General features: G+C 42.5%; 2 protein-coding genes across 9 annotated transcripts; one reads left to right on the forward strand and one right to left on the reverse strand.

Moving 5' to 3' along the window:
• Positions 1-24,115: 24,115 nt before the first annotated feature.
• On the forward strand, positions 24,116-223,667 carry celf5a (cugbp, Elav-like family member 5a). 8 transcript variants are annotated; one of them, XM_034216214.1, is made up of 12 exons: positions 24,116-24,551; positions 49,147-49,229; positions 135,183-135,231; positions 186,283-186,411; positions 189,193-189,272; positions 196,478-196,651; positions 203,173-203,338; positions 212,737-212,946; positions 213,215-213,307; positions 215,065-215,208; positions 217,580-217,743; positions 218,224-223,667. In XM_034216214.1, the coding sequence occupies exons 1-11, from the start codon at positions 24,149-24,151 to the stop codon at positions 217,705-217,707; spliced, it is 1,659 nt and encodes a 552-aa protein (XP_034072105.1). In that variant the 5' UTR covers positions 24,116-24,148; the 3' UTR covers positions 217,708-217,743; positions 218,224-223,667. The 8 variants fall into 8 exon arrangements, with proteins under 8 accessions (XP_034072105.1, XP_034072107.1, XP_034072108.1 ...); XM_034216216.1 differs by having other exon boundaries at positions 213,215-213,301; XM_034216217.1 differs by having other exon boundaries at positions 203,182-203,338.
• A 16,783-nt stretch (positions 223,668-240,450) lies between these two features.
• On the reverse strand, positions 240,451-248,079 carry rgmd (RGM domain family, member D). Its single transcript, XM_034216314.1, has 4 exons — positions 248,039-248,079; positions 246,178-246,326; positions 242,848-243,359; positions 240,451-241,182 (listed from the first exon to the last, which is right to left on the reverse strand). Exons 1-4 carry the CDS (start codon positions 248,074-248,076, stop codon positions 240,490-240,492), a joined length of 1,392 nt encoding a protein of 463 aa, XP_034072205.1. The 5' UTR covers positions 248,077-248,079; the 3' UTR covers positions 240,451-240,489.
• Between the last annotated feature and the right edge of the window lie 29,340 nt (positions 248,080-277,419).

The following is a 277,419-nucleotide window of genomic DNA, read 5'->3' on the forward strand; positions in this document are numbered from 1 at the left end:
CATTTTTATTTTAGACATGAACAACACATTTATATAGGCCTATAGTGTAATTCATATATTTCACTACTTTTGTGAACCAAAAACGTTGGTAAACCAAATCTGAAACACCAAAAAAAATGGATGACATGAGTACATCTGTGTTTTCACAAGAGTTTTTCCAAAAATCTGATTTCTAAGCTAAGTATCTCATAAGGCAGTGACCACCAACTGGCGGCCCGCGGGCCACATCCGGCCCGCCAGACATTCTCATCCGGCCCGCACGACGGGGGTGACTGCGGTGTTCGCAGTAACCACTGTGTGCAGTACCGGAATCCAACAGAGAGGCAGCAGCTGCGGGACAGTAGACTGCGTACTGCAAAACCTTCCCTGCCTTGAAGAAGAAGTGATCCTTCGTTGTGAAGAGTCTGGTTTGTGCGCTCCGCACCACAGCAGCAGCCCTGCTGCGACAGAGTCCAACAGAGAGGCAGGAGCTGTGGGACAGTAGCCTAGAAGCAGGGTTGGGTTGTAACGGAATACATGTAACGGCGTTACGTAATCAGAATACAAAAATCAAGTAGGCTAACTGTATTCAGCTGGCGTTAAATTTGAAAAACGAGTAATCTGATTACAGTTACTTTCGTAAACCTGAAGTGAATACATTTTGGAATACTTATTGGAATTATTGGTGGAAAAATTTCCTCACAAAACGTAATATTCATTACCGGCAGAGCTGTGTGCACACTGCACGGCGCTGCAGCATGTCTGTGAGCGAGAGAGAGATGCAGCGCGTCTGTGAGGCCCCGCCCCCGCACCCAGATGAGAGAGAGATCTCTTTTAAAATATATTGAAAGTTAGAAACGGAGATGGTTAGATAAAATGTGCAAGATAACGTTTATGTAGCATTTATTTATTGTCGAAATGATGACATTTCGTAACGGGATCAAAGTGAATGGCCTGCTGCTGCTGAATGCCTGGGGCAAGTGACTGGAAAAAGTTTTAAAAGTTATAACATCGTTTCAGATAATAAATAATAATGATAATTCATTCTATTTAGGGGCGCCTTTCAAAGCACCCAAGGACACCTTACAATTCATAACATATTCTAAGGAAAGGTTTTAAGACAGTACAAAGAATGCAGTCCGGGTGATGTTTTTTATATGTGGTGCAGATGAGAGGGAGCTGTCCAGAATGACACCAAGATGTTGTGTTTGAGTTCTTGATAAGCCATTAAAACAGTAAAATACGTGTCTCCTGTTCACCAAAACATACCCATCTGTTATGGAAAAAGAAAGTATTCCAAAAGTATTCTAAAAGTAATCTGAATACGTTGAAGTAGACCCGATTCCAACGTTTAAGACACATAACTGTAACTGTATTCTGATTACTTTCAGAGCCATGTATTCAGTAATTAGTAACTGATTACAGAACACTCAATACCCCCCCCCCCCCGGTCTACAACTTCAAAATTCTGAACTATATAAAAATCGCTGGCCCGCGATAGTGTCTATTGGATACATTTTGGCCCTTGGACAAATGTAGTTGGTGATCCCTGCGTCTAAGGTGAGTGACATTGCATTTCTAGTAAGACCAGAGACTGAACATTTTGATATGTTACACCATGCCATGTTATAAGAAGTACATTTAAAAGATGATTTAAGGAGACATAAATACCCTTCAGTAAGGTAAGGCGATTTTATTTTAAAAGACAATGAAGGCAGGTTATATTGATTGATATATTTATTATATTGAAAGCCAAATTAATACAAAGTCCCCTGAATCTGGAATAACGTACAATTTACAGCCTCACAATGTCAGGAACTTTTCATCTACAGATTGCTTTGGTCTGGTTTTGCTCTTCACTGATTGGTTACTGAGACTTTGAACTTAAACGGACCTCCCCGTTTATAAAACGGGCCTCCCCGTTTATAAAACGGACCTCCCCGTTTATTCGCGCGTAGTTTTGCGCGAATAAACGGACCTCCCCGTTAATCCGCGCGAAACTACAAGCGAATTGTGGCGCAAAGGGCGTTCCATAGTATGGCGTTCCATAGTATGGCGTTCCATACGTTGTTTCGCGCGAATAAACGGACCTCCGCGCGAAACTACGCGCGAATAAACGCGCGAATTGTGGCGCAAAGGGCGTTCCATAGACTGTGGCTGTGACTGTGCGGCTTTCACACCAGCGCTTTTCCCTTTCTAGCTCCGAGCGGGAGCTTTTCTGGTTCAGCTCCGGTTTCCCTTTTCTGCTCCCGCTCTGTTCACACCGCCCAGAGCTGCCGCTGCTGCGTCATGACGTCACCGTTTACGTGCCTGCTTCATAAAATCCAAACCGCGCGGAAATCCCTCACATCGACAACAACAACAACAATGGCCGATTGTATTGAAGCGCTGTTCGCTTTAGTTATCCTCTTACGAAACGAAATGGAAGGCATCGGACGACTTTACAAGGGACGACTTTACTTGGAACTTTACAAACATCACATGTGAAATGCAATAATTCTTTGAGGTCTTCAGCATCTACTTCAACAACGAATCTGCCCCTGCCCCCGCCTCGACGTAAGAGAGACGTAAGCGACGCCGCCTCTTAGCTCCGAAGCTCTTGCCTCTAGTCTAGACCGACAATTATTTGGAGCTGGAAGTGAACTGGATTCCGGAGCTAAGAGACGGCGCCTCTGCGGTGTGAACAGGAAAAACCGATACTTTTCAGGCTCCAGCTCCGAGACGGAGCTGAAAACGCGTTGGTGTGAAAGGGGTCTGACCCGACCCTCGTCGTTCTGATAGCTCTTTTTTGGCATAAATGTTAAGGTCATATTTTGTTAGCCATGACAAAACAAGGAGCTGTTGAAGAGCGATTATTTATCTGACAAATAGCCATTTTTTCACGGACATTTTGTCAAACTTTGACCCAGAGCAGGTGTCACAAATAACATACATTTGTCTTTTTCTTGTGCCTTTTACAAACTAAGAGGGCAATAGCTATAGAATGGAGAAATGTGAACAAACCAAGTATGAATATACACTGAACAAAAATATAAATGCAACACTTTTGTTTTTGCTCCCATTTTTCATGAGATAAACTCAACTGCTTCTATGCTTCTTTGACATGCTGTGAATCACAGGTCTGTTGCACATTGTGAGCACACTGCTCATTGTGTCTTGTTTTGTGGAATTGATTTCTGGGCCAACCACCTCTCATGTGCATTCATGCTCTGTTGCATCCAAATAAAGACACTAACTGTTCAGTGACTTTTCATGTAGTCAAGGTGGTTAAAACTACCAGCCTCTGTAAATACAGTATGTGCAAATGTTTTTGCACTACGTCTTTTGTATTTTTATCAATGGCATATAAAGTGAATTTAAACCCGTTTGTATACACCTCCTTTAAGAAATCACATACTGTACATATTTCAGTCAGACAACTCACATGCTTCTTTAACATATTTATTAGAAGCAGCATATAGTTGAGTTTGGCGACTAGGCTCGGGCCTCATCACTCCACAGATATACATACCACGATGAGTGATGATTAAATAACTAACCCCCCGAGCCTACAGGTGGAAGCTGGGGTGGTGGTGGGGCAGGCAAGCAGCAGCGACGTAGAAGTAGCTGCAGCAATAGCAGCAGCAAGCAATGCATGGAGAGATCTGGCAGGTTAAATAGAGCGGCATATTAAGGAGACTCTGTTTGGTTGGTTGTAGAGTGGCAAGGGTCGTTATGTATGAATGCAGCATAAGTGCTCAAGTTGACTGCCTGAACTAGCTCACAGGCTTCGCTCCATATTTGACTTATCTTCAGATGCTTTAAACAGCACCTGTTTCAGAAAAGACTTTGACAGAATATCATGTCCCCTATGGCCACGATATGTCATTGTGCAGGACCTAGTCTCTGCATACAGAGAGGTCCTTGCTTAGAGCTGGCCCACAAACAGGTTCCAAAGACTTCTCGTCCCACCTGAATAGAAATGTCTGAGAATCAGCCATAGCTCAAGGGGCTCTGCTCAAAATGACAGCTGGGTTATTTTTTGCTTTCTCGTCACAATGAGTGGCTCGTGTGCCAAAAGAAAACGGATTTTTTTTTGTGCCTTTGCTCATTAAGTTTGATGTTACATTTGTTTCCTTGATGCAATTTGTTGACTTCAGAATATTTGTATATTTATTTTCAGTAGAAATTGAAGACACTGAATATGGTAATATCATGCATGCTGCTCCATGTTGTTAGGAGTTGTTAGCTACAGTGATGTCCATGAATTACTTGCAGAAGGAAAACAGTGAGTCAATGATGCACAAACTTTGCATTAAACTTGACGATTGTACGTGCCATTCCTGCTGCTGATGACAAATGTCAATTATTATTGGATTGAACTATTACTGGCTTAAGAAAAAAACTATACAATATTGGCTCAAAAATGTTTTGTCTTGCGTTTCTTTAGTACGAGCTGAATCCATGGTGTCCTGATATATTAAAAACTAAAAATAATTAACATGGAGGCAACACATCAATTCATGATAGGGTAAATATTTGTAAGTAAATTCTAACAACCTAACCTGTTTGGCAGCTATTTCTGGAAATGTTAACAAAGTTACATACAAAAAACTACACATTATTTTTTTCCCTTTATTTTGAAAAGCTGGATGCACTTGAATTTTGATGTTTTCCTCAGTCCATTTGACTCTAAAAAATCACACAGATCAGACATTGCAAGTACATTGTGAACAATTTTCTTTATGTCTGTTTATTTTAAATGTGTTAATATGGACCAGTTTTAGTTAATTAAAGAACATGTGGATTCAAAATGGGGACAATTGAGGGGAAATCATCAAGCAATTTATTGATATTCACTCTTTCAGGGATTCATAATCTCCAGTTTATTAAAGTGAAATTGATTACTCTGGTTAGTGTTGTGTTTTTCTGTAGTTACTTCCATTTTTATTATTTATACTGTAGATCCTGACTTTACTTTTTTTAATCTATTTATTTTGCTTTTGCAAAATGTAGCTTTTTGTCAGAAAAAAAAAACTTCAAAAATAATATTCATCTCAAGGCAAGGCCAGGGTAATCATATGAGTCATTAATGCTGGAATTGGTAGTCATAAACACCATTTTCTAAATGACCCATAGATTGTAAAGAAATAATAAAATATTTAGTCATGTACAGTATTTGTGGTCAAATTGTTAAAGGAACCTTTCTTTGATTTCTCCTTGAGGCCAAAACACAACAGCTGTTCATCTCCCAAACTCAACAAAAACACTTTACAACTGCATAAGATCAAATACCAATATCTTTTCACCAGTACTATTAGGATAGACACCTTCCTGTACCTGCATTTTGGTATTTTAAGTTTCCCACAACAGTTGATTTGATTAGTGTTTGTTTTATTACTGTGCCAAAACAGAGAGATTAGCAGCCTCCTAAGAAGCCTTGTTTGCCTGGCAGCTTCTGTATGAGAATGATTTCTGTTGATATGGATTATTAACTGCAGATGTGATATTTAAGACACAGCTTTAGGGGAACTGGCAATGATTTATCAAAGTCAAGTCATTATTTAGACATGGGTGTCCTTACATGGTATGACTGTAGAGGAAAACACAATGACAAAGCTTCCATCTGCTGGTTAGAAAATGTAAGTACAAATGTAACCTTTGAGCAAGAGTCACTGATATTTATTTTATGTTGATGTGCTTTAGTGGTCAAATAAATAAATAATGCAGGTCCCAGGGGATCGACATAATCGAACAATCATCAAGATAATTGCTTTTAACCTCTGTTTTCTTTGTTTGTTTGTTTTGTATATATATATATATATATATATATATATATATATATATATATTAGGGTGGTCCTTAAAATTGAAAGTCGGAAAGTTTAAGCTCCAACCCCCAGAATTCATTCTATTAGTCAAGAAAACTCTCCTGGTGAATTTTTTCCTCAATCTGACAACATTTACCCCTCCCTCATCCACCTTGAAGTTTAGCCTCAGTTGCAGCACCGTGGCTGCTGCTGTGGCAGCCCAGGTCGATGAGGGAGGGGTAAATGTTGTTGGAATTTGAATAAAATTCACCAGGAGAGTTTTCTTGACTATCATAACAAATTCCGGTGGTTGGAGCTTCAAATAAAAGGAATTCAAAAATGTACATTGCACTAAGGACCACCCTAATATATATTATGACTACAGCATTATGCTAAATTCCAATAAAATAAACACTAGTTTATTAAATATATGTTTGTACAAGTGGATATTATAGTACAGTGACTGTGGTTTTCTGTGCATTGCATTATTTTGATACTGTTTTTTATTGATTTATATTTTAATACAAACAACAGAAATAAATGTTGCAGTAGGAAACTGGATGATTTTATTTGATGGTTTTAAATCACCCAAACACATCCTCCCTCACCATTCTCTATCTTCTGTTCAGCCAAATAAATGTGCTTGATTTAAAAAGACAAATACTCTTTACGAAATGCACGTCTGATCCAGGGGAGTAGGAAGGGACAACGGAGTTTGCACAGCATAGTCTGCGGATATGACGATGTTTTCTGCAGATAATTGTAATAATCCCAGAACAGCAGCAGTCCAGACAATCTTAAAATTGATAGTTGTAATGGCAATTGATCACAGCGGTGACCTAGATTTGAAGAAAGAAAAGACTGCTCTGCAGCCTGACCATTTCTCTCTCAACAGAAACAGAGGATGATAAACTTAATCTTTAAAATGTCCAAATTGGCTAATTATGTCCAATCACTCCTGCCGTTGTCTAATCCTGCAATTTAGTGCTTCACAGCAAGAAGAATCTGTGGACAGAGAACAACCTGCTCAATATGAGGATGCCATATCATGGATTTTGGACTACATTTGAGCCAAATAACTATTGGTGGAAGCAGTGTTTCAGATACTTTACTTGAATAAAATAAGCAATACAGATTATAAATATTTACAAGTACAAGTAAAAGTCCCGCATTTAAAATGACAACTCACATGTGTAAAAGCTCACAAATATTTACTTAAAATGTAATAAAGTATCAAAGTACTCATCAGGCAAAATAATGTGTGTTATATTTCATTATACTGATCGATTCACTGGCTGACATGCTTTACTTTAATTGATGTAGCTGATAAAGTTGGGGCACATTTTAATTATGTTAAATACTGCAGTATTTGAATGTCCCCCTAAGTTTAAAAAAAGTTGTGTGTTACCTTAACGGAAATAATTATAATGAATTTCTGTTTTGTATTATTTAACTGACTCTGCTAGTAACTCCATTTATCATATAGTGGAGGAACAAGTGCAACATGTAGTGGAGTAGAAGTAGCTGTAAAATGTAAGTAAACGTACCTCCAAATTGTACTTAGGTACATCATTTGACAACATTTACTTAAAAAAGTAACCAGACAGCGGCGATAAACAAACTGTCATTCAAAAAATGTGTTGATTTATTAGTTGCATCGTTTTTTAAGCTATAGTTTCCACTAATGGAAGTGTTTTGGGCTGTTGTAATGTACTTGCCCGTGTCAGCCACTGTAACAAGTTGATACAAATGAAAAGTGTGTGACAGGTGTGAGGCCTTACAATTATCTTCACACCTGTCACACATTTGAATAACTCACATTTTGTGGACTAACAAACTGTAAATTAAGTGATTGAACTGACCTTACCATGAGCAGATACAGTAAACAGTCAAATGCAGCTTGCACATTGTTGCATCAGTACTCACAATCTAAAAATGTAATATATAATGGATATAATAGACACAGGGGAAATGTTACAACTGATTCAGTAGCCTACTTTACATGTTGCTGATACTAATTATGTGCTTTTCTACTCATGTAGGGATTTGAGTGCAAGTACTTTATCCCGCTACACACATTGACAAAAACAACAGACATGTTGACTAGCCAAAGCAAGAAAAAGCACAGGTGGAATTAAGAAGTTTCAGGGTTCTATTATGGTGCAAGGCTTACTGACATGGCTTGGTATTTCACTTATTAGAATGGAGCCATTGTTAATGTGATTATTTACATTTTTGTCAAGTCAGTAAAGCATCAACATTATTTTTGAATCCCTATTTTAAAGGGGACCTATCATGCAAAATGCACTTTTTTATGTCTTTTATACATAAATATGTGTCCCCGGTGTGTCAGGGAACTCACGCAGCGTCAGAAAATAAAACCCTTTCTCTTTTCCTCCTACCCAAATCTCTAAAAACGGGGGTACAACGGAGCTGATCCAGATTTGCGTCCGTTATGACGTAATATCGGAAATGTAGGCTGGCTTTACACCCACGGCCCTATCAGAAACAATGCCCGACTGTTTTGGACGTAATATGGTCGGTGCATGTTTACATTAGCATCGCTAACACGCAGAGCTAACCTGTACTGCACAGAGCATGTGTGTGAAGAAGCAGGAAATAAAAAGGAACTCACCTTGTGGTATAACCGGCAAGAGAGAAAGCCTTTGAGCTCCATACTGTTTCAGAAATAATCCTTGATAATCCATGATATGGCGTTTCATCACTCCAGTATTTAGTTTAGAGAGCTCTGCCGGGTCCCGCATGAGCTCAGCCCCCTCCTTTTTATTTTATTAATTTTATTTTTTAAAGCTTTATACCCCAAATCAGCACTTTTGAAACAGGAAGTAAAATAAAGGGATATGAGGCATAGCTAGAATGGGTGATATGTTTGGTATTTTGAGCTAAACACTTCATAGACATGTTTTATATATTTGTATATATCTGAGACCTATGCTATTGCCTAAAAATAGCATGATAGGTGCACTTCAACGGTTATATTGAAACGACTAGTTATTTTAAAAACACATGAGATGCTGATATGGTATAATGCAGTACTGTACTACTAATCTACACAGTATGTCAAGTACATTTGGTCCAAATTAACCAACTACAACACTAAAATGCTCTTACATATAAAAAACAAGATAACATAATATGCTCCATGGTGCTACAGGCATTGCCCTTACAACTACAATAAGCATGTAAATGTTAATCTACAGCTCCGGCGATCCACTAGCACCGTAGTCTCCACCTGCAGACAACTACTGTAGCGTCACCTTGGATACAAGTCCAAACAACTCACAGACACACAGGCCAGGGCGCTGACACGGCGCCCTTTGAGCATCAGATCTGACGACGCTGTTGGCTGAAATTATGTTACGGCGGCATAGTATACAGATAGCAACAGTCAGCTTGTTGGCTGCTGCTGCTCTGGCTGAGGGCTCCTTTCTACCGCCCGGACGAGAGAGGGTAATGATACACGCTGTGGCCAGGCAGGAAACATGTGACTTATCAGTAACTTTAGACATCGTAAAACAATTTTAAACGAGATTTTATTGTAGATTATACATTTTACTGATACCAATTATATAATATTTACCTTGTTCATTAAAAATAAAAAAATAAATTGCTCTTAACATCCCGATAGCAATTTAACCTGTTAAACCCCAAGGTCCCCGCCGGCGGGGACCCTGTTTTTTTTTTTCACGACACTGTGTCTCAGGGGATCTTAATATTTAAGAACCTATTAATGTGTTATACCAGATTAACGGAAATAATCTCAGCTATCTGAAGATACAAACTATTTTTACCAAAACAAAACACAAGTCTCATAAGAAGCATCTAAATGACCCCTTGGCGAAAAATGCTAATGGACATTGGCACAGAACTCAAGATAAAAGTACCCTTATTACTTATCGGAGCTGCACATACAAGATATCCGATTAAAGATCAAATGCAAAGCTTTTTGTATAATTGCCAGTACAATCGAAATCATATAGCTACAACACTATCTAAGATATTGCAGTATTAAAATCGGAGATAATATGAGTCTGGCAATGCGCAATATTCATTTTGTTCAACCCCCAACACCAAGTCCGACGATTTATTTTCTCCGCCGCTCCTCCGCAAGATGGCGGCGCGTGACGTCAGATGTGCCAAACATATTTCCACCTGGCTTATCAATCACAGCGGCTTCCGCCGATAGTACAACTAGTTTCGTCTATCATGTCTGATTCTGAGTAGACTATAGACTAAAAGCTTTAGGAATCCAAACTATAACATATAATAAGTACCCTGTATCAAGATTGATGCAAAACAAGTGACATTTGACCTTTTTAGAGAGGTTTAGAAAAATAAAGTCCAGGCGGACTCACCTCACAAGGACGAGGTGGATGGGAATTTGTTCAATGCCTAACATATTTCCACCCGGCTTATCATGTCTGATTCTGAGTCGGAGGCCACCCAATATCTGGAGTATGTTGTCGACATCCAACCATATCTATACGAGCCTCTGATGTCGAAGAGGAAATACAAGGAAACGTCACCTGATATCACCGATGAAAGTGCTGATGGCGATGATTCAAGTTCGCCATCTGAGGAAGAGGCCGAGGGTGCTGAGAATTGGTGTAGATGTGGAAACTGCCAGACCATGCCTACAAGCCGAGAAAACAAGTGCTGCCACAACTATGGGAAAGTGAAGGAAGAGATGGGAGAAGAAGTCTGCATCACCGACTGTAGGACGTTCGACATTTTCCGTTATGAGTGGAGGAGCGATGAATGAGCTGCAGATAAACTACAATGCTAACAGTGAATTAGCCCCGAGCGAAAAATGCTAACCTATCACTCCTAGCGCCCTTATTACTTATCCTAGCTCCACATCCAACACATTGTTTATGATCGTAAAGACACAGAATCTAACGGTGCCCACCTCTATAAGCAATAAAACTGCAATTCCGTTATCTGCGTTATCTGCTGTGCTCCGTGCGCTTTGAAATCTAATCAAAAGTTGTTTACCTCAATTCTTTGGCGTTTCTGCATCACCCGGCTCTTTCATTCTTTCAGTGGTTTCTTGTGCTGAAATATGGAGGGGATGGCTCCGGGTTTCAGCCTCCGACGTGCTATTAATGCTTCTCCACCAACAGACTTCATGATAGCAGGATCAACGTCGTATGCATCACACGCGAAGTGGTCAGAACACAACTTGCTCCATTTTGTCGGTTGCCATCCAACACGATTCACTAAAAAAAATCAATTTTTTGCGGATGATTTGGTCTTTGGGAAATGCATGTAAAACTCTCCCAGATCCCGCACCGTTCGTACAACAAAAAGCTCAACAATAACCCATGTTAATTCAGTTTTCTTTTCGAAAAACATGTGACCGAGACTGCCGAGTCGGGATATTTGGTCCAGAGAGTGACTGTTTGGCCACTATTACGTCACGCGCGCGGAGGCTGCTGGGAATTACATGTCAGAAATTCAGACGGCTTTGGCTCGAGTTTTGGATCAATAAAAAGCTTTTTTTTGGGTGTATTATCTCGATTTAAATAAAATAAAAAATACAGACAGTCTTAAAAACAACATTTCTATAAAAATGTAGCATATTTAGAAGCTTTGCATTTGACCTTTAAAGCTGAGGTTCCACAGATTATTTAGGTATATAGTATCATCACTGAGTGATCCGGACTCGCAACAGGGGAAGCAAACACAGACATCACAACACGTACCTTTACGGAGCTTCTAGGGAGATCGTCTCACCGTAGCTGTCAATCTGATCAAAAGACGTGTTCAATCAGCAGGCCCGGATGAAATGACTGAGGGGGCTGTTAAAAAATCAGAGGGGGCGATAACGAAAAATACTGGCAATGTAATGAATTGACACATAAAGCTTTTTTCCTTCTCACTGCTCTACAATCTCTTTGCTTCTTTATTATTATTCCGGATTTACCATTCTGTTATTTTCCTCTGATCTTTAATAATAGATAGTACATTATCAAATGGCTGCACTTTGGTTAACAGACTAACATTGACTTGAATTTATACATTGATTTGTATAAATGTATAAATTGACAGGCTCTGTATTTATACCATAATCTTTTCTCCTCTATCCCTTAACTCGTCTTCCTATCATATTTACTTACTTACTATCTACTCTATATCAGGATTAAAGAACAATTCATCTGGTTGATTTTTTATTTTCAGGATTGAATGTTCAAACCAAGGCCTAAAACCTGGCATTTCATAAGAAAGTAAATAATATAAAGACAAACTGTAATATAAGATAAAATACTACACCAAATGGACAGACACAGATTAAAAATAAAGTCCCCTGGTTTGTCTTTAGAGTCTAACTGCCATGAGAAAAATCAGATCAATGTTCCACAATCCGCCACTAGATGTCGCTCATTGTACCGATACGGTTTATACATACCTATTATTATTATTATTATTATTATTATTATAGTAAAAGGGCTCGCTTTGGCAAAAGCCTGATCCATACAGGCAGCCCTAAATAATAACAGGTAACCATCATGTGTGGTGCTATCTGTAGTTGTCTGTCTTATTTGTTGTTGATTTCATATTGTTTTCACAGTGCTGTAAAACAAATTTCCCCCTGGGGACAATACATCTAATCTAAACTAATTTAATATTCAATCCCACACTTGGCCATAAAGCACTTTTGTTGTAATACTTTGGATTTAGTTGTCACTACTAGCCGAGTTTCTTTTGTCCAATATTTTGCGGGCAGTTACATTGAATTAGAAGTAGAAGAAGAAGAAGAAGTAGTAGAGGTAGACGAAGTAGTAGTAGAAGAAATACGCTAACGCTACAAAAGGCACAACACTGTTACTCTGTTTTTACTGACATGTAACATTTTACATCACCTTGCTCTATGCTTTTTAACGCACATTCAAAAACGGGAGCATTTTCGGGAGTTTCAACCGGGTACCGGCCACCGAAAACGGGGACTTTGCCCGGAAAACGGGGACGTTTTGGTCACCCATCCGACTGTGTTTACAAGCACACGCTAACATTAAGACTACAAGTTTACTTGGGGTTGAGGCTTTTTTACACGTTGTTTGACTCCCTGCCCACATATCTGATCTAAACATAGTAACTTGTATTGGGGGAAATAATTATTTTAAGTTATTTTATAATTGTGACATTTATTGTACTTTTTGATGGATGAATGATGCTCAAGGTGAGGGGGCAAAGAATACAACTGAGGGGGCAATGCCCCCTTTTGCCACCTCGTGGCGCCGGGCCCGGTTCAATGGCATTAAAACGAGAAAAAACGCGGTTGAATCGGTTAATCCATAGGTTTTTAACGTCTCTGTATAAAAAAATTATTTCATTTATAATCCATAATTCCATTTTTATGTAAAAATCGGAGAGCAAAAGTTAGTTGCTAATGGTAGCTACCAGAGTGGCTGCTGCTTCCGGTCTAGGCTATGCGCCAGTCTAACACACACACATTACCAAATAAGGACTATGTGGGAGTTCCCCTCGATTCCATTGGCTCTGACGGTCAGAAAGAGATGTCACATGTCAAAATCCAACAAGGGGGGCCAGAGATATGAAAAATCCACCCAAATGGCCCCCCCTTTTTACTAAATCTGTCTAAAAAGGTCAAATATCACATGTTTTGCATCAATCTTGATACAGGGTAATTATTATATGTTGTACTTTGGATTCCTAAAGCTTTTAGTCTACTAACCCATCATACAAGGTTAGTTTTCACTATAAGAACAAAATATGTTTTGGACGGACACTATAATTTACAGTTTTTTACCATGTTCAATCTGAATTTTCTTTAAAATAAAAAACATCTATATTGAATCTGACTTTTCTACATCCAACTCACAGGTTTATCATTACTTTGAGAAAAACGATTATTAATTTAACCCTTTTAGCAGGGAAGTATGGTCATTTGTTCTGGGAATGTCATTTTCGAGCCTGAAACCTGAAAAACAGGCTTGGGGTTTAACAGGTTGTGCTTTGACAAAAAATCCATAAAAAAATGTCATCTGTGGAAGCCGTAGTACTGTAAAAAGCATGACCAATCATTTTAGCCGGCCCGGCTAAAATAACTGGATGGCCTACCTGCCTGTCAGCCTTCCATCTGTGCACAAATTTATCTCGTGTCCTCATTGGTCATGTGCGCGTTCGTGTGTGTTGGAGGAGGGGCTCTGTAAGGAAGTGGCAGATTTTTTCCAGCTATCTATTTTCAAATTCTAGCGCACTCAAGCTGGTTTCTCCAAAATTACCTACCCCACCTTTAAGAGATGGGTGATGTCATTTGTGTACTTAATTATAACTAAGAACCTTTACTGTACTTACAGTAAACAGAGTTCTAGGGTATCATGAGTACTTTTAGCTGTTTTATACTATATTTTAGTTGGTTTGCCTGAACACCTTGTTTCTCTTGTGCATTAAGAACACTTGTGTTAGGGCAGGGGTGCCCAACCTTTTTTGAACCGAGAGCTACTTTTAAAGTTGCCAGTCTGCCGAGATCTACCAGTCCAAATAGAGAGGCGTAGCCATTACTGACAGCCTACTACAAGATACATACACACTTCTACTTGTATAAAACTGACCTTTGTACGATTAATACCTCATAAAATACTGCAGATCCTTTATCTTACCTCGGCTCTTTCTAATATACACACATACAAGTATTTAACTGAAGTTACACAACAGTGTTGTTGATACAGAGTTGGAGTTTATTCACACGTCACATACTACAGTGGGTAATGTTTTCAAGAAACATTGAACAGTGCTGCCACATATGACTCAGGGAGAAAAGAAAAGACGCTGAACCCTTTCTTTGCCATTATATAGAAATAGTGTTGCTTCAAAAGTATAAATTAGGCTTACTAATAAGACAACTCAGATCTGAAGCTACACAGGAATCTGCTGCCAACGTGCAATAAATAAGAATTTTTTGTTGCATTTTAGTAGAGTATAAAAATAAATGCCTTTAATAGGATGCAAGCAACAGTTTCTTAACCTGAATTGATAATAGACTATAATCAATTTAAGTTTGCATTCTTATACCATTTTGTACAATAATTATAATGACTAAGTTCAAACAAACTAAAACTCACAGCTGATTAATAACGGTATCCAACTTGAGTTTTTATTATATCAAAAACCTGTTGAAATGCTACTGTTATTGTTGTTGTTTACTGTCCCCAAAAGCGCGTCTGCAGCCTCCAGGAATGCTTGTTTCACAACTTCGCCATCTTTGAAAGACTTCATGTGTTTCGCAAGAACGTGACTGACACGATAAGATGCTATGGTAGCAGCCTTGCTCTTGTTGTTGGGCCTGGTGGAAATGGACTGCTGTGCATTTAGCTGTCCTTTCAGGCCCCTCCCCTTTTGGAGCGTAGGGCAGAATTAGGAGGGAGTTCCGTCTCGTAGCGTTTGTGCACTGTTTTGAAAATGCCGCTCCTAAATTACCCTTCTTCGATAAAGCCACGCTCGCATTGCAGATGACAGATGGAGTTTGAATTGGAATAGATAAAAATAATCATCCTCCCACTCGGAGTGAAAATGATATATTTTGGGCTCTTTTGCTTCTGCCATAATTGCGGTCTTGTGTGTGTGCGGACTGTCACTCCTGTTGACACGGACAATGTCACCGAAACTGCCCACCAGCCACGCCCCGACACATGGGGTCACGCCGGCCAATCACAAAGCTTTGATGCGTTCAAGTGCATTATTCTGGCACAGGAAGATTATGTTATAGGACATTAACGATAAAACAGAATATTGTTGTTCTATTTTTAGACACATCTCGCGATCGACTGGGAATCTCCCCGCGATCGACCGGTCGATCGCGATCGACTGGTTGGGCACCCCTGTGTTAGGGCATGATTTAACAATAAATAGGTTATACAGTATAAAATACTACGTACTGTCCGCCATCCCATGCCACCCTGGCATGACCTCTTTCCCCCCCTTTGCCACCCCATGTAAAATGTTCTAGAACTGCCACTGGGTTACACAAGCCAAAAAATCGTTATGACATCATAAAGTGGACACAATCTGATCAGCTCATTTTCAGACAGGTTTTTATATAAATGGATCAGGACAAAAAGTGAGTGAATCTTTTTTCCTGAAACTTTCAGAATCTCTTTAGTACTCTTTAGTGAGTACTTCTCCATGCACTGTATTATAGTATATTCCTTCCATGGTTGCAAAAGGAAAACATCAGAAAATAATACCTGGAGTGTTCTTTACTGGAAAAGTTCTGATCGATAACGAAGAGCTTCACATGACTTTTAGACCCAGGGCTGAAGGCCTGTAGAGAGAGGTGCGGCACAATTAATCAGACGGCTCTTATCACATCTCATCAGCCTGTTAAGTCGCTGGTCCATACAACTGTCTCCAGTGTGATATGCCATCATCACATCACACCCTAATATTCTTGAACAACACCTTGCAGTTGAACGAGCATCCTTTGCAATGCATAACGAGAATGCAGTGGTAAATTAGGCACCAGGGGACACCTCTTATCGCTTATTAAACCTCAACTACACTTTCACAACTCCAGCCTGCCAGCCCAAGCAGAGAAGAAGCTTAACACCAAAGTGTTGCACAAATGGTTTTGAAAGTTCCTCATTCACTCATTGACTTCAACTTCATGGCATATGGCATTTTAAATTGTGTTTGCTCATATTCAATGTGTGCAATTTCTGATATGTGTATTGCTGTGTTTGCACAATATGCAAGGGAATTACTGGATGTGGAGAATAATGTTGAATTTAGGTAATTAGGAAGTGTGTATGTGAGTGTGTCTGCCTTCCTGTCTTGACTGTAAGTCTACAAGTGCACACAGAATGCAAAATGACTCCCTCAGCGGCCTATGGCTCCCTGTGGGCCCTCCAGACTTCCCAAGCTGAACAGATCAAGGCTGCCTCCCTCTAAGGGTTCACACTGGTTAACAAGCAGCAGAATGAACACCAGCCAGTTCAATTGTATGTAACTTTTTAGTTTGCACTAATAGTGTGACCTTTATTGATTTCTTGTCTCTGCCTTCAGCTTGGCGAAACACTAATGGCATTGGTCAATAAAAAACCATGAGGTGGAAGTTCTCAATGCCCTCCCCCTGTGTTGACCACATCCCTAAAAATAGCTGCTCAACCTCTGTCAGTGTCCATGGAGCCAATGCCATGACAGCTCAGTGTTCTTATTCAATAAGAGCTGTACTGCATCCCTATTTTATTCAGAGATAAGAGGGCTAACACGCTGAGCCATCCGCCGAATACATTTACTTTGACCCATTCAGATGGCGGGCCACATCAGTGAGTTCCCTGCCTCTTTAAATCAATACATTTATAACACAACAAGCAAAGCATAAAATAACACTGCAACTTGGGCGCGAAAATCGAAAGAAAACGTCAGTTTTAGCAACTGTGTGTCGAGCAGCACTCTGGGACCTACTGCTTCAAAGAAGTACATTCGAGAACAAGTTTACAATAAAATAAAACAAATGCCCTGTGTCTGTATAGCTACCACCCACTGTTTTATTGATTGATAATGTCAATGTGTACCCCTGCCTGTCTTTTCCTCTATACTCTTGGCACTTATTGAGCTTTGCAGAAAGAAATATTAAGAGCATGAGTTCAATAGAGCTGAAATTATCCCCCCTTCCCTTGCAGTGAAAACAACAATTTTCTGTGGTCTTTCTCCAAACTTCTCGACACTGAACTTTGTGGACAGTCTGTTTCTACTGCATACAGAGGCCCTTTGGATGTGAGCCTCTCTATACAGGTATAGTGCTGAATGCAACAGATGGAGCTAAAGGTAATTCTCTCACACGGTAATGCAGCCACTCGTAAGTTACATTATGTGAGGGGACCCCTGTGGTGCCGCTTCACCACAGAAGAGAAGCAGCAGCAGCCAGCAGCTAATATTGATTCACCTCACAGCCTTGAGCCTGCTGTCACAGACAGTAAATATCAATGTATTTAATCCACTGTTAACTAGACTTTAATTAGAAATCTTTCCAGTGGATGTGTTTTAGTTAAAGTGTGTTCTTTGGCTAAGTTGCAAGTCAAACTATCCTGCTTGTTGTGTAACCGTTTGTCAGTGTTGTTCCCTTTACTTTTTAATGATGGATTTGTATCTGAGTCTTATTGACAGAGTCTGCAAAGAGAGGGCAAATGATGCAAATAAACCCTCTCATGGGGGATTAGTCTGCTTGCTATTTGAAAAGGACTTACAGTAAGTCTGCTAATTGTTCTTAATATTTGTTAAGTCCCCTGACTCAATCTAATGACAGATAGCAATAACACTCGCTTATAAATATTGCATTGGTTACTTAGCAGTACAACATGTATGACCACATATACAGAAGGATCATTCAACGTATACTATGTTTGTTCCGTAAAACCTCATGAAAGGACAGAGTTTATCATTGTTGCCTGGCTCTCTAAAACTTTGGAAAACATGTCTATATGTAAGACTTAGGATTGGCAACAGAATTAACAAACAAAAAAAAAAATGGTTGAATTCTATAAAAAGGAGCAAAATGACGAAACTGATCATTCTCCTTTTCTGTATCAATTTTTAGTGATTTCCAACAACACGAATGAGTATCCAACCTCAATCTTAGTTGCTAAATAATGGCTGTTAAGCTTCTTAAAAGACCCATAGTTGAGCAGTTGCCTCATTTATGTGTCACTTATCCTTATGTTATGCAATTATAGTTGAACTTGGACATTTGTATGCCAGTTTTCTATCGTGAAGAAGACTTCCTGATTATGACTTCAAAACCTGCAAAGTCGAGGTACTTTTAACTTTGATATACATTTTCCCCATCCAATTTTCGATATAAATATTGCACTGTTTAAAGGTGGGGTAGGTAACTTTGAAGAAACCAGCTCGAGTGCGCTAGAATTTGAAAATACACAGCTGGAAAAAATCTGCCACTTCCTTACAGAGCCCCTCCTCCAACACACACGAACGTGCACATGACCAATGAGGGCACGAGATAAATTTGTGCACAGATGGAAGGCTGACAGGCAGGTAGGCCATCCAGCCGGCTCAGCTAAAATGATTGGTCGTGCTTTTTACAGTACAGCTTCCACAGATAACATTTTTTTATGGATTTTTTTGTCAAAGCACTTAAGATATTCATTGCTATCAGGATGTTAAAAGAATTCCATGGAATATAACAAAAAGTGTATCTCGAGCCCAGGGCCGTATCCAGGATTTCCTAACTACCGAGGTCCAAACATGCTAGGGGGGTTTGGGGGATACCCCCCGAGATTTTTGGGATTTTCATGATCTACTTAGGTGCTTTTGAAGTCCTGTGGGGGGTCACACATTGGATAATATATTGATTTCAAACCATGTCAGTGGGCTGACAATGTCAGCATAAATTATTTTTGAAAGTGTAATACATAATAAGAATCAGTTGATTGTTACTATTAATGATCTGGACATGCAGAAGAGGCTAAAATGATCACAACACATTGTCAACATTCATTTTCCATGTCTCTCTGCTTTCCATAACCTGCAGCCTCTCTTCCATCGTCTTTAGTCTCCCTGTCTTCTTCCTGTTCATTACTCTCTCTGTCCTCTACTCTTTGTCTTTGTTCAATCTCTCCCTCGTTGTTCACTTGTTGCTCCTCCTCACTTGTCGCTCCTGCCAGTGAGCAATTTAGCCATTTAGCCATTTAGTTCATTTCACTTGTTTGTTTGCATTATTTTTTTTATTTAAATCAGTTTGTTTGATTCTCAAAAGAGAACAAAAATGTAAGCAAATTGTGTTTTATACAATTGTATGTTATTATGACATCATAACTGCAATAGATGTATGTTGTTTAAAAAGTATGCCTATTGTAAATGAAGACTATTGTTATAGAATATAGATAGATAGATAGATGGGGATATTACGCCTACATTCTTCTGTCCGACTGTACCTGCAGTTCCTCCCTGACTTCCATCACTTTCTCTCTCTCTCTCTGCCTGTCCTGTCTCTTCCTTACCAAAGCTGAGCTTCGACTGACGTAGTCTTTTCATTATGAGTCAGTGTAAAAAGAAAACAATGCAATGTTATACCTTCAATGTTTTACTCAAATTGAAATGAAAGAAAAGCATTACAACGTTTGTTAAAAGGTAATCCTTCTGACATTGGATGAATGTAATTAACTTTAGCTCTCTAGCTAGTTTATTCATGCAATTTAAACCAAAGTATAGCCTATAGCTGCAATATAAGTTAGTGTGCATGTTGTCGGACGTCCACTGACTAATGTAGAGCGTTCACACAGGATCTGCTGGTCATATGATGTCCTGATGAACAGGAACACAAGCAGCCCACTGGACTCAGATCTCTAGATACTTCATCACTCCTTCGCTGCTCCGATACAAGTCCGGTCTGCGGTGGTGTGTTGATACTGTCACTACCCGATCTGCAGTGTGCATGTGCGAGATGGTCCGCCATATTGGACAACTCCGGATGGCATCCCAAGTAGGACAACATTGACACAGTGGCTTTTGGCAAAGCTCAAAAGGAAAACTCGAGAGAGATGAGTTATTGTTATTACAACGTGACTTCACTATTATTTAACAACTATTTTTATTGGGTTCTTTTATTTGGGGTTAAGTACATTGTCAGAAAAAGTGAGAAATGAATTTAACTTCTGTTAGACAGCTACATGCCATACATTTTTGCACACATTCACAGTAAATATGTATTCAGTATGATATCATGTCGTCTTCTTCTGTTTACTTTAATCGAGGCTACGTAGTTATGCAGCGCCCCTATCGTCAGTAAATGGAAGTACTACAAAGAACCCCGTTTAGTGCAATTATTTCACAGGTTTTGTTATACACAGCTCTAAAAAAATTACCGAGGTCCGGACCTCGGTGACCTCAATGGTAGATACCAGTGACGTGCGGTGAGGTTCATGGCTGGTGAGGCACTGACTCTTTCAGAGTCAGATTTACAAATATCATATTTTGACCATAATTGACATATTCGGTTATTTTCAAAAGCTTTTTTAGTCTGATGCTTCGATTCATTTTAAACAGACCGTTCAACAAAAGGATACCCACAATCTAAATATTGGATTGTTCTTTCTTAGTATGATCCCATTTTCATTACAATTGGGGTCTTACCTTGACTTGAAGATGAAGTCCATGCTATCCTTCTGGACAACAATCTCTATTACTTTTTTGTAAAAGCCCTCCTTATCTTCCTCTAGTTTCAAAAGTCTAGTTTGTTGTTTGCGTCGCGTCTACCGCCATGGTCTACCCCATGGGTCGGCAACAGGCGGCCCGCGGGCCATTGTTGGCCCGCCAGCAATAATATTTGGCCCGTAATTTTGAGAATCAAAAATAAAATATTATTTTGAGATTTTTTTTTTTTTTTTTACAACATAGGACCGACAGTCGCACATCAGGGTTTCCGTTAGCGGCCGATCGATCGGCCGCCGGTCATTATCGGCCGATATTCACTCTTAATAGTTTGATCAGTGCTCTCTAAAAAGGCCGATCAGGAGAGCTGGATCTGATCGATATGGACATAAACGCGAGTGAAGTATAATATAACCGGACGCGAGAGAGAGAGATCAGATCAGCTGCTGAGTCTGACGGAGACAAGCAGCCCTGTATAATCACCTGAAGCCCCGCCCACTGTTTAGCGAGCTGCATGAGAAACTAACGTGCTGTCAGGAGAGAGAGGGAGGGAGAGAGGATCCGTTTCTCCCGTGTTATTATTCAAAGTTAATGTAAACTTTTGAATAATGTACTTCATCTACTACAAGTAGTTTGTTTGAATGTAATAATTATGTTGTTTGTTGTTTGTGGAATCATTTATTGAAAAATGAATCTGAATTTTTTGATCTGTAACGATTATAAACTGAAGCAATATAAAAATGACTCCCATTAACTGAGTTTTAAACATCAGCATATCCGGTCCTAGTCCGGTGATTACCTGCTAACGGAAACTCTGCTACACAACTCTTATTATTATTATTGAAACATGACCGGTAAGTTTCAAATTTGTCCGGTAAAATAAATTCTGTCCCGAAATATCAGCTTACATTCATAATGTCAGCGGAGGGAGGGGAAGCGGCGCTGTGGAAGAGCAGAGTGGCGAGGGAGAGCTGTCATCTTCCCTTTACAAGCTTCAAACATGTATTTATCGTGTGATTTTGGAAATAAAAGTTCCATATTCTGAAAGCCAAGACTTTGTTTATTTAAAATCAAACAAAACACCCGATCCCCGAAAAACTATTTTTTTACGCAAATCCACGTTTATTTTGAAATGAGCCGTTGCGACTTCCGACTGATTTCGATAGAGCGGGTCATATATGGCAAATGTGTGGTTGGGGGGAACCAGGTCAATTAAAGTACTTATTTAACTATTAAATACATTGAGTTTGAGTAAAATACTTGGTTATTGATTAATTTAGGTTATAATATATTAAATTGCAAAGCAAAACTGCTGTAATTGATTTATTTTGTCCTTTGATATTTTTTAAAGGTTTTCAACCTGAAAGAATCCTAATGTGTCCTTGAAAAGTTGAAATAAAGAAAAGGAAAAAGGATTCCAGTTGTCCATGCGTCCCCTTTGCCCCTCAAGCCTCTCAAATGGGCAAACACTCAAATAAATGCCAAAAACCCAGAGAACTTGACAATACTTATCAGAATAAAAGTATGTTAAATAACACTGCTACCTAGTTAATAACTCTACTCAGTGGAGGCTCATTCATTGAGGAAAGGGAGGACCATCCTCCCTACAATTTCAGAGAAAAATAAACTTTGAAGAGAACAATAAATACACCTCAATTTAAAAGATAAGTCTGTTAAAATACAGATAATAGCCCTGGCTTTGGGACTGAAATGGGGCTAAAGAGGACGAGCCTCCCTTTGGGCGGGTCTAGCCAAAGGCTCTGGATTGGGCGAACAGGGGCGCTGCGCCCTCTTACCAAAATCAATTCCTTGAATTAGGCTTTGATTATGTTCTGGCCCGCCATCTTGCGGCTCAGCAAAAAATTGGCCCACGGCCAAACTTACTTGCCTACCCCTGGTCTACCCCGTCTCTACGTAGAATAACAGTAGCAACAAGAACCTGTGGGCTCCCTTGGGCCCCCTTCAGTGCGGCAGAGGTTATGGCTGCCTCCCCTGGTGCTTTTTTCATTGCCGTTGTATGATGAGACCAGCGAGCCTAAATATCATATATACGTGAAATAAGTTATTTAGAGACTATGGATGGCGAGGATAAATGTAATAAAGGGATCTACAAACATTACATTGGTGACATACAGTGAGATGGTGCAGGCATGCGCTTAGGGCCCGCTTTCCAGACAGTTTCTGTGGGGTGACGCATTCTGAGGTGAGGCAGATCTCATCTGTGCCTCACCTCACCACACAGTAACTGGCTTGAGCGCGCTCACAAAATAAGTGCCCGCGTTAAATTAGTGCCCGCGCTCCAGCCAGTTACTGTGGGCTTACGTGAGGCAGAGCTCGTCCCTGCCTCACTTCTCATCGCTACCCGTAGTTGTAGCGGAGGAGCTCTGCAAATTTGCTGATTTTGACTATAAAAAGCGATTGGAATCATACATAAATCACATTTACAACACAGATCAGTGGAGACATTTTATTATTATTACTATTTAGTTTTTCTTTAGTTGTTTTTCCGTTACATTGGAGTATGACAGGTGAGGCTCTGCCTCCCCTGCCTCCCCTGACTGCACGTCGCTGGTAGATACGGCCATGCTCGAGCCGGTTTCTCAAACGTACCTACCCCACCTTTAATGTATCTTACAAGGTACCTAACCAGCGCAGTAACTTTTACGTTTTTAACTTTACTACACATCAGCATTTAACTTTGCCAACACTTGTTTACTTCAAGTAAAGATTTTAAATAAGGGCTTTTACTTTTACTAGACCTTTTCATGGAAGATATTTGACAACTAACATGTGTAATCAACATACTGAATGATGGCTGTCATATAGGCCTACTGGGTAACAGAAAGGAGCCATTGTAAATTGTATTAGTAACGTCTGTGCTTTTCCTGCAAGTAAAAATGTCTGCCAAATGAATATTTTCACTTGTTTTTCTACCTTTACTAAAGAAAATGATTTGCAGTATACATGTAGCTTCTTGCCCCACTGTAAGGAAAGTGTTTTACAAACATGCTCAGTCATGTCTAGAAAATCGGTCAACAGAATTTGCCTCTCCTCAGCTGCAGTAGCTGACAGGTGACGCTGGGTGTCGCTGCAGAGCGTCTCATATCGCTCCTGTGTGCTCATTCCGCCACCGCCCCCTCCGCCTGCCTTTACAGTGTGTGCGTGTGTGTTTTGTCTCGGATAGAAAGTCAGCCTGGTTTCCAGCTGAGTGCTTGCTCTCTCACAGTGTGTATGTGTGTGTGTTGTCATTATTATCCACTCTGCTCCCAGCTCAGAATGGCCAGATTCACTCAGACTGAAACAAGAAGGCAGCACCATCCACAGCAGCCCCAGCCCGCTCACTCCAGCCTGGTTTTCACCGGACCGGGGGTACCACCGATCCAGCAACCACTGCTCCTTATCCCACATCAGCACCAGTACCCTCAGATCACATTTCCGAAACCCATGAACGGGACAGAACCCATTTCCATTCATCCGGAGAACGGCAACATGAAAGACCAAGATGCCATTAAGCTGTTTATCGGGCAGATACCGCGGAACTTGGAGGAAAAAGACCTGAAACCCCTGTTTGAACAGTTTGGGAAAATCCACGAACTGACAGTCCTCAAGGACCGATACACCGGCATGCACAAAGGTAACGTGTCGCCCCCTTTAAATCGCTGCGAGGCCCATATAACACTGTATAACTGCTTATTATTTCTTTCACCTCTTGAACTCATTTGTGTTGAAACAGTAACGAGAACAACGTGTGTATTTGTCACTTTCTTTCATTTGATCCAGATATGATATCAGTCTACTATTCTTAACAATTCATCATTTCATCTAACATTCACGAGGTGTGTTATTTTGTCCCAGATATGATTCCTTTATAAAGTTAGTTTAATCTAATATTTTAGATCATTTTTATTTCTGCATTTAAAAAATATCCACATTTTTGATTAGGCTACACAGAAAATAAATGGGAGATTTACAAATAGGCCTATTATCAGGGCTTGCAGTGTCAAAAATGATAGGGTGACTAACTCTGTTGGCCATGTTCTGAATTTCATTGCTATTTTCCTAACACGCTCTTAAGTGGGGCAGAGGCGCTTGGAAAGGATGCATTTTTAAAGAGCCTTGCCTTGCCAGTCTTTTCGCGGAGGGGCGGCATCATTTATTCATCCCATGCTTTCTTTAACATCTCTCCCCATGTGAGAATGGGGCTGGGACCTGGTGCATACCCGACCCAGCGAAATCAGTTCAAAACCACAATGTCTCTAAAGGGCGCAAGAACTGTCACAAGATGACGGACGCAGGGTGTGCAGAGATGCTGCTTCTGCTGGCTTGAGGCTGTAAATCCGCTCAGCTCACACACTGACAACTTCCACCTTCCATAATGAAGTTGCTGAGGGTGTGTGGCGTATAGATCTCAGCCTGGGTGGGGTTAAAAACATTTCACAATATCTTAGCCCCCACCCCCCCCTTACTGTGGATCCCACAGACGTCATCATCATCATCATCATCATCATCATCATCATCATCATCATCATCATCATCATCATCATCATCATCATCATCATCATCATCATCATCATCATCATCATCATCATCATCATCGTCATCCATCACCAGTTTCAACCAACTTTTAGTTTTTTGTTTGCATGACATTTATGCTTCCCTGGTGGCAGAATCATAACTATTTTGAATGCAATCAACCAAGGGCAATACATTTCCGAGACACAAACTGACAATCATTTTGTCAAAAATCACAAGCAAACAAAGAAACAAAACCAATCATTCAAAGAGAAAAAAACACTGTCCAAAACAGCGTTTGTCACACTTTTTTATGATTTAAAATGTGCATTAATATTTGTGTTTTTAATACTGTCCAATGCATGTCACAGACCAAAAACATGATCATCCTTTGGTTGCAGTATTAGTACAAATATATATAAAATAAGCCTGTTTCTAAATTATTTCCCCATCTTGCGTTCCTACAGAGCAGATGTTGATATGTGAGGGATGTACAGGAGATAAGCCTTTTATTGCAGTGACATTTAGAAAAGACAAATGACAATCTGTGGCGGTAATGTAAATGCCATTTGCAAATAATGTCTTCTATGATATATACAATCACCATGAAAATACATATTACATCTGTTACCATTACAAAGGTTGACCACAACTGTCACAAAGCCCATGTTTTGAGGCGGCAGCAAAAAAAGACTTAAATATTAGTTTTTTCTGTTAATTCATATGATTGACATCCTAGGAAAGACACAATTATACACATTTAAAAAAAAAAAAAAGTACAGTTAGGGTAAGTGATAATAAAGACACAGAAACAAAGGAAAGGCAACATTTAGCTAATTATGCAAAGATTTATATATTTGATGTTGCAGTTGATCTAAAATATTTGCTATCTTGCAAAATGTCAGTGACATTTGGATGTATTGAATGTTTATAAAGTTTTCATGCTCGATGCACCATTAGATTGTGTTGTCGTAGCTTCTATTAGCAACATATTTTATAAAGCAACTTGCAGTATTGCTAACACTTCATACAGTTGAAATTCATAGAAGGGAAGACATCTCTTCAGTGTAGCACTCATTTGGCATTCTTCGGTATCTATTTGTGTGTGCATGCATGTACTAAAATGTCAGTGTTGCATAAAGATTGCACTATATAGCTCTTGATGATTGTCGCCCAATAGGTGTTAAGGAAAAGGCAATTTTCTTTTAACTGTTTATTCCCTTAAATTAACAAACAAAACATCTTATATGTTAGCTTGTTTTTACAGGTCAAGGTGCTCATCTCTCTTACCTGAGTTGATAATTATAATTGTATAGTTATTTTTAGAACACCAAATGAATTACAATTTTAAGGGTTCAAGGTTCAATCGAATGAAATGGCTTACAATGTAATGAATCCATGCAAAACACACACACACACCATTCTGAGTGTTGTGCATTCGTAGTCATTGCACTTATTCTGTCATTTTGATTTGACATTCATCCACGTTGCCCTTTTTTTGTTTGTTATTTCTTTCTTTTCTTATGCAACTATTTTTCCCCTTGGTAATCCATGAGGGAAAACATGGAATTAGTTTGTAAAGCGTGATAATAATGCATGGCCATAATAACTCGACTCAAGAGGATTAGCAAATGTGCATTGTCTGAAGCAGCAGTCTCCTGGGTGATCAGCTGGTTGCCTCCCTAAACAGTGGCTGCCTCTGCCAATTAAAAATTCAGTCTAGTCTGCCTGTTGAAATGATTAATTCTGCCCGCGCTGTCGATGGCCTGCCAATTATTGTCGCCCAATTGGTATTAATAGGTAGAGGATTTCCTGATGTTGAATTTATCACAGGCTGTGAAAACTTCTCCCTTTGGCACTAATTAGCTTCCACTTATAGTGCCTGCAAAATACACAATTGGACACTTAGGCACATGCATATATGCAATAACAAGGCTTTAATCTATATTATTATCATAACCTCCAACAAGGAGGTTATGTTTTTGGTTTGGTTTATTTGTCAGCGGGATTATGGGAAAACTACTGGTCAAATTTCCATGTCAGTTTGTGGAAGGATTTTCTTTTCTTGTTCATTTTTGTGATCAAATAAATAGTCTTGCTTTGGCAAAGTGGATGTATATGCAAATCACTCAGAATAATGCTGGATCTGTTCCAGTGTAGATTTGTGTGTAATGCTGGACAGATTTTATCATGTGAGTTCGGTTGAGACTGACTAACCTTTCATCGTGCAGTGAAGAAACATGAGCTCAAACGAGACGGAAGGAGAAGGAATAAAATACTTTTTTCTACAGGTGTGATTCAGCACAGCAGACAGATGAACAGACAACACAGTCCCTACACTACTTCAATCCGCCGCCAACTCAGCCCCGGTATCAATATTAAACTAGTCTCGGGTGTCAGTGTGTTAATGCATTTATAAATGGACCAAATATATTGCCGTAGACCCCAGCCAAGCAGAAGCACATTAAATCACAGAATAATCTAATTAAATATTTATTCAAGTTTGTATTTTTTTCTCTCTCTGAGCAAGTCTGATGGATAGCATTCCTCGGTGGGTTGCCCTCCCAATAAAAAAAGAAAATGAAGGAAACAGGAATAGCTGGAATTCATAAAAACAAAATGTTATGGTATGAATAGGAGACTGACGTTTTTATATTTGAAACAATACCTGCAAGGCAGCAGCATTGATGCAACTCAGCTCTGGTTTGTAGAAGCCTCTCTCTCATCTTTGACATGATGGAAGTCGAAGCACATCTACACGTCTCCATATTGTGTGTGCCTTATGGTCACCACACTGCTGTAGGACGGCATCTCCCATGGGGAAACAGATGGGATAAATTCACTTACAGACTATAAACAGAGCTGTAGAAGTGACATGGACGCTACATACACAACACTCTGTGATGATATTACTGATTTACTGTAACAGACAGCAGTGGAGCCTATAGGCTTTTAGTTAATAAGCCAGTTGTGTGGTTGATTATTGTATAAAACAGTTTTATTATTGTTTCAAGAAGGACTTTATTCCATATGTGAACACCGACAAAGGAAAAAACAAGTCTCCTTGCTGTGTGCAGTGATTCGATTGAACAAATCTAGAATAAAATCTTCTGTCAGGGCTAGTGAGCGAAGGCCACCGAGCCAATCTAATGCAGTAACAGCACTGGCTTCGCAATCTTTAAACGTCTGTAAATATTGTAATAAGCAACAGGGCTTTCCTCATAAAAGATGCAGCAGTTCAACTGGTACTGACAGGCGCTATGGGCCTTGACTTCAGGATGAGGAGCACTGCCTCTCTCTCTTTGTTCCTCTTTTCTGTTGGTTTTCCAAGGAGATTGCCAATCTCAGATACCGACAAGGCCGCGCTCTGCCAGAGGTTAGCGTCCGCACACCAAACTCACCTGGCTTTTATTCTGTCTCCGCTTCTTTGTCCTTAATCCCTGCCCAAGAGAGCCTTTCAAATGGATTGATTTCCTGCGCCAATGAAACATTCATAATGGCTTGCAGTATATCATGCTTTCTGTACGTTAGAAGTGCAGTTATTCCATGACCTTTCTGGAATATGGTTGTTCTTAATAGGTGCCTGGAGCTGGGACATATATGGGGAGATGTGGTATGAGGTCTAAGGGGAAAACATGAAGCATTTTCATCACTTTTTTTCATTAAACTATACACAACATCTGTATCCAATTAAACAGACTATGAAGTTCTGTGGTGGTTGGTTTATAGTTGTGGACAGTGTCAGGGCATGATTAATTTGACAGATTGTAAAGGTTAAACTTTAAATAGTTTTCATCTCTTTCCTGGAAGTTAATCCATTGGTATTTGCTTTTGCTTATGCTTGCTGTGATATAATGATGTTTTTATGTATTAGTGCATTTAAAAAAGCACCAATGATGTTTGAGAAAAGGCTTTCTAGTATAGACTTTGAAGAATATTACTGATATTTTTATTTGAATGTATTACCATTGTTAGGAAACGTCATACCGTCTTTGATGGATATACAGACAGACTTTTCAAATTCTAAATTAAGGGATGTAGGGTTGGATTTAAGAGTCCATAGAGGTATACCACCTTCTTGTTCATACACAAAGGTCACAGCAGCCTTTTCTTTAGACTTAATAGAGGGATAGAAGCCTATCTATTTTGTATGGGTCGCTTAGCAGATAGTGCCATTGCCTACAGAGCAGAGTGTACTCTTATGAGGGGAGGGGGGTTATAAAGGCACAGAGGGGGAAAGAAGGAGGGAGCGAGGGAGGTGGGGGTTGGCGGTTTCTGTTAGAATAGCACAAGCTCTTTAATGTTGTGTTTGAGCCTGGCTGGGCACAGATTCATTTTAGATGGAAAATGAAATAACAAGGGAGAGGAGAGAGAGGAGATTTTAATGCAATGTTTTGCGATAATCCCTCTCCATTTTGGAATGGTTCAGGAGAACTCATGCCTTGTAAGCCTGTACAAGCCTGGAAAATAATAAGTTATTTGTCTTGCCTTATAGTACTGTGCCCTTGGAGGGCTCGCTAACCCCCATGTTTTGGCCAACAAACAATCACAGATTAGTCAAGCTGTCACATCTCTCTGAATGCCAAATGGTTGAGCCCTTGATGCTGGTGTGAATGAACAATGCATTCATGTCGTACATGTATCAGCCTGAAAGTGCACCTGCATATAACAAATCTGTGTGGATATAACTTAGCACTGCCACTAGACCGACAGGGAGGATGGCACATCTATGCAGCGGAGCCCACAAGGCAAATGACAGACAGACACATGAGTGCAGAACAATGGATGAATAGACAGATGGATAAGTGGAAGGGGGAAGATGAAGTGTTTGTCAGAGAAACAAATAGTCGCTTTCATCTCAAGGCAGAAGTATAGAGTAGAGTGATGGCTGAGCGCTGGACATGGAGGATCCCTCTGACAGGTTGAAAGCGGCTTGGACACTGGAGGGTGGGATGGATGGAGGATGGAGGATGGAGGGTGGAGGGTGTAGGAGGAGGAGCAGCAGAGGTCAAGTTTGACAAATGTACGGTTTAAAATAATTTTTGAAAGCTGTTAACATGAGAAAATGCCTCTTGTAACACTAGTTACACTCCGTTATTACTGGTGCTGCTAGTGCAGATACAACAACTTCTACCACTGGTCTGCAAGAACATTTACTTAACAGCTTTTATTACATCAAAAACCTTAAATGTAATGTAACAACAGACTAAAACACGTTGAAATTGACAACATACATAATAACTTTCGAAATTGTTATAATGGCACGGTCAACAGCACTATCAGCATGGAGACCTTTTTCCTTCTAATATTAAGCAATCCCCAATTTGTGATGGAGACACATTTCAGATTGGGAACACGTCTATGACTGCTCAGGTCTGGAAGGGATGTGTGAAGATACATGCTGCTCAGCACAGTTATAAATAGAAATTCTGTGGTATTTCCAAAAATAGGTTAAGCTGCCATCGCTGCACTGTTGGCATGACATCACTGATTGCCTGCCAGCCTCCCCCAAAAGACGGCTCCCATACTGTGCTCAAAAGGAGGGGGAGAGCGAGGCAGAGACACAGGCAGCATCTGTGGGCGACTGTAGGGCCATGTCCCCATCATTTCCACCGTTGGCCCCCCTACTCTCCTCACACACCATCCCTTACATCACGCAACCATCTCTCCCCTCACTTCTTCCATCTATCTTTCCTGCTGAAGCGGCATCGCTGTAGCTAACAGCCCCTGTGCTTTATCGTCGGAGACACTAACTGGTCAGGGGCTTTGTACTGGAGATGTATCGTATCCACATTTTTGTTTAGTGCGATGCAAGCAAATGATGTGCCAAATAGTGCAGAAGAGACATATGAGGGATTTCATTTGTGTTTGTTTTTTGATGATCAAATGTAGATGTGGTTGAATGAGCAGTGTATGCAGACTTTACATGGGTTCCAACATGGCATCCGCTCTGTGGTTCACTCATCAACGGTAGATCTGGCTTAATTAAAAAAGACAACTCAAATTAATTAATGGTGATGGGCTCCCATATCTGCTTCGTCTGCTCTTGGGGTTCATTTGAGAGTTCTTTCTTTACCATTCTTCTGACCTATATATAATATAATATAGATAGATAGATAGCTAGATAGAAAGATAGATATATATTTAGATAGATAATAGCAATTATTTCCTTTTTTCATTAGCAGGACAGTATTTCTTGAATTCACTGGGTTGAATGTGGTATAGGAAATATATGTGAATGCAATTAACACCCTGGTGCCGGCTTGTTAGTCAGACCGTTGGTGTCAATTTCTCCTTCTCGTGCTCTGTGGTGTAAGTATCAAAAGAAAGAATTAATTACATGTACTGGATTGAAACAATAAATATAAGCAGCAGAGCACTCATTACTTATTTTAAAAAGACCTGCAAATAGGTGGCCTAGCAGCATGACAAAGAACAATGTTTGTGTGTGTGTCTGGTTTTTCTCCCCCTCACATGTCTTTCTTCCTCACGCGTCTTTCAGCCACTCAATCTGGGCAAACTCTCTGTCTTTGAAGCGCTGTCTTTAAAGGGATCTTTCAATTTGTAAAATCAAAGTGAGAAGCTCATCCGCCTCTTAGCCAACAGTCAGTTTGCAGCTGCCAGTCATCTGCGATTGTGGCTTAATGCTTTGATCAATTGATCCGTCTCAAAGGTTTAAATGCCTTTCACCTTTCAAAAGAGGACAAGCATTGTTAGAAATATTGCATCAAATGTTAATTAGGTACATTATATGAAGACTTTCCATCAGTGGAAATGTATGGTGCACTGTAGCAGGAGGCAATGGGCATGAGCCAAGTGAAAGTGATTTGATTATTTCCTCTTGCCTGGTCCTGTTTGTCTTTCCAGGAGTTTGTTATAGTACATGAACAGAAGGAAATGCAGTTTTCTGACTTTGACTGGGGGAGGGGCTCACAGAAAGTTCTATTGATTTCTGTGTAAATCGCCTGGTCTGAGCAGTCTTGGTTGGGGGGGGGAGGCCGGGACGACGGGCCGGAGCGACAGGACTTGGCAGGTAAACTCTTGTTGCCCTCCCAGAAGTAACACGGCAGTAAGTGTGAACCTAGACATTATTTACAGCTCTGTGAAACTCCATCCATTAACAGTGTCAATTAGCTAGCTCATCAGGGATGCAGACCATTAGATGTATTTATAGATTGGGCCCTGGCTTTTATAGCAGAAGAAGGATGAAGTACACAAATAGTCTACAAAAGCAAAGGCTTACTTTAAGGACCACAGTGCGGTGGAGGATGCCAAAGTGCTGTTTCCTAAGTGTTGTCCATAACCGCATATTGAAATAGTTCTGGCCAACTTAATGGGGGGCCAGTTGCAATCTATCATGTCACCCCTTGGAAATGCACATACTGCCAAAGGGCATTATCTCAGGAACTTTGTCAGGAACTCGTTGAAACTGTATACTGTTTTCCACCCTCCTAATGCTGATATGCCTACACTATATAGCCCTGTGTCAGCCTTTGAGAGAAATACTCTAGAGTTGGATATGAAGAACCACTTGTGCCCTGAGAGAACTTAACCTGAAAACCACACAATAGTGATTGTAAAGGTGTCTATATCTCTTCATTGTTCTTCATATCTTCTTTGTCCCAGTAATGATTCGTAAAAATACAAAGAGCCTTTCAGAAAGCAATCATTGTCATACTCATTAGGCAACGCACGCCATACAATGAGATGTGCATTGTTATGTTTTTTAAATGCGTAGCTTCACACACGCCCACAGGCACTCCTCTGCAGTCTATGGATCTATTTGACTGCTGCATGCAGGCTTTAGTGTAGTGTGAGCAAGTAGCAACAAATCAATCGCTGAGGTACCCTACTCAGGGGTCAGAGAGGATATGAGGGGGGACTATTTCTTGCCCTTATGATGGACACCGATGCTCCTCCGCGCTCTGCGACGTTCATCCTCCCCCAGCCATTGCTCAAGGTGAAGGGATGATGGGAGGGGTAGTGAAAGGAGAAATGAAGGAGGATTTTGGAGCTGGATGTAGCAGAGAAGAAGGTGTGGGGTGATTGATGATGGAGTGATGGAAGAGTGTAGTCAGCTTGAGGATCATGAGATGGTGACTGAGCACAGGCACCAGCTTCCTTTAAGGTGGCTATCTGACTTAAAGGAGACCTATCATGCTATATTTAAATGATATAGTGTATGACCATACCTATATAAGGTATATTTATACATTTTATTTTTCAAAATACCAAACAGATCATTTTTTAGCCATGCCTCGTTTCGCTCATTTTCGCTCTATTCCAAGCCTGTCTTTGAAAATTCTGAGCAGCAGCTGACCACGCCCCCCTGCAGAAGAGGGGGGCATGAGCCGGCAAGAGTCACGTTACCATGCTTGCTGTGATTACGAGTGTGGAATAAACATGTCATCTCAGAGCAATGCATGTGTTCAAGCATATTATCAATTTGATCCAGAGACTGACCCTGAAGCAGCGGAGGTTTTGGTGGAGGTGCAAACATCTCGGTTGCAGCAGGACGTTTCTGAATGGTTAGTTGACAAGCTGTTGTCCCTATTTATTTTACTCTGTTACGATGCTTGCTACTTATTCCGTTCATATTTTGGCTAATTAGCAAGAATGCAATGTGTACAGTTTATAACTTAGAGTTTGTAACGCAAAAACAGCAATATATATATATATTTATAAAGGGAGACATTCATATTTTCAGCATATATACAATGGCCTCATTGCGTTTATTAATAGTTTACAGCCCTTTTCTTCCAACATCGTGCAACAACCGTTGGAAAGTTCAATAACTTAGGGTGATAAAAAGTATAACTCCAACAACACCTCAGTTGTCAGCAATGTGTTTCATGTGTTTTTAAAAGCTCAGTTATTGACTTCTTTCTACAGGTGTACATGTGCAAATTGCGCCACGATGCCTTCTGAACGGAGAATGTGTGCTGCATGGAGATACCACAGGTAACATTTTTGATAGCTTCACTAAGTTGTCTGTTTAGAGAATACATTTTTCACATGTCATTCAATATATGTTTATCACACTAGGTGTCAAGACGGATGCAGGAAATTGAAGACTCTGTTAACTGTATGGTGGACCATCCTGGATTGGAGCCTGTGTGCCTGAATGTGTTCTCCCTGCAGAGTGCATTGAATATTTACAGAGCTGAACATGGTGGACTACAGTTGCGGCAAATAGAGCAGTGAGTGGTTTGTTTGTTTTGACTGAAATTGTAAAACGAATGCCAATATTGTTCATGGAAATAAATACTGGTGTAGATGGCTTTATGCAATCTTTCATTCTGTCATTGTACTATTATATACTACACAGCAATGGCATAACACACCCATGTGTACGACAACAAAAGTCCACACACAACCTTATGCTTTTGAAATCAGAATATTCTTTACCCATCCAAACATGAATAATCACGATACATTTGATATCAACTCGGAACTTTATTTCGTTTAGTTCTTTGAACCCATAAAAAAAAACTAAATGTACTTGTATTTTGTATAAATGACTCTAAATATTTTTTTTTAATGATTTCAGGCGTCACAGGTATCTAGCCTACAGAAGCTTTGTGAGCTGGTGCTGGGGCTTCCTTGGATGCAGGATCAGAGTGGTGATTCCGGCCTGCGTTGTCCTCAGGGAGGCAGGAGTTTCCTGATCTGCGAAATGTCTATGTTGGGTTCAGACAGCAGCCAAATTGAACCGTGTAGCATAACCGGCGATGACCTCCTCCCTGTCAGGTCGCTCATAATGGTGCAGGGTCCACAAAGACTTGGTCGAAGATGAGGTCCATCAAGTTGACCACGTAGCCTGTGCAATGTTAAAAAAAGCACAACAAAAAGTGTGGTTTAGATTAGTATATGCATGTAAAAAACTGAAAGTTCTTTCTAATTTTTTTATTTTATATTTGTAAATAGTTGTATAATAAATATTTTAAACACTTACGGAATGTGGGGTCAGTCTTTACTGGTTTTGCTCTGCATTCTCCCTTCCTGGCCTTTGGGAACTGCAGTTTATACAGAGGGTTTCCAGTGGATGTAGTGGCTTGTGCACGCTCAGCGTTTTCATTGTAGTGCAGGGCTGCCAGGTACAGTCTTTCATTTCCGCCATGAGAAAAAAAAATGTAAATAATAGCAAAGGATGTACAAATTGTCACTAATTAGTAAGTATGTGAGGTGCTGGCCTGTAAAGAAGAAAACATACAGTAGTTAGAACAAAATCATCTCAATTTAGTATTCAGGATGATAAAATACTATTTGGATAAATATAGTCTGAAATCCCAAAAGATGGGGCTTAAAACTCTCTATTTAGCAAAGCTCTTTGCTTAGCCTTTTCCAATCTGAGTTAGTTTTGAACCGCAACGTGCATGCTGTGTTTCTGACTCAATACAGATGATGTGTTGGAGAGGGGCTGAGCTCAGTAGACTGACTGTCATGAGTGCTAGCCACTAATTAGCCTGTTGCTAGAGGTAAGGCCTCGTCAACAACAACAGACCAACGGGGCTTTAGCTCCGTTTTACTCGTGGTGTGTGTCCCCCCCAAGCCCCCAGGAAGTGCGCCGGACTCAGATGAACATATTCGTGCTGGCCAAACGGCGGTACGACACTTCCGTTTGGTTGCCAGGCCCGGAAACACTTTTTCCCATTGACTTACATGGGGAAAGAGTGGTCTGTAACTCGTTGGATAATTTTTTTTAAACTAAATAAACTACCCAGTATGAACACTTGTATAGCCCTTATTAAAAACATTCGTTCCTCAAGTTGTAAAAATTTGCTAATAACGTTATTCTGAGAGTTATTTCCCTCTGCATTATGAACGCGCATCTAACCCACGGGACCGCGCCGCCCGGCACGTTCATGTTACGTGTCCCGACCAATCAGAGCACACTGTACTCACAGGGAGGGTGGGGCTGGAGCTATTGGAGCTACAACGAGCCGTTAAAGGCAGAGAGTGAAATTCAGTGAATAAACGTAGTTTACAGAGATGCTGTATGAGAAACCAATGTGAGTTGCGTTTATCTTTACCCATGGATGCACAATAAGAACGGATCCATATCGTCTTACTGCCATCCCACCAGGGTCGGCGTCATGGGGGGTCATTCGAGGGCCATGCCCCCCCAAATGAGTCACTGTGCCCCCCCAACGCAGGGTGGGCAAGCCTTGCCACTTTGCCGTTTTTTTGAATCATAGAAGTGAAAACGTTTCCACTAAAGGTTTTTTGTGTGAAATACATCAGAAATAAAGAATACAAATATAAAACACAGCCTGAGGTGTGCTCACTGCTGCTCTCTGATTGGTGTGTTGCTTGACCAATGACCCCCGACTTTTGTTTTGTTATCATTACGTGGCTGTGTGTTTTAGATGAAAGCCGGTGGCAATCTGTTCATCTGTTACACTGATTATACAGTAAAGCCATCGAAAATAATATGATATACAGTACAGTACAAGTAGCCTACTTCTGGGTCTCTGTGTTTCATTCAAGCTCGGCTCTCTGTGTGTGTGGCACGATCGCATTTTGTGAGTGCGCGAGCGGTAACGTGGAATGTTGTTGTTAGCATCCGGTTAGCTAGCTATGCTAACAGATATAAAGAGCTGTTTCTACACCAAGGTGGAGGAGAGAGTCCTCTCCTGTCAGACTGAGAGGATCGTATAACCTCAGCTCAGTGAGGTAAGGACTCTCTCAGTGTTTAGATAGTTCACTTTAGTGTAAGTTATCTCAGTGGGTCTCAAACGGTTTGGTCACCATTTATGTAAACAAGTATTTGCGAGGAACGGTATATGGTCATTAGCTTATAGCCTAGTTATTAAAAAAATAAGAGAATAAATGAAAAACGGGTATGAAATACTATAGGACAGTAACACAAGAATACAGTTTAAAAGGGGAGTGATTAGTAAAATATCCATAAAGAAAAAGTAAATCTGTTTACAGTTCTGTTTCATATGAATGCTGAGAGATGTAGGCTATCCATAGATCTCTTCATTTTGCTCTCAAAGTGCACCAGATTGATGCATTTAACTTCAATATTTTCAAAATAATCTTCCCAGGGGAGCATGCCCGCAGACCCTCCTAGAGGAGGTTAGGTCCACCCCCACCTAAAACATGTTCACATGGATAGGATACAAAATACATTTGCACACTTTTTATATGGTGGCCTATGTCCATATGTTTCTGTTTTGGTGGTTGTGCCACAACCGTGCATGTATGCACAAGTCATAGGTGCGCTAGGAAATAGCACATACACCCCTCAATGTGTGTGAAAGACAATAGACTTTACAGCATGTTTTTTTTAATTGAAGTTGCGTTGGTGTTTGTGTGTTGGTTGTTGACGGCAGTGTGTGCCCCCCCTTGGTAAATGATTGCCCCCCCCCATTCGATTTGTTCTAGAGCCGACCCTGCATCCCACGGAGCTGTAATAATGGATATATTGCACATGTTTGCTGTAATTCATACTACATGGGCTGTATGATTAAATCTTGTACCGTAAATGTTGTATTAAATAAAGTTAATATTACCGACATTATTAACGTCCCTGTAGCTTCGTATTGCACTAAGAAGCTTATTGCACTGTATATAAATACATATATATATATATATATATATAGGCTACAGTGCAATAATTATTTCATGCTAAATGAAGCTCTGTTGGATATCACTAGATCCTGTTACAGCGTAATATAAGTACATAACGATTGATGTGTACATTAGCATCATTACTAGCTAGCCGCTAGCTAATATCTGCCGCCTCGTTAATATCAAATCCATGATAACAACAATCCATTACCATGCTGTCATGAACGCGCGGTGCTGTTACGTGTACGCAAATTGACGTGCTTGATGTGAACGAGCATTTTGGTTAAAGTTGCGCATGCTCTATGGCCCAATCCCAAACCACTCCCTCGACCCTACCCTTCCGTGACGGAGTGAACTCCGTCTGTAGCCACACTCGCAGCTCAACGAGGGTCCCTCCTGTCAGATGGAGGGAGTAAATACAGCAGCAAGCTTTGGGACGGCCTCCCCTCTCTCCGGCAGAAACAGGAAATGCCGTAACTGTATGTAACAACGGTTTCAAATCAGCATCTCTTAGACAAACAATGTAAATTAATAACTCAAATAAAACTCCAAACATCTTTCATTGTGTTACTTTTTTGTAAAGCTCTTTTAGTTTTAAACCTGATGTTTATAAGCTTCTTAGTTTTTGCAACAGTCTGTAAATATACACAACTTTATAATAAAATGCACACATTTACCTTTTTCTAGAATAAACACAGGTACGATCCTAAGTTAAAACATATGAGGTTATCATGAGGTTGTTAACATCGCAGTTTATCAGTGGATGTTTGCTGGAACTACTTGTAAACAGCTTGTTTCCTGACGGACACACACAGCGTTGAGACCGGTTAGGTAGAGACCGGTCTCAAGTCAGCACCGCTGCAGACTCGTTGTTTGAGGGCTTGATAGCCCACTCCCCCTCCACACCGCTCCACACTCGTTGGTTTGGAACAGCCCTCAATATGGCGGACCCTCCGCGTGAACGCGCAAACGGAGGGGTAGGGGGTAGGGTGTAGGTGTAGGGGGCGGTTTGGGAATGGGCCTATGAGTGCACATACGGGTACTTCTCAGGCATGCTGGGTAATCTGTGACGTTTCACTCTCAAAAGTTGAGCCATTTTATCATCATGCGCTAATGAGCAGCTCTCATAGGAATGAATGAGGCCCCGCCTCCCACGCTGTATCCAGTTCTTATTATACATCCATGGTCCCCCCTCGCATACATACACACAGTGTTGTATCCTAACACACCCCCATTTATATTAATGGACAAGTAAACACACAAAAGCTTTTACATATAACGCTGCAAAAAACGGCACTTACCTACAGAAGATTACATTTGTTATTATAACTTACTCAATATGATTTTAGAGGATACAAAATACTAATAAATAGGAGAATAAATACTTGTGTTATCGGCTAGGGCGTGGCTTTACAGCCTTCACACAGATCGCCATTACGGCTGTCTGAACATGTTAGCAAATGCCTGATAATTAAAATAAAAGACAAAGCAAAGACTGCGGAGCGTACAAAATAAAATGTTACAAAAACATATAAACACCTAACCGATTACTATTTGGGTTTGAGGCGACATTGATACGGCGAAGCTACATGCTAGCCTACATACTACAAGCTAGAGATAGCTTTATCAGGAAAAACACCGCTAAATAAAAACTTACAGCTTCAAAATTGGATGTGTCCTCACTGGCCTGGTCCCGGATGGTTGGTATTGATCCCGGGTTTAGCATTAGTTTGGAGGCATATCCGTGTTGGACTTGAGAGAAGTTCATAAACATGTCCGTCGTAAAATGTTTGGAACAGTCACACCAACAGAAATCTGCCGTGGTCTTCTGGCACATGTCCCTTGAAAATGAAGTCTAGCCACAGATTATTTTCTTTTTCCACTGATGGCATTGCATGCATTCCCATTTCTCGAGTCTTGCAGCCAACGTTTAACTGGCTTAGACATCCTGGCAAGAGCAGGCAAAAACACAGATGTGACTGGGGTTGATTTAGCCTGCCGATAGCCTATATGCGAATGAGAGGTTTGGCAATGCACGTGGCCGTGGCTCATTCCCCTGATAGGTGGAGAGTTGACCAATAAGCGGAGCACGTCTTTGTGACGTAGAAAATAATTGAAATCTGGATCCGTTTTTTTCAGATCCGTTGCAGCCCCTTTTTTTTAGAGATTTGGCTAAGGAGGAAAATAGAGAGGGTTGTGTTTTATGACACTTGGTGAGTTCCATGGAACACCGGGGACACATATTCATGTATAAAAGACGTACAAAGGTGCATTTTGCATGATAGGTTACGCTAGGCTACTGCTTATATTACAGTGCTCATTACAAGCCCATTAGGCCTGGGCAGAGGAAAATATTGTTGTCAGAACAATGAATGAGAGCTTTTCGGAAAGTCCCTGCCAACTCCATGCTCCAGCTCTTCTTTATTAGCTCTCTCTGTCCGTCCTCTCTCAATCTGTCCTTCTCCTCCCAGAACATTGGCAGGATGGTTGGAGTGTGAGAACAGATCGAGGATATTTTTTCCAAAGGTGAGGGAGTGATTATATGAGTTAAAAGCTTCTCTGAGACCAGACTGATTACCCCCCTCACGGTCAATCTGCGCCACTGAGCCTCCTGCCTCCCTGGCTGGCAATGATTCAGGTCATAATCACATTGTATCAGTGCTGCTGATGATGTGTGTTTCAGTTTCCGACCCCTCTGAAAGGCTATCAGTTCCCCCGGAGCCCCACATGGCAGTAAATGAAGTAACCAAGTAATCTACCCACAGTGATAGCATTTTCCAAAGAGTGCAAACGATGTGTGAGGGAGCAGGCGAGTGTGGTGCCAGGACTGGCTTGGTGAGCGCTACCTTCACACTTTCTGGCCAAGAAAATGCCACATTGAGAGCAAGTTCACACTCTTTCATAGCACCGAGGCAGTTTGGCTCCTCTGGGGTAACGAGATGGAGAAAAGGGAGCAAAGAGGCAGAGTGAAAAGAGAGATGTTGTAGTTTAAACCAACCCAGTCCCTATGGAGCTGCATTGATATTTGACGGTTCTGCAGCACACGATTTATACCCATTGCCGATGTAGAAGTATTTGCCCCTGCACTTGACGTCAAAGCCTGTACTGTAGCTGTCAGTTGCTACAGTATAGTGGCAGGGACAAATTAATCTCTTAATGGTCCCTCAAGCATAAATATTAAAATCATTAGAGGACTAGTGTGTAGACTTTATTGGCTTCTAGCTGTAAGATCAATTTAACAAGTCCCTCAGATTGTCCTTTTCTAAGTGTGCAGAGGAACCAATGGTCTTCAAGTCCATTTGTGCCACTAAAATCAAGCTGCTACTTAAAAATTCACAGTTTACAATTTGTCGTTTTTGGCTACTGCATAAACAAGGCAGTGTTACATTGAAGACTCATTTGAAGAAGACCATATATATATACAGTGGGGCAAAAAAGTATTTAGTTAGCCACCAATTGTGCAAGTTCTCCCACTTAAAAAGACGAGAGAGGCCTGTAATTTTCATCCTAGGTATACTTCAACTATGAGAGACAAAATGAGAAAAAAAAAATCCAGGAAATCACATTGTAGGATTTTTAATGAATTAATTGGTAAATTCCTCGGTAAAATAAGTATTTGGTCACCTACAAACAAACAAGATTTCTGGCTCTCACAGACCTGTAACTTCTTCTTTAAGAGCCTCCTCTGTCCTCCACTTGTTAACTGTATTAATGGCACCCGTTTGAACTCGTTATCAGTATAAAAGACACCTGTCCACAACCTCAAACAGTCACACTCCAAACTCCACTATGGCCAAGACCAAAGAGCTGTCAAAGGACACCAGAAACTAAATTGTAGACCTGCACCAGGCTGGGAAGACTGAATCTGCAATAGGTAAGCAGCTTGGTGTGAAGAAGTCAACTGTGGGAGCAATTATTAGAAAATGGAAGACATACAAGACCACTGATACTCTCCCTCGATCTGGGGCTCCATGCAAGATCTCACCCTGTGGGGTCAAAATTATCACAAGAACGGTGAGCAAAAATCCCAGAACCACACGGGGGGGCCTAGTCAATGACCTGCAGAGAGCTGGGACCAAAGTAACAAAGGCTACCATCAGTAACACACTACGCCGCCAGGGACTCAAATCCTGCAGTGCCAGACGTGTCCCCCTGCTTAAGCCAGTACATGTCCAGGCCCGTCTGAAGTTTGCTAGAGAGCATTTAGATGATCCAGAAGAGGATTGGGAGAATGTTATATGGTCAGATGAAACCAAAATAGAACTTTTTGGTAAAAACTCAACTAGACGTGTTTGGAGGAGAAAGAATGCTGAGTTGCATCCAAAGAACACCATACCTACTGTGAAACATGGGGGTGGAAACATCGTGCTTTGGGGCTGTTTTTCTGCAAAGGGACCAGGACGACTGATCCGTGTAAAGGAAAGAATGAATGGGGCCATGTATCGTGAGATTTTGAGTGACAACCTCCTTCCATCAGCAAGGGCATTGAAGATGAAACGTGGCTGGGTCTTTCAGCATGACAATGATCCCAAACACACCGCCCGGGCAACGAAGGAGTGGCTTCGTAAGAAGCATTTCAAGGTCCTGGAGTGGCCTAGCCAGTCTCCAGATCTCAACCCCATATAAAATCTTTGGAGGGAGTTGAAAGTCTGTGTTGCCCAGCGACAGCCCCAAAACATCACTGCTCTAGAGGAGATCTGCATGGAGGAATGGGCCAAAATACCAGCAACAGTGTGTGTAAATCTTGTGAAGACTTACAGAAAACGTTTGACCTCTGTCATTGCCAACAAAGGGTATATAACAAAGTATTGAGAGGAACTTTTGTTATTGACTAAATACTTATTTTCCACCATAATTCGCAAATAAATTCTTTAAAAATCAGACAATGTGATTTTCTGGATTTTTTTCTTTCTCATTTTGTCTCTCATAGTTGAGGTGTACCTAGGATGACAATTACAGGCCTCTCTCATCTTTTTAAGTGGGAGAACTTGCACAATTGGTGGCTGACTAAATACTTTTTTGCCCCACTGTATATTATACTCCATTTCTGCCAGTACCTCCCTAAATCCTAAACACTGGCCCTCTTTCTGAGAAAATGAAAAAAGCACAAATACAAAAAGCAACACACCCAGAGTTCCATTAAATGGATCTGATTAAAGATGAGTACAGAAAAACAAACTAAGATTATTTTAATAATTGGATTTAGAATTCAAGGGTTAACTGTCTTTGAGAGCGTAGCCCATACATCAAACATTTTATTGTTATTTTGTAAGTTTTCTATTTGTTTCTATCTTTTGTTCTTTCTTTTATTGAAAACATTAAACATACAGACATTAAGCAAGTACTGGACATTTCAAAAAACAATCAAGGATATCCAATGTGATAAAAAAAGGTATACATTAAATTAATAATTACATTTGAAATATATAATAAACAAATTAAACAAAGTATCTATAAAATAATAAATACAAAATAACATCATCAAATCTATATATACTTGTAGGCCATGGGAAATTTACCAATTGCAAGTTCTACATTTTGGATCTAACAAAGACTGAATATATAGTAACCTATATAAGAATGTAAGTGTTTAGTTTTACACCCGCAATTATTGATGTAATCATTTACAAATATCCAGTATTTATATGAAGTCTTTACTTTTATCTATGTGTTGTTGTTATCTAGTATAGCTATTGTTTTCCAGTGCACAACTATTTTTTAACAAAATGTAATTTTTCTGTGTTGTCAATAAAGCTATTTTGAATAAGTCAATCAGATGGCTCCTGCTCGGCAGTGTCTCAAGTGCGTGTTTGCTGGCAAGTTGCAATAACTAATGCAGGTGTTCATATTATACATCCATGGTGTGTCGATTGACGAGCTGTTAGCAAACTATAAACAAGTGACGTTAGTGTTCAGGAAACACTAAGTTTCCATTATAAGTAATGTTAAGAAGGACTTTTAAGTTGCTAAATAGCTTTGTGCTAAGGTGGACCTTTTAATGAAAGCATGTCGTGTCTCGTTGAAGTTGGTAAGTGATGACAAACAATTTGTGACATTAATTAATAGTACGCCATTAGGGGTCAATGCTAAAGGCTAGGTTAGGATACAGTACAGTTAGCTTACTCCCACTCTCCCAGGTAGTTAATACAACGCTTGAGCATATTATGCAACTTCAATGTTTGTACAATTGCTTCGGCAAGGTTAGCTGGTAAACATGGAAGTGTTGTCAAAGATATCTTTGTGCTAGCCTGGTGATTATAAATTGATACAAGTTTAATTGGCCTAGCCTGATATTAAATGTCCTATTGCTAGGTTTGAACTGGTGACAAGACAACATGTGTGAAATGTGTATGTACTGTAGATATTGTAGTTTATTGTGAGCGTTAATAATTAGTTTTGAAATGTTTCAAGATAATTGACTTTTACTTTATATCCTATAGACCAGGGGTGCCCACACTTTTTGGGCTGGTGAGCTACTTTTGAAATGACCAGCTCACCGAGGTCTACCAACCAAAAATAAAATCCCAAATGGCAAGGGTTGCTGAATAACACGTTTTATTTATACATGGGATAATAGGGCTGCAACAAACGACTCATTTGATAATCGATTAATGAAACGACTAATCGACTATTCAGACTATTACTGTATGCCTTGCACAATTTCTCAAACCCTCTTGTTTAGCCATCAACTTTTAGATTTAGCTTGAGGTTGTTTTAGGCATGTGGAAACTAACAATGAAGACAATAAAGATGAATACTTGATTCAAAAATACATATATTATTAAATTAACAAATTGTGAACAAAACTAACATTGCTTTTTATTTAAATAAAATAAATAATATTTCACATCAAAAGAAACAACAATGTTTTAACAAATCGTATTAAATAATCTGATGACAGAACTGTGAACAGAATAGCTGAAACTTTAACAAAATAAAGAGTAACTCAGTTTCCTCTAATCATTAACCCATGTTTGTATAATGTAGTTAACTCCGTGTGTTGCTGCTAGCATACATAACACCTGACGTGGAAACGTTACTCGTGGATGGGGCTACAGAGCTGCTAGAAAGACAGTCGAACCCGGTGCATTCCTCCGTCTGGATGTGGTGCACTTTTGCTAAATGTTTAGACACATTGCTCGTGTTACCGCCCTTACATGCTAAACACTCTTGGCAAGGAGCATTGTCCACCTCAAGACGGGTAACATTTAACCACACCTTGGAGCGCTTCTCTCCGCCATCTCCTCCGTGTGTTGCTGCTTGTAGCAGCCGCGTGTGTGTAAACTGCCCCGCCCCCTCGCGCAAAGACGGGGGAGAGAGATCCCGTCTCGATTAGAAAGATCGAAAATACACCGACATTTGTTTGTCTTTTTGCATGTTAGAAACGAGTTGGCGACACTAAGATTGCGAGATAATATTTGTGTAGCAATAATACATGACCTTTCTCTTTCTCAACTCGCTACTCGGAGGGAAGTCGCTGTCATATGCCTTGTGAACACTCCGATAATGCCTCTCCACGTTACCTTTCTTTGGCAGAGCGACGCTTGCTTTACAAATAAGGCAAATAACCTTTGAATGTGACATCACAAAACAAATATTCTTCCTCCCATTCTGGGTGGAAGTGGTTTGTCTTTAGCTTCTTGCTCGGTCCCGCACTCATTTGTTGTTTGTCTCTTGTTTGTCTCTTTAACTTAATTTGAGTTTTCCCGGCACTTGACTGATTTTGTATCGCTTTGCATTCTTGGGTTAACAGACTGGAAAGCGATAGGTCGCTTTTTCTGTCAATCAAGTAAACTCCTGAATTAAGTGGCAGGGAGGCCAAGGGAGGAGGGATCAAAACCTGTTTTGTCTATTTTAACGGAACAGGATTTTTTTTTTATGAATGACTCGCGATCTACCAGCATTGCCCCCGCGGTCGACCGGTCGCCCGCGGTCGACGTACTGGGCACCTCTGCGTATAGACAATAGTTAACTGGGTTGATTTATGCGGATAATGGGAGCTTTCTTATGTTTTGACTAAGTGAATGGTAAGAATGTGCTAAATGTAGTAATGTTGTTATCGTAGTGCGTCCAAAAAGCACTTTCCCCTTCGTCATTACCAGTTTAGAAGTGTAGTGCTCCATGGAGAAAAGTAAGAGTCTGAATGGTAGTGTTGGATATGTATCTATTCCAGGATAATGATTTTTCTCTAGGAGCTGAGTTTCATTTTCATACCCGTCGTGACCATGTCTTAACAATATTTGCTGGACATGTTTGTAAGATTATTGCACAGTTCTCCACTATTGACATTCTGTTTGGGGAATAAACAGAGGTGATTGAGGCATGTGTTTAATCAGTGGTTTGGTTCTTTGTGTGTAAGAAAGAGGGCTAGCACAGTGAAATGTAATATCTTGATTTGAATGTAATGTTGTCCCATCTGCTCATAGCTGTAGAAAAAAGTATTCTGCATGATAGAAACACCTCAGAAAATTAATTACTGAATCTCTGTGCAAACATTTTACTTTTACATTGTATCATTTAAACCTGCAGTGCTGAAGTCCTAAAACACAACTGTATTGATATATGATTTTTAAGGACCCTTAAACTTAAAACAAAGAAGAAAAAAATAACACAGACCCACAGTTTGGAGATTGAGAGCCTGGACCACAGTGAATGTAAATGGCTGCTGTCACCGCAGCTATACAGTATCCTTGGCCACTCTCTTTCTCGTTGTCTCTCTTTCTCACCCACTCACTCTCTCTCTTCCATGTAGCACTCTTTAATTACTTGCCAATTGAACACCGTGGAGATGGATAGACTCAGTCCTATTACCCAGTACACATGGCGGGCGCACACTCAAAAATATATCATTAGAAAATAGGATACGAGAGGAGTAGAGTTGGCATTGACTAAGCGGGGGGGAAAGGGAGCAAAGAGGATGCATTTCTTCTCTTTGGAGCTGAAATCAATGTGTGAGATAAGGCTGTTTTAGGATTCTATCAGATGATGCAGAGGATCATCGTCTCACAATGGGAAGGCTTCCCCCATTGCTGTGTCAGCAGGCTCCGATTACAGTGGCTTTTTGTTGTGTTTCAAACTGTTTCATCATGCTCCCCCCTCAGACTTTTGCACTTGGTATGCAATGCAGCACTGGCAATTTGTACGTGTTTGGATTCCAATTATGGAGTTGTTAAAGCTTTTTCGCCTGTGGCCTGCAAATTCTTATTAAGCCATACATTAAAGAGCACAGAATCACATTTAAATGGAGTTCATGTTTCCCTTTTGTTTGCCAGTGTTGTCGTTGTTTTTAATTTATTCACAATGCCCTGCATTACACATTAACAAATAAATCGTGTTTGCGATTGTAATGCAAAATACGTGTTTCTTATTCAGAGATAGGGCGAGCCTTTGTCAAGTAAACCAACAAACAACAAGCCCAGAGAGAGCGAAAAAAGAGGGGAAAACAACTACCAAAATGGAGCCATTCCCTCCTATTACCCTCAACCATTTGAGAAACAAACAAACAAACCCACAACAACAATGACATTTCCAGTCTTGGTATTTCCTTACTAGCTGACGCAGAAGAGAAAAGGAGAATTGGACAGCAGTCTGAGTGATTGAATGATTTTCTTGGTGGCCATTGGAAATCATTAGGTTAGGGTTGCAGGGACAAGGGAGGCTATGGGGAAGGCTGTACCGTGACAGCAGTGCTACAGTCACACCTCAAAGGTCACGACCCTGGACAGATTCCATCACTATCTGTCTTTCTCATACTGAAAAGCTTGGCAGGGCGCAGACTGACTGTCCTAAACAAAAGGAGAAGCTTTATAAACAAAAACAATTGAATGGGATTAAGATAAGAGTGGGCAAATGATTTCTGTGTATGGGCAGGTGTTTGCAGGACTTTACACACACGTGCTGACACCTGGCTTAAAGCAGCAAGGCAAAACAGGTTACAGGTCGATCAATAGATCAATCACTGACATGGAATTTTAACCCTCCTTTTTGATGCAGTCCGGCATAGGTTACAGTGGAGTCATCCCCTAAGTACTAGAGTGTCCGGAACATCGGAAAAATATACAAATACATGCATGAGCATGCGACAGACATGCATAGTAAACGTTTAGATGTGTACAAATGTTCTGATATTATGCAACCAGATTGGAATATTGTCCGTGAAAAGATACTTAATACATCACCACCCACTGAATACATTTAGCTGTTGAAATGAGATCCAAAATGCAGTGGCTGCTAATAAACCATCGTCGGAGTGGCAGAAATATGATGCATGGTAACCCATATGAACCTCATTAATAGAACACAAGCAAATCTATTTATTCAGACAGTCAGGGGGAAAATGATAGCCTCAATACTCCATCTGGTTTCTCTCCATCTTTTTTCTCTTCTCCTCTTCTCTTCTTTATGTATTCAGTGATTTTGACAGATGTGGTGTGTGTGTGTGTGTGCACGCATGGAAGCATTCACCCTGGAGAGTTTTAACACCACGTCCTGTCCTCCCATCTTCTCTGTCAGTATCTCCCTCCTTCCTGTATCTCTACATATCCCTTCTTCTCTCTTTTTCTACCCCCCAATACTCAGTCCTGCAGTCCTGGTTCTTTTGTCTCCGCTGCTGTCACAACCATTCAGGGTGGGAGCGCTGGCCAGGCTGCTAGGAGCTTTTGACAGGACATAGCACGAGGGATGGGGAGGCTGGACAGGCCGGGCATTTCATCCAAATAATTCACAGCTCATCTCCTACTTTATTATTGTGGTGTTGTTTTTTGCTCCTCTCCTCTTTGCCACCTGGAGAAAATGTCCACATATATCCTGGGGTATTGCACGGTTGCCTGTTTTCATTAACTTGCTCTGTTTATTCCAAGAAATGTTAGTTTTTGTGTTTTCACTAACTCAATAGAGCCTCTCCGCAGAACTAGTTTCTTAATTGTGTTAATTGCTCAGTATCTGGATCTCATTATATTGAAACAGGCCAAACACCATTTTCTTATTTTCCAATAGCTTTGGAATTGTATTACAGTCCATATATTCTTGTTGGGATTTCTTTAAAACTGTTCCCTGTTGTCCACAGTTTTTGTTTGTTTAACTATGTTGTTGAGTTCTGTGTGACTTATACATGTATATGTGGTGTACCTCTGTTGCAGGTTGTGCATTCCTCACCTATTGCGCCCGAGAGTCGGCCATCAAAGCCCAGAACGCCCTCCACGAACAGAAAACACTTCCAGGGGTAAGTGTCTGTCTCTCCATCCTTCTCTCCTCCCTTTCTTTTCTCACTCTCTCTTTCCTCTCTATGGTGGTCAACCATGCCATCTGCACCCTGCTGCACACCAGCCGGCATTCTCCTTGTATAGTCCCAGAGATGAAAAACACTTTGGAGAGCAATTCAATCAATAGCTCAGCCTTTTAAAGGCCTGGCTTCAACTTTTCCATGTGTCTGTTCTCTAGGGGATACCGCCAGCATTGATCAGACCCACTCTGACTCACACTTTTGAAGCGATAGCATTGAATGACCGTTTTTGGGGGGCAAAGCTCTGCATTTCTGTTAGGTGTTATCAACAGAAAGTTGTCCAGTGTTCTAGGGCCAATGACTGCGGGCTCTGGATGGGAATGAACAGTGTGTGTGTGAGATGTGTCACAAGAAGCCTGTCAGACAGAGGAATGGCGCAGCTCGCGGCACCCAGTACGTTACAGTGGGAACATTCGCTGTGCGGTAGAGCAGCATGTTGTCCCGCCATAGATCCATCCCGGCAGCTGATGGCAGCAATGCCCAAAGCTAATTGGTGCTCCCACTTGTTACTTGATCGTGGATGCTGCAGTATTTTCAGACAGGTAAAATAACTAAATACATTTAAAGCTAGATGGGTTGCCAAATATACTTGGACATGTCAATATATTAATATTTTATTGATAATGTGTTATGAGAAAAAATATCGTCTTAGATTTGGTTATTGTGATATGTGTTGTCTTTTTCTTCGTTTTAAATGCTTTCTTACAGTAAAGTGATGTTATTTTGAATATCATTGTATATATACCAGGGTTTCCCACACATAGACTTTACTTGGGCGGGCCGCCCTGGTATATTAACGGCCGCCAAAGTATATTTCGCGACCCATTTAGTTTGTTTTATCCGTCCGCGAGCACGACGCCATCTGCGATCGATTAACTAGTGGACAATGATCCCTCGCTGTACGCCTCCTGTACCTGTTCGCTCTGCTATCGCGTGAAGGATCTGCTATCAAGCGACCAACAGAAAAGGAGACCTTACGAGAAACAGAGAAGACGACGTAAACATAGTTTTTTTTCAGAGCAGTGTGTGTGCATCAGAACACCCCCCGGCTACCACCACAAGTATATTTCAGATTTGTGGGATACACTTCATTAAACCACCACTATTTAACTTTACACCTAGATATTGAGGTTTTTGATCAAAAACAGATGCTCAATATCGCCAAGCTCTAGATATTCTTAGGTGGTAAATTCTAAGTGTTAAAAATACTGCAGTCATAAGATATGAGATTTGATAAAGAGAAAATCACGTGTTACATGTTCAATCGTGCTATGGTATTAAAATGATCTTGCAATTATCTCTCCCTCATTGTTTGGTGATTATGCATTTGTGTGTGATTATGTACACTTGTGCAGAGCTGTATCTGTTAGGGTGGAAAGAATATCAGGATCAAACCGAAGGATGGAGGAGTGGGTCAAAGTGGCTCCCCGCAGAGGCAGTGGGGTCTCGTATGGTTAGATTTAGCCTGCACCAAGGCAAGGCAAGGCAAGTTTATTTATATAGCACTTTTCAACACAAGGCAATTCAAAGTGCTTTACAAAAAATGAAAGAGATTAAGAAAATGGCATTTAAAATCAGTCATTAAGAAGAAAAGCTAATAAAATAAACATTAAAAGAAAAAATACATGGATAAAAGTTACAGTGCAGTCTAAGATATGAATAGTTCAATTAAAAGCAGCGACAAAAAGAAAAGTCTTCAGCCTGGATTTAAAAGTAGTCAGAGTTGCAGCGGACCTGCAGGTTTCTGGGAGTTTGTTCCAGATATTTGGAGCATAATAACTGAACGCTGCTTCTCCATGTTTAGTTCTGACTCTGGGGACAGAAAGCTGACCAGTCCCTGAAGACCTGAGAGATCTGGATGGTTCATAATTTAGCAGGAGGTCAGAAATGTATTTTGGGCCTAAACCATTCAGTGCTTTATAAACCAGCAGCAGTATTTTGAAATCTATTCTTTGACACACAGGAAGCCAGTGTAAAGACTTCAGAACTGGAGTGATGTGATCCACTTTCTTAGTGTTAGTGAGGACTCGAGCAGCGGCGTTCTGAATTAGCTGCAGCTTCCTAATAGATTTTTTAGTGAGACCTGTGAAGACACCATTGCAGTAGTCGAGTCTACTGAAGATAAAAGCATGGACAAGTTTTTCCAAATCCTGCTGTGACATTAGTCTTTTAGAGAAGTAAACCTCAGTAAACCTCAGTAGATCCCCTCCCCTCACCCCAAACACCCGCTCTGATAGAAGACAAAGAGCCTGAGAAGCCCAGCCAAAAGGCACATGTTTCAGTTAAACATGCAACGACAACAAACTTTGAACATTTCTTTTCTTGTGGCTTTTTTGAAAACACGTTGTTTCATTTATCCTGCAAATTAGCCAAGCGCCAGGCTGGAGGGCGTTAATCTCTTTTTTCCTCTGAATTTAAATAATAAGACGGAAAGAGGAAAAAGTTATTTCACATAATGCCAGAGGATGTGATCATCAGAGATTATTACTGTAATCAGCAATGTGTATTAAATAGTTTTGGTGCATTATCAGGCTTTCCTGTGAGTTTCTTTCCTCACGTCTCAGTCATTAATAACTACCATAAGGGTTGACCTACTTTACCACTGGGAATATATGGTGCATGTGGCTGAATGTATAAAAGAGAGGCAAGAGGGCACAGACATATTTGCTAACAAGTCTACTCTTGCCTGCAACCCCTTCTCGCTCTGGATCAGTGCAGGAAAATACACAAAAAATGTAATTCAATAATTGTACAGCCATGATACATAGACAATGTGCAAATTCAGCAAACACAGCCTTGCATGTTACTATTCTACTCAAAAGTTCTGAACGGTGACATTTTTGAGCGTGCACAATCGCAGACACTTTCACCAACTTTGCCTTGAATCACTCAGGGAAAAAAAGGCTTTTCTTGTACCCTTCAGTCGTGCTTTAGCCCTCCTGTTGACTTCCACCCCACCGATACCTGTCCACCCCACATCCTCCCGTCTCCCCTCTCTCCCGTTGCTGATCTGGGGCTGCTCTTCCTGAGACAGAGCATGTCATAGAAATGTAACAGGGAGACGTTGATGGGTGTCAGGCGTCACAGGCGAGGCTGCTCTGCTGTTCCCTTCAGCTTCACTCACACACAAACACCAGCGGTCCAAGGAAACAGTGCATGCTATAATACTGCATCCACATATTCTGTTCACCTACTGATGGACCTACAGCTGAGGAGAAATTGACCTGCAAAGAACATTTACTTTGAAAACAAATCTACAATATAGAGCTGTACTAAATAGTTGCATTTCTATTCATTAAGTTTAAACCCTGTATTTCTGTTCGGTTGCAGATTAAGCTGAAATTATTCCTATAATACACTGACTTCAGTAATGTTCGCATAGGATGTTTACACCCCTTAAGCCATACATTTCTTATAACTCCAGAGTGTTATAGTCCCAAAGTCATAATGTATTGAAAAATATAGACTTTTACAATTTCACAAACATAGTTTTATCAAACAAAATGACTCTGCTTCTGTCCATACAGTATGTGTTTCGTTAGCCTTTACAATACAATTACTCATGCTCTCATGCTTGCCTCAAGAAAAGGGAGGACCGCACATGTGTGTTAAGGGGCCGTCTAGCAGCAATCTAACAGCACAATAAATACATTAACATAACCACCGTTTTTTTTAAGGGTTAAGTCTTCATTAACTACGACAACAGGCATTTTAGGCTTCATTCCAAAACCTCAATAGAAGCTACAAATTAGGGCTGTGCGATTATTGCAAAAATCATAATCACGATTATTTGGGTCAATAATTGATATCACGATTATTTTGACGATTATTCATTGACCATTTATTGAACTTTAAAACAAATAATATTTGACCAATAAACAAGATCAACAAATATGTTGGAGCGCACTTCCAAAACCATACTAAACATACATTATTAATATGATAAATAAAAATAAATTAGACCAAAATAAATGAAATCAAACATGTTGCAGTGCACTGTCACAACCTACTGAACACTCCTTAACATATAGCCAATATTTTGGTAAAACATATTCAACATATTCCACTCAGTTAAACGTTGAAGGCTGGCCAACCGTCATGGTCCAAAAGTAACAGGAAATAAATGTTGAACTATAATTTAAGACCAAATAAAAATGTCTAGGCCACCATGGCAAATGCTGGTAGGGCTGCTCATGTCATCTCTTAAAGATTTGTTTGCAAGAAACACCAGCCTGTTTACATGGTCTGACTCTGGTTTCAGAGATGAGCGCAGGCAGGTGACGATATTGCCACCTGTACTGAATACCCTCAGCCACGCCCCGACACAGGGGTGACGCCGGCCAATCACAAAGCTTTGATGCGTTCAAGTGCATTATTCTGTCACAGGAAGATTATGTTACAGGACATTAACGATAAAACAGAATATTGTTGTTCTATTTTTAGACACATCTCGCGATCGACTGGTACCCCCCTGGGCTAGACCATAGGTCCGTTGTGGTGGCAAAGTAGTCAGCTGAAGCCACATCTCTCTCAACTTCCCCACGGCATTTGTCACATAATACCTGCTGAAATAATACCGAGACGGCATCGCGTAACGCTTGTCCAACGTGTTGACAAGTTGCTTAAAGCCCTCGTTGCTAACAGTGCTAACTGGGCACATATCTTTAGCGATGTGAAATGTAATGGCACCTGTAATATCTCTGTCTCTGCGAGCTCGTCGCGTAGGCCGTTGCTCTGTACAATGCGTCCAGAATCGATGACTGTGATGATGTGGTGGATGAAGTCGAGCGGCATCTGCTTTTTGGTCTGCTTTTTGTTGTATTATTGCCTGGTCGTATTGCACTTTGTGGTTGTATTTCAGATGATTAAAGAGATTGGTTGTGTTAGCGTGTGGTGCCAACACAACCTGGTAACAAATCCTGCACTGTAGGCCTACTTTCTTTTGCTTCACGTCGGAAAGCCAAAGTACTTCCAAATAGTGGAAATAGTTGTACCCTTCTTTTTAACGAGTTGCTGCTCTTGTTCTGACATCTTCGCTTGCGCTGAACACTCACAACACATGTCACTCCCACGTGGCCGAGTGGGCTTTTAGGGTGGGGCGAAGCGCACCCAGCTAAATAATCGTATTTTGTCAATTATGCTGTTTTCATAATCGTCGCAAACCATAATCGTAATCGCGATTAAAATACGATTAATTGCACAGCCCTACTACAAATGTCACATTACTTTTACAGCCGAACTACATTATATCAACATAAAATATCATACAGCACACTTTGCATTGAATGCCCTGCTGCATTGTGTTTCTGTATGTGTGTACAAATATGTTTGTGCATTTGACTACCTCCCGTCGCCTCACTTGTCCTTCCCTCTTGAGCCTCCCTGTTCCTAAATGTTTTGCGATATGACCCCTGTTGCTTCACTGCTTGATGGTAAGTAGATATGCCAGTTGTTTGTTTGCAAAATGCTGCTTGATATGCAGTTTGCCAGGGGCTACGCTGTAATTAATGTAAACTAGGAGTCCTCCAGAGATGAGTTATGAGTTATTAACGTCTGAGTTTCTCATTAACCCCTGTATTGCTGCTCTCTCGCAGAGGGCGTGGACCGATGTGGTTACCTAGTATTTTAAAAATATTCTGAATTAATGTCAGACCACCATCCTGCTGGACTTGTTGCTAATGAGCAGAACCTGGGAGGAAAATTGTGAAATATAACAAGCTATTGTGAATCTCATGCAGGAACCTTTGCTTGAATACAGAGCACAAATATACCCGTCCGCATACACACATACAAGCATTCACATGGACACCAACATGAACACACTTGAGTTTCATGAGATGATTTCTGTGCAGGTCTTTAGCTGGAAGGCCTGGGATCACACCCGGTCTGCTGTAATGTTAATGAGCAAAACATGAAATCCCTGTCTGCTGCAAAAGAAAATTATTCAAATACTAAGTTAGAGATCATTTTAGTCATAGTATAGTGATAGTTATAACCCTAATATTTAAGTCATGGTTGATTTGTTATCACCTCTGGACACTGTTGGTAATGGGAAGTCCATGCAAATAAACTGTTGGCTCAAATGTTAGTTTAATACACTGAAGAACACAATCAACCGAGTATACGGCATGTGAAGTGAAAGGTTGTTCTTTTGTATTCTGCATCAACTGTGGTACATGCTTGGCTTCTTTTCTTTGTTGTGTGTTAGCACTTCACTCTGCAGGAAATGTGTACGGCTATATAGAGATGCAATTAAAGAAACACCAACTCAATGGATTTATTGTTGAAAAATAATCTTACTTTTAAGAATTTAATTTTGAGTTAAAAGTATCAAATGATTGTTTTACGATATCAGATGCTATCATGCAGGTACTATTTGCCATACACACAAGCACGCACGCACACACACACACACACACACAACCCAGTGTCCTCTTATTAACTGTAAGAAGGGCTTGTGTTCTTGGACGTTATTATCCATGTTCCCCTGTTACACATTAGCTGCTGAAGGGAACAGTATGGCCTAATGGAAGTGTACTGGACTGGAATATAGATTCCTGTGATGAAGTGTGATGGGAACCTTGGGGACACGAGTGCCTGACATAAGTTTGGCCACCGAATGGGAGAAGCTCTCACAGTTTACCAGGTGTGTGTTGCTTGGCTCTATTAGCTGTGTATGTTTGCTCGTGTGTGTGTGTAAGCTGGCTTTGCATTGCGGTCAGCCCTATGTAGATACAGATAGCAGTGAGTACAGGTGGGAAGAAAAACATGTGCACATGGCAGCTTGTCGTGATCGCACACCGCCCACGACAGTGAGGCTTGAATATATTATTTGTTTGCTGTTTTTGTACTTGTTCCCTGCTGGTAGAGATGCCCTACTTTATATATTATATAACCATTTGAATATGTGGGGGAATAGACTTGCACGTGTAACTGTTAAAAACATAGAAAGAACTGCCACTTAAAGCCCAGTGGCCTTTTCTACAGCAGTGTGTGCCTGTGAATGTCACATGAGATTTACTCCACCCAGTTCAGCATCATGACAAAATCCTGCATCCTTCACACTATCCACAAACCTATCCCCCCTCCAAATCCCCCCCACCCCTCTCTCTCCTCAAACTCTGCCACTCCTCAAATCCAGCCGATCCAAGAAAAAATCTCAGGCTCCGCAGCAACTCCATTTGCTGTAGCACGGAACAACATGCCACCCTCCCCTTTTGGTCATGCTAGCATTGTGTACAACAGTGATTGTCTTGGAGAGGCAATGGTGGAAATGTGTTTGCTGCATGCATTTACTCCGAGTATTAGTACAGCTCGGCCTGGGGAGAGTGTAAGAGGCTGGCATTGATTCAGGAGGCAGGTTTATGGAAATAGCACTCGCATTAAAAACCCAATGAGAGCAGGGAGAAGATTATGCTCCGGCACACACATGTGGGCTCCTGCAATGTCAACACTCTAAGTAGATCCCCTCCCTCTCAATTGCCTCCGTCTCCCTCTGTCTCTTACTCTTGCGCTGTGCCCTGTGCTGCACACATACCTGTTAGTCAGCTGTGTGAGTGCACATCATAGATTTCTACATGTTTGTATACATGTGTTTGCATTAATTTACATGTGTTATTGTGTAAATGTGCCAGTGCTCAGTTTAGCCATAATGGAATGGATGTGACTCGAGGAGCAGAGCAAGGCTACGATGCAGAGAGCAGCCGACCTTGTGCTGAGGAAATGAGGCTGTCGTGTGATGGAGCCATTCCTCGACATAGCTTAGCTTTCCCTTGCGCTTTGCACACATCACACAGACACAACATATACACTCAAACTTTTGCGTGCATGCAATCGACCTGTGAACTACAGCCAAGCTCACTTGTGTGAGGCCTAGCTGCTGCAAAGGCTGAATAATTCAATTCTACACTCTGTGAAGGTTGCAGAGTACGAGTGTAGTGTATTGTATGATTGTGTGTGAACTGTATTTGTCTGTGTGGAGTGGGAAGGGGTGGGGGTGTAGCTGACTGGTCAGCATGAAGCCAATTGGTGCTGGCAGGATTTGAGGCCTTGTATTCAGAGAGAGGGGACTCATTAGAATTAAGCCTAGGGTAAAAGGAGCGGGCGTGTGTGCTTGCATGATCTGTGTGTGTGTGTGTGTATGTATGTGTGTGTACTAAAATACATTTGTTATGCTTTATAAATCAAGCGATTTGTGTTTTTTGAATTCAACATTTGAGTTTTAAAGTAAAATACTATTGCATTATTACTACCTAGACTTTGTTTTTTCTTTTGCTTGTTAGCTAAGGGCATGCCTGATGGTGAACCTAAATGTTTTATTTGGGTTTCAGTCTTACGTAAGATCCCTCTGCCTCTGTAATTAACAAAGACATGAGCAGGGATCCAGATGTTTGTTAAAATATTTGAACACCATCCGCGAGAAACCTTCCACCAGCTGATCTCAGCACTACAATAAACTGGAAGACTGCAGCTGGTCTCAGAAGACTACAGGAGTCCACTTTTAGAACCTTTGTTGATGCATTGAGATGAGAATAAAGAGGGCTTTGTACATAGTGCTGCTCTAATGGTTTTATTTCTTTGATCCTACCCTTCTCTGAACGTACTACCCAAGTCAAATTACACTGATGAATAGACGGAGCAGGTGGCGTCTTGACGTCCGGGGCGTTTGTGCAGGATTGACTCTTTTTTTTTCACTGTAATGCATAGTTATTATAGGTTGCATTGTGGTACACTTACATTCAACCATATTATTACAATGCCAGTAGCAATATGTTATCGCTACAATGCTTGCTTTCTGTGAGTGTTGGTATTTTAGTGAGCGTCTGAGGTAACAGCATATTGGTGTAATGTACGCACAGTAAAGAGCTGCTGTACCAGAGTGCTCCTAGGGGAACTGGAACACACACACACACACACACACACACACACACACACACACACACACACACACACACACACACACACACACACACACACACACACACACACACACACACAAGGTTACTGTTGGAGCCATCACAATTGTGCATGTTTCCACCTTCTGTGTCGCAGTCCCTCCACTGGTACCCCTTTAACATGCACACACATACCGTAAGCATTTTACGCACGCACGCACGCAGTCCTTTCATTGGCCCGTTTTTCTGTGTGGTAGATAAGCCACATATTTAGAGAAGACTTCTTCTCCCCAGGGGATTGGCTTCCAAGAGTATTTGTGAAAAAGAGCAGGTTCTGCGCTGTGCACCTGCCTTTTGAGAATAAACAACACCCAGTGAAAATGTGTTTCATCAGGACATTTCCTTTCATACAATACAGCATGTATATATGCAAAAGTCTCCTTTTTAGTAGCTACACGAACTAACAATTCAATATTTTCTGAATTATTTGTGTGGCCATGTTACAAAAAATAAATAAAAGATATTGGTAGATGGACAGAACAAAACATTTCTATCCCATTTAAAAACAATTAATTTATGAATGTTTTTATGATCATATGCGAGAAAAACCAGCCACTAAAAGTTCAAGAACCTTCTTGGGAATTTTAAGATGACCGTATTTTCACCCCATCTTTGACATTATCGCTGATGACATTACAATGCTGCTTCCCCTCCCACTGCTCAGGGCACATCTCGCTAACCGGCTTTTGGGCGGGTAGACTTGCTTGAAATACTAAAATAATCCACTGCACCCCCTGCCTAATAAACCACTTCATGGTGAGAAGTGGGCTATTTTCTTCTGAAGCACAGGTTAGCAAAAAAGCTGAATTATTAATGTTTTAGATATTTTTAGTCTGTTTAACCTATTTCTGGTTGTGGCTGGAGACTTCTCGGCCGCCAGACTGTGAGACTCAATCATGTGATACGGTTGTGATCTGGGTTATACAGCTTGGTTTTGTGTTAATGGGGAAATGTGTGTAGGTAGGTTTGTTTTTGACTGAATGTCACCGCCTGTCACCAGACTAACATGTGCTGGTCTGTCTCATGTTGATGCTGTGCATTTTAAATGATGTAATGTGTCACTTTGACACTGTGAAGCATCACCTGTACCAGTGGGGAAGAAACCAGATGAGTCTGGTTTTATTTCAAGCCGGCGGGCATGGCAGTGTGTGCAAGAGGCCCAGATACAGACTGACAATCCATCTGTGGGTCCCTGTACAGTTTTGTACAGGTGTGCCACTGCCCGCAGACACAAAGAGAAAAAGGGGGAGTAAGCGGAGGGATGCACACTAGGATGATAAACTATGGCCATGAATAGAGGTGTGTGTGTGTGTGTGTGTGACTGTGTGTCCTTGTGCGTATGTTAATAGAGAGAGGAGAAAAGACTAGCTTACAAAACTTGGATATCCAAGATAGACAAGATGACAGTTTAGGAAGTACAGGCAAGGGTAGCTGAGAACATTTCACTTAATAATGAAGGACACACTTAAAACACATCACCAGATGTGGCTAATCGGAGCTGACATCTCCTCGGCTGAACCTTTTTGGCTTTTAGAGGCATGGGGTGAGTAAGGAGTCTTTGAGGGATTAGAGTTGAAATATTGAGAAAAGTGGAGATGATCACATAGGGTCATGATGATGAATTGATGTCAAAACAAAAGCATTCTCTTGTTTGTGCCAGTGTGTAAGCATGTGTCCATACACACTCGGCATGTGCTGTGTGTCTGCGGTCAATTGAAATGGCACACTTGTGTCGTGGAACCAGAGGGAGCTCATTTGTAAGGCAGATCTAGCCGGGCTTTGGTGGTGTCCGTAGAGGGGGTAATGGGGCTGCACAGCACGACAGCCAGCATTTGTCAGCAAAAATCAGGACTAATGAAATACAGTACACATGGCTGGAGGGCAAAGGGAGGAATGTGACTGACAGGAGGCATGAGTAGAAACAGCCCATGGCAGCTCTCCTTCATGGCAACCAACACATCCTTCAGCCCCCTTCCCATCCCAGATTAGGGTAGCCGCATGAGGCATAGTGCAGAGCAGAGAAACTGTGCGTGTGTGTGTGTGTGTCAGGGTCCCTGGGGGTAATGACATGGAATACAAGTGTACGGGGAGTTCTAGTGATGGGCCTGCTCATGTGGAAGTGGGTATTTGCATTGCAGAGGAGGGCTGTCAGCAGAGCTCGCTGAGGGAGCCAGTGTCAGGCTGATCGCTGGCAGTGAAGGCTTCTGTCGTCTGAACATCAGGACGCTGCATATAGCTGAGCTAGCACCAGCAGCTCAAACACGCCGACAGAATCAACATTTCTTTGTGTAAGGATTCTGCATGTGGTTTTGTTTTCCATTTTTCATCAAACTCAGATTTTACCTAGTTCTTCATTTAAATCCTTATGTCTTGTCCATCGTAGGGTTGCTCAATTAATCATATTTTAATCGCATTTACGATTATGGCTTGCAACGATTACGAAAACAACGTAATTGAAACAAAACGACTATTTTCTTAATTGGTTTTTCAGTTGAATTATACTTACAGTTCAGGGTAATCAACTGTTAAAAACATACTGTTCAAATGTTTTTTCTCCAATAAATGTATGTTTTTAAAGTAAATGGATAATCGTTTTTAATATCCGTGATATCAATTATTGACCCAAATAATCGAGATTAGGATATTTGTCCATAATCGAGCAGCCCTAGTCCATCGTAATAACGTTTTTGTAGAAACTAACAGGCTGGATGGCTGCAGAAAAGCTAGGAATATAAATTATAAAGTTGTATGCCAACAGCTATAGTCTGTGGCCTCTAAACTATTTCAGTCCCAGCTGCAATAAGAGGCAGCTTTTAATAATTCAGAGTAAAACAGTATACTTGATGTCTTCCAGGCAGCAAGCTCACATTAAGGTGAAACACTAAATTCCCCTCTACCCCTCACGCCCACCACAACCCCAAACCATAGCGGGGCCGTATCCAAAGGGCTCATAGGGACACACACATCACTGAGTTGTGTTGTTGTTTGCAGAGTTTTGTTGGCACTGTGCAGAGCTTTGCGTTTATGAGTGACTGTGCGTGAGAGAAAGTGAGTCTGCAGAGCACAGATACTGCATGGTCTTTCTCTCCTGTCATCCCTTGTGGCTCCCTGCACAGATGTGCCACAGCCCACATACATAGGTGTGCTTTTTTTTAGAGGATGCAATTTAAAGTTGAGCTGGTCTGCAGGGTTTAGCCGGTCTGCACCCTTTAATGTGCTTTCTGCAAGTTCCCAGGCAGGAGGTGGCTCTGTGAAGTCAGCTCGCAGGTAGAAGAGAGAAAATGGAAGAGGCAGGAAAAGATGAAGATATGTAGATTGGAAAGTGAGAGGGGAGCTGGGTCAAAAAGTGAGAGGAAAGATATTTGAATCACTGAGTTGTGAAGATTAAGAAATGGCATGGAGGGAGTGAGAGAGAGTGAAATGGAGAGTGGGAGATGTGAGTGGGACGTATTGATGGAGGGCCTCACTGCTCGAAAGGGACCGGCAGTTTGAACCTGTACTGCATAAATCGGGAGTAAAAGCAGCTCAGCTACGGCCCCCCATTTTATGTGGAATCCCCTGATGTACAAAGGTGTCCCAATGGCAATCATTAGGTTGTCATTGTGGTGCTCACTAGCTGAGTACTCTCTGCCTTTCAGGTTTTAACATCAGAATATATGGACAGTTTGAAAGAAAAAAAGCAGACAGAAGCGTCAAATGAACAAAAGACTTAAGAACCAAAGCAATTATGTTGCCATGATCCCTGCACATCCCCTGATAATCCATGTTTTCATATCAAACCTGCGGCCATTGTTTGCTCTGTTTTGTCAATATATTAATAAATGATATTGACCGGGCCCTTGAAACCTCTTTCAGCAATTTTCTCCATACAAAACTGACAAAAATCACCGTTTCCTGATCCTGTTTTCCCCCTTTATACTATATTAATATTAATTTAGTATTTTATGAAACACATTTGACAGTCTTATCTCATTCAAGCTTATTTAAAAAGACAAATACAACTCCTGTCCTTGCAGTTTAAATAAAATGCAATATACCAAGTGTGTATCTAAATCTGGATGTATGTATGAATGATTATACAAGATGGCACATGACAAATGATGGAATGAGCTTGATGACATAAGCATGCACTTGTGTCTCTAAGTGTTCTTATAGGTAGGATCAGGTAAAAGATTGCCATGGCAACGATGGCCGCCACACTTCTAACATGGGTGTACATATAAAGGAAACACACACACACACACACACACACACACACACACACACACACACACACACACACACACACACACACACACACACACACACACACACACACACACACATAAACACTGCAGCAAAGAGGTGCACAATCCATTAGGCTCTGGGGCAGAGGGCGAGACGGCACATTTATTTACCCAGTTTATTTCACCTGTTCTTCTTGATTCATTATTTATGAATCTATCAATCTCTATGACACTATGGCAGCATATATATATATATATATATATTATATATATATATATAGTCTGGCTGCTCTCCTCCCCATTTATCCGTCTGCCAGCCTCTATGCGTCTGTCTGCCTATCTCTTCTCTAAAGTGCACCTATCATGCTATTTGTAGGCAATAGCATAGGTCTCAGATATATAAAAATATATAAAAAACATGTCTATGAAGTGTTTTGCTCAAAATACCAAACATATCACCCATTCTAGCCATTCCTCATATCCCTCTATTTCCCTTCCTGTTTCAAAAGTAATGATTTAAAAAAAAAAAAAAAAAAAATATTCATACAAAAAAAAGGGGGGGGGTCTGAGCTTATGCGGGACCCGGCAGCTACTGTCTAAACTAAATACTGCGGTGATGAAACGCCATATCATGGATTATCAAGGATTATCTCTGAAACAGTATGGAGCTCAAAGGCTTTCTCTCTTGGCGGCTATACCACAAGGTGAGTTCCTTTTTATTTCCTGCTTCTTCACACACACGCTCTCCAGTACAGGTTAGCTCTGAGTGTTAGCGATGCTAATGTAAACACCGACCATATTACGTCTAAAACAGTCAGGCATTGTTTCTGATAGCAACTTTCTGATTGTCCTGTGGGTCCACATTTCAGATATTACGTCATATCGGACGCAAATCTGGATCAGCTCCGTTATACCCCCGTTTTTAGAGATTTGGGTACGTAGGAAAAGAGAGGGTTTTGTTTTCTGACGCTGCGTGAGTTCCCTGACACACCGGGGACACATATTTATGTATAAAATACATCAAAAAGTGCGTTTTGCATGATAGGTCCCCTTTAACTATCAAAATATGTGTGCTATGCAAACTCTCGCTTCTCACTTTCTCTCTGCCTCTCATTGTACATCTTTGTCATAAGACAAGCTCCTTTTTTCTTTGATCTTTTATTCCGTTCCTAAAACATTTCAAATTATGATGATGACTTGCAAATGTATCTCAGATGAATTTGATGGGTTCAGCTCGTACCCACGCGCCTCATGGGTGTGCTTTTACTGCCGTGTAAGTAATATATTCCTGAAAGACTTCTCTCCAGTGCTTTTCTTTCAAGATTGGGAAAAGGGCTCAGCATGTTGTGAACCTGCTTCTTCAACTCATCCTCCATCTTTAACTACTACCTTCTCTCCAATTTCTCATTCCTAGTCTTTCCTCATCATACTGGTTGATTGACATACAGTTATTTCTGGAGCTGGAGCTTTTTACCACAGGTAGTTGTGTGATCAAATAAATAAAGGTTTGACTAACAGACTCTGTCTTGTTTTCATAAGCAACATGAGCAGAAGAACGCTCATCTAGGGCTGCTCGATTATGGCAAAAATCATAATCTCGATTATTTGGGTCAATAATTGCTATCACGATTATTAAAAAACGATTATCCATTTACTTTGAAAACATCCATTTATTGAAAAATGTGAACAATCGTTTTATTTCGATTATGTTGTTTTCATAATCATTGCAAGCCAAAATCGTAATTGCGATGAAAAGACGATTAATTGAGCAGCCCTACGCTCATCTATGCTGGTATTTGGAGGACATGGTTGTAGCCACGAAGGGCGCCAACAGTCGCTCTTAGTAATGTTTCCTTGCTGGGCCAACAAAGGAGCAGATAAAGAGAATAGTGCATTTAGTGTATGTTAGACCTTGAAAATCAGTTTTGGTGAACAAATCCTTAAAATATATTAAACGATCATTTTGATCCTAAAAGCTCTTAAAGGGAACTATTAACCGACTTTAACAGGATGAACGAGAAGTCATCAGAAGGGCAGTGAAAGTCTGTCATGTCCTCTGACACATTTAAAAGCACTTAAGCTGCGTCTGCTGAATGACCAGGATCCGATAATGTCAGATTTATTATAGTGTCCGTTCGTAGTGAGAGCACTGGGGCTATAGGCTGGCCAGCTATAGTTACAATACCTCGCCATGTTTCAGCTTGTGACAAAGCAGAACTAAGACAAGCCCTTTCTTTTCTTCCTCTTTCTTTCTGCTTCTCTTGCTTCACTCTTTCTCTCTTTTCCAGCTTTTCTTTCTCTCTCTGTCGTCACTGCTATCTTTTGCAACCTACCTCCCCCCCCCCCCCCCTTATTGAAGATGCTTGATAGCGGTCTGGCTATAGCTTACAAAAGCAGGACATGCAGTAATAAAGGCAGAAGAGATGGCAGGTTATCTCGGATCAACATGGAGCGCAGCTGAAGGAAAATAAGAAATTACAAATATCAACAAATCTCAGCCCACCTCAGCCCTTCCATATCGAAACACAGGATCACTGAGCTGTAAATCCTGGCTTATTTTTTGCTGCAAACCAAATGGGCAGAAAGAGCTATTCCCTCTTGCAATAAACGAGTACAATGACATATTGCCTGGGTTACGTGTGAATGGAGCTATGACGGCAAAGTGTGTGTTTTATAGCGCGATGTTGGTCTGTCGGTCCGACACGGTGAAATCTTGCCATTTCAGATCTGGCTCTTAAGATGCAGTGCAAGCCAAAAGAAGAGGCAAGACGGGATTTTAATGATTTAAATAAGATGGCTGTTATAAAGATAGCAACAACAATCTGCAGAGCAACACACCTAGTAACATGTTTTTTGTTTACAGAGTAGCAGCACACAGAGCTTGTAAGACAAATCCTTTCTAATAGGAAGCCTCTAGGGCTGCAGAAGAGCGTGGTCGATACAGAGGGCTTTGAAGATGGCCAATCTCTCTGCCTCCATCCAAATGAAAAGGCAAGAGAGGGGCCCACAGGGACAGAGCCGGGCTAAGTTTCTATAAACACTATCTACATAACACCTAAGATGTCCCTGTGTTTGATGTGACAGCGGCCAGATTAACTCACATTAGGGAGAACAACAAAGCCCTTGTTGATGCATCCTCTCTTATTGCCTCCAAGACAAGAACAGACAATGTTTTTTAGACCAATTCAGAAACTAGGGCATTCAAAAATCACCAATTCAAACATCTACATAGAAACACATTGATACTTTTCATGCTTTGCACATGTTGTCAAGTCATTTCTGTCGTGCCTGAAAATATAATTGTTTCATATTTTATTTTAGCAATGAATACTTCTTAATAAAACATCTTACATTGGGATGCAGTCTTAGTTAGAAAGCCCATAGTGTATGATGTACACAAAAATCGTCACCAAAGGCGCAAACTGTCCCTGAAATCTAAAACAACACGCATTTAAATATCTCCATCTGGTGCTTTCAAATTGAGCATTTTTCGACATCAGGCAGCCATTACTCACAGTCCCCATTCGGAGCTATCACACTGTTGTGAAACAAATGATGTGCTACCTGTGTGTTTGACATCCTAAGTGTCAGTGTTTGGTTTGACTAATGGATTTCTTCTGACAGAGAGGTGGATGGGGTTTCTGAGTGTCATCATGTGTATTGCAAACACAATGAACAAAATGGATGTCCTTGTGCTTTTGAAGTGTGTATTATTCTGTTGCTAGCATCCTCAGTAATGGGTGGACAGAGGTTAATAGAAGTGTTTGTGTAATGTGTGCATGCTGTGGTGATGTCTTGGTCTGACATATTGGGAATGAAGATCATTCCGATCCTCTAAAGTGCTCTGACTGCAAACACACATTTAAATGAAAGCATTCCCTGGAATTGAAGTGATGGTATTCTTGGTTATATTCATGCGATCTTTACTTTAATTCAACATGTACACTATATTATACATGTCACATTACATATGAGCTTTTTAATAAGGGAAACAAACAGTACCATTTGGTGACATTCAGTGGATTTGAATTGTAACTAATCGAAATTAAATTTGCAACATTTTTTGTTCATTTTTAAATACCTTTCTCAGGTATTGCATGACACAATGATTGGAAAATACTGTATATCTATGGCATAACAAATATTGTTATTCTAAAAAAACGTATTCCTCAGCACGGAAAATGACTAGAAACCTTATCCTTTGGGTGGGTTCCTAGATTTGAGATTTTCTGAGTAATCGATTCAGATTTGAATCTATAACAGGTCGGAAAAGAGTTAAAAAAGAAGAATTGTAATTCATCAAGGTTTAACAGAATTGAAATTGTGTGTCCTGCAGAGTTAAACCTTAAGGTCTTTTGGTTTAAGAACCATTAGGTCAGAGTGAATTTAATTAACATCACTGCCTCAAAAATAAATGTTTTAGTTTGACTGTTGATCACAGCGGTTGGGTTATTTAGGATTGCCATGGGTTACAGGATGAAGGCAGTTTTTTTTCTCCCGTTGTGAAACTGTGAAAATGGCTTCTCCCCTTGAGCCAAAATGGGCTCTAATGCCTTGCCTCTTCCCTTTGATGTTGACTATAAATATGAATGGACTGGGGGCTGTGGTTATTATTGTATAGAAATCTTTTTTTGGAGATGTTCGTAAGTGTTTACTGAGAGGAACACTGACAGCAGGGGAACACGGGAGTATCAAGAGATCTAAGCACATTCAATGTACCGTGTTTTATTTAGCTACTAAAAAATGAAACAAAGAAAACATTCACAAATGTGGCTTTCTCATTGTTCCCCTTATTGTGAAGTAAATGCATCCTACTTAACTAGGCTACGTGTTGTTGGAAAGTGAGTATTGTTCAGAGTTAGGAAGGAATTATGGCAGTCCTGATTTTGCAGAGCTGTGTTGAAGCATCTCAAGCTTACACCAGCCCACACGCTCCCACGTCAAGCACGTATATTTAGCAGGGGGAAAAGCTTTTTTATTCTCCGTGCGCTGCGTGCGAGAGGTGCACGGGGCTTCTGAAATGTTTGTCTTTGTTCTCCTGGCAGAGTTTTCTGTGTGTGGGCGTTCACAGTTTCTAGGAGCACCTCGGGAATGCATTTCAACAGATGGAGGTTTTAACTGGAGCGCTCGCTTCCAAAATCAGGGCTATATGCTTTTGTAGCCTTCTATTTTCATTTGCGTGTTTTGTTTATTTGCTTGTGTTGTTTTTCGGCAGGATAATCACAGTGTGTGCCGACAAAAAGCGAGGTTGCAATTATGTTGTCATGTGGCTATATGTTTAAGCTGCTAATCAAAATGTGTGACACATGTATCTGACACAATATGGTGTGGTCGGTGCTGTTTTGGTGTCACAACCGATTAGGGATAGTATATTTAAAAGCTTGAACTAAAACACAAACAATGAATCCTATGAACCACCATGGTATTCATAGCAAGATTCACTGTCGTGATCTGCTGGCTGTGGTGCTGTCCATGGTGCTGAAATTGCCAGCAGCACATTTCTTCTTGATTTTCTTTTCCTCTTTAGTATGAATTATGCATGTTTCCAATTCTCTATTATATGAACTTATTCCTCCATCCAACATTAGTGGTAGTAATAGAGTAAGAGAGAATGAGAAGAAGCAGTGGAGTGGTCCACAATTGAAAACATGTGTGTGAATGCACATATTTCTTGCGTGGCAAAACAATTCCTACCACCTGAGGGCAAAATCACAGCATGTTATGACACCCATCGAGTCGACTGCTCTCCGTCTTTTGTCTGAACCACATTTCTTATTCGATGTGACAGCCTCAGAACAGAGTAATTGCTTTTCTGACCTGTAATTTTAGCTCAGCCTTTGTATAAACCAAAATGCATAGCTCTTGATTTATGTCTTTTGTCATGCTGCCGAAACTCTTTGAATTACCTGAGCCCATGTGGGCCCGGCTGTTACAGTATTTTTGTCAGCTCTCCCTGAGCCAGTGACAGGTTTAACATTTTTGGTCAACATTGTGTTTTTCTACTGAACGAGTGCTATGATGTTGACGAATGATACGGCCCTTATGAGTATCATTACACGGGATATACGGTACACTATGCTGGAAATATTTCAAGGGTCTTTCTGAAAGAATATTCCCGTCTTCTTTTCATTATCCTTATTCTCGGTCTTCCTCTTTTCATGCTCACTCTGTGTCTCTCGCTACCTCTTCTCTGTGTCTCAAAGACATTTTTCTCCTCACTCAGCGGTGGTGGTTCTCCTTTCGGGACAGTGGGTGCGAGAGCGCCGCAGGCTTCCCTGGAGCCAGAGCGAAACCTACAAACACTCTGTTTAGGACCAGACAGAGCTACTTTATATTAGTCCTGCTTAAATCAAATACACTGATCCAATGGCACAATTCTGTATCAATAGACACAACATCTGTCCTCCAATGTAGGCCAAGGTAGCAATCTTTAGTATACCATTTTATAAATGTAGTTCTAAACCAGTGGATGTAAAGCCTATTTCCGCAAACTGACACGCACCTCATAATGCTTTGTTTTATTTCATCTGAAATGGTTGTGCTATAGTCTGTACTGTGTGTAGCCCAGTGTGTTTAGAAACCAAACAAATAGGTCACTGTTATACTCTTGCTATAAATAGTCGTGTGCAGGCTTGTGTGTGCTTGTCAGGGATCTTCTGTCTAATTTTAGGCTCTCGGGAGGAGAGGAGATCAGGAGAGTGAAGGAGGAGTGAGCCCGCGCTCCACAAGCTAATGGTTTAGTGTTTCTAATAACTTGCTAGGGAGGTTTCTCCCACTGTAATATATCTCCTCATAGCAGATAGCCCTTCCATACATTACAGGCTGTGAGAGATTAGAAACAGCTGAATACAGTGTTGGCTTTCCAATAAACCCATATTATTCAAATGTCTATGCCTAATAAACAAAAAGGGATTTCATCTGCCCCACCTTCCTGTTTAGACCTTTTTCAGAGCTGGAATGAATGCATATAATCAGCGGGCTAAAGTAGTCCCTGACAGGACGGGTAATTTATTAATGCACTTTTCCTAACCTATTCTCCATTGGACTTGCTTTCTCTCTCTGCATATTTTTAATAGAGGCTCATTAAAATCCATCTCTGGATACAAAAAATAAATACAAATGCATTCCCTGCTTTATGGATATGAAATAAACAGTTTGGTGTCCAATTATGCTTTTATAATAAGCCAAAAAGCTTCCATGCTTTAATTTGAATCCTTTAGTCTGAACCCTTTTTGTTTTAATTTTACATTTAAGTCAACCACATTCGAGATAAATCCAACCACTTTGCGCCCACTCATTCACGTGGAAAGCCCCTTATTTTAGAACATTTAGTTTTAATGTAGAGAGACACTTCTGTCCTTTTTTAAAGTCATGCGCTGACAAATGGAGCCCATGCTCTATGCAGCCAGTGGCTACGTGCACAAGCTTTGTGGTCCAAATGTCACCACCTGTGGTATCTACCGATTCTGTAAATGCTTTGTACTTTAATACGAAAGATTGACTCAGAGCGGATATGGATTCTGACTGAGAGGGAAATGCATAATGCTGACACTGGTGATATACTGTATGATGATTCAATGCACAGTAACAAAAAAATCTTAGAATCCAATTGATTTTATTACTTATCTTATTAATATTCTGCCTTGTCAGCATCACATACTGCTTTACTTGAGCGTTTTGATACTTGCTAAGCATTACTAGCTTCATTATCTTATATCGTGTCAGTTCTCATTCAGGGCTTCATGCTGCACGCTCACATTTCAACAGTGGATCCTGCTCATGTAAAGTATGGCTGAGACTGAGCACTCTCACACGCTTTAGCTCTCGCTGTGGAAAGCCATCCCTCTTGTGACCCGGCAGAGACAAACGGCACACAGAGTGGTCATTTTTTACTCTGCTTTGATATACCTGCTCTGTTTCCTTGAGAAGAAAGAGCAGATTGTTTGTTTTGCTGAGGCCTCTTTCATTTTGCACGGGAGAAAGAGACCATTAATATTGTCTTGCCGTACATCTTACACACTGATAATGCAGGCATTGCTCGAAGATGAAAAGATATAGTGCATTGCTATCACCCTGGCAGATGACACATGGATCTCTCATTGGGTACCTGCTTTGAATAGCATTGATGCTATAAGGGTAGCAGAGAAAAGGAAAAAAAGAGAGAAATAAATGGGCGAAGATTGAAGGCTATTTGGCAAGAGAGTAAACAGGATTGATCACAAAACAAAGAAGGCCACAAAAAGGGGTTGCAGGAATATCAACATTGTTCTTATATCCCGTAAAAATGATAGTGACTCGGTCCAAAGACCTCTCCCTCAGAGTTAGTACAGATTAGGGCTGCTCGATTATGGCAAATATCATAATCTCGATTATTTGGGTCAATAATTGATATCACGATTATTAAAAACGATTATCCATTTACTTTGAAAACATCAATTTATTGAAAAACAAAATGTGAACAGTATGTTTTTAACAGTTGATGACCCTGAACTTTAAGTATAATTCAAACTGAAAAACCAATAAAAAATGTTTTTTTTAAAAATTGATAAAAAATAAATAAAAAAAAACTTTTTATTTCGATGTTGTTTTCATAATCGTTGCAAGCCAACATCGTAATTATGATTAAAATAAGATTAATTTAGCAGCCCTAGTTGGATCACTTTTTTTGATCCAGTCAAGAAGTCTTACATCTGGGATTCTGTTTGAAAGCAGCACTGTATTATAAATACAGATCTCAAAGGTAGATGGAAACATTTTTTTAAAACAAAAACTAATTAGCAAACTAAGAGTTTCAAAAGAAGTGTGAGGCACTTCTGTGAATGAAAGAATGATCCAAATAGTTGCAGCTCATAACGATTCAGTTACGTCTATTTGTAATTTTGCAACATACTTGAGAGAGAGATTGGATACAAAAGGAGAGCAACCCAGTCCTTCCCATTCATACACGCATATTTATAATCCTTTCGCTAAATTAGGTCATATATATATATTTCATAATGCTTAAAAAGCACATGCATCTGGCTGAGTGACAGCATTTATGCAATTTTAGGTTTTTGTCTCTTTTCTCTTGTTGCATCAATTGTTTATTCATCTGTAATGTTCTAATGCTTAATATATATCAGTAAATAAAACATAGACGGCGAACATTTCAAATGTATTCAAATGTCATTGCTCACTTTTTGTCTAAAAGAACTCTAAGAATTGCCCGAATACAACCGTTACTTTAATCTTGTTTACTTCAGCATTTAGTTATTTTCTATTCATGATATGCTTTAACACATATGTTTGTGTTGTTACATGTTTATACAAACAGATTCCAAGTGAAGTTCTTTAACATTCAGACTGATATTAAAGAAAACATATTTCAACCACAAACATTTTCTTAATGAAGCGATGCACAGAAAATAAACAAGTTGCTTTTTGTGTAAAAAACGCAGTACATTAATGACTATGTTGCCAAAGAAAATTCTGTTTGATATGTTCCATATTGCATGTATGCTACTAAAATAAGCTAACATGTTAAAAAACATTGTACCTCCTCCAGCACCATCTGGCAAATAATGCTGAAAATGCCAAGTGTGTGGATGAATGAATGAATGACAACTTTATTGACATTACATATAATAAATTACATACACAGCATGGTTGTGAACTCATTATCAAACAGAAATACACACTTCTGTGCATGGGTAATGTATGCTAGACCCGAAGTGAGATGTTTTATACGTATGTGGAATAGCAGAACCATACCAGTTTAAAGCCTTAAAATATGTCCTAATTTATCCTCGTACACCATCCTCTCACACATCTTCCCTCTCTCTGATTTCCTCCTCCAGCTGTCTCTCTCCGTCTCTCTCCGTCTCTCTCCGTCTCTCTCCGTCTCTCTCCGTCTCTCTCCGGGCATGTGACCCAGCAGCAGACTTGTGGGAACTGTAGTGATTCTGTCAAGCTGAACGCCTCCCCAGAGCTGCAGAGGAAACAACAGAAGCAAACATTAACAACCCCAAAATGTCGACACAAACCCGTGTATTTGTCAGGCTGACCTGGATTTGCTCAAAACAGCACTCAGTCTTACCATAGAAAACTGTCACCACACTACATATTGCTTTGTGAGAGATAGAAAAGCAGATGTGTTTGACATTAAGTTATACTTCCGCTCTTCTGCCTGCTCACATATCTGCTGGGAGACCCTTGTCAAGGCTTGACGCTTTAGAGAGCAAGAACACTTCCTACAATAAACCAAACCTCAATGCATAATTGCAAGTTGAGGTGCTACTAAAATGTAGCACACATACTTTTGATGATATGCCCTCAATTCAATCAGCCTTGAATGTTTTTTAGAAATCTAAAGAGAGAATGGAAAGCATAAAGAGTGCACAAGGGAAACATTCCCAAATCCCCCTCCAGTGCTCCACCATTTCACTTTCCAGCCTCTTTTTCACCAGACACCCACAACACTGCAACTCCAACCCCCCCCATCCCCACTTTAGCCTCAGCGGCAAACCAAGGTTTATTTCCCTGGTGGAAATATTGGCCTGTCAGTCAGATCAATTGCCGGTGTCCAGGGCACTTCATGGTTCCTCTAATTATAATCCTGTGCAGCTGGCGCGGGCCCACGTAGCTGTGGGGCAGCCATTGTAATAGAGGCATCACTGGGCTATAGATGGATAGAGCGAAGCGTCGGCCAAAGCCTTGCAGTCATCGCTCGCGTCGGTGGAGAGGCTTTACTCCAGCAGTCAGAGCAGGGGCCAGGGTGTCTTATCTGGCTCCTCCATGCGGCTCGCTGTTTGCTGGGGGAGTGCATTACCAATTCTCTCTCTCTCTCTCTCTCTCTCTCTCTCTCTCTCTCTCTCTCTCTCTCTCTCTCTCTCTCTCTCTCTCTCGCTCCCTCAAAGTGCCTCAACTTCTCATAAGGATTTGAGGAGCGGTACGCTACTCAAATCCTTATGAGAAGTTGAGGCACTTTGTCTCTAGCACTTTGTGCCATCTTCTCAGCGGTACTGCACTCTGCACGGCACCACATGATGGCTTCAGTTGCTTCAGAGTATTTCAAGTATATTTATACGACTGCATCCTGAGGTTTTAGTAGTCGACTATTTTGGCAACCGCTCGAACAAAGAAACGTAAGCACAAGTAACAAAACACCTCTTCCAAAATGGATTTGGATTGAAAAAATATTGATGCATTTATTAATAAGACCAAACTATTGAACATATAATTCCTTTTCTTTCAAATATCTTTGTCTAAAATAACAAGCCAATATCTTTGGTGTTCATTCCGTCCCATTATGTTCCTGAACTTGAGTATCCTGGAGTTACATGAAGTGATCACACAGTTACTTTCAGTTGTCTGTGAAAAGTATTTCCACATATTCCCTCCCTGCAAACATTGCGGTGTTCTCTCACGTCCTCACTCAGGAAAGTGTGAATACTATGTAGAAATGGCACTCCTCCGCACCCCTCACCTCACCTCACTGGTATTGTGCGATTTCCATCTCAACATGCTGAAAGAGGTGTGAGAGGGGGAGAGTGTGTGAGAGGAGGAGGAGGGGTGAAAAGACAGAAAGAAAAGAAAGTAAAAGGAGTGGAACAAGAGAGGAGACGAACAAGAGAGAATGATAAGAAGTGCAGGCAGCAAATGGATGGGGGCGGGTAGCGAAGGAGCAAGGCTAAGAGACGTGGTCGACAGAAAGAGATAATTGTACTGCAAAAAGACATGGAAATGAAGATGTGTGCAAAGGAAGCAGGTAAGGAAAGACCACGGAGATAATTGTCGGAAGGAAGAACTATGAGACAAAGAACAACAAAGAGAAGCAATGAGGGATACCAGGAGAACAACATCCCAAACAAACAAACACTGAGTTATATAAGTAGATGCTGCTGCTGCTAGGAAACTGTGAGGGAACGAAGGCTTTCTGTCACCGGAAGGGGAAAAGAGGACACAGACGAAAAATAAAATACCAGACAGCAATACCAAGAGAGGCATAAATATATATATTTTTATAAAACATTAAAGGGAGAGAGGGTTTGCGGTGCTCTGAAGAAATGAACTGGAAGGTCCTGTAAGGCTAACATAATATCCAACGCTTGGGAGAGAGAAGAGAAGAGTGGAAACATTTGCGAAAAGCAGAAAAAAGGAAGAAGAGTGTGTGTTGCTCTGCTGAAAAAAGTAAAGAGGATGTACAGTATACTTGTAAGCGAGAGTCCCAGAAAGCGAGTGGGTCGATGAGGGATTAAATGACTTAGAAGGAAAACTGGGAATGCGTGTCCTCACAGGAATGACTCTGTGAGTGTGTGTTTTCGGTTGTAAGTAAAACCGTGTGTGAAAGCATGTTCCAAACCACTCAGGACATGCTAAGCATAACGCCTGTTTCATTAATCATTTAGATATCTTGTAATACTCTGAAGCATTAAATGTCCACGTCTCTAGTAGTGGTTACATGCCCATCATGAGCGTGCACTTGTGTGTGTGCACATGTGACACTGTTCCCTGTGTATGTGTGTGAGGGAGTGTTTTGGCCTCAATCATGAATTTGGACTGCTGTGGGTGAGGGGAGGAGGGAGGGAGGGTATTTAAGCTCCATGGTCTGGCAGCCAAATAGACCATGAAAGGGAAAAATAACAAAATCTGACTCCCCTCCCTCACCCCTCTATTCCCCACTCACAAATTCCCGGCGGATCACAGACGGCTGCTCGAGCCCACTCTTCACTCCTTTCCTTTGTGTTTCAAACCACTGGCTTCCTTTATCTTTTATTTCGTTTCATGCATTTTTGGGGAGCCATGCTAATGTTTTCCTTCACTGCACCCTTCTCTCCTGTCCTCCTCTCATCACCCTCTCTCCTCCTGTGTCCTCTCACTCCTTCTTGACTCCTGCTCTGTCAGAGGTGTGACAGGTGTGTCACGGCTCTCTCTCCGTCACTCTCTCAACTTGTTGACCTTTGTCTTAGAGATTACTCCGCTCGCAGCTCTGTCCTTGCCAGCTAGGATTGACGTGTGTGTGTGTGTGTGTGTGTCCTTTTAAACTTCTCTGTATCAGAATTATAATTCCTTTATTAGTCCCACAGTATACTAGTTAGAAAAAGAGGCATGCAATAATAAAGAGTAAGCTTACTCATTAAATATAGACAAGAAAAACAAACATTTGTGATAGAATAAGAAAAAAATAATGAGTAGCAGCAATTATATAAGACCAAAACACTAACATATTTATCTATCCCTAAAATAAAGTTAAATAAAAGTAGGAATGGGTAAACAATGACAACAAATGAAGAAATACAGGCATTGTAAATCAAGTTAAATAAAAATAATAAAGCATAGAGAGAAAAGATAGTGTGTGTGTGTGTGTGTGCCTATAGAACTCGCCACCATTGTTTCTCCCTGTGTGAGCGGTGTATAATCACTCAGCCTTACCACAGTAATGACACCATCTGGGCCCAGGGAAGACGGCAGCTTCTCTCCTGCTGAAAAATGGATCGCATAGATCCAAGGCGATTAGAGCATCAGCTCTACACGACCTACCCTCAGCATGATTTCTAGCAGCTAATAACTTCAGTAGGTGTTGGTGGGGAGTCTCTACCTCCACCCAATAACACAACTTGGGTTGGTATTATTTATAGGAAAATCCCGAAGGCGTTATATGTTAGAAATCTTAGTTTTCTTTCTAAAGTGCATGTTGTGTTAGGTGTGCAAACTGCACAGATAGGCTTTGTGATGACATGGCGTAGCTTTCAATGTCTGAGGCATGATTAAAGCATCCAGACATTTCCCTTTAAACCTGCAGGCGAGGCCTCTTTAGTCTGATTGGACATTGTTTACCCTAATCCATCCACCTTTTCATTTCCCAAAAGCAATCACACTTCAAGCCTAGACAAATTGTTGCTAGAAAATGGCTTCAAACAGACTCAAATAGAGGTCTGCCATGTCACTTCAGGTCTTGTGCATCGTAGCGTTTTTGCAACAACACCTCAAGCATTCATGATTTGTTTTTATATTATTTATTTTGAAGATAGTGCTAAAAGAAATACGGCAAAAAACAAACATGACAATGATGGTTTTCAATGACCTGTTGCCATGGAAACACTTCTCTATTGATCTAGCCAGCCCTCATCTCCTTTTACATTCTCCCTCACTCTCACTTGGCCCTCACTTCCCCCCCTCTATCAGTCTGTCTTTACTGACTCTCTCCATGCCGGGCCTCTCTTGCTTCCCATCCGTCTGTCGCCTTGTGTCATGGAGATTGATGTCTTGTGAAGCTATGCTAACCCTCACCTGTTCAAGCTTACATTCGGCTCTTCTGTTCCAATCTGTCAGATTAGATCCACCGCTACCTGCCTCATCCATAAACACATTTATTCAGAATTTAAATCCTAACCCCAGGCGATGATTCAGTAAATACTTTGAAGTGCAACTGCATAACGTGATTGCATTATTAAATGTTCTTATGCCCAAATATAGACGAACTGCAGGCAAGGAACACAAATGTACTTCATGCTCATTTCAACTCAGTTTAATTCATTCTGTAATCTATGATGCATTTGCCCCCTGACACCCTGTTGATAAAATGCCATGCACATTTATTTCCCTTTTTTATTTGCAGAACAGCTCTTGCTTCAACGCGCACACTGTTTTGCTCGGAGAACTATGGAATACATGAGTTTGTTTAAGGTTTGCTAATACTGTTCACAACCAGCATTCCAAGTAAGCAGCCTATACAGTACACTTGAAGGTAACATGAGAATAACTCTACAGCACAGAAGATTTGCAATTACAGGTAATGTTGTTATTCTCAAGTTGTCTTCCGTACTGTAGTGTGACATGATGCACCTGTATATTAATCTTTCATGTTGAATTAATTCGGAATGTGATCCACTGATGCCGACAGAAATCCATTTATTTTGTAATTAAACCGTGTACACACGCCGCAACTTTTCATTTGCAATCAGCCGAGCTCAGATCACGATGACGGGGGATTCACTGCTGAACATGTTCCCTCGTATTACTGCACATCTGATAGCACACTGTTTTTCACGGCCAGTTTAATTGTGTTTCACATTTATTTCGCACAAATTAACCTTAACACTTAAACCTATCTTTCTGCCCTCAGGGCGTCTTCATAACTTCAGAATGTACGAATGTGTATTTATTCAATTTATTTCAATTTAAAAGGCTTTTCTTCTTATCGCTCTCAAATGATTGATTCAACTTTGCAATAAGAACAGAATTGCTGGTATTTTACGGCGAGTTTAGTTGCAAAGTGACACTTCATATACAAACGCATGCCGGTTAACATTTCATACACTTTCTGACTCGTCGCAAACAAACACAGTCATGCAGTCCATGAAGCGTTTACATTGCCACCCTCTGCAGTTTCCTCATCTCCTGCTTTCAGACCGAACCATGGCTAATGCTCGGAAAATGGCAGAGCATATTTGGAGCATGGAGGAGACCATTTTTTATGGTCCAAGGAAGAATAGATTTTAAAATGGAAACTGCACAGGCAGCTTTCAGACCTCCTACACAATACCACAGTTGCAAAGCGTGTGTGTGTGTGTGCGCACGTGTTGTGTGGGTATGTGCTGCTCAAGGCCCCTAGTAGGTGGCTGATACATCATATTATGCCTGTTAATGGACAACAGGCATCAATGTGATTTAATGCAGCTGATATTCTGCCTCAAATCCATATAACTTCATTATAATGTAGGTTCATTCTGGTTTCATAGAACAATAATCATATTGCTTTATTCTCCAAGTTATTTGCTGAGCACAGCGACATGAAAACACATCGACTTTCCGGTTCAACTTTGACCTGCTGTACTCACCGTAATTATGTTTGCTGTAGGCACATTCACAAATATAGATTACATTCTTATGTCAGCCTTTATTAGGTTAGTATCATTCAATTTGTGCGTCATTCTTGACATGTTGCCGTTATAGGATAATGTCAGGTATATTTTCTGAACAAGAGCTTCCTATCTATAATTCCCTGTCTTCTGCTCTGTGGCATCTCTTCTCCCATAGCTGGCTCTCCCCCTCTCTCTCCCTCTCTCTCCCTCTCTCTCCCTCCTGCATGACTCTCCTCTCCTCTAACAGCCTGTTTGCCCGTTCTCTCTCTCCTTTGCACTCCTGCCGTACTCTGTGGCTTGCCTTCACAGTATGACAGCCCACTAATGAAAGCAAGATAAGCATGCCAAGCAAACTGTTCATTTCAAATTAGAAAAAAATCCCCCACACAAAAAAAAATCTAACCCCACCCCCCCCCCCCCTCCCCCCGGCCTTATCATTGCTGTATCCCGCCCTTCTCTGCCTGTCCCTATAGCTCGCCGGAGCAAATTTGATTGGGTCCGGATAGGGAGAGAATGGCAGCAGATAAGACCCCCGAAACTGTCGCCAAACGAGTCCTGATGCAGCCGGGGATAAGGGCCGAAACGCAATTATGCTGGCAGAATTCTCATATTAAACCCCAAACACCAGTATGACACCGCTGCCACCTCCATCGACCATTCCTCCACCCCCCTCACCCCTCCATCCTCCCATCCCTACCTTCCTGTGAATGATGAGTGTCTAATCTCTGTGGGTACAGATCTGTAATCACAACCCTCACCCCGTCCCTCCCTCCCTCCCTACCTCTTCCCCTCCCGTCCCTCCCCAGTCAGATGGACAGTGGCTGATAATAGCAACGCTGAAGAAACATTATTCCCCCCCCCTCTGTGGAAAAGGCCAGCACTCCTGTCAGCTTAAAGATAGTTACAGCTGTTTTCTTCCTTAATGCATTTCACACTTACTCTGAGCATCTTTGAGGACGTAATGGGGGAATACATGTCACAGTTAACAGCACAGCATGATTTTCAGGCTCCATTTTCTTGCCCAGTCCAGAGTTTTGTGCCCTATTCCATTTTCCTCTGCATTATATAATACCCCCATTTCTGCTCCACTCATCAGAAGATGCTTATGGAATACAGGACAGTTGTCCCCTCTGCCACTTAGTCTCAACCCTTTCAGGAGGCAGTTACTACTGTTGGGCTGGAACATGTTCTGCTAATGACAGAGGGACAAAAGCTCTCTGTCAAGGAAAATGGACTCTAATTATAATAATGGTGCCTGGCACTGGCAGACAATAGAAAGGCCTGCCATTATCCTAAACATGGCAGTATAATTTGGACTACCTTTTCAATGTACACACGGCATCTATTGCACGTCTGTCCGTCCTGGGAGAGGGATCCCTCCTCTGATGCTCTCCCTGAGGTTTCTCCCATTTCCCCTTTAAACTGTGGGGTTTCTTTGGAAGTTGTTCCTTGTACAACGACGGCAACGACATTACGCCCTTGTCCCATTTTTTTCCCCCCTTAAACTGTGGGTTTTCTCTGGAAGTTTTTCCTTGTACGATGTGAGGGTCTAAGGACAGAGGATGTCGTTTTTCTCATACTGATATTCTGAACAATCTGTGCTGTTGTATTTGCTGTAAAGCGTCTCTACTGTAGGCTATTTTTATTATATGTACAGCACTTTGGCTCGACCAAAAATCGTTTATAAATGTGCTATATAAATAAAACTTGATTTGATTTGTACGATGTGAGGGTCAAAGGACAGAGGGTGTCATATTGTCATACTGATATTGAAGTACCGGTATGTGAAGTCCACTGAGACAAATGTAACATTTGTGATATTGGGCTATATAAATACACATTGATTGATTGATTAAGTATCAATGTCTGAGAACAAATCATTTTTGATTTACCTTGTATAATGTCAGGCGCTTTTTCAAAGGTTCTCGGAGAGCAAAGTCTATAAAGCGAAGTCCATATCCCAAATTGTTCATTAATAATACAGTCAAATGGAAACAGGCTAATGCTGTTAAACTCAGTCAAAGCAGGACTTAGATAGATACTGTATTCATCACACATGTGGAAAGGTTGTTACATCAGCCGTGTGTTCAGGGCTTTTCTACAGATGGCATTGATGAGATTATTACGCAGGAAGAAGATGTCTTTAGTTGCAGGCATTGCATCGCAGTGACTAGGGGTGATGTAGGGGAGGGCATGTGGAAGATCTAGAGGTTGTAGTTTAGAGGAGGCGTGGGGGCGGGTGGGCCGGCCAACATGCAGTGTTCTGCTGTTTCCTGTTCTCCTGCTGTGAGGGCCGTGACTGCCACAGCACTATTAGGGGGTCCGGGTCACCGCCTGCCGAGTGCTCCATTGTCAGCTCCCGCTTAACAGACAGAGAGGGAAGAGAGAGGTCCAACCTCTCTTGTGGCACTGCTGCAAAACAGCAGAGGAGAGGAAAAAACCCCATCTGATGACTGTATAATTACACAGTGAATGCAGTCCCTCCCCCCCCCACCAGCATTTTTCCTTTTTTTCTCTATTCATTCCCTTTCTTCCCCCCTGTCTCTTTCTTTTTTTCTGGTAGAGTGTCTGCTAATTAAGCTCTTCCATTAGGCAGCCTGTAATTGGTTTGAAAAGTAATGACAAGCAAGTTTATTTACAAGGTAATTAGAATAAAGGCCGGCTTTGTGCTGATAATAATCATTTACAACTGCAGTAAAGGAGAGAAATCTGACGGACAGACAGTTCAGCACACTATATGTACTTCTTAATGTTTATACTATCTGTAAACACATTGTACACTACACATGGGCAGCCTTTTTATTCATCACGCTGCACATACAGGCCTTTCTTTGATAAATAGATGAGATTGAGCTAAATCAAAGAAGACATGCTGGGCAGCCTTCTTCATCTCCTCCCTCCCTGCCTTCATGCCATCATTATGCTAAATGCACAGAAGTGGTCTGTCAGCTCAAAGCTTCATGGCTTGAAGGGAAGAGTTAGACATTGTGTTATTACGATAATTCTCCCCTCACAGCAGATTGGTTGGTAGATGCAACAGATATGGCCGGCTTTTAGAGGGAGAAAAAGAGTGAGAGAGATACATGTAGAGCGAGAGGGGGGGTAATGCCCATGCACTTGGACATCTCTGCCTTTCGCTTTCCAGGCAACAGATGGAAACGGTGTATTAAGGCACCCAGGGGCAACCCCGGGCACCCTGGCAGAGCCAAGGCATGGCCAGGTTCAGGGGGAGCAGGTGGGCATCTGCTCCGTGCCCTTAATCGCTTTCCGCAACCGCCATCCCTGTGGTGAGCTTGGCTTTTTCTGCGGGTCTGTGGAGGGAGGTATTTATATCTGTGTACAGTGCAGGTATCTCGGTGTGTCACCTCTCTGCTGCCTTCAGTCAGGGGTAAGGGGGATTTACTCTCTGCTGGCAGGCTGGTTTCACACACAGAGGCTTAGGAGCTGCAGTACAGGAGCTTAGCCCTTGGTTACCACCTTTTGTTCACACCGAAACAACAACATGTGAGTGGAAAACTTCGCCCTGACCGGAGGAAGATGATAGATTTGTAGGTTTGTCAGATGAAACCTCAAATAATCTGACATTGAGCCAAACTGCTCATGGTTAACTGACATGTGTCAATAAACATATGCGCATATAGATTTATGACATGAGAGCCTATATTGAATATTGCCTTTTCACAAGAGATATTGTGAATGGGGGAAATAGAGTGATTTATTGTGACGTTCTTTTCATTCTCATGGGGATGGGTAAGTCCATGTTCTTTAGGATCTTAAATATTACTATTATAAAGACAACAATGTGGATGATGATGGTTCTGGTACAAAAAGGCCTCCATGGGAATAGATCAAATTTGATGCATACTTGTTTTTACATAAGATAAGACATGACACCACATAAGTGAAACGGCATTGGACGTGCCTGCAGACTTGTATGTTGCTATTCCTCTGAGTTAAATAACTGCAGACAGCCGCTGTTGTGGTAGAGCAGCAGTGAAGATTTTGTTCTTCCTGTTGTCGACTCGGACAAGTTTTCCCTGCCTAGCTTTTAAATATTGAGTCAGGCTCTATAGCAAACATAAACAGCCTTCAGTAAATACGATTGGAAGTCATGTTTCAAAGCCAGGCTAATTCCATTAAGCTATTGATCTCGCTCTGCTTCAGCTTTGGCCGTGTACTGGCTATGAATACCTGTTTACTTTGCCCCGGCCCTGGGCTCTAGCTCAGTTTCATGCTGCCCGTCCGTCTGCCCATCTATCCACCATTCGTACAGTGCGAGTATAACTTTCTCAGACATCTATCCACATAGTGAGCCTAGTGCACAGTGGATAAACAAAAAGGGGGTAACTGGAATCCTGATACAACTAGAATCCATGGTCTATTTTTCATGATGGTTGTTTATAGGCTATTGTATAAAGTACTCAATCATATTGTCGTGTTTATAACTCTGTACTAATACCGTCCTAAAATATTTATGTGTTGTGTACGTCCCTTGTTGTCTATCCATCTTTGTCTTTCGCAGTAGTTTGTGAATCATTCCTTGTCAACGTTTTGTACACTATATTCATCTTCTACCTTCGGGCTATATCTCAGTCCAAAATGATCTCTATGAAGAAGAAAAAAAGTACATTACTAGCTCTCCCTGCCTGAGCAGCACACTTTATTGCTGTCAAACCAAGCTTGAGATTTGGTGGGAATCGGGAGCAAAGGGTGGGAGGAAGGAGGAGGTGAGGGGGGTTGGGGGGGGGGGGATGATGGCTCAGGCTCGACTGGAGAGTTAGCTGTTGTTCCACTCCACTTTTACTTTACTGAGCAAATCATTTGGTTGACTGGCATGGTGTGGGGGGGGGGCTGTTTCCCCCTTGTCCTGCTGGTCATGCGCAAAGGTATAAGCAATGAGAACTCACCACAACTTGGTACAGATTAGTGGCCCCACTCCAGCAGCATCATCCAAATGGAGCATGTGTGAGTGATGGTGTGTGTGCGTTGGTTGAAACTGTCCTACTTTACAGTCAATGAGGAGCTTATCACATTTTAAAGTTTAAAATCCCAGTAAGTTTTGTCTCCTATTTACAGTTTCTACACACACATTTGTAAGCCAACATGTAGACACACAGACATATTAATGGTGCAATCGGGGTTTACAGTAAAGAGCTTGTTGTCTTACCCCCCAGGTATGTTTCCTCACAGCACTGCTTGCTATATTATGGACCGAGGTATGAAGTGCAAGTTAGGAAAGCAAGACCACATCCCAAACTCATTTCTCCTCTGCACACACAAGTGCACTTAACTACACACGCTGACAAAAGACACACAGGACAACACGCACTATAGAGAGTAGGCTATCTCTAAACAGCGTGTACAGCATGTACGACTGGCTCTTATTGTACATACAACTTTTGCAAATGAATTTGAATGCCAGAACGAGGCGTATTGATAAATGCTAAACATTTGACTGGCTTTTATTTTTGAATGCATTACAATAACAACACAACTAGTGGGATCAGGTCAAATCAATAAATATATAAAATGATGACGGCTTTGCCCCCCAGTTATGCTTCCTCACAGCACTGCTTGCCATATAATGGACCGATGAAGTGCCAGTTAGGAAAGCAAGACCACATCCCGAACTCATTCCTCCTCTGCACACACAAGTGCTCTTAACTACACACACTGACAAAAGACACACATAAAAACGCAGGACAACACACGCACAATAGCTGAGCTCTGAGGAGTAACGAAGCAAACAATGAGTTTCCCCAGTGCATTGTGGCTCGGCTGCCCTGCTTTAAATGTGAGCCGAGTCATCAGCACTTAAACGCTTGATTGATGGCACAGAAGTGAGGATGATTGTGGGATATGCCAGCTCCAAATGACAAGCAATTACTCATTTTGTGTAATGAAAACCTTAACACCAATCATTGAAGCTTTACACCGTGCTAACACTTTATGTAATATTATAGGTTCCCTTCATCCACCCCTACTCCCTCTGCCATCCCTCGGGTGTCGCAGCAGACATTTACTAAATAACATAATTTGTAATGGCTGAAGTGATGGCACAACAAGCCTGCTAAGTGAGTGAGTCGAGGCGAGTGTTTTATGGCCGAGGGTTATTTATTTATTATTAAAGCAGATCTTTAAACTAACTGCAAAGAGTCTAGAGTCCTGGCAGGTCTACTAACAGCAGCCCGGCAGACATCAGTGCCATTAGGTCTTCTGATGACCATTATAAATGTTTGCGCCGCTCTAGCCTAACACCATCATCCGTCCAGCAAGGAGTTGCTATGGCAACCCAGGCTTAATTATGGTTTTTATTTGTGTGTATCTGTTTGTATGCCGGCCGGCGTTTGTGCACGGCCTTCAGCTTTAGTCGTTATTATATCTGCGTGTGTGTGAATGCGCACATGCACACGAGCGCGGCCGTCAACAGCTCTGTGGCGTGAGATAGTGAAAGTGCTGTCCTCCTTTCTCTCCTCTCTCTTTGCTCTGCCAAGACTACAATTACCCCTGCACTCCTCTCCTCCACAAAATCACTGTAATTATCTGCAGCCTGCATGGGCACACTGGCTGGCAACAGGTGCCATGTGAATGCTAATCACCTCCCCCTTGGCCACATGCTATTCTTCTGCCTGGCCCCTGACAAACCAACTGTCACTGGCAGAAGGAAAGACACTCCAGAGCCGCACACTCCTTCAAAGCCGCATGAGCGTGGACAATAATTAGGCTGCCCAGAGATGTTAAGTTGTGGGATGTCAATTGTAGTTAAAATGTATACAGCTTTTGCTGAGTATGTACAGAGGGATTTGTGTGTGTCGGCATATGTGGGAATTATGGTATGGAGGCCTTTCCTCCGTATGGTAGAGTGTGTTCATGAGTTTAGTGTGCACACACACACACACACACACACACACACACACACACACACACACACACACACACACACACACACACACACACACACACACACGGAGAGATTTGACATCAATCCATGGCATTAAATGAAGTGTGAAAAACAGGTCAGAGGACTTCCTGTCTTTATAAACAGCCTAAACGCCATCCAGATGTTCCATGCCTCTCCTGTCCCCTTGAAATCTGCTCACGTCAGCGCTAAATGGCGAAATATAGCCCCTTTAAAGTGATATACACTAACTGTGGCAAGGACATCAGTATCAGCTACCCCTGCTGCTGCACTTTGTCTATGGTCTGGAGTAGAAATGTCAGCTTCCAGTCTTCCTGTATTTACAGCTCCTAGGCTCTGGACTTCCCTCCCCCAAGATCTCCGTGACTCTGAGTCCCTCACAGTCTTTCAGTCCCGCCTCAAAACACATCTTTTCAACTCTGTCTACCCATAAGCCCCCCCTCCCCTCTCAATCAACTTCCTCTTGACTGCCTTTTTATTTATTTTTTATTTTACTATACTTACTTGTTTGCCTGTCCTTATTTGTCTACCCTCCCTCATACTGTAAAGCGTCTTTGAGTTGTGAAAAGCGCTATATAAATAAAATGCATTATTATTATTATTATAGTGCATTTCACCATCTTTCTTTGAGTTTTATCCCAATGAAAATGAGCAAAAGATCTCTTTATTTCTACTTTTGCACAGCCCTCTGTACCGGAGATAAGCTGTTCTTTTGTTAGAGCTCATCTGACATAGCACGGGTACTCAGGAGGACGCACACTGGCCCACTCACTGCCATGTAAATATGGATTGAGGAAGGTGAGGAGAGAGTAGGCTATCTCTAAAAAGCGTGTACAGCATGCATGCAGAACAGGATGCATTGCAAGAGCACATCGACAAGACAGTAGAATAACTGGGACGTAGTCTGAAGAGGTGGATCAGATGTCAACTGTGTCCACGGGGTTGAGTGTATCCTGGATGTTTGAGACACCGGGCCCCGACCGGCTCCTCTTATTCAATGCATTTGAATGCCAGAACGAGGAGGCGTATTGATAAATGCTAAACATTTGACTGGCTTTTATTTTGAATGCATTATAATAACAACACAACTAGTGGGGTCAGGTCAAATCAATAAATATATACAATGATGACGGCGTTTACTTTTTAAAAACCCTTGAAGCAGCCCCCCCACACACTCTGCTCTACCAAAGTGATCCCTGGCCTCCTCTCAAATGGTCGTTAGACACACTGGCTCGACCTTTCCTTCTCCACTAAGAGGCAGAAACATAAAGGACGACTGATTGTCCGCCCCCTCTCCCCTGTTAACTCACCCATTATTCTGGACACAGTCCTTTTGACATGGGAGCCACGTTCAATGTTTAATGCTGTTTGTTTTATATTCCTGCCTCATTTCCTTATATAACAATTTATTTACCTTCCATCAAATATTCATAAATGTCATTACTAATAACTTTCATAGATCATCTGAATTGATCCGTCGATCTGCTTTTATCTATATGCTGCCCAGCATTGATCCATTGGTTTGGAGAATAGACAAACTTGCCTTGTATTTGGTTATGTTTGACAGGAAAGAAGATATACATTTGTGTTTCAGAACGTGTGTGTGTTCGGCATGCCACAGATGCATCATTCGATCAGGGAGTTTTTGTCGTCATTTGTGCAGTATTTCAGCTCTGCTTTGTGTATGAGACACTGATCACCTATACTTCCTCCACAGCGCTGATACATCTGTTCATTTCCTTTTAAATAAAGCTATTGTCTCGGTCCAGGTGGGACTGCCTTTCTTTTACCTTAGATTTCATATTTTTAAACGTGTATCAGCAGGATACATTTATTTCTGGAGCATCTTATGAACTAAATAATAATACACATTTAAATGTAATTCTCTGTAAATGAATATGTGCCTTGTGTGGTAGACCCTCGCGTGATTCACCATCGTTGGTCTCCCCTGAAGACTAATGTATTCCTGTCTCTCAATGGTCCAAATGAAAAAGTCAAATGTCTCATTAATCATTCAAAGGCTAATTTCACTTACATGACATATGCATTACGTTACATGCAAAATGTATATATGACTAATTTTGCCAAAGATAACAGAAGTCATGAATTCCAATTGTTATCCTTAACCTATCAATCTCTGCTATTTTTTCTTTCTTCTTGTTCCTTCACTCATTTGACTATCTTTGTCTCTTCCTTATCTTACTCTTTCCTAATAATATATGAAGCACTAGGGAATTATAAAACTGCATTTACTTTTGTATTGTCATCACCATACTCTTATCTTAGCACTCAGCATGGTTTCTTTTCTTTTTCCACTGAGGAGTTACACTGGTAATACGTGAAAATAAATACTGTTATGGAATATAACTCTTCTCTAAAGTTGACCTTTTTAGACCGGCATTCTTTCCTTAAAATGGTCCAGTGTTGTTTATATTTGCTTGAATCCGTTATCTTATAAGCACTGTAGTTTTTCTAAGTACTGCAGTAAAAACGATGTCTCACTTATCAACTTACCAATGCCATTTCGGTTTTAAAAGAAAGATAATTACAAGAAGATGTTCATGCAATGGGAGGACTTGAGTGAGCCTTATTGAAATGACAACAATTAGTTGTATTGTGCTCGTTGTCTGTTCCCCTGGATTTGCTGGCTGTCTGTTTTAATGACAGGCCCGAGCCTCAGAGTCCTTCTGTCTCCTGTCCGCCACCCGGACACAGAGATGAAAGATGAAATGGAGATTGTGACTGATGCAATTACGGTGCTGCTGATTGAAGGAGAGGCCAAATTATCACCGCCCTGATTGGGCTTTGTCTGGACTGAGAGCATGCCACGCTCTGATTAAAGTGTCGCACAAATGTGTGTGTCTGTGTGTTAATGCACGAGTGTGTATGTGTACTTTGGACGTTAGACAGGCTTTGGATGGTACAACGGAATAAAGACACTTTGTCATTTTTGACCTTCCCACATGAGTGCTTCTCAACAGGAACAGAATCTTTGCGCAGTTTACTGAATCTGATCACAATATATTTCATTTTGTGCTTTCTTTTAAGATCATTTTAGAATAGTAATAATTCCCTCTTAGATGCCGTGATATAGTGATGCTTGCCTATTCAGCTCTTAATTGTTTTATTCATAAAAAAAGAATCATGTTCAGTTCATATCAGCTCATATTGAATTTCGGCTGCAACACCCTCTTGCACCACTGGAGGCCTCCTTTCCGTCTTTCTCTGTCTATGTTCTTGACCTGCATTACAACATCATGCTGTTTCCATATATCTGTCTCACTGTGTCTGCTCTGCGCATGTTATTTCTCATGGATCCCTTTTCTGTCTTCCCCCTTTCCCTCTTCCTCTTTTCAGCCTCTCTCTCATCTCCCGCTCCACTCTTGCATCAGTCTTTTTCAAACAGCTTGTATTCAGCTGAGCCTCAACTTCAAACATACATTTGTTTAAAGAACCAAAACTATCTCATGTATGAAAAAAAAAGCCCCTGAGTCTTATTTGCCCAGCACTGCCACACTCTCGCCTTCACTCTCTCCTTCTCTACATCCAGCCCTCCACCTGTCCCTCCCCATCCAAAATGCTGTTTGTTTATCAGCATTGGAGCATTCTAGCTCCAGGTTGTTGCATCAGAATTAGCAGCCTGAATCGCGGCAACACAAATGAGTGAGAGCATGCGTGAGCAGCGGTGCTGTTGGTTCATTTCTGATTTCACAGGGAGTTGCTTCATCCCTGTGGCTGATCCCGGGAGCCAGCTGTTAGCTGTAGACTATCGCAGCCTCACTGCATGGAAACATGGAGGTAACATACATCATGCCACTCTCCCCCACCCTTTTTCTACATAAGACCGACTTGCAAGGCTTTACTGTCTCTCAGCAGGGGGCTGATCCCTCCCTCTTCTATCCCGCCATCAAACAATCCTCCTTTTATCTTTCCCTCCGTGTTATGATCACTGCTGTTGGAGACTGTAATACAAGGCCTTTAAATAATTACACACAGAAGTCCTCCAGAGCGGCCGAATGGGGAGCTAGGGCTCAGGAAAATGTAACCCTTTGCCTGCACATTACGTTATTCCTCCTTAAAGCAGGCTGCTGATAGGCAACGCTGTGATCATCTTTTATGTGTGTCTCTGTGCCCATGTGAGTATTTAAAACCGTGGCTGATGTCATCTGTGGGAAAAACAGATATCTAGTGACACTGTATCTGGCTGGAGATCCCCAGGCTTTATCCGTAAAGAGATCTGTCAGCAGAGAGAGCTCTGAGCGACGGCTTCTGAAAAAAAGAGGATGATCCTTGCTTAAAAGTTTAGGCAGATCAGAGGCTGGGTTTCTCTGTCGATGGGCGTTATAAAGAAACAATTGCGTAACTTCTAATTGAATTCCTTTTTTTTCTAACAGTCTTCAACTACTTTCATACTAAATAAATGCATTGGACATCATACTGGGAAAATACTGAATGTTCCTTCTATATCAGAGTAGCACATGATAACAGAGGCCCTACGTAGCTGTGCACGTCAGTTTGCTATCCTGGCTCCAAAATGGTGGAATGAGCTCCCCATTGAAATCAGGACAGCAGAAAGCTTACACATCTTCCGGCGCAGACTGAAAACTCATCTCTTTCGACTCCACTTCGAGTGATAGAATTACTAACAAAGAATAGCTAACAAAGCACTTATATACTAACAAAGGACTGGCTTATCTACAGCCAGTTGAGTAGCACTTGAAATGTTTTTGCTCTATGAAACCTGATGTTTATATGATTCTGTTTTCTTCAAGTTTGTATTTTGTTGGTCGAACGCACTTATTGTACAGTAAGTCGCTTTGGATAAAAGCGTCAGCTAAATGCAATGTAATGTAATGTACTGTACGTAGCCGGATGTATGACTACATGGATGACGCTCATGAGACACTGTTGAAGTTATGATAGCTATGTTCCTAAGATTGGCATGATGACACAGCCCGTAGACAGATAGGCATATGACTGTCATGTTCTTTACTTACGCAGACCTTAGCTAATCTTAACTAATGTCAGAATACTGCTTTGAACCGGTATTCTTCCATCTTGTGTTTGTAACTGTATATAAGCATCTGAAGGACACTGTTCTGGGTACTATTTGTCCCACGCAGCCCTGTGTGTGATGACTACTTCCATTCTAGCAAGGATAATAAATACATGTTTCCTGATATTGAAGACGAAGCCGGTGACAAGTGATATCTTTCTAACACATTAAGATTGACTTTTACATTGGATCCAATTATTTCATTCAAAGGTGAATTAAGAGAATAGCTTTTTGCTTCTATGTGGTGCTACACATTCTTGTCAACACAACATATCTAAAACTAAACCTTTTCAACTTATTTTTACTTTGCCATCAAGCATCAAAGTACACAACTCTTTATTCTTCAAGCTACAGCTGAAAAAACAAGTCATAAAAGTAGCACTTGCCCACTAAACACTCTAAACTAAATCATGTAGAACAGCTATATATGGTTACTGTACCATCAATAGTCAAGCTGTGAATCTCACTCTCACCTGCCAAGTGTAGGTTTCTTTGGAAAAGGGTGCTGGGATTTTGCTTTGCCCGGGCTCCCACTGATGTATACAGTATACGTCTGAAGAAGCTTGGTGGATGGAGCCTAGCTCACAGCTTGAGTCCTGTCAATGCAGATGGCTGCTTCTGCTGGCGTATGGGCAGGGTTTATGTGCAATGCCAATGAATATGTATGTGTTTAAAACACATTTGTGGTGGGAGGCTCCGTTGGATATGAGAACAAGACTTTGACTCAGAGCCTTAGTGAGTGTCAGGGGTGTAAGGGGTGTAAGGGGCACTGGAGTGCGGCTTAGGGGGGATGAGGATTCCTATTCACACTGCTTTATGGCTTAAAATGTCTTTGTCTTTATCACTGGGACACCATACACACTCTGTCAAAGGGGGAAGTGAGTTCATTCTTGTTTTAAACTTTCAATATTATTTATAATGTGGTGAAGGAAGTTAGGGAAAGCAAGTTAGTATGATATGAAATGAAACTTTTGTCTTGAAGAAATTGCACTATTCAAAGCAATTTAAAAGAACACACGCACATAGCATAAGTAAATGACAACATTAGCTATAAAACTAATTGTGAGATGCTTTTGGAAACATAAAAAAAGGCATTAGTCATTCAGCCAAGTCATAGTTCTCACACTAACACACACATCAATATTTAAATGAGGTTTTTGTATACTTATACGTGTCTGACTATTGTCATGTTATGGTGTTGCTCTTCACTAAGAGAGCGTGAAACAATAAATTATTCTTTAGGATCGTTTCTATAGAAGTGTCAGATTGCACTCAGGGCAGCTTTTTATCACTTTATGTGTTAAAACCACCGAGGGAATGTTGAATGGATTCTCGGAGTGGAGATTGCACACTTTGATTGCAATAGTGTAATAATGGAGTATGCTTGTACTTCCCTATTGAGCATGTACTTTATAACTTACAAGGCCACCACTAATCAAATTCCCTCTTTCTCTCCCCATGCCATCGCCTCTGGTGCATCTCCAACATCAGGTAAGAAATTGTTCTATCATTCAACCAATCAATAGCAATATGGCCTGTAGCTAGCTCCACACCGACGCTGTCTACACTCAGAGATTTAGATGTGTGCAAATGGCAGCGGTGATATTTTACTCCCAACACCAAACAATATTTTCAGAGCCCAGGTGGAGCAGCACAGTAAATCCACCTCGCTTCCTTTGTTTGGATCTTTTATCAAGACTGATACTTCCCACGTAATGAAAGCAATTTGGCAAGAGCTGTCGCTGTGTGGTGTCCTGGGAGGCAGCTAAAGATGCTCCCGGTGCAAACGGCTCAGTGCTCGACTCAGGCAGCTGTACTGCTGCTGCCGGTGTGTGGTGCCTCTCCTCAGCCCGCCTGTGACAGCTCCCCCCCACTTTATGACAAATGGCGGGGCGCAGAGCGGGCTAACAGGGAGGTAACGCCTGTTGGTTCATTAGGAGGCCGGGTCACCACAGGCTCAGGACCAGGCATTCACTGCTCTATGATCCTGGTTCGGGGTGATGGGTACCTCTCGCTTATATATGCACACACATATATACATTGTTCCTATAATAAGATGATTAAATAAGATATACTTTATTGATGCTCAACTGGGAAATGTGTTCGTCACAGCAGCATGTTGAAACAAGGCATTGCACATCATTTACAAATAAAAAATATAAACAAACGTAAAATATAAAATCTCAAATAGAAAAGAAAACAGAACTAAACATAACAACATATACACAAGATGACTGTGAAGATACAAATCTGTCTGTCAAATAAAACCTATGAAGTAGGATCATATTGACATTAAGTGTGCAAGGAATGGCATATTAAATTAATTATAAATAATCCCTTTGCTGTATCGTCCATTCATATTTTGGTAACCCCTTTTCCTCAAGAAAAAGTGACCAGCATTCCTGAAAAAATAAGCCTCTGACCTATTGACCTTGCCCTAGAGTACTGACATGGAGCGCCTGTGGTGATTAGCTGGCATTAGATGGATGATCCAACCTTAAATGCCATCACTTTTTAATCAAAAATGTCTTCATTGGTAGCTGCAAACATCCCAACACCCCTTATAGCTCATCCTTGCAATCAATAGGCAGACTCGCTTTGCCATTCTGTCCCCCATTTGCTCAGTTGCAGCCCCCCACCCTAAACTCTTCTTCTTTTTATCTCTTAGTCAGTCACACTCTCTCTCCATCCTAACTAAGGGCTCTCACAGGGCCACAGCACAAACTGCTGGCCCTGTCCGTCTATTAATAAATGGCATTAACCACCTGGCCCTTCAGGGACTATTCATTTTAAAGATGAACTACCTTAAAGTACAACACAATGCTGTCTCATTTTTACTGCTTCCTCATTACTGCTCAGGGCGGCTCAAGACTCATCACCGACCCTCCTCCTCCTCCTCCGCCCTCTTATCCCACCATCCCTCTGTCTTATCTTCCGGCTTCATCCACTCCTTTTCCTCGCTGTCCTTTGGAGCAAAAAGCAACCAGGGCATTGGAAGCTAAATCAATAGCGGAACAAGAAAAATGATTATGATCACAATGGAAAGAACGTTGCCTTTTCTCCAGATGGATTTGTAATTTTGCTAAACTCCCATCACCTCAATGGTTTGAATAACCAGACTCTCAATTCCCAGCTCTGTAAATGCACTTACAGCAATTGTGATGATAAATCTAAGCCCTCACGCTAAAGTGTTTTATACTTATATAATTACCATAATAATCAAGTTTATTGTGGAGTGGCGTTCTACGCTGTACCACGGGTGTTTCATTCATAGCAATTACCGTTATAAACGTGCTACAGTGACTGTATCTGCACAAAAGCTGCCTAGGCCAATTCAGTGTGATCCACAACAATGTGGTACACCGCTGGCCTGCTAAAGCGTTTACAACATAACGTATATAGCCTGTTCTCGGCTTTAATTACTCAGTCTAAACAAGCTCCAGTGTTATGCTTACTAATTCCACAGTGGACAGCTAATTTCAGCTTCAAAGATATCACTACTGTTTAAAAATGGGAAAAAGGAAACCACGTCAGCACTTGATTGCGCTCTCTTTCTCATTTACTCAACAGTATGTTTTTAAAGGGTTTTTCCTCACTATTACTTTTTTTTCTTGTTATTGTAGAAGATGTATCAGAATGCTTGGAATCATTGCACACGTCTTCCCTTGTGTCTGAATGTCAAAATATTTGTCACAGGTTTGTTTTAGAAGCCTGGCAAACGGGTAAAGGGAAGGTTTGAAGTCGTGGAGGAACAGCCTCATTATACTCACCAAGCCGCACAGTTATTCCGTATGAAGTGGAGATAAAAGCACGAGAAAAGCTGAGAGCAAGAGGAAATAAAGAACATGGGAAAAAAAAGATGAAGCTTGAAGGAAGAGAAATATGGAAAGAAAAGAGGGCTGGATCAAAAGAGTAAGGGGGAGGAAGGAGGGAAGGAAAGCACCATGTGTTTCTAAAAGAAGAAGCACAATACAAAGTGAACGATCAAATTTATAGCATGAGATAGTGACTCCAACGGTATGACTGGTTTATCAGCTGAGCTTAATGGTTCAACGTCTGTCTTTCACTCTTTCTCTCTGAAGTCTCCAAGACCATTTTAAATTACTCCATGCTGATACGGCTAATGTTAATTAAAAGCTGAATGCTTAGCCCTCATTGTGAGCTTATGTTTGAAGCCTAAGACTCCTTCTTTATTCGTTTCTTTCTTATTTAATATGGCCCCTATGTACATACTGTATATGTATACCATATAGAGCAAAGGAAGGGACATTTCTTTTTTGTGTTAATGTGTTTTCGGATGGGATTTCAGTGCAGACAAAGTTTGTGTTGTGAAACGCAGCTTTTGGCCTGTGAGCAATGGGTTCAATTCGAGCTGTGACAGCGGTGTCCGCGCCAGATTCTGTGTCGCAGATATTTTAATCCATCATTCTTACGTGCACCACTAACATCTGACTTTTGACCATTGACTTTTTTTCCTTTTTTAAGAGAAAAGTGTATCTGGTAAACATGACATTCTGTAAAAAAATGCAGAGCCTCTCCACACAATGCAAAGAGTATTGTTGCACACTTCCATGTCCAATGTTTTTCAAGGAAGTATACATGGCGTGACAATAAGAGAACTTCACACACTGTTCAGTGGGAATGCATTTGTTAGGATTACATATTTATATGAACCACATCTCCTCTTTATTTCTTCACTTTATTTATCTGTTTGTGTTTGTTAAGGACGACCACCTCTGGTAACAGTCGTGACCCGGTGTGCAGCTCAATGAAAGCAGCTGCCTGGCGTGTCTTTGAAGACTAGTTCAGAGGCAGCCGCATACACGTGCTGCGAGCTCACATTCCTCCACCTGACACTCCACCAACCCCCAAACACACTAGATGGTAGTCATGCAAAGCAATCATAAAGACACTAATTCCCATGCTCTGATGCACAAGCATGTAAAAAGCACACACATACAGGCTTTCCCCAGGTAGGTGGTTTCAATCTTGACACTGTCCCGACATCCTTCAAAGACTCGGCTCCACTGGCTCTGTTTCACTCCTGTCTTGTCTGTCTGTTCTTCTTGACAGATGTACTGTATACTTCTGTTGAACTACTGAGTCGAAACAAATCACTCTGTTTCTGTACTATGATGCGTCAATCATAATCGCTCAATAAGCCATCTGGCATGTTCTTGGCAGTGGCTAGTATTTATGGATGTCATAATTATACTGAGATTGTATGACTCATTATTTGGCTAGAAAATGGGCGTCCTTCTTATTCTTTGCCTCCTGTGGTTTCTTTAACCATCCAACAAGCCACAAAAGCTGGAGTCAATCAGGAAAATAATTGTACTGAACCCAGAGCCTTTAACAGCGCACAGAAATTGGTGTTACAATGTTATGATTACATATTTACACAAATGTGACCATGAACGTGTGGCCACATGACAGCTGTATTTAGAGCCAACGATGGATAAAGAAGGGATAATTTGACACGTCCAAAAGCTATGTGGACACACCAGGCTAACTGTAGCTACTATAGCCCTGGCTTGACATTCTATCACGTTTGTACCTCCACAATGAATATGCAATCAACTCACTCCCAAACCAGATGAAACGGCATCCAGTTGACTCTCATATCCTCCACATGCATGATGTGGCTTCCTCATAGTGAGTGTCAATGTGTGATGAGGGGGTTGTACCAACCCTTGGGATCTTGTCTGTGATGAAACATTCAAGAGGAGTTGCCAGAGGAGTGTATTCAACACCAAGCTGTAAAATGAAGCTCTGGAAACGCAATCTCCACTCACAGAGACCTATTGCTTTCATTACCACACAAGTTCTGTGCATCAGAGGCTGTATTTTACAAAGACAAACATTATGTTGCGTTTCTTCAACAGTGGGAGCATCATTTGCATTCCTCATACATGCATGTTGCATGCACAAAGTACCGGCATCTTTTTATTTCATTCTGAACCAATCATACATCATAAAGTGTGGAGCTTGTACAGTTTGCTCATCCCACACATTAAATGAAGATAAATACATAGCATTAATTGTACAGTATCTGTGCTAAAGCCACAGAGGAAACTCCACTGCGTACAGTCAATCCCACCCACATCTAACACATGACATGTCTACAATTAAACATCGACTGATGCCCTGGCTGATCAAGGTCACTGGGCCAAGGTGAGACCCAGTTAACAGTGTCACATTGCTTTACGGTTCCTGTCCCATTCTGAATCAGGGAGGCGTGTGGTGCAGTGGATAGAGCCTTGGTGTTGGGATCAGGAGGTCACAGGTTCGAACCCCACTGCAGTCAGCATGTCGTTGTGTCCCTGGGCAAGACACTTCACCCCAAATTGCTCCTGTGGGGATTGCCCACAGTATTGAGTATGGAAGTCGCTTTGGATAAAAGCGTCTAACAAGTGACATGTCATGTAATGTAATGACCCAAAGGTCTCCCTCTGCATGAACCCTGCAGTGCTCTATTACACCTTGTAGCCTACATTGAACCTGTCCTCATCGGAAAACCATCAACTTTGGTTTTGCTTTAAACTGCTATGTTTTCCTGACAAGCCAGACGTCCTCTTGTGGTCATGGAGACACTAGCTGCTGTTTTCAAAAAATACATCACGGTTGAACAATATGTATGAAAGAAGAACATCTGTGACAGAACACATTTGTTAAAAAAAGATCTACGCAGTTGGAGCGTACAAGTTCCCTGCTTGTAAAGGTGGAGAACAGTATATGGTTGGCAAGGATAGTGACATACTGTACAGTAGGTCTTGGTTGCTCTTGCTAAATATAAACACGTCTGTCTGCTGGTTGGGTGTCTTCTGCCAGGCACACAGACCTGATCCCAAAGGAGAGATGCAGGTTAATCAGACATGTTCCTTAGCATTAGAGCTTCACAACCTGTTAACACCACCACCCACCCTGATTTCCTCAGCCTGCCATCCTCCATCGGGTGACTTTTGCGAGACCAAGTGGCTCAGCAGTAATGGAGATAACTGCCGTGTAATAGACTTTTTTGTCGTATCCACTGGTGTCAAAGTAGCATGGGTTCCCTGTGACATGGCTATTGATTCCTGATTGCGCCTGCTCACTAGAGAGGTTAGAGAGATAGGGACAGAGATGGCAGGCCAGACTGAGGGCTAATGTGCCAAAAGGGGAAGGCTGAAGGGTAGGGCCAGACCTGCATAGAGCTTTTGAATAACAGTCCCTTAGAGCGACTGTCCTTAAGGTAAAAGACTCATTTCATTATAATGATTTACTGGAAACCCCTTCCTCTGTCCGTCTGTCATTGGCTGACTTTTTAGCAGCCTATTACTCTCTTGTGTTCTTCAACGCCGTTTTATTTTCTCTTGTTTCCCCTCCCACCCTTCTCTCCATCTTTCTCAGCACCAGCCTGTCAGAGAGAGGGTCGTAACTCAGGTCAGGTCCATAAAAGAATCATAATGGCAGTATGCATGGACCTTGCATCATAGGGTCAGCCTGGACTTCATTACCACAATTACACCGAGGTGCTGGTGGCTGGCGTAACGGGTGACTGCTCAACCCATTTGCTACCGTGTATTTCTTTAACCACTAAATGATTTTGCGAACCACAAAATGCAGCAAGCTTCCATTAGACAGCCTGTTCTAAAACACTCTGTTAGTGCCGCCATGTTCACTGCCAACAACGAGCACCAAAGAATGATTGCAGTAGTGCACACAAGAGCCAAATTGATATGTAGCAGAATGTTGCTGCCGGAAAAGAGGAACGAGCTGTAAATTACAGTCAGCAGCATTACCGTTTTTTAGGAGAATTTGGGTTGGCAAAAGTTTCAGAGACAATAGCCTCGACTAAATAAATAAATAAACAAAGCTAAGCCTAATCTAATATGTGAAAGCCTGTCAGAGGAATGGGGGGCTAGGAGGGGGAATATTGTGCATGTGAAAGGCAATTGGAGGATTAGAGTGAAAGGCCAGACAGGGAGAGAGCTAGAGAGAGAGAAAGCAGCAACATAATAAAGGCAGAGCAGCTGTTCAAAAGAGGACAAGAGCGGAGAAGGAAAGAGTGGGAGAGGGAGGAATTGAGAAAGAGAGAGATTGCAGGAAGACTGGAGACTGTATTTTTAGGAATTAAAGATTTACTGAGTGGCATGAGAGCAGAAGCAAAGAGAGAGAGAGTGAATTGGAGAGAAGAATAGACACGGTTGATCATTTTAAAAGGCCGGGGTGCAAGCATTTTTGTCCTTGTCATTTTAATCTGGGGTTGGGGCATGTCTCTATCGAGGCGATGTAGGGAGAAGAAGCAGGCAAACAACACACACACACACACACACACACACACACACACACACACACACACACACTAGGAGGCAGACATTTCAGTGGGGTTTCTCATAACTGTTCTGAGGGCTGTAAATGAGTAGCTGGAGTCAAAGATTGACCTCGGTGCTGTTAGGATCCGTCATTAATTCATAGAGCAGTGGACCCTGGTGCTTTCAGTGCACCAGGTGTGGCCTTGAACGATGCCTCATTTCCATTCTGGGGACTTTAAGCACTTAGGCTTGTTATGCCCAGGAGGGCTGTATGGTTGCGGTACGGAGCGGAGCAAGCAAATCAGTGTGTGAACCGAGGCACTATGACTCACATCTCACTGCTTAAAATTGAACAGGACCACGGGTACTATGGCCTCCACAGTCCATCTGAGATGCTTTGGTCTTTATTGCTGACTTTTAGCACTGGCTAGGTAACCGATTTTTTCATCTGGCCAGTGCGCCACAAAGTGCAGCCCCCTACTGATCACCCCCCCCCCCCCCTCCTATAAAATGGTAGCATTAATATGCACCAGCAGTATTTCCCCTTTCCTCTTTAGCACCTAATCAAACTTTATCCAGATTTGCACAGCTGTAGTTCATGTATTATGCAGCATTAATTGCTACTTCAATAGTCATTAATAAAGAGTTGGCCGGCCTCTGAATAAGCGATGGTGCAGGAGGACGATGAGGTGCGTCAGAGACGGAGGGCAGGGAACATCACCTGTCATCTCCTACAATCTATGTCCTTCAAACGGTTATTTATTTCCCTATTGTGCGCCATATCATAATGTCAACGAGGAGGATCGTGTCAAACGTAATTATAGCCCGGGTGGCTTTGGTGAGCTGACTTTCATTCAAGAAAGTTTTTGAGGTTTGCAGGGTTCCCGGTGTGCCCTCTGTAGAAAATTCTATTGCAATATTTGTTTGCACGGCTCAGTGGCATTTAATCTCCTGTTGTTTATCATTTTCCGCTTGATTTATTTCTTCACCTTCGCCTATTTATTGAATTTAATTACACCTCAAATCCCAATGCAAACCTGCTTGCTGTTAAGGTCTGAGAGAGGCGGGGGTGGAAGGAGGAAAGGGGAGGAGGATGGGGAGCAGTGTTGGGTATAAGTAAACCATGACTCAGACAAATGGCCTACTCTTTCCATAGACATACAGTATGTGCCCTCTTTTAAGTTAAGCAAACTCCCATGTCGACAAACACACACAGGCCTACACAAATTGGCTGTGGAGGTCAGTACATCAGCCTCAGAGCGATCCAGTGAAAAACGCGTTCTCTAAAACCTTGGCAAATGATCTGCAGTCTGTCTGCGGCCTCGCTGATCATATAAAATATCGGCCAGTTAATTAGGCAGTAATTGTGCAATGTGCTCTCATTTTTATGTGCCATGCATCGGGCCATAAAGAGGCCAGTGTGAGGACGGCCGGGAGAGAGCACACCGAGGTTCATGCTATAACATCAACCCATTCCAGGTCTACTATATGGCCAGAGGTCACATATATTTCTTTTTTGAAGGGGAGCGGAAGAGGCCCACCCCCTTGCTGTATTTCCCTGAAAGAGGCACTTTTACTAGCTGTGTGCATTTGACCCTCACGGTTGTATCAATACAATATAAGTCATAGATAACAATGATAATTCAAGGTTTAAACTTCAGTAGAAAAAACCTAAAATGTGCACTCAGATTTGAAGAGTAAGGCATTTAGGTAAAGATACAAAAAGACACCAACGTAGAGACAGAGTTGAAGATTGAGGCATCATGTCGGAGCGGTCGTGTTCACCTCTTCGCTCCGTTTGACTTTTTGCTTGGAGAAGCACAAAACTTCCAGACAAGATTCTTTGTACATATTTGCTGAAGACAGCAGTGAGCTGAGAGGATACAGCGGAGACTACGGAGCGGGCTGCAGGATTAATTGTGCTCTCTCCTCTCGTGATTGAATGAGTGTGGACAAGGTCATCAGCTTCACACATTAGAGAGGGGACATGCTTTATGCTTTCCATGGCAGGGATGTAAAGGGACGGATTTGACGATGATTTTTGTGTGTGTCTGCCTGTGTGTAGCTAAACTGAAGTTCCAATGTAGAGCATGCACAACATATGCTCACATGAGGACTCACCCTGTGCATTTCTCCATGTGCCTATGTATCCTGAGGTTAGTTTATATGTTATTTCAATGTGTGTGTGCATGTGCACGCTCAGTGCCACAGGGCTAAGTGTGACTGTGTGTGTGTGTGTGTGTGTGTGTGTGTGAGTCAGTCCTGTGCCGTGCTGCAGGGCCAGCAGCGCACAGCAGCGCACAGCAGCGAGGAGATGTGACAGTGATGGCTCCTTAGCCTCGGGCCACAGCTGGGAGGCCGGAGACACACCCACGCAACTGACCTTCACCGTCACCACTGCAGCAAACACACACACATCTCACATACAAACACACAACTCGCATAACTTACACACAAAAATAATTCATCGACTCGCATGGGTCTATGTTTGTGCAGCTAAAGCATGAACTATATGAATGTAGCTTGTACATGTTGGACACATAAGGGCACAAGGACACACACACGCACACACACTGTTCATTTTCCACCTACACACCCTACTTTTTCCTCCTCTCTCAGTGAGTCAGAGCTTATCAGGCAGGGCGCTGTGATTCACCAGCAGTGAGTAAGCTGCTTGCTGCATGCAGCTCTGTCTCTCAGACCAGCTCCATGCACTCATACTTCATTATCATCCATACTCACCCGCCTCACCCAAAATGTTTCATCTCACATCCCCAAACGCCTCTAGAGTAGCTTTCTCCCCCCTCGTCAGTGTCATTAATAATAATAATAATAATAATACATGGCACTTTTATAGCGCTTTTCATGAAACTCAAAGACGCTTTGACAGAGAATTAAGAGGAGAAAAAAAGACAAGAGAAAACAAAAAAAAATAGATAACAAAGAAATACAAAAAGAGATAAAAAGAACAGAAAATAGGGGGGGAGGGGGGTGGTCAGTGGTTGAATGCAGTGTTGAACAGGTGGGTTTTGAGTGATGTTTTGAATGCTGTGAGGGAGGAAGAATCTCTGATGGATTGGGGTAGTGAGTTCCAGAGGGTGGGTCGCCCCAGGACTTGAGGTTGGTAGCCTCTGCTGCAATCAGCAAACTTTTCAGAAGACTTTTATTTACTTTTTCATTGTTTTTTTTACAATACAACACGAGACCTGCAGCTGTTACCATCATCAAAAAGAATGAAGAACAAAATGTTCTGACTAAAGGATATTGTACTCCACAAAGTTGGAATGACTCTCCTTGGCCTGCCGGCTTCTCTATACATATTTATGGCCTGGGTGTAGAGCCTACAGGTCATCGCGTTATGTGCTTGGTTCCTCTGTCAAATCAGTTGTCAGACTGAAGTCTGATGAGTGTGCACCAGGCAGATGGGGGGAATTAGAAATGTAACTTGGAGAGCTACAGCCATGAACTTCTGAACCGGCAAGCTTTCAAGTCTCTTTTCTCTCTTACTTAGATGTATTATTAGTCTTAATGACAGCCAGCCATCTTGCAGCTTCATGTATATAAAGCACAGCTGTAACAGAGAACAGTGGAAATGTAATTCACACTGTGAGACTTAAATGTAATGTAAAATGTATCATATCCTGATTTGCATATTAAAAAATCAGTCAGTGTACTTAATGATGCATTAAACCACATCTCACTCAATAGTTCAGCCTAAGCTTTTTTGGGCACGTTCCATAATCCTTTTCAAAATCCCGTTCACACTCTTATACTGACTCAATATAAGAGCTTTAGTACATGATGCTAACATGTTGTATTAGCCTGTCCTCCATAGCAGTGATTCCGTTGCTTACTGTCAAACGGTGTTCTTGGTGTGTTCTGGTAGAAGTGTCACAGTATACTAACAAGTTATTATTTTTAATGGTTAGGTAGTCTTTTACGCACGGCAGGGAAATAGCTTTGATGGTACACAGCAGAACAGAGGAGGTTGGGCGGTAATAGGGCACAGGAGAGGAGAACAGGTTTTAATGGAGCAGAAAAGAAGAGATATGTTTTTCATCCTAAACACAACAGTGCCAGCAGTGATTCCTGCGCTTTCATCGATTCGCTGCAAGGAAACTATAGATGCAAACATGTTTTCCCTCTGTGTTCTTTCAGATGCTCTGTGTTGGGAACGAAAACATCACTAGACATCCATTGTAGTTCTCTGCTATCCCTTACGTCACATTCCTGTTGATAAAGTCAAAGTTAAACTGGCAATTCTAATCGTGATTGCACTGACCTTCCCTTTCACGTGTTATTGCTAATTATCCGAAGAGGATCCTTGAAACAGGTAAAACTGCAGGGGAAACTCAAATGAATGACCTCAGATAGATGGAGGATTTGTCTTGTTCTGGGGAAAATAAGCTGTAAAGGATTACTGGACTTATAAGAAGAAATAAATAACTGCAATGTATCTGTGTTTCTACAAAACAGATGGAGTAAAGTAGAGCTGCATAAATTCCTGTTTTAGCTGAACATATTTCGAAAAAGGAAATTCACTCATCCTGTATTGTATGTATGTTTGTGTTGTGTAAGTTTGTGTTTTGTATTATATAATAAGACAAATTCAGAACGGTAAACAGGGCAAACGACCATTGTTTAACTTTACTGTATGTACTGCGTTAGCGTACACATGCCGGTTGTGCTTGTGCATTGGTGTTTGGCTACATATGTGTGTGTGCACATAGTACATGCAACTGTCAGCACACTACAGCGCTGTAGATCAGGTCCATGCAGTGCCATTAGATCTTTCTATGACATCTGATTTACACGAGCTGTCAGGCAGCCCTGTGGGGTCTCCTCTCTTCCTGGAATAACCTACACCTCCACAGCAAAAAACATTGACACAAAGACGTGAGGGTGGGAGATGCATAGTGTGTGTGTGTGTGTGTGTGTGTGTGTGTGTGTGTGTGTGTGTGTGTGTGTGTTTGCATGGCAGAGAGTGTGTGTGTGTTTGAATGGCTGAGGCAGGGCCCTGCAACACTCACGATTTACACACTCACCAAGCCAATGCTGAAGGAAGGAATTAGATGATTAGCTACTGAAAATATCTGTGTGTGTGTGCGACAAAGAGATATGTAGTGTATTTATGTATGTGTGAGTATTGGGGGGCGTGGTGTACACAAGCCTTAAGACTGAGTGCAAGTGTATCGTTTGGCCATTCCCACTCGAGTGGTAGTGAAAAAGTGAACCCTCTGCCTTACTCCAGTTTTCCTGTGGTGGATTAGGGGCAAGCTGTGTTTGGCGTAAAGCTTCATCCATTCACAGAGCGCTGAGCAGCGAGCTTTTTTGTTTGTGTTTCCTTGCTGTAAGGATAATGATGAGATGAATGGAGAGAGAGTGGGAGAAAGAAAGAGGGGGAGAGAGAGATTTCAAGGCTAATGCCTGGGGGGATGTCAGACAAACCTGTGTATGTGTAATAACCACGGAGGTTAAAATGCTACACTGGCACTAGAGATGGCTGCCAAATATTTTGACATCCACTCTACCTCCTCCGCACAGCTGCTGCTGCTGAGGTTGAGGAAGAGAGGGATGATTTACAACGGAGAGAGAGAGAGAGAAATTGATTAATGTGAGTGAGAGGAGGGAGAGACTAGAATGTGAACGAGTGTGGGCAGCGGAGGTGTTGATGTACAGTAAGTAAGAGAGATAGAAAGAGAAAGCTGCCTGTTTGCCTGCCTGCTATGCCCGCCTGTCTGTCTCCCTTGATTTCTTTCTCCCAGCGCTCCGTGCCTGAGGATGCGTCCATAGTGCTATTTGTTTCAAGGTTGTTCTAAATGTGACTGATGTGTACAGCCAACGTGCTGTTTGCTTTGCCTTCCTTCACCACAGCTGCATGCAAAAAGACTGTCATACCGTATTAAATGTGGCAGGAAAACACGCAGCACAAATGATGGACAGATGGACTTTGCAAACAGGGTAAACCTAACCTCATACAAGGGTGAGTGTTTAATGGCGTATTCAGATTTCCTCATCCTTGTAAGCTGTTTAACGCTGCTACAAAACTCAGTGATGGGCCGCGAGATAGGTCACTTGATGCACAGTGTTTATTACCAATTGAAATAGGCGGGGAAATTGCTTTTCAGCAGATAGGACACTTTGTTTGTTTGTGTATGTATCTCAGTGTGCCTGTATATGTGCGATGCCCGCATAACCCCCCAAGGGCTGTATATATAGATTGTGTCTCTCATCTGGTGTGTATGGATAAATAACTCTTGTTCCCTTTTAGATTAGCCGTGACCTTTCCCCCCCCCCCCCCCCATATATGCACCTAGCAGGCCCTTACAACCCCTATCCCATGATTGCATTGTGAATCCTTCACGGTAACAAATGTCAACTTCATTGATTGGCCATCTTCGCCCAAAATAACAGACATCTGAAATAAGGGGGAGGGGGGGCGTCGTGCTGCGTCGGTGGGGTCCCCGGGCTGTGCTGAAAACACGTGGCGTGAGAGATTGCAGAGAAAATGGAAAACCTTACTCATTAACTTCAAGTCCACAGCCCCAAGATTTCATGGATTAATCAATGCTAACCTACTTTATCAAAGACACTTATCTTCCACGTACAGAGATCTATGCATGTCCCTGGCCAAGAGGTCGATAGCAGGAAATATTTCACATTGCCCACCCTTTTTCCATCACTAATTCTCCTTCTCTCCCTCCGTCTTCCTCGGCCACTGCATCTGTGTCTCCTCTTTTGCCTAAATGTCCTTGGGATCGGAGTGTGCGTGGAGAGACCCATATCAGATAACTTATTGGTTCATTTTGCCCATCTCTTTCCAATAATGTGTAACATTACCAGTGTTATTAGATAGGAGATTAATGGCGCTTGGCCCTGCTCCTCCTCTTCAGGATGGGACCTAGAGGAGAAAAGACAAAGGAGAGAGGGTAAAGAGGGAGGATGTGAGGTGAACGGGGAGAGGGAGGATGGAAATGAGTGAATCCTCTTTGACTCTGGAGGCCTTAATGTGTGACTTAGCCCTGTAGTTAGAGGGTGATCTCATGGAGTTGAGTGACAGACAGCGAGGCCCTGAGCTTCTCTATCCGTTTCCCCTTTACCCCTCCTTCGCCCCCACTCTCCCCTCTCCCTCTCTATCTCTCCATCTTCCTGAGTACTACTGTTCAGCAGCCTTTGATCCTCCTGCTTCACATCAATCAATGCAGGCAGCAGAGAGAAGAGAGGGATGACTCCTCTTCCAGCGCTTCAGGTGCTGTCTCTGCCATGTCAGCCAGGGTTCTGATGCTCTGTTTATTTATGCACTTATGTATGTATTTATCAGGCAGCCCTGCTCCTCTTCTTCCCGAATACGCAGTCAAAGTACTGTCAAGTGATTTGATTTCACCAGGGTCATAATCCCGATGTTAACAAACAAACTGAATCACGACTGCTTCATAAATCTGAGCGGACTTCCTGTCTCTCTCTCTTTTTTTATTTTCTCACTTTATTCTGACTCATTTCCCCCCTGCTCCCCGCTCTGCACCCTCTATCTGTTTTATGGAGTAATAACTTGCTCATTATTGGATGTAAGAAATATCTACTAAGAGATTACGCCAGATATAAAAAGCTCACAGGTGATGGGAGTCAGAACCTCTCTGCATCCTTAATGAGGCCGGGGGATTGGAAAGCACGCTCCGCAGAGCCTGGCTTCCTCCAGCAGCCCCGCACTGAGCCGAACTCAGCTCGGGGCGGGGGGGGAGGGCGGCAACCCGGCCCAGCCAGGCTCATCTCGGCCCGGCTCAGCTCGGCTCTGCTTGGCCTTGGTTTGTGTAATTATTGCATTTACTGCAAGCTGTTGCTCTGTCAGTCATTAGGGCTTGAGAGTTGTGTTGCGCAGCTGCGTTGCTGTTCCTGCACCTCTGGCCTCTTCTCATCTGCTCACATCCGCTATAGTTTTGGGAAATGAGCTCCTTACCTCTCTGGAGCTCTGTCAACTGAACACAGTACATCTCTCCTCTCAGTTTTAGTCCACCAATGTGCCTGCCAAGAACTGAGAAAACACTGCCAATTATATCCAAATGCATCTTTCTTTCTCTCTGTGACAGGCTTTGTGTTCAATAGGTGGCTTATTATTATTTCAGGTTGATTTAGGCTATGGTCTTGTTTTATTTGTCAGTCTCATGTTTCCCACGTCAGTATGTGCTAGTTTTATTGCCAATTATTGTCACTTAGAAAGCAGGCTGTTCTATTTTGTGTAAAAAAAGTTAGTCCGGAGCTTGCCTGTATGTACTCCTTTACCACCTACCAATTTATCAGGAATTGCTTTTTAAAGATTCAAATTCTGCTGAACAATTCCCATTCTTAACAAAACTGATTCTACGAAGGGATGATGTCAACAAAAGTCACATTCTTACTTCCCAGCAACAACTTATCTTTATATATTTGTACACACTCCAATGTGTCATTTTCTTTATTTTACAGGTAGATGGGATTGTGCATTTTGGATTAGGTTCTAATTTGGAAAACCACATTTCTACTCCCAGCCTAATCATCCAGTGTGCAGCTTGTAGGAGAAAGTGTGTTCCACAGAGTGTGAGCAGGAGAGCAGACACAGAAAGTCTTTCCCCACCACAAGAACAGCAAAGGGCAAATGTTTGAATCATTTAAAACTCCAGAGACACAGATCTGTTACAGTGGCCAATGGCAACGGGGTCTGTCTGTGGCTCGCCTTGGGCCATCACTACTCCTTTCTTTAACTCCATCTCTCAATCTCTCCATTCTCACACTTAGTGGCCATGGAGGAGCAAGAGGAAAGGTAGCAGTTAAGAAGTGTTGGGCTCCGAAAAGAAAAGTGAATTGTAACAGAAAAAACATATTCCTAAAGAGAGGATTTAGGTGGAAATGGAGATGAAATTATGAAGAGAAGGTAGACTTTCAAATTATGAAATGAATGGCCGTGTTATAAAGGGCATACAGACTCTTTTACTCAACTATACAGAGTGAGAAGTTTATTTTTTAGGCCTTTATTTGGTGTTTGTTACCCTCTTCGACCTGCGGGGACTACTACATGTCAGTCCTATTTAATTGAAGAAGAACATCATTTAAGGTCATTCAAGGCAACTGCTATCGACGCACACACACACACACTAGGGCTGCACGATTTTGGGAAAAAATCTAATTGCGATTTTTCTGACAAATATTGCGATTCGATTTGCGATATTTGTTTTTAAGCGACCCAACGGAAGTTTATTGTAAAATGCGGCCGTAACTCCGGCTAGGAAGGTCGTATCAACATACTCCCGTCTCTAGCACCCCCGCAGCCTTCACTCGTACTACAGTACGAGTGAAAGAACTAAACTTACATGAAACTTCCGTTGGGTTGCTTTAAAGTCACGCTTCAGTTTAAGACTCACCCTGTAATAGATGTAAAACATGTGATGGAGCATTACTAAGTACTAACCTGACTCAGACGGTTTGTTTCACCAAAGCATCTAAAGCTCCATTGGAAGCCATTTGGAAAGGGCAGGCACTTTCAAAAATACTTGGCAGGTGATTGGATCAATCTGTCTATCACCTTCTATCATGGGCCAATTCTGATTGATTAACAATGGCTGGTACATGTGGAGCACAGCACTTCTGATTGGTGTGGATGACTGACACACAAGAAGAAGAAAAAAAAAAGAAAAAAAGAATTGTAAAAAAAAAAAAAAATGTTAAAAAAAATCGCAGGCTTTGCGATTTGATAATCGCGATTTCGATTTAAAATCGATTAATCGTTCAGCCCTAACACACACACACACACACACGGCAGGATAAACAAACACGTAGATAAAAAGTTACTAACATTTGTCTCTCCCTCCTCTACACTGTATATCTCCTTTTCTCCCATTTTGTAGATTTCTTCTACTTTCTCTCATGTGGGTTTGGCTGAAGGTTTGCCGATAGAGGAGTGTGTTTTTTTCTTTCAAGGTGTCACCTGGACTATCACATATTGATTGTGATGTTTTTATTAAGGAGTGTGCTTTGTGAGAAGCAGCTCTTGAACAGGAGGCATTCTGAGGACACACAGTCACTTCCACTCTTGCTCTAAAGCTGAAGAGAATTAATACGTGTCTAATATTCAGAGAGCGCTGTGTACCTTTGTGTGTGTGTGTCTGTGCTAATATAAATCTGTTTTGTGTGTGGTTATTGTGTGTGAAGGTGTTCCTCTATCGGTGCATGTATGGGGTACTTTTCAGTCACAGCACAGCAATTTATTTGAATTTGTTTGCGCGGCCCTGAAGTCTTCATTAGGCAGTCGCAAGGCTCACAGAGAGGCTGCAAGGTCGCTGTCCAAATGAAGATGCGGCCCTCAATTTAGCAACTCTTTGGGGAACATCACACACACATTTCAACACACACACACACACACACACACACACACACACACACACACACACACACACATACATGCATGGACATAGAGGCAGATATTTTACTGCTTGCCACGTAATCATTTTTGCAAATCAGCTTTTAATTTCCACTTATAGGCAAGGCAAGTTTATTTATATAGCACCTTTCAACACAAGGCAATTCAAAGTGCTTTACAAAAAATGAAAGACATTAAGAAAATGGCATTTAAAATCAGTCATAGACAGTGGTGTAGTGGGGATTTTTTTACTGGGGGGACGCTATTTTAATTAGGTAATCCCAAACAATGCCACACAAGTGCGCATGCGCACAGTGCACTCACAAAACGGGCAGACAGGTCCACAGAAACTACCGGTATGCTTAGTCCTACTTTAGTTAGGCGCTCAACACACACACAGACTCAAAACCATGGACACACTGGCACATAAGTTACATAAACAATGTATAGGCCTAATGCAGACATGGCGCTGCTTTTCACACACACACACACACACACACCTTGCGTTTTGAAGACTGATACATCCGAAATGGATGAACAAACTTTGCAGCCCAGTTTCCCAGCTTTGCAGTCTATCCACGGGTATTCCTCTTGTTTCCTCCACCACATCTCATCTGCTCTGTCCATACCTCTGGGAAAGGTAAGCTTGAGCTAGCCAGTTGCTAGCGCAGCTAACGTGCACGTTAGCTAGCATTATCCACGTCTTTAGGCGGCTCTTCTGATGATGTAGTACTAGTAGCAGCTTCACTTGTAGCTTCGGTGCTGCTAGCCTCTTTCTTCTTGTGAATTATATTCTTTTTAGAAAAGAAGTCAAGTAAAAAACGTTTGCCTGCCATTATAGAGCTTTTTCGTTAGAGTTCTTGAGGGAAAGAGCTGCCGCAAAATCGTCAGGCGGCGAGCTGGCTCGCCGTGGGGTCACGAGCGTGATGACGAATCATAATTCTTTAAGGAAATCGTTTTTATTTTGTATTATAATTACTGTGAAATGTATTATGTTTTTGTCATTATTACAACAAATACACACTTGCAACTGATAACACTGGCAATGATTTTATATTTATTAGACTATTAAAAAAAAGATCATGCTCCAAATAAGTGGGGGTACGGCGTACCCCCGCGTCCAACGCCCACTACACCACTGGTCATAGATAGATATAGATAGAATAGCTGTGAAATAGGACGCTAAAAACTCAACAGAAAAACAAAGAGACACTAAAATCTTTTGAATCTGCATTTGCAATGGATACACGATGAAGAATGTCTCCTCCGTTGGCCACTGCATGTTGTTCTAGTGGCGAAATGATGCTTTAATTTGTGGAAAATGAACCTGGCACATCATTATAACTGTTAATGCTAAGGATATCATTGCAGAGTGTATTTGATCACCTCACTACAAACACTCCTCCCAGACAGCTTTGTTGTATCTTTCTTTGCCCATTTAGCTGTTCATTAAAGAACGGCCTTGTATGGGCCTACAGGGTGTGTGTGTGTGTGTGTGTGTGTGTGTGTCTCTGTGTGTGTGTGTGTGTGTGTGTGGGGGGGTTTATGAGAGTGTGGGGTGCTAGCAAGTAAATGCTTGTGTGTAAATGTGTACATTGGTATGCGTGTGTTCAAGGCTTCGTGTAGACACATGGGAGACTTTGTGCATGTACTGTATGTTTGCCTACTAACAATCCGCTAGTACAATCCGCGCTGTGTGGCACCGTGAGTGAAGATGCAGATTTGTTTCTGTCAAGGTTAATAAACGAAGAACTCAAGGTGAGTGTCTCAATCCAGACACAAAGACACCGGGAGGGGGGACCAGACACCCAGCTGGTACCCCAGACATTTTAATTAGACCCTCTCTTTATTTCCTCTCCACAGCCAGACACTGTGGTTGAGCGTTCAGACAATCAGTGGAACTATTTCCTCCATCGATATTACCTAAGCCAGTGATGGGATACCGGGGAGCTGTGGGTTTGACTTGATCTCCCCCTCACTCCATCCCTATTCTCTTTGAAGCTCTGTTTATTGTGTTAATAGTTTCACTGTGTGGTGTAATTATGGAGTACATGAGGTGTGTTGACTACACAGACTGTATTCCGTTTTATGGAAATATACAGAAGCGTGTATGCTCCTGGACAGCAATAAACAGACTAAAGTAAAAGATCATCATTGGAAATGCACATCAGCTTCACATACAGTATTAAACGTGTTTAACCTTTAAAGGGTGATGCTGATGTGGAATAATCATATGATAAATAACACTATACATGTTTCATGCGCCTGCCTTTTAGCCCCAGGAGGTTTTTCACACATTGATTTGTCCTGGGAATATTAAATGTCTAAAAATAATATTTCCATATGTAATCGATGCGCTGGTGGTGGTAGGATGCACTGATTCACACTCTTAACTCAACTTTCCGGTTTCAAATGTTCACATATTATGTAATGACTTAATGTAACCTTGCATGATAACATAAATGATATCCCTATAGACCATGGCAGTATACATTTTGTGTGTGTGTGTGTGTGTGTGTGTGTGTGTGTGTGTGTGTGTGTGTGTGTGTGTGTGTGTGTGTGTGTGTGTGTGTGTGTGTGTGTGTGTGTGTGTGTGTGTGTGTGTGTGTGTGTGTGTGTGTGTGTGTGTGTGTGTGTGTGTGTGTGTGTGTGTGTGTGTGTGTGTGTGTGTGTGTGTGTGTGTGTGGTACTTTATATGTTGGCTCACTGTGTAAAAAAGGGAACATCCTCCCAATGGTAACTATTTTAGTCCTTATTCATCACTTCACACACACAGGCTTACAACCTAGAACTGGCACAGAAAGATAACGTTTTTAAAGGTTAAATCTTCTATGGGATTATCAATAGATTATCACACTTTAAACTGATATTGGGCCAGACTGTGTGGCACGTTAAGATCTATCACTCCGAAAGGAAAACAAGGAGTTGAAGAAGAGATACATTTATTAAAAGGTATTTCATTTTCACAACAGAGAGTCCCCTCTATATTCTTGCCATCCTTCACATATATAGCAGATGGAACTCTATTTCAACACATTAATTATTTACTCAACTTTAATCCAAAACAGTTCAGTCCAGAGACCCAAATTAGATCTTCCCACACATTTCAGCTTCTACACGTATAAAAAGACTAGATGAAAGATGTCTTAAAGATTTTGATAATGAAATCAATGCATCATCAAAGGCATCTTATTCATGAATTAGTTATGACAAATAAACATGACTCACACGCTTTGCGAAATATAAAAAGCGGGGCCGCAGTATACATAAAAGTTCACTTTACTGTGTCCAGGACTGCCAATTAGAGAGCTAATGAGAAGTCCTTGAGGTTTGTGGGGGGGGGGCGGATCACTCTGTGAGATACTCTTAAAGGAAACTGTTTATGCATATAGGCAGCAATAGAAATGGTGCCAGCCCTCAATCCAGATGAAAAAAGATATTCCCCATTCAAAACACACATCACATTGCATCACAGTGTATACACAACTGTTGGGAGATAAATGGGTATGTCTCTGTATTTGGAAAAGGATTTTGCTGTATAAATGCAAAGATGGCAGAATAATCCTTTTGTGTTTTTATGCTGAAGGACTGACACCAAAACCTGCAGATTCTCATTGATGTTTTCGAGAGCTTCTCTCCCATTGAAAGTCATTGTAAAAGCACTCGATACAATCTCATTATGATGTAACACTGTCAACATTTGGCCAATTATCCTTAAAGGTAGGGTAGGTAATTTTGGAGAAACCAGCTCGAGTGCGCTAGAATTTGAAAATACACAGCCGGAATAATCTGCCACTTCCTTACAGAGCCCCTCCTCCAACACACACGAACGAGCACATGACCAATGAGGGCACGAGGTAAGTGTGTGCACAGATGGAAGGCTGACAGGCAGGTAGGCCATCCAGTTATTTTAGCTGGGTCGGCTCAAATGATTGGTCGTGCTTTTTACAGTACTACGGCTTCCACAGATTACATTTTTTATGGATTTTTTGTCAAAGCACTTAAGATATTCATTGCTATCGGGATGTTAAGAGCATTCCATGGAATATAACAAAAAGTGTATCTCGAGCCGGTTTCTCAAACTTACCTACCCCACCTTTAAGAATAAGAAGAAAAATCAATTTCCGAACAATGAAATGTAGGAGAATAGTCACTTCAATTTCAAGATATACTTGTGAAACTCAAGAGAAACATATATTTTAGCTGCTTCAAATGAACCCTTTCCTTATTGCCTACCTTATTTAATTGGTTAACCCTTAAATGTGAGGAACGGTGTGAATAATATGCCCCCCTTGTGGAACATAACCTTAATCCTATTTGTTTTAGACGAGGTTGCATTACCTCAGGAGTAGATAACACACTGCCAATAGCTGTTTATAGCATTGTTAATTCAGGGTGGATTATGCCTTTAACTTTAAGAAAAAAAAGGTTTAAGATTGACTTGCCAAGTGTTTTCAGCTGTTCTCTGTATATTAATCTCATTAGGAGAGTTCTGTAGGAAGTGGGCAAGGCACACTCCATTATTTATGGAAGTGTAATTATCTATGGTGTCACAAGCAGGCAGGGATTTACAGGACCCCGGTTCTGCATCAGCACAATGGCTAGCTAGGTAATGAAGCGAACACACCTCCAGGCCCACAATACACTATCTGATCCACTCCACTGTTTTCACTGCTCTTCGCAACACTATTCTACTCCTCTGCAGTATATCTCAGGAAGGCATCCCGGCCTCAAAAAGCACAGTCGATAGCATTCACTTCAAAAATATATATAGAAAACGCTGATTGGAAACGATACAAATTTGACTAATCATCTTTTTTTTGGCTCTCTTAGACTAACCAACGAATGAGTTGATTAATTAGGTGATTCACATATAATAAATCACCAACTCATTTGATAATGGATTGATTGTTTGATTTTTAAACAAAAAGGTCAATTATTCACTTTCTCAAGAGTGTGCGGTTGTGCCTCATTTGTCTATTGGTATTATAAATGGAGTATATTTGGGTATTGTATGATATCACTTTGGGCTCTACTAAATTACGTTTCAAAGAAAACGAAAAAATGAATCAACAGTTAAATTATTAATAGTAAATAGATACCATTAGTTGTTCCTACATACGTGTTGCGCTGACGGCAACAAAGACAATTTGCGAATGACATTTCTGCTCAAATTGTAAGACTACACCGCAACGCAGAATGAAGTAGACGTTGGAAAATGTGGTTTACCGTAATGTTTTCACATTTTAGGGTGATGACAACATTTCTGATGCCTACAAAATCACTTTTTTCTAAGACGCAATCAACACAGGCAATGACCCAATGTTTCTAAAAGCATGCAAATACCAGTTGAGAATTTTCTTCATTTTAACAAACAGTCATTGCACAATTACTGTTAAATATATAAAACATATGTAGAAGGAGTTTGCTCTAACACGTGTGCCTTCACTGCATCTTGGATTGAACAGCTGCGGAACAGAAGTTTCTGTGGTATTCTTAGCAGTAGGATTGACATCGTGTTATACAGAAAGACAGGGAAAGAAAGATTAAGCGAAAAGGCAACACAGAGTTAAAGGCAGGATTCAGCCGCTGGTTGTCTTTCCCTCTCAGGCCCAGCGTTTCAGTGTGTGTACAGACTTAGCAGCTTCCACAGCAGCTGCTGCAGCAACGATGGGGTCATTTACATATAAATGAAAGTTGCCGATCACACGCTGCTGACCCCATTTATTTCAGCGGACAGACAGACAGGCAGGCAAGGCAAGCGCAAGCGAGTTGCCGAATTACTCCAAATTACCGCATTTCCATCTCCACATCAGGCCTGTCAGCCCTGCAACCATCGTCCCGCTAGTTTTTGTGCCTCCCCCCTTCTCCTTCATGCACCCACCACCCGGTCTGGAGTGACTCTAATTGGTAACGGTGAATTTAAAGGACCTGTCAGGGGCTGAGGCTGTCACCACCCAGGACAGCGCAGCAAAGGAACAACATAGCCAGCTTATCACAGCGCAGCGCAGCGCAGCACAGAAACAACTGAGTCAGGTTAGCATAGCACACAAACCTCACAGTAGACTTTGCATATCTATCTTGGAATAACACAGCGTAAAGGCGTCGACCCAGCTCACCCTCAGGCACACGTTTATGTTGGATGCAACACCCTGTGCCACGCTCTCTGTTTTTCTTTCACCAGGTATATGCTTTTTCATTGTTTATCCTTGTTTTCTAATCCATCTGTCTTGGAGACCATCATTTCTAATAAGGCAACAAGGTTTTTCTCTTCTTCCTCCCATTTTCCCACAATTACCATGCTCCATTCCTACGCTATTGGTTTGCACGGGCATTTGGATTTAAATCCTGAGCCATATGACCTGCTAGCATCTTCATACGACCATTTACATAGACATACGATCACTGAAGACACACACACACACACACACACACACACACACACACACACACACACACACACACACACACACACACACACACACACACACACACACACACACACACACACACACACACACACACACACACAGTATAGCCTTAAGTATGGTATGATTTTACAAGGCAGATTGTAAAACTACAGGCCAGCATGATCTTAATGTGACAGCTGTGTCCTTTTCCAGGCGACAACACGCACACACACACACACACACACACACACACACACACACACACACACACACACACACACACACACACTGGGTGTCTCCCAACAAAAGATAGTATTTCCTCCTATTATAAGAAAGAGAGCATCCTCATGGAGAAAGGCAGCAGAGCTTGTGCTTGTATGCTTTACTTAGCTGGTAACACAGCCTCCCTTCCTACTTATTTGTCTCTTCCCTGTCTCATTCTTGGCTAGCCAAGCACACACCCTTATTAGTTCATTAAAAACAGTATGCCGCTGCTGTCTGACTTTGGTACAAGCAAGGGACAGAAAAGAGGAAAAGAAAAGGGGAGAGAGTCAAAACACCACTCTCTAATTACTCAAGATTGATGCATCCAGTGAACATCCTGGTAATCAGTGTTGTTTTTATTTGTTTAATGGTAGGACAGGGATCGCAGGCAGGCTGACCCTCTGTGATCATTAACAGAATGAATGCCAGCAGCAGCACACACATCTCCTCTCTGCTTTCTTAGTGTTAGTGTTGGTCTGTGAATTCATATATATGTGTGTTCACACATGTTGTTTTATTTTTAATTAACTTTACATCAGTGAGGACTGGAATGAACCTACTGTACCATTCTGTATGAGATCCATCCAATGCAGAGTTCATGCACTTGGCTGTCATCATATACCATTTATAAAGTATGCCATATTAATTTTTTTTATGAATGACTTGATAGTGGTGTTATCTATATTTGTGCATACAGCTAAGAATGCACGTGCCTAAAGATATGAAAATATCTCAGACTAAAAGTAGACTTTTAAATAATTTGTACTAAGTTAGAGACTTTATGTTTACTTAGTACGCTTTAGAAAGTAAAAACCTTAATGGTTAATCTTTTTTTTAAATAATTTATTTTAAACATATTTTCAGCATTTCTTTAGCTGAAGTGTTTGTGATGTATTTGCAGATACACATCTCCATAATTGGAACAAGCCAATATCAAATAAATGATCAGGGAGCTATAGTGTTGTTGAGATATTATTATTCAGAAGTATTGGTATAGCTATATCATATGCCGCTCTCGATATATATTTGTTTTTGCTAAGCTATGTCTGTGTTCATCTGAGTCTTTATTCTCCATCTGCTGTTGTCCTAAGGGGAAGTGACAGTGCACATTCATTTCCATTGTACGAGGTTACTGTAAGGGCCATATGGGTTTGGGTGAAGTCATGGGAAAAAAGGGCGGGCAGAGTGTAATGGATGCAGCCACTTGAAAATATATTACTCTCATTTCATGGTAATTAATTAACGTACAGTAGCTGTTTGCTGGGGATCTCCACCATGCCCCCGGGGGCTGACAGGCCATGAAACTGCAAATGTCATGACTCCCACTGACAGGAGGAAGGAGGATAGGCTTAGATGGGTCAATGAGTAATTAAAGTTATAGAGGAAATGGACTTAGTGTTAGGGAAGACACCATATTTACAACTTTATATTACATGCCCAGAGCTAGCTGTTATATTTATCAGCAATGCCTGTTAAAGGTGGGGTAGGTAAGTTTGAGAAACCGGCTCGAGATACACTTTTTGTTATATTCCATGGAATGCTCTTAACATCCCGATAGCAATGAATATCATCTCTTTCGACTCCACTTCGAGCGATAGAACTTTTAACAAAGCACTTATATACTAATAAAGGACTGGCTTATCTAAAGCCAGTTGAGTAGCACTTGAACTGTTTTGGCTCTATGAAACCTGATGTACTTATATGACTCTGTTTTCTTCAAGGTTGTGTCTTCCTGGTCGAATGTACTTATTGTAAGTCGCTTTGGATAAAAGCGTCAGCTAAATGCAATGTAATGTAATATCTTAAGTGCTTTGACAAAAAATCCATAAAAAAAAACGTCATCTGTGGAAGCCGTAATACTGTAAAAACCACAACCAATCATCTGAGTCGGCCCGGCTAAAGTAACTGGATGGCCTACCTGCCTGTCAGCCTTCCGTCTGTGCACAAACTTATCTCGTGCCCTCATTGATCATGTGCGCGTTCGTGTGTGTTGGAGGAGGGGCTCTGTAAGGAAGTGGCAGATTTTTTCCGGTTGTGTATTTTCAAATTCTAGCGCACTCGAGCTGGTTTCTCCAAAATTACCTACCCCACCTTTAAGCTATGGGTTTGAAATGAACCTTTAAGCCTGCCACCAAGTTTCTGAAACTTGTGTCTCAAACTCCAAACTTTAGTGTTGGTGTGATAGAGAAAATCCACTAAAAGATAAGCAGCAGAAAACTCTAAAGTCCTATGCATATATATTCCGGGTATATGTGACACACAGTAGAGCACAGAGAGAGTAAAAGTGGGAGTAAAATATGCAAAGGTCTAAATCCTCTCTTCATCTTCATCAGGAGCTCTTAAGACTCTCTGAGACACGTTCCCTCTGGTGACCAAAATGTTGGCTGCACGCATCGCTCACTCATATGTGTGTGTGTGTGTGTGTGTGTGTGTGTGTGTGTGTGTGTGTGTGTGTGAAGGTGTTTATAGTGGCTTAACAGCCTGTGCAGCCTGTCTACAAGCGGAACATAAGAAACGATTTGTGCTATGAATCATGGGTTTCACTGCTCCACACTGCTGCAGGATGTCTGGGGTGTTAATGAAGGCCTACAATTGCCACTATATCTTTCAACTGAGAGTAAAAAGAAGATAATTCCAAATATGCGAGAGGAAGGCAAGAGTCTACTTTAAACGAGGGACTGAGGAGTTGGAAGAAGAGGAAGGAAGCAAACAACAGCTGTGTGGACTGCTTTACATTTGAAAAAGCCCTATAAAACCAATTTTAAGAGCTAAAATGTGGCTAAGCTATACCACCATATTTTGGCACATTCTCATCAATTTTTCCCAGCATGTTTTTGTTTCTCAGTCTCTAAGTGTATGTTTTGTATATATCCCAACCACACCCAGTACATGGCAGAGGAATGTGAAGGCATTTTGAAGCTAGCCGTCCTACCTCAGGCTAACCTCCAGCAGCCCCAGCGATGTAGTGTCAGCAATGACATTGGGATTCTATTAGCAGGTTGTGCGAGGCTCTGGCCCCCTGCCCTGTGGTGAGACCTACCATTGATCTGTCATGGGAGATGGCTGCTCCCCGCTCCTCACTCCCATAGGGCTCAATTTGAACCTCTCCAAAAAACCAGGACCGAACCCTCTGCTTGAAATCTACCTGGGGAGCGGAGAGCGGAGGAGTCAAGGTCATGCGCGACACCGCTGTGCAGATAAAGACGACTGCCTATGGTCGACACAGACCATAATGGCCAGTGAAAAGTGAGGTTATTTGTTATCGATTCCCAATGAGGGAATACACCGGGTCTATATACTGCTGTTTATGGCTGGGCCCTGTGTGTGTGTGTGTGTGTGTGTGTGTGTGTGTGTGTGTGTGTGTGTGGTGTGTGTGTGTGTGTGTGTGGTGTGTGTGTGTGTGTGTGTGTGTGTTGTGTGTGTGTGTGTGTGTGTGTGTGTGTGTGTGTGTGTGTGTGTGTGTGTGTGTGTGTGTGTGTGTGTGTGTGTGTGTGTGTGTGTGTGTGTGTGTGTGTGTGTGTGTGTGTGTGTGTGTGTGTGTGTGTGTGTGTGTGTGTGTGTGTGTGTGTGTGTGTGTGTGTGTGTGTGTGTGTGTGTGTGTGTGTGTGTGTGTGTGTGTGTGTGTGTGTGTGTGTGTGTGTGTGTGTGTGTGTGTGTGTGCACCAGACGGTCAATGCGAGGCCGAGAGAATTCTCTGAAGGACGGCGAAAATAAATGAAAGTCTTTCTGTCACACCCTGGCTCTCTCTCCTTCTATTTTGAATGAGTGCATAGTGATCTGTTTTCCCAGCCTCATTTGTATTTTTACTGAATTACCCCGGATACGCAACCTGAACCCACTTATGCATGTCACTTAGCGTTTGTTGAAGTTAGGCGAGACAGGGTCCTCATCAGGTTTCAATGAGGGAGGCTATGGCTAAGTGGCCACTTGTCATGTTTATTTCTTTTTGTCCCTGATTCCCACATGATGCCTTTGTTGGCTGTCCAAGTTGTTTAGAAAGAAAGGGAAGAGAGAAGGGATGATGGAGGCGTAAATACTATCATATATTGTCTGCTGTGTTTCATAAACTTTTAAGTGTTTAACTTTTCTATTTCGATATGGCTTGTTTTTGTATGGTATGAGTATAAAGCATGGACTCTTTAAGAGGTTACATAAACGAATAGCGTTCCTCCCGTTGTGAATTTAATGTGTTTACATAAATTCATGGAATCTTTTAATCCTTTTTGACTTACACAGTATGAAACGATGCTATAAGGAACACAGCGGTGTATGTGAATTAACAGTATGAAAGTACAAACAGAACAGAATATTGAAATTGCCCCCACAGGCGATCCTCTGCTGGGGCAGCGAGACACTTCCTGGTGCTGCTCCATTTCATATGTATGAAAATCTCTCACGGATCCATGATATACATTATAGATGAGGGCTCCCGTTCTGCACCCTAGTCACTGGAGCAGAATCTTTCCATGATACGCACCCCCAACACCTCCCCAACCCCCATTGCTGCCACTCCTCTCCTCTCTTTCTCATCCCTCTCTCTAATAATGTCTCCTTCCATATGCCCCCCTGGTAGGAGCGTTGTTCCATCCCTCACCAGCTCCCTTTTATCCCTTTCCAGCCCTTTGGTCTCCTATCAATTCATCCTTCCATAAGTCTACATCTTTACTTCCACCCATCCGCCCTTCCTTCCTTCACTTATAATCTGCCCCTCCCCCATCCCATGTAGCGAGCAAGCGAGGAACATGTGACCAGCAAGGTGGGAGCCTGCTGGCCCCCATCCCCGCAGTGCCACCATACGTTGATTTGTCTCCTCCGGTTCCATATTGATTTTGTTTTAAACAAGGGGAAAAACACAAGAAGAATGAGCTGCCGGAGGTGACACGTAATACAAAAAAAAAGGTGGAAAGGGAGTGAAGGGGAAGGAAAGAGAAAAGAAGATAAGTGCTTTTATGTATCAAATCTGAGTTGGGTCCCAGGGGATTATCAGGAGGAACTGTACAGAAGGTGAAGTGAAAAAGAAAGGGTCAAAAGGGAGGAACCGGAGATGAAGACAGAGAGATAGTGTGATATATTTTATTTAAAAATCTCTTTTTATTCCCACCCCTTACTTTGTGCTTGCTAAATGAGTTTTGGGGTTTGGCTATGTGGCAAATGCATCTCATTCTCTGTCATGGTACAGTTCCTGCCTTAAAATGATTCTCTGCTTAGTTCAATTTAAGTTGTGTGCAGAATAATCGATCCCCCCATTAATTCTACTTAGCTGAGCTTCACAGTACAAGCCCGGGCTTGACTGGTCCACCAAGGCCAGCGCTTCTGAAAGGCTGACCTTTACACGGCTCGGACTGCCATTGATTTTCAGCAGGACTTATTTCATGAACTGGGGTTTGGGACAGGACGCCCAGATGAAGATGAACTATGAGGCAAAATCTGTTTCTTTAGGCCTTCTCATTTGCTCTGCACTCGTCCTTCTTTCTTTCTCCCTCTTTACTTTGGAATCAGTACTTTACACCGACTGAGCTCTGTGGGTGGTGTAGTCTGAGAGCAAATAAAGCGTCCCCTGTGCGACCCCCCCTTGAGCTAAGAGCCCCCTGTGTCCTGTCAGTGGAGTGTTGGAGTGTGTGTGCACTTTATGTCCATGCTTTAGTGTTTACGTATACATGTTCCGGTCCATGCTCGAGTGTATGTAGGTTACATTGTTAAGTGCTTCAGGAGGGCTCTCTCTGTGACATGGCCCCTCGGTATTTGCAGTTAGGACATAATGCAAAGCAGAAAGTGTGAACAAGCCATTAGAGCTCCCAGGATTGCACTCGGAACCAAAGATTCGAGGAAAATAATTCTGACCTCCTAAAACGACAGACACAACGTCCACCTTCGAGCCTTTAGGGGTGAAGAGGAGAGAAAAGAAATAAGAGAATCAATCTCAAATCCCTCAATGTAATTTCAGTAGGATTTAAGGTCCTATATTGCACCATGTTAAATCTTTAAGTCCTAATTGTTAGATGAATGTGCTAAGATGAACATCATTCAAATAAAAAAAAACAGGGAGGCCTGTGGGTTGTGAGTTGGTATTCGGATCAGGAGGTCACAGGTTCAAACCCCACTGCTATCAGCATGTCGTTGTGTCCCTGGGCAAGACACTTCACCCCAAATTGCTCCTGCGGGGATTGTCCACAGTATTGAGTATGTAAGTCGCTTTGGATAAAAGCGTCTAACAAGTGACATGTAACATGTAACATAAATAATACAAACTAAGACAAGAAGGGGAGGAAGTGTAGGAGGCTTCTGAGTGTGATTCAGCTCGAGTTCAAACAGAGTGCACACACTGTCTCCCTTTCTCTCTCTTCCTCCCCTGCATAAGCGGTATATTAGTGACTATTGACTGTAAAAACCATCTTTAATTGTAATACCAGCCCATGAATACATGCATGCGTACACATGTCCGTGGGAGGCACGAGGGGCAGGTGAGGCGACGCGCTGTCAGGGATGCTGCAGTTGAAATGGATGTGGAATGAGGGCACTGGTGGGGCTGACGGGGTCGACAGGTGTGTAGCATTTCCACTGCACTTCAAGTTTAGGCATCATCATTTCATGATGGGGCTCATCTCTCACTTGAGGTCTTGACAGGTCCCAACTTGGGACTCTGAATATCTAAAATAGATATGCAGTACTTCTCTTGACCTGCTAGAAACACATTCATCCCATACTATCCCAAACTATAGGCGCGTTCACACCAAGTACTTTTCCCACAAAGGTTCCTGAGAACTCTTTAGTTCTCATGAACTAAGTACAGATCGCGTTCACACCGGAAATTAGTTCCTGGGGGTGGATTAGGCAAATTAAGCCGCTGACATCACTTCTTCTTCTTCTGCTTTGGGTTTACTGGCGTCCAAAATCCCCGGCCGGAAGTCCCCGGAGTTAGGGACTGGCTCTATGGACTGGCCTTCCGAGTGAACGGCCAGAACGCCGACACCTCCTCATCTCCACCGCTCTCATGTTTTATTTTGTGTTGTCATAAGTTAGTCTCTCTGCGTTTCTGCGCTGGGCTAATGCTAATGCTAATAATGCAATGCAAGGATAATAAAATGGCGGCTTCACAAAAGTTTTTGGGAGTTTGACGGGGCGTGGTTTGCATTCCGCCCAGCCAATCAGACACAGGAACCTTTTTCTCCCACGAAAGTCCCTGCTCTCTAGCAGGGACTGAAAAGGGGGAAAAAAAGGTTCTCTAGAACTAATTTAGTTCCTGGGACTTTTTGGTGTGAACGCAACTAAATCGTAGTTCTCAGGAACCTTTATGGGAAAAGTACTTGGTGTGAACGCGCCTTATATATCACAGAGACTTGAAATGAGGTTGTAACCTCTGCTACTTTCTAAAAACCTCATGCAGTACGTGACACAACTTTCTTTAGTCCTCACTCGTCAACATTTAAATGTTAACACGTACAAATTCTGCCCAAAGCCACATCCTCTCCCCCACTCCAAACCCCACCAATAATAACCGCCACCCCAAGGCCTTTGGAGGTAGTGTGGACTGGGAGTTTGCAGAGACACTTTCGATTTATTTTCCGCTCCAATGCTTCTTGTTCTCACTTCGTCAGAGTGTGTTTGCTGTAGATTGGTAGAAATGGCAAGAGGTCAGGCCGGTGTTTTTCATGTCTGGCCCTCAGGTTCTGTGCAGTTCAAGGTTGAATTAGACACATTGAGAGGGTTCTTTGTGTATATTTTGCAAAACCATTTTACTGTGTTCCGGCATCAGACTCGAGTGGAGGAGGAGGAGGAGAAGAGAGACGGGGCTAGAAGACAGGCTTGTCCCTTTTGTTTTGTACTGAATGCGCTTATAGACAAGCAGGGATTTCTTCTAAGTGTCAGGATGAAACATAAGCAAGCTTTACAGCCAAGGGATGGAGTGGAGGGAGAGTGATGGAAGCAACAGAAGTCGCAGGTGACAGAATGTTGTGTGTGTGTGTGTGTGTGTGTGTGTGTGTGTGTGTGTGTGTGTGTGTGTGTGTGTGTGTGTGTGTGTGTGTGTGTGTGTGTGTGTGTGTGTGTGTGTGTGTGTGAGAGATAGAGAGACATGGGGTATTGATATGCTGGGAATGAAGCTCTGAGCAGATGGACAGCAGGCTGGCCCTGTGTCGATCCTGTGAGCTCTGGCTCCTTCTTGCCATCCCCCTTTGATGGACACTGACACAAATGAACACACACACACACACACACACACACACACACACACACACACACACACACACACACACACACACACACACATGAACCAGGCTACAAGTCCAGATCTCACCAACTTGATAATGGTCCTATAGGAAAACAAATGGTGTAACCTCCTATCATTAATAAGCAGTATGTCATACTGATTTGTAGCTATGGCAGATGTGTCTGCTTAATGAGACCGAATGGAGAAGACCTCCAGTGGCATCTCAGAGTAGACGGCAGGATTGTGGAAGAGGGTGTGTAGACTGGAAGCTTATAGAGAAAGGGATAGTTAAAGAAGACAACTTGTGATCACTTTGGAAATAATGCAATTAATTGAGGGTAGTAGTTTTACTACCTAAACTTCTGACGTAGGTTTGTGTCTCTTCCTGTCTGTATGTTTGAGTCTCTGTCCTGCTGGCATCCCTCAGACTTCTCTCCAGTTCAGTTCCAACATGCTTGGCTGCGCTGCTCTCTCTCCCTCCTTCCGTCCATCTCTATCCTCCTCTGGCTTCATCTTGTCTTGGTCCTCTCCGCTCCTACGAGGGGTGGCATAGGGAGTGCAGGGGGAAAAAGTGCAAGTGTTGGTGAATTGCTAATAGGCAATCATAATGCTCAGGACAAGGATGCCTACTGGAGGTCCAGGGACCATTAAAGAAACGTCAACTCGGCATAGGTAGGCCAAGAATTATGAGTCAGTGGACAGGCAACAACTCTTGGCTCTTATTGGTCAGGGCAGCGGGCTGTAATCTGTCACAATCCTGGAGTTGCTGTGACAGCAGCAGGAGCATTCTGGGCTCAACACAGAGGGTAAAGGAAGCATGCAGCTAGGGGGAGTGTGTGTGTGTGTGTGTGTGTGTGTGTGTGTGTGTGTGTGTGTGTGTGTGTGTGTGTGTGTGTGTGTGTGTGTGTGTGTGTGTGTGTGTGTGTGTGTGTGTGTGTGTTGTGTGTGTGTGGTGTGTGTGTGTGTGTGTGTGTGTGTGTGTGTGTGTGTGTGTAGTGTGTGTGTGTGTGTGTGTGTGTGTGTGTGTGTGTGTGTGTGTGTGTGTGTGTGTGTGTGTCCACGTATAAGCCTGTCTGAGTGTGGTGGACTGCATGTAAGGCTGTGCAATAAGCGGAAAATGGAAGGAAACTGACTTCATCACTATCTCGCACAACTTAATTTAATAATGTTTGTATATTCAGAAAATGGATTCGATAAGTCAACTGTAGCATTCCCTATTAATGCTCCTGAAAGTACAAGAATGAATTACATTTAATCCTAAATACAAACAACTTGCGTCAGTTATGTGGCTTTAATCCAATCTGGCGAAGTCAAGTCAGCATTGTTCCACCAGCTTTAAGCAATTAAAATAAAAAACATTTGAGTTCAGTTGAACTGGGATAACTCAAATATTGAATCCTAAATGTTGGAGAAAATGCAGCTGGCGTTGTACTAACAAAGGTTTGCCATATGATTTATGTGGGCACAATTTGGCATCAGAAGACACAGTGTTGAAAAATATATTGGAAAAAGGTCTATTGGAAACATGAGCAATTTCTCTCATCACCTGGAGCACAACCAAGTCATAAAATATGAATATGTGCATCAGAATCAGAATACCTTTATTAGTCCCACAGAGGGGAAATGTGCATCGTTACAGCAGGAAAGAGCCACAGACAGCTTAATGTTACATATGTTAAAAAAAAGTACTAAGTTACGATATAATTTTAAAAAAAGATTCGAAATACAAATCCTGTAACAGTTCTTAGGATTGAGCAGCCAGGTATAAGCCATGCATGTGAGGGAAGAAATTACGGACAATCACACATTTGTCGAGATCATGTCTTGCCTGCTACACAAACGTTTGATAACGTCACTTCAAACCAAAATGTGCCACATGTTGAATGAGATCCTATTTTAAACAAAGCATGCATTGACAATGATTCTGTTCTTAGGCAAGAAAACATGTAATAGTTCCCAAAACTACAGAATTTAACAGTAATATAGAAAGGAATTTCTGTTCATTGTTACCATACTGCGAAGATGGCATATCTGGAGATCTCTTGTATTTAAAGAGAGACTGTAAATGCACATGTACTGTGCCGCTGTGCCTGGGTGCGCACAGGCTGTACACGATGTTGTACATCCATACCGGACATAATCTTCAAAGCAAATATCAGGCAGGAGCCGGATAGGGAACATGGCGTCAGTGCATAAGGGCACCTTTAAACATTAAAGCCTCACACAAGTGTAGATCTGTAATTCTGTCACGGAACATATCCTCTGCTATTTTGCTACTTCCTGCTTGCTCCGGACGCTCACTCTGGTGCATGCTGGGATTGGCATGATGTTGCCCTTCTGAAGCCACTGGTTTGGGTCCGTCGTCATGATCTTATCTTTCTAAGGACAGTTCCTCAAAACAGTGTGTGTGTGTGTTGTGTGTGTGTGTGTGTGTGATGTGAGCCCACCAAAAGCTTAAGCCTCCAGTGTGCTGCGCAGATAAGATTCATTAGATAGGTCGGTAAATGCAGGAGAGAGGCCAAGCGAGGCAGACGGAGAGAGAGAGTTTGAGCTCGCTGCTGCTCCAGCATTTGTTGACACAGATTTACAATGAGTGTCCCACTGCTTCACGCATTACAGTAACGCGCCATGTCAATAGCTCTCTGGGCTTGAAAAGCAACCGTGCCAAAGATGTCTGGGAGTGATGGCCTCCCCCTGATAACCAAAGTGTGGCTCACAAGTCTGGAAGTGGAGGGAGAAGGAAAGGGCAGTAAATGGAGAAATACATATTTGTTTTAAATAATAATAATCCTTATATTTATTATAGCGCTTTATCAATGACTCTCAAAGCGCTTTACAAATACACATTGCACATACAGATCATACATGTAATGGTCATCTACTGTGGACAATACCCACAGGAGCAAATTCGGGTGAAGTGTCTTGCCCAAGGACACAACAGCCTGACGCAGTGGGGCGGGAGGGGGTTTCGAACTGGAGTTCCCCAACGCCCCCTTGATCTGATGATCAAACGCACAGACCACTGCGCCACCCGTTTTATTTGTCTTATTAATAAATCCCAAACCACACTTCTCATTCAATCTCTACATCTTCTCAAGCATCTCTCATTAGTTTTGATGTTTCTGTCAGTTCCCTATGATCCCTGTTCCTCCCTCTCTTACCCCTCTCTCCCTCTCTTTATCTCTTGGACGCCCCGCTACAGGCTCAGTAGGACAGGATTTAGGCATTAGCTCAATCCCCCTCATGATTGCACACTGTTTCTGTCTTTTATGGACTCAGAGTCCCTAACACAAGTAGCGGTGGAGAGCTTATACTCCACAAGACAGGAAGACATAATCAAGAAGACGGACAAACATGGCGTGAGAGCCTGTGTGTGTGTGTGTGTGTGTGTGTGTGTGTGTGTGTGTGTGTGTGTGTGTGTGTGTGTGTGTCTGTGTGTGTGTGTAGGGTAGGGACAGCAGAGGTGGGAGAATAATTCAGATATTGTACTTAAGTAGAAGTAGAAGTACCAGAGTGTAGGAATACCCTGTTTCAAGTCAATATACAAAGGTATTTGTATCACAAATTTGGTACTTAAAGTACCAAATGTAAAAGTACTCATTATGCTGATCGGCCAGTTTGAATTTACTTTGTATGCTGCAGGGTAGCTTGTGAATGTTACTCCAGGTGTAACTAAAGTATAATTCACATCATTAACCCTATTCTGAAACTAACTCAAGGTATTGAATATTACAGTACTTGAGTAAATGTTCTTAGTTACTTTACACCACTGAGGGGCAGTTATAAGCACACTCAGCGGTTGAGGTTGAGGTTTTCATGAGTATTTTCAGTATATCAAACCCTTTACAGAAGTAATAAAGATTTTGATGAGAACCAACAGCCTGTGCCATGCAGCTTGGTCTGCTGAGTCATGGGGCCACAAATGAGGTGGTTTTGATGTGTGACATTCACCTTCATGAAATCTTGATGAGAGCTGAGTTCTGCTCTGTGTGTAATGAGGGCTGGAGCAGTCAGACAGCTGGCCGACCACTTCAGCTAGTAAAGCAATGATAATAGAGGGGGTTGGAAAGGCTTTTGGAAAGCACTCGCTGGATGAACTTCAGGCTGTTCCACGGAGGCAGTTAATGTTTTGGGGAAAGAGATAAACAGGAACTTGGATGGCATCAGACAACAGAAGGTCTAACGGTCTTAATCAGAGATGTAGTAGTGGTGCTAGTACTAATGGTACTACAGATAGCACATGTTTACGAGTTAGCAGTGGCCTCATTGCTAATTTGTGTATTTAAAGGAAGCATTCAATGTAACAGATGGATATCAACAGTTTCCCCCCCCCCCAAAAGGAGCCATTCAGCCTTTGAAACAAGTAATTTAACTACAAAGCAAAAACAAGAGTGTGCATTTGTGTCCCTAATTATTCAGAATGCAAGTTCAGTTGTTTCTGTATTCAAAATGGATGTAGCATTATGGAGCAGGACTACGATGTGATATGGACTAGCTGAGGTTTACAGGAGTCTGTCAGTCCATGTCAGCGCCTCCAGCTGTAAATCCTGTTGGTTCTGATAGGAATCCTAAAGCTTATAGTGGCTGCCATCTCCTTAGCACTGACTGATGCCTCTTATCAGGACCACCACACCGCTGCCGCCAGCACATTCTCACATATGGCTAAATTATAACCCCCTCGGTCAAACATTTTCCCACATGCCTCCGAACATACATTATATGGCCATGCTCACACAGATTCAGTATATCCACACATGGCCAGGCAGTACAGTATATCAAGGTCATACTGCAGTTAGATATCCACATGTCACTCACTTATACTTACATAAACATGGCATTCATATAGCAGCGTGTATTTAAGCAGATCTTGTTATTCACAAAAACCCACATGTGAACTTAAGATGTGTAAGAAACACTCATTATAAGCTCAAAACATACAGGAATTTGTTCTTGATTAAATATACTGTATTTCCCACAACCTTTCTATACTAACAAGGGACTACAGTTGGTTGTCGACTATTCATTTTACATTACATTACATTGCATTTAGCTGACGCTTTTATCCAAAGCGACTTACAATAAGTACATTCGACCAGGAAGACACAACCTTGAAGAAAACAGAATCATATAAGTACATCAGGTTTCATAGAGCCAAACATTTCAAGTGCTACTCAACTGGCTTTAGATAAGCCAGTCCTTTATTAGTATATAAGTGCTTTGTTAGCAGTTCTTTGTTAGTAATTCTATCGCTCGAAGTGGAGTCGAAAGAGATGAGTTTTCAGTTTGCGCCGGAAGGTGTGTAAGCTTTCTGCTGTCCTGATGTCAATGGGGAGCTCATTCCACCATCTTGGAGCCAGGATAGCAAACCCACGTGTTTTTGCTGATGGGAACTGGGGTCCCCCTCGCAGCGAGGGTGCAGCGAGTCGTTTGGCTGATGCAGAGCGTAGTGCACGTGCTGGGGTGTACGGTTTAACCATGTCCTGGATGTACGAAGGGCCAGATCCATTCGCAGCATGGTATGCAAGTACCAGTGTCTTGAAGTGGATTCTAGCAGTTACCGGAAGCCAGTGAAGGGAGCGGAGGAGCGGAGTGGTGTGGGAGAATTTAGGAAGGTTGAAGACCAGACGAGCCGCTGCATTCTGGATGAGCTGCAGAGGTCGGATGGCACATGCAGGTAGACCAGCCAGGAGGGAGTTGCAGTAGTCTAGGCGTGAGGTGACGAGAGCCTGGAGTCATTTCTCTGGCAATTTGTGATTCAACCATTTCCTTATAGTTTACAGACCAAACGACAGATAAATCAATAAAGAAAACAATGCAGGGTGAAGAACTCCACCAACACAACCTCTCCAAAGACTAAGATGATCGCTTTGAATACCAAACAAATTAAATGTTATGTAAAGATTGGACTTTTCTACTGCGAAGACTACGCACATGTACATTATGATGTGGGTAGTTTACTCTTTAGTGTAGATTGAATAACTTAAACCCAGAGTACTTGTTTTTTCTAATATTGTCAGTATTTGATTAGTTGAGCAAAAATGTGCATTGTTTCATAAAACACATCAATCAAATACTGCAAAACTTAAGCCTCAAAGTTTCTTGGGAAAGTGTTAAGATGTCTTTTCATATCCAGTTAATTTACAATATTAAGAAATAGTTCATTACCCAGCTCGACTAAGCCTATTAAATCTGATCTTCATTTGTAATTTGGCTTTTTTTTTTTATTGGTAATGAACAATTATTGTGATTGCAATGAAGCACTTCATAACTATAAATCATTACTCCACAGCTCTCTCTCTGCTCCTCTCTCCTTCTCTCTCCTCTACTGTATACAGTACAGATTTATTAGCTGAAGCCGGGGCCCCCGGACAGCCACCACTCAGCACTCCTTTAGATCAATAATTGGAAATATTAATTATATCAGCAGAGACGGCGCAGTCAGAAGCGGGCTGTTTATGCTCCTATTACGGAGCAGTGCAGCAACATGAGCTTTGATGGCCCGCTAATACGTATTAATGATCCCAGGACAAACATTACTCCATATTAAACCTGAGTGAAAGCCAGAAGACATCACACATATTGTTTGGCTATTAGAGTTATTTTATTGCAAGCACTGTAAGTAAGTGCTGTTCCATAACTGCTGTAAAAAGACTTTTACTACTGAGAGCTTCTGCAAAACTAGGACAAGATTGAGTGCAATTATATTCCTATTTACTGCATTCGGCTGTAGTGCAGGTCGGCTTTTTTTGAATTGTGTTAAAGTTAAGGACTATAAAAGTATTGAGGCTTGGAATTGAAACTCTTTCCAAAGCAGTATTATTGTCTTGCTACTGGAACTCTCTGGGGTCTCAGCCGAGAGAAGTCTGGGACTCGGTACATTTCTATCCAGCTAAACTCCACTAGTCATGAACTCATTACTGTCAGTGCCAACAGTGGACTCTATATCCTCCACACTACTAACAGGCCGAGTCCTGACTACAGTTCCTTGCTCTGTGTCATTTAAAATCAAACAGTGGAATGCCTTTGGTGGCCGCAGCCCAAGGCCTTGGTCCTTTCTGTGGCTAATAATAGTTTCATTAGAAAGACTTTACTTCCAAGCGAGGCCAAAGTTTGCACGAATACTGGCATATCATACAATCAGAGGAAGAGTGGATCTGTAAATGGATCATGTGTCTCTTAAAGGATGTTATTTGCCTTCTTTCTAAGACTAGTTTTGATTTTGATTTGATTATATTTATTTCAAATGTGTAATACAAAAATGTAACATGATAATTATTATGGATCGACCGATATGGCTTTTTCAAGGCCGATACCGATTATTAGTAATCAAGGAGACCGATAACCGATATTTGGAACCGATATACATTTGCAGTAAAATCTTGGTGTCAAAATGTAGAATAACACAACTTCTATGAAATGCCTTTTTATGTTTAATGAACTTTTCAACATCTTAAAACTGGTTTCCTCTCTGTGACCCTGAGTAAAGTAAATTAAGTAAAAAATAAAATAAAACCTACTAAAACTTGTTCTCAACTTCTGATATTTGAGTCTCACTCATTTAGTAGTCCCAATTCAGCAGCACCAGATTGTGGTGCAGAAAGCAGAGTTGCCGCGAGGCTCCACTAGCAGCCGTCACAGCCGTCCCAGCGCGTCCCAGTTTCTCCGCTGCGAGACGCTACCCTCAATACAAAATTGAGCAGTGTCAAATTGATATACAAAAATATTACTGATTCTAAATTATATATAAACAAATGATCTACTTAATTACACATCCGAAAAGTACTAGTCACATGTAGGCGCATCAATTGATAACTAGTTTGAGTTGAATAATCAGCAAAGAAAGGCAAACCAACAGGCAATGTGTGTATAATCCAGGCCCACTGCACACTTCAATGTGTACTTTAGGCCTGGGGGTTTATGTCTCACCCTCCATATAAAACAGCATACTAGTGCAAAGAGCTTTAATTCAACAGACTCAAGGCTTAACTTGGTAAATGAGTCGGCTAAATAAAAGCATATGGAACTATAGATCGTCAAAGCCCTGAGAGCAGCACAGTGTTGAGCGAGAGAGACAAGGAAAAGGATTGTCTACTAGAGGGGGAGATGAAGAAATGTTACTCATTTAAAGGTGAAGCCACTGCTTTGTTGTGAGTCATCAGACGAGCTTGTTTATTCAGATGAGTCAAAAGCATTCAGCTCACATTTACTTTAACCAGGCCTTTGAGCCTAATGGAAAACACCGTACATGTAAAAATGTCACTTATATAGTCAGAAAGGTGCCCCCCGTGTTCATGTTTGTCGTTTCTTTTTACATGTTATCTCAATTATTTAAAGCCTCTCACAGACACGTAAATGCACCATAAGTCAGCACAGACTTGTCAAATGAGGCTTTCGACTGTATGACCACACTTTGTTCACTGTACCGACCTTAACATTGTTTTCTTTACATAGATCTCGCCTGTCTGCATGGTCATTTTCAGACAATGCTAAAAAAAACACATTTAACAATAGTTGAACACAATTGATAGTGATAAAATCCAAAACCATGTATTTTAGCAAAGTGTTTTTCTGAGACCAGAGCTATGTTTTCCTCAGCGGTTGTCAAATACAAATAATACTGATTAAGTTCAGAAAGACCGAATGTTAGTAAAAGAAACAAATCTGGATTGAGCACATCAACGTTTTATTATATTAACACAGGGAAAGTCATATCATGTTTGGTCTCCTAAACCTTGTTAAATAACTCGAGGTATTTATAAAGTTTCTCTCCCAAGTTTAAAACGCTTTTTTTTAAACACATCTTTTGGTGGACTTATAATTGAAACAGTACATTTTAGGGAGGTTGATTGGTTAGTATTTAGTGATCGTATAGTGTAGATGTGCTGCTGTTTTTCTGTGTGTGTGTTTGAGAGAGACAAAGTGAAGGGCAGGAGGGTGGAGTCAGAAGAAGAAACGGAAAGTAATCTTATCTAAGAGCTGCAGGCGGCTCTCTTTCTCTCTGTCTGTACTGTATCTCTCTTTCCCTTTTCTCCATCTCTTGCTGTCTTTTTCCACAATCTCTCTTCTTCTGGTTCTCTGGTGTTACCCCCCCCCCCCCCCTTCACCTGAACGTCCGCACCACCACCGAATGATAACCATTACAATTCAAAACGGGTTGTGTTTTGTACAGGGAGCAGCATTGACTGTTCATTGTGGGTGTGTCGAGAAGCTCCGAGTGAAAACATGACCCACAGTATCTAGAGTTAATGAATGGTCTCCTAGGCAACAGCAGCACTCAATACATTTGACTTTAAATGACCATGTCTGTGCAGTGCGTGAGCATGCATAAAGTAAAAGTGTGCTTTGCAACTTCATTTCAACTGGAATTACGCAATTCTCTTAATATGTCTTCAAGAGGAATGGAACAAACTGAGAGGCATCAGTAGTGACTGTTCAGGACCATAATGCATTGCTCTCGGGCAAATAAATAGGCCATTAAGCTGGCATGTTGGAGGCTGAGCAGTAACTAGCTTTAAAGGGAGCTGACTCCCACGCACAGCCAACCCTGCAGAGCCGGCTGAGATCTTAGCATGGGAGAAGAGTCACAGCCGCAGATTTAGCCTCCTCCATCGTGCATTTGAACAGAAATCAACTGGCAGGATGGAAGCAACTTTTGTCCGTTTGACATGTCAAAGGCAAATTCAAAGATTTCCTGTGATGCAAAGTTATCTGCAAATTTGTCTCGCGGATGTTTTTTGCACCCATTCGGCGCTGTTTCTGTCTCAGAGGTTGCTTTGAACACGTGTGCGATGGTGTCGCGGTTGATTCTGTAATCTATCCGTACATGCTGCGGAGCAGGCGCCCTGTGGCTTGGCATTAGCATACTGTAGGGTTACTTTGCTCGTGTTTTACAAGGAAGAAGGCACTTGTAGATGGAGAGGGAGGAGGACGAACCAAGAAGCGAAAGCGTCAACCTTCACAAGCGTAGCATCCTTCCTGTTTTCCGACAAAGACTTAGCCACTGCTAGTTATTATTTACGATGGGTACATTTATGGAATAATTTCATTGAGGGAAGGTTACTCAGTTCTTCAAGGTGACAAAGGATACGTTTAGCACTTAATGAATCGGGCATGGGCCTCTCCCCCATATATCAGCATGTTATTAAGACATTTTAAAATCCCATTATGGTGTTTCTCCTTGAACATGTCATGCTTTTATTGGACTGCCCTGTCTTTAAATCTGACCTTTACAGTCCGACTCTGGTATCGAACAGCAAAAAGATACATGACAGGAAATAGAAGGAAATATATACAAATGTAGGAATAAAAACAGTGCTTTTCCATCGATCCGAATCGGATGCCTCGTAACGGTTTCAAGCTGTAAAAAGATGCTTAAATAGCAGCTACAAATTATTTACTGTTAAAGGTTGAGTGTGGTAAGAGGTTACTTTAATGTTCCTTTTAAACTTTTGGCCCCATTTAATTATGATATGTGTTTTTTTTATTGTTAAATCTATTTGTTTTGGACTGAATCATAGAAGAAAGGGCACTGGCATCAAATCAACGCACATAAATCACATAAATGATATTGCCAGCTCTATGCTCCGCTACAGTACATAATATTATATGTGCTGTGTGTGTGGGCGGGTTTGTAAACCATATGCATGCTAAATAGGTGACTAGGAGGCATGTGTTAAATTAAAGCTGTAACAAACATATTGTAAATCACAGCTAGGTCTCTCAAACTCCTTCCTATCTGGTGAAATTGTTCAGCTTGAACAACAATAATGGAAAAAGAAGGCGGTAAAATTGAGGAAGGAGGAGAGCGTGACACAAAGGCTGTGATGACAGAGGCATCTAATCCAGGCAATGCCATTCTTATCAGGGTCCAGTGGATTAGAGTGAGCCTCCTAACCAGAGAATCTTCCCAGGCAGACACTCTGCACAGCCCAGGGGCCGGATCAATAGGCCTGCATTGATCTCGCTCCTCCTGTGGCTGGATTCACTTTTAGTAGGACTGCCTCGGCCTCTATCACTTAGACACACATCGGCAGCCTTCTCCCTGCACCTGCCATGAAATACCACAAATACAAATGGACTTTCAGACACACACACTCCTTATTTGATATGGGGAACAGAGTTGTTTTGTTTACACTGAATAGCAGGCAGCAGAAACACTATGGTGTCAGGTCAACTTAGCCACATGATGGTGCTTCTGTTTTCTCTCCAGCTAAGGCACTTTGATCAGTGTCGCAGAGCAGCCATTGGTATGGGACAGAAGGTCTTGACACGTCTTGTTTTGTGGCCTTTTGTTGTAGCAACGACATCGCTAACCTCTCTGTTCTCTCTCCTCCAGATGACTCGCCCCATCCAGGTGAAACCGGCTGACAGCGAGAGCCGTGGAGGTAGTTGTCTTCTTTTCTCCATCATTTATTCATGTCCCCTTTTCATCTGCCTTATCTAGGCTAATTCTTTTCATTCTTTTCCTCTGATCTCATCTGTTCCACTGCTCGCGATGCTATATTTCTTCAGCCAACACTCTGTTTTATCTTATCCCAATTCCTTTATCGTGTTGCTGCGCTTACATACATAACGGTAGCAGTTCTACCACTCTTTCAGAAACTTGAAACCACACTGCATCTGAATGTATATTTAACACATAACGTGATATCAAACACAGATATTTCATTGGTTTGACTGCCAGTGGCAGTTTGTAGAAAGGTCTGTAATCTCACCTCATATTTTGTGTAGCGTTATGTAGTATTTGTTTCTGGTACAAATCCTTTGGGTTAGTGGATTCATCTCCCACGGTCTCATGCTGTGAGTGCCCTTGTACTGGATGTAATTGAATTAAGAGTCTGTGTTATTTAAGTATGCAAGGCTGTGATGGGTTTCCCCGCTGTCCATCTCTCTTTTCTTGTTCCCTATGCCAAGTCGCCATTATTGTTTGCATTGTAAATTACACAGTGATTAGGCTCAATGCAGTAACCTTAGCCCTGCAAGGCCCCGTTCAAAACCCACTCTGCTAGATCTGTGTGCCGCTGAAACACAAGAGTAAATGGTATAGAGGGACAGAAAAATAGAGCAAAAGCACATACAGCTTGCCAAACAATCAATACATTTGCAGGGTTCTTGCCAAGATCCTCATTACTTGGCCTTAAATCTGTCGTCTTTGATCTCTCCCGTTTTCAGAGGCTTTCATTTACTCCCTGCCTATCTGCATATATGTTAATGGGATGAGGAGGCATCCTTTAAGTCACTGTCAGAAACAATGAACCTTGCTGTTCTTTTTTGGTGTGCATCTAATGTGTCACCCCGTAACGAAGCAAGTCCCTTTTTGTTCTTGTTTAAAAGGAGCGTTGTTTCAAGTCTTTCTCTTTTTTCCTGTGGAAGAAGAGAGAGATTTTGGAAGTGAAAAACTGGCAGGGAAAGAAAATGCAAGCCTGAGGCCAAGTGCATAGTGTACATCTGCCTCGCTGCACTTCTGAGGCTTTACCTAAAAACCTCTGCCATTTTTGGGTGAATTGGGATGGCTGGCCACTTGGCTGCCTGTCAAATGCACACAATCTTCAAAGGACAGCGTAACCCCTTGAGATGGATGGAGGAAAGGCCAAGAAAGATCACTGTCAGTCCTCCATGTTCTCTTTCTTTCCTTCTCTCTTTCTTTGTGTTCACCTCATTGTCCCTCCTTCTCTCAACCATTCATTCGGAGCTTTAGGGGAGTGGTGAGACAAGCAAAAGGGTCTTGTGCTGTTAAGATTGATGTCCCCTATAGCTCCATTGATTTTGCCATTGTGGTGCTGTGTGTCCACATTAACAATGACACTCAGCTGTCTCTTTACTTGGTTGTGAGTGGCTGGATTTAAAGCTCCCATGGCACTTTGGTCCGTATGGGGTCCTCTTACTGGCCGGCCGTGGGGACCCCACTGAGGAACAAATGAGTGCTGGAACAGACCTGAGAGTTGCACATCATCTTAAATGACCAGGTCAGAGTGGCGCTGCAGGGGCAATCAAACACAAGCATGACTTTAACAGGATAGGAGGCTGACGTGAAAGATGGGAGAGGGAATGTTCGTAAATGGATCTCATCTTCATTTTGATCTTGTATTCTCATCCTTCCTCTAATTTGCTGGCTTGAATTCTTTCTGCGATCATCCTTGGCAAAGATAATTCGCTTTTCTCCATATCTGGTTCTGTCTTCAGCTGATGGACGGTGCTGCTGATGCGCCTCCATGGCCTACTTTTACAAGGCTTAGCTTCTTATTTGCTGTAAAAGATTAAAGAGAATTTTATTCCACGAGCTGTCTGAAATTGCCAGACCCTTTAATTATTGCTCTCCTTATTTCACATTGTGACAATTGGCAAGATTATATATATTTTTTTTTTGGGTCGCTATTTGCCTGCTGTCACTGGAACCCAGATCAATATCTTCAGGAATATAACTCAGCATGGTGTACAGGAGCTGGAGGAGTGGATGGAGCAAATATTAATTAGCCTCTCAGTGCAGTGGAGGGAGGGCCACTGGGGACAGAGCCAGGCTGGCCTGCTCTCTCAGGGGCCACACGGCTAGTCTGATAGGGGGCATCTATTCCTCAGTGCACACAGTCACACCACAGCACACAGTCATACTAATTAGTCCCTTGATCTCATTATGAGGAGGACTGTTCCGATCACCTCGCTAGCTTGGCTGTCCATTAGGGAAAGACCTGTTACTGGTTTAATGCCTGCTGGACCTGCGCTCCTCCAGGACCAACTCTCTGCTGTTATTAAGACCAGACAGGCCCAGAACACTACTTTCCCTGGTTTCTGTACAATATTAAACGGCTAGCCTATACTGATCAAACTGGAAGACAGTATATCATATTTTTCACCAATTCCACTAAATATTTAAGGGGCCCTATCTTGCTCATTTTCAAGTTCATATTTTTATATTCCACTACTGTGACATCTCTCCATGCTTTAATGTTCAAAAAGGTCCAGTCTGCTCTGATTGGTTAGCTGGCCAGCTCTGCTCAGAGATGTCCCGTCCCTTAGCCTCACGTACGATGTGTTGGAGCGCTAGCCAATAGAAGAGCGAGTTTTACATAGTGATATCACTATGTAACGGAAGTGTGGGAGAGAGAGAGAAACTCCCTCTGGAGGGAACTCAAGGATTTTAGCCTAAAAAAACAACCCATTAAAGAAGTAAGTAAACAAATGAACATATTGAAGTAGCGGCCAATTATAATGTATTCATGTTATTATATTATAATAACATGAATACATTGTAGAAAAGTGTATATTGCACATAACAATGATTATCTCTCAACACTGGCATGACAGGCTGAAGTAATGAAGTATCAGCCAATAGTAACAATGAGAAATTGCAAAATAGTTGATATTCAATCAAAACTGAGACTCCGGATATTTTCATAGCTTTCACCGTATCAGAATCAAACTAGTAGAAATGAAAGCACATCAGGCCACTAGGTAACTCTACTCAGGCCATACGAGTAAACCACCTTGCCTATAGAAATTAAAGGGAAATATACGGTAGAGTAAATCCATCCCAACACTCAGTCAGCCCCTGCTGCCGCCTAACAAAGACACACTGTGAAATGAATATTAATGGCCAATCACCTGCCTAATCTAGCAGAACAGCAGCCGCCACATATTGAGCCACGAGCACCGCGAACGTCACCGATGACGCAGAGCATTCTGGGATGTTTCTGCTGCGGAGGCGTTGACAGAGGTGCAGCGAGGAGGCAGCGGGGACCTGTCTCTCTCGTTTTCTCCTCACAGGTCTCTGATATGAAATAGATTGATTTTCCATCACATATGGCACTGATGACTGGCACTGACTGCTGCTGATATTTCATTTTTGAAGGGCTGTTCAGCGCCTCCTTAGAGGGCTTGGCGTCCTTACACGGGATAAATCAGCTTTAACCGCTTTGATTTCACCCCTGGCATCCACCATCACTATCTGCCCCTTCTTGTTTCCTTTTTGCAGGCTGACATGTCATTTGATTTGATTTTATATTCATATTTATTTAATTCGGATAATCTCAAAAGAGGAAGTTCTCCTGCTCTCTTTTCTGGCATCAGTGTGTCTTTGCATTTCTCATCACATTTCCTTGCTAAAACCATTGTTAAACATTTGAGCTCAGAGCTTTTTTCAGAAAGCAGAGAGAGGAGCAGGCTAGCTGTCAGCTGGGACTCTGTTGGTGTTGCAGCAGCGAGATCCACAGCCCACTGAGGAGGCCTGGATTAGAAACAGACTTTGGCCTTATCAAGGCATGCCTGCCGCCCACACACACACACACACACACACACACACACACACACACACACACACACACACACACACACACACACACACACACACACACACACACACACACACACACACACACACACACACACACACACACACACACATACAGCTCCGACACACACTAACACACACTCTCGCACACATGCATTTACTGGGAAGATGGAACATTTGTGCTCACACAGACGGACATGTCCAGTACATGGTCCTTAACAAAGTGACACATACACAGTTGACTTGGACAACTCGAGTTTTAAATTCAGCAGGATTTATTTTGAGTTTTGCTTCACGGCTCCGGTCTAATCACTGCCCACATATATTTTACATCAAGTACTAAGTAGTGGTGACTTATAACATAAAAGCAGAAGCAGTGCAGATGTAGGGAAGCTGTACAGAAAGAGAGAGGTAGAAATGGCACATTGTGCAGCTTAAATAGAGTGCCAGATTTAGAAGAATGTGTTTGGTTGGTGGTATGAGTAAGGCATGTCATATGTCTATGCATCATTGTAGATCTAGTCGACTGCTTGAACTAGCGCGCAGTAGGGCTGCTCGATTATGGCAAAAATCATAATCTCGATTATTTGGGTCAATAATTGTAATTGCGATTATTAAATGCGATTATTCATTGACTTTGAAAACATCCATTTATTGGAAAAAAAAAAATGTGAACAGTATGTTTTTAACAGTTGATTACCCTGAACTTTAAGTATAATTCAACTGAAAAACCAAAAAAAAAAAAAATTATAAATAAAAAAGTAATAATAAAAAAATAATCGTTTTATTTCGATTTCTTGTTTTCGTAATCGTTGCAAGCCATAATCATAATCGCGATTAAAATAGGATTACTTGAGCAGTCCTAGCGCGCAGCCTTCGCTTCATTTGATGGAATATTTTATGTTTTTTTTTCATGAGCCGTGTTCCATGTTTCCGGCTAAGCATCAGTGTTGTTTTGTGTTTGTATATTTTGTCCAACTGAAGGAGAATAAAAAAGGCTTGCTCCAGTTCACTGAGATGTGACGGAAGAAAGAGAGAGAGACAGGCAATACGTTCAATGAAGAGTTAGGACAAAAAAAGGGGAAGGATTGGGAATCTAGATTGAGAGAAAAGATTTACATGCACTGTTGCTGTTCTCTGCTCAGTTTCTGATGATGAATTTATCTGCCGTGAAAGACAACAGAGTGATCCATGTATTAAACATCAGTGGTGTTCTCCTTTCCTCACTCGGGAGACGAGCTCCCCATGTCAGAGCAGCTCAGTAATGAAGCAAGCAGGAAAGGCCTCTAAGCTCCACTGATCCCCTTTAGAAAAAGAGAGGAGGAATGAAGGAGAGAGGCGTAGTTGGAGGGAGACGAACGAGGGGGGAAAAGACGGATTGGTGAGAGTGGAGTGGTGAAGGAAGGGAATTCGTACTGAGAGACACAAAGTGGGTGAGAGAGAAGGGGGAAGCAGTGCAACATAAACAGAGAGAAGTGTGGATAAACCAGGCGAGAGGGAGGGGTGAAGCGCAAAGCGGAACAGTATATCTTCTCCCTTTGGAGAGGAGAAAACTAAAGATTACTGGTCACAATGTGCTTGGCTGGGCATAAATGGAGAGATCTTGAAATAGTAGGCTGTGGGGATCAGGGTGAGCTAATCCAGAGGTAAGGCCAGTAAGGTAAGGTCACATTCAGAGCTCACACTGCTTGACCAAATCCCCTCGTGTGCTCTTACACAAACAATTCTGATACACAGGCCTCGACTAGCCCAGAGTTCACTGTGCTAACTCAACCGAGTTGGCCTGGGATGCTCAGGTCACTCTGCCTGTAAGCTCTTAAATGTATACCCTCACATCAGCACAAAAGTGTTTTGTTTTAAAAGCAAAAGGATGGGGTAAGAGAGGTGGGAGACGGACAAGCGGCAGAACACCAGACAAACAGCGAGAGAAAGAGATGATGAAATCATTTCTGTAGGGATGCGCTTTTGCTCCTGAGGGTCAGATTGTGCTGAGGCTGTAGGAGTTATGCACAGTCAGTGGAAGAAGTAGATCACAACAGTTCGCTAATACACTCGGTAGGTGCAGATCAATTAGCCTTATCTTACAAACTACTAATGATAATACCAATGCAAAACTTGCTGACACGGCAAAGAACAACAAGAGGAAGCAGAGTGATGATGTAATGAATTTAGCGAGTTGGAAGATGCAGTATTTCTGCTAACAGTGTCTCATACGAAATAGACTATTACTGCAACTTCTGTGGTACACTCAGTCAGCACATCCACAGATGGAGGCAGCACAGACTACAAAACAGGAACACCTTATCATATTGCACGAGCTGACAACCAAATGTAGACATGGTGAGCATCACAAATGTGCCATTTACTGCGGAGATGTTGTATTTGATTGCATGATACTGTACAAGAGTTGCATCTACCCTTAGTGCTCACCTTTAAATATGCATAAATCAACTAAACACACATTGATCCTCACTGCCCTTTTTTTTAAAAACACATATCCCTTCCACTCCATCCCTTGTTCTTTGCGATGGTCTCGTTCCGTAGGCGGATCAGCAAAGGTTACTGTTGAACACAGAAAGGAAAGGTCAGAAATCATGTTTAGTTTTCCTGGGGCGGGGAGGTAATTCCAGCCAGCAGATTGTGTTCAGACGAGCAGGGCAGGCCAGCGGTGGAGATGCTCATGCAGAAGGAAGCGAGGCGGGGACGGGGACAAGGTTATCCAGTCAGCCACTGCCTCTCAGCCCCTCCGCTGTCACCCTTAATAACACCCTCTCCCTTATCACCGCAACAATCACCTTGAGAAACAAACTTGTCTTCTTTCAGAGAGGGATGGAGATGGGGAAGAGACGGCCCCCGTATGCCATTCTCATTACAGCATCACAGCCTCTTTGGGGACAGACAGACTCACCGCAGATCAATTTAGTGCTCAATTCTCTACACTTTATAAGTCATTCTATCTCTCTTTGTCCCCATCTTATTCTCTGTACCCTTTGAATTAGGGCTGGTTATCATTTAATATGATGATATTTTGATTAAAATCATATATCGTGATCAGAGTATTTGATGGCTAAATTGCTAACTATAAGGAAAACACTTGAGATCTGATATATATTTTATTTTAAGGGAAAACATTTAAAATCACTTTTTAGACACCAGTTACCAGAATTTCTTTAAATACAACAATAACAATGATACGGACCTTAATAAGAGTCGTGCCACATAAATTCAACAGGTGATTATTTATGCATATATCCTAAAACGGGTGCCGTTAATTAGAATTTTTTTTTTTATTGGTACAACATTAGAAGTCTACCATGACATGCTGATGTCAAATCTTCTGGTACATATTGTGTGTGTGTGTGTGTGTGTGTCCTCTGTTGACTTGGTGCGCTGTGATTGCAGTGAAGCTGGAGGAGGTTGAGTGAGGGCTCTGATTGGAGGACAGAGTCTGTGCAACCTCTGCCAAATCACTGCAATCACCCGTTTGCTCCTTCTCTCTGCTTTAATGACACCACTTCATAAGGAACCAGGCTCATCAAGCAGCCCACACACACACACACACACACACACGGTCATACTTACACACACATACTCACACACGCTTGTCATACATACACAGAAACACACACATTCGCACAGTGAGGTCAGGCTCGGCAGATCGGGTGGGGCACGGCAGGCCTCAGAACAGGGAGAGGAGGTCCACCAGCAGATGGGAGAAGATTAAAGCAGACTGGAGACACACACACATACACACACACAGAACCACACACATACATATATATATAACACTCATACATCAGAGATACGATCTACACTCTGAGTTAGAGTGAGTTAGACAAGTGTCATGATATGCAGTATTGTGTTGTTCAGGTCTGTTTTACAGTATAGCATACAAGTTGGGGTTAGAATTAATAATTTATACAGGTACTAAAAGGTTATTGAGATATTTTTCATGCGGTTTGACCACCACTAGATTCAAAATGTTTCACTTCTCTCTTCACTGCAGACACAGCTCAGTGTTGAATTACTATCTAATATTGTAAGACTTTTGCTCCCTAAGCTGCATGTTGAAAAAACCTAAACTGATAGTCAGTGACAGAGTTTAATATGAAGAGAAATGTGTTCGCTTTCCTCCAAGATTGTTGTCAATAAACTACTTTTTGGCCAATGTTGATTTATTACATGATAAATATCTCTGATGTTCCATGACAAAGAGCATCCGTTCGAATAGGAAAGCAAGAGAAAGAATGGCAGAACAAATATGCACTGACAAAATAAAAAACAAGCGCTCATACCACCTTCCCAACCGGTATAAAAGAGTGCCTATACAACAAACTAATTTCAATCTCAACATGTTTTTGGAGCACCTGAATGTGTGTGAAAATTGAATTCAATAATACAAATAATTTGTATATAATAACCTAGTATTGAATATTTTACCTCAAAGGGAAGAGGGGGATTTTTGATTTTGGAGTGCATTTAAACTGCAGGTATAAACAAGATGCAGCAGGAGAATTTTAGGGAAACTAAGTAATAGAGAAAAGAATCAGCTGTAAAATTAGATTTGTATTCAGTACCTGTATCTCAGCTAGCAGTACATGTCTGTCCTTCCAATCTCACCTCTTCTTTCCTTATCTCTCCATCTCAGTGTATTAACTCCATTAGCCTCCCATATCACCGTCTGTCTCTCTCACTGTCAGGCCACTAAATCACTGCATCATGCTACCATTGGATTGGAAAGGACACCTGCTTCAAACAAATGAATGAAGCAGCAGAGATATGGAAGCAGTGGATTAAACAGAGATTAGTGCTCATACAGGCGTCATAAATGCAGTATTTAGTGAAGTATTTAATCTGCTTGGAATTTAGCTATGTATAGTAATGCCTGTGATTTAGACAGTGGAAGCCATTAAAGCAATGATATCAGACAAGGACATAGGGCATAGGAATGGTGAGGACGAGCGTGGGGTGACGTGCCTGTGATGTGCCATTAGGGAATGCCACTGTTGGTTCAGTGGGCACCTTAAAGAGGTTTTTAAATAAGGCCGGCCACGTCTCACCTGCCTTTCCCGTTTCATCTGCTGAGACGACAAATAGTGTCGCGCGCACGCACTGTGACACACAGTCCCATGATTGCCCCGTCGCCCACTTTCACTCCGCCATCTTTCCACCCATCTGCCAGTCAAACGAGTGCAGAGGTAATGGAGAGAGAAGCAGTCATTCCGGGGCTGTAAAACTGCGGCAGCCTCAAAGATGATTGGGGTAACCTTTGCTTTGGTGCATGAAGGAAGAATGAGAGTTTTAACGTTATTCATAAGTATTTGTGTGTATGTGTGTATTCCTCACCGAGTCATTATTGCAGCACTGCCGCATGAAGTACGAGTGTTGATGCAGTCATGCTCTGACTGCCCTGGCCTTGCCGTGGTTCATTGGTACTCTTGATGTGAGTTTGTTTTTTCTCCTATTTTAAAACTTACCTGATATTCCTTTCCTCTCTCTGGACTCCTTTAGATCTGCTGCACTGATGTTTGTGCCGGGTTTATTCTATCCCTTAATGTGTGCTATGTTACCTTATTCTGTTTATTTTTCCTGTTATTATAATGATGTTTTCCCCATGCCCTTTCTCATGAATGACTCTAAAAGAGCTATCTTTTCCCACTTCCTTTAGCTCTTATCTGTTCTTTGCTTTTATATCAGGGGAACTGGCATTGTCAAGGATTATTGGGGAATGTGTGTCTGTGCAAAGAAGTTAATAAGTGTATCCCCAGACACTTCAGTTCTGTGGGGCCAGGTCCAAACACAGGCCATCTTGATTGCTCCTTTGCAATAAACATGAAGAGGGCCCCAGCTGAAGAATACAAAGAAGGCCACGGTTCCATGGGGAATAAGTAGAAAGAAGAATGAGGTTCAAATGACTGCCTTACCTTTGTCTGCGGGAACTCTGACCTGACACTTGAACCAATTTTATAGAGGGCGAGCTTCAAAGAGCACTTTGATAGAGCAGGGAGACATTGGGCGAGATCTGAGGAGCCAAACTGTCTTTTCATTCTAGATTAGCTCCTGAGTTGGACTTAGACTAATGGCAAAGGTAGAGCTGTGTCTCGATAAGGAAGAGATCCCCATCTGGAACAAATGTTATTTGCTTTAGAACGACAACAGCCGATATAGATCCACAGACAAAGTGGTTTTTTTTTTCATTATTGCATTGCAAATCTTCCTCCTCCGTATGCCCCTACAGCAATACACTTGTCACAAAACCCAAAACATTGCACATCATCGCTTGAAATATAAATAAGCCCATTCGTTACCTATTGATTTTCCTACCATTAGGGAAGCGAATGGCTCGGCTGTTGTTGATGTAGAAGATATTGTGGGTCAATATTGTGTTGGTCTTAAAAGCCACGGGAGATTTTCAGTAAATTCGGCAGGGGCAAAGAAAAGAGGCCACACAACTCTAATATTAAGAAAACGTCTGGACTAGTTCAGGGACATCTGCCTGGCATTAATGTTATCAGGGAATCGGGGAGTGGTGCAGGCACAATGTGCTTCAGGGAACGGTTCAGCCCTCAACAGCTGCCTGCCTGGACTGCTGGCACACATCAACCTAATACGCTGGATTGGAAGCAGGGATTGATTCCTGAATGTTAAAGTGAAACCTTGAAGCACTGCTGAGACCATCTAACTCCCACTGTTGGAGAGAGGGCTGCTTTTGCGAGGAGATTTGGCATCAGAATCTGATAGGGTGTCTTAATCTATGGAAGCTCAGTTTAACACAACCTATCTGACAGCGGGGGCAGCAGCCAATGACAGGGGAACACGTTAAATCTGAGTCTATAGGACGCACGACAACAGGGCGGCCTCTTTTGGAATCATTGTGTGTGTAGCTGGTACAGCATTGGTTTCAAGAGATAATACCTTTTTCAACTCAGGGCCCACTTAAGAATCAAAAAATGTGTTGCGGCCCACATTCAACCATAAACAATACGGAGGCTGAATAAAGTTCTGATTGGTCAATTCAGAACATGTGACACGTTGTTAATCCAGTAGTACAGACCGCTGTCAAGGACTGTAATGACCGTTGCTAAGGAGGATCAAGAGAGAGAAAGGAAAAGAGGTTCAAATAGAAAAAAAAATCTTAATAATGAATTGTTTCCACACAAATCATAATGTTTTGCAAATTATTTGGCAGCCCACTTGCAATGCGTTTGCGGCCCATTTGGGTGCCACGGCCCACAGGTTGGGAACTGCTGACCTACAGTATCCCCAGGTCTGGAGGTTGAGATGCGAAGGAATCACAGAGTTCCCGGCTCGCTGCCTGTCAGCCCCCACTGAGAGTTGTCTTCCTCGTCCCACACCCTTCCTCCATCCCTCCATCCCGCTGTTATTTTAGGAATCTATTCTTGGCCTCCCAGCATGTACAATCTGAATTATTCATCTAGAGAAATGGGATCCCTGCAAGACAGTGAAACAGGATTTTATTTGTTCCACTTGATTCAATTAAAATAAAGTATGCACACCCTGCCATGATGATGTCACCATGATACCCCCACCAAGGGCTGGCCAGTAATAGCAATTACTGAGTTGCACCTGAATCATAGCTTCATTATGACTTTATTATTTTTAATAGAGCTTCACAAATGTATTTAGTTTTATCCAGAGGGAGCTGTTAAAAAAAATATATATATATCTATTCAACTGCCTTTGAAATAAGAGTATTTTATTTAAAAGTTTGCATACATTTGAGATATCAATATAATAAATTATCCTTAATTAATGCTGTGATGATAAGATATGTTATTCCCTCAGTTGCTTTCCCTTTTTGTATTCACCTCACATAAAACAGTGTGTGGAAATCCTCCTTATGTGTGATTCCATAAGTACTAAGTAGCCTACTTATTAATGCCCTTTCTGTCTTTCTGTATTGCTCATAATGAGGGCTAAATGCCTGTTTCTGTTCTCATCACATCAGCCCACAAACAAAACGTACAGTAAAAAGCTGAAGAGCCTTGTCTCGGTATGAAATGAATTTGACCTCCAACTGCAGCGTAGTGATGTACAGCGGACTGGAAAAGGAAAATGGGAAACAAAGGGTTCTGTCAAAACCCTGTGCTATCTCTGCTGTGTGTCCTTTCATGCTCTCACATGTGCATGTTACGCTGCCTTGCCTTCTATCAGGATAACATTAATGAAAGAGGGAATAATCAAAGACCACAATATGTTACCCTCCATACAGATGCACGTTCGTACACTGCTGGCAGGAGAGATCTCCTCGCCCCTCACCTCAGAACTGACATTATGATTCAATGCTACATTTCTCTCTCCAGATCACTTGTCATTCTCTCAATGCCCCCCCTCCCCTCCCTCCACCTCTGTCCACTCAGCTTGCCTGCCTGACTGCAGCTAAAGGGTAAATGTAGCCCAGGGGAAGTGTGCTACCTCCACCACAAGTTCCTGGGGCCTAGCATGTGACCTGAACCTCCAGACATCTTGCTCTCCTTCTCCTCCTCCTCCTCATCCTCATCTTCCTCTGCCTTTTCCAAAACACATCTCTTTATCTCGATCCACCCCACTGACCTCATCCAGAGAGACTGATTGCACCTCTTAGAGCAAACTGCTTCTCCGGCACAGTTCAGTCTTCACCCGTTTTGCAAAATAACACTGTTGACAATGCAAGGCACCAATAGGGCGCTCTTCTTGACACAAAAACAAAACTGGTTTGTGATGAATATGTTTTAATTATTCAACTTAAGGTTTGAAATAATACAATTCAGTTTTACCTCGGGACATTTATAGTCATACTGGAAAAAATGTGAAGGATTAACTAGGATACTTCACATAGGATTACGTTTTTATTTTCCATGAAAATTAGCAAAACAAGTGTGGTTTATCTATAAAAACACTTTAATATATCTGTGTGAATGGACACAGACATGCAATGAGTTTTCTTTGAGTAACAGTGGTCGAATAACATTATAAGGAAACAAAACAACAATTATCAGTTTAAAGTACTTATATTCAGTAAATATTAAGATAAGTAAGAGTGTATTTTTTTTAAAGATACAAGGCACATTGTGAAATTAGCTGCGTAATTGACTTGCATTACATACTGCATTCATATGAATTCCTCACTTCCATTTCATGTACTGCTATATATTAGCAACCGTGTTAATGGCTCAACTGAACAGGTTAGTTTGCTGTGTGTTGACAGCAGAAGGTGTTCCTTTGAAATAGTCTCTGGTGTGTGTGTGTGTGTGTGTGTGTGTGTGTGTGTGTGTGTGTGTGTGTGTGTGGTGTGTGTGTGTGTGTGTGTGTGTGTGTGTGTGTGTGTGTGTGTGTGTGTGTGTGTGTGTGTGTGTGTGTGCTAGAGTATGTGTCCATGTGTGTCTAGCTGTGAGAGGCTGAATGGCACCTCTCAGAGTGGGGGGAGGCCATGTGGTCTGCACTGACTGCTTTGGAGGGAGGCAGAGGGCCCAGCTGGTTCAGGGAGAAGAGCTCTGACTAGCCAAGGCTGCCTCACAGCCTGCCAACCAACCTGACACACACACACACACACACACACACACACACACACACACACACACACACACACACACACACACACACACACACACACACACACACTCTCTCTCATAGTTGCATGGTTAGAGGAAGTTTGTACACAGAGAAAATGCTGAGAATCGCACACGACCCTCCATGCAATTAGAAATATTTATTTTACTGCCAATGTGGTTCGGCTATGACATCTGCAAGGTGCAGTTTGTCAGTGTGTCTCAGCTGAGCCTTTGCATGGACACACACATAACACACATAGAAGTGTGAGGAACACATTCAGGCCTCCTGTTTACACAGGGACAGTGCTGTGTGCACCCACAGAGCTTACAGTGATCCAATCATTTCGGCTGACCTGCAGCCAGGATTTGGTGAAAATAGCCGCCTACCTCCGAAAAAATTGTCCAATATCCTTGAATGCAAAACAAATCTTTATTTGTTGGCAGCCAGGTGCTGGCCCTGCAAATTATACATGACCACGGGCCCTATTGATTCTCTCTTGTTTTTCTCCGTCTCATAACACATTGTTAGAGGGAAGTTGGTTCGGTGGACTCTCACAAATTGTTTTGTAAACACAGAGGGAGAAAGAAAAGTCCAAAAGCTGTTATAAAACAAATTTCTCAGCCTGTAATTCCATATTTCCCTTTGATTCAATATGTTGGGATACGTTTTTTAAATGCCATAGAAAAGCTAACGTGAAATGAAAGAACTTCATTATATGTAGGTTTATTTCTTGATGTTGTGTCACAGCATATACATTCCCATTCTACTTTATTTACCCACAGTTAGTACATACATTTGCATACAAATCATTCTGATTTCTACCTCAACAGCTTTGACATGGCATTGATGAAACAATACATATTTTAAATATATTTCCCATGGGCTGCAGCAGCTTTATTTATTCTGACCTCCATCCCACCATACGGTCCACTGGTCCTCTAGTGAAATCTGAAGTGTATCTCTAAATGGTGTGCAAGTGTTGCAAGACTCACACACATTAGCTGTGTTAAAGCATATGTATGCTGTCGATGGAGGGAAGGCTCACTGGAGGCACTGTGCTGCTTATCTGAACAGTAAGAACGTGGACAGAATGATTAGGAAGTCTAACCATAAACCCCTCTAGCCCGGCCATTTTCTCTACTTTTCTATATAGCAGTTTCTCTCTCTCTGAAAGTAGTCTAAAGGGTAAGTCTTACTAGGGGCTATGTGTGAGTGGTTGGGAAGACGGAGAGAAACAAGAACTATAAAAGGAATTTGTTATTTTAAACAAATTGGTTTGGAGAAAATCAAACGGAGATTTTTCTCCCCCTCATTTAGTCCCAACAGTCAGAATGGACCGAACAAATGCCCGACCTGAAGTGGGAGAGTTACTGCTTACCTGCAAACCTGTGAGAGGACCTCACAGCGTGCCGCGTCCCCAGTCCCTCCATGAGGGAGCCAGCTTGGCATTGGGAGGTAGTAATTGGCTGGATAGGGTTTCAGGAGGCTTAGCCACCCTGCTGGCACAACAAGCCTGTCTGTCCCCATCTCTGAGTCTCTGCTCTGCTAGGCAGGACCGCAGCCAGCTCTTCTGCTGCCACGTCCCCTTCAAAGCCTGCGAAGAAGTTGGGGATGGCAGCAGCTGTTGTCCCAGGGGAGCCGGAGGAATTCAGGGCCCCTGGTCATTAGTGGGAACCAGTGTGCTGCGACAAGCCTGGGTCTTAGACAGCTGGGAGACCTCTATCACCCATCATCCCTTCATTCCTCCATCCATCCCTTCCCTGCCAAGGAGGATTCTGTATGCTCAAACTCCTGGCCTCTCACGCAACACTAAGAAAGACTCGGTCCCATGAGACAGGTGTGGAGGGACTGAGGAAAGGAAGTTAGGGTTATGGGTTTGGAGAAATATAAAGTTTTCTTGTAGCTTTTTCGCTAAAGTTGTTTGACACTGTAGATGATAAGATGCAGTTGTCAACTTATTAATAATTACATCAATCCAAGTAGACAATCTAAGTTGTTGCGTTGAATACATTTTCAAAACATGTTATTTTCAAAGGGACACTAAAGGTTATTGCATAGCCAGCTATTACAATGTTTATTTGACAAACATAGCCCATTGTCTTTACAAGTTACTAAATCAATAAGACAGACCTTCAGAAATGTTGGAAAGCAACTATCAAAGTCCGAGTGTTGCAATGACAATGAAGTTGAGAGGAAATGGTGACATTTTTCCACCTAACAGTTCCAGCAGTGGTATTTTATATAACCTGTATTTGAGAGCTGCCCTTGGGAAAGCAGGTTTATGGAAACTTCTTCGAGCAAACCTCTCCACCCTGTGGATTACAATGTGTCGCTCCATTTTTCTTTCTTTTGTACAAATAAATCTGATTCAATTTGTTTTCAGAGCAAGTATGACCTTGGAGCAGGCAAAGTCAAAATCATTCAAATGTTTCATATGCAGCATATTTTAGTGTATTTACAGCTCGACTCCTTGGCTGAATGGACTATTAGAAAACTAAAATTGGTAGAAATATGGATTCCTATGTTGCGTACAATGTTTGAGATGGGCTTCGGAGAATTGAAAATGTCGAAATAGGTTATAAATATGCGTATGCGATCATCACCCTGACGTTTATTCTTGCAGTTTCTCTGGTGATATTTTATAACAATGGGTGTGTGTCTGCACAATTCTGAGCATGTTGTGATATAATCTGACCTAAGAGTCACTGACATTTGGTGTGTGCTGAGAGTCATAAGTCTCTGATGAGTTCAGAGAGCATGCTGTGTCTGTATGATACAGCACGTGAATATCTGGAGAGGCAGCACCACACACACCGCTGTCAGCTCTCATCATAATCATGATTGTCCCTAATTTCTTTTTATATCTCTATCTGGGAAGTACATAGTACATATTACTTGTTGTTTATAGATTAGGTTGAGGTGAGGCTGGATGGGGGATGCAGTTAGTATCACAGGCATTTTTTAATATAAGAAATCACAATCACACTTAAAAAACAACTTCATGCTAAAAAAAACGAAATTAGCTTTAAATAGATTAGAACACACAACAAGGAGGGCAAATAATCACAAAAGTTTTAAATTTAAAGTGACAAAGAGGAACATTGATATTATGTACCGCAGGCCGCAAGGTAACTTTTAGTTTTTGAGTCAACTTGGCTTTATGTCAGACTCACATATTTATATTTCTTTCCACTGTGAGTCATTACGGCTTATTTGATATCAGTTTTGCACAGGCCCAGAATAACCCTGTTTCTGACATATAACATCTTAGTGTTCCTAAAATAATAATGTCTCTATACTTCCTGTTTTTGTACAAATGTCTCCAGGATTAAGGGCTGATACTGCCAAAATAAATCTAAGAACAACACTGTTATACAATTGGTATTTTTTTAACTATATTTAACCGGATGAAGGATTTTAGTCACGGACTTCTGGATCTTAGGTTATCAGAGCAACAAGCTGAGTTAGCTCGGTTATCCTGCTGTGATCTGATCAAGAATGAATGTGATTGGTTTGCTCTGCATGCAGAGCCTGCATGTCACTCACTCAAGTACCTTTTCCTTTTGTAGCAAGCAGCAAAATAATTGTAACATGACGTGTTTGAGTTAATTTGCCTACTTAATATCGCACGTCCTAAAAATAAATAAAAATAAAATTGCATGTCCTGCGATGTGAATATCGTGCATGCGCATAACGTGATTATCGCCACGACACGATATATCGTGCAGCCCTCATACAGTGTGTATATATATATATATATATATATATATGACTGATGTTTAAAGTATTTCATTGAACAGACAGGACATTAGTGTTATGTTTCTGCTGCATTTACAATACTAGGCCTGATGTGATCTACTGCTCCAGGTAACTCATGCCCAAGAGAGAACATTTATTTTTTCTCTCGCTGCATTTTCCTTTTGTTGGTTTTGCATGCATTGTTAAATGGGACTGATGGAAGCACCCTGGCCATTACTCACTGCATTGCCTGGCTAATTTCTGTGCTCTTACAAGTACAAAGATGTCAATCCGGAGCAGCAGGCTTACCTTGGCTTCCCCTGAGTCCATTAATCCTTTGGCTGGTGTCGTCCCGCCTGCACTAGCTCACCTGGTTCGGAGCGCTGCCAGCAAACTGCTGCTCAAAGCCCTTTTTCTCCTTCTATCTATTTATTTTGGTTCCGAGTCAGCTCCCATCACCAACAAAATCTGATTGCACTGGAAGCTCTGAATATCTATTTACTAGGCATATAGACTCACGTCTTACGGCCCGTCTACACTACAGGCGTCAAAAAATGCTTTCAACGCTTCGCCCATTCATTTTAATGGGGTGACGTAGGATATTTTCGAACTTCGCCGAACTGCATTGTGGGTAGCATGGCAAGGCGTTGCAAGCATCGCGAGCGTCTATCGGCGTCAAAAGTTGAACAATGTTCAACTTTTGAGGCTCGATGCTTGCTCGAAGCTGGCGTCAGCCAATCAAATCCCATTTTTGCAATTCCCGCCAGTACAAGCGCTAGCCAATCAAACCGCGTGCAAGCTGGGAGAGCCAGACCGCAGTTCATTTCCTCATATTCCAAACGAGAAATTACGGTAGCAAATCACCCGGTTCTTTCCGACCAGAACTATTTACCGGGATACAAACCGGAGGAGCCAGGCATGGAGGGAGGTGGCAGAGACAGTGGGTGAAACTGGTAGGTTTTCGCCTGTTTGGGGATTTTATATCCAGTTTACTTCGTTTTAACATTGCTATTGATTTGTATGTCGGGGGCGGGAGATTCATGTGATTGGTTGTTGGTCGCCTTGCTCGCAAAAAATCGCCCAGCTTCAGACACGCCCAGCTTCAAGAATTGTTGATGCCTTTGTAGACGGGCCGTAAGCGAGAATTGCAGAATCCGTGAAACATTTTTGTTGTGTACGTGTGTGAATTGAGGAAAGTTGTGGAGGTGGAAAGATAAAAGATGGTAAACTAGTAAAGGCATTTTTCAGAGATACGTCACCATGAACCTCATATAGCAGTTTTTATTTTTTAATAACATGCACACTTTTTAAAAAGCACCTTGTACTGTAGCATTGAAGCTCTTTGCTTTCATTACCACAAATTGGTTTGATAAAATACATGTTTTTCTGCTTCCTTTTATTCCTTCACTTTGTAATGGATTGCAATTCTATTGTGCATGTGATCTTGGACAGATTGTTACTGTGATAAGGGCCAATGTCTCTCTCAGCCCAATTTCAAAGAATGAAGTCTTTGATCAAGTATCAGGCATGGCTCCCTCAGTGGGTATTGACCTCTGAGTGTACACCAACATATTATTTATACATAAATTGGGAGGCATGTAGTTGGTTTTCAACCAATTACCAAGTTTACCTGGTATATTTAATCAAACATTCAGCAAATGAAAAGACTGGGAAACCAAATGGAAACTATCCCATGCAACTTTGGAAGAAATCAATCAGCTCCCTTAGACCCCATTTACACGGGAACGCAAACGAAACGCAAACGAACCAAATTCGATATCAAAAAAGTCGGATACGGCTCAATAAACGTGTCCCTTCACACGAGACCGTTCGACCCACTGGAGACGCTGTAGTACATATGCCGTGCCTGTAAGTGGCGCTGTACTTCCGCCACAAAATACACCAAAATCAGCAAAGAAGACCCCCCGAGCATGGTTGCCATGGTTGCCTGGCTGCCCTTCTGTTTATTCTCCGCGGTGGATTTAGCAACATGTAGTTCATGTAGTTCTCCATGTCCACTTGTTGCTGATGGTTGTGGTAGAGGAGCTGTAGATTTTGCACTAACATCTGTAGCATGGTCAGGGGCGGACTGGGACTTAAAATCAGCCCGGGACTCTCGACCAGCCCACTTCAGTACCGGCCCATCGGGATTCGTCCCGAACGTCCTGGTGGCCAGTCTGCCACTGCTGACCATGTTACAGCAGTGAGCAGCAGAGGTGGGGAGAGGCGGGGCTATGGCTTCATCGTTGGCAGGAAATTATCGTATAGGACGTACACACAGAGTCGTTTGGCCCCCCAGAGTGTTCCGTTTGTCCGTTATCGTTTGCGGGGTCCGTTTCTGCAGTTCCGTTACGGCCTCGTGTGAACGAACGGGCTATACGCGAGAGAAAAGTAGCGGATACAACCCATTTCGTTCTGGGGTAAACAGCGCCTTAATTAACAAGTATCTACTAAGGTGGTTGTTGTTTTCAACATTCACTGAATTCTTTTCTTAGTGCCCCTCAGAATATGTACTGGCATTTTTAGCTTTCTATAAATACTGAGTTTATTTGGATTATATTCTGTGCATGAACCTGCATGAATGCCTTTTTCAGGTAGAGGATAATCATGTGTTTTGGCTTGATCCATCCAGGCTTTACAGTAGGAGCAGTATATGCACTAAGGCATTACAGAGAAACAGCAACAAAAGAAAGTCAATAGTTCTACCTAACACCTTGTACTGAATCCCTTTGTTTCTTATGCTTTATCATCAGAGCCAGACTTTAAGAAACAAAAAGTCTGTGCCTGTTGTTTCAGCTTTGAAAGAAATTACTGAAGGTTTTCCTTAGAGGGTTAGGGTCCTTTTCTATTGAAATTCAGAGCAGATCTGTGATTGAGGGATTCAAAAATGTTTGCTGCTATTATTATTGCTATTTATAGAACCTTTAAGTGTTACTAATGTCACTTTTTACATACATAATTGCACTACATTTTATAATTCATGCTAAATGTATGCAAATTACCCAACATCAAGATCAATAGGTCCTTTGATAAAGGCTATGACCATCAACAATGCAGCTGTATTGATTTCAATTTATGAAATAACCTTTTTCCCCTCTATAATGGAAGTTGTAGTCTACAGACATGGTCATTTTGGACCCTCCAAATTCAGCTGACCATCAATTCATATTCCTGAGCACCAACAACACAACCACTCATATGATGTTTTTGGCCTTTCCAAATCAAAATGGCTCTTTGCTTGTTTAAACAGAGTCATTACAGAAGCGTAGGTTTCCACAATGGTTAACTACGAAGATAATGTTTCAGACTAATGTGTCGTCATGGCATGCGAACACGTTTCATAACCCACAGTGGTGTCGTTTTTAACTTGTGTAATGATCAGATGATACCGAGCATTGCAATGCTATAAACAGGGGTGCACACAACTGGTACGCAGGTACGCATGCGTGGCAAAAATCTGAATTGCGTAACGTCACTTGTTGTGTCACTACCATAGGTCACTACGCGCCTTTGCGTACCTCAAAACATCTAAACAAAACACATATTTCGTCTACACGTGTTCCTTGTCAACAGTCACTGGAGTAAACTACGAGACATGTAAAAAAAAAACAAAGACATTAAGCAGCTACGTTGCCGTTTCGCTCCCTGCAAAAACTCTTCGGACTTTCTATGACTGACTGAACTGGGTGCCGGCCGAGCCGCGCAGGACATAACCGACGGACCTGTGAAGCTTTACAGGAGGCAGAGGCTTAGATCACCGGACGACAGAGTTGGTCGCCGTGTGCACAGACAGGGTTAACGTCGGTATGAACAACAGAATTGTGCCAAAACTCCGCCAACTGGCTGCAGTGGGAGACTCCCCTGTGCACATTATGTGCCCTGCACACTGGAGAACTGCGCAAAATCAGCTGATCACAACGTTCACGCTCTGTGGTCAAGCTGCTGCAGTTTTATTTACAACAAAGTGGAGTAAAACACAGAGTTGCAAACTTCCTCAGGGTGTTAATGGAAGAGTTTGAAATCAGACAGAGGTGGAAGAAGTACTCAGATATTGTACTTGAGTAAAAATAGAAGTACCAGAGTGTTACTCTGTTTTAATAAAAGTCCTGCATTCAAAATGTTACTCAAGTAAAATTAGAAAAGTATTCTCATCAAAAGATAGTTAAAGTACCAAAAGTAAAAGTAGTTATTGTGCAGATTGGTCCATTTCAGAATAATATATATGATATGTTTTGTAATGATTGATCATTAAAGTGTTCTCAAAGCTGGTAAAGGTACAGCTAATTTTACAAATTAGATCAAAGTCAAGTAAAGTACAAATATCTCAAAATTGTACTTAAGTCGAGTACTTGAAGAAGTGTACTTCGTAACTTCCCACATCTGAAATCAGATATGACTTCAAGTCATTTGATAATTTCTTAGTATTTGATCCTCCAACTGCCTCAGGAAATGCAAGGACTTCACAGTTTTGGCAACAAGTTTTGGAGAAAGCAAATCGGAGGCTTAAAAAGAGACAGGGAGGTGCATCTTCATCATCTTCATCATCTAGCATGCAAGAAGTGTAAATAGAGGACAGTGAAGGAGACACTGAGGAGGACCACGCTTCATGTGGGGTGAGTACCAAACGCTGTCTCCTGGTACTCATCTGAGTAACTCACTAAAAAAGTTATGTGCACCCCTGGCTATAAACTTCAAATGGTACTCGAAAAATAATTTATTTCAGAGTCATCGCACAATTGATTTCAAGTGAAGCAGAAATACAAAAAAAAAAAACAGTTCAAGTACAAACCTGACATTCAGCTTGAGATTAACTCAGCTGCCGACTCTACTGTGGTGCTTCCGATACTTTTTCTGCATTGTCTCCACTTCACTAACTCCAGGTATCATTTTCTTAAAAATGTCTGCTACTATGTCGGGATGGAAAACCACATCTTCATCCAGCAGTGAATGTATGGAAGTGGGGGTGGAGGTATTGGGGGTAGAAGGGGAACGGGGGAGGTGGACTTTAGATTACCTTCGCAATTTCCAGAGAGAATGCATCTTATAATGATCCGGGATGCTCCCGGGAAAGGTCAGCTGAAATTGCAACAAGCGTAATTAGTAGCTTATCAATAATGCATCCAAGGGTTCAGTGGGTGTGCGGCCTCCTTCTGAATGTGTGCATGTGAGATAGCATGCATGCAGCTGTTGTGTGAGTGTGTGAACCTGCAGGGATGACCAATGACATCTCTTCTCCTGACATTCATTTAAATAAAAACACCTGTTTGTCACTCTGGGGAGCTGCTTTAAGCATTAGCATGCAGATCTGCACCACCAACCATACGGCACTCCACTCCACAACTGATGGCAGTACCTGCTGATGGAAAACTTCAAGAGACACATCGATCACTAAGTCAATTACTATTGATCATAGTGTCAACATTAGGGGCCATAAGGCAGGAAGAATGTGTGATAAGGATATATTTTGCATGAAGCATGCAGAAAATATTGGAGAATTATGCAGAATTGGTATCAGCCCTGACGCAATCAGCGGTAATTATCTAGTAGTGGAATACATTCCCTCAAGCACAGTCCATACCTATAAAACTTCCAAGAGATGTGTAAAAGGCAGCGCTGGTTAATGCTCGAGGAGAACTTATACGACCATTTTCTATGTGAAATACATGGGATTTACCTTACGCTTTTACCCAATACATTTGATTTGTATGTGTTTTTACAATGGACATCTGTTTACATCGGTTGTCATCATCAAATCCCCCTGCTGAAAGGTGACAGAAGTCTAGGTTATAGTAAAGCTAACTCAACAGCCACCTTCTCTGATTTAATTTCGTATTATTGCATCAGAGACTTGATCAAAACGCTGTCCTTGTTTAACTTCTATCTTGACTAACATGATTAGCATTTTCTTCTATCCTTTTGAACTCCCACACAAGGACTGATTTTTAACTATCTGTTAACTTTCTGCTTAGCAGATATTTGAATGAAGAGCGTATAACTGAAATATTAAACTAGAAAAAGGAAACCAGAGTATCTTGCATAAATCATCAGAAATGTTCTTAGTCATACTCTGGCTCACTGATAAGGAGATCAAGATTGAGCAATACATTACCATGCCTACAAATCCCTCATCTTACCTCTTCCTGTAGAAGGGAAGGGATGTCTCCAGATGTATTCCAAGTAAGAGAGAAACCTGAGGTGCATGTTAGCGGTGTGAAAAGCAAAGGGGGAGATTGCCGGGGTCGAGTGGACCGCAGGGAATGTGTCTGTGCATGTGTGAGTGTTTGCGGAGTTGTCGGTGTGTGTGATGTAATGATCCCAGGTTCTTTGGCCCCTGCCTGTTGATAAGTTGCTGCAGAACACATGAACAGGGGAAACGGGAAGCTAGCGAGATGAATGTGATTGGATTGCCGGCCGAGTGCAGCCTCTCCCATCTGTCTCAGAGTCTGCCATCCCATCTCACAGGCGGCAGGAGGTAATTGGGTTCATTGTTCTCACCACGGGATCCCCCGGATTGAAAGCTTCATTATCTGGATAACCATGAATGTAAATGAACCACACGTATGCAGTGGGGTAATGGGAAAAAAATAGATCAGTGCTTGCCACAGCCACAACACACAGCATATCCCCAAACACAAACAGTATTCCTGCATTCTTTTTGGGAAATCACATGCCAAATACCTACACGTTTGCAAACGGTTTATTCAATTCATTTGTCTCTTTCTGATACATGCACACACATTTGTTTCTTTAATGCAGAAATAACTTAATTCGGCATTAGCCCTGCAGGTTGAGGATGTGTTCCTTTGTGTGAGTTTCTGCGAATGAAGCGTCGCCTCGGTCCTCAGACAGAAGAAGAGAACAGTGCTGACTGCTGACATATCCGGCCTCTGCGGGCTGGTAGCCACGATGTTAACTTTCATGGCTGCAGCTAGCACAACTGTGTGTGACAATGCTGTGATGAGCTTCTAACCACACTTTCCCTGTAAGCATATTTGCATGAGTGGATAGCAGGGCCCTGTATACCCACTGGAGCTCCTACCATGAATGGCAAGACAGGGCCTGAAGAACAACAGTAAGCATTATGTGCTTTGAATTATTCATGCAAAGCAAATGTATAACAGAAACCCAGGCACATCTTTCTCTCTAATTAGGCAGAGTTTGTGGGTGAATGTTAGGCAAGGCCTTTGGACAGTTATCTCGCAGTTGATGACAGAATGATGCAGGCGGCAAGACTAGCAGCCAGAGAAGGGTTAAAGCATCTGCCTTCTGAAAATAAACTCACAGTGGAGCCCAACCGCTCTCCGATCCTCTGGCAAATCCATCAATTAGCTGCAGATGTGATCTGCATTTGAGATTATGGCAATTTAAGCATGTCGGGAAAACAGCCTAATCTGGTCTCTGATGGGCGCTCCAGTTTTTCATTTTGCTTTCCAGGAGGGACCTGGGATCTGATTGGGCCTGGGATGGAAGTCTACAGAGAAAACTGCACTAATACCCTTATACGCATGATCCCCCCATCCCTCTGGATTCATGTATCCCATCTTTGAGTCTAAACGTGACTATGAACACTGATTTATCTACACAGCAGTGAAGCCACATATTCCAACTACAGTATTCAACAATGAGACCCGATGTGTTGTAGGTCATCTGTACAGAGTGGAGGCTGGGAGGAAAGGAGGGACGCAGCAGAGGAGAGCAGAGTGGAGCAAAGTGCCGTCTTCACTGAAATGCCATGCTGTGCCTTTGCATCCATTGTAGGGCCCTGTCAGATTGTGTTTACTTTCCTGAAGGACGTTTCACCTCTGGAAGCCTGGGAATGAATGGAGAACTCATTTCTCCAACAGAGACTAGTCAATCACTCCGCATTTATTCTCCTCCCTCGCAGTGACCTCTCCCCGGCCAGGCGAACAATGGCACCCCAGTAAACTGCAGATGAGTTTGACTCAAAGCGAGGCCTTATATACTGGGGACGTCAATACTGTGCAACAAAAGCTCAGGGAAATCAAAGAAAAACATTACTTTCGACAGTGTCCTGGGGAGGAGGCTTTTTTCTTTGTATTGAGTCTGAAGTATATTGAAGTTTACACCATGCTCTACGATGTGCTGCATGGCCACAGTATATTGTCAGGCTATTGAAAGGAATAGTGCTGGTGCGATTTTGTGGCGTTCCGTGGATGACGGTTGCTTCATCTGAAAGAGGTTTGAAGCTTAGCATGGCTAATGTCATGACTAGGGTCTGGCAGATGGCAGAAACAGTTAGGGATCTCATTAGATCAACCAAGCGTCTATGCATGTTGCAAAACCTTTCATTAAAGTTCCATTGCTGGAATACTATCTCACAATATTGGTCAAAGTCAAGAGAGGGTAGAGCAAAGTGTTCAAATTCTACATCTGTGCAATGCCGGGAGATTAAAAAGATTCATGTGTCTAATCAGCAGAGATACAAAGTGGTGTGTGTGTGTGTGTGTGTGTGTGTCAGAAATGTGTATCTGCGTTAACTGGAGTCTTTATATCTGAGTTTTCATTTATCTGTGCGTGCTCGTGTTTGTGTGGGTGTGATGAGTGATGCATCCTTGCTGAGCATAGCAAACAGGATTGTAATGGTCACAGAGCACATTTTGTACCATTTGCCTTGTAATTAACTGGAATTTGTTCAGCACAAATGCACTGCAAGCGTGGGAATCTGAAAAAAACTCTTCTAGTGCAGATTATCGACAGTTGGTGAGGGGAAACTGGCATTCTTTTTTTCTGGGGAAGGATTCAAAGTGCCTTCATGTTAACACTCATTTTATTTGTATTATCTTTAATGACACAGGCTAAATGGACCATAGAGGGAACTGATTAGCAGCCCCCTACAGCTTGGCAGCCTCAAGTCAATATGGATGTTTTATGGGTTTTTAAAGGACATTTAAAATGCATTTTCATATATAGCTTAAGGCATTGGGCTAATCACAGCAAGCAGTCTGCTTATGAATGATGCTCTGCACTGCGAGGCATCAGAATCGCTCGCTGGCAGCAGTCATTACAAAAAAAGAAGGGCATCACTATAGAAAGGATGATTTTAGACAAAGCAATCGACACAGCCGACTGAAACGACTTTAAAACGACCCTTTAAAGGCACATTTCCACTACACAGGGAAGGTTGCATTATTTGTAAATGTTGATTGATGCTATTTAAAAGATATATTCAGGAGAGCTTCTGACATTTAATCCACTGTCTATTGTATTTCAATGATATATAGAAGTTAACTCAGTTGCTGAACCACATTTGCACAATTTCCTGGATTTTCTCTACATTGTAACCAGAAAAGAGAATTGAGTAAAGTCACATCAAACATCACAATTCAATGACTACCTTTTCTTTGATAGATACTATAAAATATATAGTTAGATTTGAGTTAAATTAAACACTTGTTTAATGTTTGGAATGTACAATTTATGTATAAAATAATATTGCGTACCAAAATGGTAGAAGATTACATTTTCAGCCTCTTGAATATGAATATTTACTTACAAGTATATTCAATGTTCTTAGGTCTAACTGACTGAACAGGAGGTGCTGAGGGGGCTGCAACACCCCCATCTGCTAGGCTCCACTAGCACCCGCACCCCCAAACGTGGCGCACCTACAGTGTAAGCGCGCCACAGTTTCGCCGCTGCGAGGCTTCCCCCCCCAGCGCGTCACAGTTTCGCTGCCGAGAGAGAGTGTGTGTGTGCGAGGAGCTCCACGGATTGGTCCATTTGGGTATGGGCACGTCACTGTACCCAGGAAGAAAACAATGGTTTTTGGTTTGTGACTTTGCAGACCGTTTACATGCATAACAACCATCATAACACACAAGGGGACGGGTAATAACCGGAAAAGCATGACATGGGACCTTTAAGACATCATCTTGAAGTTTGAGAAACTGGCATGTCCTGTATTTTCTTACATTTTGTTGACCAAACAATGCTTAATGAAAATGATTATATCCATGAGGTAGATTGATTGTACTGCAGCCACATTGTTGAATGTCCAGACACTTTGTAACCAGAAAAAAACCTTAACAATAGCAAGTCCTGTAGACATTCAAATGATGACCGCAATAAAAATTGGCAACCATATAAAATTATCAGGTGGTTATATGTTTTCCTAACAAAACAGATTTTTTTTTTTTTATTCCCTCACAAGTTGGACATTGGATAAAGATGCTCAGAAACTTCTAGCACATCACAGGGTGGCACCATCAAACGCAAGACGAGAAGTTTGATATTTCAAAGGCGAGAAGCGCAACATACTCCGAATGCCCTGGCAGGCTCGGATCGAGTTTAGTTGTTGTGAGCATTACTGATCAACACCTTAGGAAAGCAATCGGCAGAACTATTATGCACAGTGATTTTGCCCTCTTACCTCTGGTGATAGGAGGGCATAGGATAGGAGGCCCGTGTCCACAGCTCTCTGCAAGATGCTGCTTTGCTGGGATCTGTGCAATAGAAAACCAAGCTATTTACAGGGAACACAGCAGCCTCAGAAGTAGCTACTTGCCTCAGGGTGCAAAATACTTGAAAATAAGCTCCTGGTCTCTTTGATGTGTGTGTGCATCTAAAGGCATTTCAAGTAGTGCTGCCTTTGAGCCAAGGACGAGTCTAAATTGTCTCTTGGAGCTGAAGACGGGTGAGTAGGGGATGAGGGTTAAGCAAAAATCAAGAAATATAAGATTTTTTCTGATGGTCACATTACCATAATGTACACTTCACACGCCGGCTGACAAGGAGTAATCCCAGTGGTGTTGTTTTTAAGATGGCTATCAAGGATTTCTGGAGCACCAGAGGTTTATTGTTCCTCCTCTGATGTGTGATGACACTAGTCTTAGGAGGCTCCTCTGATGAGAATATGAGTTTTGATATAAGGGAAACATAACATCTCTTAGCAACACTCAGCCCTGTTTAACAGCTCGAATATGATGGAGGAAATAAAGTGACTGGGTTACAACAGCTGCCTCTTCACAGCTTTTTCATTTTGTATTTGCTGCTGCATTAAAAGGCTACAGTATGTTCTGCATGGCAATCTGCTTTTGTTGTTGCTGCTGCTCAACAGTTATTTGTCACAGCAGATAAGGCATGTTGCAGCCCGAGTGTACGTCTCAGCGCAAAGCAGCATAAGATATTCAACTACAGAAATGAGGAAAGATATACAAAAACACGCAAGAGATCAAATACATGGATGAATAATGTTGAATATCAATGCACAGCTGAACTAATGTATATTGAGATATGATGAAAGAGAGTTAGAGGGGGATGGGGGGGATGCAGGACTCGCATGAGAGCAGCACTGGAAAGCCCTCTGCATGGTGCCAGTAAGCTATGGCTGGTAAAGAAGGGAAACGACGCACTGTAAAAAAAGCTTTTTCAACCATTTCACTCAAGCCGAGGCAGGACTCACAGTTCACTGGGAAGAATCCCAGGAGGTCTGAATGGCTCACAACATCTGAAAAGAGCTCAATTTTGAAATAGGATGGTTACTAAACTGCTGTAACCATGGCTTTGCAGGTTTCCTTGTGCCTCCAAATAAGGAAATGAAAAATAACATTTCACAATCTCAGGACTTGAATAGCTTTCTTTTGCTCTGAGAGGAAAGAGGAAAATAAACGTTTCAGACTTTCACACTTCAACCGTTATTTGGCCTCTTTTTTTTTCCTGTTCTGTGGACAGTGAGTCACCTTCCTCCGTTTTCTTCCAGACACACTTTTCGAAACAAAGGGCCCTCTATCTTTTGTGAAGACAAGTGCTGTTTGTAAAGCTTGTTTGAAGATAAGTTTAGAGGAACTATACTATATTTTGACAATCCTTTGAGAGCCTTCAGGCATAACAAGCTTGATAGATTCCCACCTTCAGGTCAGAGTTCACACGTAATGGTACAGGGGCCATTTTCTCTCCTCATGCAGCCGACTTCACAATAGTGTTTCTTTAATTTTTGCTCGAGGCTGTTTTGACACATAACTATTCATTATGCATGGGCTGTGGCCTTCATTGTGGCTGTGGTCAATTGAAATGTGTGTCAAATACAATGTGTGTGTACGCTGCTTCTTTTTGTTGCTGCACAGTCCGCCAATAAACTGTCTACTACTGTACTCTATATAGCTATGTGTGTTAGCTTTGATACATCGATTGCACACATACATTTTAAATCTGACTTGTCATTTGTCATGTTGAATGGCTTCTCCAGACAGATTTAAAATGAAGGAATCCCGACAAGTCGTCCTTTTGGGTCAAAAGGTAAAAATGCTGCACCCATAATGCAACTAAACAGCTTATTTTATAAAATCTCATTCATTATTACTCATTGTCGGAGCTGATATTGTTTCCAAATTTCACAACGTTCCGCCGCAGGAGTCACAGAAGGCATGCTGGGTAAATATCAAGTAAACTCACATTAGTAACATTGGTGTAAATAAAATGATGTGTTGTCAAGTTAATGTAATTCATATAAAGGGTACCATGGACATGAATACATCTCAAGTCATCATTGGTAAGATAATAATCAGTAGGTTTATGTTGTACATCAGTCCAACTGACCATTTACACGAGTGTGTGTGTGAGCAAGCTTAAAGTTCCCTCAATTATATTTATCTCCACACTTTTGAAACTTTCTTTACCTTGTTATATTCTTCATACATTATAAAGCAGTGATGCTGGAGGTCTGCTCTCTGGTTGAAGAGACCAGATGTGAGACTCTAAGTGTCTCCGAGGGCAGCGCCTCCATCACCTGCTGCCATGGAGACAGCACTTATTCTCTCCCTCTCGTTCCCTTATTATCCCTACATCTTTGAAGTCTCTAGAGAGAAGTTGTGGCTATAATTCTGGGCTGTCTCTCCTGTCTAAGCCTCCTCTGCTGAGTAGAAGCACATGCGTTAATCCCAGGTAACACCTCTGATCAAGGATTTTAATGTAGACCTGGGACGGGTGGTCACACCACGGTCCTGCAGGCCAGATCGTTGCGTTGACACTCCGGTGATAGATGTGTTTCGCTGTAGGCAGAAAGGAAAGGCATCTCTCACTTTGCTCCATTATGGGTACTACAGTCAAAAGACAAGATGTGACAGGAAATAGGATGAAATCACAGTTTTATTGACATGTGTGCAGATTTCCTCGTTTATGTAAGTATTTTACCGACACTTGAAGTTACTTTGTCATAGGTTTTTATATATATATATATTTGTGTGCCGGAATGAGTTTGTCCTTTGCTTTGAAAGTTTCCGATGTGCACTAGACTGGACCCGATGTACAGGGCAGAAGTGAGGAACAAAAGCTGTGAAATACTAATGCCATTTCCCTAAGGCAAACTCGGAGCAGAGTGTGTATTTCAGTGTTTGTGCCTTCTTCTGCAGACAGCAAAAGTGCCAGTGTTTTTCCCCTGAGTGATTTATTTTTCTGAGTAATCTTTCAAAAACAAAGATGGTCCTTGGTTATGCTTGGGGGAAAGGAGGCTATTGCCATCCTTCATTTCAGAATGTTTTACTCCCGGCTGCATTGATTTCTCTCGTTACTGCAGGTCAGCAGGAGGAAATTGAATTGGACATTTTAGAAACACTCTATTATTTCATTTTCTGGCATTTGTATTTCTTCCTACCCGCCCTTTGTATTTTCAGAAGTCAGCTGTGAAACTAATGGGGAAGAGCATTTTCTGTCAGGACAGTTAAATGAATGCTCTGACTTTGGCTTCTCTAACAACAATGTACTCCAATGCAAAGGTTACATTCACCTCTGTGATTTTAGACCACTTTCTTCTTTTCATTGCCGTCTGCATTCCCTCGATTCACTTTGGGTCGGCATTGCTGTTAAATGGAGAACATTGGGTCACATTTTGTTGGATTGCTTCGGTGAGTGCAGGTAGTTTTAGGGGTGGAAAGAGGCAGGCACAGGTCAACATGACACAATATATTCCATGTATTGTCAATTCTACACAAGATTTGACTTTAAACTATGCTTCACTACTTATCTTTGTGAAGCTGTGCATTGAAACTGTTCATATCTGTGGCAGTGGCTACTCCTTTCCTCACTTCAATTCCTTTAGCGACATTGAAAGCAACATATATAGGTTGCCTTACGATTGATTTCCTTTAAATGGCTCCAAAGAAAGTGACAACAAAAACTCACTTAACATTCTCTGTCAAGAAATGTATTGTAATATCCCGAAAAAAATTCCATTAGCAATGTAATTCACAGAGGCAATTACTTCTTGTCGATTGCTGGTGATTCTGAAAGTGATTTTATCCACACACATATATTCAGGCTTAAAGCCCCTGTATGAGATGTCTGAGGTGTTGAGGTTGCTTACTACCAACTAGGGGGTCTTTAGGGGGAATCAAATAGACAAAGCATTAGCAAATGAGGAGTAGAAATGCCACAGCCCCAATAGGATTACATGGGTAGCTTTTTCATTCCAAACACCTTATCTGGGACAGGTTTCCACTTGGGATGAAAGGTGGACGTAATTAACTTTATGGAAGGATACGGTAGGAGCCAGTAGGATTATAACCGCAGTAATATGGGTCCCTAGGAACAGGACTAACCACCACTGTTGAATGTAACGTCAGTGGCGACAAAACATATACCGTAGTATGTTTTTATATCAGAAAGCAGGGACGGGAAAATGCAATTTTTTACCAAAAGACTACATTTTGGTTTGTAGAAGCCACATCCTCGCTTCCCGTTCACAGCTCCATTTAAACATTTTCACAACGTTTTCTATAAATGTGTATCTGGAAACATTCATGTTTTTTTTGTACAATGAGCATGTGTTTACTTTGTATCCTTGAATATTATTGGCCTCTCCTCCTTCCCCTTAGATGTCTGGATTAACCAGAACAGCATTTTCTGATTTAATTCAGTTTAATTCACTGCTGAATGAAGTAAACAAACTAAACAGGTTTATCCTTCTTTTTATAGTTTTTTATAGGTTGTATGACATCTTATTATAGTCTGTTAAGTTATTGTAATAATACAGTTAATAAATCAATGAAGGAAGCTCAGTTTTAGTCCTACATTTAACTCCACGTCTTTAAATTCAACTTTAAATGTGGAATCCTTACATTTATCAGCTTTGAATCCATGAAGTGATGTTCAGTATATATCTGTTCACTGTCTGCTCTGACTGGGTTTTTCTATTCGTCCATGTATAGCATGGTGAGCGGAATCCAGTATCGTAGCAACGGTAACTATGGGAATAGAAACCTGTGGAGAGGTCAATGTGACGGCCTCCACTTGGCCTCTTTGTATGAAGTCTCTCTCATTGATTTGTTCTAATTCCAAACATCTATAACCACACAACACCCGACTCTGCACGGGAACAAAATCATACTTAATGCCTTTATTTCTAATTCACTTCGAGGCTATATCTTACTGATTGTAGCGGGACAAAAACATTTATACCACACAAAATAAGTGGACATTTTAAAAAAGACAGCTGAAGACAAATTATTTTAGATTTTTATAATCGACATCCCCTTTTCTTTCTCTTTTTCTTTCTTTATATATGTGTCTTGTATCGTCCTTTATTTTACAGATAGCCTGTCGTGAACCTTTGGATCCAAATGTATGTTTTATAATCATGTATTTTCCCAACTTGTGTTGCTTTTTTAATGTTTATATGCAGCATATGTGTAAACAGGTTTTAACTTTTGACCTGAAGTGAATTTCTAGTCTTAGTTAATAATGTGTGCCATGCTTTTAAAGCTATTTGAGCTGCACTTGGTGTATAAAAAGTCCTTTACCAATAACGCTTTATTATTCTTATTTATTATACAGATGTCATAGTGAGACATGTTAGGTTGCGGTCTGTCCTTGGTCTAGCTTCTTCTGTATTTCCTTTTGCTTTCACTCCTTCACACACGCCTCTCTGTCTGTCTCCTCCCTTTCTTCTCGTCTGTGTGTGTGTGTGTGTGTGTTGTCGGCTTCAGTCCTCGTGGGACAGATTCCCCGGGGATCCCTAATTGACAAGTGTGTACAATAACTAATCAGCGGCAAAGCAACTGCCCTTTAAGATTATGAATTAACTAAACTAATTTCAGATAATCCTTCACCATACCGGGCCACGCTGACAGCGCCAATTGATATTTGAAATGCAGACACCCCTCCTCTCTGACTCCTGCTAGTCATTTCAATACACCCCCCCTCCAACCCCAGTAAAGGTGGCGCGGTTGATAAACTGCTGATGGAGCTCCGAGAAGATTAAAATAATTTCTTAGCTTGATGTGAACACACCCCATCATATCCACATACAGTACACACACACACACGTAACGCATACACCATTACCTTAAGCATGGACTGCAGTTATTAGCATGCCTATATGCACAAGCCATAATAAATTAATTTGAAAGGGCAGGGTTAAGTCTAGTGGGCATTTGCTCATAAAAGTTGATGCCTTATAAGAGGTTTACCCATTTAAATTCATTTTCTGTGTTGATGCCTAACCTCTCCCCCTCTAAAGCTCTGTAATGTGTTCTGTCAACGGAGATTAACATTGTCAGACAGCTGTGGAGTGAAAAGGACGACATGCGGATTGTATAGCAATAGAAGAAACTCTTGACAGATCGACCTGACATCAGTGTGTAAAAAATAACCCCAAAATATTTGAAGTAGAAAAAAAAAGGATATGTGTTGTGTGCACATTCTCATGTAGGCGAATTATGTGAATGGATTTTAGTGAGCAGGAAGGTTTAGGTTGTTCAAACTGATTGAGTTTTTCTGCAGGATATGTAATTGCCAATGCTTCTCTCTCATTACATCACTTCTACCGTGTGATTAGAGAGTCTTGTGAAGGTAGTCGGGGGGAGAGTGGAACAGAATACGGTCTCTTTGATTATAACTATCACCGGACTGGAAATTGACAGCCAGCTGGTTTCTCCATCACCTGAACAAGAGAAAACATGTTGCACTGTTTTGAGCATTTGTTACATGTTGTTTTGTCATAATACATTTGTGTTGCTTCACTCCAAAGCTTGTGGTGGAGTTAGGTATGTTCTTTATAGTAAGTTTGTATTTTCCAATGTTATAATGATGTAATTCAATATAAAAAAAATCATCAAGCACACATAGGGATAAGTCACCTTGATATTGTGTTTTTTGCTAAAACAGTGGATCCGAAAGATAAGATAGGGTTGTTGTTAAGCTATAGGTAATATGTGCTTCTGTGTTTCCCTGGAAGTATTACAGAATGACAGGAAAACTCAAATATACCCTCACTGTTTGGATATTACTGTTGGGTCATATGGGTTCTTTTTTGCTTCACCAGTGACATTTGATCAACACTAAAGATCTTTAAGCCTATGGGTTCTTGCATGATGGGGATGTAAAGCATAAGTTTCGCGAAAAAATACCTCCCAATCATTCACATCATTTTAGAAGCCATCCAAATCCAACATCAATTGCTATGATTATCTGTATTTGATTGACTGAGCGCATAGTTAATAACTTGTATTCATATAAGCGGGTGGCTATACTGCCCTTTTAGCGCAAAACTCCACAGCTAGCCCCACAAATACAGCAACCCTCAGCTGTCTCTCCTCTCATCAATGTTTGTCGATCTCCGTACTCGCTCCGTACGCAAGAGCTGACAAAAACCGCAGAGCGGAGGAGCGCTCCAAGCCAACAAAAACGACTCAACTAATTAAACCTATTCGTTAGCAGCAGAGTGGCCATAGATTCATTGCAGTAAGTTGTCTGCATATACGAGTGTGTGTACATACAGTTTGTCTGAATGTCACTTCTTTATTGTGTGTATGTGTGTGGGGGGGGGTCAGTCAGAGAAACAGCATTGTCAGTAAAGGCAACAGGATAAAGAGGAGGAGATGATCCGCAGGCAACTGTGAGCCACTTTCCCCCGCCTGCATTTTTCATTACACGCTCCCTTTTTTACACTATTTAGCTTTTTCCTCCCCTCTAAACTTCCATGTGGTGCGTGCTGACACCGCATTCCTCATCCCAGCACACAAAGCCCTCTGGTGCTCAGTGTCTCAGAGTTGGAGCATGTCCATTTGTGTGCCAGCGTGTGCCATGTGTGCATACATGTGAGTATTGGGGATGTTGTGCCCCCCCGTCTCCCGTCTCCTCACACACACTCACAATGACTTTATGTGTCCCATAGGCAAGAGAGAGGGAGCTCTTAGTATGGAAAGTCCATTTAGACAGTTGGCAGCAGTCAAACTAGAACATAGTTTCTTTGCACAGAGAGGATCATCTTAAATGATTCTCAGCTGAAATTCAAATTTCATTTTGTTTTGGCCCTAAGCAAGCGGCAGAATTGCCTGGGTGAGATCAGTAAAGGTCAGGGGGAATTAGAATGCTTTCTATAAGGTTTGTCAGTGAGGGAGAATGAGCTCTGAAGAGATAGAGAGCCAGAGGAAATGCCACCTGCCTGGTAGTTAAGTCTAAGTTGGTGAGAGAAATAAGCCTATTTGTGGTTCAATGCTATCAGGTATTAACTTCACAGATCCACATTTCTCCAGTCCTTAATATATATCATATTCCAAGATATGGATTGCATTTGTAAGTTCTTCATGCAAAATTAACATCTCAGAAGCTCCATCATCAGACAGCGTATGCTTTACAATAACATCTCTATTCATGCCAGGAAACTAGATGATTTGCTATCCATTACATTTGATGCATGAAGCAAAACAGCAGAGCGAAAATGTAACTGACATCCTATGAAGATTTCCATTCTCCCCTCTTGATGATTTGTTCAATATATAGATATGTATTTCATTAGATATCAAGAAAAATATCATTGAAATGAAAACAAATGGGCTGTCAAGACGATTAGAGCCGAGGAGAAACACAGCTGTGTGTGTGTGTGCTATAGAGATAGAGAACAGTGTGGGGGTCATTTTTGCCACAAGGCACACAGATGTCTGTTTCTATTCTTATACGTCTCTATCGGTCTCACAACTCTGTTCGCTCTGCAGAGGGATGATGTTAGCTGCCACATTTGGTCTGGCTGCTTTTTGACCTTTGTGGGAGGAAACAACGGAGAGTGCGGTTGGACAATAAGGGAATTTCTTATGGGAATAGAAGATAAAATACATGAAAGCAGTAGATAGAGACTCACATCTTTATATCTATGGATTGTGTCAGGAACCAGAGAGCAGCCAATGTATTGTTAAATCATTGACAGTACAAGATGCTGTATTTTCTCGCAGCTGTAACATAGAAGATATCTTTTGAAAACCTTCGCAGCAGTTCATTAGTTTGACAGTGCAAGCTTCAGTAAAATATAACTAGATCTGATCTTTCAGACAAGTAGAGTTAAAAAAGAGTGTGAGGAAGTCCTGTACGCGTGTTTGCCTTAGGCCTCCAAACCACTACGCCTGTCCTGGTTTTTGAAATGCTTTCATTAGAATCACATTCCCTAAAAAAAGTGCTGATTGACCTTCCTAATTAAAGTCCACCGGCGCTGGGCTGTCAGTGTGACGGACAGGGTTATCTCTCCCCCTGCAGTCACATCAGCTCTACAGAGGGGGCGATACAAAAAGCACACGGCGGCTACTCAGTAAAAAAGTTTTTAGTTTAGCATCTCGCTTGCTATCAGGACTTTGCTCGAGCTATTAATATGGAAATGGTAAAATATAAACGTACACCAGTGACATGCTTTAGGGCTTATGTATTTATTTATGTACTTGCAACTTTACCTCATACAGCATTTCCTCACCTCATAACTGTTAACACTGCAGTTTCTTCAGAGATCTGCACTGAACTGGAGTATATGCAAAATGATGTCACATATAGCGAGCAAATCTGAATCTACTTTCACCAAGGTCTGTGTAGGTCGCGGCAGGTGAGGGCCTGAGCGCACCCTATATTCCCCTACAGCTCTCACACTTCTGGCCGGGGAAAGCTGACATGCAGGGTGGCCTGTAAGCCTCTTTTGTCCATGTGCAGCAAAGTCATCTGCCAGCTCAGTTGCTCTTGCAGACAAAGCTTCAGAGAGATAGCCCATATTCTGGGACATCCTCACCCTCTCTTGAGCTGGAGTTGGGCATGGCCCCTCGCTCTTTATCTCCTAAGCCTCCTCCCTTTCATTTATCTCTCTCTCGCGCTCGAAGGCCATTTTCATCATCTTTTTCTTCTGCATTTCTCTCTACTTGTATTACTTTTGTTTGCTGTTCTGCAGCGTTAATACTGTAACCTTTAGGTATTATCTCACACTTTCATTCTGTCAACCTTTCCATTGTCTTTCCTCAGATAGAGGTTTTTGTTCCAGCATGGGTTTATATTTTACGATATTGCAGCTGTGCAGAGGTGAGGAGGTGACAGGATAGTGGTAGTGCACGCTATACTTAACACAATAAGATCAGGGGGAGCAGGATATCACATGGGGCTCAGTTTAGCTCAGTGTATAATGAAGTTTGTTTGCTCTTGCTGTAGTCAATGTTGTCCTTCCAAATGAGAAAAACAAGTAATTACTTTAGAGCATCCATGAAGGCTAATGAGTTACCATGAAGGTAACTCATTAGCTATCCAAGATAATGACAATGTAATATGAGAGAAAGTAAGGAGATGGAGATAGTAAAGCAGAAGGAGAGTGACAATATGGTACACCAGACAAAGAGGGGGAAAATGTGTCAGATAGAAAAATAGAAAAAAGCACCTTTACTGTAAGAAAGAGAGGGAAACTGTGCGTGGAGGAGAAGGGAGGTGGGGGTTGGTTGAGGGGGCTGGCCGAGGGGGTGTGTCCAACATTACCCTCGTGAATCAGTGTCAGTGGAGCGATGAGAAAATAATTAAGAAACAGGCTAGCGCTGTGTTAAATACTGCCAAAGGTAAAAGGCCCATTCTACTGTATAGAAACGCAATCTGGACGGGGAAGAAGAATGGCAATAAATGGGATAGGGGGAAAATGGGGGAGAAAAAATCCATATTATAACGGATGCCAAAGTGCCCTTCAGATGGCATTATGAAGGGAGACAATATAAATAGCACTGCCATATTGTAAATGTTTATATACAGTAGCTATACGTACACACGTTGCACAGCAGTTTCAGGATTTATGACCGCAGCCGTAATGCACTGAATTCCACACAAGGCTGCGAGTAATATTTCACATTTGTTATCATATTGAATGTAAATTTGCTCAGACGTGAACAGTGGAGATAAATATTTTCTCCTATTCTTCTCTGTTCAGCTGTTCTTAGGTGGGGGGTGGAGGCTAGGACTGTATGGAAAAAAAGAGAAAGGCACACATGCATCCAACAGTTATACCCACACCTCAGTTTCCATGGTTGCATTTACAGAAGAGGGAAGTCAGTAGGCTGTAGTTGTTCAGTAATATGTTAAAAGATCCAGCAGGGGCCGAGATGCAGCTGAAGTCCCCAAACAGAGCAGCTATTAGATCGCACTGATGCATAAAATCTGTCAAGTTCTTGTGAGAATATCGAGCGACATACAGGAGGTCCTGTGTGTGCTGCATGTGCATTTTTGTGTTTTTACATGTACGCATGAACATATCTGCGTGCACGCGGGTGTGCATGCTCAGATCTGTGGGTGAATCTTTAAGGTGTCATCTACCATATCCATCATCCTTTCTGCCAACGGCATAGAGAGAATTCATGATCACTGGTCTCCAAATCCCCTCTGAGATGGAATCGACTCGGTTGGTGTGCACGGAGGAAATGTGTACAGCTGGAATGCGGAAGCTATCTCCCCGTGAGGCTGCTGTTCGGTAACACATTATGGTTTGATCCCGGGCTCTTTGGCCTGGCAAATACGCTATAGGGATAGTTGATGCAACAGTTACCAAGAGCAACCTCCCACTGCAGTGATGTTTGTTTGTGGAAAGCGTAGATGTCTCTTGATACCGTATATTCTGTATGTATACAGCACATTATGTACTGTATATGTTCCTGTATGCGTGCCGGTTGACATAGCTGCGTGTATTTGTAAGGCGTTCTATTTCTCTGACAGCCTGTATGGGAGTGTGCGTATGTTTCTTTGTATGTTGCCAGCATATTTACAGTGTTTACACACATATGAGCAACCTTGTGTCACTTGTATGTGTACTTACATGTATGTGAAAGCAGTGAAGCCTAATCCATCCCAGAAGGGTGCTTAGTGAAGGATGCGCTGTTTCTGCTGCATGGCTATGAAGGCCCTGCACGCAGCGCTAAATGGCTTTTATGGGTGTCAGCCAAGAGCAGCCTTGACACCAAAATGATGAAACTATGACATGAAATCAAGCCGGTGTCATCATAGGTGCTGCTGGAGTTGAAAGAAGCAGGTCCTCCCTGTAGCTTCTGTTAAAAGGAGCATGTCTTATTGAATTAAACACTGAATACATGAACAACATGGCTGTTTATGGGCAACCTTGGCAAGCATCTGATCACAATTAAATATAACATTAACATTGATATATGAATAAGTGTTGGATCAGTCTTTATAATTCTCTTTGTATTTTGTGTTTAATCATATTTGTTTCACCATTAGTCCATATTGCATTGCTTGCATGTTGAAATAGCCCATGGCCCTTTGGTTAGATCTGCAGTATTGTTTTCTTTTCAATGTTGTTTCCAGGCAACATCTCCGAAGTTGTGAGGAAACGGCGCTAATAAGGCAGCTCATTAGGCCCGGTGCATGGTAGACCTTAAAGTGTGTGCTGTCAACTCTGTGGGTTAGCATGCAAACTTCAAAAGACAGCTGCAAATAAAACACATACACACAGCTAATTTACTTTAGAAATCGGTAAACAAAGTCTTCTATCAGCCCACATTTCTTTCTCCGTTGATGGTGTGTCGGTGGATTGTGCTATCTCGGTTCTGTCTGAAGTGGCAGTGACAAAATACACGACCGTGCGATCGCCACTGACACATAAAAGGCTAATTATTCAGGAGTTAATTTGGCAGGGTTCTCTCACCCTAAGGCTCTGCCAAACCTCAGAGTCCCTCCCTTGTTGGTCTCTCCCAGTCTACCACTGACCCCTTACTGCATGGAAAGGAAGCCCTTAGCGCAACTATGCACAAGAGGGCAAACATACACTACTGTATGTACACACACATCCATTCACCATCTCATTAATGCCAACACACCCATTTAGATCGCTATATGTAATACATTGGATTCAATTCCACTGGCTAAGCATTGTAATCTCTTAGGGTTAATTTATTTCATTCCATTCTGTCTGTGTTCTTTTATGCTTGAACACATTCTGACCCTGTTATTGTGTGGCACCCTGCTCATTGGAGAAGTATAATAGGCTTGTGGAGGAGAGAGAGGAAGCCACAATGTTTGGTTTTCCGGCTACAAAGTGATTTTGATTCTTTCTTTCTTCCTTTTGACAAGGAAGTACGCTACAGTAGCTATAGCTCTAATACGGTGGATCCTTCCCCTCCTCACAGCTCTTATCTTGCCCTCCAAATGGCTTTTCAGGGCCCCTGTTTCTGCCTGGATGCTATCTCATTTGGTTTTAATATATTTATCCATTCATTATTGTTCCTTTTTTTTATCAGCCGGCTAATATTGTTCATAATTTGTCCTTATCTCAAAGCCTGACAGACAAATTTACGCTGGGGCCCGGGAGACAGATGGAGAAATGACCCCTCTCCAACCCTTCCTTTCCTCACTCCTCTCCAAACTCCAATGAAACATGACTGACAGCTCGCTGTATAAGTAGTTGTCATAGCAACCCCCCCCATCCTTCTGACAAGTGCTTTTTCTCTCCCTTGCACCCTCTCTCTGTCATACTATCCCTCTCCCTCTTTCTATGCTACACTCCCTCGCTGTTGCAACGATTGAGAAATAGACAAACAAAGAAGGGACATTTGAAAAAACCAGAAAGCACCTAAGGCAGTCGAGTATGCTTTCTTACCCCCGCATCACACCCATTGCCATCCCTCCCCCCTCTCAGTCTCCTCCCACCCCCCGAGAATGATTTACCAACTGCAACGGGGCACCTCTTTCATCCATCCCGGCTTATCAAGGACTGCAGGACTGTATGCACATCAACTTACAGTCCTCAGTCTCCTCCCCCCCTCCCACTTATTCTTTCTCTACATCTCTGCTTCTCCTAGCTCTCTACTTTTCTTTCTTTCTCTTGTTGCTCCAAAAAAACTCCTACTCTGCCCCATTGCTATTCAATAGGTCTCATTTCACTCTCAAAATCCTCAGCAGTCTGCATTGTTATGATGGAGCATACAGTAATAAGTCTCCGGTATACTGGACTGTGCTGCAGAAAAGTGCATACTGTATACTGTATGCCGTGTGGACAGGATATGCTTCTAACTTCCAGCGGAAATTAACATTATGTAACAGGAGAAGGTATTCGGAGCATGTTTACAGGGAGGGAATTACAGTGTCATTGTTTGCTATGTGCGTGCTGTAATAGTCAGACTACAACTACATCATGAGGAATTAAGATATGAAATATTACTGCAGTGTCTCCAAGGCCAATGCACTAATACTAAAAAGCTTATATTGATTAGAAAAGGGTCCACATGGAGCCGGTAATCTTCAGTATGTATAACCAGGCAGCTCTCTGCCATTTCATTATTCCAGAGTTTAATTTCCAATGCATTTATTCTAAACAAGCATCTGTTTAGTAACCCAGAGTAAATTAAACATGATGGGGGGGTGAATTTCAAAATAGCTGCAGAGTGTCACAATGAAGTTGCATACAGTACTCTGCCACAGTGAGCTGTAAATGCATATTAATGCCAGCATGCTGCACAGTTTTCACAGTGAAGTAGCTGCTGGTTATTAGACCCCGAATTGTTTAGGTGATGGCATTTCACTGTTTACACTATAGCGCTCTAATTTAAGATGCTAGTCATGCTCTCTGGGCCCCGCTGAAAAACAACTCATAATTTCTTGTTTTATTTGGCATTCATCGATACAGTAGAAGGCATTTACTACAGGTAGTAGCTGGAACAGAGAGATGACTCAGCAGTTTTTTAAAGCTGCAAAAGAGAAAAAGAGCACTCAGAAACAGCATTTGCTGCTAATCACATTTTAACATCTCAGCTTTACAGAATGCTGCAGGGTTGCGTGTGACTGACAGTTCAACTCACTGAGACAAAAACACGATTCAATCAGAAAAACTATTTTCATGACTTCCTGTTCATGTAAAACACAGTTGACTTTGGCTTAAAAGTCCAGAACAAAGGAGCTTACCTGTACAAGGATTGAATCGATTTATATTACACAGAGAAAATTAGGCACGTTTTGGGGGATTACGTTGTTTGTTGTTAGCTGCATGTTATGATTACATATGTAGCTGTACATATTCAGTGAGGTGATTTCTGTACCCAGTTTAGCAGTTCCCATACATGTGGAATATGTCACTGAGCAGAGAGATGTTGCATGTGCTGTACGGCATCAATGATGCATAGACATGAATGTAAAGATGTGAGATTGAATTGCAGATGAAGGATAAATGCTCTTGGGCTAGACTGAATTAAGCTGAGCTTTGTGAAGCCTTACTATCTGGTTAAATAAAAAACTGAAGAACATAGGTTATAGGCGCCTTCACACAGGTACCTGAAAACGTTGCTAGCAGCAGCATAATATAGATCAGATAACATCTTGACCAAAAATTAGATAGTTTGAGATGTGTGTCACAGTTGGATGAAAGTGTTGATAGCATTTATGGCTGTTAGCTTTGTAATTCTCTGTAAAATTCTGTATGTTTACTGAAAAACACAACTTAGACTATCACTCATATCTGCTCTAAAGAAGAAATCAATTAGCATTTGGTGATGGCTAACAGTGGGACACGCAGCTCTTTGTGTGTCGACTGTGTGTGTGGTCATGGCGGGGGATCCGTAATCCTTTCTGTAAGAATGTGAAAGCGTATCCCAGTTTGTGCATGTACATTTTTCTCTCCCTCTTTTGCTGCTTTTTGTTCCTCCCCCTTCAGATTTGTGTAAATGACTGTAGGTGTTTTGCACTCTCTGTGTGTCTGTTTGCACACTGCCTGTGCTGCAGTGTTGTAGATAAATGAGATAATGTTTCTATGGGCGATGAACACAACACCTGAATTCCCAAGGTAGCATTTTAGTTCAGAGCAGCCACAGCAGAATCCTAGACAGTGGAACAGATCTCCTCGATTATCTGTTTTCATGTGTTGTTAGCCTGTTTTCAAATTGCCGTCACTTTGCAGAACATGCACTCCATCTCTCTCTAGCCCACAGATGACCAACTCTTACAAAATGTACCTGAAAAAAAAAAAGAGTCAAATAAGTCTTTCTTGTGGGCGGCTTAGTATCTTTTTTGGATGTCATGCAAAAAGCCAGCCGACTGACATGACTTCACTGTGTTAGTCTTTTATGTTCCTCGCCAGTATTATATAGGAATGTGATATATAGTGGCCAATGATCCCGCTGTTCTTGGAGTCTTATAAATATTATTACATTCAGCAGGAGGAGACGCGCCAGTTAGTCATCTTTCCGCTGAAGGATGGATGATGTGTCGTATTTTAAGACAAGCCACATATGAGCTGTTCGGAGAATGATCTTCAGAGTGCGGCTCATATGAAATTGATGGGGTCATGCATTCATTCAAAACTTGTCAGAACCCCCATCATCTACTTGAAAAAAGGAGTTGAAGTGGGGGGAACGCAAAGGGCGACAGCGGTTGCGCGTGTCACAAACGAGCTGAGGACCAAAATGCACAACACGGGAAACCAGGGATAGTCGGTAACCAGCTTTATTGAAGGCAATAGGCTGGTAGGAGACAAAACGGCAGATAGTAGGCAAAGGGCTGGTCGGGGACAGGCGAGGGTTCCAGGAGAAAGCAGGACGGGAGTCGCAGGTATAGAACGGGTCAGGGAGCAGGCGAGGCAGGCTGGTCAGGGACAGGCGAGGGTTCCAGGAGAAAGCAGGACGGGAGTCGCAGGTACAGAACGGGTCAGGGAGCAGGCGAGGCAGGCTGGTCAGGGACAGGCAGGGTTCGAAACCGGGAGAGCAATCTGGAGGGTAATGCGGGAAAGACTGGCATGCTGCAAAGTACGATCTGGCACTGAGGTGAAAGTGAAGTGGGCCTAAATACTAATGGAGCTGATGGGTGTAACAGAGTGAGAGAGAGAGACAGGGTATGACTACCAGGTGACTAAGGAATGTTAATGCAGAAAATAGGTGAGTGAGAAAGCAGACTGTGACAGAACCCCCCCCTTAATGGACGGCTCCTGACGTCTAAGAAAATTCTAGGAGAGAGAGAAAAAAAAATTAAAGAAGAATAAACAAAAACCCTACAAACACAGGTGGAGGTATGGGAAAGGTTAGTACTCATCTGAGAATGCTCTCTCGGCCTCTCCCTCCTGGAAATCCTCGTCCTCCTCGACTGATGACGCTTCCCCCTCCCCCTCGACGAAGCCTCTGGTCTGTAGCGGACGAGTGCCCCCTGGCTTAACGCCTGGTTGAGCGTGGGTCCTAGAAGGCTGCTCCGGGTAACGCAGGTGGAAGTCTCGGATGAGTTGAGGGTTGAGGATATGACGAGCAGGAATCCACTGCCTTTCCTCAGGACCATAGCCCTCCCAGTCCACCAAATATTGAACCCCTCTTCCTCTGCGACGGGAACGGAGTAGACGACGAAGGGTGTAGGTAGGACCCCCATCGATCATCCTAGGGGGTGGTGGTGGAGGGGCGGCGGGAATCATAGGACTCTCCCGGACAGGTTTAATCCTAGAAACGTGGAAGGTGGGATGGATCTTCATGTTCCGGGGCAAACTCAGTTGAACCGCTGCAGGGTTAATGACCTTGACAATCTTGAAGGGTCCAATAAACCTGGGCGCTAATTTCTTAGACTCCACCCGAAGGGGAATGTTCTGCGTGGAAAGCCACACCCTCTGTTCTACCTGGTACACAGGTGCCTTAGTGCGTCGGCGGTTCGCTGATGTGGCGTACCGGTTAGCAGACTGAAGCAGAGTTGTTCGAGCCTGCCTCCAAGTCCTCCGACAACGTCTGATGAAAGCCTGGACAGACGGACAGGTAACCTCCTTCTCCAATGCAGAGAACAATGGGGGTTGAAAACCGTATGCACACTGAAAAGGGGAAAGACCAGTAGCGGAACTGATGAGGGTGATGTGGGCATACTCCACCCACAGGAGTTGTTTTGACCAGGTCGTTGGATGATCGGAAGCCATGCAGCGGAGAGTGGTCTCCATCTCCTGATTCTTCCGTTCGGTCTGGCCATTGGCCTGTGGGTGGAAACCGGAGGTGAGACTGACCGTCGCCCCGATCAGTTCACAAAACTCCCTCCAAAACACAGAGGTGAACTGGGGCCCCCGGTCGGAAACCACATCAGTCGCCAGTCCGTGAATGCGAAAAACGTGGAGAAGAATAAGTTCTGCCGTTTCCTTAGCTGACGGGATCTTAGGCAGGGGTACGAAATGAGCCATCTTACTAAACCGATCTACCACCTTCAAGATGGCAGTATGTCCGTGGGACGGTGGTAGACCAGTCACAAAGTCCAAAGAAATATGTGACCAAGGGCGACGTGGGACCGGTAATGGATGAAGGAGGCCAGCTGGTGCTTGGTGAGATGGTTTGTGCCGATTGCACACAGGACAGGCGTTCACAAACTCCCGGGTGTCAGCCTCCAGCGTGGCCCACCAGAACCGTTGTAGGACCATCCCTCTGGTACGTTGAATCCCAGGGTGGCAGGAAAGTCTGGAGCTGTGAGCCCACTGAAGCACCTCAGCCCTCAAAACCTGAGGCACAAACAAACGGTTGAGAGGACAAGAACTAGGACCGGGTTGGTCCACCAAAGCGGTCTTAACCCTCTCCTCAATCTCCCAAGCGAGGACGCCGATCACTCGAGGAGCAGGAAGAATAGTGTCCGGAATGCCGCAGGTGTCTCCCTCCCTCCCGAACTGCCGGGACAGAGCGTCGGCCTTCACGTTGCGGGAGCCCGGGCGGTAGGAGAGGAACAAATTAAACCGGGTGAAAAATAACGACCACTCGTCCGTGCAACTTTTACAGACGGTTCATCCGTGGCTACAGCACCGTGGCCGCCCCGCTCACCGCCCTGACCTCGTCCAAGGTGACGTTCCGATGGTCCCCTGCAGCCGAGGAGGCTTTTCAGGACCTCAAGGGCCAGTTTACGTCAGCTCCTATCCTGCAAGTACCAGACCCCGCTGGTCAGTTGGTGGTGGAGGTGGATGCTTCTGACATAGGTGTGGGGGCCAGTCTTTGTGCCGACCTGATGTATTCCAGGTTCTTATGGTCGGTCCAAACCTGAAATGGTTGTTCTGTCCCCTCAAGCCAGTGTCGCCACTCTTCCAACGCCAACTTGACTGCTAGAAGCTCCCGATTCCCCACGTCATAGTTTTTCTCCGCCGGACTCAATCTCCTCGAAAAGAAAGCACAGGGGTGGAGCTTCTAGTTCTCACCAGAACGTTGCGACAGGATGGCCCCCACACCTACGTCAGAAGCATCCACCTCCACCACCAACTGACCAGCGGGGTCTGGTACTTGCAGGATAGGAGCCGACGTAAACTGGCCCTTGAGGTCCTGAAAAGCCTCCTCGGCTGCAGGGGACCATCGGAACGTCACCTTGGACGAGGTCAGGGCGGTGAGCGGGGCGGCCACGGTGCTGTAGCCACGGATGAACCGTCTGTAAAAGTTGCACGGAAACGCTGCAGCTCCTTCCGGGAATCAGGGACCCGCCACAAGGTAACTGCTGAAACTTTAGAGGGATCCATCTCCACACTTCCTTGACCCACGATGTAGCCAAGAAAGGCGACCGAAGAAGTGTGAAACTCGCACTTCTCCATCTTGACAAACAGCGAGTTCTCCAGAAGTCTCTGGAGGACTGTCTGGACGTGATGGACGTGTTCCTTGAGGTTCCTTGAAAAAATCTAAATGTCGTCCAGATAAACAAAAACATAACGATCCAACATGTCCCGGAGTACGTCGTTCACCAACGCTTGGAAAACTGCAGGGGCGTTGGTAAGTCCAAATGGCATCACCAGGTACTCGTAATGTCCCGAAGAGGTGTTGAAGGCGGTCTGCCATTCGTCCCCCTCACAGATTCGTACCAGGTGATAAGCGTTTCGTAGATCCAGCTTAGTGAAGATTGTAGCCCCCTGTAGTAACTTGAATGCTGACGAGATGAGTGGCAGGGGATAGCGATTCTTCACCGTGACGTCGTTCAGACCCCGATAGTCAATGCAGGGTCTCAGGGTCTTGTCCTTCTTCGCCACAAAAAAAACCCCTGCTCCTGCGGGTGATGTGGAAGGACGAATAATTCCCGCAGCCAGAGAGTCATTGACGTAAGTCTCCATGGACTTCCTCTCCGGTGCCGAAAGCGAGTACAACCGGGCCTTGGGTGGGACTGCGCCTGGATGTAGCTCAATGGTGCAGTCATAGGGCTGATGAGGTGGGAGAGATGTCGCCTTAGCCTTGCTAAAAACCCCCTTAAAGTCCAAATATTCTGCCGGAACTCCTGTGATATCCGGAACCAGGTTCATTTCCACAGATAGTTGAGGTGCGGCGGCCTGCTTGAGGCAAACCTGATGACAGGAGGAACTCCAACCTAGGATGGACCCAGTTGCCCAGTCAATGTTCGGGTTGTGGCAGCGGAGCCACGGATAACCCAACATCAGAGGAATTTGGGGGGACCGTAGCACATGAAACTGGATTGTCTCATGGTGGTTCCCCGACATGAGCATATGGACCGGTGTCGTCTGGTGTGTCACCGTTCCCAGCAGGTGACCATCCAAAGCATTAGCCGGTACCGGCTGGAGCAGCCGAACCTGTTGGATGCCCAGCTGTAGTGCGAGCTCCTCGTCAATGATGCTAACATCTGATCCGATAAAAGTCGATAAAAACAGCCAGAGCCTGAGATTTGCCTGTCAGGAGGAGTCGAGCATGGCACAAGGGTCTTAGATTGGGGATCAGCTCAGAGGTTTGGCCCACCAGTATACTCCCCATTACTGATGAGTTCTGCCTTTTACCGGACAACGGGAAACCATATGTCCAGCCTGACCACAGTAAAGGCAAAGATTACCTCTTCGACGTAATCCCTCTCCTCAGAGGTAAGACTGGTACGACCCACTTGCATGGGCTCGACCTCCCCGTACCGTGAGTCAGAGTAGGAATGGGAATTCTCCGCCGAAACCGGAAGTCGAAATCTCCCGGAAACCGCAAGTTGGCGTCTGTTGCTCTCCCCTCCGGGTCTGGATTCGTCTGTCAATCCGAGAGGTGAGCTCAATCACCCATCCAAGGAAGCAGGGAGATCATAGGAAACCAGCTCATCTCTCATATAATCCGCTAATCCTCTCAGATATGCGTCACACTGCGCCGGCTCGTTCCAGCTGCTGCGGCGGCTGCTGGTGCGGAAGTCAATAGCGTAATCCACCACCATGCCGGAACCCTGGCTCAAACTCAGCAGACCTCCGGCAGCGTCGGGACCCAGACGAACGGAACCGAACACCCTCCGCATCTCTGCGGAAAATGCAGCAAAAGAGGCGCAGGCTGGAGTCTGCTGCTCCCACTCTGCAGTTCCCCATAAACGGGCTCTCCCCGTCAGATGGTTAACGGTGAAAGCTACACGAGCCGCCTCGGAGGCGAAGGTGTGTGGCTGCAGTGAAAACAATATGGAACAGTTTGTGAGAAAAGGACTGCATCCCTCAGGCTCACCAGCGTAGTGTTCCGGCGTTCCCACACGAGGCTCCGGAGCGTATCCAGTCGGGCCAGGGGCTGGAGCGAACATCGGAGCTGTGGGCGGAGGGACGGTAGCAGCCATGGTAGCGGCTAGCTGTTGTACGGTGGCGGCCATCTGTTGCATCTGGGAGGTAAGGTAAGCCAGCGTTTGTCCCTGGGTTGAGGTTGCCTGGTGGGTCTCGGTAGCTAAGGTAGCTATCGTGACTTCCTGTCTCTGGATGGCATCCTCAACCCTCTCAAAGCGGTCTCTAGGAGACCCGGTGTTTGCTTGGTCCATTTCTGGCCAGATCGTTCTGTCACAAACGAGCTGAGGACCAAAATGCACAACACAGGAAACCAGGGATAGTCGGTAACCAGCTTTATTGAAGGCAATAGGCTGGTAGGAGACAAAACGGCAGATAGTAGGCAAAGGGCTGGTCGGGGACAGGCGAGGGTTCCAGGAGAAAGCAGGACGGGAGTCGCAGGTACAGAACGGGTCAGGGAGCAGATGGGTGTAACAGAGTGAGAGAGAGAGACAGGGTGTGACTATCAGGTGACTAAGGAATGTTAATGCAGAAAATAGGTGAGTGAGAAAGCAGACTGTGACAGCGCGGCTAGTTCTGTGTGCTGCGTGTGGCTCTCCATCTATAAACAGAAGGGTATATGAGGTCTGGCAGCATTCAGGGAAATGTGCAGCGGAGCCCCTCCCTCGACTCATCTTTCCTCATCCAACCTCAGAATTGATATTCTCCCTCCAGCAAAAGGAAGAACCATCTTGGCCTTTCATTTTCCAGTTCAGGGCTTTCCTTTTTTTGCAGATAAATGCTCTCCAATCCACCCTGACAGATGTCACATTGCATCACTTCCGTTTTGATACGTAGCCTCTGATCCTGCCACTTGCAATAAGGAGTCAGCACCAGGGATGCCCCTCCCTAGACAACGCTCTGACACGGAAGATTATTTTAAAGGTGCATCATTGGAGGTGCTGAGTGCCGAAGCCCCAGCCGGGCGGCGAATCCCGAGCACTCTGCCGTGCCCGATGCAGGATTGTGGGTTAGGGTTGTGTCTGGGTCAGAGAACGACCACAACACGACACACTCAGTAGTCGTCACTTGTCACCCTGACTTTGTGCAATACTTCTAGCAGGGATTTCTACCGCTCTCTACCTCTTCATAGCAGCAGCCGCTAGTCGTGTTTCTCGCTCTGTGTTTCCACTGTGGCTTCACAGGTCAGAGCTGGAGAAACAATCTGTATAAAGGGAAGGTTTTAGTGCTTCTGCCGCCAACAGAGACTCTCTGCACTGCAGCATTAATCATACAAGGCCGGAGTACATCAGTAAACACAGTGTGTCAGGTCAAGGTAAAGATCAGATCCCACAGCATTTAACAGAACTCAATAGCATACACGCTATCTATTGAAAATTCAGCGTTATTCATGGCATGTCTCCTAGCCTCCGATGCTCGCAGGAGAGACACGCCATTGTTCACTGAAGAGCATACTGAAATATTTCTCTGGCTACACAAAAAACACTGGATCAGCAGCAATTAGTTGAGTAAGAGAGTGATAAAGAGAGGAAAGGAAGGAGGCATTTGAAAAAGAATGAGGTTGAAAAATGTGGAATCAGCGAGAGAAAAAGGGAAGCAGGAGAGAGAGAGAGAGCGTCAGTTTCCAGCCTCACAGTGTGGTGTGTAGGAGGTTGGAGCCTAGAGCCCCTGGTGCTTTTAAGGACCAAAGACTTGCTCATTGTCTTTGTGTGTGTGTGTGTGTGTGTGTGTGTGTGTGTGTGTGTGTGTGTGTGTGTGTGTGTGTGTGTGTGTGTGTGTGTGTGTGTGTGTGTGTGTGTGTGTGTGTGTGTGTGTGTGTGTGTGTGTGTGTGTGTGTGTGTGTGTGTGTGTGTGTGTGTGTGGTGTGTTGTGTGTGAAATCTCTTCATTAGTTCTCCCATTGCTCTTCCCCCAGCCCCTGACCACTCACTTAGCCCCAGCAGCTACAGTACACTATGTGCCCATGTGGGACTAAACCCAGTTACTGTATACTAGAGATTAAAATGATCAGTCTTGGAAGAGAGATAATGCAATGTGACTCAAGCCCAACCAGCGTTGAATAGAACAAGACTATATCTGTGTTTGCTTCCGTGGAAAAAAAGACACTTGCTTTAAATTAAACTCAAAAGAACAATGAACGACATTTCACTTCTGTATGTTCTTAAGTTATAATTTAACCTTTTTGTCTCTTTGTCTTGTTTTGTTCCAGAAGACAGGAAGTTGTTTGTTGGGATGCTGAACAAACAGCAGACCGAGGAGGATGTTTACCGCCTCTTCGAACCCTACGGAGTCATCGAGGAGTGCACAGTCCTAAGAGGTCCTGACGGAAACAGCAAAGGTAGGTAGCCATAAAGTTGTCAGCATTATTTAGGTCACTGACAGAAGAAGTGACAATGTGAGTACGTGTCTAAGTCAGCTGGGGTACGGAAAATGTATGTGACATATGTCCCAGATATAGGTCAAATGGCACATAATCACACACATTCTAATGCCATTCTAGTTGATGTGCTAGCCAGAAGCAGGCAGGGAACAATAGTAAAGCCAATGTATGTCAAATACATTTGATTGATGTATGTCTTTTATAATGATCATGTATGACAGAAGATGAGTGAATCATTTCTTTGACTTTTTCTTTTGTTCAATTGGTAAAGAATGTTAAATTCTTGCGGCAGCAGACTGTCAATGATTGAAGTATTTTAGAATAGAATATATCTTTATTGTCATCATACAAAGTACAACGAAATGTATTTGGCAACTCTCACTGCAGTGATCTTGGCATGTTTTAAATATAATCTTTGTTTGAAGACAGACAGGGCAGATAACATATATATTTATGTTTAATATGTTTTAAAATCCAAAGGCAAGATAGAAAACCAAGACTCTCAAGTTATATGGTAGAAACATCCTTCTTCTTTTAAGGTAATTGTGAACCCATCAAATATAGCAAGGATTCATAAAATGCTAGTCATTTTTTAATGCTGAGTTTGCCATTACAAACTCTTGCTCAGCACTCTTTTCTGAAAAAACTCTGCATTTCAAAGCCAGGATTTCTATTCTGTCACAGTCCTCATTTTCTTTTTGTCAGTGTTAATTTAAAGCATTTAGTCCTATGTATGTACTGCAGGCCCTTACTGTTGCTCCGGTACTGTGTTGATATCTTGCAGGCGCTTTTAAGACAGCCAAAAACTTTTTGAAGACATCAATTCCCTTGACACGCAGTAACGAGCCCATTCCCCAGCCAGCGCTTAAGGAAATTGTTGTGGAATTATATCTAAGGGGGTTTGAAGCCAGAGCGGTCTGACTGCCGTGGTTTGGAGGAGACAGGAAAGATGGATGTCAAAACGATTCAAATGTCCCTGCTGTGAGGACGGGGCAGCCAAGAGAGATGCAAGGGCTGCAAAGCAACCATGTACATTTACTCAGTACAATTCCCAAGTACTCAAGCCCTACTTTACATTAGTATTCACTTTGTATGCTACTTTATACTTTTACTCCACTGAAATGTAAACATTTCTTGCAAATTAGTATTTCCTCTCTGTGGTATTGCTACATTTAATTTAAAGTAAACATTGGTCCCTGAACATTACATTTCTCTTTGTGGCTCTAGAAAAAGTACACTCTATCTAAGCTCTATCACATTTTCTAATAAAAACCTGGAAGAATAAAATACCTTGTTGACAAAAACAGGTTTTGTGTTGCACAAAATCCAATTTGTGCCGACATGACTTTAAGTTTAATAGCAGAAAAGGTTTTGTTCTCTAGTTCTTGCACAGTTGTGTGTGATGCACACTGCAGGTTTCACAGTTTATTAAAAGTTAAATTCATAATTATATTGGCATAGTTTGTACTGCTCCAGCAAAGTCCTTGTACAGGTCATGCTGATCTCTAGCTCTTTTCTATCCATATCTCAGTAGGAGGTAGTGGTTTGACAGCTGAATGGGCATCTTGATTGGCTGGTGTCCACAGGGGTAAGCCCATTAAGAGCGGAAGAATGGCAGGGCTGCTGGGTCAAGCAGTACAGATGATAAGAAGAATAAAGTATGAAAGATTAAATGAGAATAGAAAAGAAACTTAAAATGAAATTAGGTGAAATAGGGTATAATTATAAATGGGGATGGCGGCTCAGGAGTTGGCCCTGCTGCCTCACGGCAACAGACCCCTGTTCAGTTGTAACAGCTTTTTTGGTTTCCTCCTAAAGTTTAATTGACTTTATCCAGAGACTTCAAATCTGCACACACATGTAGCATTTAGACTGTGTGTAAATGTGTTAGTGGTCTCCTTTCTTCCTTCAAGCCTTTATTAAAAACAGTGAATGAATAAAGTATAATTAATAAATTACCATAAGCTAACATCATTACTATTCCATTGTTCCATATGTAGCTAGACGTGTACTTACTGTACATATTATTCTTGAAAATAATTACAATATTTATGAGTATATGTTTAAGAATCATTTTGTGGCAGTAAGTTGTAGTATTTCTAAAGGAGACCAAATGTACAGCTTTAAATCAATCTTCTGTTAGCTTTAAAAGGGGGCCATACTCCAGTTTAGTGATTGAATAATTCATGTGCAACAGCTCACTTTGTAAACCCGCAAAAGCCATCTTCAACTTGTTTTCACTTGATCTAATCCTCACAGTATTTCTAACAGACATTAGAGCTAAGAGAGTGGGTTTTGTGGTTCCTGGCCTTTTGGACAGACATCATCATATTCACAGATATTAATCCTGTTGTGGGAACGATACACTGTACTGAGTAGTTCGCAAATTGAGTGCTTTTTAAATGTAAAACATTTTAGTCTTGAGTGTAGCCAGTTCAGCTAGTATTTAATATGCACAGACAGGCATGTGGTGCTAAATAGCATGTTTTTCTGCTTCATCAGTGCAATCTTTAGCCTACAGCTTCTGCCTGCCTAATGCCCGGAGTGGGGCAGCCTGCTGTGCAATGAGAGCCTCTCGCTGCACAGTGATTTCCGTGGTGTCAAATACAATTCAACATTCTTTATTAATATACCGTAGGCTTTTAATCTCACTCGATTGAATACATTTACTGCACATAAACTATGTGTGCCTGTGTGTGTACCTGCATGTGTGTGATGTGCTTCTGTTCTCTCTTCCAGGTTGCGCATTTGTCAAGTTCTCCACACATACTGAGGCTCAGTCTGCAATCAGTGCCCTCCACGGTAGCCAGACCATGCCAGTGAGTACAGCTCTCTCCCTTATCAACATATCAACATATCAAAACAACTGAGAAACATACACACACATCCATTGCATGCACACCTACACACTGACTAAAATAGCTATGTGCAGTCTTTATTTAAAGGTCCCCTACTGTTTTTCATCAATATATTATAGGTCTCAGATATATACAAACATGTCTCTGAAGTGTTTGGCTCCAAACACCAAACAGATCATTGCAGCATCCCATAATCCCCTCTGTTTCAGCCCTGTTTAAAAAGTGCTGATTCTCTGTCTGTTACTTTAGATGAAAATAAGGAGCCACTCCCCACGCCCCTCTGAGAGAGATTTGGTTAAAAATAACACAATGGTGCTCTAGGAGGAGATTCAGGTGATAAGGGGGGGGGGGGGGTTACTTTGGTTGGTGATGATGACATCATAAAGTGGCCAAAATCTGATCAGCTTATTTTCTATGAATGGATCAGGACACAAAGTGAGAGAATCTTTTTTCCTGATACTTTCAGAATCTCTTTACACAGAGGGGACACATGTTTATGTATAACATACATGAAAAAGTGGATGTTGCATGATACAGTAGGTGACCTTTAAAGCTCTGACCTCTTTTATTTTTACTTTCCCCCAACTTTTAATCAATTTATAAAATGCTACCATCCTCACCCAGTTTTAAAAACAGATAAAGCCCGAAATAGCCTCCTGTCTCTTTAATTGGCCAAAAATAAAATTCCAAATCTAATTTCCAGATAGAACTGTTTAGAATGATAATTGAATTTTGGGTGAGTCATCAATCAGTAGTTCTGCTTGCATAATCAGTGAATATAACTCCAGTGTGAGATTACATTTGCTCGTTATGTAAGCACACTGAATCCTCTGAATTCTGTCTGTATTGGATTTACTATGAGCGCAGAGGCTGTACGGCTCATTTGCCTCATGTTTAGGCATACTGCCTGTATACCTGATGGTTTCAAATAAAAGCTACTTATTCTGCTCTCCAAACCTGAATAGAGTTATTTTCCGTGACATTCGGCTAACGGACAGTCACATCCCATATTATACGGTCGCATTTAAGTATACGTTTTTATCCTCATTTTTTGTTTCGGGAACTCTCGCCTCAGAGAAGCAGGGACCCTGAACTCTCTCCTATACCCTATCTCACAGATGTTGTGTTTCACTGTATGATTTCATTTTCAATGGTTGCCAATGTGTGGCTCAGAGCAAAGCATAGAGGAGGACTAGATGCCGGCTGTGCCATTTTGGCCGCAACCTCTGAGTCAATCTAAGTGCAAATGACTGCAGGTCATGAGAAAAGACTCTGGATGTCCATTCTCCATAGATACCCTCATCCTTTGTTGCTCCATTCCCCTATCTCTGCTAGCTCTCTGCCCTCACTCGTCTCTCTTTGGCAGCCTCTCGGGATATTAGGCAATAGACTTGTTTACTCCACCTTTCACCACATTGGCTGCTGAATTATTCATCTAACTATAAGCAGGGGGCAGAAGGGAGGGGGCGAGAGTTGGGGAGAGAGACAGAGAAAGGGGGGGGGGTGAGGGAGAAGGAGTGAATGGACAGGATTTATACCTCCTGCTCTGGTAAATTGATTATAGAAATCTGATCAGCATCTCATATCCTGTGGCTGCTGGAGGAGAGAGCCCAGTGTGCCTGCCTCGCTCAGATTAGCGGACCACCAGTGGGCCATTACGCCTCAGTGGGACTCTGCTATTCACAGAAAAGGGTCTATCAATGTAGCAAACATCCTGGAAAAACCTTGGACCATACATCCTGTATTAATTTGAGTTTTTTGATTGCAGTTGAGTCACAGCGGCAAAACTAAGTCACGTACAAGTACATTGATGGACTGAATATATAAATAATCTTTCATTTGCACTACTGGATGCATTCAAAAATGAATACATGAATAAAGAAGTGAAACAAAAGAAAATAGACTATTGACAGCTACAATGCAGGATGCATACAGAACTGAACTTATGAAGGCCATCCATTGCCTGCAACTGTTTTTGGGGAATCATCTAATTCTCACTTCTCCAGGGCTAATAGAGATGATTAATTGTTCTAATGAAACAAGGCAAACTGAGCCAGTGTGTGAGTGAGTGTGAGTGTGTGTGTGCATATTTACTGCCTTCCAAGGCCGTGTCTGTTGAGCAGACTCAGAGAGATGACCATGAATAAAGTCCAGCCAATAGCGTTGCAAGCTGAGGTGTTAAAGTGCACTGAATATTAACACTGCGACTAACTACAGAAGTTTGATAGATCTACTGCCAATCCCCCAAAGCATGAGCACTGGCTCCTTAGAGTTTATGAGTGTGCACACACACGCACACACGCACATGCGTGTGCATACATAAACATGTACAAACAGAAGCACTTTGTGGCTAGCACATTTGCATCAGCCCACACACACACACACACACACACACACACACACATACATACATACATACATACATACTATTTCTATATTGCTTCTCTCTCTGTTTCACTGTCACATGCTCGTACAGCCACAGGCTAGGGTCAAAGGCTCCCTGACTGATCTTATTTTCCAGTTCGCAGGACTTGGGCTGAATATATTTGTGTTATTCATGTAGAGGGGGAGTGGGCATTTTGTATGTATTGTAAGTGCGATTCGGGAAGGAAATTGGAAAATGAGAGAATGTACGAGTGTAGATAAATGACGATCAGAGCATGCACAAATATACTCTACATATGCATACATGTGGGGGAGCATATATGCTTCTGTGAACTCATCCAAATGAAAAATAATCTGCCAAAACTAACTACGACATAATGTCACTGCATGAAGGATGATGGCAAGATAGTGTAAGTGTGTGAGTCATATGAGTGCATCCGCAGGTCACATATAAGACCTTGGCTGGATCTCCATCACACCCTAACCCATCATATTTCAAGCGTGCATACCTCTGCCTCCTATACACACCACCACTATCTCTCAGCCAGCGTTCTCACACACACACACACACACACACACACACACACACACACACACACACACACACACACACACACAGCCACTGTTCAGAGTATGAGTGGCTCAATTAAACATTTAAACGCCAGAGCTGTAAAGCAAATTGCCGGGATTCAGCAGGGTCATGTAGGAAGTAAGTCCCGGGACAGAATTACATGGGGGGGGGGGTTGTGGGTCAGGTCCGCAGAGCCGTGATGATTTTTTCAATCCGTATCCGCGTCAGCTCAACCGGGGTTTGAGACTGTTTTCGCTGACATAGGGACTGACACAGAAATACTGGAGCAGGATAATGGAAGGATAAGAGCAGAACAAAGGAAAGTAAATGAGGTGAAGTTTGCATAGAAGAGAGAGCTGGATGATTGAGAGTGAAGAGAAGAGCAAATAGGGTAAAAATAAACATCCAAATGTGATTCCCAAGCTGCTGGATCTTCTCCATTACTTCAGACAGAGAACACACACATGCAACTGCTGTGAGTGCCAGGATTTAACACTCAGTGTGTCACTGCCTTAAATAATGACAAAATAAAGAGATGGTGGAAAGGCAAAACATGCTGCAGATAGCCCAGTAAATACTGTAAAGGCTGCTTTAAGTCAGGAAACAGTAATGATCTCATTGTGTAGTCAATGAGATGCAGAGTTTTAATGTCAGTTTTTCACGAGGATGATATATCTCCGTGCTGCTATTCATTAAACAACGTTCTGCCTTTATATTTTTAAGTTAATGTGTATTGTTTAAGATCTGTCATCTCCCCCACAAGTATTTCTACCCAGGCAATTTACATTCTAATAACCTCATAGATTACAGTCATCCATTATTTTACTAGCCAAGCTCAAAGACGATGTGTATTCATGACTCCTTTGGTGGAGAAGATTAGTATAGTATCATGCAAAGGACATCAATTATAAGATATATACTGTAGCATCTAACTGCATATGCAGCATCAATAAAAAAAATTAAAAAAATACATTTCAAATGTGACTGCGGGAATCTTGTGACATCTGAAGAAATGTGAAACCCACCATAATGTCAAAACAAACATGTCAAGTGGTGTCTAGGTGAGCATCACATGCTACGCTCTCATGTTCCTGATGGAAGCACTCTGGTCGAATGAATTTTTAATATAAAGTTGTAACTTTGTGAATATAAAATCATGTTTTAACTTTTAATGTATGGTAAGCAATGCAGGCAGAATATGAGGCCATATGTTGTGGAGGAACAGACAGCTTTAGTGGCGATACTTTCTCATTAAAATAGTTTTTTTATCTTTCAGGCAGGGATGAAAATATGTCTTATGGTAAAAAAATGTATATAAGAAAGATGGGATGTATGTCTTGTTTTTTGTTTTTGTGCTAGCAGTTTTACAGACTGAGTCATAGGGTGACTAACCCAAGCAAACTGGGACGACATGAAGGCCTTCACCATGTGACTCTTGAAACCAATACAGGATCAGATTCCTTTCTAGCTCTACTCTGCACTAATGCAAGCCTGCATATGTTTACAGTTAAATAAGTAAGGGGTGTAGAGCTTGGTCGGCAGCTTAGACAGACTCCGACCTTGGCAATGAGAAGGAGGTGTAGAGAAGCAGACTTTCCTTTTGGTTCTGGGTCTCTGTAGGGACTTTTTTTATCCTCCCTGTTTAGCTCCCCTTCCTTCAGTTGTTCTCTAGGCAGCTGGGAGCCGCCTGGCAGGGGGATTCTGCTCACACTTGGCAGCTTAAACATTTAATGAGACTTTTACTTCACACTTCATCCTGCTCTCTTTATAGCAGTGGCGATTCTACTCACTGATATCCTGACAGGCCTAACTGGGAAAACCTGGGAGATAAACAAATGTGGCATTGGATGCTTGGCCAATAAACCATATGATTCAGGTGTCCTAGGGAGAACCAGCAGGAGGGAAGAGTCAGTGTATGGACTTCCATTAAAGATGCCTTGCAGAGAGTGGGACATACATGAGAAAGTATGAAAGAAAGGGCAAAAGGCTCTTATACAACTTAACATGTCAATTCACAATAAACCATGTTTCTATCATCCAAGCAGGCACACTCCAGTCTAATCCTGATAGAAAAGAGGTTGACTTCAGTGTTTCAATTTAATACCCTCAGATTATAAAACCCAGCCTTCCCCAATAAATTAGCAGAGTAGGAACACGCAGCTCTCATTACCAAAGAAGGTAGACCTTTAATAGCTTTTTCTTTTCTCTTTTTTTACTGTGAGAAGGAGTTCGAGTATTCATTATGTACTAGCACATCTCCTTTGTATTCTGGTCATGCTCTGCCATGTCCTGGACTCTCCCAAAGTTAAACCTCATAATAAAGTTAATGATGCAGATGGTAAAAAGCTGGACCGACACAACAGCCAAACCCTAAACCAGTAACTGTGCCAAGGTTAACATTGAGGTGACCGAGCATAGTCTATGAGATGTTGCTTACGAGATTGAGAAACTCAATAATATCTCTTTATAGATGATGTTCTATCTCTTGTTTCTATCCTGTTTATTGTAGAATCATACAGAACGCTCAATGGCCAGGAATAATGTTGTTCTGGAGTGACAGGAATGGAATGACACTCGCAACACTGAGGGAAACAATTAGTCAATCAGCTGTACAGATGTCAGCCGGCTTGTCAGTCTAACGAATACTACAGTCCGTCAGCCAGTTAGCAAGCCATCTAGCCACCTAGCATGCCAGTCAATCAATCACTCCACTAACTAGACAATAATCAATTTGGTCAGGCAACCAACTAACTGGCGTCTCACCTACGATCCTTCAAACCTGTGATTCAACCTCTGTAGCAAACCAGGAGGAGAGGGCTTGGGGGAATATTGAAAAAACAGGGGGGGAAATAGACGATATAATCTATATGTTACAGTCGGAAGATCCCGTGCCTGTCTTCGAGCATCTCTATAAATGTCTTCATTAGCAGATCTCTACAGACTCAGTCAGAATATGCAAACAGAGACAAATAAAAACTTGATAAATAATTAAAGTATTGTAATTTTGCTGCCCATTTATAACTGCTTGCCTAGAGTCCAACACAACTCCCACATGGATACCAAACCAAGAAACCCCCCATGTAGCCCTTTAAAAGCCCCATCCCCCAACCTTCAATCCAGCCACTTCACCAGTCACCACTGTTATTGACAATCCTGCACCAATTTCAGGGGGCCTCTTATCATGACTGACACACAACCTTTCTACACTGTCAGATCAGAGTAATATTTCGGCCTTTTATGTGGATCGATTGGCCAGTTTGGGGGCGCAGAGGGGAGAAGAGGCGGAGCACACAAAAGGTCAACTATAGCGCTAAATCATTTGAAGATTCTTAATGAAGGGTGTGTGGCAGACACACCTGCTGTTTTCATTATTGGGCTGCAGGAAGAGGTAATAGTGTTGATAAGGAAGCCACATAAAGCAAGGGGAGGCTAAACAGAGGGCAGAAAGAGGGACATTGCCCTAAAAAGCCACATTTCCTTTGAAGACCACTTTCACTAAGGTCAATAGGAAGCACTGCCAATTGTAGCTCTTCCTTCAAATCATTGTATATTGCAGATCTTTTAACCTAATCTGTGGGGAGGAGCACCAAGGTTACATATATGTACTGTACCGGAGTAGGGAAGCTGGGGGAAACATAAAGTATTTATGTCATGCACAGCGAGGCTTCTCTGCCCTGAGTGACTTTGTAAATGTTAAACACTGATTGAAAAAACGGAAGGTTTCTGTCTGCACATCTGCCTACAGAGCTGTTCGCTCAGTAGTGAGAATATTTGTATTCTTCCCATATCTCTCTTAGGTTCATGTTTATGTATGCCAGTCGCAAAATGAGGAGGCACAATTCCCTGCAATAATACAAATGTGCAATGATGTTTCATCTAGAAGGCCAAAAAAGAAAGCTCTGACATGCAATTAGATGATCTCACTGGATATTGATGTCATCACCGGTTGTTGTTGCTAATGATCATGGCATACAAAACAAATCTGAAATAACAACAAAGACCATTCTTCATGCCCTTGTATTGAACCTTTTTAAGCCTTTTGTTGTGGTTGCTTTCTCTAAATACTTGGTAAATCCTAACAGTCACAAATCCAAAATAATTCCTGATGTGGCTAAGCCTTTTTGGGGATAGAGGATGAAATGATGTTATTGTTGAATGACTGAGCCAGTGTTAACATCCCAGGTTAAGTGTCAATGTTGTTTTTCCTCAGATCTTCTGTTTCTCTCTCGACCCTCAGGGTGCGTCCTCCAGCTTGGTGGTCAAGTTTGCTGACACAGACAAGGAGCGCACCATCAGACGTATGCAGCAGATGGTTGGGCAGTTTGGCATCTTCAACCCCGCCATCGCCCTCCCCTTCAGCACCTACAGCTCTTACGCACATGCGGTGAGTGCGAAATGATACACACAGAACCACTGAAATAAAAACACATTCAATTTAACATACAAATATGTGCTGACTGAGGCTACAGTAGACCCTTGTAGGAATGTAACTACAATACAGTAGGTTGTGTCCAGGATGTTGGGATTCTGCTAAATCACATTGTTCTACAAGGTCCTTTCGAGCTGCTATAATTGGGTATAAATAATGTAATTTTATACTAACAATGGTTTAAATGACTACGCTTATGTGAAAGGTGCCATCCACAGAGAATTACAACTGGACTCTGCAGTTCTTCTCAGTTCTATTAAGTATTTAAGTGTCTTTAGGCCCATTGTTCTGGTTTTGTGGCTATACAACTTAAGTGTTTAGGTTTATACTCACCGCTCTCATTGCGTCATTTTCAGCTACAGCTGGAAGCTCTTTCTGTCAAAAGGATATACATAACTTACTGTTCGCTACCTTTCTAAACTTCTGTCCCATGGATCGAACGGAAGGAAAGAGAAATGAATGCAGATCATTTCAATTTGACCTGTATTCCCCTTTGGATGGACAGTGTATTGCTGAGGTGGGACCGTAAACAACTTAGAACACATCACACATGGGACACACATTTTAACCCCTTTGACCTTTAGCTTGACTGTTATGTGGTCCAATTCATCAGCAAGCATTTTAAAAGAGGATATCAGTCAGTGAAATTTGTAACTTTTCTAGTAAATAGAACACAAAGACACGTGTGCACCCTACTTGGTATTCATTTCTGTAATTGAAATGAGCTTGTCAAACTATCATCACTTCATTCAGCAGCACTTCTTGGTCCCCTCCTTTTTATAAGCAGTGCTGCTATGCTTTTACATTCAGTCTATCACTACCCTCTGCACGTAATCACACACACATTTAGGTTAGCTGGTACCCTCCAACCCCTTCATCAGCTTCCCTCTGCCCTCCTATCACCGCCCACTGTCCCCCCCCCCCCCCCCCCCCCCCTCAGGGCATGGCACCATATTCACACAGCAGACCCCCGGCTCTTTGATGAGTTCAGACAGCCTATGCAGCCGCTCTCACCATGCGCCCCCTCCACCTTCTATCACACTGCTTCTCTCCCCTCCCCCTCTCCCTGTCCCTCCCTCTGGGCCCTTGAGAGGCTTCAGGGGCCACAGTTGACTCAGAATTTTCCATTGGCAACTTATCTGCACACAAACTTTCTTCTTCCCCGCTGAGGCAGAGCACTCACACGTACTGCCTTATGCACGTGCATGCACACTGTACTTGAAGCAGGCTAAAAATGAATTTAGGAGAAGCTTTCCATCCAGCACTTAGATAAAAAACCTGGGCCTCACACTGCATACTGTACATACACATAATCATCAGCAATGTGTTTACTCACAGAGAAGGAGTAAGACCAAATAATTTCCCCTGTACTCATTTGGATGTCAAAGTTATATATATTTCTCGCTGTTTCCAAATGCTAGGATAAATTGTTTCAAATAGCCAGGTCTTGGGGGCTTATCCGTTTCCCTCATTTTCACAGCCTTGAGACCCAGTCTGAAATGTGTAAATTGACCATCCCAGAGTAATTGCGAGGCCATCTCTTGTGCTCGTCCCAGTAAAACTCCCACCTTCATTACCATTCATGAAATGCAGCCCTTTCCCAGGGAATGTGGAGAAATGCAAATGTTTAAGGGGTGGTGGAGGCAGTGGCAGTCTACGAGGAGACCATTGTGCCCGCTCAGGTTGGCCATGACTCTTATTTACTGTGGCAGAGACCCGTGTCCACTCATACAGACGCACACAAGCGTGTACACACTCAGATGCACTGCGCAGCAAATGTTCTTTCTTCCCCCCCCTCTCTCTCTCCCTCTCATACACAAATACAATATGACAAAAAGCAGGATGACGCTAGGAAATTGAGTTCCGAGTGAAAGTAACAAGGGCACTGGGGATACTTCAGCATTAGAGAGAATCAATTACTATTACATCTAAAAGAGAAATTGCAGGTATGTGGTTGCTCGACACAAAGATTATACAGCATGAATGATGTTAGTGAAGGTGAGATTCTCCTTGTATTAGTATTACGAATTACAGAGACTGTGGGTGCCATGTACCTGCATATAATGAATTTAGCGAATAAGGCAAGCCGGTTAAGAAACTCTGAGGGAAAGCAACCTTGGAGATAAAGTTTTGATAAAGTAATGAGTGCTCCAGAGGCAGTAATGGATTATCAGCGAGGCCCTTGTTTTCATATCTAGCTAAAGACATATTTAATGAGTATAAATACTGGTTCCAACTGCAACATGCGCATAATGTGGAATAAAGGGAAATCTGAGTTATCTTTAGTGTGGGGGTCCTGCTTGTGCAGCAGTTATGATTAAATTACAGTCATGGCTGCATGTGTATGGTGTGCAGCCTCGATTCTTCTGTAGCCACCGGGAATGTGCTGAAGTGATACGGCGAATGTTTCTTTACTGCAAGATAAACTACACATATTCCCCCAAGAAGAAAAACCTGCAGTGACACAAAAAGGACTTTATCTCCAAAGACACACTACATGTTCGCCCACTCTCCTATACGCTGGCCAAGAGAAGAGGAGGTGGCACAGTATAGAATACAGACTTGGGGAGAGATGGTATATATAGCTATAACCAGGGAGTACAGTAAATGGTAAATTCAAAGAGCTACCTCTCCACTACAGCAGTGGATAGGATTAAAGAGTTGAGCTGACAGCGAGTAAATTGGATTTTAGTCAAACCAGGAGAAGGAGGGGTCTCTGAACACAAATTGGAGGGGTACAACACTCACAACATATGCCAGAAATGAGAAATGTGCCATTTTTACGATAGACACTGGTGTGCTCTGACAGGAGACATCCTATTTGCAAAAAGGTGATTTCATAAAACACAAGCGGAGGGTGAGCGAGCGAGTGGGATTCCTTGTTTCATTCCAGTGTTAGTAGTGAATGATAATAGTTCTCCCATGAATTGCTGAATGTGAGTAATAAAACCAGCTTTTATTACCTTTTGTATTCCCCCTTCACGACACAAACATCATATTTGTACATGATTAGATTTGATTCAAGTCACTTTTCTTCCTTCGTCTTTAAAGCCGTGTCTCTCTGGGAAGACAGCCATTTTAGCTTGGTCTCTTCAGGTGGAGGAATACATGCTGTGTCGCAGGAAAGGAGAGAAGTGTTAGATTTAAAGGCCCTCCGCACTGTGCCCCTGTTGCCTGCCTAAAAAGATACATTGGACTGAATGTAAGGTGGATAAACGAGAGGCGAGAAAATGGTTTAACTTGGCGCTATTAGTGACAATGTGTGGGAGGATGATGACTGTAAACTCACATTAGGAAACATCTCCCCCTGTTGGAGGGACTCGCATTCAAACGGCATCACAGCACACATGAGGAATGATGGGAACAGATTACTGCATCATTTAGCTGTGCTGAAAACGCAAACACACGTCTATGACCTGGTTTAGCTGTACTACACTTGTGAGGACTCGCTCTGCACACACAACAAAGTGCCTCCAATGAAATAACCTATTCAAATCTTTCCGTGGAAATACGGCCTGTCAGCATGGGGGTAACAAATGAGGCCCTTGAGCTTCAGTCTTCTGTCTTCAGTCCTTTTCTTCACCTCATTGACCTACTCTCTCCTCCTCTCTCTTATTTTTTCAACCTATTTCACCCTCTCACTCTTTCCTTCTCATTGTCTCTCTCTATCCTTTCTGCCTCTGTCCCCGGCTGGTTGTTCTATAAGGGGTCACATGTGACAGTGCGGAGAGTCAACGAGTCACAGAGCAGCGCTACAGAGATAATTGCCATGTGATAAAGAGGTGATTGCCTGCTGGCACCAGGGGAGAGTAATGCCATCAGGTTGCAATAAAAAAGCAGATGTCTGACACTAAATGAATGCTGCGGGAGCCCGGGAAACTTTCTTTGCTCCCTTTCATCTCACGCACTTCTCTTTTGTCCCCCTTGTTTCTCTCTGCCTTTTCTTCTCTCTTCCTTTCTTTTCAAGAGGAAGCAGAAAAGGTTGTGTCTGTGACGATGAAGACTCAGTTCGGCTCATTCTGCTATCTGCTGGCTGGTGCATAAATAAAGAAACGGGAATTGCTTTTGAATATAATGCCTTTTTGAAATGATGAAAAAGAGGGGGGGGAAAAAAGCATATACATATGAAAAGTAAAATGGAACGACTTTGAATATCTCTGTCAACATAACCACTCTGCTTGCTGCTCTTTCTTTCCTTTTTATCAGAGCCAGTTTGTATTAACCACTGCGTTCCAACATAATGATATGCTTTGGTTTCCAATTTGCTGCATTTGAATTTGGAACGAAGCGTCAATGAATGCCAGAGTTGTTATCCATGACAATCTGACGGAAGGCATTAAGCATTGCATTATCTAAAATATGCATTGGGAGAGAGGCTAGTCTTTACTCCTACTCCATGTTTACTCCATACAGGCTTGTAGCTTTTATAAGGCCACCAGGCCCACAACAAATAGACTGCAAGCCTATTAGAATTAGCTCTAAGTCCCCAGTATCAGCGAGCAGAGCCAGAGAAAAGACAAAAAAACAGCGAGTTTTTGTGACAGTTTATTTATTCTGTAATACCAGCCCAGTCGGCCTGTTCATCCTGAAGTCTCACCCTGTTCACATCCTAATGAGGGGGCAGTCACAGCATCGCCAAAGCAAGGCAGCCACAGACCCTCTAGACCTCTTTGTTTGTTTCTGTGTCATTGCTTTTGTTTAGTTTCTTGTTCCTTTGCTGTCTTTTACAGCTACGGCCCCTTAAAGGCTCAATTCATCTTATTTGGAAAGGAATGGATGATTCCCATTTGTCACAATGAAATTATGTAAATGACAAGAGGCGTTAATAGATAGCAGAGGCAAGGCATGTGGCTAATGGATGAGATGCCAGCGCTGGGCATTCTGCAGCAGGACAGCCGCTTTCAGGCTACCTGACAGGGGCACTGAGGGAAAATAATTGGCTTTTCCGTTGCCGGGTCCCCATGCAAATACAAGCAGAGTGGCATTCTCTACCCACAGTGTCTCACAATATCGTCATTAGCATTAGCGCCAGTGGCAGAGGAGTTTGATTTCTGCTTATACGAGTCATTCTCAGGCCACGGCCATCAGCAGCTCCCCTGACACGCAGCAACTAAGCAGCATTAACCAGATGCTGAGAGGTCGGTCCAGCTGTGTTTGTATTCCAACACCACACAAGTCTGCATCACTACATAGCCAGCAAAAGATTGTTGATAGACCCACTGGTTCACAAGCTGCAAAAGCCTTTGTACAATGATGGGTTTTCTTCGGAGTTAGGCATTTATGGTTTGCACAGGGAGAATTTAAGCTGAGTGCGGAAACTCAAGTAGAAAACTCAGTCGTTCCTCATGTCATTTTGTGTTTGTGTGTGAGTGCAGTGCAGGGCAGCGGTGCATGTGAGCATGAATAAACACACTGTGGGCTGCATTTGATGGAAAACATTTTCGGCTCTAACTTCTCACTTCATGCTAAGTAGTATGCAGAGTGAATGAAAGGCTATTGATTTATCTCTTTGTGGGATTGTCCAATGGTTGAAAATCGACCACCATTTCAATGTTCTGACTAACATACTGCACTACTAACATGGTGTGGAATTTAAGTTTCTTGCTACAAACAATCAACAAATATTCTTTTAATAAATCAGGGTCTGGATTCAGTGACAAGTCCATGATGTTGTTTTGGCAAATGTATGTCTCTAAAAGAAAACTATTAGACAAAAACTGCACCTTTTAATGATTTTCCAACTCTAAATGCATTCTTTTTGAAAAATGCCCTAACATTTTGGGAAACTAGCCCAGAGAAAGGCCTTGTGGTTTCTGACATAAATATGAAACAAAGCTAATTTTAAAGTCTGGGTGAATGTCAGGCTGCAGCAACCATTACAAATACATCAGAAACATCAGAGATGAGGCCGGGAAAATTATAGAACATCAAACATCTGCGGCAAACCTATTCAGCCAAAGTGAAGGGAAGGGAAGTTTGAAAATGAAATGAATAAGAAGTGAAACTCTTCTGCAAACGTTGCCTGTTCTCTGAGCAAGTATAATGTCCACATGTCAATGTCTTGATTTGTATGAGCCCAACCGACAGCTATTAAATCGTTTTTGCAGCTGGCGACAGGCTTCCTGCTGGGAGAATAGACAGATTCACTAAACATAGGTTGACAGGCTTCTTTTTTCTTCCCCTTCTTTTATTCCGCTCTACTTTCTCTGTACTTCCCATGCACTATCCATCCATCAACCTCAACATCCATCCCTCCCTCTGTTCTACCCGTTCTCTCTCCTCTCATGCTTCCCTTCTCCCATCTTTGTCCAACTCCTTCCCAACGTACTATATTTTTCCTTACCGTCTGTCCTCCCCTCACCTCTCTCGGAACCCCATTCTCCCCCCTGCTCTCTCCCAAACACCCCATCCACACCTCCCTCCCTCCCTCCCTCCCTCCCTCCCTCCACCCACCTCTCCGTGTCCCTCTTCTTTAGCTCATGCAGCAGCAGGCAGCCATCATGGCAGCAAGCCACGGAGGTTACCTCACGCCCAGCATGGCCTTCCCCGCCACACAGATCCACCAGATGGGGGCGCTCAACATCAACAGCCTCCAACACAACCCCATGAACCCGATGTCGAGTGAGTTCCATCAAACACTGGGTGAGCACTTTTGTTTTATTCCCTTTGCTTCTGTGTGCTTGTGTATGTGGGTTTTGTGGATTGAGGGTGGGTTATTATTACTACGAGCGAGTTTCTTGTTTGCTTGTGTTAATGTCTTACTGTTAGTGTGTGTAAGTGTTGAGTGGGTGTATTTTTTTTGTTCATACCAGCAGGGTTCTTTTAGGTCAACTTGTGTTTTTACAATGTCTGCAGGAATATTTGCATATGTGCATGTCTGTGTGTGTATGTGCGCGTGTGTATGTGTGCAGCGTGAGAATATAACTAGCACTGCAGCCAGGCCGAAAGGATACCTGCCTGCTCACTGGTTTTCAGAAGTGATTTCACTGGAGAGCAAGAAAGACCAAGATGAAAAACAAAGTCAATCGGATTTGCATGTTTATGTACTCGTTGGATGCAGAAATTATTTGGGTTAAGTAGCAGCAGAATAAGGATTCTCGATAAGTAAATTTAAAGATAAGGCACTAATTTCCCCATAGATTTTTGACCTTGCGTTTTGAAGCCCTAGCGCATGATCTGCATGCAGTTGGTTTTGTTTTCCATAACAAACACCTCCTATGCCGATACATTACAGAGGAAAAGGAGGGACTTTGAAATACCTACCCACTGTAACATTTGCTTATTCAGCAGTGCTTGGTTTTCCTTGAGACAGAGGCAACTTCAAGATTCTCCACTCAACAAAAGCATGAGCCGAAATAAATAATACAGTAACCAAGTCTTTGTTGTGCTCCGCTCACCTACTTTGTCAACACTGCAGTATTGAGTTTTTAAGGTGATGACTTTGGTAACTTTAAACCAATCAGTGAATGAAAGAGAGAGGGAGTGGAACAAGACCTATCTTAGATTTTCTTTATAGCCATCATAGAAATCTTTACTACAAGCTTGCTGCACTATATCAAATTCTCTCTGCACTGTGTTCCTGTGGGGAAAGAAAACATTCTCTTAAGTCTGTATTGTGTTCCGTACTTTATTCACAGACTCAAAGAAAGGGCAGTTTTTGTTGTTCACACACTGTTTTTGTGCTTACCTTACTTCACAACAGTCAGTTGAATTACAATAACCAGGACAGACAGCAGACCAGGTGTGGAAAGGCTACAGGACACCTATTAACCTTTAAATCATTCATGCCAAATGAACGCATGTGCATAAAGTGAAATGTTGGAACATGCTGTGTTTGTACAGTACATCCACAATCATTTTCTACTTTGAGCAATATATCTAGAGAGGGGATCCATTTGTCAAATATTCACAGTGATGTTTTCAGTGCAAAGCGTGCACTTTTGTGCGGGCCTAATCAATCAGAGACAGTGATTAAAAGTGGAGCTCAGTCTTGCCGCGAAGCCTCTTTTTTGATGGGCAAAGCACTGACAGTATGACAATTCAGATCTTTGTGTTCTGCATGCATACCTATATTTTGCAACACAATAGTGCTGATGAAAGATTGTGCAACTCTATTGCAAGGAACTATGTGTGTGTGTGTGTGTGTGTGTGTGTGTGTGTGTGTGTGTGTGTGTGTGTGTGTGTGTGTGTGTGTGTGTGTGTGTGTGTGTGTGTGTGTGTGTGTGTGTGTGTGTGGTGTGTGTGTGGTGTGTGTGTGTGTGTGTGTGTGTGTGTGTGTGTGTGTGTGTGTGTGTGTGTGTGTGTGTGTGTGTGTGTGTGTGTGTGTGTGTGTGTGTGTTGGAGCCTTTGTCCGCCGGTCTGATTGCTTTGTGCTGTTTTGTGTCTCTTTTGTAGCCTCTCGAAAGACAAAATCAGTGCATTGCTGTAAAGAAAATATTGCTGAATTTGTGGGATATTCTCTTGAATCTAATAAGAAGGAACATTTCGGGAAATGCTGTATTCTGGAAAAGTAAAAGCCAATAAAATGTATTGTTGTATGTTAGAGAAGTGAATTTCATTTCATTTCAAACCTTTATTTATACAGATAAATCCCATTGAGATCATTGATCTCTTTTCCAAGGGAGACCTGCTCAAGTAGTTCCACATGAAACATAAAAACATAAATAGAACAACAAAAGGACATCATACAGCATCATTTACATAATTATCCACATAAACAGGTACCAATAGCTTCCGATTGACTAGCATCCAACCGAGCTTTAAAAACATTTAGTGGCACCAGATTGTTCAGTTTCCATTTAATTTGCAGACTATTCCAAGACAGAGGAGCTGCGCATCTAAAAGCTGTCTTCCCTAAGACAGTCCTAGCAGTTGGCACATTTAATAAAACCACAGCATTCGATCTCAGGCAGTAGCCACTTACAATTTTCCGTGAGATCAGGGAGCAGATATAAGATGGAAGTTTCCCTAACATGGCTTTGTATATAAAAAGGTACCGGTGACTGAGCCTCCGTACAGTTAGTGAAAGCAAACCAGCCCTTGCATACAGGGTACAGTGATGGGTTAATGCTTTACAGTTTGTCACAAATCTCAGTGCACTGTGATACGCAGCATCTAACTTGACCAGGCAATTGGCAGGTGCATTCATATACATCAAATCACCATAGTCCAGCACAGGTAAAAAGGTCACAGTGACTGAATGCCTCTAAGTCTATGAATCTGATGTGTGATGTGGTGCCATGTATCTGCTTTTGGACATGCTACTGTGTGAGCTACAGTTGGCTGATTACCTTTTATTATTGAAGGTAATATATTATTAATCCTTGAGAGAAGCATGGCTTTCGTGAATTCTCAACGACCATCATAAATATGAAATGTTTTATTTCCACTTTCTCCATTCATTAATTTGAATGTGGCTGCCAGCAGCTGCAGGATTGCTAGTGTAGCTCGCTGCTTTGGTTTACACAGCCATTGTCTCTCTCGATTTTCACACTTGTGGCTATGACTTATTTAGAGTTCAATGAAAGAATACATAACATTACTGGCAAGGCTGACTGTATAAGTAGGCCATAGTCTCACACTGTTGAGAGACAGAAGAATGTCTGCCCCGAGTCAGAGGAATAATTCATTGTAATATCAGAATCTGTTTTCAAGGTCTGGGAGCTAATGCCTGTCTGCTTCGACAGAGGTGTAATTTATACATTAAAGTGGACCTATCATGCTATATTTGAGTAATATATTGTAGGGCCATACCTATGTAAAACATGTCTGCGAATTTCTTTTTTCAAAATACCAAACAGATCATGCATTTTAGCCATGCCTCATTTTGCTCTATTTGCTCTTTTCCAGCCCTGTTTTTGCAAGGGCTGAATCTGTGAGAAGTCTTCTTCGCTGCTTTTGTGGCAGACTACAGCGCCACCTACAGGCCTGGCATATGTACTACAGCGTCTCCAGCGCTTTCGAACGGCAATGGCCATGGCTGTCCCCTCCTGATAGGTGGAGAGTTGCCCATATAAGCGGAGCTCCTCGTTCCTGACGTCAGAGCATTTTCAAATCTGTATCAGTTTGTATCAGATCCGTTGCAGCCCCGTTTTTAGAGATTTGGGTATGGAGGAAAAGAGAGAGGGTTGTGTTTTCTGACACTTGGTGAGTTCCCTGACACACCGGGGACACATATTCATGTGTAAAAGACGTACAAAAGTGCATTTTGCATGATAGGTCCACTTTAAGTTGTCTCATCAACTAGATTAGAGCTCAAAACAAATCTTTAAATGTTGACATTTGGAAAGTGTGTCAACTGTTTAAAAGCATAAACGGTAGAAAGGTAAAGTCATTGACAGATAGACTACCACCTTTATGGTAATTACCTACACGGCTCTGCATTAACATAAAGCTCCAATAGAAGCTTAACAGATGAAAAACCCTGCCTGATCATCTGTTAAATGTGTGACATTAATCTTGTATTAAATGATCAGTATAACCTCTTGCCACATAAACAATCTTGTTTGTGACAGCAAGCAGAGTACAAAGAGACTCAGAGGTTAAGGGTGTTACTCTGAAAACAATGAGACACCCATTTGATCAACAGATGCAACGCATTTAAGCTTGATGGTGCATAAGCCGTTTGCCAGATGGCTCAGCTGATTAGAGCATGTATCCTTACAATGATGCATGATGATGCTTTTTGAAAATAATGATCACCAGGTGCCGCTCCCTGAGCTCTGCAGAAGAAATAAAAGTTAAACAAAGAAAGGGAGAGAGGCAACAGGAATAGAAAGGCAGGGAGATAAAGAGGTGGAGAGAAAGGGAGGAATGGAGAGAGCGGATCCTGCCGGGTGTGGGAAGAACACGGCGTGTCAAGGACGCTTTGTTAGGATGAGAGTGTCATCTAAGTCACTCTAATGTTCTGTTGCATGGGATGCACAGCCACATATCACACACAATACACTGCAGAGGCTCCACAGACAGACTGGAGGTGCCACAACATCCCTGCTGGATTTGAGCATGGTTACACCGTTGATGCAAAACACTTCCATGCTGACGGAAAACATGAAACTAATGAGCTGACAAAGTGGTCTTTCGACTGTGTGCACCTGTCTTCAGAGACGCATCATACATATTCGACATACAGTTTATATTTCATAAGGTTAAAGTTAACCAACCACAATGTATGTATAAAGAAAATAAAGAAATCTTCATAATGGTTTCTTTAAGCTAATGAGAACGAATGAGACACACAGAGGTATCGCATCTTGGCTATTTGGAATAATAAGTTCAATTCCAGATGACCCCTGTGTCTTAATTGTGACCTTCAGCTTCCAGCTCCCTTTCATCTTTACTGCATTCACTGTATTAGCTCTTATGAATACTTTACTCTTTCCAAGAACACCTTTACAATCATTGCATCTGTAAGGGCAAAGATATCAACGTAGAGACGTCTACTTGCTCAAAGGGCCTTTGTCCCTCTAATCCAAATGTACCCTCTTTCAGTTTGAGTCAGGCCTATTGCATCAGAAATATAACACATCCCAGGAGCACAAGTGAACAGTTCTGTGAAAGCAAAATCCCTTCTCTCTATTTTTTAGAGAGCACTGCCACAGTTCTTGGCCAGACAAAATCAGATGTGTGTGTAAGGAACAATCGCCGAGCTTCACAAGCACTAGAGACGGCACTTGTGTGGGAATTTTATTTATTATATTGCCCTGGGGTAAATTTGATACTTAAAGGTGGGGTAGGTAATTCACTTCAGAAACACTTTTTGTTATATTCCATGGAATGCTCTTAACATCCCGATAGCAATGAATACATGAAATGCTTTGACAATAAATACATACAAAAATGTCATCTGTGGAAGCCGTAGTGCTGTAAAAAGCAGCCAAACATGTTAAGTTGCTAATCAGAGTGACGTCATGAGCATACAAGCACATTCTCACTAACACTCACAAGGTCATCAGTGGAGAAAGGAGATGTGAAACAGAAGGAAGATTGAATACATGAATAAAGGTACTAATCCTACTCTAGCCAAGCTGAAATCCTTTATATTAGGATCCTCAAACTCTAGAGTACAGATGGACTGCACTTTTGTTTAACATTGTTTAGTAAAAACGTAAAGTATGAAGCCTTAAACTAAATCTGTAATATCTCCACTACATCGCATAACGAAATAAGCTGACATCAAAGTAAAACATTAATCATTTGATCTGCGTCATCAGGACTGTGTGGGTGTGGGTGATTGACAGTTGCTTGGCAGCCCACCAACTGAATACAAATCTCTCACGGAAAATACCAACCAACCAAACAGAACATTTCATTTGTTTTACTCTTTGAGAAAATAGATTCAGGGCTTTAAGTGGAAAGACTCTTTACATTCTACAATCAGTTGAGGGTGACATTATAGGTTTCAATCTTTCATTATCTAACACAAAACACCAGGTACATTCACATCTTATTTGCTTCAGAAATATTCATTAGTAATATAAGGTATAGTATTCAAAGTCACATCGTTTTCTTGGTATACCAACTGAGATGCCTTTTTTCATATTCAGATATATTATTCAGACAGCAATTACTCTAAATGCATCACATTTTGAATCAGCTAGATGAAAGCATCTGTTTTGAATGCTTATTACTTGCTCCAGCAAAAGACAGTCCTTGTGCCTGTAATGACTGCACTCTCCAGTATGGCTATAGCATTGCTCGTTGATTTGAATGTATCATTTGCATAATAAATGCTTCTGTCGCATTTGAAGACTTCTCTCGTGAAGCAATCGTGGCAAGGAGCAAATCAACAGTTTTCCCCTCTCTATGAAGCAGCCTGCAAGAATATAAATGTAATTCTGCTTCCATAACATTTATATATTTGACATACATAGTGTTTTGCATTGCAGACCTCTTTCCTGCAGTAATAAGAGTGAAGAAGTGATAGTTAAGAGCTAGCTGTATAGAATATGTAATTCACGGTATGCCAGTGGGAAACAACATGTCATTATTATAGGCCAAAACACGCCGAACACACTGACATCCGCACTCTTGCGTGTGCATTGTAAACAGGCTATGAATACCATTTCCCACAATGCAAGAACTATGTGTCCACTGAGGTATAAAATGAAAATGTCTTGTTATTTTCTAGTTCAGGATAGAAGGAAATACTTCCCCATTTCAACTGAGGAGAACATCCTCGTGGTCGGCTCCTGTTAGATATTGGGTCGTTGTGACAGTGAGGATAAAGATGATGACTAGGCTACATAAATGGCTTTCTCCTGTAATCATTGTTTTATTGGCCGTGGTGTTGCTTATTGTCTTTTTCTTATACCACAAACCCATTTTGCGATCCAATACATGTATATCCCAGCCACTGTAGTATTTGTGACTATTCCGGTAGTTTTTGTGGATAAATGTTTTAGAGCTTTGCCTCTCTGCAATATCAATGTTGTTTTTATTGCAGTTGTGATTTTTATGCTTATTCCCTGCTGTGACATTTCCAGCCTGATAACCTGTCTGGACTCGGTGGCCTCAATTTGTTACTTTTATCATGTGGCCTACTTTACCGCAGATGTCATGTCCAACTGCTGACCCTTAGAACTTATGTAATTGCGTGGAAGGGATCCACTCTACCACCCACTACTACCACTGCTACTGCGTATATCCCTACAACTGCTACACATACATAGAAGCGCGCTCCCACAACACCGCTAAGCCTTGGAAAATGAATTTGCCTGATGATGGAGAGGGTGCATTATCTGGCGGTACAGTAGAGTGCGTGTGGCCCGAGCAGACTAGCTGTCTCTCGCCCTCAGAATAGGAGCAACAGTCTCCTGGGCCCCGGTAGGAGAATGGGCTGAAGCTGCAGTCTAATTCATCACAGCTCCGCAGGAAACAAGCAATCGTGTGGAGGCTTAAATTTAAAAAAAAGGAAAACCAGTGCCAAAGATACAACAGCTCTCACTGGACCCGGGCAATTCCCCCGGTCACTGCAGTTGCCTGCCTGACTGTCAGACTCTTCATGACGTAAATGCTGAGGCAAGGAGAGGAGGGGGAGAAGGAGAGGAAGATAGTAGGTAGAGAAGAAGAAAAGCAATTCCGTATGGATATGTAGATTATATTACTGAGTGGTGGGACGTTACAGCGTGTGATGTACAGCATATTTACCGTAGCATTAGCATAAATCACTACGTATGTGTATACGGGATGTGATTGTTTACCCTATGTGGACCACCTCTCAAAGGGGGTTCTTCACTCTGGCTCCAGATTGAGGTGATATGGCCTGCTGGAGGGTTTCCGTGACAACCTGGGCTTTCTGTCCAATCAGGACTAGGGTTTCCAGATTGAGAGGTGGTCCTCAGGGGAGCTGTACTTCAACGAGCTTGGATGCTTTGCCACGGAGCAGCCCTTTTAGAGAGACCATCACACAGTGAGATTCTGCTCAAAATGGGTACTTTGATGTTCCTGGCATAATTAGAAACACTTTCCAAAGGAGGGTCCTTTTTAAAATTCATTGAAAGCGAGAGGACAGGGAGCATCCAATTTCAATTCCACTCATGAACCATCCTGCAGCTGCCTTTCAGGCGTGTACCATATATGTTATGACCCGCCCATTTGTCAAACTGCCAACTGTTGTTATTTTGTCTTGTTTTATGATGAGCAAAAGTAGGAGACATCTTTGTGTTTTTCCACCTGCTCATTCAAGCAAATCATCTCCCCCTGTAATCTCCTTCTAGTCAGTCCAGATCCCTTTTCCTTTTTTTTACTCCAGAAGTTGCATCGTGGTTTCATCATCCTGAGCATAGGAGCCAGCAGGGTATCGTACAAACACTTCGGGCAGGCTCATTTTTCACAGGTTGACTTCCCAGCTCTCCTGCAAGATGTGTCACGACAAATGGCTGATATGTGTCACACTTGCGACAGATCCGTGTCCTTGCATTAGAGAGGAGATGTAGTGCTTTGTGTGTTTTTGTGAGTGTGAGTGTGAGTGTGTGTGTGTGTGTGTGTGTGTGTGTGTGTGTGTGTGTGTGTGTGTGTGTGTGTGGTGTGGTGGTGGTGTGGTGCGTGCGTGCGGGCGTGCGTGCGTGCGTGCGTGCGTGCGTGCGTGCGTGCGTGCGTGCGTGCGTGCGTGCGTGCGTGCGTGCGTCCGTGCGTGCGTGCGTGCGTGCGTGCGTGCGTGCGTGCGTGCGTGCGTGCGTGCGTGCGTGCGTGCGTGCGTGCGTGCGTGCGTGCGTGCGTGCGTGCGTGCGTGCGTGCGTGTGAATATATATATATATATATATCTGCTCGTCCTGGCGTGTGTTTACTATCTCTATGCAATAGGAAAGCATGTCTATGTGTAGACTTACACTGAAAAAACTGAAATGTTGACTTAAATTAAATGTATTGTGTAAGCAGATGTCACATAACTTATGTGACATCTGTTGACATAATACATGTATTTAAAGGCAATATTTGTTTTACTGTAACTACGTCTTAAAGGTCACCTATTGTGCAAAATCCACTTTTCCATGTCTTTTATACATCACCATGTGTCCCCTCTGTGTAAAGAGATTCTGAAAGTTTCAGGAAAAAAGATTCGCTCACTTTTTTGTCCATTTCTATAAAAACCTGTCTGAAAATGAGCTGATCAGATTTTGGCCACTTTATGATGTCATAACGATTTGTTGGCTTGTGTAACCATTAGCCAATCACCAACCAAGGTAACCCCCCCCCCCCCCCTTATCACCTGAATCTCCTCCTCGAGCACCATTGTGTTCTTTGTAACCAAATATCTCTCAGAGGGGCGTGGGGAGGGGCTCCTTATTTTCATCTAAAGTAACAGACAGAATCAGCACTTTTGAAACAGGGCTGAAACAGAGGGGATTATGGGATGCTGCAATGATCTGTTTAGTGTTTGGAGCCTAATACAGTTATGTGACATCTGTTGACATAATACATTTATTTAAAGTTAATGTTTTGTTTACTGTACCTACGTCTTAATACCTTATAACTGTTCTGTAGTATCATTGTAGAGCTATATAAACAGAGCCTCTAACTGTAAACCTTTCCCCCCGCAGGCCTCAGCTCTCCACCAGCCAACATCACCACCTCCGTGCCCAGCCTTGTCTCGCCCCTCGTCAACGGGTTCACCGGGATCCCCCATCAGCCCAACGGACACCCCGCTGTGGAGGCTATGTACACCAACGGCCTGCCGCCATACTCCACCCAGAGCCCCACCGCTGCTGACACCCTCCAGCAAGCATTCACTGGAGTACAGCAATACACAGGTGTGAGACAGCTCTGTGCTGTTTTTCTGTCATAAATGCTAAATGTGTAGCAACTACGGGACGATTACTGCAGGCTAAGTACTGTATGAATAAGGCTATATGTATTCTCACAGTGTAGGACAGCGACATCACAGAGCCTTTGATTACACATGTTATGCTTGTGTGATCGACCTTAAGCATCCTTGACATCGTTCTCTGTGGGATCCCTGGTTTTACACCTTTCTCTCTTTCTTTTGTACTCTTTCCTCTCCCTCCTCTCTCTCTGCAGCAATCTACCCCACCACCACGCTGACTCCCATTGGCCAGACACTGCCCCATCAAGCCCAGGTCATCCAGCAGCAGCAGCAGAGAGAAGGTGAGGGTGAGAGAACATTATTATTTTTTTTACACTTCACACATCTCATCCCGTGTAATAGACATATAAAGAAGATGAGAATGAGAAACCAATATTACTTTAGAATTGTACACACCTCATTCAGTGTAACGGAGCGTCCACACAGCAGCGTGCGTTGACGCTTGGAGGTGGGCGTATCTGAAGCTTGGGGATTTTTTGCGAGCAACACGACCAACAACCAATCACATGAATCTCCCGCCCCCCGACATACAAAGCAATAGCAATGTTAAAACGAAGTAAACTGGATATAAAATCCCCAAACAGGCGAAAACCTACCAGTTTCACCCACTGTCTCTGCCTCCTCCCTCCATGCCTCGCTCCTCCGGTTTGTATCCCGGTAGATGAACAGAGACTGATCATACAGCACCGGGTGATTCACTACCGCTACAATGAATTTTCCCTCAATTTTTTTGAATATGAGGAAATGACCTGCGTAGTCTCTCCCAGCATACACGCGGTTTGATTGGCTAGCGATTGTACTGGCAGATTTGAATAAACGGGATTTCATTGGCTGACGCCTCCGTCGAGGCGTCAAAAGTTGAACATTGCTCAACTTTTGACGCCAGCTACGCCAGCAACGCTCCACGTCGCTTCCCAAAATGCAGTTCGGCTAAAAGTGACGTCACCCCATTCAAAGTGAATGGGCAGAAGCGTTGGAAGCTTCAACGCACGCCGCTGTGTGGACGGGCCGTAACACACATATAAAGACTGTGAGGGGGAGAGAAGAATATGACTTTAACACTGATCACCTCATTCTTTTTAATGGGTTGATATAGTTGGACAGCTGAGAGAACAGTGGAAGTGATTGCAGTTCATATCAAATACATGTAAAAACGATGAGATTACAGAACAAAGTTAATCTCACTATAATGTGCAATATGTCTTAAAATAGGTTACATATGATCGACTTAGGCTCACGCTTCTTTTATAAGTAATAATTCAAGCTTATATGATCAAATCTGTAAGATGGAAAAATGTAATTAATGTAGATTTGCTTGAAGATAAAGGAACTCGCCACACAATGTGACTGTTTCCACTCACTCCTACTGCAGGTCTTCACAATAATAATGTATTCATGTTGCATTGATGTTGTGTAATCTGCATTGAATTAGTAATAGTTATTTTAGTATTTAATATGTCTATGTGTTTTCAAAATTTGAAATAAATGTGTCAGACAGAAGGTGCAAAAGTATGATTGAAACCCTCTGTTTAACACATTATTTACATGATCATTTACTTTAAAAAAAATATTTGTACTGCTTTGATTGATCAGATTGTATTTCTTTGGCGGCACATTTATCACATTGCAGTTGTTGCCAGTGGAAAAATGTAATTTGTTATCTTGATTTAGTCCTATTTATATTTAATCAGAAAAGTTTGTGAAATAGAAATGTTAAATAAATTCCCATCCATTCAGTATCAGCAAATCAATGCAAAGAAAAATCTAATTATTTGTATGTGTTTAGGAACAGCTATGTTTTATCGCAGATAATGTCACAGACGTCGTGACAATCTATTTCCACTTATCTTAATTTAGTCGACACGAGAGACAGCATAGATCAAAAAGACAAATTCACAGCAGTCTCTCTCTGTTCCTCACCCATTAACTCTCTCTCTCTCTCCTCTCTCTCTGTCTCTCTCTCTCTCTCTCTCTCTCTCTCTCTCTCTCTCTCTCTCTCTCTCTCTCTCTCTCTCTCTCTCTCTCTCTCTCTCTCTGTGCTCAGGTCCGGAGGGCTGCAACCTGTTCATCTACCACCTGCCACAGGAGTTTGGAGACAATGAACTCATGCAGATGTTTATGCCTTTCGGCTCCGTCATCTCCTCCAAGGTCTTCATGGACCGGGCCACCAACCAGAGCAAGTGCTTCGGTGAGTTTCTCCATGCCCCTCACACACTGATATCAAGTGGGTAAGAATCATGGACTTTAGCTCTTTCTGCACACTTTGACAGACTTTTCCTTCGATATGATATGATAATATGGGGTTGTAGGTATTAAGCACTGACATAAACATGCAATAATGGCCTCTCCTAAAGAAGTAGAGAGCAATACAGGAGGGAATAACCGAGCCACATATTTGCATAAATACACTCGAGGGAAATGTTTAATGGATGTTTTCAGGAGTTGGACACAGAAATAAGCTCTTGTGCAAAACCAAATGTATTTTTGCAGTCTGACATTTTATATATTATTTTCAAATTATTCAGATGTTTTTAGGTGAAGTTATGTTTTTTTATTCACAGGGAGTTTTTATTTTTGTACTGCGCCCCAAACCATTTTTTAAACAAATATTTGTTTCGATGCTTGACTCTGATGATGTTTGACAGCCCTCAGACAGAGAGGAGTGAAGGATCTTACCACTGCCTGCCTGCCTGCCTGACTGACCTGAATTTGCATCTTGATGACTGTTGTGTTTTGGCATCAGTGCTGCAGAAAATGTGCTGAATACATTGTAGCCAAACTAGCCATGATGCAGTCGATCAGAGCCCATGTCCTTGTTTCTGTTGGCAGCTGTGTGACCTGAAAACCTTGAGGTGCTGTATCAGCATCCACATCACCGTTCTGTAACCCCAATATCTGTCAATACCCTCACCGCTGAGGCTGATTCACACACCTCCACGCCTCCCGTCCCATTTAGCCCTGTCAGCCAACACACTCCAACAAGCCCCAGGGCTTATAACAACTTTGAGGAGACAGGCGGGCATGGTGGGGGGGGGAGTGAGGAAGGCAAAGGACGATTATGGATCAGCATTTGTTTTCACTTCAGGGAACAGCAGAACCCTGGGCAAAATTGATCGGCAGTCCCGTCTCCCTGGGGGGACTTAATAACATATAAATTCATGAAAGAGGAGCTATTTGCAGTATTGACTTATACACTATGCATTTACAACATAATGTTAGGCCTGGAGAAACAGGGAGCACACTGGTGTAATTAATCTAGGGAGGAGAAAAAGGGGATAAACGTAGATTGATGGGGTGCAAAAGACAAGGAAACACAGAGTAAGAGAGAAAGCACACTTGTAATGTGTGACAGGACTGAGCGGAGGGCTTAGAGCTCTAAGCCTGCATCTCCTCTCCATCTCATCTCTGCTCCCGGCCCGTATGTGTTAACCTGACGGTGGGTTGGGGCGCTCACATCCTTCCCCTGCCTCTATACTTTCTTCAGACTTGCGTTCAGCTCAGCCTTCGCCCTAATGGGCCGGCCCAGAGCCAGACAGACACGCTCCCAGGTGGCTGTGGACGTGGATAGGCTCCTGCTGCTTTTCACGGGTCATCGGCTGCTCCTAATGACACCACACACACAGGGGAGCGCATCAAGCATAGACACACTCCACTGCCGTTTCTGGTCACTGAGTCCTCAAGGCTTTATTTTTACACAGGATGAAAACAGGATGTTCAGCGTAGGTTTGAGGGGGGGTGTGTCTTGGGGGAAATGCAGACTTGACTCCCCATGATGAACTATGTTTGCTCTTGTACTGTTCCAAATACTCTGCCCAGGGACCTGTGCTCATTCATTTATGTACTTTGGAATTTCTGGGATATCAGAAAAATATGTTGAAAAGTATTTTAAGTAAAAAAAGATGGTATGTATAGAGTACGACTTAATGTGACCTCAATCTATTTTGTATTGCTCCTTCTCTAGATGAAGATATAGGTTGAGGCGGATAAGTGGACGCTGTTTGTTGTGAATGGGGGGAAAAGGAACAATTATTAAATATGCTTGTAAATATTTCCAAATAAAAACTGTTAAGAAAAAATATATATTTATGGACAACCTCATCATGATACTGTTAGTATATTTAGATTTGGATCTGGAGTCCCGGAGATTATTTTCTATATTTTAGAGTTGTGCAACATAAGCAGCTGGTTAGACTCACTTTCTAAGGCACTAGTTTTTACTGTGGACATATTCAACTCTGAGAAATAAAATGGAATTCCAAATCCATCTTCAGTTGGGAAGAACGTATTAACACACTGTCACAAGCACTGAGCATTTGCTAAGCAGCCTAAACATGCGCACTGCCTCAACTACGCCCTCTAGACTCCTTCAGGAGGCAGTCAGCCATGATGATCAACAGAGAAATGTGTTTCTCCCTTTTTCAAGTTTCTCTTCCTGTCAGTAGATGTTTCTGCTATAGATATGATCCCTGAATATTGATTTACATTCTAAAATAGCCTGTTTAGGCACTGATCATTATCCTAATTCTCAACAGGGCTAATTAACTTGTTCTTTCTCACAGGTTTCGTGAGCTTCGACAACCCTGCTAGTGCACAGGCAGCTATCCAAGCCATGAACGGCTTTCAGATCGGGATGAAGAGGTTGAAAGTCCAGCTAAAGAGACCGAAGGATGCCAGCCGCCCTTACTGACAAAGCCTACCTTCAGTATTCATTGCAGCAGCACAGGTGAGCCAGCAAAGTGTCAGAGCCCTGTCACCGGTTCAAGATTTAGATCCTCAACATGGTGTCTCTTAAAGCTGAAGATGTGACTCTGCTTGAGTGGAAGTGGCAGTCCTCGCTGCTCCTTAAGACAGCCTGAATGTTAAGATCTTGCTGTTTTCTTAAACTTTACGACATAAGTATTGAATGAACTTTGTGTTCAGTAAATCTTCATTTCTAAATGTTTCTAGAATTTGAGTATCTACAGAGTTGATTTGATATGCCTCACAGCAGTCGTATTAATTATAGGAAAATCTGTCATCGTCATGATTGACAAAGATTGATTGGTGTGCCAGTGCGGGTTAGCTCTCTCCAGACCATTTCACTGATTTAATAGAGTCATTTTGAACTCTCCAAAGTTTAAAGAAATACATTTTTTTTTGTAATGACAGCTTAATGAGCAGTGAGATCTGAAATTGCCTTCTTTCTTCTTTTTCTATTCTCCAGGTTTTAGAGGACACGTGAAGATATCTCGGAGGAGTTACACTTTTTTTTCTTTGAGCGCAAAATATGTTTTTAAAAAATCAACACATAAGGAATTTTTGAAGACATATCAGCATTTACTTATGAAGCTATAGGTTACGGCAGAAAAGAAGAAGATGCAAGAGAAGAGGAGACGCTTCACCGGGGGACTTAACAGTAACAGATGGCACAGTGCAAGAAAGACCAGAAGAAAAAAAAAAACTGAAAAAAGATGTGATGAGACTGAACAACAGAACTTTTTCTTGTTGAGACTTGAATTGTTAATTAAGCAACAAACTAACAACAAAAAAGCAGCAACAACAAATAGATTTCTATATACATATTATATACACATATATATAAGGAAAGAGGCGCTTGTGGCTTTTACTGTACTGGACAAATGAGGGTTAAAACTTGAAGATCAAGAAAAACAGTGGAAAAAAAGAAGCTATTCCAATCGTCCACTGACAGACTTTCTTTCTCTTTCCCTCTTTCTCTTATTCTCTCACCGTCTCTCAGCAAGGCAGAACGATGACTCTTGGAGGTCACTGAGGTTTCCATTAGCAACAGTAGAACTGCAAATCTTTCACCCCTAAGGGACCAAAGGACCAAACATTTGTATTGTTCTGAACAGTAATATATAGTATTAAAGATACTACGAACTACTACTAATAATATTACAAGTTAAACTTAAGAAGAAATACTAGCTTCAGGTTAAAAAAAAAAAAGAGGAAATGGGTTTTGTTTTATTTGCCTCTTACATTTATAGCTACTGGGTTTAAGGAATATTAAAACAAAACAGAAAAAAAATGTATAAAGCTATACTATTTTAGGGGGGTAGACTATGTGGGTTAGACATTGTTGCGGGCATGTTCAGATACGTTGTTTTGCCACCCATTGTTTCATCTACATCACAGCATTTCATCTCGGAGGTGTGATCTGTCGGTGTTATTGTGTCAGGAGAAGAAGTGCCAAAAGTGACACAATAACAGCCTCTTAAAGCCAACCTTACCATCCACAGTGTAGTCAGCCGTGTATCGCTGTCTTCTGCTCTTGTCAGCGTGTTGCAATTCCATAATTGACGCAAAAGTACTTCCATGTGATCATTAAGGCCTTGATATTACCGATAATCTGACCATAAAGCACTGTGGTGAGAGTGCCATCCGGTCGAGCTGGATACGCAGCACGGCAAAGCATCTGTAACCGCTTCATGAAATATACAAATGAGCTTGACAGCAGTTGTAAAAAATGCCATGGTCGAGTCACAGTGGTCCCTGCCGGGTCGTGCCCCGTCCCGCTGCCAACCCCTCCAGCTGCTCTCAGCAGGCGGGAGCAGCCCCCCCCCACCTCTCTCCTCACCTCCAAGTGCTTAATAGGGACCATCAGTTCACGGGGGCCGAGAGCTAACCCACAGCATAATTAGGATAATGATAATATTGATCAGATGGGGAGCAGCACTGCGGGGCAAGAGATGCTCCATCAATCACGCATTGGCATTTTGAATGAATTGACTGAATGACAGAGTCCATTTTTCTCTCTGTACTTGGATGGGAGCCCTGTCCTTCTCTAACTACTATCCACAGTCTCAGAGGGGACCTCAAACCTGACAGAGGCAGCATGTCCTGTGGGACACCTCCAAGGCACTTAAATCTGAGAGATTATTGCTCATAGATATAACATTTGAGATGATTTGATGGCTGCGAAAGGATCTGTATATAAGTGTTTAGACTAAATTGTACGAGTTCTTCAGTGAAGAGCAGCTGTATTTCTTTTTTTTTTCCAAAGGGTATAATAGCACAGTAAGAGCTTGTACACGTTGAGGAACAGCCTGGCATTACCAGCCTTAGGAGGTCAAATTAAGAGCAAAATGATCCATCAATTAGACAGCAGCAGGCCTGTAAGTGTAGCTGCTACAGCTGCTGCTGCTTCGACAAGACAACAGCTTACCATTAGCAGCGGTCACAAATGGCTCCTATACAGTGTGGTCACGACACATCACGCCATACCCGATAAGATTAATTAACTAAACTATCATCGTCTGTGGAGAGCGCCACATACAGTACATCCGAGATGAAATCTTTGTCCATGAGTTATTTGCTTTTACTCACCATTATCCATTTCACTCTCATATTTCTTCAACTAACATCCACTCAGTTGTCTTTTCATTTGAAAGTATTTCCAACATGCCATTCATTGAGTCAGTTTGCACTGAAGCAGCTCGCCCCTGAGGACTCTGAGACCTCAGCGCTATGATTATTTCTCTAAACTTTAGACACATCAGTGCTTCGAATCACAATGCTGTCTCTACGGCCGCATCCACATACGCAGAGTCTTCAGAAAACATGACTGCTATGCCTCCATAGTCTGAAACCACAAAAGTCATCAGCAGAATGGCTCCCCAGGTCCTGGTGACTGCATTTTTTAATTCTATTTATTTGTTTGGTTACCGGTTCACAGGATCAGTATTATTAGAAAGGGGTTTCATTTTCAGGAGGCTGTTAACAAATGTTACTACCCTTCTCCACTGCATATTGTTCTCTTGCAGGCAATACTTAGATGCTGTAAAAAAGAAAGCCTTTAAAAATGCCTTTTCTCATCATGAATTGCCAAATTATGCAAGCATATCCACTGCATCAGACTTTAAACGTGTGCCAGATTCCTTGAAAATGTTCTTAGGAATTTGTTCATTTTCAGGAAATATTCATTAAACAAGTATTTGGTTATGTGATATAGCATAAACTTGTGGGATAAAGGTTCTTGCAGGCTGTAATGATATATAATAGAGTTTCCTAGTGAAAAGGTTAGATTTCATATATATTTGCCAGAAGACAGCTTTTCCCCCTGGTGAGTTACTGTTAGTTTCCTCTCTCCTGTCAGGCCCAGCAGCTTTAGGATCTGTGATATATGCCCTCCTTTCCCCGGGCCATGCAGGGCCTTATAAACCCACTCAAAAATCTTTTCTTATGGGATTTCTACTAGAGAGTTTTTTAAATTATTAAAATCAAATTAAATGTGGCCTTCACAACAGCTTGGGTAATGCAAATTAAAGATGCCAGCTGTGGCTGAAATGTAATGAGTTGAAAATATGTTGAGTTAATTTCATCCTGCCAAGAGAAAGAATGAAATTTGATCGAACGAAATTAAAACACTGAAGGTTTGTGGATATCGAGCATAAGCCTAATTATACTGTACATATCCAGTATTCAGAAAAGGGAAACAAAATGAAATGGAAAACAACAAAAAACCAAGAAATTAATTAATTGAGGTTTTTAATTGAAAGCAGAACTGACAAAGAAATCCAGTCATTATGTGAGGAAATAGCAGTACTTATTTTAATCTTTATATACTTCAGTTGCATGTGGTCAATCTAAAGTTTGTTTTCTACATTTCCTTCACTCTAGCATCCATACATTTTTTTTATATGTGTCATCCTACAATGCCCTTGCAATCTCTGAGCATGCTCAATGGGGGCTGGGGGGGGGGGGTGGTTAAAGATTACGGTACTACTAGTATTAACAATATGATTCTTTGCCTATGGTTTGAATGCTAAGGATAGTAGCTTATTATAAATATGAAATCTGTATATTATGGAAAATCAGCACAGGACCTTTCTTTAGATACATATTGATTAGGGTTTGAAATGGGGGAGGGGTTCTAGGGAGGGGGCGGGTCGCTTTATAAAGATATTAACTTTCTGGTTTCTCAGCACAAAGCATACAAAAACATATAAACAGCAGTATGGAGTCTGTGAAGAACACTTAACTGACATACAGGGCGCAAAAAGAGGATCTCAGAACTATTGTTTAACCTGGAGGAGAACATGTGGTTCACAGGTTGTATTGATTTTCTTTGTTTCTTTTTTAAAGGAAAGCGCCACCTGTTGTTGTGGCAGCGTCAGTACAGCATGGATTAACTGACAGGGAAAGCAGTATCTTTTTATAAAAAAAAACATGTAAAAAAAACGATGTGTTCTGTATTAGCCTGAGAAACCAAACATTTTCCCCTGTTGACATTTCTTAATACTTGCTGCTTAGATTACTTCATATTAATGATTGATGATTAAATAATTTTATAATTATCAGGTCAAGTATGTAACTTGATGTTTATTTATCTATTTATTTTATTTATTTATTATTTATTCAGCCACTTTTCTTTTATGGTTATGGTAAGATAAAGATATGTATCAAAAAAGAAATGCTTATTGGGGCTTTTCTCTCTTTCTCTCCTTTTTTTCCAATTTTACAATAAAAATTCAAACAGGATGTTTTGTTTCTCAGTTATATCGTGTCGGATGGAGTGTTTAACCGCTGTGCAAAGAGAGGGGGAGTAGTTGCACAAGGATTTGCTCTCAAGGACTTTCAGAGTCTGCAGATGTTGCAACCTCTTGCAGCTCGCCACCCCAGAGTGTGTTACTGCCTCCTCTCTGCTGAGTGATGAAACTGTGATGATAGGGTCATTGCCCTTTAAAGGGTAACCGGGTTATTACTGCACACACACACACACACACACAGCTTGAAGTTGTGTAAACATTTTTATTTTAACACGAGCCAATTTCTGCTACTCAACGGGAAGGAGACTAAGTTGGTATTCATCATGAAAAAGCTGGAAGGAAATTAAGGAAATGCATACTCATATGGAAACCCAGTTTCACAGCATGTATGATTTGGATCATCTGTTATTTTTGGAAACTGAATCCTCTACCAGTTAGAAAGGTCACCTGATGCTGTTCCACTGCAGAGAGACACTGGAGCAGTTGTTTTTTCACAAACAAAAACTATAAGCATCAGACATTTGTGAAGATAGATTATGCAGGGGAACACATAACATTATCATTTTGACAAGCAGGAGGCAGTAAATATAAAATAAGGAAGGCATCGTATATCAGTCAAGTTTACATCACGAGCTAAAGAATTGCTTTGGGGCCCAGAAGAAAAAATCTGATACATCTGTTGACATTGACTTGCTTCGGCACATGTACTTTGTAATCATCATCTTCTTACACTAGAAGTCACTAGCATCAGAAGCCGAACAGCCGAGACATTCACATTTTGAGGAGCAGCGGCAGATATGAAAAAGAGAGGGAGGGACAAAAAGTAGAACCACTGGCTCATGAAATAAATTGTCCCAATTACAATAAAGTGTGGCTCTTGGTCAGTGTGCACGGCAGGCAGTTCATCTTTATTACAATCAGTTAATGAAAATCAATCCCCCTCCTGATAAACTCTTATCTCCACGGCCTTTGCGCGCCCCTCGTGCGGGGAGATAATAAATTAGGGTAATATTGCCTTTGATGAGGGAGTGAATTGCAAATGATTGTGACTTTCCAAGATTTATGAAGCAGATGCTTAATTTCCGAGCTGGGTTTTTCAGGGTGCCAGGGGGCCATTTGTTAAAAGTTTGGTGACACAGGCTCGTTAATAAAAATACACATTCAGACAACCAGGTGTTCTCTACTGTTACAGTAGCAGAGAAAGCAGGAAGTCCTAGCTCGCAGCATTTGAAGGCAGTTGGTATTTTACCTATTACGGCATATGAAGAGGCAGGAACCCTGGGGATGCAACGTGTTTACTTAGACTGCCAATCATAGAGTGTTATTTCCCCCACCCCAATCTCTATCACACAACACAAGCCAGGAGCGTATGATTTGATATGTAGGTCAATACCATTCTGGAGTGAGCCAGTGTGTGAGATATGTCTCGTTTCTTGCTGTCACTCTGATTATTGAGGAGACACAGAAAGATTGAGTTGGTCAGGTATGAGAGCCTGCGGTATGAGACAGCTGTATAACCGCTGCCACTAGAGCAGTTTGAAAAACACACACACACACATATTCACTGAGAAATGAGCAACTTCTCACTCTTTGTGCTTCAGCAGTGACCCATGTAACAGGGTGCAATATATGTGTATCTTGAATGTCTCCTACTTGGTGCAACAATCTGACTGAGTGCATCATTAAGCAAAAACGCTTCAGTGAAAGGAGGTTAGGGGGTCTTACCAGTCAGCAGGAGCTGCAGAAATGATGCAAGGTGATCATCTAAGGAGCCACACATATCAAACACAATCTCACAAGAGCAGCTGAATGAGTTCACAGGTTGGGCTGGCCAACATCACATGTGTCGTTTAGCATCAATAAATCAAGTCTAAACTTGAAAATATATCATGTGCAACTTGCGTAAGGTGTTTCCACTCATGCTACAATCACTATTCATCCCCTACACAATGTGACATTATTATTAACCCTATTTATCTGAGGCCTCTCTAGGTGGAGGAATGGCACCTTATATATCAATATCAAAGTAATTTGAATACCTATAATTCTCCAAACACTTGATCATCTCTTGATACAAATGTCTCCTCATCAAGGCCACCTCATTTAAGTCTAAGGAACATTTTAAATTAAGACAGCCATCAATCTATCTATTATCAATCAAGGGAAGGACTCACACACCACTATCTATTTATCTTGCCAAGTGCTCTATTAATATCAAATTAATTTCCCCATTGAGAGTATCAATCACTTTTCTCAACTCATTAGCTCGGTAATTGTCCTTGTTTACAGGGGAAAGTCAAGACAGGATGACTGAAAGAGGCTGGACGAGCAATCTATGCAGGCTTGAGCAGCCTCCTGCAAACCTGTGCAACATCCTCCATGCTGCTAGAGAATATTTTACATATTCTACATTTGCACTTTCAAAAAGGGAGTTTCAAACATCAAGCTCCACTCAAATAAATTAGCTTTTATGTTTAGAAGTTCACCTTTTTTGAACAGACTGAGAGGGCGCTCTCTCATGGGGATGTTATGTAATACTGCTGCTGGCTGGCAGTGCTGTCAGATGGCTGCATCTCTACAGATGACATCAATAAGGGGCTTTAAGCTTCTTCCTTTTTTTTCAATTATACAGGAGAAGGTAAGACACACCGCTTATAGGCTACATACTGTCAGCTCAGTTAAGAGCCATTGTCATGTATTTAAATAAAATATATTAAGGTGAGGTGTTAATGAAGTATTCAAAGCACTTACCTAAAGCTACATTATGGGACTATTTCACTTAAGGTGCTGTTGATAACATTTAGCAACAAGATGACACCTGCACCTCCCCCTATCATTGGTTCATTTCCAAACCCAGTTGGGTGCCAGTTTGATCAACAAGCTGCATATTTCACAAACAATCAGCGTATATTCACTGTTGGCTTACTAGCAAACCATAGCTGTAGCTTACCAGTCAAGAAGAAAAGTGGCTGCTTCAGCAATCAAAAAACTGTCAGCTGAACCTAATGAGTAAAAGCACAACCCATTATGTTCCCCTCGGTCTTGCTCCTCCTTTCATCACTGAGCACTTGGATTTGGTACCGGCGTGAAGTTGAAGCCTATCATCAAAATAAACAATTGTTCCCAGTTTTTTTCACACTAACTGGAAACTACTTACTATCTACTTTATTGCATAGTCAAATAGATAACACACGATATCAATGTTGTAATACCATTGGCTAACGACTCAGGCGATTTCTTACACAATGGTAAAGAGGTAAAATATACAATGTTAATGTCTGACCCAATGACATGTTTTAAGTTATCATTCAACATCATAGTATTTTTTTATTTTTATAAATGAAACTATAATTCTGCAACTTTCTTAAAGGTCCCATGTCATGCTTTTCCGGTTATTACCCGTCCCCTTGTGTGTTATGAAGGTTTTTATGCATGTAAACGGTCTGCAGAGTCAAAAACCCTCAAAGTACACCCTGTAGCGAGTAAAACTCTAACACAGTCTATGCTGCCCCAAAACGCCTCGTTGGAGATTTCGCATTTTCCATTGTTTACTTCCTGGGTACTCTGACGTGGGGATACCCAGAGGCCACACCCTCTGCCAGCCTTTCACGAAACAAAGCTTCCCAAACCTTTCAGCGATTCATGCCGGATATGTACAGCGTAGGGCACTGACGAACGATGCTGTTTCTACTTTGTTTGGACCAGCGGGAGATTCGGGTACACAACCTGTAAGTATTCATTGTTGTTTGTGTATTTATGATGTTTAAAACAAACAAGGTATATCTACCACGACTGTTTAAATGGGTAAACGTTTTTCGGGCTACTACGTTGGGATCGCGGAGAAATGCTCTCCGCAGACCCATGCTCACAGCGTTATAAACCTTTTTCTTACTCAATATCAAGCCACACTTATTGTTTTTACTTCGGCTGTGAGTGTTTGTGTGTGCTCAGGATGAGTTTCGCTTGTTATCGCTGTATCACCGACACGGAAGCCTGTCCACTCCTCGCAACAGCTCACAGCTGCGAGCAGCAACGAGCCTCTCAATGTCCCGACCAATCAGAGCACACTGGGCTCACAGGGAGGGGGGGGGGGGAGCTCCAACAAGCCGTTTAGGAGAGAGAGTGAATACCGGTGAATACCAAGCGGCAAACTCTGGGGAACAGCCGGGAATACGGAAGTGCCACACACTGCAGTTCATACATGGGCCGCTAGGGACTGGCTGCAGAAAGGAGTAATTTCCATAGACCCCCATGTTAAAATGCCCAACTTTACAGTAGAAAAAAACATGATTCTACCCATGGATGCAATAAATATTATTATCGATATAGACTCACAGATTCATAATCATGAAGGTGGAATCTAACTATATCATATAGTTAGATTCCACCTTCATGATTATGAATCTGTGAGTGAATTGTTTTCTAACACAACCCTTTTATTTATATTAGGTCTTAACGTTTTTGCATAAATTAGGGCGTGGTCACTTTGATGGACATGCCTCACAGTCACTGTCAGCTAACAGCAACTTGTCCACTCTGCTAGGCTACAACCATAGAGGCTACAACGTTAGTTAGTCATAGTACTGTACTTGACCCTTTAGCTTTAGCCGTGTTCGTGGTGATTGTGCCTTTTAGGGAATATTGTTACAAATACCAGACAATTAAAATGTCGTGCTGTGCGCTTGAATGTACTAACAGAACTTCCAAGAAGTCTAAAATGATAATATTATACATGTTAACCCCGTTCGCAGGTGTTTGTGTGCTTGGTAGCTTAGCTTGTTACTTATTAGCCAGCTAAGGACGTAACCCTTTATGCATACATATACATTTTAGTTTATGATTCAGCCTTGGGTAAGACTTTTATAGTCTATGGCTATGACGCCCATAATGCTAAACGGGAACAAATGTTAATAGAGGACCCAATTATCCCAGTGGTGGCCACCGGAGCTAACGGAGCCGCAGGGGGCTAGGCAGCAGGTCCCGCCTCTTTGCCCTTATTTGGAGCAGGCGGGATTAGACTTTGACATCACAGTCGAGCCGTTAGTGGCCGACTCCGCCTACTAAGGGCTTCACGGCAACTCTGCAGAATTATATGGGTGACGTCACGGACACTACGTCCATTTATATATACAGTCTATGGTGAATAGCAGAGGTGGGACCAAGTCATTGTTTTGCAAGTCCGAGTCAAGTCTCAAGTCTTTGCGCTCAAGTCCGAGTCAAGTCTCAAGTCATTGTTTTGCAAGTCCAAGTCAAGTCTCAAGTCAGGATGGGCAAGTTCAAGTCAAGTCAAGTCCTAAACTTTGACAAAACGAGTCATAAACAAGTCATTATGTGTTTTTCACCAAATGTAATGACATCGATCAACAGAATAATACTTAATAATCAAATTGCTCTTTATTAGTCACATTAATAATTTAATAATCCATTTTCTCTCTGCTGGTAAAGTAACGTGTGTTTTTCTAATTTAAGAGGGAACAATAAGGTAAGGCTACCGTGACGGTTTGATTCAGAAGGAGTTTAATGTATAAGATCCCTGATGTTGAGGTAACCAGAATGTTTATTTCCACTGTGTACAACATGTTATAAGGGACCCACAATCTAACTTTATGCAAGGGATAATGTGCAGCGAGGCGGTCTCTATGGGGAAAAGAACACCTGAATCTAGATCCCTCTGCAGATGGTACTTTAAGTATATTTTGATGCTAATACTTTTGTACTTTTACTTGTAACATTTTGAATGCAGGACTTTTTATTGTACAGGGTTCCTGCAGGTTTCGCCAACTCAAATTTAAGACTTTTTAACACCTTTTTAAGACCACTTTGAATAGAATTTAAGACCTATTTCACGGCAATAAAGTATGAAGGAAAATGTATATAAAGAAGAAATACGTCCCATAATCACTTACAAAGTAAATGTATTCATGTTCAACATAAGAACAGTGACTGAACACAACAGCGTAACAGTACAGAACTGTGTTAGCGTGTTAGACAAAAAGTGTGTATGTGTGTGCGTCTGTGTGTTAGGGCTGTGCAATTAATCATATTTTAATCGCAATTACGATTTTGGCCTGCCACAATTACGAAAACAACATAATCGGAAAAAACGATTATTTTGCTTTGCTAGGTTGTGACAGTGCACCACAACATATTTGATCTAATGAATTTGTTAGTAATGTATCATTTATTTAATTAATTTTTGTATTAGTTTTTCAGTTGAATTATACGTTCAGGGTAATCAACAGTTAAACATATACTGTTCAAATTATTATTTGTTTTAAAGTTCAATAAATGGATGTTTTCAAAGTCAATGAATAATCATATTTAATAATCGTGATATTAATTATTGACCAACATAATCTTGATTATTGCCATAATCGAGCAGCCCTAGTGTGTGTGTGTGTGTGTGTGTGTGTGTGTGTGTGTGTGTGTGTGTGTGTGTGTGTGTGTGTGTGTGTGTGTGTGTGTGTGAGAGAGTGAGCTATATTCAGAGCTCTGCTGCCTTGGCTACACTATTTCATCGTTGCTGTTGTATGATTGGTGTTTAGCTACGGTATTTAGCGTCTACAGCACCTCCGCTTTTAGGGTTGACGTAGACCCAAACTTCGCCCGGAGGTCCCCCGGTGTTGTTGCGGGAGCTGCTGCACTAGCTAACGCTACATTAGCTGCTGCTGCACTAGCTAACGCTACATTAGCTAAACAAACGCTAATTTATTTTTTCAAAAGGTGCAGCGGGCTTCAAACACGTTCCCTCCACTGGTTTCAACCAAGCACTAAATTAGATGTTTTCCAACAAAATACGGTTGAACTGACACTTCCCCATATTTATTTGTAAGTAGATTCGAAGATACGCTACATGAGCTGAAGCTTGGTTGCTAGGTTACTAGCTGGGTGTTCTCCAATAAGGGGCCGGGGGAAACAAAGTTAGTGATTACTGGTTCCATGTTGATTTAATTCAATACAAATTGTTGGGGGGAACTGAAAGGCTGTCGCAACATAGAAGTATCTTTCAAATCCGATAATTTTTAAGACCTTCTGAATCATATTTAAGACCTTTTTAAAGGCCTTAAAAACCCTGCTTTGAAGGTTATTTTCATTTTACAAATCCTGCACTAAGCTTTGCTTTCTCCAATATCATTGAAAAGCAGCCAGATGCTGCTTATTTTTTCGGTTTTCGCTCATTTCTTGACTTTTTCCGACGCGCTTGCATTTAAATCCGTCTCCCCGTCGCTCTGTGCAGCTGGCCTGTACCACTACACATGCTGTGCCCCCCACCCTTCTTTCACATAATGGTATGATCCTAGTGTGTCCTCGCATATGATTGGCCGCATGGTGGGCCAGCTAAATAAAGACCCGCCCCTGCCTGCAAGGATTCTCAGCAAGAGTAGGAGCGGCTGAAGATTCTGCTTTCCCCGACGGGAGTCTGCTCTTCTAGCGGCAGCTCGCGATCGGCGTGTTGGAGACCTCTGAATTAAAGTAGCAAGTCACCTCAAGTCAGAAGGCTCAAGTCCAAGTCAAGTCCCGAGTCATTGGTGTTCAAGTCCAAGTCGAGTCGCAAGTCTTTTGTGATGTTGTCAAGTCGAGTCTCAAGTCATAAAATGTGTGACTCGAGTCTGACTCGAGTCCAAGTCATGTGACTCGAGTCCACACCTCTGGTGAATAGTATACACATACTTTACAGAGATGCTGTATGATAAACCAATGTGAGTTTGGAAAATTGCACAGTTTAAATCTATTTTAGTATACCTCAACAATGGAATTATGATCAGTAGAAATGGCCATGACATGGGACCTTTAAAGCTTTTTAAATCATGGTAAATTCCTACACACAACTCTTATCAATATAACCCTTAAGGGCTTCAAAACCTTTTTCCCAGCAGGACTTTTGGCCTATCAAAGCACAGGTGTAAATAATCACATTAACAATGGCTCCCTTCTAATAAGTAAACTACCAAGCGTTGTCAGTAAACTAGCCTTGCACCATAATATAACCCTGAAACTGGCGTACCTAAATGAAATGCAGCCTTCATCAATGTTATTAATTCCACCTTTGCTTTTTCCAGCTTTTTCCAGTCAACATATCTGCTGTTCTTGACTTTGTGTGTATAGGCGCCAAGGTAATTTTGGTGAGACTGGATCATATTCTCGACTCAGTGATGTACAGTTTCCTAATGGACAATGCGTTTAACTTGTTGCTAAGTAACGCTAACCGCTAACGGCTGCTAACAGTAGCCGTTGTCAGCTAGTTAGCTACTTAGCTATTAGCTCAGCTAGCCCTGAGCCAAGGACGGGGTGCTCCAAGGACCGGGAGATTGTTCGTGTTTATACCACCTGGACAGAAGCTTTCAGCCGTAGGGAGTAGGGGGTTTTCCGTCCTGTTGTGTGGAGAGGTGCCGGTGTCGTGCAAGAACTGGAGCAAGGCGAGAGGGCAACAAAACCAGGTTAGTAACTGTATTAACTGGCTTGGTATGCCTTGTGTTCTTACATTTGCTTGATGTTTGGCTGTACTATCACAGTTGTAGACTGGCTAGTTTTTGATCCTTCATTAGTAATGTGTCATAATAACAAATGCACGTGTAGAGGTAGCGTTACAGTTAGGGATGTCCCGATCACCTTTTTTTGCTCCCGATCCGATTCCTACAAAGCCGTTAATGGGCAGGCACCATCTTACCTTAAAGTACTCATTATACCCTACTGTCCTACTAGGGCATTGCGTTCCAAGAATGCAGGGTTGTTGGTTGTTCCTAGAGTCTCTAAAAGTACAATGGGAGCCAGAGCCTTTTCTTATCAAGCTCCACATTTGTGGAATCAGCTTCCAATTTGTGTTCGGGCGGCAGACACCCTATCCGTTTTTAAGAGTGTGCTTAAGACCTTCCTTTTTGATAAAGCTTATAGTTAGGCAGTGGCGTCCGGCCCATAGGGGCGCCGCCCCCCCTCTTCCCACATGTTTGATTGTCATTCAAAATAAATAAAAACATATATTTAAATATATATATATATATATATATATTTATTTTTTTAATGATCAAGGTAAATATGATATAGTTGGTATCAGTAAAATGTATAATCTACAATAAAATCTCGTTTACATTTTTTATACGATGTCTAAAGCTACTGATAAGTCACATGTTTCCTGCCTGGCCACAGCGTGTATCATTACCCTCTCTCGTCCGGGCGGTAAAAAGGAGACCTCAGCCAGAGCAGCAGCAGCCAACAAGCTGACTGTTGCTATCTGTATACTATGCCGCCGAAACATAATTTCAGCCAATCAGCGTCGTCAGATCTGATGCTCAAAGGGCGCCTTGTCAGCGCCCTGGCCTGTGTGTCTGTGAGTTGTTTGGACTCATATCCAAGGTGACGCTACAGTAGTTGTCGAGGATGGCTGCGTCTGCAGGTGGAGACTCCGGTGCTAGTGGATCACCGGAGCTGTAGATTAACATTTACATGCTTATTGTAGTTGTAAGGGCAATGCCTGTAGCACCATGCCTGTAGCATATGTGTGGGCTGGACCTGTATTTTACAGGAAAGGAGTGAGCAGAGGGTCGAGTTGTCGATTCTTGTTCAGTTTTCATCTTCATCACCCTCTCAAACTTTGAGTTGCACGCGCTGCTAAAGAGACACGCTACCATGGAAACCAAACAATGGTGTAGCTGTATTAAAGTCAGAGTGGAAACAGTCGTGAGTAAATCTGATTTAGTCAGAAATCGGGAGAAATGCGGGAGAAATATGACACCGGGAGGAAACCGGGAGAGGGCAATGAAATCGGGAGTCTCCCGCGAAAATCGGGAGGGTTGGCAAGTATGACACACACACACAAACACACACACACACATAATGTTCGTATTTACTCTCCTGATTTTAAATGGGAATTAAATCATTTGAGTGTTCCCAAAGCACCAGTGTTCTGCAGTTTGTGTGGGCCTACTGTACTGTTGCACAGTTTTGGAAGATTCATAGCTAACCACACTGAAGATTATGGATTATCTCATATTTTTAAGCCTCAATTTGTCCCCCCCCTCTAACATCACCAGAAGTCATAATTGAAGGGGTCATCTCATTTCTCAAAAATGTCTTCCGGGGGAGGATCTCCCCGGACCGCCCTAGTATGGTTTGGTCCCTATTTCCATAGCCCCACCAAAAATATTTTCCACCAGCCGCCACTGTAGTTAGGGCTGATTAGATTCAGCCCCTAGTTTTGCTGATATAGGCTTAGTTTGTCGGGGGACATCTTACTTCTTCCTTCTCTCTGTCTATACCTGTGTACTCTCATGTTCCGATTAACCCAGCTTCCCCAAATGTCTTTCTTTTTGGTGTCTATATACGCCGGGATCCGGAGTCATGGATGATCCTGCGGTACTGTGTCCTGGATCGCGAGCCCTGGATCGCGAGCCCTGGATCGCGAGCCCTGGATCGCGAGCCCTGGATCGAGTCGTGGCTGTGGTCCTGGATCATAGGTCCTGGATGGATATCCTCGTGGATTCATCTTCCTATTATACACACATGCATTTCCAAACATTTGGACTACCTATGTTGCAAATGTATTTACACACGGCATCTATTGCACGTCTGTCCGTCCTGGGAGAGGGATCCCTCCTCTGTTGCTCTCCCTGAGGTTTCTCCCATTTTTCCCTTTAAAACTGTGGGTTTTCTCCGGAAGTTTTTCCTTGTACGATGTGAGGGTCTAAGGACAGAGAGTGTCGTATTGTCATACTGATATTCTGTACAAACTGTGAAGACCACTGAGACAAATGTAACATTTGTGATATTGGGCTGTATAAATAAACATTGATTGATTGATTGATTCCGATCATTTGATTTTAACAATCTGCCGATACCGATTTTTCCCGATCCGATTTTTATGCAATGTATTAAGAGGAAAAAAAAGGTAACAGATAACGGCTAGTCATCCAACGCGATGAATTCAGCTATCTTGGCTGTTCTTTTTTTGGCCTTTTCACTGTTCTGGGGCAGTTTCTCTTTCCTGAAAGTGCCGTTACCTGAGTGGCCGCTGTGTACTCGTCGTGTTGTTTGTGTTTGTTTCTCAGGTGGCGTATTAGATTGGTCGTGTTGAACGTAGCTCTGTTCTTTCCACCACGCGGAACCTCCGCCTTGCAAACATTGCATCTGGCTGTTACACTGCCTTCGCTTTCAATTTTATAATACTTCCAAACTCCTGACATTTTCTCTGTCCCGACTCCCGAGTCACCAGCTGAACGTAGCCTCTCGTTAGTTTACTGATACTATTAGACACTGCGCCCTGCCCACTCTGTTGCCAGATTTGAGAGAAATAAGCAACCAGGTCTATGAAAACAAGCCCAAAAGAAGCAACACATGATGTTTTGTCATTTTAAACCAAAACTAAGGCCTCAGGATGACTTTAAGACGTGAACATGGTAATTTTTGTTTTGTAACATTAAATAAAATAATTTTAAAAAAGTATAAATTTTTTTTTTTAAATTCCCGATCCCCAATTTTTTTCTCCCGATTCCGATCTTTGGAAAATCACGTGATCGGATCGGGACATCTCTAGTTACAGTACAGCTGTCAGTATAGTTTATAAAGGAGTTGAACTCTAAAGCCCCGGGCCACACGAGGACGATAACGTTCGTATCTGCTACAGTTCACTATCAGATAGACGGTTCGGCCACACAAGGCCGACATGGAAACGCAGATAACGATAACGGTAGTGATGTAACGTATTGCGGCGAGGCTTCGGAGCGTGTGTCGAGTAATCCCCGAAGCTTTTTGTGAAGCATGTATCGAGGCTTGAATCGTTTTGGGCCAGTGACGTCATCGATGACAAACGAAGCCTCGCTGCCTGTCGATACCACGTGACTGCTTCAGGAAGCGATTCAGATCGGTTGAACCGTTGAACCACAACGCTCGTAATACCCATGGATGTATAATAAGAACCATATTACCCCTCATGTACCCAGGCCCGGTGACACGATGGAATTAAAAGAGCTCAGACCCTCACTTATCTAGAGGTTGGAACATGTCATAAGTATAAATGGATACAAGCATAAATAAATGTAGGAATAAAAACATGAGTGAATAAATACAGGAATAAATATGGTCCAGTATTTGGGAGATTTAGTGTGTGTGCTGTGGCTCAGCTGGAAAGCAGTTGACTCACGACCGACCGCAGGGTCCCTGGTTCAACGACTGAACAATACGTATTTTTTGTTGTTTATAAAAGCTACAGCTAAATGAGATAATGTAGTTAACAAATGTATTCTTTGATAACGGGTCCCAACTGGTAGATCTGCAAACGAAACGCTCTGGGGGGGGGGGGGGGGGGGCAAAAGGCTCCGTGTTTACGCCTATAGAGTGGCAAAGTCCCTCCCTTTCCGGGGGACCTCCATGGGACCTTATTTCGGAAAAATCATGTATTGAAGTCAATGGAGAGAGAAAGATTATCTTTTGATCCTGTTTGAATTGTGCAACCAATTACACATATGATGTTTGTCAATTTAAAAGATAATTTTGCAAGTCAAAAAAATTAAAATGCGTCGTAAAACTGTGAAGTAACACATTTTTTTGTGTGAAGCGCTCAATGAACTACATCTCCCGTCTCGCAGGACACACCAAGACGGCCGTCACGTTAGCACATTTCACCTCTTTCTTTCAGAATGAAGTGAAAAGTATTAAGAGGTGAAAATCACTACAAGTCTGGCCATGTTGAGAACTGTACATACACAAAAGGGGAGTTAGTCGGTTCCGTAAGAGCCAGCATGCGGGACCGGGATTCTGGGATTTGTAGTCTTTCTAGTTGCGTATTTTTCATAGTCTTATATTACAACAGTTTTAAGACAAACTGTGACTTTTTTGACATGGAAATGATTTTTTAAGATTGACAAACATCATATGTGTAATTCATGGCACAATTCAAACGGGATCGAAAGATACGTTTTCTCTCTCCATTGACTTCAATACATACTTTTTCAGAAATAAGGTCCCATGGGGCGGAAGTAGATGGGCGTGACTTCGCCACTCTATACGATCATTTCCTGGTAACGTTTAAGCAATAGCCCCGCCTCTCCTGCTCAGAGATCAGCTGCTGGGCTCTCAGAAGAGGGGGGGGGGGAAAGAGGAAAAGAGAGGCTCCGTTTTTAATTATTATATAGAGTCGTTATTCATTTGTTTTAAAGCTCAATAAATAACAAAGAAGACCCTTGACCGGCACTTTTCTAATTTTGTCCGGAAGATTTCAACTTTAACGGACCGGCGAAAAAAAATCGAACTGAAACTCTGCTGCACGTCCCCTCGTCCCTTGGAAGAGGTGGAGAGGTGGGTGTTTTTCATCTGCTGGTGGACTACCGGAGAGATTACATTACATATGACTTGTTAGACGCTTTTATCCAAAGCGACTTACATACTCAATACTGTGGACAATCCCCACAGGAGCCATTTGGGGTGAAGTGTCTTGCCCAGGGACACAACGACATGCTGACTGCAGTGGGGTTTGAACCTGTGACCCCCTGAGTTTTCGAGTTCCTGCGGATGCCTTTTGGGCTCAAGAACGCCGCTCAAACGTTCCAGCGGCTGATGGATTCGGTGCTGCGGGACCTGCCGTTTGTGTTCGTCTACCTGGACGACATACTCGTCGCCAGCGCTTCGGTGGAAGAGCACCTGTCACACCACCGAGCCCTTTTCACGAGGCTCAGCCAACACGGGTTGATAATCAATCCTGCAAAGTGCCAGTTCGGGGTGTTTGATATTGAGTTCCTCGGACACCGCGTCACCAAAGGCGGTGCAGCACCCCTGCCGGCGAAGGTTGAGGGGGGGTCGGCCTGTCGTTCCGCCCGGCCACGCTGATTTTGTTTATGGGTGAATTCTGGGGGGGCTTGTGTGGTGACACATTGTTAGTATATAATTCACCGTGTGATTTGTGTGTTGCAACCCGGACCCGTTAGTGAGGGTACCGGGGTTTGGTGTCATTCATGCTCGCTGGTTACACAGAGCAGCACATGTACTTACGTCTTCTTGATTAATGAATAATAAAGTGTGGAAGTCCATTCTGAATACACCGCCTCTGACTCCCGTTCATCGGCTCTACAAGGGAAACCATGCGCGGCAAGTCTTCTTCGCTGCTTTTGTGGCAGGACTACAGCGCCACTTACAGGCCTGGCATATGTACTACAGCATCTCCAGCGCTTTCGAGCGGTCTCGTGTGAACGGAAGCATTTCTGGTGCCTGTTGCGTGTGGACGGAAGACTTTTTTGATAACGATTGCGGTCCGTTTGCATTATCGGCCTTGTGTGGCCGGAGCCTCTAAATCATAACAATGCTGATTGAGACATCATGTAATAGAACTATGATAAAGTACTTTATAAGAAGTCCTGGACTCAAATCCTTACATAAGTAAAATAGCACAGAAATATTATCAGCATAAGTATGCTACTGGTTCAGCAGTGACATGTCCCCTGTGTCTATTATATCCATTATATATTACAACATTACGAAAGATAACCCAAGTACCCATTTGTAGATTGTTAGTACTGATGCAACAATGTGTAAGCTGCATTTTACTGTTATATTTTCTAATGGTGTGTTAAACCCCTTTGTATATACAGTTGGCTAGTTTCATCCAGCATTTCCCAACCTGTCAGACTAAGTCAGCCCCCTCCAAAGGCTCTGAAGATACATTTGGGGTCTTAGATGATTCATGTAAAAGGAAAGATAAAAGATGTTCGATCATTTTAACCCTTTACGGCCTTCCTTCTTCATGACCCTGACAAAAAACTGCTTTTTTGAAAGCGGTCTACGAAGTTTGTGATTTTCCCTTATTTTCATCTCTCTTGTACTCCTTATATTGACAATGAGGCGATGCAGTCACCCAAAGAAGACTTCATTTGGAATGTGTAAGTGCTGAACATAAGGGTGAAAATAGTGACAAATGTATTTTTCCAGCTCCTTCCCAACCACGCAGCTCACTGTGCTGTCTTTATTTGAAGAAATAGGACATGGAGAGATTAAGTATGATTGCATGTGTGACGAAACATTCTGTCATTCAGAGTAATAAAAGGACCAAGACACTTTTAACTTGATTCAAGATATAAATTAAATCTACATCTACTAATTATAGCGCATTAATTCATAATGTCTTCATAAGAAGTGTGCAGGAGCTTTGTTAATTTCATTTTTTTTGATGGCGATAGAAACTGATCACATCCTTCTAATCAGTGCTCATTGTTCGTGGATAGTGCAAATATCAGCAACACCCGTGGTGTTGACTCTTACCTGGTGTTAAACCAGACTAAATCCTATTTGGAACCATGCAGCGCTCTGGCAGACAAAAGCAAAGCAAGCAGCCAGCTCAGCACTCAGAGGTAACATTTACACAGGGGACTGAGAACATACTGTGTGTGGATCCCAACAGCTCACACAGGCAGCCTGTCAAAACGGTCTGTGTGAGCTGGCAGGCCTGATGGACTGAGGACCCCACCAGGACACATGTGGCATTACAAGCATACACTTTGTAAAACACAGTATTAGTTATACAAATCTTTCCAGTTTTGCACTTCATCTTGAGCCAGCAACTGTACATGTGTTGCCATATTCCTTCCAGGTACAACCCCTGGTTTATAAGGGCAATGAAAGCACAGATTCAAGCTCTGTTCACAATTTACTATGATCTGATGTAGGGCAGCATACTACATCGTTTTTTATCTTCATGGTGTCAACTTGTGCAATAAACACATGTTAAAAGACTGAAATATTACACTAAAGGTTTTTTTGACTAAGTTGAAAGAAAGTTACATTTTAAAGTTTAGTTTTCTTATGATACTATCATCACAACACTTCATTTTATTTATGTTCAGTTCGTTGTTGATTTTGTTCGTTGTTGATTTTGTTCAAAATGATGTAATGAATTCATTTTTTTGTATTTAAGCAATATACAGTAAAAGCAGAACAGAGTACTTAAATATCGGTTTATTTATAGTCGTTTTGTATTTAATTTTATGTTCAACGCCTCGCCAATTTCAGAGGAAAACAGACCGTTGTCAGGAGTGTCCAACACTTTATTACAGAAAATTACAAACGCATATTAGTTTACTTTTCTTACAATGTCTCAAAATAACCTACTAAAACACAACAAATGTAAAACATTACAGTTAAAACATCTATACACAGGCAAATGTACACAATATAAAACACTTATATACACTCTTTTAATATATTATTATATAAAGATTTGTGTTTTTTTTTAACCTTTTTTAAAACTGGAAGCCAGACAGCTTGAAGAGGGAGTGGGTGTTTCTCAATGTCGAGGAAGGCTGCTCCAGAGCCACCATTTCAAGGATACTACGTCATCGAGTGCCGCCGAAGGACTGTTCCAATGTCCAGCATACTTGGAATTCTACCGAGGCCGGCGTACTTCGTTGCGAGAAATTTCGAGGCTGCACATGTGTAGACTCCACGGTCTTAAAATCCCCACAATGCTTTGCGCACAGACCAATTTCCAAATCTTTGGCAGAAATCACACTCCATTTAAGGCGGGGCCCCACATATGACACACACCTGTTCCACCATTCTTCGTTTTCCGAGGCTAGGAGGCATTCTTGCCTCGCTTCTGAAGCATCTGACTCGGAGGTACATGTGCTACCAAGCTAGCCTCCTCGACATTGAGAAACACCCCGAGTTTCACAGATGAGAACTGTTGAATATCGAACTGACACATTGTATATTATGGATAGGTAGTTTTTACATACAGTTGTTGGATCCTGTGCACTTAGAATACCAATTTCCTGAAATAACAGTTGAAATAGACATAGAAATAACACTTGAATGCACAAAACTTGTTGATAAAACCGTTAAGTGCTATTGATATCACATATACAGAATGTAGAAACCACAATAGGCGCTTTCACACCGGAGTACTTTTCCCTTTTAGTTCCGATAGTTCCTGGGATTTTGCGTTCACACCAAAAAGAGAACATAGTTCATGAGAACTTTTCAGTCCCTGCTAGAAAGCAGGTACTTTCCTGGGGAGAAGAAAGTTCCAATTTCTGATTGGCTGGCTGGGCGAATTGCAAACCACGCCCCGTAAAACTCTGAAAGGTTTTGTGAAGCCGCCATTGTATTTGCTGGCATTAGCATTATTAGCATTAGCCCCGCGCACCAACGGAGAGAGAATAACTTATGGCAACACAAAAAAAAACATGGGAGCGGTGGAGTGATGTGGAGGTGTCGGTGTTCTGGCGATTTACTCAGAAGGCTTCAGTAGAAGCGGCTGGAAGTCCCAGCAGCTTCTACTGAAGCCAGTCCCCAACTCCGGGGACTTCCGGCCGGGGACTTTGGGCGGCAGTATACGCCATGAAGTTGTTTGCGGCCTGCCAGTAAACCCAAAGCAGAAGAAGAAGAAGTGACGTCAGCGGCTTCATTTGCGTAATCTTCCCTCAGGGACTTATTCCGGTGTGAACGCGATCTGCTCTTTAGTTCCATGGGGGAACTAAGTGCTGGGAACTAAGTACGGCAAAGTACTTGGTGTGAAAGCGGCTATTGCTCTGCAGAATGTTAACTGTTAACATACAGTTTGCAGATACATGTGCAGCTTCATACATGGTGGAGTGTTTAAAGGTTGTGCACCGATGACCTTTCTATTTACATTAAAACACAATGCTGTTGAACTGCCATGACATCAGCACACCCATTGATGAGTTGATAAAGATTGGTGTAAACCAATTACCTGAAACCTGTAGTACTGGACCCAAATCTGACTATTTTAATGTGTTTCTGTCTTTTTACAACTCATGTGACATAGAAAATGTGGAGTTGAAAAAATACCATCTTTATGTCAAATCCTTCAAATGACAAAAACTGAAAATATCACAACATTCACAAACTGCCCTACCCCCCAAAAAAATACAAATGTATAGGTCTGCGCTCTAGTCACTCTTTCCTCAAGCTGGTAATGCTTCCATGTTCTGTTTGTCTCCATGTTTGTTCTTTTTTTTTAAAAATCATTTATATTTAATCTTTTACAAAAGTAGCAGAATGAGGAGTACGAGTGAGAAGAGGGAGCTGTGGGCTGCTGCTGCAGTGTGTGACGCTACTCTGTTGTAAATTCGAGGAGTCCTGGGGGAATTCTGCCTCAGTTTACTCGGCGGCAGCGCCTTTAAATCCTCCAGAGCCCCGTAGGCTGCCAAAGAGAACTCAGGGTCTCCTGTGGTGAGCAAGTCAAACACACAGGACTGAAAGTACACGTCCTCCACCTGCAGAGTCTCTCTACACCTGGCTGTGGCCCGCTCCACTGTGTAGACCTGGTGAGGGGGCCGCAGAGGCCCCAGCTCTGTGTTGGTGCTCTGCAGGCGGGGCTGCTGGCTCTGAATGCCCAGCGTGTGCTCCTTGATGAGCTCGTTGCGTGGGCAGCCGTGCAGGCATAACTGCAGACCGCCATTGTCCTCCGTAAAGTCCAGGGTGTCCTCTGGCATGCGGATGGCAAAGGTCAGGTAGCTGCCCACGCGCCGGACGATGATGGAGGTGCCGATATAACGGGCCTGGATCCTCACCTGCCGGCCCACTCCTGAGCCGCCGCGCTCTACGATGGACAGGCTGCCACTTTCACCACCACTGCGGCTTCCATCCTGAAAGGCCAATGGCAGATCTACTGTGGTGGCCTGGTACACCTTCTGATCTGTGCAGCCTTGGAAGAACTTGAAGATCACAGTGATCTGAAATTGGAAGAAAAAATATGATCAGCATTGAAAAGCCCGATCCCAACATTTCACAATTGAATGTGTCGGTTTGAATAAACGCCCGTACACTAAGAAACCCATCCTAGCATTAATGCAAAGATGAGCAGTGCAAATATATGCCATAATTCATTGAAAAAAAGCAGTACCAGTCAAAGCCACAAGGTGGCAGCAGGAAACCAAACATTCTTGAATGATGTGGTAGGTGTTGATGGCAAACACTAGCCTTTTTTTTTTTTAAAGAGTGATTGCTATCAGTGGTCCACTAGATATTATACAGGTATAGAAACTGTTCGAATAAACCACAATTGCAACCATTGTGAGGTTACCTAAAACAAAAGAATACAACTGCAAGCATAACTCCACTGAATGTTGGCTCAAACAACACTGTTTCATAACAGCCTCAAATCCTCATGCATCTTCCAACACTTCTACTCTGGCACTCGCTGACTGACTGTGATTTGTATTCCAGCTGAGCTTTGAAAAATTGGGGCCTAACCTCTGTTTCTTCAAAGTATCTTGACAAAGCGGTGGCTGTGGTCACGTTTACACTTACGGGGATGCTGTATTTGATGGATGATTTCCTGTCTTAAGTCTGGCAGTTGCAAACAAAGCATGATGGGGGCATGCGGGTGCTGGCACAGACCCACCCACACTACAGGTTTGCATTAGTCTCTGAACACACTGCCAATGCCTTTGATAGAGTTTGTTCTGAGATCCATCGTATATCATTCTCAAATTGCTGATATAACATTGGTTTTGTAGGGACAACATTTCCTGACAGTTGGAAACGAGTTTACTAAGCATATGTTTGGGGAGCCCTATATGCCAATGTGACTTTCAGCACCAAATACAGAGAGATGATAGAATTTTTAACAAATTAAATTTTTAGAGCATACAAAATGAGACTATTTCACTAGGCTAATAAAAAACCCAAGCTGCTGTCCAATTATTCCTTTATTTTTCCACATTATCAATATTTACTCAAAAAGCACCCAGTTAATTATTTGACCAGAGGGGTGAAAAAACATTCCAGATTGTGGCGGTGGAGGAAAATGTTTGAGTGAGCCTTAATCACTACCATATGACCACCCATGTGTTAAAGGTAGAGCGCTCAAGCATGTCTGTGATTCAACACCGCTAAAGGACTCCCCTCCTCTCTCTTTTCCCTCATAGATCTGAAGGAGCTCCAAGACAAGAGGAATGCTGGGGGCTCGAGAGGCACCGTGGAATGACGATTAACTTCACATGTTGATACTTTATGGCAATACTCGAGCAAAAAACCGAGCACTCAAAAAACGCCTGCTAATTTGCCGTTCGTTTCAAATTCAACAATAATCAGTGATTGTTCCTAATGTAAACTCCCTCCTACCAAGGGTCGAAAAACTATTTTCAGAGGGGTCCCCGACTTTGTTCTTGGTTTCTTTGCACATTTTTCTTGCGAAACGTTTGAGATTTACCTATGACAATTGTTCCATCATGACTCAGTAAATCATTTTAAATATAAAATGCGGAAAAGCCTGAAAGTCCTCTCTTTGGTTCCACATATTATGAATCAGAAACCAGAGTATATTTGGCATTTCGCCCCAAAAAATAAAATCAATGGACTGATCATTGCATAGCTTACACTCAACACATCCTTACCTTGCTGGTTGCTGTGGCGCTGGAGCCTAGGACCACAGGCACATTGGTCACCTGCACCGACAGGAAGCGGTTGTCAATCAGAGGCCACGCCCCTTCCACCTTGCAGGTCTGAAACTCGTCGCGGAAAGTCCGTAGGTGCGGATCTCCGAATAATCCACAGTGGGCATATTTCTTCTGCTGTCCAGCTGAGCCCGACATGAGGACCCGGTTCTCATAGTCGCACAGCTCCGACACGGCTGGCCGAGATGTACTGGGGACCTTGGCGGAGGAGGTTGGCCCTTCGCTGGAGCAGTTATGCTGAGAGAATAACTCCTTAATGCGGAAGACGGCCGAGTGGTAGACCAGGTCCCCCCTGCAGCTCCTCGCCTGCCGCCGGGTGCACAGAGCATAGGCCCTCAAGGCGATGCAGTAGTCCACATCCATAGCCACGTCCTCCTGCAGACCACTAGAGGGGGAGGTCGAAGCCACATACTCTGCATTGCAGCGCTGGATTCGACACTGCTGGCAGTGAGCTGGAAAACAAAAACAAGAAGCATCAACATTTTGAACCGAGTTCATTAATGAATCACAATTACTGTGAAAAAGTTTGCTTCTCTTCTCATTTTCATCAGTTACCTCCCTCTCTGCCCAAATGTTGCTGACTAGTTCTACCGATCTGAACAAAAACATGTTTTCTACAAATAAGATCCTTAAAAAACAATGTGACGTTTATGGATATATTACCTCGGCACAAGAGGCAGAGTCAAAACGTTTCCACTATCAAGTTTACCTCATTCAGGAGAGCCATTAAAACCCAAATGTGTGAGCTCACGAGGCCATGATCCCACACTGTGCTTTGGAGTCAGTCAAATCTCATTTCCTCCAACCAACCCTCACAGAAATAGCATGTAGCCTCACTGTAGGAGGAAAACCAACCTGTGTTAGTTTGCCTGAGGTTGTTGAATGTGGTTTGGCTGTTGCTAAGGTAATTGAAGTGCGTTAAGCTACAGTACATGGCACGGCAGGGCTCGTGTAGGGGGGGGGGGGGGCAGATTACTTCAAGAGGAACATCCCAAAGAGTCACACTTGTTCTGCAAATGGGGGTCCAAACTGGAAGCTAGAGGGTGGCTGGTGGAGGCAGCAGAGCACAGCACAGCATGTTATATTTGGGTGGTAACAGCTACATTTGGGGTGTATTGTTCATATGACTTACAAGTGGGATAATTATCATTTGGGAAAACAAAGAACTACAGCTATTTTTCTTGTATCTAAAAGTGGATATAATTTTCTTTACAGATTAGCAGCAACCTCAACACATCCATCACTCTTCCTGCATAAAAACAAATCAGTTGCAACAGACTTATCTACTATTGCAACAGAATAATCTTCAGTTTGCTCCAAAGCCCCATCTTATCTCCCAACAGTGCGTACAAAGACAACAAGATAAGCACAGATATTTCACACCAGTGCACCCAAATACTTTTGCACCATTTCTTCTCTTTCAAATATGTCTGGTGCACTGAAGGGGCACATGAGAGATGATTAATGCAACTCACAGTCTGCACTTTAACACAGGCTCTGATAAAAACGGGGATGAAGTGTGAGAGGTCAAGTTAGAGGCATTCTGCATCCCTGCTCTGAATTCCAACAGACCTCTCCCGTCTCGCTGCGAGGTCACCAATGTCTGCTGTGATTGACACTTTCGGACAATCACTGCCTGCACAGCCATCAACAACTGTGCATCTCCCCAAAGGACCTTTATGATCTGACACTTGGTAGACTACCAAGTGTGGGGAATATAAAAGCAGAGAAGGAACAAGCTAAATGGCCACACAGACAGTATTTGTATATTACAGATTAGTAGATTATATTAAGAGCTAGAGATAAAGACACTTCCCTAATGGCTTGGACATCGTATGAAGGTCGCAAACTAACATAACTCAATATTTGTAGTGCCTTACTAGACTCAGAGCCAGCTCATAATGACTACAGAACAAGGCTGAAAACACGATTTAAAGTGCTATTTATCATATTGATTGCACCCGTACACTAAGTATAACGTTATTATTTATTTGACTTTAACAAACCTACATTATTCCACCAAGCATCCAGTTACCAAAAAGTACCCGAATAATAAAGAACCTGAGGTGTCTTTTGTTTATCATCTTAACATGTTATCAGGTGTATCAAGATATGAAGTGTTGCAGTTCAAGACTTAACAAATGTTACAATCTGTTATTTTCTATTACTTGTATATCTAATGATTGACAACTTCTAAGAGGCTGATTTTTTGTTCACCTTAATTTTAGAAAAAAATACAAACGTCAGACATTTCTATATTAAAATAATGTAATGCTCATACTTGTATTTAGACGGCAATGTTGAAAGAATATACGTTTCAGAATAGTTCCCAACTTTAAACACATAACTCCCTAGAGAAAATGTGTGAAGTGTTTCAACACACACTTTGGAAAAACGTATGGGAAAATGTCCACGAAGTATAACATAAAACAACTCCAAAAATCCAAACACAACATGCTCTTGGGATGGAGTGGGGGTTTCTGATCTCCCCCGGAATGGAGGAGCGACCAACACGTTCAGAGGCCAAAAAGTTGGACCCCCATGCATGGTAACGAACAAAGTTAATAAATGAAGCATGAATAGGGGAAAATACCATGGTGCCCTAAGCTTTGCAAAGGACTAAAACAGTCTAACCTAAATGTTAAAGTTGCCCTCAGGACTTTAACTGTGACTGTTTGGTGTCCGATTTGCAGCATTTTCTCGGTAAAAAACAAGCTCCCTAGTTTTCTTTTGCTTTGACTGCGGGTGCTGGATGCCTGTTGCTAGCGAGCTATGCTAACTCTGAGCTAAGCCGTATCTCACATAACTTGATAAAACTATAGCAGAAGCGGTACAAGTGCTTTGTTAAACGTGGTAACTGTAAAGCGGTTCTTGACACATTGTTTGGTGTCGTTGTTTTAAGCGAGAATGGTTGGAAATATGTTCAAAAAGACGTCCGTAAAGTGAGTCAACTCGTGCTGCTCGGCTAGCAGCGATGCACAAGTGTTGGCTGGAGGCTGGGATACAACAGGACTTTACTTTGTCCCAGCAGCGGACGGAAAACTTTCAAACAAAGTGCCTTTCTCCTTCTTTTAAACACCAACACACTCAAAACATAGGTTGTGTGAGTGAGGAAACTTCCAAGCTGTTAAAGGGTTTGATTTCAGCCACACAACGCGAGGAAAAAGTTAACTTTTTCCACCTCCATTGCGAGGAAAGCGGGACTCAGCTTGGCAATGCATGCAGGAGAGGAGTGGAGGAGCAGGGATTTTGAAAAAGCAAACAACTTACCTGGTCGAAACAGCAGCGACAGTAAAACCATCGTCAACGTTACACAGTCCAAAAGCTGCAGCTTAGCCGTGATTTGAAATCCGCTTCTCCCCATACCAATCCATTCAGTTAGAATGGAGTTCCTCGACTGCTTCTCATCGACGCTGCGGCTGCGGGAAATCAGACAAAAATTCGTCTTCCTTACCAAGCGCTGTCATTCAAAAGGGGCCCCTGTCTTCAGGGCGGCTCTACGAGGGAGGGGTCTAAAGTGTAGACGGGGCCCAGAGGTGATTGCTGGCCAATGAAACCCTAATTATTCACTAACCGCTTTATATTTACATGTAGTGGCAATTACGGGGATCAGGACAGAGGAAAAGTGCATTCAACAACAGAGGGGGCGGTATGAAGTTATAATTGCCCTGATTATAATTAAAGATCACAGGGTGTTGTGTTTATAACAGTGTTATAACCGCACTTTTATGTGTAAATATACAGAATATATTTGCTAAGTTTTAAATTTAGAGCAATTCAGTATTCAGAGTTGAGCAGCTTTTCTCATTCAGAGTTGAAACCGACTAGTACACATTTTAACTCTTTGCACTACAAAGCACTCGGGACAACTGTCTTTACCCCCCACGAGGACAAATGTTTTTGTGTTTTCAGCATTAAGCAGGATTCTGCCACCTGTTGTTTTCTCACTCCAGAGCTCAAATACTAGTTTGTTTTCACAATTGTGTTTGCAAATTCACTAACTGGCAGATGATATCTTACTTTGTTTATCTAGTGAATACGCTACACATACAACCAGATGTAATTATCCTGACTAAAAAGCAATGACAAAGACTAAGGGGAATTATAGTGATAACCATATGGGATTGCCTTCAATATACTGATTAGCTTTTATAGTTAAGCTGTTATTTTCTGCTTCACACTGGTGTTTTACCTGCCAAAACAAATAGGCATTGTCTGTTTTTGTCACTTCAGAGAAAATACTCTGACATGATTATTTTCTCTGCAATTTTTAGCGTGCTATTCATTTTTCCATTACATTTTTTGTTAGCAACTTGCTTGTTACTTTTTTCCTTTTGTGGCCAACTTTCCATCTCTCTCACCTCCTTCAACGACACTCCGTCTTTCATTTACACAGCTGCTGTGAGGCCGGACCATCTGCAAGGCACATACACTCACCGGCTTTCAGCCTTTTTCCTGAGACACTTCTGTGTTTTTTGTGCCATGCAAATAAAGAAATTGAATGCACTTAGCAATTTCTGACTAAAACATTGCTGTAAAAACAGTCACAGTTTGCATGCTTTTCAGAGTTAGAATAAAAGTTAAAGCTTTGTTTTGGTGCAGCTGGAACATTTGGCTTGAAGCTGTGGGTCTCCCTCTGCGCCTCCCTCCTGACTTTATGAGGGAGAAGTGAACCCAGACAGTTATTGGATCACTGGTTTTTCTATACACATGCAGGCTCCTCCGGCCACACAATTGTGTGATTCAGGTGGCCTGTCAGTCTTGTGAAAGGTCTTCACAGGCCCATGTTGATGTGGAGCTGATATATATAGTGGAGGGGGAAACGAAGACAGCTCAACCCAAGTGGAACGTTTGGATTGTTCTGAGCTGCCAGAAGGGCCTCTGTCACACTGGATCCAGTGTGCCAAGTCTATCCCCCCAGAGGGCTCTACCTTACTCTGTTTGTTCAGCTAATTTTGGAGGCTTGGTTGGTTGATCTGTTTTATAGCTGCACTTTATGGTCAGATTTTAAATCTCACCAAACAGGTTACACTTCTTATTCCCTATGACAACCCCGACAGTGACGCAGTGTAGAAGGCAGTTCTATTGATTGTTTGGACATATTTACAGCAAATTAAAATGAAAGACTCACCTGTTACAGTGTTTTTCTTCAGGAGTGAGTGATGACATTTCCTGCAAAAGAAAAGCTATGGTTTACGTCAGTGTATCTTGCTGAAGATAAGAATATGCTCAGTTTTAGATATAGTGAAATAAATAAAACATCTCCATGGCTTAAGTGTCAAGACAAAAGAAAACAGAATCAAAGCCATAGTTTTGCCCAATAAGCTGCTGTCCACTAAATGAACTGAGGTTCCACACTGCGGGTCTGAGGACCACTGAAGCAAACAGTTAATTGATCCAGGTGGACGGTAAGGATGAATTCAGCCCATGAAAGAAACTCAGAGACCGCCTGTCAGGCTTGATGGGTGGAGAAAGAGTTCTTTCTTCCCATGTTTCCTTATGAGCGTATTGCATTGCATGACCCAGCAATATGTATATACTACCAACTCCAAAACAAGTAAAAGTGAGTGAGAGAGCGCGAGAGAGGGAGCACTACAAGAGTGTATCGGTTAAAACAAGGCATATTTCTTCTGCTCACAGTGGGTCACTTGTTCTGGTACAATAGTGGGAAAAAAAATACTTAAGAGGGCGTTTCTACGGACCTTAGAGGAGTGTGTAAGTTTTAAACATATATCTGACAGAGACCATAACAGAGGATCTTAAAGAATTGCTTCATGATAAAAACTTAGAAATGGTAGAGAGTGAGAAAGAAAGAATGGTAGAAAGGGGGGAAGGGAGAAGGGAGAAGGAAGGGGGAGAAAAAGAAGGATTGGGTTTCCTCTGACTGTGTGTCTGGGCAGCTCCACATGTTCCTCATTAAGGTCCTCACACTGTGGGACCAGCTCCACACCGGGATGCTTGTTTTTGTTATTAGGCCCAACGTGCTGTGGTCTGGTGGAAGCCCGAAAAACATGGCCAGTCCAGGACCATCTTTTCAGCTCGCTGTCCTCAAACCGAGGAAAATATAACTGCATTGACCAAACATATGTTAACCACAACATGGTCAACATGCAGTGCTTTTTGAACATCTGCTGATAATACGTTTACATAACCTACATAATACCTAAAACTAAAACATTTATATTCAAATATATTCTGATAAATGATGTGCCTTTTACTGCACTTTTAAAAAACATTTTCATGTTTAAAAGACAATCCTAATTTCGCAATCCTGAACCATTGGTTCCATTTCCCTATCAGCAAAGGCTATAAACCCTAAACAATTTAGTTTTTACGGAAATGCAATGTTTACAAAACAATATAAGAGTACAGTTGCAGGAAATTGTTGATGTGTCACGCTTCTGGTTTTGGTTCAATTTCATGCCCATCTAGATTCGTCAACTGAGATATGTATCATGTTTCTTCTGGGGGCTGATAACATCAGAGATTGGGATCAGAAGTAGCACGCGCCCTCTGAAGCCTCCGCTAGTACCACACAGTTGCAATATAAGAGACAAGCTTATTGAATTTTAAACAGGAACCAGAGCAAATTGACTGTTTTTTTTACTGAGGGCCCCTGTCTGAAATGAAGTGGCCTATTGCCCAGCTGAGACGGAGAGTGAGAGGGAGAGACTTGCAGAAAGCATGTGTGTCTGGTTCAGGCCTCTTGCTGTTAGAGGGGATCTGTTATCTCAGCAGAGATAAGGGAAACTGTGGTGTGAGTGTATACGGGGCAGCGCTGATAGCATCTCATCTCAAGGATCCCACTTACGGCACCCTGATTGATAGCTGACAGCACACAAAGGGGGGCTTTTGGAGTGTTTTTATAGGTACCCCCTTTAATTGGTATCCATGCAGGCATCTGTTTACTGAGTTCCTTTGGATCTTTGTCTTTGAGTAAACAGGAATGATCACACTTGCATGTCATCTGAGTAAAAAGTCGACCAATCGGGGCCCTGCTCTGCCAGAAATTTGAGTGGTAACAAACCGAGGATATACTTGTATTCATTTGTTTTAATACAAAATAAGTTATTGTCTATTGTATATGGTATAGTATTAAGTGTCTTGACCACACTGACACAAACTCCTCTTTTCTTACTCCCTCCTTTCTCACAGAACAAATGTTGACACAGCGTCAAGCCCCGTGCTCATGAATAGACAGTCAACTGACAGGTAACCCTAGCTCCAGGGTCGCGGGGTCACCCTGGCCTGATGAGGGATGATGGGTAAAATAAATGAAGAGCAGGGACCTCTGATGTCCTCAGCCTAAAGGGAGAGAGTTCAGGCCCATGTGACCTATGACCCCAACCCTGCATATGTGTTTGTTGGTGTGAGTTTTCAGGGTGAAACCTCTCCCCATCTTAAATGCTCCAATAGTTTTCTTCTTCGTTTTTTTAACATTTTCTTTCAAAGTAAAACATTGGGTAGCAGCAGTTCAATGTATCGCCTCACTGGGCCCTGTGAAGCTTATTCTAAAGCATAACTGTGTTTGAACATGCCTCGTCTTTCTCTCTTCATTACGACACTCCCATGCTTCCGCCTTCCAGTCACCCGAGCCATGATGTTTTATGGAAACAGGCAACAAATTGCTTTGTAATGACCTATGACAACTCTCTTAGCTCTGAGAAAACTGAAATGCTAGCAATACTTCTGCACCTACCAATTCAGGGTTTACTTTTCTAAACTTATACTATCATCTTATAATGTTTCCACTTCAAATGATTACTTATGTGTTAAGACATTTTGTGCAAATGTCTTATTTCATTTTTAATTCAAACTTAGATTTATTTTCAATTTTAAATGTTTGTTTTATTAACTTAGAACAACTCAGTCCAATAACAATAAAAGACTGCTAGCCAAATGCTAAAAGCAGTTTTTACTTAAGTGCTCAATATATACCTGAAATGTATCCTCCTGCATTTCAATAGATTTGAACAGATCTGTATATGGGGAATCATGGTAATGTTGTATAGTTTGGATTTTAAAATCCCTTCTCAAACTTTGATCCCGATGAGTTGCGTTTTTAAAGCTGGTTGAAGTTTTTCCGCTGTGTGCTCTCAACCGTTTGCCCTTAACACCTGACGGCTCGGGGCTTAATCTGCAGATGCATTTGTGATAAAGCGTGTCCTTCAGTTAGTCTGCAACAATTGGTATTGTTTCTGCCACAGCCCTCCCAGACAACTGCCGTGAACCAGGAATAGATAGGTAGACAATAACTCATGAGTGTATACATTTAGCCATTCCTATCTACCAAATTTCAGCCAAGAAGGCATTTGGAGAATGTTCCCTGCTGCTTGAGCAGATTGAAGGCCCTGAAACATGGAGAAACATGGCAAGAGTGTTCACTTCTACCAATCAAGTTTGATTGACTCGCAGCTATGTACTGGACGCAGATCTGTTAGGTGGAGAAACGTCCACATAAAAGTGCTGGGAAATTGATATGGCAGTTTTTTCCCTCTTAGCTTTTTTAGCAGATGTTTCTTAACATTTACTTTAAAGAAAAGCAATTCCTTATATGGCTATAAGCGATCACACTCTAAAGATTAAAACAACCCTTCACCTGCTAATTGTCGCCACAAGGTGTTAGTGGATAACGATAATACAACTCAAGACAATCATTTTTAGCATTTCACAAAGTAAAAGTCAAATTCAAAACAAGCACACAATGTTTCTATCAACATTATTTTGAATTCATTATTATCTGATGTTCAGGCATGTATGAATGTGAGGATGAGAAAAAAGGAACTTACCTTGGATCAGTGTGTTTGTTCTGTCTTGTGAACTGGAGCACTGCTCTGACTGGAGTTTGAATAAGCAGACGTTGTTAACCCTTGCTCCCTCTACAACTTCAGCTGGCCTACTAAGAACTTGGGCAGCTACAGGGACAGATAGCCATTGGAATCAAGGCACATGACAACAGCTGTCTGTTTCAAGAATCGGCACTTTGATTAGAGTAGGATGGTAGTGAGCGATGTGGCCTAATTCCCACATATCTGGGTAGGGCACTTCTGAGAAGAGAGAGAGGGAGAAAAGCAAAGCACTGAATGGAAAAAAGATTTAAGCACAATCACATGCGTCCATATTCTGCAACATGAACACTTGCAAACACACCCACACTTCTACTACACTTATGCTGCTTGTATAGGCTTAAAAACCATGTGTCACACTTGGAACGCTTCCCATATTCTCTTAAAGTCCATCAAACACACAGACAGAAGGATATGAGTGCAGCCGACCATTGGCCCCAGTGTAAGCCGAGCATGTGTGCAACGTGAATGAGACCTCTGTCTGTTATTATGGTCGATCCTCATCCACTGCTACCCCAGCCCCACCCCTCTGCTATCTGGTTCTCTCCTTTTTTTAAAGCAATTCTTTATGTGTTTTGGCTTTACTTTTGTTGTCCAAACACCGCTGTTTATGCTTGGATACAATCACCAAAACACTATGAACCCTCATCGTCACCTACATCCAGCTCTTTCATGTGGCGTCACTGTAAAAGCATGATATGAGCAGAATTCACAAACAAGAGGGATCATGCCCCGTAATGTGTGTTTGGTTATCAGTTGGCTGCTGCAAACAGGCCGAGGAGATGTGAATGTGATTAACCTTGCCAGACTGACTCAGCGCACTCGCTCCGGGATATAAGCATGCGTTCTTGGTGATTTATAGATGTGGAGTAGTCAGCCACAAGGCCTCGGGCTAAGGGAGAGAGAGAAAAACAACAGTACTTAATTCAAGTCTGACAAATATTCTGCAGGAAATCCATACAGACTGCTCCATCAAATCTTTCAGACCCCCTGGTTCTTCCACAGTTGTAAATTGCAACTTGTAAACTCAAAGGTTCCACATTAACAAAGCTGAAAGAAGAAAAAAACATTGTCTGCTTTAGTTTACTTTATGAAGTAATACACCATACTGTTTCTGTCTTGCCCAGACAGCATTGAAAATGCATCTTTGCGAGCTCCCTGGGAAATGCGCCTTGGAACAGATGTGAATTTCCAATAAAAGTGATTCTTAATCCTGCACGCATTTTTTAAAGTTGTGAAATTGCAAAATACCTCATAGGCTGAATATGATTCACCCAACATTGTTCTTTCCTCCCTCCCAGAGTTAGGTCTGTCTTTTGAGACGAGCAGCTGTTCACGCAGACAGCTGCATCGGCCATTCATTGCAGGCGAGAGGCAATTAAAAAATCAACTCAATGTTGTGTTTCAGTTGATCCATTGCTATTTCTACATATAATCCCTCTCTCATGCCTCCCCTCTCTTTCACACACACACGCACCCACCAGCCCTTTCTCAGGCACACACAAGTACTCATGCAAAGAGTCAAAGAGTGATGATGGTATGAAGATTCACTGTTTTTCCAAAGACAAAAGCCCCAAATTGCAGCGTCATGGCACCATTGGATTTGAGGCATTATTGAGGCCAGAGCTCAGTGGAGCCATGTAATCTCCAATACTTACCAGTCCACACATTTTTTCCATATCTTGGATATCATGGAGGTATGCGGCCACACAAAGTCTCACTGGCGTCACAGTGGCATTCAGTGGGGAGTTAAATTGAGCTAAGGCCATTCCCTGTGCCACAAGCACTGATGCATTCTCGTAGGACTGTGCACACGTAAACACACACATTCACACAAGAGCTTGCATGCCCAGTTGCGCTCCTTCTTCCACACTCACACATGCACACACTCACAAATGGACACACACATTGTCCATGCCTCCAGTTGTTCCCTCCTCTCACGGCACACAGCAGGTGTGAGGCGGAGGCTGATAGAGTGGATAAGGGTGGGGGTGGCAGGGTGATCTAAAGCTTTTCTATTGTTTCTAACTTGTGTGTGTGTGTGTGTGTGTGTGTGTGTGTGTGTGTGTGTGTGTGTGTGTGTGTGTGTGTGTGTGTGTGTGTGTGTGTGTGTGTGTGTGTGTGTGTGTGTGTGTGTGTGTGTGTGTTAAATGTAATGAGATTGAGCCATTGGCCATGCACTTTGTCATGGACAGCACAGCACAGTCTCAGTTATGATACATGACATAATTAAATTCACCATATGTGAAAAGATTAATATTCTGATCATAATGGTTTATTATTTTAAAGTTTGGGGCATTTTCAGTATTGTACACAGAGTAATCCCTCTACTCAATCATCCATAATACTCATCATCCAACATGGTGCCAAACAGGCTTTACTTTAGCCCTTGGTCAGCTTCATGCCCACAGAGAGCGATGGCCTTGGGTGAAAGGACAAGCTTGTGCTTCAACAAATCAAAAGCATCCTCAAGCTGCCACAGTAGGTACAGCAGAGGAGAGGACACTCACTCACTGACTCAGAATCACAAGTCTTGCAGTAATGCAGGAGAGCAGCTTCCAATTTTAGGAAATTGCAGAAGCCAAAAGGCATGAACTACTAAGGACCAAAATGTGATCCCCTATTTGAAATATAGTTGAGTTAAATGCACCAGATCTTCTTAAGACCATAATGGAAGACATCAAAAGATGGACAGTAAACTTCATCCCTGTGGGGAAGAACTGAAGCTATAACATTCATATTTTACAGAGGCTGGGTTTTCTTTTATCACTTTTACCACTTAAGTTACCCCCCAGCTGGTTTAAGGAAATCAATACGTGATTCTCTGGCTTCCTATGGAGAAACGTCAAAATATGAAAGGGAATGAACCCAGCGAAATAGAAATAGATATTTACTACTACATTCAATTCAAGGTTCTTTCTGCATTTTGGCCTATCCTGGTGTGAGACGGATTGGGAATGTAAAAAATAACACCGAAAGGATTATCCACTGTTTCAATTTGTAAAAGTTATCAGAAATGAAAATATGGTGCTTTTCACTTAATAAAAAACATAGTTTGGGCAGAAAACGAGTCATGTCTTCTTTAAAAAATATAGCAAACATCGTTGTTTATAATGCATATAAAAATAGCCATTGCGTAACCAATAATTGTTCATAGTTTACAGTATGGCCTTCCTATCAGTCAGTCTGATGGATCCTGGAACTTTATTAGGTCTTGGGAAAGCTGGGTTACGCATTATTGTTTCCCTCTACAGTAAATCTCTGTTGTTGTATTCTGGACCTTTTCACTTCTTTGCATTTTGTCTTTTTAGATAAAAAAGAGAATTAGCAGAAGCAAGTGTTTGTAGAATCTTATATCAGGGATTAGCCCATTTATTGTTGTGATTTAAACTAATCCATTGCAAAGAAAGACGATACTCCGTATAACAATAACATGATCACTTTCCAATACCTCCCAAGCTTCACTGAGAATAGAGAACTTTTTATTTACAACATGAAATGATGAACAGGCCATTCTTTTCCAACTCTCTGGACAAGTAAACATCCTCGCTGCTGCCAGCTCTGATTGATTCTCAGTTGTAGAAGCCGAATGAGGTCAGATTTTATTTCTACAACTTTAAGTGAAGTATGGGAATATTATTATCGAACCATGTTTTAAAAGGGAATTAATAGTAGCCATAACCTCTCTTTTAATATTGACAGCATAATGTTCCAATAAAGTATGTCAAATGGTGAGATATAGTAATAATTGTTCTCACTTTACCTAAATGGTAGTAATATGCTGTATTATTTAGGTCTTCTGTTTGTTTATCTTATCTCTGTGCATTATTCCTAGCAAGTGACATCACTCTGTCAGTGCAGAGCATCATTTCAAAACGGCTGGTGCACAGGCAGACCATAATACACATTGAATAACAGGCTTTCCCCAGCTGTGCATTCACTTGTCCCACACAATTACTACATATTTTCAGAAAGCTCTAGACTCTTCCTATTTTTCTGGGAAGACAGGAAGTATGGATCATATGGAGTGGTGATTTCTGACTTCCTCTGGAGTCTTGTCTAATGATTGCTGGGGATGAAGGGGCCATCATCTTTCCTGCCCCCCCACTTCCATGCTATAGCACTTCCTGTCTGCCACATGTGCGCTGCAGCAGCTACACTTTCTTCTCTCGGTCAAGGAAGAGTGGTTGAATGAGGGAGCTGCCTATAACGGCTCGGACGCACTTAATTTAGAATATTTAGAGAATCATGGACTATAATTTGGCCTCATATGTGTTCCTGTATCCAATCAAACATTTCTTGTTCTCTTCCTCTTCGTCTTCGTCGTCCTCCTCTTCCTCCTGCTCCAGACAGGAGCATTACAGAGTAATAGCAGTCGGCTAGGAGCGCTTTCGTAATTGCCTGGGCTCATGTGCTGTGGAAAGCCAGGGCAGGGGCCAGCGGCATCAAAGCCTGACTGATCATTCCTCAGCCTCCCTCCACTGGAAGGGGGGACAGAGGAAGAGGAGGGGGGAAGAAACACAAATACAGATGGACAAACAAACCAGGGGAAGTCAAAACTGAAGCAGATGTGGTGATAGCAGTAGATGGACAGATAGACGGACGAACGGGAACAAAACAACCTTTAACCGAATGTTTTCGCTTCCCCTCCCACACCTGTTAATATTTAACAAACAATGGGGGCTGCGCTGCATGAAAAAATAGGAGAAGAAGAAAAACAAAAAAAGTGATGTTAAGGTGACATCATGGATTATTAAGGTGGGGGTGGGTCTAATAAGGGCCTGGTCGGTAAAGAGGGCAGGAAACTGAGGCAGGAGCAATTTGAGAAGCGGAGGCCTCGGCCTGCAGCTGTGCACTCACTTTTTCTCTCCCAGCTACACAGCTGCAGGATTGACAATTCTGCAAGTATTTACCCATGACCTCTCCTCTACTTCGGAGTCCAATGCATGTTTATTTGACACATATGTTACAAAAGAATATACATAGGAATCTCTAATCAAGTGTTTTGTGAAGGCAAAAATATGTTTTACTAAAACATTTTGGACGCTATTGGCATCTTTTTCCAGAGCAGTTTGAGTCAACGGAGCAACTTATTTTGTATTCATGTCATGTGTTTTTCCATGGAGACATTATAACACGAGCAGCAGTAACATGGAAAACATGCAGTCATCCCAGCAGATGTAGTCCAGGGTGCACAGATTAGTAAAGACTACAGTAAAACAATGAAGTGAGGATTTATTTAAGAGGCTGTTGAATGATGCTGCTGCACCACACACTGTGATCAGAGTCACACACACAGACAAAGAGATCCCTGCAGATTGGGATGCTCTACTTTTGAACTACGTGTGTGTGAGTGTGTGGAGGCGTGTGTGCAGCATCGTGCCAAACAGAGAATTTATCTCTGCGATCTTTTTATTGGCTTTCTTTAAAGTTGCCATGTTGCGAGCAGCTTTCTCCTTTGAAAAGATGTGCTGCTTGCAGTGTCACAGGGCTGCATTCATCTTTTGCAGACGCCTCAATTACAACCCACTGATGCCCTTAAAATCAGAGAGGAGCTCAGGAATGCTCTAGCGGGATAACTGCCAAGCATCACTACAAACACCATCAGCTCCTAGCACCCCACAGAGAGAGAAAAGGGAGAAAAAGAGAGGGATGCACATCAGTATGTTTGCAGACGAGAGAGAGGAGGAGGAGGAGGGGATAATATGTGGCACCACTCTGAGAGCTGAACCCTCCGCCACGGCACTTTTGTTGCCAGATCACAACCAGATGTGCCAAGTGTGTCCAAACAGGAATGACTGTGTGAAGGCAATTTTCAGCAATTTGTCAGATTTTAGAGTTGCCCCCTCCTCCGCCCCATGCCTCCTGAAAGACAAATACAAAAGGGGCACAACAATCATTTCAAACAAGCTCCTCTTATTGCCTCCAGCAGTCATATGATGAGAGATATACAGTATTACTTCTGAACACAGAGGGGCAAGACAAGGCCTGTAGTATTGACAAATAACCACCCACCTTACTTCCATGCATCAGCATTACTGAATCAGCCAAATGTGCAACGCATTTATTTACTCTTTGCCTGTGGAGTCAAAATCCCTGACAATATTCACACACCCTAAATCCATCATCTTAACTCACTGTGGACAACACAACCAATGCAAAGAGAGAGAGATACACAGAAAGAAAGGTTGTTAATCTTCCTCTAGACACTTCATAAATCACAGCTTCACTCTCAGGGTTATGCAAGCAGTTTAAACCGACTTTTTCTCACCCCTCGACATGTTCTACATACATTTTAATGTAATATAAAAGCTCTTACTGGGGAAATCCACAGTCAATGTGTACAGATCTTAGATGGTACTTCTATGAATGTGGAAAATGTGTATAAAGCTTATGATGAATCTGTGCAAAGTCTTTTTTGAAAGTCACTTTAACAAACGCCAGATTTCGAAGAAGATTGCCTGATTAAAACGTTCTGCTGACTTATTTTTGGTACTTTTTAAAAACTGTCCACCGTTATCTGACGTCGGTGCAATACTAAATTGGTGGATTATTCTTTGAAGTCTCACACATTTTCCTAAAAACTGGGAAAGAAAGTAGGCTCAGTTTCCTTATTTAGGCCTCTTTCAAAGGAAATGTAGGGCAGTGTCTCGTCTTTATGGCAGCCATGAAATGTGTCAGCTCAAGGGATTGGAGAATGTGAAGGTTACAGTTGGGTGATGGGGGGGGCCTGGGTACAATGATGCACCCCCCTTCACTCTATCTAAAAAACCTGGACAAACAACAAAGTCCCTAGCACTCAACTGGGAAGAGGGTCATATGAACTCAGCTGGCGGTTGTTTAGCCCTTATTGACATCACCAGATCAATCTACACTGACAGAGATGAGGAGCTACGGTCTGATGAGACTCACAGCTGAATGTTTGACTAACAGTGGTGATCAGGAAGGCTTGGTCGCAACCACAGGAGCCTCAGACAGGAGCTGATTCAGTTTAGTGCACACAGTTAGGGGACACATGACACTCTTAGATGCTAATAGGCAACACGCGGAGGTGGTTGGAAGCTCCAGCTGCATCTTCGTTGCTGTGTCCTATGTGAATTCTTGGTTGTTCTGGTATGAACTCTTAACCCACTAAATGACCATTTGGATATCAATTACTTTAATGGAGGGACTGAAAGAGCTTGTGAATTCAAAGGACAAAGCAAATCAAATACAGTTAAACCTTTGTACAGATTTGAGAGGCAGTGAGCATAAGACCAGATAAATCAGATGTATGAGAGTAGTGTGAGAGTTTGTTAAATGCACCCGATTTACTTCAATTTCGATATTTTCTTCACTGTGAAAAAGTGTGAGAAAAAGTCTTCAAGTATTAAAAGGTAACACATGGCGAGTACTTGATACACAAAAGATCGTATTGTGGGTGAATTATTCCTTTAAGTTTTATGTTGAATCCCACCCACCAAGACCTAACTCTCTCCCTTTCCTTGAGTCACACATTTGGAAAGCAACAAGTCTGAATCCTGGGACCAATGAAAGGGACAATTGTGGGAGGGTTTGCATAACGTTGCTGTCAGTCATGTGTCTTGTTACTCAGTAAGAGAGCTCAAATTCACCACTAATGCCTGTTTTAATTTGTTGCCTCATTGCTCTGGAATCCAGGATAAATTGTTCATCTGGGTAGTCTCGCTGGGAAATGTAGTGAGCATTTTCCATATTTATTAGTTTGTTGTTCTGGCTTGCATAACCGAGGGAATTTTGCTTATGCTTCAGGAAAAAGGAATGTCGAGCAGACAACTCAACCACTCCATGTTTCAACATAATTACATTTGTACTACACTGTATGTACTGTAGATAAATTGACAATGCACTGCCATGTAATTAAGTCGGTGTTGAAAATTGTTGTTTTAATATTACACCAATAAAAAGCGTAAAATTCTATGTATGTGGGCTCAACTTTTAAAAAGCCAGATCGAAATCCGTGGCATCTGTTGCGGTGTAGACTGTCACAACCCTGAAATCAAGTCAATTCCAGCCAGTAAATGTGTTAAGTTGTGGGTTTTCCCTTCTTGGGGTGTGTGGTGTGTGTGTGTGTGTGTGTGTGTGTGTGTGTGTGTGTGTGTGTGTGTGTGTGTGTGTGTGTGTGTGTGTGTCTGGCATTAAAGCTGAAAGATGGACAGCCGCATTGGAGTTGACTTCCTCAGGAATCTGTGTGGGTGTGAGAATGGGTGATCATGAGCATATACTGTAACATTTTTAAAAAGAGGTACATTTTCTGTTCTTTTTCATGTTTGTGTGTCCACCTATGTGTGTGTGATTTGATTAATCTGATTGATGTGATGCTTGCATATGTTATTGTGCGTTTATACCATTGCATTGAGGGAATCTTTATTTTCCGCTGGTTTTGAGCAACAGGGAGACTTCATGCTTGCATGTGTGCAGAGCAGATGCTGGACTATTTTAAACAAAAGCCTGGTGTAAGAGTTTGTGTGTATCATTTGGCTCAGCAGTGGATTATATTTGTGAAGGGAATATCTCCGTGTGTGTGTGTTTTGGTGTGTCTGTCAGTATTATGGGCCATATATATGTTGTGCCATGCGTTTGCATACTTGTGGCTCAATCTTCGAGTCTTCCTTTGACACAATCATGTTGGCATGCACTTATATGCATACAGTTGGATGGCGCGTGTGCGACGGAGTATGTTGGGAGAATGTGCATTAGCGCAGGCATTGTGTGTTTGTCTATTCAGACCCGTAGCAGCTGCTGGACACCACCTGTGGCCGGGCCCTCCCTCAGGCCTGTCGTGGCTCCAAATAGTCCCTTTGGGCTCCCAGGAACTCTGGCTTTTGATGTCAGAGATGGACACGCACAGCCCTCCCAGACTGGAAGGATTGCTGTCCTTTGTCCGTCTTGCAGCCGTTACTTTTTGTCCTCTATGAGGCAAAAGCAATTCACTACTAAGAAATCAAAGTGTTTATTCTCAGTTTCTCTCTCTATATATTCCCTCCCTTTTTTGTACCGGGCGTGCTGGTTTGTTTCTTCTCTGGCTGGCTGACAGATGTCCATCAGCCCCAGCGTCCCCGTCCCCCCCCCCAACACTTCTCCAGGCCGACAAGAAAACCTGGCTGTAACTGCTCCATGAAACACAGCCCTATAAATGGACACCCAGTATTCAGGCTGTCAAGATGTTGATGATGTTTTTAAAGCCTTTTTCTTTTAGGTATTTGTGATGATCTTAATTATAAACTACAAACCATAATCCTTCTGTCAGCAGTCTGTCAAGTTTTTTCTCACAATTTCTATTTACTCGCCTTATTGAATTGTGTTACATTTTCCAAACTATACAATGGGAAACAGTAACTTTCTCAACATGACTGCACGTCAGAATGACACACAGCAATTTCCCGGCCCTGATTGTGAAAAGTCCAAAGGCTCAGTTTTCATTTATTATCTCCCTAATTCAATTTCCGTGCAGAGCTGCAGACAGTTACAGCCCATAACTTTCAGGTATGATTACTAATAACCTGTAATTAGTTTCATGTTAGGGTGAGTAGAACACAGAAGAGAAGAGGAAAGGAAAGATGGAGGAATGTGACATATTCATTAAATCCTCCAGCTGCATGCAGGAATGTTAAACTGAATTACAAACATTTGCCTTTCCAAAAGAACAATCTTGTTTGTCTGCCTTATCTTTTGTTTTCTGAATGCAACAATAGCTTGTACTGTCTCCATTTGTTAAACAGATAAGAATTGTTTTCTAGGAGTAAAGCATTGTGCTTAATATTTAAATACCCTAAATTTGACTAAGTCATTCATTAGTGAAGGCATCATGGGTTATCTTTTCAGAGAAATGGGAAGAAAACAGGTGATTAACATCCAATAAGACGAGAGAAATAAATCTCCATTCCTTACTGCGTGTTACGGTTTGTGTAGGAAACAGGACCCAAATGCAGACTTAGGTGACAAAAAGAATTCCTTTATTTCAAGGCTACAATATCTAGACACAGAACACTCACCGCAGAATTACTCAAAACACAAGACAACCCGACAAAGAGAGACAGAAAACCCAGAACTTAAATACACCCAGGACTAATCACATAAACACGAGACAAGTGAGGAGGGAGGAGAAAACACAGAGGCACCAGGTGAACACAATCGGGTAATCAGGGAGGGGAAACAGGCAGAAAGCAAACAGGCAGGAAACGGGGGTGAACACTTTACAAAAATAAAACAGGAAACCCAAAGATAGAAAAAGACAAGAAAAACACCAACACAGACAGATCCTAACAGTACCCCCCCCCTCAAGGGACGGATCCCAGACGTCCCAAAACAAAAAAAAGTCCAAAACCTCAAGCAGGGTGGATGGAGGGGGTCCAGAGGAGGGACGCATCACAAAGCCACCAGGGTGGGTGGAGGGGGTCAGGAGGACGGGACTGAACTGACCGCCCAGGGGCATGGCAGAGGACCAGGAAGGGGTCTCGGGTGGACGGCCCGGGGGCAAGGCAGAGGACCAGGGTGGGGACCATGAGGGGGCGAAGGCAGCGGCAGGAAGAGTCAGGGGGCCGGGCCCGAGGGCGAAGGCATCGGCAGGAAGAGTCAGGGGACCGGGCCCGAGGGCGAGGACCGCGGCACTCAGGGGGGCCGGGCTCGAGGGCGAAGACCGCGGCTCTCAGGGGGCCGGGCTCGAGGGCGAAGACCGTGGCTCTCAGGGGGCCGGGCTCGAGGGCGAAGACCAGACAGCTCCGGAGGCCGGGCGGGAAGGCGCTGACGGGACAGTGCCGGAGGCCGGGCAGGACCCGGTGTCGGAGCTGGTGGGACAGGCCTCGGCAGGATCCCCCACGGAAGAGGACCATGACACGGGATTTGCAGGATCCCCGGCAGGAGAGCAGTCGGCGGGGCCTCCAACGGCACAGGATATAGGATTGGCAGGACCCCCGGCAGGAGAGTAGACGGCGGGACCTCCAACGAGACAGGACAAAGGGTTGGCAGGACCCCCGGCAGGAGAGTAGTCGGCGGGACCTCCAACAGTACAGGACAAAGGGTTGGCAGGACCCCCGGCAGGAGAGTAGTCGGTGGGACCTCCAACGAGACAAGACAAGGAGCTGGCAGGACCCCCGGCAGGAGAGTAGACGGCGGGACCTCCAACGAGACAGGACAAAGGGTTGGCAGGACCCCCGGCAGGAGAGTAGTCGGCGGGGCCTCCAAGGGGACAGGACAAAGGGTTGGCAGGACCCCCGGCAGGAGAGTAGACGGCGGGACCTCCAAGGGGACAGGACAAAGGGTTGGCAGGACCCCCGGCAGGAGAGTAGTCGGCGGGGCCTCCAACGGCACAGGACAAAGGGTTGGCAGGACCCCCGGCAGGAGAGTAGACGGCGGGACCCCCAACGAGACAGGACAAAGGGTTGGCAGGACCCCCGGCAGCAGAGTAGACGGCGGGCCCTCCAACGGGACAGGACAAAGGGTTGGCAGGACCCCCGGCAGGAGAGTAGACGGCGGGACCTCCAACGGGACAGACATACAATTGGTAGGACCCCCGGCAGAAGAGTAGTTGACGGGACCTCCAACGGGACAGGACATGGAGTTGGCAGGACCCCCAGCGGAACCTCCAATGGACCAGGACATTGGGTAGGGACTTGAGACGTGACTCGAGAGGGGACTCGAGAGGAGACTCGAGAGGGGAACTAGAGAGGGGACTAGAGGAGGGACTAGAGAAGGGACCTAGAGAGGGGACTCGAAGAGGGACTAGAGAGGGGACCAGAGGAGGGACTAAAGGAGGGACTAGAGATGGGACTCGAGAGGGGACTAGAGGAGGGACCTGAGTAGGGACTAGAGATGGGACAAGAGAAGTGACTAGAGGAGGGACTTGAGACGTGACTCGAGAGGAGACTCGAGAGGGGAACTAGAGAGGGGAACTAGAGAAGGGAACTCGAGAGGGGACTCGCGAGGGGAACTAGAGAGGGGACTCGAAGAGGGACTAGAGAGGGGACCAGAGGAGGGACTAAAGGAGGGACTAAAGGAGGGACTCGAGAGGGGACTAGAGGAGGGACTCGAGAGGGGACTAGAGGAGGGACTCGGGAAGGGACCAGAGAGGGGACAAGAGAAGTGACTAGAGGAGGGACTTGAGAAGGGACTAGAGATGGAACTCGAGAGGTGACTCGAGAGGAAACTGGAGAGGGGACTCGAGAGGAAACTTGAGATGGAATTGTGGCAGCTGGGGCCAGAGCTGGGGCCGGAGCTGGGGCCGGAGCCGGGGCCGGAGCCGGGGCCGGAGCCGGGGCCGGAGCCGGGGCCGGAGCCGGGGCCGGAGCCGGGGCCGGAGCCGGGGCCGGAGCGGGGGGCCGGAGCTGGGGCCGGAGCTGGGGCCGGAGCTGGGGCCGGAGCTGGGGCCGGAGCTGGGGCCAGAGCTGGGGCCAGAGCTGGGGCCAGAGCTGGGGCCAGAGCTGGGGCCAGAGCTGGGGCCAGAGCTGGGGCCAGAGCTGGGGCCAGAGCTGGGGCCAGAGCTGGGGCCAGAGCTGGGTCTGGAACCATGGCTGCGGGGGCCGGAATTGAAGCAAGAATCATGGCTGTAAGGTCCGGTTCTGAAGCCGGAAACATGGCTGAACGGGCCGGCTCTGGAGCCGGAATTGAAGCCAGAATCTTGGCTGTAAGGTCCGGTTCTGAAGCCAGAAACATGGCTGTAAGGTCCGGTTCTGGAGCCGGAAACATGGCTGTATGGGCCGGCTCTGGAGCCGAATCCATGGCTGCCGGGACCGGTTCTGGAGCAAGGACCATGGCTGCTGGGGCCAGAACTGGGTCTGTAACCATGGCTGCTGGAGGCTGAACTGGTTCTGGAACCATGGCCCTTTGGGCTCGTGCTGCTAACCTGGCCTTGCGACTACTTCCTTTAGGAGCCGTTTGGAGGCTCCGTGGACCTCCAAAGGCCAGACGAGTACCAGCGAATGGCTCCTGGACTGTAGCAAACACTGGGTGAGAAGCAGGGGCTGACGCCAGACGGACCACACCGATGCGTGTGGTATCAAAACGGGAGTTGGGAGGCCTGGGACTGTCAGGCAGGGGATAACACACCGTGAGAAAATCCAAAATCCTGCCCGATAAGAATTTAACCAAGCCTGGCTTCTCCATAGTAATCCGGCGTGCCTCTGCCAGAACAGCCTCTCGCTGCTGAACCCTGGACGCTCCCAATCATCGATACGAGCAGTCATCCAAAGCAAAGGAAAACTCCAATAGCTCCTGCTCAAAAGGATCTGCTGGGCCCATATTTAGGTCGGGTTGTAATGTTACGGTTTGTGTAGGAAACAGGACCCAAATGCAGACTTAAGTGACAAAAAGAATTCCTTTATTCCAAGGCTACAATATCTAGACACAGAACAGAACACTCACCGCAGAATTACTCAAAACACAAGACAACCCGACAAAGAGAGACAGAAAACCCAGAACTTAAATACACCCAGGACTAATCACATAAACACGAGACAGGTGAGGAGGGAGGAGAAAACACAGAGGCACCAGGTGAACACAATCGAGTAATCAGGGAGGGAAACAGGCAGAAAGCAAACAGGCAGGAAACGGGGGTGAACACTTTACAAAATAAAACAGGAAACCCAAAGATAGAAAAAGACAAGAAAAACACCAACACAGACAGATCCTAACACTGCGTAGCTTTTTAATCGACATGTGTCTTACTCACTAGTCTTATAACATTACACCATCACATTACACATTAACATTTTGCTATTTTTCCAATGCTTATACGGCAGACCGGTTAGAGAATGTATGTGTTAGTAATTTGGAAACTTGGGGGTTACCGGTGTCATATCCCACAATGCACTGCTGAATTCCTTTAACATGTGGTGAGTCAGGAAAGGGGTGGTTGACCTATGCCTTCCCATGAGCCCCTTGGGAGCAGCTGTGCTCGGCTGCTCAAGAAATCTAGGATTGCTGCACAAGCTGCTGCGCTGGTTGTGACTGGAATTGTAATCACCTTATTCTCCTTCCTCCCCTCCTAACTGAATTCTAACCGTTCCCAACTTGTTTTTTTCTTTCTCTTCCTCTTCTTTCAACACGACACAATCCCTTATTTGTGCCCCTTTCTTCTTTCTTGTGTCTGTTTTAGTCTTTTTAGTATTTGGCACAACACCAAATCCGCACATGCAATCCATTACGCTCCGTAGAAGAGGGAGAAAGTACAGGAAGCTGAAGGTGAAACGTGTTGCTCCACTTTCCTCTGTTTCCTGCCTGAACACATTTCTACTGTTTGTGCGTTCCTGAAGTCTAATATCATTGCCATGTTGTTCAGCCGTTTCTGTTGAGATGTTCTCAAATACATTCTTTTTTTAAAGATCACCATATAGAGAACTGGTAAATATATTGTTTAGTAAGTGTATACTTCAATTGTGTGCTACTGCTTACTATACCAAATGTGTTCAGTTTGCATAAGCTGAAATTACATTTTAACATTGGAAGAATGCCACTCATTACATTTACACGACTACTGTATACGACATAGGAGGGCTTCATTGTATTGTATTCATCCTAAGCACTTTTCCTAAGAAAAATATACCAAAAACCAACCAGGAAAAGCTACTTAACAATAAGGCTTATATGCACATTTCCTTTGAAAGGTTAGAAGCTGAGGAATATAAATCAAATATAGGTTGACCCTTTTTTGTGAACACTCTTGTGATATAAAAAAACCCTGCAATTTCGGCGGATTATTGTGTGTCCATGTATAACCGCATTGTTAATAGGAAGACGTATATGTTTGCAGGGCTTTTCAACTTTGTACTCGCCATCAGAGGGAATTAATGTAGTTATTATCAAAATATAGTTGGCAGGTTAAGATTTTACAGACAAAAACATATGAACAACTTATAAAATATGTTGCACTGTGCACACATTGAACTAGGGATCACGGACCAATCTGCTGCATTAAAAGAATACAGTATATTTTTGCTATTAATACCTCTGTACTAGGCTTTGAATGCAGAACTTTTTCTTGTTGTGGAGAATACTTATTTTTTGTAAAGGGCATTTATATTTCTCCTCCTATTGCACCTCCTATTGCATTTTAATATAGGTACATTCAAACAGATTAAGGCTCTTTTAAATATACTACATAGGCAATAAGCAATACTCTGGAACATATCTGTTAACAAGAAGGTCTATTGATTAAATACTGTGAAATGGTTGTATTACATTGACTATATCATAAATACTCTATTGCCAAAAAAGGATTCTGGTCTTTTCTGAACGTTTTTAAAACATAGCATCACAGGACAGGTGCATTAGTGAAGGCCAGTGGATCCCTAAGTAGAGGAACAACTCTGATCAAAGAGAACTGGTAGCAGATTCAAAGGTCTGGGTGTCACCGAGGCCTCGGGGCCACAGAGGGGCTCCGGGTCAGGGTCATGAGAGGCATGTGTCCCGAAGGCTTTGTTGTGGCAGTGAACTGGGCTGTTTTGGGGACGAGGAGCGGCTTCAGCTCCGATGCGATGGTGGTGGTTGTGGTGGGGGAACTGTTGGAGGGGACACAGTTAGTAGGGGAGCAGAGATGGGAGAATAGGAAGTAGACAGCTGCAGAGGTGAATAGGAGGTCCCTTTGTGTCCTGCCAACAGAAATCTGTGACCAATTATCTGTGTCTGTCTCTAAAGGGGGAATTCTTGAACACTTTGGGTGGGTGTATAGAGAGGATGCATGGGGAGCAGTTGTGGGAGAGAGAGAGAGCACTGGTGGTGGTGGTGTGGTTGGAGATTGGGGTGTTGATTTGTTGGTTTCCGGTCTTTTCTTCTTTTCTTTGGTCGGATTTTTCTGAAGGATTGGAGGGAACATAAAGCTTTATCTATTGGTTATTTAGGTGGCTAAAGGAACAAAAGTACTTTAAAGTTACACAAATGTCCCGCATTGAACTCATTGCATGCAGCATACCCAGTAAGAATACTATTTGTGTCTATTTAAAGAACAGGAAAATAACAATTTGTCCCACAATTGCTGAATTGCTCCTGCCTGCGCCTCACCCCCACCCCACCGAGAGCTTCCTATTTGTGTGGTTAGATTTCCAGCTATGTGAAAAGTGTGTCCTACAGAGAGAAGGGGAAAGTGGTCCAGAGAAGGGAAGTTGGGCCCATGGATGGCTTGTAACCCATGTGTTAGGCATTAAAGGGCTAATTACAGTTTTAAAAGCCCCGTGTTTACCGTTGAGAAAAGCCTTGTTAGGTATATTTTACTGTCTCCCCCGAAATTATTCATCCTTGACAAGCTCAATTGACATTATTATAATTACAAATGTGATTGCTGCTTAATCGCTCCAATCGCCGACTCGCCGTTTAAAGTGTCTGCAGCGGAAGTCAATTGCTCCTCTCTGACCATTCATCAGAAAACAGGATGCAGGATACAAGATAGTTGTCTTCCTGTAATGGCACGCTTGAAAGGAAAACTAACAGAGTAATTAACACAGGTACTTGTGTTGGTGCCATTCATCATTTTTCGTGACAAGAGAGAAGAATCAACATGAGTCGTAACCCAATGGTTTTCTTCTTGTTGCCGTTGGAGTTAAATGTGAAATAGTGCTGCAGTGTGTTTGCAGGAGGAAGATAAAGGCATGCTGGGAACTCTGCCCTAGTTGGGTGTGTTATTGCACAGGTATTGAATAACTCTGCTGCCGCTGACCCCGCAGCCACCTCTCCCCTCCGATCCCACATGGTTGCCAATAGCGATGACTCCAGTTGATCTTCACCTGTCAAAGTAAAGCTCTGACTAAAGACTTGCAGCTTGTCGAGCGGAAAGCAAAACAAGAGGCGAAGAACAAACAAGCGGCTTTGTGTCTAACTCCCATGGGATTTTTTTCCTTATATTTTAAGAGTTTGAAAATAGTATCATTTTGTGTATATTTAGGCAGAGCAAAAGTGGTGGTGTTTCCATGAGCGTAACCACCGTTTGTTATAAAGATCCTTATCATAGCTCATGCGTGCATTTGCTTTGGAAGTGAAAGAAAGATGCAACTTTAATTGAATATAATAAATAAATTATTTTTAACATAGTTAATGGTTGCAAGGTAGTGTATCTGGGTATACTTGAGTTTATATAAAGTATAACTTATACATTATTTAAACAACCATATCCACGGAAAACAACATCTGGCAATATATAGCATAAATAAAATAGCCAACAGTCTAGAGGCAAGGGTCAAATTAGGATCTGTTTTGAATCATTTCCTGTTTTTACCCGTGCTATGTTATCGTACCTAATACTTATTGTTGATCCTTAGCCAGTAATATCCATTGTCATGCAATATAAAGTATAAACATTAAAACTCTGTTACAGTTATACGCCTTAAAAATTCATCTTTGGTCCATGGCATACATTGTAACTGGAGGTGTTGTTACTACAGGAAACACTTCTCGAGCCGCTTTTGGCGATAAATACAACAGCAGGAGCAGCTGTGTGTCTGTTTACAGTGTACTCAAACAAACTCACATTGGTTTAATAAAGCAGTCTGTCAATAACAGCGCTTTGATTTCATGCTGAACACGGCATGAAATCAGATTGCCGAGGGGAACAGGGGCAAATCAGATTACCTTGCTGACAAGTTGGAGGTGTGCAGTCTGTCGCCTGCAACCCCTCTTCTAACAGCTCACTGCTGCTCATTCCCTTACAAAAAATCGAAATGATTAACTGAATATGCAGAATAATGAGAGCCGTCTTGTTTTGTTGATGCATTTTTTGATAATCCACCGTGGTTAATGCCAACTGGTGATTAAAGCATGCACTTCCTGTGAGTTATTTACAACAGAAATGCCTCCACCATTAACAAAAGAATAAGTCACAATGAAAAGAGGCAGTTAATGTAGGAGCATTAAATGGATATTATTGAAAAAATGCAGACCATAAATATTAGGAAAATTAGAAAAGGTTGATTCATGGAAATTGTAAAGAATATAGCTTTGAACTGTTATGTCTTCATGTGAATGAACCCAGAGGTCTAAACTTACTCTTTCAATGCCTTCAGCTATTTGAAAGGAAGAGAAATGCGACAAGTCCTAATCAATCAATCGGCAGGCAGCAGGAGGTTGGGATTGTTTTGCATTTCTTCAGTTTGTTTCTTCCTGGGATTTTTCTTCTCCTGACATGGTGCTGTGAGCATACCAACAGTTGAAAGAGGAGCCACATTCTTTCAGCACAGATTCCTCCATCCCTCCTTTGTTCAAAGTTTATGTTTGTTTGAGGGGCTTTCCTCACCTTGAACACTTTTTCTAGTAACATAGGTTTAACCAACCACAGACAGGGTGAGGCTCAGTAACTGCCATCGTATTGGCCTCTGGTACAAAATGTAACACTTTGATTTGATTTTTATTATCAGGGAAAGTCTCACTGTCACAGATGAGTGGCAGGAGTCACTCGTTTCAGTTGGTCTACGGTATGTGGTCACATTGTGCTGTCACAATGTCAGGCCAGTATTAGCATGTGGGCTATTTTATTGGCTTTTTACAATTACCCGTGTCATGTGGTTTCTGCCAGAGTGAGAGAACAATGAAAACTTTCCGTGTTTATAGGAGGAACAATAATCAGGAAACTAGATTGAAGTTGTCTGACTTAAAGAGAGAAGCCTCCTTGTAAAAAGCCACTAAGTCCTCAGTTCTGCTTGACTTGCGTCCAACTCCTCCTCCTCTAACCCTTGGAAAGATGGGAGTCAAACATTCCTTCGTATCCCCCTCCTTCAATCTTTTTAGAATTAAAGACAAATTTGGCCCGGGATCTTTTCCTTGGGAGTCGTGTTTGTCTTGTATTAGGGTTAAGAAATGAACCTCATGTCTTTACCTCAGCGTTGGTCGGGGTCAGAGGAGGGTGGGGGGGTGGGGCGAAGGCCGTTCAGGTCATTGTTACAGTAGAAAGTAGAAAGCCTCATGGGGACGCTCACAATGGAGCTGCAGGAGGAGCCGACTCTTCATCTCCTCTGTGGGTTTGTTCACAGTGAGAGATCTGCAGAATTCCCTACAAAGCTGTGGGGGTGAATGTGGAAATTGAGGCTACCTGTTGCATGAAACAGCTCGGGCGTTATGCATGCTGCCGGCCTGCCTGCCACCCTCAGGGGAAGCAGAGTGCAGGCTGCTGATGGAGACTTGGCTGTGGAGCCTGAAAGCACATCTGGTACACGTTGTGTGGACTTTTACTTTTTTTTCCCCCTTAAAAGTGCAAATGGTCTTGAATTGCTTTAAAATTCTCTCCACTCTACAACAAATAATACTATAAAATAGAACCTAGGGGAATTTTTGCCTTTCCCTTTGGGGGTTCATTCTTGCTGGTTCAGTTCCTAAGCGCTTTCATGGACACAGAGAACATGCATGGACGTGAACAGAGATACAGCTGCAGAACTACTAATGTCCGTAGAACAAAAACCTAGAAGAATTAACAGAACCACATTCAACCAGTTGTTCTGAAGGTTATGTAATGAGACCCAAATGGGTGATGTGCACGTGGGCAGGCACACCGAGCTGTGGCCTGGCTCCTGTTGACGTTGGCCATGTTCTTCAGGATCTGTCCACAGGAACGGATCTGTGGCTGCTTTCAGGCCTCTCACCTCTTCTACAGCATTTCCCATTCTCTTAAATCACTCCACAGCTGGAGACTGTATTGTGCTCTTCCTAGCCACATGTGAAATATGACAGGCTTGAAATAAACAACTGTGAAAATGCATTATAAACGAATTATTAAAGAAATGCAGTGGTAAGAAGCTAGTACAAACTAGCCTCTCACCACATGTTTTCTGGCAGTGACTCATCGAGTTGCACCTTGCCAGCTATTCATACCTTCCTCCCACTCTCACTTTATTACTCCAGAAAATCAGCCAGTGAACCAGGTGGTAATGTCAAGACTAAAACAAAAGACTAAGAGAGAATCCCTTTGATTTCTGAGAACCATATGGAGTTTTGTTTTGTATGTTTATCCACATGTCCTTATAAATGTAAATGTTCTATGTATTCGATATAGTGGATAGAATTGTGGTTGGTAGAGCTGCATTCAAAACTGTTATTAAATACTTTTCACTAAATCAATGCAGCAATAAATCACGTATTTTGAAGAGTGGGTGGAAGGGACAGACGGTATAAAAGAGGAGGATACAAAACAACTGACTCACTGAAATTAGTCGGAGACATTTTTAAAAGTCAGAAAAGTCAAGGAAGTACGAAATGAATCTTCCTATCTGATAAACCATCTGGTGAGTTAGATGATTATTATTACGTTCCCTTCTGAGCTAGGGGAATCAAAGGGAAGCAACACAACCAGAATGGGATTGGTAAAAGTTATAAGCTGTTTTAATGCACAACCGGTGAACAAAATGGCGGGCAAGCAGCCTGAAACACACAAATTGCCACAAACACTGGTTTAAATAACAAACAATAGAGGCCCCAAGGGCGCAAGTTTAAAGGGGAAACCAAACTAAGGGAGGACTCTAAAAAGTGAGTCTAAACGCATACAGGGAAACTAAATACTCACACACTAAATAAAGAAGGAAACAAAACCTCACTGTAAAAGTGGTACAACTAGCAAAGGAAGGCTGTAAGAAAACACAGCTAGGACAACAGTCAAACAATACTAAACTAATCTAAGCACATAATAATATATTTTATTTTTAGGCGCCTTTCATGACACCGTACAATTTGTTAAAAACATTAAAAAATTAATTAAATAAAAAACGCTAATAGGCAACAGAACATGATAAAAACACAAACAGGAAATCATGGAGGAGACAGTCAAGTGGACACAAATGAAACATATAATGGGGAGCACTACAGTGAGTAAGCAGATTTGAACAGGTGGGTTTTTAATTGGGATTTGAATATCGTGATTGTGTCTGACTGTCGGATGTGCGGGGGGAGGGAGTTCCAGAGTCTGGGAGCAGTGCAGCTAAAAGCCCGAGCACCCATGGTGACGAGGCGTGGGGTGGGGACGGTCAGCAGACCAGCAGAGGAGGAGCGGAGGGAGCGTACTCCTGAAGAAGGTCAGCCAGATAGGGGGGGGGGGGGGGGCAGGTTATGTAGGGCTTTGTAAGTGAGCAGTAGGTTTTTGAAGTTGATACGGGATTGAACAGGGAGCCAGTGGAGTTGGATGAGGATGGGGGTGATGTGTTCGGAGGCCTTGGTGCCGGTGATGATCCGGGCAGCGGAGTTCTGTATGATTTGTAGTTTATTGATGAGCTTGGTGGGTATGCCTGAGAGGATGGCGTTACAGTAGTCGATGCGGGACGTGACAAATGCATTGACCAGGACTTCAGTGTTTGATTGAGAAAGGGATGGGCGGAGTCTGGAGATGTTGCGTATGTGGAAGAAGGCAGTCCGGGTGATGTTATTTATGTGAGGTAAAAATGAGAGGGAGCTGTCCAGGATGACACCAAGGCTCTTAACTTGGCCAGAGAAGGGGATGGAGTAGCCATCAATGATGAGGTTGGAGGAAGGGGAGGATGAGGTTTTGGAGAGGGTGGTTTTGGTGCCAACCAGCAGGGCTTCGGTTTTGCTGCCGTTGAGTTTTAGGAAGTTCCTGCTCATCCAGCTCCTGATGTCCTGGAGGCAGTTGGTGAGAGATGTTGGGGGGAGGGCAGTGTTGGGTTTGCTGGAAATGTAGACCTGGGTATCGTCGGCGTAACAGTGGAAATGGACATTATGATGACGGAGGATAGTGCCAAGGGGGAGTAGGTAGATAATAAACAGGAGTGGACCCAATACTGACCCCTGAGGAACACCATGTGAGACAGTGGAGCAGCTTGACCGGTGGGTGCTGAGACGGACATATTGTTTTCTGTCTGTGAGGTAGGATGAAAACCATGAGAGTGCAGTACCAGTGATCCCAATGTCTGCCAAACGTTTGATAAGCAGTGCGTGTGAGATGGTGTCAAAGGCAGCTGTGAGGTCAAGGAGGATTAGGATGGTGAGCAGTCCAGAGTCAGCTGCACGGAGGAGGTCGTTGGTGATTTTTACCGGTGCTGTGCTTTGAGCGGAAACCCGATTGGAAGGGTTCATGAAGGTTGTTTTTGTCCAGGTGTTGTTGAAGTTGATCAGCAACCACTCTTTCAAGGGTTTTTGAGATGAAGGAGAGGTTAGAGATGGGCCTGTAGTTATTCAGGTCATCTCGGTCAGCTCCAGGTTTTTTGAGTGTTGGTGTTATTGCAGCAGTTTTGAGGTTTGGCGGTACAGTTCCAGTTGCGAGGGACGAGTTAATGATTCTTGTGATCAAGGGGCAAGTAGAGGACACACAGGTTTTAACGAGGGCAGTGAGGAGTGGGTCGAGCTGACAGGTAGTAGGTTTGGATTTACGGATAAGCTCAGTGATGGAGAACTCAGTAGCTGCCGAGAAATTGGACAGGGTGGGGATTAGCTGGTGACTGGTGGAGCTCAGCCACTGTGGGTCGTCTTTGGAGGTTGTAGATGCAGCCAGTTGCAGGTGGATGGTGTTGATTTTGCTATTGAAGAAATTCAGAAAGTCATTGCAGTCATCAGATGAGATGTCTGTGGGGAGGGTTGTGGGAGGTTGAAGTAGGTGTCTGACGGTTGAGAAGAGGTTTCTTGTGTTACCTTTTCCAGAACTGATAAGGTTGGAGTAGTAGGAGGACTTAGCGGTGGTGAGGGCGTTCTTGTAAAGGCAGAGATGTTCTTTGTAGAGCTGAATGTGGATTAAGAGTCCATTCTTTTTGCACAGACGTTCAAGACGCCGGCCAGTGGTTTTTAGCTGGTGGAGGGCAGCAGTGTACCAGGGAGCAGTGTGCACAAATGAGACTATGCGAGACTTCAGGGGAGCAAGCGCATCCAGGGAAGATGTGAGACAGTTGTTGTAGTGACTCACCAGTTCAGCAGCGGTCAAGGAGGAGGATGGGGGTGGACTGGGCACGGAGGCAATAAGGGAGTTAAGGTCTCTGGGGTCAATGCGTTTGATGTTTCTGAAGGTGATGGTCCGCAGTGCTCTTGTTTTAGATAGGGGGACATTTACCTCAAAAAGCACAGATTTATGGTCAGAGATGGGGAACTCAGCATCAGTGAGGTCAAAAGGAGTGATACCGGTGCAACAGACAAGGTATAATATGTGACCTTTGTTGTGGGTTGGGAAATTGACATATTGTGTAATACCAAGGCACTCAAGAAGTGAGATGAAGTCTCACTCCTATTAGACCTAGTCTGTTGCACATCTAATCAAACTAATCTAAGCACATCTAATCACACTAATCTAAGCACATCTAATCACAATAACACGGTCCACACAAGTTAACCCCCAGAATGAAGAGCAAATAGCGAGAGGCATCTGTTCACTCAACAGAGCCTCCAGAGTGATGATTGTCCCCAGCTTTGTAGTCTTCTCCAGCAGGTGTGCGCTGGGCTTGCACAGGGATTGGAGAACGTCGGACCCGGCGTGCTCCAATCAGTGTCCTCGGAAGTGGATCAGGAGATGACAGCCAATGATGTTGGGGCAACCACACAGCTCATTTACATAATCACACACAGCTGCAGACAATCCCAAACAGGTTACCGAGCAGGCAGAAACAGCAGCCGTAACAATTATGCTTGAGAGTAAAGTATTAGTTGTTGGGGAAATATTTTCCAAGGCCCATAACTTTGACCCAGTTTATCAGTTCAAACTGTCCTGACTGAGCACACGCACCTGTAACCTTGGCTGCTGTGCTCTCAGTGTTTTGTCTCCCTGTTCCTGCCTGTTGGCGTCAGCTGATAGAGGTGTTACGATTCTATCTTGTTATGCACAATGTTGATTATTCTCTCTGAACTAGCTAAATACATGGGTCTGGGGTAGAGTTCTTCAGAATTGTGAAGTCAGAACCTCTGACTCTTTGACTTGTTTTGTGAATTCTCCGGCCGAAGCTCCAAATAAACCCATCAGTGTTTGACATCAAAGCTCCAGCTCTCCCCGTGTCTCCTTTGAGTCGGTGACTCCTCCTGTATTGCTACACAGAAGTTTCCCCCACAGTAGTAACCATTGTATTCTTCACACATATATATTTTACACATCCTAGAAGTCAAATAATAAATTCCACAGAGAGATTGAGTGTGTACACAACACAAGTATGGTGTCAACCAGGAAGTCAGTCTGTAAACACTGATGAATGTAAACAACCGATATTTAGGTAATAATTTTACCGTTGACCTTTTTGTTTTCTTATATAATGTAAATTGTATACAATTAACCCTAACCTGTAGAGCTAAACATTGTCTGTTGCAACATATCACAACCGAGAGCTGAGGTCTGTGAAGCGGTTAACGGTGAAGTTCAACATTATTATTTTTTCTTAGTCAGGACCATTGAATCATCCTGTAAGATAATTATATATTTCCACATTCTACAGTTACTTCACAAAATAAGTCCATCTCTGCACACAGCTCATGGAAAATGAAAGTGCTGTGCTGTTCCAGAGTGCACAGACGTCTGTAAAGTGGTGAACGGCACGGCGACGATGATGATGATGATGGTTTGTACATCCATTCCCCTGGAGAACCATCTATGAGCAGAGATGGGTTCTCCCCCTCTGCTGCAGCCCCAGACTGAAGCCCCTGTCTGGAATGCAATCTGCCTGCCATCTGCAGGCCTCCACGGTTCTGTTTGATATTCAAACAAACACCTGTCAAAAGTCCATGTGTCATCTCACATAGCTCTTGGAAATTGGCAAATATCTCCACTGCTTCCTCGCACCAAAAACAGAGGGGAAGAGGGGTAAATGTGGGTTTTATTCCAACCATCTGTGTGTTAAATATAGATTTTATTGGGAAGGCTCAAAGGACTAGTTCTACTTTCCACTAAAATGTCAAAGAATAATAAGCCAGTCAAGGTGCTGAATTCAGCGAGGTGTTTGCACAATAAATGATTTCCAATCCAATTTGTTTTTCTCTTCGTCATCAGCTGGCACTGCTGATTGCACTGTGGGCGTGCAGTCACGGTGAAAAAAGTGCCAGGAGCTTTGGAGGATGTTCTCAGATGGAGGAACAGTCATGGAGCCTTTGTACAAAATCTATCCATGTCCCCCTTTTTCTCCTCCTACTCCCTGCTGTTTTCCACATCTCCCTCACTCATATTGAGATGAAGGGTCTGCTGTAGGATGACGGGGCGCTGCCTGGCAGTGATCCAGGCCCCACATCTGCCTGACTGCTGTTCCTCTCTTTCCTTCCCCCAAACAGCCCCCCACAGTATTGGTTCCGTTGTCAGCCCATTTCAGGGTCTATCTCAAGGTCTGCAGATGTGTCTCTCAGAGCAGCAATGATGGACTCTTGCAGAGATCTCTGTGACTAATGGCGCGGAGACATCTCTGAAGGCATTGAGGAATGGATTTATCGTATGTCATTTATCACACTGCCTGTCAGTGCCAATATAAATGCCTGATGGAAAGCACACAGTCACCTTTGAAACTGACGCAGTTGCTCCACAAAACTGATGGAAAAGATATGTAGTGAATCAGGAGGTTAAGTATGGATAAAACATTTGAGAGAGAACAATTTGTATTCATTTCAATATTGAAAGTAAATTCCAATTGCAGGAACAAATTAAACCACGGAGAGCACATGTTACTGTTGAGGAAAACAAAAGTTCAAGGTGAATATGAAGGACACTTATTTTGGTCAAAGAGAAAAACACATTTTGACAAGATTACGACAACTTCAAGGCCATGTGGTGACTGTGGCCCAT

Source organism: Gymnodraco acuticeps, unplaced genomic scaffold (genome assembly GCF_902827175.1).
Source record: "Gymnodraco acuticeps unplaced genomic scaffold, fGymAcu1.1, whole genome shotgun sequence".
In the NCBI taxonomy this organism is placed as follows: Eukaryota; Metazoa; Chordata; class Actinopteri; order Perciformes; family Bathydraconidae; genus Gymnodraco; species Gymnodraco acuticeps.

Excerpts from the sequence above, each read along its gene's own strand:
- rgmd (XM_034216314.1), bottom strand. The coding sequence starts at position 248,076 with ATGTCATCACTCACTCCTGAAGAAAAACACTGTAACAG. Across the intron at positions 246,327-248,038 it reads GAAGAAAAACACTGTAACAG|CCGCAGCGTCGATGAGAAGC; the intron begins GTGAGTCTTTCA and ends GATTTCCCGCAG. Across the intron at positions 243,360-246,177 it reads GTCGCTGCTGTTTCGACCAG|CTCACTGCCAGCAGTGTCGA; the intron begins GTAAGTTGTTTG and ends TTTGTTTTCCAG.
- celf5a (XM_034216214.1), top strand. The coding sequence starts at position 24,149 with ATGTGTGTGTGTTGTCATTATTATCCACTCTGCTCCCAGCTCAGAATG. Across the intron at positions 186,412-189,192 it reads TCCTGACGGAAACAGCAAAG|GTTGCGCATTTGTCAAGTTC; the intron begins GTAGGTAGCCAT and ends TCTCTCTTCCAG. Across the intron at positions 189,273-196,477 it reads ACGGTAGCCAGACCATGCCA|ATCTTCTGTTTCTCTCTCGA; the intron begins GTGAGTACAGCT and ends GTTTTTCCTCAG.